The sequence below is a fragment of the Hippoglossus hippoglossus genome, chromosome 21 (assembly GCF_009819705.1).
Source record: "Hippoglossus hippoglossus isolate fHipHip1 chromosome 21, fHipHip1.pri, whole genome shotgun sequence".
Lineage (NCBI taxonomy): Eukaryota > Metazoa > Chordata > Actinopteri > Pleuronectiformes > Pleuronectidae > Hippoglossus > Hippoglossus hippoglossus.
In genome coordinates, this window is record NC_047171.1 from 14,659,470 (window position 1) to 14,946,431 (window position 286,962).

Below are 286,962 nucleotides of genomic sequence, written 5' to 3' on the forward strand. Positions count from 1 at the left end.
AATCATCATAACTTTGTGTGCACTTATAATGTGCTATTTTAAAAACATGTTAGCATTAGATACTGGTCCTACAATAGCACTTAAGAACAGCAAAACAAATCGTTTTTATTGCTCATCTGATCGTGCTGCATTTAGAGTTTCAATGCGTGTTACAGCAGCTCGTTTCTCATCTGAACTAAGAGGTTTCAAAGGTGTGTAAGAGGATGTGGTTAGAGAGTTGCAGTGCCTCAAAGTAGAAGCAAAACTCCACAGATGAATCAGCCGTGCTGGTGGACTTGCATTTGAACAGCTTTGAGTCAAAGCTGGAGATTTTTCTGAGCTGATTCCAAATTTTCTGAATCTATATGTTATTTGAGCTCGCTCATCACGATACACATGCATACTTTAACATGACATAAAAAGCACACAGTATTCTGTATGTTGGTTTCATCTGTGCTCAGGAGGCTTTGAACAACCCTGTCTTCTGGTGTAGGTGAAGCAACATCATCAGGATGTTTTAGTATTTTACAAGGGTTTTACAATCACTTCTTTCCTATGACCCTCAGTATAAATTGCCTGAAATACCAGCCTCTGGTAAGGAACTTTATATGCCAGCTACTTGATGTACGGAACAGCTTGATCTCTGTGCCAGTGACTCCTACCACAAGCTGCACACATCGAATTATACTTGTCAAGACATGTAATGCTGCAGGAGTCTAATGATATATTTTGAGACTAGTTCTGTCCGTCCTTTATCTAAACCACCTATCATGGTGGGAGCAAGAGCCAATCCCAGCTGACATTGGGCGTGAGGCAGGGCACAACCTGGACAGGTCGCCAGCACATCGCAGGGTCAACATCCAGAAACAAACAACTCCTCACGTTTAAATTCACAGGTAATTCTTGTCATACATGTATTGGACAGTAGGAGGAAGCCAAAGTACCTGGAGAAAAGGAACCCTATGTTTTTTTGTATCTTTTACCTCTATGCGCCGTGGTCCAGAGTGGGGTGAACTGAGCTCTTCAGACAGAACCACAGTAGCCTGTTGGATTCGCAGCTTGTTGAAAACCACCTGAGGAATGTGCTTAGCTACCTGTGGTCTGACAGTCAACATGTCTCAACTAAATGTACAGCATCCTGTAATGACCAAGGGGATTTCCTTTGAAAAATATATTAAGATTTGTGATAAAGCCATGAAGGCACACAAACTTGCAGCACTGGTCTAAAAAAAAGCTTCTTGTGAAACAAGGCCCCCTAAAGCTACGGCATTCTGATTCGTCTGAGAGCGGTTTAATCTTGCTTTAATCGGTGTGGATCAGCACATGGAAGTCTCTGTGCCTGGGTGCATGTGTTTGTGTGTTTGTGGGCCTGCGGAAGCCGTGAAGACAAAGCCTAGGCCAACCTTTTTAAACCGGTACTTCAGACTTCTGCTATTTGTGACATTTTCTCTCTTCCCTTTGTTGAGGGCTGCTTCCACCTCATACTGTGCACACACTGAAACAGAGAAGCCTCATTCCTGTCTGCTCGGACCTACAATAAATGCAAATGTGAACCAAGCAGAATGTGCACGTACGAGTATGTATATGTTTAAACACCAAAACATAAATCAACTATTAATGTATTATTGATTTTATTTCATTGTGTTTATTTGCTGCTTCTGCTTAGTTTTTAGATTCTAGGTTTCCAGGTTTCATTGCTGCTTACCGGGACCTCAGTACTCAGTTTCGTTCCCTCTCATGTACCTCATGTTTTGGAATGACAATAAATCTTCTTGAATCTTATACTCATATCTTGGAGTTTTTTTAACAAATCATTCTAAAATGACTTTGCCTGTAGAGTGTCTTGTGCTCCTGCAACTAGAAACAGGAAATTAAATTTGTTTGACCTTTACAAATAACCACACAGCACAGTTTTTAAAAGAATGTCCGGCTGCTTTTAATCCCTGCATAGAGAGAGTCAAGGCACCTTAGAGACACAGTAATAACCTGAAGGAGATACTGCAGCATGTCGCATCATGTTAGGCATGCAGGTTGCACAATCATTGTATTAAGGTGAGCTGGTTTCTCTTCTTTGTATAACTGTGTAATTATATCCAGCATGAACCTCACCAGCTCAGAAGAGTAAAGGACGGTATTTAAACTCTAACCTTTGGGGTCCTGACACTTGAAGAGGTTAAATGTTAAATTGTGCCCCTGCACACATAAAAGAACAATGCAAATTCCAGTTACAGCTTCATTATCACAGTGCCGTGTCCCTTCATAATTGTAGCTTTGGTAAGAACAGCAGGGAAAATATGTTGTAGGTGTTGTGTTTGCACCAAAAAACAACATGCCAAGGCAGTGCAGGTTTTATTCATGTACCAGGTAGAAACATAAGTAGAATACAGCAAACACAAAGAGTAAAACAAGACAGCACAAATGATTAATACAAAAAAGTTGTTAAAAGTGTAATGCACAACCTTGTGTGCAAGGGTGGTTAAATAAAAGAGGCTGTTTGAAAAGTACATGTATGTAGATGTGGCAGGAAGTGCAGAGGGGAAGTTCCCCATTAGACCCAGCCAAAGATTTAAGGAAATAGAAGTTACATGCAACATCTTTAGTCCTGTATGGACTGGAGTATATGTGATGTTTTTTAGTGGTGTTTGGAATGTAGTCAGTATGCACCCAGGAAGATGACTCACAAGAAAACATGTGTGGCAATGCATTGCTTAAATAAACCAAACTGAAAAGTCAGCATTAATGCGGCAGACAAAGGCCTGTCCCCCCCTCTAATGCAGGAGGACAACGCAAAGTAATTGACGTAGTTTGGTTTTATTTCAGGAGAGTGGCCAGAATTGACGACTGACAGGCTGGTACAATACTATAACGTCCCTGACCAGACAAGCCCATCAATAAATAATGGTGTGCCACACATCAAGCGTCTTGAGAGCTCTGGGTCTTCCCTCACCGCATGGTACAGTGGTGTCCACTGCTACATTATTAATAAGAGGGGGACGGGTGCCCAGCTGATGCCAGAGCTTGTGTTTAGTCTGTCACGCTCGTCACGTCGAGGGGCAAAAGTGTCTGTGTGACCTGAATCCCCCAAGGTCTGTCTCTCTGGTTGCACTGGGTTCAAACCCACGAGGCAGCAGTCTGTCATTGTGTAATGTGCAGGCAGCAGATGTTCCAGGAGAAGCACCTGGACATATAACATATTCTGTGTCTGAACTACAGGAGTTTTCTGTTGGGTCACAAATAGAAAAGAGCCATAAAATCACAACAATGAGAAGAAAAAAATGTGAAATCTGATATTTTGATGTAAACTGATATTTAAGATATGGATACTTCTGGACACCTAATGTTGAAAATTGTTTCTCTCTCTCTTATCATACAAGAGGGTATGTGTACAATCCTCTGTCTTTACTACAGTTTATATTATGGATACTCCATTTCAAATTGCACACGTCCACCCAGTTAAACAGATTTCTTAAGGTCACATTTAATATTGCAAGAGGAAGTCACAGTTTCACTGCCTGCACAACTGCAGTCTTACAAGTGTTGGTTGGTCAGGTTTAGGGTTTTTAGAATAACCACACTGCAAATTAACACAAAATATCGTAAATAATGATTGATGAATGTGTAGCTTTAGCAGATTTAAAAGAAAGTGCACCAATGATCTTTGTACACAGCCTTTTTTAAAACGTGACTTGTGGGCTGTAGACAACCTAGAAGTCAATCTTTTGAGAGCATTGATTAAAAGTATTTAAACACACCCTCTGAAATAGTGTTTATCACAAACGATAACCTTTCGATGAGCAGAGGCTCATTTTCATTGCTGTCAGTGCTCTCTGCAGTGCAGTCATTGCTCATGTCATCTCCCACTCAGGGCAGGATGTGGTCGTGTACACATCACTTTCAAAATAACCCTTCAACAGCCATGTTTATCCTTTTATAGTAAAAGTCTTGCTCAATGTATCATGGGCCACAGTGAGGGACTCATCAGAGTTGATGAACACTGGATGTGTGCCCACATTGATGCATCAGATTTTCCCCCAAAAAAGGGAAATGCTTGTTTCAGGGCGGTTAAACTACAGATTGTAAAGCCCAGTTATCAGCAGCTTTATCAAATTATGGCTTGATCGACTCAAGTTAAGTAAGAGGAGAGTGAATTGTCAGACGTGGGTAAGTGGGAAGTGTCCTGAAGGCTGCGATGTCGCAAAGAAGCACTGTGCCACTTGAGCCTTGTTTTGTAGCAACTTTAAAAACATAAGGAAACGAGGACACAACTTGTTTCCTCATTCCAAAGGCAACAGATGAAAAAAGCCAAGTGACACTCAAATGCTAAAACTAACCCAGGTTCAATGTCTATGTTAATGTCCACGAAACGGTAAAGTAAACCACTGACCAATCAGTGGCCACCTCTCTTTGTAATGTGCGGGTCATTCAGGATATGTTGCAGCTTTCTTCAGTCAACATAACCAAACAGATGTGGACCTCTTGTGACAGAAATGTGACAAAGCACACTCTAAATCACCGTGCTGGTAAATTTCCACTCACACACATCAGAGATCTCTGTTCAAAACTAGTCACAGCACATTAAACCATAAATCACGTTTGGACACACTGATGTCTGATGCATAATCATAACGGAATGAAGGTGAAACTCCAGCTCAGTTACAAGTTGAATGCAATAGTAATTTTCCAACAGTAGCAAGTGTTGAACTATGTTTCCCCCTCCTGGACAAAAAGTGTAATAAAAAAGGGTTAGGGAACAGCTGAGAGTAATCTGGACGTTGTGCTCCTTAAGGGAAAGTTTATTTGCACTAGGAACTAAGTGGACTCAAGAATTAAACTATAAAAACATGTCAGAATAAACAACACATACCTGTACTATTAAAATAAACTATTTGTAGTTTAAGTTGTGGCTTTTGTAAAAGCTCAATAGTCTAAATGTGCTGAATCACCAACAGCACAGTGCACTTTATAGCTGCCATAAATTAAGCAATCCTTGTGTTATTCACTCATGTATAATAAATTGATAATACTGTATCAGCATTGAAGGAAAACATTGAATTGCTGTAAGCACGGAAGCCACTATGCTGCACAATTTCAGTCGGGACAGCTGGTGGCGCTGTTCACTTGAAAACTATCTTATAGCACAGAGAGCGTGCACACACACACACACACACACACACACACACACACACACACACACACACACACACACACACACACACACACACACACACACACACACACACACACACACATACACATACACACAAACAGACAAAGTTGTGTCTCCATGACTTCAGGGGAAACCACATTGACTTACATTGATTTCCTGGAAACTTACTCCGACCTTAACCATAGTTAGTAATTGCCTGACCCTAATCATTACCCTAACCAAACCTAACCTTTAACTAAACCTAACCTTTAAGTAAACCTAACCTTAACCTAACCTTACAACATGTCTTCATGAATTACATGAATTAAGTCCCAGGGACGTCTTTTATTGGTCCCCAAAGGGAAGACAAGTCCCCATAAAGTTACTGTGAACAGATTTTGGTTCCCAAAAGAGTTTGCCACACACACACACATAAAGCCAGCACACAGCTTTGATGTATAGGATGCATGACCCACATTCTTGAGATGTCAGTAGTATAGTCGGGTTGCAGGCTAGAAATTGGACACACAGAGAGAAGTGTGTGTTTGTGTGGTGAAGGTCTATGTGTCTTTCCAAGAATTGAGGTTGTGAAGATGTTGTGCATCTAGCGACATGACTGCATGTGACGCTATCACTTACTTCTTTGTTCAATGCAATACCACAGGCAAGAGCAGGACATTCAACAACACTTCACTTTCTGATTAAACCTCTTATATCTTCCTCATAATTTATGAAAGGATTCAGCATAATGTCACTCACCAGACAATAACATTGCTTAAGTAAATCCACCCATCACCGACAACTGTTAAAGTTTTAAAAAGGCAGTTGACGTGATCTTGTAAAAGTTTGGCTTTTTTTGTTGAACATACTCTCCAACTATTTTGCTCCTCAAATGATCCAATCAGCTGTGCACACATGCAGCCACTGCCTGCATCCCTCCCCCACCCTCCTCTGCCTCTCAATCTTCCTCCTGCATTAGCATTTAAGAGTTTTCTGCATGTGGATCCTGCAATATGAGCAATATGAGCAGTAGCCTATGTGTATCCCTTGCTCTGTTAAAATGTGTATGAGTATGAGTTTGTCCCCCTGGAGAAAACATGTCTACACCTCACATTATAACATAGGAGATCTGTATCTTTGTGTTTTGCTTTGTCGCTGCATTGCAGCGACAAAGCAGCGATACTCGCTCAGGCTATCGTCCATATAAAGTTGTTACCATCCACGCAGACAGTAAAGACATGATGTGTAATGTGCCTCATCAGGCAATTATCATTTGCCTGTATTTACATATGTGTGACCCCTAAGTATGTGTACCTATCATTTGAAATCCAGTGCATGTGAGAGCACCCCCGCTACCATCACAAATGAAAAGAATTCTGAGGGAAACTCTGCAGGGACAGTGATCCTGGATCTACCCATTTATTCGGATGTAACTGGTTCATTCGTGACCAATACCGCATCCCGATAGACAGACATAAAAACACATAATCTCTTTGGCAGAGGTCCTTGGTAATTATTGTTGCGATAAATGGGTTCAACTGACCTAATTTTGATCTCTCGCTATGTAAAAAATGAGATATAACCAACCCTTGCTCAAACTTTTTTACGTCCTGACGTGATATCTGGTAAAATAATTGTTGCGCTAAACTACAGTGTCGAACCACAGACTTCCTCCTCATCTGAGAACTATTTCCATTGCAGTTATCGCCATTGTAAACCTCTTCTGGTGGTGTAGCACTGGATAGACATTTCAATTGTAAAAAGAAGCAGCGCTTAAATGACCCCTGTCATCCAAAACCTGGGGGATGTATTTCAACGACAAATAAAGTAAACAAAACCCTGAAGCTCCTGCAGAAAACATCACCTGTCCATTTCTGAGGGGAACAGGACCAGATGTCGGAGCTGACTTTGAAAGCATGAAAACCACTTACACGTTTTTTATGGCTGAATTTGGAATTAGCACGTGTGAGAGAGCAAAGCTTTATGTGCTACCTGGGAGTAAGACATCAAAGAGCACTGCAGCTGCTAATGACAGGCCTATGCACGTCTGAGTTCCACAATTAGCCGATAAGAGCTAATTATCCAAAAAAATACCCGGCATAGGCTGCCTGTCGAACAGATCCATGTAAAGCTCGTGTTATTTCAGGAAAGAGAGAAAATCGAATTATCCTGCATTTCACATTTGTGCGTTATGATTTTTCCTGCTGGTGATTCACAGGAAGAGTTACATGTGGTCCTGTATAAGGTTTCAGTGAAGGAGAGCAGCACCCCTAAACGAAATCCCCACCCCCCTTTCAAACACACTCCTACCTTCAAAAGTCACAACCTATCCCTCTCAGTGCAGTGTCATTTCACAGAGTGTCAACCCACCTCTGGAATTTTACATAGGGAGACGTGGAAAATTATGGGACACTCCGACTAACTGCTGCATGAAGAGAGCAAGATTTTTTTTTTCTTCCTTGGAGGAGACTCTGACTTTGTGCTCTGGAAATACATTAAATCCGGCGTGCCTTGAGTAGAGGCTCAACTGAGACCTGTTCCTGTCTAAGCATTTTAATGAGCGTAAGCCCCCAGGAGGAGTAGTCAGAACTCACAGCGACCAAAGTCAGCCCCGTGGGAAACAAAGCGCTCCGGCTGCTCACAGTCACAGACATGCAGCCATTCGCCTTGGTCAGTGCTGTTCTCCTGCTGATCTGCATCTCCTCTGGTAGCACAGCAACCCATAGGTAAGTCGAGGAAGTTGAGCCAGCGATTGTTTTAAAGTTGCATGGTATGGGCCTGCAGCAGGTGTAATATTTGCTCGGTTAAGAGTCAAAAAAAGTAATGTCAGAGAGATTCCTGTGTGCTATAAAGTTACTGTCACATTGCAACGAGCCTGAAGTGTTCTGATATCAATAACAAACCAAAAATTCTACCTATGGTATTGGCTAATGTGCAATCTGATCCACTTCCTGTCGCCAAAAAAAGAATTACTACCACATTAACTTCAAGTTCCTCCACACACTGTTATTCTAAGTGCAGCAGCTCAATGAGTAACCTGAACCTCCCTACTTTGCACTGAATTATGTGCTTTAAAGTCGTTACAGGGAAGACTGTTGTTTTGATGGTTTGTACACACTGCTGCCGCTGCCAACAGGGTACCATGGGAGCTATGGCCGTGTGTCAGCTAAATGCGGCGCAGCAACTGTTAATAACTGAAGAGCACCTGTCACACTTAGGAGTCCCTCTTCTCCGAGCTATTCTGGTTGATTTCTACCAGGTCTCAGATTCCTCCAGTCCCATTGGAGCCGAGGCTGCTTTTAGGATGCTGCCCCTGCGACACCTTAACATCTGGAACATTAGAGCCTGGAACTGAGCAGGATCGAGATGCTGGAAACTGTCAAATTAGATTTGGATGTGTTATTCCGGCATCCATTTACCTATTTACACATTAGCATTTTAATCTAATTGACAGGTTAAAAATATGCACATGCAATGTTATGTCTATAAACTATACTGTAGGTTATTTAATCCACAACTGAGAATAACTCTCACACTAGATTCTCGTCTGATTCCGGTAACAAGAGTCAGATGAAGTTAAACAGAGGAAACAGAGTCGTCCAATAGGTATCAATGTGCGACACAGGAAATGTCTGATTAGTGTGTTTTTCTCCATCTGTTGCCAACATCCTGTCAGATGGCTGTTGCTTCACAGGGAGTCCTACTTTTATTTGGGAGCATGTGAGGGGACTCTTTATTTAGGTTGTTTGTTCTTTTCACACCACACCACCATTGGAGCCGATAATCAGAAACGGATGCCTGGAAGCCTCCATTTGGCAGCTTGAAAGCAAAACGATCGTGAATCTGTGATAAACTGAACGCGGGTTTCATTGTGGTCAGGGTTTATGGCCAGATTTGCTATTTAATGTTCCACGCATTACCAGGTTGGGTTATGAATACTGCTGAGACTGTGAAATCACAGATCTTACCTTTTACTCTCTCTCTCTCTTCCTCTACAAAGGCACTACCGACAAGTCCTTACTGGAAACCAACCAGGTGTGTGCCGCTATGGTGGGAGACTGGAGTGTTGCTATGGCTGGAAGAAAAACAGTAAAGGGCATTGTGAGGGTAAGGATTAATCCGAAGACTGATTTGCAATGAGTGGATTACAGTTTTGATATAAGAACACCAACCATTATATTCACATTCCATTTTGCATACAATGCTTTCTGAATGAGCAAGAAACACATAGATGGAAAAGTCTAAATTCACTCCCACAATATATGTGCCTAAACAATTGTTGTTCTTTTCATGAGGGATATTTTCCTAACCGAGAAAATGTGGAGGAAATCCCACATCTAGATTGAAAAACCTTTCCTGCATAATAGAATGTGTGGTTTGACTCCAGTCCATCATCCTCAAAACCACTGATATTTCTGATGGTATATTCTCCGCGTTAAATGTTTTACCAGCTCAGTGTGACCACGGCTGCAAGCACGGAGAGTGTGTTGGCCCCAACAAATGCAAGTGCTTCCCCGGATACACCGGAAAGACATGTAATCAAGGTGAGTGATTGGGGTCAGTGAAGAGGGTCTGGAAAACCTGGGTCAAACTGGGTACAGGGTGATCGAATTTCCGCCTCATAACTTGCTTTCCTTGCTGCCTTGAGGTATGCTTTTAAGAAAGTCTTCAAGCTGTGTTAAGGTTGAATTCCAGGTTTGACCTTAAGAAAAGTTGGTGTTGTGGCCAAGAACATGAAGATGACTCTTACTTCCAGATTCAAATGAGTGCGGCTTGAAACCTCGTCCCTGTGAACATCGTTGCATGAACACCTACGGCAGTTACAAGTGCTACTGTCTCAATGGATACACCTTGATGCCTGACGGATCTTGTGCCAGTAAGTTTCACCTTGCTACTATTCGTACTTCCCTTGAGTTGCAGTTGCAAACAGTTTCAGAATTTGCATATTTGTAAATGTGTGTTTACTGGTTTGTGCCCATGCATGTAGATTCCAGAACTTGCTCTCTTGCTCACTGTCAGTACGGATGTGAGGAGGTTCAGGGGGAGATTCGCTGCCTCTGCCCATCTGGGGGGCTTCAACTGGGGCACGATGAGAGGACTTGTGTCGGTGAGCGACCACAAATACAGTGATTGAATGTGTTTTTGATGTTGCCCAAGAAAAACCTAAAATATTCAAATATTTAACAAGAATAAGCATGAGCAAACTGTAGAAAGTACAAAAACAGATGTAGAAATACCCTTGATCTCAATAATGTAGCGGGAAATGTTTCTACTATGTGGCTTTGGCATGCTTGGCTTGTAAATCAAATGGATGCAATTAAGTTATTTTTCTTCCCACAAAAGTTCTTGAGCTGTGACAGAGCCAGTCTGACATACTAATCACACAGGGGAAGTAATATAATAGTTTAAAGAGCATTTTTATTTCATGATGACTATGGATCTAACACACTGAAAATAGACTCACAGCAGAAATACACTTTGACTATGAAAATGCAGCAATGAGATGTTTCTCAGACACACATGAGCCACAACGGACAAATAATAGATTGTCATGATACAGACACATATCTAATCTATCCAACATGGGATACTATCTTTAATATTTCTAAAATACAAATTTGAACCTTGGCTTAATGTCTTTTAATCTGCACTCTGCGATAGACCTCCAACTAGCTGCGGGCACATACATTAAGTTGCTGACTACAAGTAGGAACATGTGAAACCATGCATTTTAGATATACATAAAATAGCAAAATGATATGACTGAATTTAAACATATTGGTATATATATTCAAAATACTGATAGGCTGACTACTATGACTGTATGGCATGTGCAAAAGCATCATTAATGGTGCAAGCTATATTTCGTCCACACCAAAATCAATAACTCAGAACTGCACATAATGAAAAGAGTACTTCCAGCTGACCTAGGCACCACATCAAGCTCATTAGTAGTGTTGGCTGGTGGGAAGCCAGTGAGGGATCATTTTCACGATGCCCCTCTTACACCAGGATAGAGACGCTCCATGCTGAAGGATGAAGAAAGAGGAGCCGATAATTCCCTGTGAATTAGAGGAAACACACAGCTGGCTACACCCCAACCAGGACGAGAGTCGGCAGGAGGTGTCAAGGATTTGGAGTAATAGGAATAAAGTTAACCATTACAAAAAACATTAAAAATGCTGATGTGGCATGTTTTGTCTAAAGGTTCTCAGCTCATATTCAGCACATGAAAAACTTGCAGTTTAGGGTAATGTGATGTACTTTCGTAGTGTATTGCCATATCAAGTTTTTCACTAAGGTGTGTCCAGGTATGTGATGCACTTAAAATCTTGCCCTGTTTTGTTTCCCTGCAGATATTGATGAATGTGTTACTGGGAAGAACCTCTGCCCATACAACAGAGAATGTGTGAACACCTTTGGCAGCTACTACTGCAAGTGCCAGGACGGCTACGATCTGAAATATGTTGACGGCAAATATGACTGTGTAGGTAAGGTAAACCAATTTATTAAGGGGAAATAGTTTTTGTGATCAGTTCTGCTCCTTTAAGGTACAAATAGGCTTCTTCTAAATTCCAGACAACGATGAGTGTGCAGCCGGCAGCCACAAGTGCAGCCACCACGCTGTCTGTCTGAACACTCAAGGATCCTTCAAGTGCAGGTGCAAGTCTGGCTTCAGGGGCAATGGCTTTGAATGCTCTGGTGAGATCTTAATTAATTTAAGAAATATCTTTAACTAGGTACTAAAACACAAAAGCCTATGTCTCAGGCTTTTCCCAGATGAGAGCAGCCAGTCAGTTAGGTCGGGAGTCATTTTTACAGCCACATGTTTCATTTGGAGGGTTAAACACCGGCAAATCACAGTCCTGCCAAGGGCAGTTTCCTGCTTTCCTGACTCTACTCCTCTTCACAGATGTTAGCAATGAAGAGCCACAGATTAAAAACACACCTGTGTAGATATATGACACTGTATGGTAGCCAGCCAACTGAAGAAGAAGGGAAAAGACAGGTTGTGTTGACCCTCTTTGAACCAGATGATAGCAAGTGAAGCCTCTTGTAGCCAACTCACATAAAAAAAGCAGAGGCCAGATTTCAGCTTGAATGAAGATGCCTTTATGTTTTGTAGTCAAGCCGTTTTATCAGAAGTCGTGGGATGGAGACAAAGGCAGTGCAGATGATTTCCTCAATGGTGAGACTGAGTGGAATCCGAGACCCTGCTTCCGCTGCTCACTCCCTGCCCTGCATCCCCATTCATCCTTCCCTCTCACTTACTTTTAAGAACACCTCCCCTGACACTTGCTTGCTCATGGCTGAACATGTTGTATGTCCACAGCGCACACAGGCTTGATGTGAGAACTAGAATCTTCAGCATGACCCTTAAAGTGAAGAACATAGAGAAAATGTGTATGCAGACCCCTTCACTCTTTGCACATTTTGGAAATGTATTAAAAAGGAAAAACAGAAATATCACATTGACAGAAGTATTCAGTCGATTTGCTATGACAGTTGAAATGCAAGGAGCCTCTCGTTTCTCTTGATGTGTCTGTACAGATTATAAGTAATCCAGATCATAAAGACAAATGCTTGAGGTTCCTGAAGACAGATCGTCTCTCATCCGTTTAACCTCTCGTGGGGCCAATTTGTGAGTCATTGACTGTCTTCTCTGGCCAAAATTTGTACATCTGGAATGTATATTGGTCTCAATTCTCAATGGTCACTCTGGCTAAACTCCAGAGATTGGAGAAATGTCCAGAAGCACAATCATCAGTGCGACAGTCCAGTAATCTGGGCTTCACGGTGGCCACAGTGTCCAGATGGAAACCTCTCCTTAGACACATGAAAGCACCTAAAAGTCTCTCAGACCATGGGAAGCAAGGTTCTCTGCTTTGATGAAACCAGTTGTTTCTCAGCATCATGTCTGGAAGAAACCAGACACTGCTCATTACCTACCCAACAGCAATCCAAGGGTTAAGCACGGTAGACAACAAAGAGGCTTGAGCGTTGAGGGAAAGCTAATCAGAGCAAAGTACAGAGGTATCCTTGATGAAAACCTTGATATGCAGGGAATAAATGCAGAGAATTCCCAAATCAAGGCAAGCAAAACATGTCACACCATACCCAAGACCGCTTGAGGCCATGGTCAGTGCCAAAGGTGTTTCAACTTGGTGTTGAGCTAAAGGTCTGAATTCTTATGTCCCTGTGATATTTCAGTTTTTCCTTTTTAATAAATTTGCAAATATGTCTGTAACTCTGTTTTCACTTTATTATGAGACATTGAGTGTATATTGATTAGGAAACTTTAAACAATTTTAACCATAAGGCACCAACATAACAAAATGAGACAAGACGAAGGGGTCTGAATACTGTCTGAATGCACTGTATGTGACAAAATGCTTGCGTTCGAACAACGAATGTCGGCCATGCATCGGCATGGAAAAGGATATTCCCATCAACTGTTTTAGCATGTTCTGTAGTTTACTGCCTGCAGTGGAAATGTAATGCATTTCACAAATAAACTGGTAAGTAACTGCACGGAAGAGATTATCAAGACCAGCAGCTGCAAAATACATGACGATAAACAACATATGCACCTGAAACCTAAAATACTGTACTTCCCACTCGTGATTGCAGTTCCACCTGTCTAATATGCTTCCTCATCCTGCCTGCAGCCATCCCAGACTCCCAAGCGAGGCCCGGGACTTTGGGAGGTAACCCGGACGAGGGAATCAAGAACATTATCCCTGAACCAGTCGCAACTTCACCCCCTAGGATCAATCAGCAGCCATTCGACTATGATGGAGAGGTCTACATTGGCGCCCAGACAGAGGGGAGACGAGAGGAAGAATTTCTTGATGAAGAGCAGGAGGAGGAAGAGGAGGAGGAGGAGGAGGTAGATGAAGACAACCAGCTCAATCCAAGAGGAGACGTTTTCAGTTAAGTGTGGCCGCCTGGCAATAATTGTTTTTCTAGTATTCCGGGTGGTCTGCGATGCATTACAGACAAAGTCAGAGTGTTTCTATAGAGATTTTGTTCTTGTGTCTACACAGCATCTGATCACAATAATCAACTTTCTAGAAGGCAGCTGAGATAAGAATAAAAGAGTAGATCAGGTCTGAGCCTTTGCTTCATGTCCATTGTCGACCAAAATTTGCTGCCAAAATCTATACTCTTCTTGGAAAGCTTACTTATAATAATGCACATTTCCAGTTTTGGTGGCATGGACATAGATCACTCTTTAGTGACCAACATAATAGATGGTTAGCTGAAGAAATCCCAGTCATGCTGATTATTTCCACTGCATTGCTTGTCAAGCTGCATGTCCCTCTGCATTGAACAAAAAAAGAGTCCCTAATCCTTCAGCCAGGACAAATCAGCTTATATGCAATCTTTCTTTACATTGAATCTTTGGCTAAATCAAAAGAAAAATGTTCTTCAATAAAAACACAGCACTATAAAAAATAATTATGACGGTTTCTAGCACATGACATTTTGGCCTGTGTCGTGTTTGCTTGTTCTGGTTACAGATTCAGACACTTTCATCAGTTAAAAGTGTAGAGTGGGCAGTCTGACTATTCAGTGGTATGCATCTCACTGAAACACCCCATAAATGTATCCACCATCACTCTTGATCTTTATGGAAACACAGAGTGTGTTTAGGAACCAGCAAGAGGAGACAGGCCCCAAGACATCCATCACCTCCAGGGAGGAATGTTACGCTGTCGGTATGCGATAGCCCAGGGATACGAGTCATCCAGGGCCTGCTTCCCATCTCCTGGGAGGAGGAGGAGGAGGAGGAGGAAGGGAGGGAGGTTACGAAGCCCCCGAGCCTTTTATTATGTTTTCCCCAAAACAGCTGTTGTGCAAACACACTTGACTGCTATTTGGAGAGTCTGTCATCAGCATTGGAGACCTCTCTACCACTAGCTCGCCCTGGGTGAGCAGGTTAAATAACCCCAGCTGTCATTCGTCTGACTGTCGAAGGCTGCTTGCCATGGGGCTGGTTCACTGAAAGAGCTTTAAAAGGCGTGGGGGGGGCTGTATCCTTAAGTCGTAGTTCCATCTCGAGACATGAGTGACAGCAGGGCAGGTCTACACCTGTTGGTTAAAAGCCCCTTTCTGGCTTTTGTTTCATTGGGGAAAATCTCTTTGCTGCATAATTATGGAAGGTTTTTTTTTAAGATCACATATTTCTTTAGGAATTCATAGACAAAAAGTGTTATGACGTGTTATCCTGGTCCAGCTGTGTCTACCTTTATTCATCAATTGTCATTTTTGACATTAATTATTCACACTGAATTTTTTTTTTCCCGTTTAATCTCTAATCACAGTATCAGAGGACTTTGAATCGGTTTTCGGCCCAGCCACAGAAGTCAAAGAAATCCAAATAGCTCCAGTTCAGGAAGGTAATGAAATATCTGTTTATGAGCCATTGTTTTATAATGACTGGTTGCATGATTCATTTGCTGTTGTGCCCCTGTCTTTTTACCTTGTAGAATTTATCATGGATTGCAACTTTGACCAGGGAGCATGTGAGTGGGTCCAAGACAAAGCTGATGACATGGACTGGAGTGTAGCCTACCATGAGACTGGTAATAACACCAAGATACTCTGTTTTCAAATATGAATTAAGATGAATTCTTCTGCACAGTCAGATGCAGTTGTTAATCGGAGCTACTGCAATTTCTCTCAGGTGCAGAGTACTACATGGCTATGACTGGGCTCCTCGGGGAGAAGGAGAATATGGCCAAGCTGAAGTTGCTTCTCAATGACCGGGTGCAGCAGGGCAGCTTCTGCCTCAACTTTGACTACCATGTGGTGGGACGCAACGTGGGCAGTCTCAAGGTGCTGCTGGATAACAATGCTTACCCAGTGTGGGAGCAGAGCCAAAGCAGAGACCAGGGCTGGCAGACAGAGCTCCTCACCGTTGCCTGGAAAGAAGAGGCCCCAGAATCTGTGAGTCGTGCACTCAATTCATTAGACATGTCAAAGGCACAACAATGTCAAACAAAAGCAGTAGTTACTAATAATAACAATATTTGTGGCTCAAAAACTTCTGAAAAGAGTTTGAATGTGCCTGCTGCTTGGTACGTATCCAGGACAATCAGCTGCTCTGCATTCCAGATCGAGGCGCATGTCAATAAGTTGTAATTATGTGCATGCCCAAATTTGTATGAAACAGGTGAAGGTTTGATTGCCTTTGCCTACTGAAGCTAAAAAGTGCTGGCGGATTTTACTGGGGTAATCTGACACATTTCAAACTCCTTAGTTGAGGCCTTGTTGTATACGGGGGCTTTAACTTTTAAAATCCAGCCTACTAGGCACATAAGAACAATAATAATAGCTATCATACAAAAGAGGTATAAAACAGCACACATTTTATATCATTAATATATGCAGTACTTATGTTACTATTCTATTGATTCCATGTGGTGCCAACTAGAGTTGTAATTGTACCTTTGGATGTCTTTCAGATTATCTTCGAAGCTCAGCGCGGCACAGGTGTCGGAGGAGAGATAGGGCTGGACAACGTTGTGCTGACCTCAGGGCCCTGTCAAGAAGACGTCAGCCCGCTCTTTTAGGAGTCTCCACCTTTTGAACCAACAATTTGAGAATCTCCTCAAAATGACACGTGTCAAAGATTCCCCGTTTCCTGTCTGCATTATGGTCTCCCGGTTGTGGAGTTTTTTTCTCAGTGTTCTTGCACGGCATTGCCTCGGGACATCCACACAAAGATACAGACACATGTTTTCAGGAGGAGATTATGTGCAATCAGTGCATGCATGTTTACTTTGTCACCATGCTACAACATCAGCACACCCTGCCATTATCTCTACTGTGGTTTTTTAAACTACACTCTTACAGTACAGATAACTCAGATCTCAGGAAAAGGTGGAAATGCTAACTTTGTCTGTTAGTTATGTTTAACAGTCTTGTGCTTAGTCCTGTGTTATGCAATAGAGCATTGCTGAAGTTAACTGAAAATAATCAGTAACATGTGATGTGAATTTCTTAAGTGAAATGTTTGCTGAAATTCGAAAACTTTTTTGAAGGCTAGTTAGTTTAAATGATAAAACGTATCAGTGCATAACTGCTGTAAATTTTGCTTTCATATTATACTATACTATTACATTAAAACTGATTGTTTTTCTAACCCTGTCTACCAATCTTTTTGATCCACTGAACCACTGATCTAGATCCTGTAATTTATGGATGTCAACAGCTGTGTTTTATTATAGAAACTTGATGGAGTAGTCCATGCACACTCAAAGTGAATAAGATAAACATATTTCATAATAATAGAGATATGTATATTTAAAGGGGGGGAGGGGGAGAGAAGGTTTATTATAACTTGTTAAAAATCATAATGTTATGAAATCAATAAAAATAAAGTAGTAGTAGACATGTGCTTTGTGTGGTCATCAAGACTAGAAAAGTGCTAATTAAATATAGACCATTTGCCATTAATCCATTTCCATTAATCACCTCACATCCCCTCATATAGATCTGGTGACCCTTTGGATGAGACATTCAGGTTCGGAACCACTGGACCAAACCACCATTGTACATAAAACAGTTAAAACCAGCTCCATCTTGAACAGTGACAACAATAAAATGCTGCTTAGGTAGGAATGCACCAGTATTAAGAAACTAATAACACAGGATTTCAGACAGAAGGATTCATTTTACAGCAGAACTACTTATATTACTGCTGATATTTGCATACCTCTGGATGATAGTGCTTGTGTACTTTTACTTAAGTGGAGTTTGGAATGCAGTTTTTGTTTTTGTATTTACTTTGTGGGAGAGGTCATTTTGCTTAAAGGTTCAGTGTGTAAAACTTGATATCTAGAGGTGGAGTTGCTTGTTACAGCTGAATATCCCTCACCTCACCCTCACCTCACCCTCCCCTTCCAAACATGACAGAGAACCTGTGGCAGCCTTCAGTTGTCATAAAAACTCAAAAGGTGTTTAGTTCGTCCAGTTTGGGCTACTGTAAAAAAAACATGGCGGCCTCCGTAGAGAGGACCCGCTCCTGATGTAAATATAAAGTATTTAAATATAAAGAGCCCTTTCTAATGTAAATATAACATTTTGCAATTTAGATGATTACACACTGGTGAAAACATCACTAGTATTAATTTATATTCAATGTCTGCCAATGGATCCCTTTCACCTAAATCTTACACACTGAACCTTTAATTAAAAGATCCAAACACTTATTTTGTGGTGTAAAGCTATTTTATTTAGATTATAGCTGTTCAGGTGCAAATCCAGTTACATGCAGAAGCCTGTTAGCTAATCCTGCATCCATTATTTATCACTGAAACGTATCTGTGGACTATTCCCTTTGTCACAGTCTGTTGTTGGAACAGTCAGCAGCTGCTGGGGTGTTGGCTGGTGACAGCCAGTGTCGCTCTCTGGTGTTGGTGCGTGAATATTACAAAGAAGGGAACTATATTAGCAGCGGAGGGACCTAGTAGCTCGCTAATATCAATATGAACCCTCAGTAGAGCTAAGTGCTGCTCGGTTTCACAGTAAATGTGAGTGTTTTAACCCGGTTGATCGGTGAACAGCGCATCACGTGTAGAAGGGACTGAAACGTTACCTCAGCATTCGTTGGCTGCTCGCGCCTCGCACGATCACATGATCCGCGGCTAGCTGCGGTTAGCTTGTTAGCACGGAGCCTGTCGGAGCTCACCAGGAAACGCTGCGAGCCGACGTGATCTCGAGCTGTCAAACATATGCGTTACTATTCCTCCAGCTGTTTCGTGTTTTATACCTCGTCGGACTCCGCAGGGAAGAAAGTGCAAGGTGAGTTATTGGCGTTACGTTTCCTGCAAGTAAGGCAGAGCTAGCCGGCGGAAGTATATTGCACAAAAGTCCAGCTGTGTTTTTGTTTTTCCATCTTCGCACTGCTTAGCTAGCACTTAGCTTGGCTCGCGCATATTTCACATCCTCCCTACGAGCATGTGTGCTGCTATGTTGCTGTTATAACTTCAATACCATGGACGTGCTGTGTGTACATTCTCACACAATGAGAGCCCACCAACGTCACAGGGAAAATGTGTTAGCAAATGATTGATGCTACTCAGCTAACTGCTGTCCTGTACGGTCTGTTAATGACAAACCTGTTTGTTGATCACTGTGTTCCAGCCGTTTGAACGTCACCTACATGGCTGTTCACTTCAACATCATACACACGAGCATGTGACCGAGGACCAGGGTCTACAGCACATGATCTGGACCAGAGGAGGAGGCCAACAATCAGTCAGGGGTGAGAGGAAGAGGCACATGCCATCCACTTAAAAACTGGTGATTGGTCACAATGTTTTTTTCATATGTAAGTGGTGTAAATATGAAATATCTCTCAATCATTGCATGTCTCCACCAGGTGAATTATTTCTTAGTGGTCGACCGGGAGTGAATAGCCATGACGACAAAGACATCCCTGTTGAAAGTCATTCTGCTGGGCGACGGTGGTGTAGGGAAAAGCTCGCTCATGAATCGCTACGTCACCAACAAGTTCGACGCGCACCTTTTCCACACCATCGGCGTGGAGTTCCTCAACAGGGACCTGGAGGTAGACGGCCACCAGGTGACCCTGCAGATCTGGGACACGGCCGGCCAGGAGCGCTTCCGTAGCCTGAGGACTCCTTTCTATCGGGGCTCTGACTGCTGCCTGCTCACTTTTAGTGTCGATGACAACCAGAGTTTCCTCAACTTAGGCAACTGGAAGAAGGAGTTCATTTACTACGCGGATGTCAAGGAGCCGGAGAAGTTCCCTTTTGTAATCTTGGGCAACAAACTGGACGTGACGGAGCGGCAGGTGTCTACTGAGGAGGCTCAGCGGTGGTGCCAGGAGAACGGCAACTACCCCTATTACGAGACCAGTGCCAAGGATGCCACCAATGTAGCCGTGGCCTTTGAGGAAGCAGTGCGCAGAGTGTTGGCAATGGATGAAAGAACAGACCACCTCATCCCCACAGACACAGTCAAGCTCCACAGAAAACCTCGCTCTGCTGCCAGTTGCTGTTCATAACGTCCAGGAGTTTTCACTAACATTAATTTGCTGTTATGCCTAACATGCATCAAGGCTGTAGGTGTACAATGCTGTAGTAATCCTATTTAAACAAATTATGCTACTGGCTTTGTGATTTATTATACTGTTAATGGTTTGATGATGCTTATAGTTGGACTTTGGTTTAAAGAGAGGGAGAGAGATGAAACACTAAATTCATCCAAGACTACAAATAAACAAGAAGCACTGAATCATTCAGCTCTGCCACAGTTCAAACAGAAGGGTTTAAAAGGATCGCAAAGAAATAAACTATTTCATGTGGGCCCAAGACTACCCGTGAGGAACTAAATAATTGCATGACTGAGCAAAGGCATTATAAAGGTTTCACTTCACTCTGTTTTTAAATATTCCATTCCATCATGAAGTTAAATTATGTGACTCACTGATAATGTTGTGCTATCTCAGTAGTGCACTTGTTATTGTATCCTTGAACTTCACTCCAGAATGTGACAGTGCCGATAAAGTAATGACCTGTTTATTTATACTTTGAAAATAATGCTTTACACAGCCCAATAACCTTATTTCTGAGAATTAAAAAGTAGCTAAGGCACTACTCAATGAAACTAACAAATTCAGGCTTGTTGTAACTATTGTACCTCAAGGTCTTGTTTGTGCACATTTTTCAAAATGAATAGATGATGGCTGTGTACTGAAAGCACTGAGGGACGAGATCCCTAACAGAAGATAAATATTCAAGCAAAGTTAACATGCATGGCATTTGGTGTATGTTGTGGAAACATTTTTATTTTGTATCCGTTTTTTACCTTAAAAAAAATCACTGAATCAAGCTACAATATTTTCTTTAGAGGTCAGATTAAATAGTGGTTATGATTGAGTAAATCTTTTTTTATATCATTATTTTTTAAAACTCATGTGGATCTTAAAATCACTCAACATTTTATCCTCACAGTTTTTAGCCCCTAGGTATATAGATACTTTTGAAAATGATGAACCATTCCTTTTCTTTGACTGTTTCTCGTCCGGATTTCATTTCCATTTAAAAAGATGTACCTCTGGTTTACCAAATGATAAATAAACCCCTTTGAGAATTGTTGGTTAAAGCATGTTTTCTCTGGACACTGCCCACCACATGCAAGAAATAAACATAAGCTTAGAAAGAATGTCAGACAGAAAAATCTTTATAGAAAATCCAGATTTATGTTACATTTGACAAACATGAAAAGACTAAGACGCAGACATCAAACAAGCATGTTAGGTATATGTACAGCGAAGAGACAATATACATCCGTATCCCCGTGCATGAGATGTGATTAACTCAGCAGATGTTTCTTTCCAAGAAACTGGACTTTCCTCTCAAAAGCCGTTGAGCGAACCGGTGCATTGATTTCATAGAAAGGATTCATTGCAAACTGGAAGAGAGACAAAAAAAGATTAATTTTTAACACTGAAAGAAAAGTTTCTTGATTTTATCATGTCATGGATGACAACTTACCTTAATGTACAAGTCATATACATCATTAAAAAAGTTTTTGATTCCATCTTCTTGACGTGCGTCATGCAGCATGATGAATCTTATATGTGGGGAAAATAGTTAAGGTGAATAAACCAATACATTATTTGATGCCATTGAGCATATTGACAACATTAAAATAATAATACACTGCAAACTAGAAGGTTAGATAAAGGTAGCAGGGGTACAACAAAAACCTTTTTCATTTTAAATCTTTTGAGTTCTCCAATAAATGTGTAATCTCTAAAATGGAAGTAAAAAACTTGTCCTAAAGACTAAGGTGACTTCTTAGAACTGATATTTTTCCAATCTAAATATATAACGAAATAAATTTAAATTGCAATGATTAAAGACAAAGAAAAAAAAAAACTATGTTAAAGAAGCTCTTTGGGGTTATTTTCTTTATGAATGACTTAACAACCAAATATCAAAACAGTTGATTAACAGCCTGTAAATTAATTAAGTGATTATCATTGCGTCATATCTACATAACCGATTAACCTCTGAAATCAGATCATCAAACATGACTATACCGGCCATTCTGACAGTTTTTCCTGTAGCCCTAAATATTAAAACAAATCACATTCTGCAACAGCATAAAGGATATGTCCTGCAGTGACGAAGGCAGAAACAAACCACTCGTTGAACTTGTCCACAGTTTTCAGGTACATATTGTTGGACAGCCACATGTTTTCATCCACCAGATCGAGGGCTGCATGTGCAATGAACTGGTTCAGGTGACGGTGATCATCCTGTGGTCAAAGAACAAAATCTTATCCAACAAGATTATACATAAACATACACTATTAATAGTATTATTATTATTATTAAGCCTTGAGGTCCCTGACAGTAAAGACAATTGGAGATTATATGTATACTATTATGTCCAAGTCTGTGGTTAGTTTAATAAATAACCACTATCGTTCTAGAAGGAAATATATAATGACTTAAAGGGGACATAGCATGCAAATTCCACTTTGTTAGTGCTTCTACAGGTTAATGTGGGTATCTGGCATGTCTACCAACCCAAAAACTCTGGGGAAAAAACACTCGCGCGTTTTGTTATAGTTCCTCTAAGTCAGAAACGTCATGCTTGAGCGACTCGATTGCGCTTCCTGGGTATTGTGTCGTAACAAGGAACTGGAAGTCTCCCTACATGGTCTTGCCCCCCCCCCCCCCCCACACTCGTTACTTCCGGGTTTACACCGGAGGCAGCGAGGCTGCGAGGCAGCGCAGCGCCGTTCCCAAGCACGCAGCCGGGCTGTTCACACGGGACGAGCATTTCTCCGCTGGTCAGCCCGCGATTCACTCACATGTGGCATTTGTCTGGATCGTTGGGACCGGGAGGCTGCAGCAGCTGCTCGGGAGCGACCGCTCGCTCTCCCGTGCGTGAGCTGGAATTTGTGTCAGCGCCACACAGCCAGCAGTATGGAGGACTTCCGCAGTGTTCAGCGCTACTGTAACCCCCGAACCCCGACATTCAACGGGTACAACAACAAGCGGAGAAAGCAGAATCGCGGGCTGACCTTATATATACAGTCTATGGGGCTGACCAGCGCGGAGAAATGCTCGTCCCGTGTGAACAGCCAGGCGGCTGCGCGCTTGAGAACGGCGCTGCGCTGCCTCGCAGCGGTCTTCCACACTGCCAGCTGTGTGGAAGACTTCCGCAGTGTTCACCTCTACTGTACGCCGGGTTACAGTAGTTACGCCGGGGTACAGTAGTTACGCCGGGGTACAGTAGTTACGCCGGGGGTACACCGGACGCGGAAGCGCCGCTGCGAGGCAGCGCAGCGCCGTTCTCCAGCACGCAGCCGCCTGGCTGTTCACACGGGACGAGCATTTCTCCGCTGGTCAGCCCCATAGACTGTATATATAAGGTCAGCCCGCGATTCTGCTTTCTCCGCTTGTTGTTGTACCCGTTGAATGTCGGGGTTCGGGGGTAAATGATGGTCTTCATAGCCCCCCCCCCACCTCTCTTTCTCTCTCTGTCTGTCTGCTTGTGTGCTTGTAGTGGATGGGCAGAGGGGGACATTTAATTATGTGATTGGGAAAATTAAAACTCCAGGACAACAAGGGGAATACAAAGTATGGGATGCATATTTGATAATTTATATCATATAAAATATGTAATTTATATCGTTTAAAATCATGGGGGGAGAGGGGGGGAGGGGGGAGCTGGCTCATTAGCATTTAAAGGAACAGGCACTCAAAACAGGTCACTCTGTGGAGGGCTGTTTTATACAGGGTAAAAAGGGTGCTGTTTTATATGATCCTTGTGGTATTTTGACCAAAGTATGTTACAGACATTGCATTAAGACCCCAAGGAACCATATCAACTTGTGGTAAAATGGGCATGCTATGTCCCCTTTAATTGATGCTGTTATTATTAACGAAGCCCCTTTACCTTGGACTCGGATTTCCCAGCTGGCAGGAACTCCATCTCAAACACGGGGTTGTCGTGATGACCAACCATGACGAAATAAAAACTTCCAGACATCGTTTCCCCTTTGTCCTAGCGAAGCCAAGCGGCCATGAAATCAACAGGAACCAAAAGAAACAACGTTAAACCATCAAATCGTTCAAAAATGTCACCGTCACTATCACCAGAAAGACTGCAAACCTCCAGCTAGCAAGCTAACCGCATCTCGACAGACGCTTGTCACCGTCCGAGACTTTTATAGAGTCTCGTAAAGCTCTAATAACTATAACGCCACTTGAAATATTACGATAAAGCGACAATGACAACAAAGACAGCGTTTTAATTTGGTCAATTTGCGTTTGTTTACCTGTCAGCTTGGTTTCCTGGAGGGTCGATAGAGAAGTCGCGGGTAGATGACGTCATAGCCAAGTTGCCAAATACACTTATCGTATAATGTGAATTATTGTAAAACTGATGTGTCAGTAAGTGTCATGAAATAATTAGATCACGACTCATACTATAAATTGTTCAATTGTAAAAAATAAATAAAAACACTACTTACAGACTAATAGATCTGTTCAGGTCAAAAACACTCTTGACCTGAAACACATGATGCAAAACACCTTTGCATCATCTAAGATATCAAAGGAATCTATGAACACTGACTGACATTGTGCAGATACAACAACCTCGTGTTGTGATGGCGGGTGATCAAACTTTGACGCTACGGTCACAGCGGTGCTCGGACCCTAATGCTTTCATTTCCTGCGTCATAACTGTGGGACAGCCCGGAACAAAAGTTTCCGTTGACGGATTTAAATGACAGGGGCACACCTCCTGGAGAGAGAGACGCTTTCTGGTCGTCAGGCGGGTTCATGGATGGGTTATAATTGTCTTGTTTGGATCCCTGTTGTTGCAGATGTGAAAAGGGGAGTTAAACTGTAGTCCAACTCCAGGTAAGAGAACTTAAAATTATCTGTAAAGTGATGTCTGTGCTCTCTAAGCCGACAATGTTAGCATCACTGTGCTGTTGTTTTCCTGCTTCAGCATTTCTCTTCTGTCCTGCAAAAACACTCTCCAGTCATGTACGCGACCAAGGAGGACTCCCTGTCCCCGGACGAGCTGAGGAAGAGGCTCTATCAAACCTTTAAAAACAAGGGAGTGCTCGATACACTCAAAGTAAGTTAGTCAGGATTCTTTTTTGTTGTTGTTGTTGTTGTTGTTGTTGTTGTTGTTGTTGTTGTTGTCGTTAAATCTGCCCGGTGTCAGTTGCATTTCTTTTTTTCTCTCGGCTCCAGACTCAGCTGCGGAATCAGCTCATCCAGGAGTTACAACACCGTCCTGTGACCGGAGGACAACCGGTCCCCAGACCAGTGCCCGGGAAATCCGAGCCTCTCATGGTCACAGCGTGTAACAGCATCGTGGCTGATCACCTGAGCTCTTCGGGGTATGAATACAGCCTATCTGTGTTCTACCCTGAGAGTAGCCTCTGCAAGGAGAAGGTGAGTGTGACGACTGCATGTGTTGAATTCACTGTAGCACTACGTGTATAGAACATTGTTGATAAAAAAAAATCCATTTTGGCAGGTTTTCACTAAAGAGAATCTTCTCCAACTTCTTAAAATTAGTCCCGAATCATCCCTGTACAGATCCCTGGTAAGTAAATACTGCGATCAACGATGTTCAATATTTAGAAATAAAAATGTTGTTAGTTATAATATATTTGTTTTCACAGTCTTCAAATAAAGACAACAATGACAAAGGTATGTGGAGTATATCATTTTTCTTTAAATAGAGCAGCTTCTACCACCACTTCCTGATGTAGATGAACATGTGTATACTTTGTCTTTGTCTTCCAGGGTTCCTGATCAACCTTCTAACGCAGCTAACACACCATTACACTCACGGCCTGTGCCATGATGCCGACACGCAGACAACAAGCATAGCGAGTTACGGAGATTCTCTTGGTACGGGGAACTGATCTCTTCAATCTTATCTTAAATATCTTAAATCAGTGCATAGTTTCTAACGTTCTCTGTCTATCTTTGATTACAGTTGACAAGATGAAAATGATTGATAAGGAATATGAGAACTTAAGCTGTAGTGGAGACAAATTGTTTCCACTCCAATCAAAACTGGCTGCATACAGAAAAGAAATCGAAGCACAGCTGCAAGCAGAAATGAGCACACAGGTACATAAATGTTTCTACCAAGTAAATGAATAAGAAATTGTCGAAGCAAGCAGGTATTGACCTGCTGGACACTCATATCTGCAATATATAAATTCTAATTAAAAGATATATATTGCTGTATTAGAATGGCTAACATATGATCGCTAATATGTGAACATCTCTGTTTTTGGATCCTAAGCTTCAACATTTTAAAGACGTTGAGATTGCCAAGGTGAAGATGGAAGAAAAGTCTAAATTTCATAAAGAATTTGATAAGCTGAAGCAAGAGCTGGACAGGACTTATGAAATGAAGACAAAGGCATTGATGGAGCGGGAGAAAAATGCCATTGATCGCTTGCAAAAACAACAAGAGGTAGGTTGCTGCTTTTTTTCCCCTGAAAGATAAATCACTCTTATTTCAATTGGTACATTGTGGGAGGCTCTCAGCATCAGTATGCATTGGTTTACTTGACAGTTGCTTAAATGCAAGTCTTGTGATGTTTCTTTTGTGTTTCTCTTTTCTTTAGATAGAAGAAAAAAATGTGTATATGCACAGACAATTGTTACTGAAAGAAATTGAAACACAACGGAACAGAGAAAATGAGCTGAGGATGAGAATGGAGGCGTTTGAAAAGTGAGAGCTTTTTAATTTAAACAATTTTTGTTAGTAAAGGGCTGCTGTGCTGAATCTTACTGTTGCTGTACAACAACAGGACTTGTCAAATTCACGAGGAGAAGGTCAAGGCCACAGAAGAGCTGATGAGGAGGAGAGAACTGGGCGTGAGGACAATGGAGGACACGCACGACCAAAGGCTGAAGAATGAACTCTCCAGGTATTTTCATGCTGAACACAAGAATGTCTCTCTTTTGCTTAAATTACACACAAGTCATTTATATTGTCTGTTCATTCTGGTAGTTTTTTATCTCTCAAGATACTAGTTTAAGTGTAGACTCATTGTGTGTAGTGCTGGAGTAAAAACCCTCCTGTGTGTATATAATATAAAAGGTCACTGAACTGTTTGAATGCCAGTGAGAGTCCGAAATGATTTTTGTCCTGCTTGACAGAGGCACACAACACAAACACAAAAATGAAACTCCACAGATGTTGTTTGATGAAATGTACACCTCTGTCTCAATCTTGCTTTTTGAATGTATGTTTCATTTGGTTCTCCCTCAGAGCTACAGTATGACTAATGTTGACAAAAAAAGAATCATCAGTGTAGTGAATCTTTTCCGTTGCCAGGTTTGTTGTCCTGCGGTCTGCTGCCATGAAAAAACAGTTTCTCAGATGTCTTGTCAGACCTCTTTTGAATTGTCAATCCTATGTCTTTGTGAAATTAGGTGTCAGTTTGAATTAAAAGAAGAATTCCTCAAGAGAACAGAGAAACTAACGGAGAACGAGAACAGAAACAAAGGTGAGTATTTATATGAATGTCGTGTTACTGAGTAGCTCATTACTGCCTGCTTATGTTTACAATCTTTTTTGTGTTTTTTCCTCTCAGCGGAAACGGCTCGTATCCAAAGGGAGTCAGCGGTACTTGATTCCCAGTTAGAGGAGCACAGTAGAGCCTGTTCAGAGCTGAGACGGCTGCAGGTGAGCGTCACTACCCCAGACACCCAGCAGAGGACGCGTTTACATGGACACCAATATTATGTTGATCCGATTAAGACCATAGTCTGAATAAGACGCTGCCATAAAAACAGCATTTTCTGATTTACCTTAACCTAAATAAAGTCATGGTCGGAATAAACAATAATCAAATTAAGGCATGTGGAGTTATCCGACCTTAGTCACATTATGTGGACATTCGTACGTCAAAATCACATTAGAATGTACATTGGAGTTTTCACATCATTTTGAGATATCGGCATACTTGTTAATACGTAGTTGGACATAATTGTATTGAGTCATAATCAACCATGCTCATAATTAGGGTCAATAGTTTATATTATTAATTCGATATTACTGTCAATACAAACAGTCAATGTTAACTTTACTGTCTTCACTGGGCACCTGGCGACATGGGCAAGAGTTTCATTCATTCAGTGTGATATTCTGTTATAAGTTTACAATAGACGGTCTAATTGATGTGTTCACATGTGATGTACCGTTGGTGTCTTTGCCTCTTGACCTGATTTTGAACCTTCGTTTTACTTTACTCTGTAGCTTCATTTGAGCTTTTCTTTCAATGGCTCTTCTGTTGTTGCCCAGGTGGAGCTCGACACAGCACAGCAGCAGATTCCTCTGCTGACTCAACAGAAGGAGCTGCTGAGAGAGAGAGTGGAGACCATGAGTGACTACACCAGCCTGAAAAGAGAGAAGGCAGAGCTGCAGGGGCAGCTGCGTCTGCTAAAGAACCAGCTGGATGAGGCCCAAGAGGAGAACCGGCTTCTCCATGCAGGTGAGGAGCGGCTGCTGTTCCCAAGTACCTCTCTGGGGTGTTACCGTGCCTCAGTGTCCCCATCAGAGAATAAGAGGCTCAGTGTTTTCTGTCGGCCTGAAATTTTAATGTCTGAGAGTTATTGCTCATCTGAGCCTAGAGATTCAGAACTTGAGAATAATTGTAGCTGCTTTTCTTTAATATTGGATAAATCCAGTTCCCACAGAGTGCTTGAGACTGGGCTCCCTGTGAGCTGTGGGAGATGAAGTGTACTGCGAAGTGACACTGCTTCAGGGTCAGCTTTTTGAATGCATCTTTCTTGCCAATGTGGGGCGTCTGAGTTGTTCTTGTAGCTTTGCAGACAACTCTCTAAACTGGACCGGAGGGGGGGCGGGGTAACAATGAGCAGAGACAGAGGGCTACTTGTACCCATTGCAGAGAACCAAACCTTTCCTCTATCTCAAGGTTGCACTGTATTTTCCTACGACAGGGTGTGGCAGTGGAGCCCTAAAAAAAGCTACTGTCCTATGTGCTGTGCTCTAACGTCCTCAGATCTGTACAAAAACATTTTAAAATGACTTGTTGAATCATAACTTCTGCACGTCACCTCCCGCTCTATCATCACACAATTTCCCAACTAAAGTAGATGCAGCATTGGGAAATAACGTTTGCTTTTTAGGTTATGTTGTGACTTTAATAACCCCTTTCTCAGATTTGAGTAAGCCGTCCAAAGAACAGCTGTCCTTGCAGTTGGAGCTTCTCAGGTTGCAGAGCGCTCGCAGACTGGATGAGGAAGAGTTCAACAGCCAGAAGCAGGAGCTGCAGGCTCGGCTCCAGAGGGAGGTCAGTCAGCCTCTCACTGAGCGTGGGAAACTTTGTGTTCAGATTTTGTCTCACCTATGAATTTTTTTTTTTCTTGAAATGTAAAGTCACTTATTTTATTACTTATTTACTTCGTTTGTGTAAATTGTGGCTTTCCTGCAGGTGGAGCACTGCACTCAGCTCAAGGCTCAGCTGATTGAGTGCGAGGAGACGTTGCAGTGGATTAAAAACCATGTAGAAGACGTCAAGATAAAGCTTCGCCAAACACAGCAAGGTACTGTGATGTGCATCTTCTCCACATCTTAGTGGGATTAGTAACTAAAGTTAAATCATACTGGTGTCTTCTGTCCAGTGTATTTTGTGTTATAATCAGTGATATACCCCTTCTGTAGTTGACTGTGATTCCGTTGTTCAGTTGAACATTAAATCTTCTTTGTGTTTCAATCAGCCCCAATAGATAGTTTAATAAAAACAAGAAGGAACGCCATATTGAAGTAGTAGCAATTGGGTTATAGGTGTAGATACATATAGAAAACTTTTAGAAATGAAAAACAAACCTTTCTCTCAGAGGTTTTCTCAGAGATCCTGCTCTTTTATGGTGTTTGGTATTCTGTACTGGTTCTCAACTCTCCTCTTGTTTGCTCTTCCGTTTCTTTCCACTTCCCCTTTTCTATTCTGCGATCAATGCGATCGTGGCAGCTCTTGAAAATGAAGTGCTGTGTAACTCCAAGCTCTCACTTGTCGATCGCTCAGTGCTGGAGCTCCACGCTGACAAGCTGGTCCCGCCTGACATCTATGTGAACAGAGCTCTGCTGAGGGCCAGGGCGGGTTATGATGATATTTGTGGAGCAGGTGGGCCCCTGCGAAGACTTAAGTCTCCCCGGAGTGACTCTCCAGACTCCGACATGGAGCTGGTGGCTGAAGCCAAGGCTCGCATCCAGGAGCTGCAGAGGGAGGAAACCTTGGAGGAAGCCTACAGGAACTACCAGCAGAGGGCAGTGCTCTCCACCATCTCTCATATGCTTCCCCTGAGACCCCTCTCCCCACAACAACCACATCCTTCACATCGTCCCAGCTCTCCTCCAAGGAGACAGGTCTCTCACCATTCTTACGCCCGCTCCCCCCACAAATCAAAGGTTTCACACAGACCGTCGTCTCCCCAAAGATTACAAACACCCTCCTCTTCAGCGTATGACACCAGAAACACCTTACCACCTGCACAGCCAAGAGTGACCTTCTTAGAAGCCCACAACCAACCCCAGTCCACAGTTTTCACTGAGCACAGTCTCCATTCATTGACGGAACCTGTGTTTCTAAGTGATGGACACCATCAGGATGAAATCTCTGCTCCAACCAGACGTCTGTCCTCCACACCACACTCCCCCTCCAGGAAAAAGCTTCAAAGAGAAACTGTAGAAGGTATGCATAAATATACGCATTCAAAGTAATAATTAAATGTATCTGTTAAGGCATAACTAATGAAATAGTCGCAGCACGTTTAACACATACTGTACATATTTTATTAAAGTTCCAGAGAATAAAAACAGTTTAAACATTATATTTCATGTCAGTCTGGATAATGATCTTCCTCCCATATTTGTATCTTCTAACATTAAGTCTTTGCCCCTGATAGAGCCAGTTGTGTCTCCGGTGCCGTTCCCAGAGCTGTCGTCTGACAGGCAGCTCGCTCTCGCCCCCCGCGAGGAGGGGGTGACCTCAGGTGACTCTTCCTCCGAGTTCAGTTCACCTCGCAGCCCTCAGCTGAAGAGCACAGCACGAGACCAGCCCAGGTACCATCTGCCATATCACTGGCAAGGACAGTGCATCATTGTCATACACTTACACAAAGAGATAATGAATAGCAGTGCCCTCATCTTGTCTCTTTTGTTTCTTCAGTCCACCACAGATGCAGCCGGTCCTCACCAGCTCGGACTCGTCCCCACAACCTGACAGAATAAGCCTTGAAGACCTGACGGGGATTTTGTCAGGTACTTAGGAATAGTATTTAATTTTTTGTCCCTGTACCTTCTCCAGTCTCCACTCTGTAAATACAGTACAGTAATGGTGGGTCATTGCTATAAAAGTGCTGTTGACAAAAACTGTAATCAAATGGGAACTTTACAATATTTCAACATGATGTACTTTATTGCATTTGTCCTGATTGTTTTCTTGTGATTAATTTAAACAAAATCCCAGTACCAAAATCAGCATATCCGGTGTGGAGGTTTTGGATTTTTGAAAGGCTGCTTTTTAATGAGTGTGTGACTGGCCTCCAAAGTGTCCTTTCAGTGGCCCCGCACAATGGTGAAGATGAAGGGCAGCTGATTATGTATTCTGTGCTGGTTCTCTGTCCCTGTTGCATTATGGTGCAGCATAAAAGATCTCTTTGTGCGTGTCTCCCTCCAGAGCCCGGCCACATTCCAGAGCTTCTCCTGGACACTGCCGTCCCTCTCACTGAGGAGGCCCCTGATGGCCCCGCTGTCCCCCGCCCACGGGACCTCCCAGAAGACCCGATGGACTCGCAGGGCCCTGCGGGTGAGTCGCTGGGCCCCAAGTCCACTGATGCATAATTATGACCCCCAAATGACAAGGACAGCCTTCTACTGTAAAAAGAAGTCAGACCTGTTCGCCCTCTACTGATTACCATCAGTCTCATGGATCGCTCTGTACAGTGCAAACCATAAGGAAGACAGGAACTTTACTTACAACTTGTGTCTTTCCATATGTTTTGCAGAAGTCCCACAAACCGCAGGTGATTCTGCGAGGGAAGAAGAAGAAGATGACGAGGCTGAGGAGCAGAGGTGGGAAAGAGAGCGAAAAGAAAGACAAGAGCGAAGGCAAAGGGAGCAAGAGGAAGCACGATGGAGGGAGCTGCATGAACTTGAAAGACTAGAGAAAGAGACGGTAATGATGATCTTTCACCAAGTTCTACTAAAACATCTCTTTCAGATCTTCACTTTTTTGTGTCTCCTGAGAAAAGTTGGTCTGATGTATGAGTCCTGACAGTGTCTTTCTCTAACAAGGTCATGCAAGAGGAGGAGCATCCAGGACAGGAAGAGGAAGAAGAAGAAAGAGGGAATAAGACGGAAGGAGATGAAGAGCAGGAGGATGATGTAGAGGAGCCTGAAGGTGAAAATCCACTGGAGAAGTACATGAAAATGGTCCTGGAGGCCAGAGAGAAGCAGCCCACACAGGTGAGTTTGTCCCAAAATCCTGAGAATACAGTACAACTTTGCTTTCATAAAGAAAAACTTTGTTTTAAACTGAGTGTTTTTTTTTTTTTTTTCAGAGCTCTGGAAGAGAAGAAGCCGGACACACAAGCCCAGAGGCCAAGAGTCTGTTTGAGGACAAAGAAGACAGGTAACTTTCTCCCACAGTTATTTATATATTGACTCTAATTAAATCTACTTTAATTGTATTATCCTTTTTACCAACCTGAATGTGCTGAAGCGGAGCTCGAAGAACAAAGAAAGTTCAACTGTCCTGGGTACTTACCGTCTGGACTGTGTATAAGCCGACATAAGCCTCTTTCAAAAGCAATTTCTTTCAGGATTTCTTATCATCTCTTCATCTTTATAGTATTATTTGTTGTGGATTTACATTGTCTTAAGGATGACTTAATTGAGAAATTACTTTCTGTCCCTCAAGACTTTTCACTGACTGGATTTTTTGGTTTTCCCAGCATCGCAGCATTTTCTCACAAGGATGAGGACGATGAGTTCTGGTGAGCTGGACTTCCCGGACTGCAAACATGAACTCATAGTCATAAACTGATGAATCATACAAGCCTTTCTACTCTTGTTTTAATTGTGATCTTTATTTTTTTGTTTAATATCCATCGGATACTTTTTTACATTGACTGAATATGTATGAATAAATCCTGATCTACATTTTAACTTGCTGTACAAGAGTTTCTGTCATTCAAAAAAAGGAGACATCAAAATAGAGGGGAATTATTATTTTTTATTTCCATAAAAAGTCATGTCATAAAGGGATTTCCAGTCAGACAGGATACTGGAATTTTTATCCTTCTGGTGATTGATAGGTAGCGTTTTTTTCTTTAGTTTTTCTTTTGGTTCATTCAACAGGAATCATGGCGGACAAAGATGAGATGTGATAGAACCCCTGCTTCATGTAGATCCATCATATCGGCCTCTGCACACCCGTGGTTATATGGTCACATTGGCATTCACACTGTGGCTGATTTGACCATTTCGATTAAGTTTTATAAATGGCCGGTGTGGCGATTGTTGTTTCCAAAATGTAAGCTTCAGTAATTTATGGGGGAAGCCCTTGACATTCACAGAAAATACAGGAACAAAACATTATAAGACTTATAGAAGTTTGACTAGAAGCTAAAAAAACATCTACAACTAATCGGCTACATAAAATAGATTCATTAATCGGTTAGAAAGAAAAAAAAGTTAACAGGCAAACACTGCCTACTAATGACATCAGTATAAATGACTGTACATCACATGTGTGTTGCTGCAGAAACAGGTTTTCTCCATGCAACAAAGAAACATTATTCCTGTAACTCAACTAGCAGACAAAAGATTACACGAGTAATTATGTCAGAATCATGACAATTGCACATCAAAAAAAGATGCAAATATAGAAAATTAAGAAAAAGTGTTGTTTTTTTTTGTCTTTAGTAAAAATAAGAAAAAACCCTGGCTCATAATTTACAGCTCATATCTTAAGATCTGTTTGGATCAACAGGTTTTTCAAAGTACCAATACACATGGGACATAATTCTGTTTCAGTTTTCAAAACCAAGTAAGGTTTAATTCTTGGTATCGTACAGATGTTAGTTATTGACAATAAGCCAATATCTGTAGCTCTTTCCATCAGCAAACCTTGATTTTTCTTTTTTCACCAAACATTTAAGATATTAAATAAAACAAATATCTTTCTATGTCATTATTGGCAGAGGTCCACGTTTAGCAAGTGATTTATTCTAATGAAATTACTCGTAAAAACAAATCAAACAACACGATGCTGTTACAATGAGGAGCTCCTGAAGTGTGTGTGTATTTGTGTGTCTGTATGTGTGTGCGCGCTTGGTTTAATTAACAGGTACCTAAATATATACTTGTGTTCGAGGCGTCTCTTTGCAGTTGAAGTGGGATTTTGAAACCATAGCTTTACAAAGGGAGAAGTGTTCCAGAGGCTCTATAGTGCACACCTGAGGTAGTGTTAATGTAGGCCATGAAAGGTCTGTGCGGGTTTTACGCAGCTCTATGACGAAAATTAGAATCTAGAACCGATAATCAACAATCAAATGATCCAGACTAATACACTTAAGTACTTAAGTATAATGGACTTTAGAGAATACATACAATCACCACTTTTCCGACAGGATGTGATACATTATGTATATTTGACCTGTGAAGTAAAACAATCTTGGACGTAAGGCCTTTCACGTGTATAATTTATCTGCATTTCTGATTAAGAAAGAGCAAAACAAATTTAAATATAAAGGTTGTACATTCCTTTGTTGAAAACTGGCCCCACCCGTTCAGAAAAGACAGAGCAAGACTGTGAAAAAACAAACTGTGTTGTATATGAATAGTGCAATGTCTCAAGCTTCACCAGCAAAAAATGGTTATAAAAGAAGGGTGAGAGAAAATGAAATGACAACAGAGAATTTGTTTTCTCTCTCTAGAAAAATAGAAAATATAAAATCAGCATGAATGAAACTTGACATAGGAGATCTAAAACACTTCTTGGTAAGTTAGTGCAGAAAGCAACACTGATGCATTAGTGTGTTAGGAGCCTGGTTAGTACTGCACAGTGTCAGGGGCAGTCGGCAGGTGGTTTTAGCGTTGTCTTGGTCCAACAGGGCCACGGTGGTTGGCCGCAGTGTCTAATGTGTGTGTGTGTGTGTGTGTGTGTGTGCGTTTATGTGGCGTGTGCGTGTAATATCCTTATGTGTAGGAATTGAGGCATTCCTTTGAGCGTGAGGTGATGTCCTGCAGCTCCCGCTCTTCCTTCATTTTGATGTCTTGGTAGGCATGCATTTGACTGGCGTCCTTAAGGTAGGCCCAGTTTGCGGAGAGAATCATGAGGAAGTGGATCTGGAAGAGAAGGGTGAGGTGGATGGCCGGTGAGCATGTCAGAGAGACGCAAAGCAAGCTACAGGAGTCAGAGCTACAGTACGTACATCGTAGACACACACAAAGTTAAGCTTCTCAGATAAAAGACCTCACACACAGGGGGTGACGTTAACAGGTATTGTAACGTTATTGTGATGATCATGACTGGTGCTACAGAAATGAAAGTTTAAAGGCGTGATTGGTGAGCAGAGGAAGTGAGTTATACATGCAACCTTAATGCAGCTGAAAAACACTGGAGGTTAGTGCAAAGCATGAGACCCTGCTTCGTATGCATGTCGAGTTGTATACGTCTGAAACACTCGCTTTTAGGTTAATAATAAATAGACCAAGTAGGGGTATTTTTTGTAAACAAAGATTGTTTATTTTATAAAGAAAGTAAAAGCTACAGTCTTCAAAAAAAGAGAAAATTAAATATATGAAATATGGAGTATAAGTAGCTATAAACAGATCAAGGAGTCCTTGAGAATGTAAGCATGCAGGCTCAGTGTTAAAGGTAAAAACAAATGGCTCTTTAATGGCACTTCGAGAGAGAATAAAAGGTAAGAAACAAAACATCAACTTCATAGCCGAGGCCGTACCAGCATCAGCGCTCATAGAAAAAAAAAATATTACACGTGTGCTCTACTCTAAAATAGGAGAATTTCTTCTTTTGTAAAATACATGGAATTAAAAGTGAGACCTCATGCAGAAGGATACCCCTGGTACTGGCCTAACCCTCCATCATGTGCTGCGCTACGTACGTGTTGTTACTCTGAAATCTACAACACACACCGTAATACTCGCCCGCATAATACAGTCGATAAACGTTTTTGTTTTTTTAGTTAAGTTTAGAATCTAACTCGTGACAAAGGTAAATAATACTTGATGTTTTTTTTTTGCGTAACACTTCATGGTACCAAACATTTTAAGGCAGAGCAAATAAATCAAAGAAATAAAAGGACGAGGCACTTGGCCACTGCAGCTAGTCCTTTCACAAATGTTTTTCATCTTCACCAAAACTACTAATCTGGCAGTCAAAAATATGGAGCCTGAGAACACCTTCGATATTTGTCATCAGATGTGGACCGAGATTTATACTGTACATACTATTCATACTATATATATATCTATAAGGGCTCTGTCCGGTCTATAGCTGTGTCTCAGTTCAGGGGCTGCATCCTTCAGAGGCTACATCTGAAGACCGGTTGCGACAAAGTGCTCAAAGTCTCCTTCAAATGCGTCCTTCTATCCCCGACAAACAGAAGCTCCAACGGGTAGATCCTTCCTAGCCGAACATAAGATAAGGCCAAACCTATCCCAGGGTTCACTGCGCCGCAGTGACGAACCACTTTTCAAAGAGGTAATGGCAACGGCAAGCGACGAGACGTTCAATGCTTGAGTATCAGGCTTCAACTCAATCGAACAGCTAACGAATGAAATCACAAGGGGCTTTAAAACGTTCTAACTGTCTGACTTTAGTGCCGTTGCTAGGCCACAGCAGTCCCGTTCGCGGAAAGTCTCTGTAGACTAGGCCGTCTCATTTTGATTCGGCCTTCGCGGCCTCCAAGGGTCAGGTGGGCCGCGTCCTCCCGAGGATGTAGCCCCTATATTGAAACACAGCTTATCTCTTGGTGAAAACTTAGAATAGTCTCGACTCTCATTTAGATTTCCTTTTTTGGAATCATGTGCAACAACCTGCACAAATATCTTACATTTAGGTTTCATAAGAGCCTCAGGAGTGAGCGAACAAATTTGCATTTCAGCTCCGACTGCACTGCACTGATGCTCATCCTGAAATACTGCATAAATCCTAAATACAGTTTTGTTTTGTTTTTTATTCGAAAATGTCCTGCAGTTGATGCCTTTGTGCAGGTCCAATCAGCTTCACACATTAGGACTGTATATAATAACACTGGTGAGGATTTCTAGCTGTGCACGTTTCTTATAAAAATCGATAAGTCAGTGCCAAGGAAAGCAGAACAAACCCAAACCTCCCTCTACGCTCTGAAGACAACTCTCATCTGGTGTCCTCAGACCAGCAATATCCCTGGATACCAAACGCTAAAGGAAACAGATCAGCTATTTACACTTCATGTGATTACTACTGGAGAGATTTTTTTTTTCCTACTCTCGTTTTTTTTCTTTTTAGTTCATTTGTTGTCAGTGGCAACTGTCTCTACTCAGTGCAGCCTCGGACGCTGCGACCGGGCTCCTAAAAACCCTTTTAAAACTTAGTGCAGCAGTCTTCTCGACTCTTAAACTTCAAAACAGCAAAGTTATAAGTGGTAGCCATCATGTAGATCAGCTGGTGGAAGAGAGACAACAGAGAAGGATGTAAGAGAACATGCCGGTGACCTCATCACCACTAGTTAGTAAAGTGACCAATCATTTTCCAGTAGTTAAAGTATAGAGAAGTAAAGGAAAACAAAATATTAAAAGTATAATCTTATCATATTATATTTGGGATTTTATAGCTCAAGCTCATGATTATGATTTTCTTTAATTACTCATTTACAAAATAGCAAGTTCAAACTGCACCATCCTAGAGTAAAATCAGGGCCATGTGCTTCTAAGCAGATGGGAAACAGCAAATGGAACGGGAGCTGAGAAAAAGCCTGAGTAACAGTCCTTAGTGCGATTACATAGACCATATGGGAATGACAAGAGGACCACTTCACACAGGATCCGTTGATACAAACCATGCAAAGATGAGCTAAAGAAAAAAATAATAAAAATAGAGATGGAGCGACTTGAGGGAAACTTACCAGAGCGATCACGGTGGCTCCTGCCCCAGCGCACGCTACGATGTACAGGTGATAGGACAGGTAGAACTGCAGGAAGACAAGCAAGAGGGATTATTTCTCCATTTCCTCACCACCCACTGCTGGTGTGTGAATGAAGAGGAGAGCAGCATTTCACCTCATTGGTGTTGCAGATGTCACCTAGCGTAGATCCGCAGGCCTTGCCTGGCGTGGCATTCCATGGGATGATTCCTGCAGCCATGAAATGAAACGTTTTCATACACACTCAAAAACAATGTACCAGGTGAATAATGATGCAAAAGTCTATTCAGTTAAAGGTTCAGTGTGTAGAATTTAGTGAAATCTAGTGCTGAAGTTGCTTCCAAACATTAAAGGGAACCTGTAGTAGCTTTCAGTTTTCATAAAAACTCAAAAAGGTGTTTAGTCTGTCCAGTTTGGACGACTGTAAAAAAACATGGCGGCCTCCATAAAGAGGACCCGCTCCCGATGTTAATATAAAGTATTTTAATTAAAGGGCTCATTCTAGGGTAAAGAAAACAACAATTCGTACAATTTGGATGAAACACACTAGTGAAAACATCACTCGGATTATTTTATATTCAATTTCTGCCAATAGATCCCGTTCACCTAAGTCTTACACACTGAACCTTTAATGCCAAGTACGAGTACAGAGAATAAGATGATTCGATTTTATTGCTAATTTTTCTAAATCTTCGTAGTGGTCCAGAAAGCAGAAGGAATACTAAGTCAACCCGACCATGTACTTTTCAGGGAATTCTCAGTTATGCCCTCAGACCGACGCCATTATGCGCCCGCACGAAAAACAAATCGTTACATTTATTCCTCTCGCCATCAGGCTACTAAATGCTGATAGTAGCCAACCTGCAAATATCTAAGCCGCCCCTCTACATGATGCTAATTATCTCCTACTTTTTACTGTTGTTCTCAGCTGGCTCCTCATGCAAGCTCACATATACATCAGGAGAGAGAGAGAGAGAGCCAGAGTGGGGTCATGGTTTCTGTTGTAGAAATTACCCTTTTGGGATTAATAAAGTATTCTGAATCTGAATCTGAAAAAAACAGATATAAAGGGGCACTCCAACATGTTTCCACATGAAGATGAGTTAGATTATTAGGAAGAGTCCTCCTGAGCCTGAGAAAGCAACAAACAACAAAGATGGAGAAAAAAAATTGATGTGGTTTCACTTTAGATAAGAGAGTTTACAGGAATATTAAATGAAAAAACACAAAACCAATTCTTCAGGCCTTTAAAAGTAACTCTGAGGTTAATCTGGTCACACTCAGAGCATATGCAGCATGTGATCAGAGAGGTCAGAGAGGATTACAAGTGTCTCTGAGCTAATAATAAATATTAAGTCTGGACTTGAAACCATACAGCTGTTTCAGATTCAGTCAACTTTCATATTCAGCTTATCCCATTCACGATCACACAAAAAACATCCAATTTGATACGTGTCAAAAAGCACAGGTCAACAAACAATTAGAGGTCGGTGAAGGAAAACAAGAAAAAGCAATAAAAGACAATAATTAGATAATAAATTGCCACATGTGTTACCCTGTAAAAAAACACAGTCATAAAAGATGTCATTTAAAACTACAGCTGTCTGAGTTTAGTAGCCTGATGGCAGAAGGAATGAAAGATTTGGAGTCTTGGTCAGTTCTCCTCGGAGGTACATGATAATGGAGGCCTGAAGGCATCACCGTGAACTCATGAGATTTTAAAAAAGGTTCAGGTTGGCTGATAATATTCTTTGCCTTCTTTTTCACCTGACTCTCCCAGAGGGAACATCCGGCTGGCCATCCCTCATATCAGTTCCAATCCTGATGGACCAGGGCATCAGTGTTTTACCAGCGCTCTCTGGCCCTCTGCGTGTTCTGGACTAGCGAATCCCAACCAAGTTTAAACCCTCACTGACCCAGCACCGCCCTGGTCCCTGGGGCAAAATATCTCTCCCAGTGAGTGGAGCCTGATCTCCTCAACAAGACATTCCTATGACTATCCTCTTACCATATTGACGAACATCCACGCAGATGGAGTCGATGTCGGTGAGGTTGGCAATGGAAGACTTCATGGCAGCGCAGGTGGACCACATGTTGTAGAAGAGGAAGACGGGCACCGCGGAGAAGCCGAACACACCGAGCCAGGCCACGCCCAGGATGTATGTGAGGAAGACAAACTGAGGACGCAGCGATGGAACAATGTTAGCGTCACCGGACAACCATGAAACTGGAATCAGGAGTAAAATGGTAACAATTACACTCTTCCCCATCCCACCTTTTTTTTCCCCCTCACACTTTTTTCCAACAAATTTGAATCACATGGCATGAAAGCATTGTTTTAAAGCAATCAGTGTATAAAAATCAGGATTACACCTGGCACGGTGGTTTTTGTGTGAACATACCATTCCACTGATGCAGCGTCCACAGATGGTGGTCTTGAACTCGCTGTGCAGCTCCTTGACTGCACTGGTTGTGTAGAAGCCCTCGGCCAGCAGAATGATCCCGTACAGGAAGAAAAAGGAAGCGATGCCATAGATGACGTACTGCATCAGCTGTACTCTGTTAAGGAACAATGTTAAACACACATGAGTTTTGCCAGTAAAGTAGTTGAAGTGGGTTCAAAACAGCAGAACAAATCAACCGCCATCATGTGTTTAGCCCTGGAGAAGCCTACTAAAAATGTCAGGTTAAGTAACTGTGTGGAACACCACCGACCGTCTGGTGTAAAAACACATGAGTAAACTGGGGCTGGCAGATTAATCATAAACAGATGGATATGATGGAGATAGCAGCCCAGCTTCCCTAAGGCCAAATGTGGAGATAACAGGTGATGCACGTCTCTGGAAAGCGTCCACCGAGAGACAGACTGCCTCTGTGGACATTAAATTAAACAGTGCACTCCAAATCTACACCAACATAAAACATATGTGCATTCCTGTCTCTTGTCATTGCTCTTTTATTGTCTGGACTAATGGATGCTCTGAAACGGGGGGAAAAGTCCATATTAGGACTCATCTCCAGGATAAGGTGAATGTGGGAGACCAAATCGGCTAAAAATAGTCCACATAAACTCACCCTGATTTAAAGTGTTATTTCACTTTAGACTGGACCTCTTTTTATTTTCCAGTTAACATTATTTGTAGAGCCAGCTGATGCTGATGCTGATACTGATAGGGAGTAAAACATTTCCAACACCAATAAATCAGCCCATATTTATATTTAAAAAACTGGGCAATGATTCCAAATGACTCGTTATCAAACCCTTACGACAAATAATTTAATTGAGGCTTGATATTTGATATTTCTACGATAAAAGTTACTATAAATAACTCAGAAAACCCAATTCCAATTCATTACAAGGATCTCGTTTTTATGTTTCTCACACACTGGATGGCATCACAGGCAGCCATGTAAGTACACGCATACAGTGTGAGGTCACTTACACATCAGTCAGCATGGCGTGATCACTGGTGACCTGGGAGAAGTGGGTTTCCAGGATGGTCACGGTGCCAGTGAGCGCCACGTGGCCACATCCGCAGAACAAGGCGACACCTGAGAAGCAGAGGATCGTGGCCACCAGCGACGCGTACGGCACGCCGCCTAGACATTTGATGCAGCACTCGAAGCAACCTGTGCAAAAAAACAAGAGGAATTGAGTCAGTGATTGGCGTCATTTGTTAGAATTAAACTTTTTTTTTTTATTTAAAAAGGCAATAAAGTCCATTCTATCCCAATATTGGCCCAAAAATCAAATGACTGTGTTTCACTAGGTGGCCAGGAAGTGATCTCAGGGAAATTGAATGTGAGATCCCAGCATGCAGTTGGGGAGAGGGAGGGTATCATGGTGCCATGTGAATAATTTTGCATGACTCATCAGGACTCGTTAAAAAGATTGCTAAACTTTAAAATGCTGCGAGGGAAACAGTGCAGACAGAGCAGACATGTTTCATTAAAATTTGTCTGCGGTCACTCGTGATGCTTCCTTCCCCCTCCGCGATGCAAAGCAGCAGTAGACACACTGCAGTTGCTGTGTTGCCGCTGAGGTTCTACACTCCTCACCGCCCTTTAATGTTTCGTTTGACAATTCATCACTACACTTAAAAGGGCACTAATGGCCGTCCAGCAGGTCAGAGCAATGGGTGCCTGCCAAGCCGTAATGGAAATCAATGGCAACCCGCACTGGGGAGAATGAAATGACCCAGATGAGCCTGTCTCATCCAATGTGTCTCTCCGGCTTGTGAAATGGAGCCACTCGCCGCAATGTACTGTCTGTGGACGCTCAAGGAAACAAACCCCAGTGTGCTCACAATCACATCCACATGTGTTTGACAGGATGTTGTATGGAGTCATGGGAAATTCAGGTCAGTAGCTGTTTATGTTTTAAAGCTCTCACAAAAGCCTGATATCAGACTGAGAATTTATCTATAATTGATATAATTGATATTTTTGATTGGATGTGAGAAGTGACAGAGCAAACTCTGCTGTTTCCCTCAGCTCTACAGAGCGTTTTAGCTTCTTTAAACCATTGTTTTGTTTTTTCTGGTGCACGTCACAGCAGCAGACAGTTGTTTTAACCTAGAAGCTCAAGTATCACGATTGACAGCTCAGACAGCCTCACGTTAGGCCAAGCATGTGTATGGGCGGGACCTGGATACCGTGGCAGTAGTTCACGATCACTACTGCGCTGACTCTGACCCTGAATGACATCAAAAGTACAAAATGGCAGCATGCGTATCCGGAATATTTTGGCTTCATTTTTGTACAGGAAGTTGAGTCCAATCATACACAAAAACATGTCCCTAAATATATGCTAATATTGCTCCAGTTTGCTGACATGTTTGCTGTATCACAAAGTTACACTGCACCCTAGTGAACAAAGCTTATCTTATTCCAGGGTTGAGAAATCCTAGGGGGAAAATAAGCTTATTTGTAATTTTCTGCAACAATACCACAATAATCATCAGTGAAATGAGACTTTGGATTTTGACAATGTTTCCACTGTAAATTACATAATCTGAGCCACAGCAAAGCCAATGTGCATTAAACAAGATGCGTTATCTTTACAAAAGCCTCAATAAAACCTGTGCATATTATTCAGTTAAATATCAACAGCATAAGAGACTGAGTTCTAGTTAGAGCAACAAGTTACTCTGAAGAATCCTTGTTGAATACAGATTTCCTGTTTCAGCTATTTCTTGTGTGTAGCCGGAAGAAGACTAACATGTTGGGCGGCAGCAGACAACACGAGCAAATCTTTGCTCAACGCGGCGTCAGGTTTGTCTCAAAGAAAACAGAGCAGAAATTCTTCCCTCCTCTTCTCGCTTCCTCTACGAGGCGACAGTTCCTGAAAGTTCATCTGTGTTTGTGCTCTTTGCCGTGACAAAGGATATTAAAGCAGATATACTGCTGCTGGGCCCGTCCACTTTTGCAGTCAGACGCTTCATCCTGACTGTTTGTGTAGTGCAGGGAGATAAAAAACATTTTTCTGTCCCATGGTGGGTGAACAAGAGTTGCTATGGCAGCGCGTTAACCACAACTCAATGAGTGCGCCCGGAGCGGAGTCGCTAACTTCCACCGCAGCCCACATTTCACTGATGAGTGTGTGTTGGGGAGGGCCAGTGGGCTGCTGGGAGTGCTCCACAGGATATTGAGCCCAGCTGCAAAGTAAATACAGTCCATTTAAAGGAAGAGCAGCTCTGGTAGTGGATGTCACCGTCAGGTTGCTCTGATCCAGACGCACACTATATCTCGGCCATAAGTCGACAAGCTCCTCAGGTTTGAAGCTGAGTCGGACTGGATCCTCAGCCTTGAAATGCTTTCCTGGCAATGGAAGTCCCTCATTCTGGAGAGGGTAAAAGTTTCCATTTGAAAAGTGTGTCAGAAAATGAGACATTACAACAGTCATGTGATTGCAATAAGTTGTGTTGTGTCATGAGTAACCTTGTATAACTGTCCAAGTGTCTGTTTGGTTTAAAACCCGCTTTGAAATGCAACACTGTTCCCGGTTGTTAAACTCTCTAAAACCTGACACCACAGTTCTGGACGCCATGATTCACTATGACAGTCAGTCTACTCGTTTTCCGGAATTTTTACTGGATCTGAAAATAAGAATAAAACGAGGATAGATGGGGAGCTTTGAAGCAGAAAGAAACAAAAATATCACTGGGTAGTTTGTACCTTGACTTAGAGACAATTTGAATACTTTAAAACATCTCATTGACTGTGTAACCACCCTCCCCTGCAGCCTGTCACGCAGAAGGTCAGGCTGACATGCCTGCATCTCCCACACTCCTGTAACTCTGTGCAGTTAGAGAGAGAAAAGGTACACTTTTTAATAAGCCATCTGCTCAGGGAGTCTACAGCTAGATACAAGTTAAAATGTCAAATTGAATTTAAGACCAAACTTGCCATGACAATACACACTAAAAGGGGAAAATATTATTGATTCCCATTATCCCAGGTTCTGACGCAGTTTGCTTCATAAGCACTTCCAGGCTTTCACCACCGCAAGTACTCATCCCTCTCAAGCCACTTAGCTACCTACCACCTAGCGAGCAGGCTGGCTAGAGAGGTATTAGTTTGACACATCAACGTAACCAGAGACGTACTAACGATGCAGCAAACACCAGGACTGATAATTCTTCTTCTTTGGATGGCTTTGTTGAGTTGAGCTTTGGCGGTGACGTGCCTAAAAAAAAAATAAGACCCATCCAATCTGAATTCAAGACAGTCAAATACTATTGACCATATTCACAAATCACAATTTGTCTCATAGGGCTTAACAAGGTGTGACATCCTCTCTCCTTAACCCTCGATAAGAGTGAGGAAATACTACCAAAGAAAACGTATTAACCAGGGGGGGGGTTCTTAAGAGAGGTTCTTCTTTTGTTAAGGGCCCAAAGAAGAGAAGTGTCGAATTCGGTGCGATTTGACACAATATATGTTCAATATTGTATCTAATAAACAGGCGACCGGAGGCTAGGACTCATCAACGTAAGTGACGTTGTGGATCACAACAACGGAAATGACAACTGATTCTCCAGTCCGAGGAACTTCATACTGCTGAAGGAAAGCCGCAACCAGCATCACTGCAGGCCGCACAAACAGCCCAGTCCAAACAGGCATGTTTAGAAGGGACACTATACTAGTGCATGTTAAATCTAATTAAAGGCATTTCAAGACGGACCCACAAGCAGCTTGATTAGTATCCATTAAACTGGAGTGGCTTGCTTTACAGGCTGTCCGTCCATCCAGGTTGAATGTGTTGGTTCTCCACCTCCCTCTCTCTTGTGTCACTTACCGGGTGTTATGCCTAATAACACAATAAATCCGAGGTTGTATTTTCACAGCTGGACTCAACATGTTGGCAGGTTAGTATAACTCTGTTCTGGCTGACTGAAACAACACTGGCACACGGACAGACTGGCTGCCGCGGTTCAACTATTAGTGACCTCAGGAATACGGCTCTGTTCACAAAAGGGCCTCTGTGCAAGCTTTAGCCTCAGTATTGGACATCAGGGGAGACAGAGACAACATCAAAGCTCAACACTAACTTCAACCAGTCCTGCAAAAAAAGCACCACGGGGACAGCAGTCAAATAAGACTTCTTCAGTAGATGGATTCAAAGCAGAGGTGGAATTATGAAGTAACCGTAGGATCAGTGGAGAGTTGCACGTGTTCTTATCAGTCAATCTGCTGGCTTTAAAGAAGGGTGTAGGCCTATATTTCAGAATGAGTTCTTCACACCATCTTGTTTTTTTGCATCCATCTAATAATTCTAGAAATCTCTCTCCGTCGGTCTGTAGCTCGTGCATCTCGAGAACCGTTCGTCTTAACGGCTTCACACTTATCATGTGTATTGTTACGAGCCCAAGAAAGTGCAGAGTCAAATGTCTATATTAATAAATCAGGCTACGAGCGCTCTGAAGTTTCTCCAAATGTCAAACTAAATCTGGTTCAAAGAGCATGATAGATTCTGCATTTAGACTGATGGGTTACATGTTACATGTTACATGTTATGTCTACATGATCGTCAACCAGTATCATTACAATCTACCAGGCAGCAAAATGCAGACTGTATTCTCTGAGTGCACCGCCTGGGATTAGTGCAGGAGTACAGGATATTGCAGTGTAAACTTCAGCTCAAATCTTCCTCCTCCACAGGCAATAACAGAAGGAGCCGGTGACTCTAAACAACAACAACAAGCCTGTAACTAAAGGGATCTTGCCGGCTGGTTCTGAGCAGAGCACTGTAAATGAAAATCACGCTTTTCCCCTCTGATGACTTTCACATGGTCCCTGACTATTAGACCCGGTTAGACCTCCAGCCGCCCCGAGACTCTCCATTCGTCGTCTCATTGCTCCTGTGCATGAATGAGAGGCGGAGAGACAGAATGAAAAACGGCTTGAAAGAGAGAAACACAGACAAATTAGTGACTGTTTATAATGACAATGTCGGGCCTTACAGCAAAGGCTAGACTTCAGGGTCACGAGGAGAGAGGAAGAAAAAGCTGCTTGTGTGAGAAAGAGTGTGTGTGTGTGTCTGTTTGTGTGACAGTGTTTGAGGGAGATAGAAAAAAAAAAGAGAGACCGAGAAAGAGTCCAAGAAACTCTGACACAAAGAGCCAGTGTCTGCAGCCCGGGACTGTCCATCACACTGGACTCTCAGGGGCCATTGAGAACGGCAGTGAACCACGGCCCTGCGCTTCCGGCCCAAAGGCTGGAGGCCCAGGACAAGCCCACCGCTGAGCTCCATCCTGTGTGCCCCTCCAGCACCGCACACAGCTTGGCCACAATGGGCCCGAGCAGCCACTTCACACTCCGGGAGGATCCTGTTATTCTAAGCATCTCAAGTCAGCCAATGTGTGAATCAGATGGCTCGGCGAGACGAACATGAGTTGCAGGTTAACGGGGATACCGACTGGCAGACAGACACAAAAAACCTTTTTCCACTGGTCAAACCAACTAACAACCGCTGACATCTGACTCCTGTCTGCATTGGGAATGGATTCAATCGGCATTCACTCCCGGGTCAAATAATCCTGTAGTAGACACAGGTTTTTATCTGCTCGGCTCCGATCTACACTGATGGAGACGTGAACGTGCTGATTTGCCCACGTTTAAAAAACTAACCCACAAACCACCAGGATACTTTGATTTGGGGTAATTTAGGCGCCCAACCAGTGGGTGCTCCTCGGCTCCAGCACCCACACAGAGTACCAAACACCCACATGTGCCGGCATACTGTCTGGGCCAAATTTACATTGATATGATGTCAAACTTCACAGTTGGTGATTGACTGGATCAACTGGGGGGGGGGGGACTAAACGTCAGCCCCCTGCTCCAAACTCTAACCACCAATCAGAGCGTCACTCCAGATGATCCATCTTGTGCAGTAAGATAAATCAGCGCCTATGAACACTAGAGTACAAATGATTCTTGCATTATTTGATATGCATGTGGCCCTCTGTAAAAGTCCTATTTGAAAACCTGTTATATTTGTGTATGTTGTGTTACTACAGCATTTTTGTTCCATTAAGTTCTACCACATACTAACAGACAGAGAGAAAAGCCCTAACCCCTGCAGCTGGCCCTGATTCATCACCAGCCTCCATCCTTCAACAGCATCCATCACGTGAACAGGGAACGTCATCACCACAAAGCTGAAATCTTCCAACAACTGCAGGGCCGTCAGTGGGAAGTAAAAAACGCATGTCTAAATCCTCCTTTTACTGCAGAGAAGAATTATAATATGATTTAATGTGCACACCAGACACAAGCCCGCTCGCATACACCCAAACAAAAAAACCCACATGCAAGGATGTATAGTAAGGGTATGCATTTCATATACAAAATAAATCCCACACGCACAAATAAACACACATGGACACGCACAATTTGAGACTCTTCCATTTTATCCATGAGCCCTAAACAACAAACTGGCTCCCAGCTCCATTAAAACTGGCATTTAGGTTTAATCTCACATCTAGCCTCATTGCAAACAGATGTGTCTGTTTACAGCTAATGCTAAAGTGTTGTTGTTTGTTGCTCCGTTGGGGGCGAACTGCCAAAACACCATTTATGAGAAACAGGCTCATTTTCCACACTCTCCACTTCGAGAGGAACAAAAACTTTTAAAACGCCATAATGGCTGTAATGGCCGCTCCCAAGGGACGGGGGAGATCTGAGCCTGCAAATTTGTCGAGAGTGGTCTCGCTGTTTACTTACCCAACATCGGAAACTTACTCTGTCTCAGCTAATTGCTGTGTGCGAATGAGGCTGAGAGAAGTGTGGGATGATGATTAATGTGCTCACAGACAATAAGAGGCAATGATGGTCATAATGGACAATATTCTATGTGCATTTGGAGGAACGTTTAAATCTCTCTACTAACAGGCCAATATCGAAATCTCTCCATCAACATTCCCGACCTGACCCGCGGTTTATAAGTGAAGGTACAGCTCCTCATAAAAGGACAGATTAAGGCGCCAAAGTGGTCTGAGGGTTTGAGGCGCCAACCACGTAATTACAACATGGCTGGCCTAAATCAGGTCGGGCCGGGGACCTTTGTGCCGTGTCCTTCGACCCCGTCTCCCTCCGACCTCATTTCCTGTCAGACTTCTACTGTCTGCTCCCGAAAATGCCAAGCAAATATAGAAAAAGAAGAAGACACATTAATTAAAAGCTGGCATTGGCAGGTACAGAAAATAATGAGAATGTTGGAGGTGTTTAGTATAGACATAGAAAACCCAGATGAAAAAGAAGAGAAATGGATCGTAAATAATAACATCTTATTTCATAAAAGATTAAAGAATAAAAAACGTATGACAGAAATCTAAGCATGACCACCCATTACAATAATAAAACTACAATGAGGTGATGGTAAAGTACGTTTTAGGTAAATAAATGGATTTGGAGAAACGTTACGCCCAAATTCATCGAGAGACAATACTAATATTTGGTGTTTCCAGCTGCTCAAATGTGAGGAAGTGCTGCTTTTATCGGTTTTACATCACTGTCAAATTTATATTTGTGTCTTATCTGTCGGTAACTCTGCCTCTGGGTGTGACGAGCGGTTCTGACGGATCAGACACGACAGGCTTTTACTACTATTGGTCTGACATTATTAGAATACATGTAACAAATAAAGAGCAAAAAGAAAAATCAATGACTCCCTGCTGATTTCTACAAGTAGGCGGGGATGAGTAAGTTAATGACACTGTCGCTTTAGTGTTTGCAGCCCTCATGACTGTCTGTTTGTGAGACTGGTAATAGCTGATCCATTTATCTTCGTCCTTGCCAGCCCCTCATTCGCCTCATTTATCATCTGTCCGCCACGAAAGAACAACTCACACGCACCCTGAGCTTTGATTGATCTGCCGCGGATCCTGCAACAGGCTCAATGTCCTTAGAAGTGACACTCGTGTGATGATGAACAGCGGCAACACACACACACACACACACACACACACACACACACACACACACACACACACACACACACACACACACACACACACACACACACACACACACACACACACACACACACACACACACACACACACACACACACACACACACACACACACACACAGCATCACCCCCTGCAGCAGTGTGTGACTTCCACTAATTAGATCATAAAACAAGCACAAAGCAAAAACACACTCCTCACATGACATCAGCAGCAGGTTTACAGAGGCAGCGATGCACGATTTGCTAATAAAATATCATTTGCAAAACGTTCAAGTTTCGTGCATGCAAACACTGACACAAGGAGGCTGCTTTGACGTTTAAAAAAAAAAAAAAGCCCCTGCTGAGAAAGAAATCTACCCAACTATTGTGCTGAGTGAAACCAAGCAGCCTGGAGTAGGTCAAAGCCCCAGTAAACACAGCGGTGAAAAGATCTGCACTGGCTCTTTGTCAGTGCTCGTTGGTACCTCTTTTGTCCTGACCCTGCTCCTGGTTTTCCTCTGATGGAGTTTCCATGGTTGGTTTTCTCCCATCCAGCAAAAATGCTTCCTTGCAGCAAATTCTCTCTTCCTCTCTGTCCCTCTGTACTCTCTCCTCTCTCAGCTCTCTCTCTCCCTCTCTGCTCTCTCTCTCTCTCTCTCTCTCTCTCTCGCTCCTCCACTTTTGCGTTTCCGTCTCGTCCACCGCTCCACTGTACATCACAGTTCCTTTCCAAGATGCAGAAGTGGTTCTCTCGAGCTTATTTGCATGGAATTCGCTACTTCCAGTTAGCACTCAAGTCACTGGTGTACTGATAGGAATAAAAAGCATTACAAAAAGTCCAACTTTGATTACTGTTCTTTAAATTAATTCTCAATGGGTCTAATATGTTTATTACCCAATGATAGGATGACATAACAATATAATGTGCATCATTAAAATCCAGTTTCACAGGTAAAACGTGTGGCTATTAGGAATCTCATGATTGGTTTGGGGGATTCATTTAGAGTCAAATTAATTTGTCCTGTTATTGACGTACAAATCACTGTACATGTCCTGAACACTGCGCTCCCTCGCTTGTGTTACAATGAATAGTAACCTGAAGAAAGCAGCCTGGTGAGAGCAGGCTTGTTATATCAGTGAAGGGAGCGTAGGGGGCCCCTACTTTAGTTGTGGGTGAAAACCACTCTTTGCTGCACAATCACCTTTTTCTAATTCATGTGTATGTGTGTGTGTGTGTGTGTGTGTGTGTGTGTGTGTGTGTGTGTGTGTGTGTGTGTGTGTGTGTGTGTGTGTGTGTGTTCCTTCATCTCCTGATTGGCACCATATGCCCTCTGCTCCTGCAGCATACATTAGCAAACTTTGACCGCTGTCCTTCCTCCATCTGGTGGCTCTGAACTCACATAAAGAAAAGAGACAGGAAAGGAAAAGCAGAGCAACATATCCTAAACAGGGAGAACGAGCGTCCTCTGGGCCGATATAAACACCAGAGGAAACACGATGCGAAAATGGAAGAGAGGCGGAAAGGGGTGGAAAAGTGAAATGAAATTTAAGAAGGGTCAAGGAGCTGATAAAGAAGGGAGAAATGGGAGAATGCAACAAACACAAAAGGGGGGATGATGCAGTGGGACACGACCTGTCAAAAATAACAGAGGCAAGGGGAAGATGGACGGTGAGAGACGACCAGAGGAACAGACAGCGAGAGGGAGATGAGGAGGAAAAATCTTGGCCTGTGTTTGTTTGGCAACAGCAGGCTGAGGAGCCCCAGGGGCATGCTAATGAGAGAGGGGCCTTTCAGCGGTGAGGGGGAGAGTTCTGCTGGAGAGGGGGCTTCTCACGGACACCAGACCTCAGAGTGGAGAGGGATCAGCAGGGGAGGGGGAGCCTCGGGGGTCAGGGAAGTGAACTTAGCGGGGATCCCACAACAACAAGTGCCACACTAATCTGAAAGCTTTTTCACCGTTCGCCCTGTAAAACGCCAGGAGAACTGACATCATCCTTGTAAAGTGGGGGGGACGGAGCCCGTATATGGATGTGATGGTTCTTTGAACGCTTTATAAAGAGACATACAGCTGTTTTTGGAGGTGGCCGCACTTGTGTTCTCTGCATTAAATTACACTAAAGAGCTCAAGTGAAGCTTAAAAAGAGGACTAAATGTATATCACACTAAAGCAGCTCAAACGTACCGATTATGCCAAAGTCAAAAACAACGTGATGATCCATCTGCAAACATTTAAGAGTGTGGACAACAAGATGTTTGAGTTTACTGCAGAGAGGATTTCAGCATCTGGGATCCCATTGCAAGAGCTAATGTGAAGCCCCACTCCCATAAAACTTAAAAGAGAAACAGAAAATGTGAGGAATTAACAGGAATTGTATTCAGACTGCATAAGAAACAGCTTAAACAATCCCCTCAAAATAGATAAACAACAAAGGGAATACTGGTTTGTAAAGTAACTATACCCCCGCAGCGAGGTCGAGAAATCTTTATCAGCCCCAAAGGACAATTTGTTGCACAGCCAGCAATCAGTGCATGACAAAACAGACGATCAAAAAAGCATAATGTTGTTAAATACAATATAAACCCCCCCCCAAAAAAAGACTGGTCCTTCTACAAAGATCTCTTCTTGTGTGAGTCAGTGATGTCCCAGCGATTTCCCAACGATGCCCTGCATTCGGTTTTTATCCCTTATGGACAATAATTCCGAAACCGAGAGACAGATAAATATGTTACGAAACATATGAAGTCTTATGTGCATGTGTTTATTGAGTAGTCTCAGCTTTCTGAGAAAGGTTTAGTGAGAAAGTGTGGTCAAAATGTCAAATCAGTGCAAACAGCTGTTGAAAGATGTGTCTCTAAAGGCAAATCATGAAGACCGTTTTATCAGTGATTGTGAAACGTTCATATTCTTCATCTTGACCTCTGCTTCAATCAGACACATGCCTGGAAAGTCCACTGAGACAAACGCTTATAAAGCTGATTGGGCAGAAAAAAGCTTTGCTCTTTGCCTTCTGGAGCAACAACAAAACTTTACAGGGAGAATGAAGCCCATTAGTTTCATACATTTGATCTCAGTTCAATCAGCAATATCAAAATCATAGCTCATAGGTTTGGGTGGTGTAAAGCAATTGGCTCTGACACAAAAGGTTATGACGGCCATGCAGCACAGTACAACTGTATGAATATCATTTGACGTCAATTGGTATTCATGCAGCTAATGAAGGACCCAGTTATTGTGAAACATGAATGAACGGGTTGGTGACAGTCAGCAAATACATGCAGGACCCGTCTGATTCTACGGATCCAATGAGTCGTCAAGTCGAGTGATACCACTACATAACAACATATGCTTAACTTTATCAATGGTAGTTATATCATTCAATGATGTGATACCCATCACTAATAAGGTGATATTAATGGCTAATAATAATATCTACGATGCTGCACGATTAGGAGTCCAACATTGGCATCCATTGAGAATTCTGTTTTAATATTGGTCCAGAATTTACTCTGCTCCAACTCTCTTCCCCAGCGAGTCAATAACTTCTGTCTGCTGTCGTCTACTTTATGTTTATTAGAGATTTTTGCTGAAAGCCGAGCTGAGAGGGTCTGTAAAACTAAAACAATAAAAAAAACACATGAAACAGATTAAAGCTGCAGAGTTTTGTGTATTTGTCCCTCTGATAAGTTCATTTCATATGTCATATCATCATTTGACAAACTGTGTTGATTAGTGGAGCTTTAATTGAAATTGAATGACAACATGTTATGTAAAGCAGTGAAGAATGAATGAAGAAAGACCCATTCAGAGCAGAAGACTGACCAGACTAGTGATTAGACATCACCATGCTGCTGTCACCAGTGCTGTGTCAGGCTGAGTGGCAGTGGGAATAATCATGTGAACGTCGGAGGTGAGGCCTGAGTGCGGCGTGCTCAGCCCCAGTGCGAGACAGCGCCACTCCCCTACTTGAGGACACAATCTGAATGATGATGAAGCTCATACAAATGGAGTGGGGAGGGGGATTCGTTGTGGGTCAGCCTTTTATGCTGTGAGAGACTGGGGGCCCTGGGAGCTCCTCAGTGTTCAGTCACCCGTGAGGACCTGCACCCTGCTCCGCTCACACTGGAGGAAGGATTTCTCAGGGAGTGCAGTCTGTGTCCTGGGCCCGAGCACCCACTTAAAAACACTGACGACAGACTGGGAAAGCTCAAGCTCAACTCCAAAGGCTGTGTGGAGCGGCCCGTATGAGCTGTGACTGATTGTGAAGGACGAAGTCTGTTAAAAAGCAAAACAATAAACCAAACCAACCGTCCAAATATCCCTGAATATTTTGCCGCTCTTGTCTAAAAAGCTTCTATTATCTTGTTTTTAAACTTGGAATCCAGGGACACTGAGATTTTTGTTGATTCCTCTTTGGCAGTTTGTTGAAGTCAACATCATTCCAATGAACTGTGGTGGAATTACTGACCTAGATTCAAAGGCAGGCCCTCTATAGGTCAATCTGTCCTGTATGTCTGCCATCATGTTTGACGTGATGAGTCCAAGTCATCGATTGGTTTACAAAAAGCACTGCACTCACCTCAAAACCCATTATTCAGATCCATACGCTTGTTCGCTGACCCATTTCCCCCCCGTAGGTCGACAGCAGAACAAAAATAACACAACTTCTCTGTGACTTTTACTGAACAATTCAACATATGATTTATTATAACACTCCATAAAGTGTATGCCTCAAATTTACCCTATAAGTTAAACTTATTTTGCCATATGATGAAACAATCTACTCTACAGGCTCTGCATTCGTATGAAAAAGAGATCTCTTAGTCTGCAATGGAAAAATAAACATGCTAACTGTCTATCATTCACTTTAGTAAGACATGTGACTGTGAGAAAGAAAACCACAATGGGCTGAATTATAATGAGCCCTGTGGTTCCTTCTGGCTGCCTCAAAAAACTATAAATTCAGAAGAATCGTGAAATTCAATACACTCAGTCTTTGAGTGTAAAAGGTTAAAAGGCATTTAATCCCTTTATGGTGAAAAAAAAAGACTTTTCAAACTTTATACTTGACCTTGAATGAGTAATTTGGATTCGGACTAAGTTCCAAACCCTGTGGTATTGAATGTCAAAATTGTGAAAAATGTCCATCACAATTTCCTTTTTGAATAACACACAACCCCCCCCCCCCTCTCCCCAAATGGTTGGTTAACTATTACATGAGAAAAAGAAGCAAGGATCTCCGCCTGGTTGCTTGACTCCAGCAACCAGTCAACTTGAAGGTCACAATCTCTCCTTCTCATCCAGAGTTATGTGAAATATTGCCCATTAGTTAGAATTGGTGGATTCATTCCTGAGTTATGGCCATCAGAATGACCTTGACCTTCGACTGCCAACATCTGAACATTTCAGCCTTGGGTCCAACTGAATTGTTTGTGCTGAATTTAAGAAAAAGAAGAAAAAAAGACCTGAAAACATTTCTGAGATATCATGTTCACGAGAAATTGGACGAATGGACAGACAACCCCGAAAAAATATTTCCTCTTGTCAACAGCCAACCTCTGTGGGGGATCATAAAGAGCAAAATACCTCTTTTTTACCCACAATGTCTGGAAATCAAATATATCCTGCGATCTCTGACTGAAAAACTATATTATAATTATAAGATAGTGTGAATGATTTCCTCACCACAGGAATTGAAGTTACTCGCCTAAATTATATTTGTTATTGTCCATTCACCCAACTGAGAGTTTATCAGTTCCGATATTAAATATTTGGATTTTATGAACCCAAGACCTCATAATTGTAACCTGCCATCATCCAACCTCAAAATCAAAGTGCTAAACCAAACTCCTTCATCCTTGTAGTGCTGCAATTTATTCTTCCTACTTTTAAGTTCTTGGTGGAAATCCAACTCCTCTATTCAATTTCAACCAGTTCTAATAGAGGCATTCTTAATGACTTGACATTTCTTCTACTGTATAATTTCCACGTTGATTTCTTTTTGTCTTTACTGTAATTATGAGTGTTTGACCAAACAATGCCCTGGGTATCTGACTCAGCACTTCACTAATTGCATGTTTGTGTTACTATCGTGTTAGGCCTGGAAAACGAAGCGACGCTCGCTCGCGGATGCCTGGCAGCCATGTTTTTTTCCTTTAAAAATGACCTCACATCCCTGACTCTCTGGCACCTCCACAGCCACTGCGGTTTTGGCCCATAAGCCTGTTGCGGGGAGAGTGGGAGACGCAGATGCTTCATATTATCCCGGCTCCCATGCTTATATGGTGCCTTGGAAACAGCCACCATGGCTTGGCCGGACAGAAAACCCCATTGCAATATCAAAACCTAAAGAGTTTCAGAATTTCAGTTTGGAGTCAATAGAGCAAAGCGAAGCCAGGAAACAGAAAGAGAAACTTGGAAACGAGTGAAAGAGGGATACAGACAGAGGGAGGGAGGGAGGGAAAGAGGAGTCGTTCATAATAGAACAGGGCGAACTTCTGCCATTTTACAGGAAAGTAGAGGTCTTTGCATAATTGTTTGTTTTTATTTCACTGTGTATTAAATATTTTAATGATGCCTCTGGTCCAAGAGAGGCTTTGCCGTCTTTGTGGTCTGCTCGCCGAGTTACATTATGGAGCCAGCGAACCGGGAGCCAGGAGGTACTGCAAACAAATACCTCCATTATATCGCCATTATCCAGTTAGAATAATGCTACATAATAACTTCTTGTCTATTGTGATAAGAACAATGAAAATACCCAGATACGCTGGAATAGATGAAAGAAATGAGGGTTATATAAAAACAATTTTCTCCCCGGGGGATGACACAGCAGCAGCAGTTTCTCTTAATGGTAAAAGGTCCATTCTAGAAGCAGGCAAGCACTTAGCAACAATGCAGCCTCTGATATTACCAAATGTGACGATAAACGTACACTCATTGTTTACGGTGTCGAGTCTTAAAGGTGCAACAGCAAAACAGATTCTGGCCACTTGGGGGCAGTTGAGGTTTTGAGCTAATATGTCAAACACACAGTAGCAAAAAGTTGACTATTCACATACATCCGTGACCGAGCAATGTTAGAGCGAGCCAATGAGATCACGTTAATCCGAAAGAGGAGGCTGAGGAAGCAGGTGTGTTCATCTGGTCTTGGATATTATTTCTCTTGCACTTCTCCTTAGTATTGCATCGATAGCTAGCATTGAATGGTTGCATGAAAGTCGCCTATATTATGTCCCGAGCACGAAACTGTGATTTTTGTTGTAACGACACAAGGACCACTGAGTTGCTTCTAATGCTACTTGAGTGATCTGACAGCAGTCAGCCTGAATCCTCATGGAAGGAAATGTATTTGTTTTATCTTGTGCTGCACAGATTGAATACAAGCATGGATATCCTGCAGGCAAATGAAGCAAAAAGCAAAATCAGGCATGCTATCTATTTTTTATAATCTGATATGTTTTAATTTGATGTCTCGCACTCTTTTGTGTCCATTTTACATGGTCAAGGACCTCCACACATCAGATGTTCTCACACTCAAGCTGCTGTGATGGCAAACAACACAGGGCTGGAGGCCGTCCTTCATTTCCCTACTTGTTGCCGTGTTGCACGGTGCATAAGCATGTGAACGAACACACACACACACACACACACACACACACACACACACACACACACACACACACACACACACACACACACACACACACACACACACACACACACACACACACACACACACACACACACACACACACACACACACACACACACAATAGAGTCATAATGAAGCACAGAGACGGGAAGACAGCAGACGAGACTCTCCAGCTAATCTCGGGGTTACTTCCCATGAACAGCCCCCACACCCTCCCCCAGCTGCTGGGATCCCTTTCTCTGCGTCGCTCCCGCCGGTCCCATTGTCCTCTTGCCTCACACTGCTAACCTATCACCCCTTGACCCGAGACTTTACCCTTTTCAAACCCTCCAGCACAATCCCATCCCTCATTAGAAGGAGCAGAAGCCTTCTCCTTTCAGCCAGGCCCAGTTGCTAGCCTCGTCGGACCAGCCAGCCAGACCCCACCGTGTCAGGATTCACCGTCAGCGCTATGACAACAGAGCAGCCAGCGAGCATATCACTTTAATGCAATTGTTCCATGAGGCGCTCCTTCCCGTGTCTCTAAGCCCTGCGTCCTGGGGCTGGATCCTGGAAGGGCTAAGAGTCGTTCGTAGCCTGAAACTGACACTTCCAGCCCCGCAGAGATGGTGTTTGTCCTCAGATTCATCACAGAATCGGATTAGACGTGGACTTAAGTGCCAATAACCAATTACCAATAAGTACAAAGTACAGGACATAACAAGAGAAAGGTGGAAGCTATTCTCTCTAGTGGTTTGTACAGTATATGTTCCACCCTGGCTGACCTCTGCGAGAGTGGGTCAATCCATTATATTAATACTTTAAGCACTGGTAGGCAGCTCACCAACAGCAGAGACTTTGCTGTCCTATTGTCCAACACACTGGACACTAGAAAGCAACTGTGCAACGTAGAACCCATCTATGGCTCAATCTGAAGTGATGTAGTCTCTATATCAGTATCACTGACATATACACTGTGACAAATGTATTCTTTGCACAATCCAACACTGAAATTATGTGGAAATACATGATGCATACTGCAAACACAAAGAGAACCCCTGCACCAATACAGAGAATAGACAAGAGGAGAACGCTGATTCTTAAAACTTTTGTTTGGTTTATAAATGCAACTGTTTCACCTTTCACCTCCAAGAATTCTGTGTTCACATGTTCAGATCCCAAGCAAAATTTCTTGGCTGTAAATGAATAAATAAAACACTGTTTACTTTGTTCCTTTTTTGAACATTTGCTCCTTACAGTGGAGAAAGAAGCAGGAGAATCACCTGCCCAGCAACAGCAAACACAAGACAATCCACACAAACTGCCATTGGGTGCTGTACACTTCAAAAGGCATGAAACAACTTGGGAGAAACTGTATGAGACACTTTATGTGAAAGCTTTCACACACTGCCACACTATCTCTCTCTAGACACACACATGCAGGATCATGTGCTGATTTGCAGACAGCTTGCTCTGTTCATTCCAGATGCTTCCACTCCGTCGCAACATCACTTACGTATACTTCCAGCTGTGGCCACTCTATTGTTACAGTATTGTTTTCCTCCTAGCGTGGAGGTCAAAAGCTAAGATGACTTAGGAGACCACTCGGTGGTGTAGCTGTATTATTACTACTGCTCTCTGATCTCTCCACTGGTCTGTGTGTGGTTACTGTGTCAAGGGTGTCAAGCTGTTTCTCAGGTCGAAACATCTGGGATTTCCTCACCACTGTAGCGGGAAAGTGACACAAAAACCTGGGAAATGGTAAACGCGTCTCACATTGAAGAATGACTCAGTCGAGCGGATACTGGGGATTCCAAGTTGAATTTATAAAATGTTTCTTCTTTCAGCATTTAGTCAAATTAAATCTATCTTAGGAAACCACCAAACAGTCTGTCTGTAAGGCAAACAGCTTCCCCCCAAAACAGTCTCTCTCAGCTATTGCGTTTCCTGCAGCTGTCGCTTTAGAATAGCTCAGCTATTTCAGATTTGCATCTGCTTTGCAGAAGTGCCTCTTCCTGCCGATCAAGCCTTTCTCTGTAGGATAATGTGCCGAGAATAAAAACTGTCACTTGGAATTTTTTTTTTTTTTTTTAAATAGAAAAATGATTCATGTCAGGAGAGAGAGAGACAGAGAGTGTGTCAAAGTGGCCTCTTAACTTTGGTTTCACTGTGTCACATGCAGCATCACATCACAACAACATGAGTAAACAGGGAGTCATGTGCATTTGCCTCATCAAAAGCAACACAAGAAGCAGTGGGGACATATCTGTTTTTGTGGCTTAGTATTTAAGCAAAAAAATATAATAATATTAATATCTCATGTGGGATATAGGAGTAAAGAAAAAGTCAAGGGTTACATGGCTACTCATTGAAATTCCTGATTAATTCATCCCTAGCGTAGCATTTGGCTGCATCCAAATGGTCTCTGGCACGGCTCTTCATATGGTGAGCATTTCTCATTGGTCTGCTGGGGTACCCCAGATGCTTTTGTCTTACGGTTGTTTAGCAGCTGCGTAAAAGCGCAGAGGACAAAGACCTATCTGTGGAGGGTTGAATACGCTCAGCGGGCACTCGGCCAACAGCTCAATCCTACAGGCTCCCACAGTTGAAAAGCAGACCAATGCATTCTGCTGTCGCTCCTCACAGATGATCTTGCAGGGGAATTTAGCCGGAGCCCCTATTGTTTCTTCTCATTTCACTTAACTACTTTCAGGACTGAAGTGCAGTCACGTTGATCTCCTACATATTAATCTATAAAGAAGTTGTTGAAACTTTAGATTAGTACATGCACTTATGCACTTTCCACCCAAATGGGTAGAATGAACACATTGTGTTGAAATTGTCAACCATCTTATCTGGAAACACCTCTCACCCTTATCTCTGATCTGAGTGTAGAAAATTGTCAATGAAGCATCTGTGACAACTCCAGCAGGTTTCTAAAGGACCGTCTGGGACTTTTAAGGACGCTTTCACACCAAATTCAGACTGTTTGGTTTAGTCCAACCCAAAAGAGCAGTAAAAAGTGCCTCGGACCACGGCCTGGACCAACGGACCACAGTTTAGACAGACCAAAAGAGGTGGTCTCATTCTGAATCAAATTGTACCACAGTTTAGATCGTTTGCAGTGTGATCATTTACACTTTTTTGGATAGTACAACTGAAGTTGGTGATGCTGGTAGTAATACTATAATGACATTACAGTGGCAACAAAATCAACCAGTTTATTGATTTTCTCCCTTCAAATCGAAAAGACTAATATCCGCCAATGTCAGACACACGCCCGTCTATAAACCAATCAATGCTAGTGTGCTTCAATTTGCAAAGTAAAACCAAAACTAAGCAGTTAAAATGTAACAAAGACATAAACCTTAATTCAGACTTTGAGATGTAAAAATCTCCAAAGTTTACTACTTCAAATTTATATTGTGAAAAATGGTGTAGAAGCCTTAATGGAGCTAAATGGGACAAGTGAGGAACATCCAATGTTTGGGAAACTGACCACAACCGGCTGAGACACTTATATGTCCGAACATTCACTATATGGACAAAAGTAATGGGACACACCTCTTCACATCATCAAATTCAGGAGTTTCATTCAGTCCCTTTGCCCCTGGTTGGATTAGGCCCCTTAGTTCGAGTGACGGGAAATCTTAATGCCTTAGTTTACCAAGATATTTTGGACAATTCTATGCTTCCAACTTTGTGGGCACAGTTTGAGGAAGCCTGCCCCAGTGCTCAAAGCAAGGTCCATAAAGGCATGTTTGGATGAGCTTGGTGTGGTAGAACTTGACTGGCCCGCCCGGAGCCCTGACCTCAACCCCATCGAACACCTTTGGGATGAACTAGAATGGGGATTAGGAGCCAGGTTTTCTGGATGAATGGGCAGAAATTCCCAAGGACACACTTGCAGAAAGCCTTCCAAGAAGAGTGGAAGCTGTTACAGCTGCAAAGAGGGGGACCAACTCCATATTAATGCCTATGGATTTAGAGTGGGATGTCATGAAAGCTCCTGTAGGGGCAATGTGCAGGTGTCCCAATACCTTTGTCCATATAGTGTAGCTTAGTTGACTTTAAGCAATGAATTGAACTTTGTTCAAATTCACAATTTTAAAAAGTTGGTAATCAGCAAACATTTAGTGGTTTAAGGCTAAAGTGCTCAAAACCGACTAGTTCATATGGCGCAGTGAGGCAAAAATATTTATGGATCTTCTGAACAGCCACACTCGAAGGCGCGGTAAAAAGCCTGCAATTATAGAGAGTGGCGAGATGCAATAACTGGAATAAAGGCTCACCGTTTTTGACAGCCTTTCCCCAAAGGCTTTGATAATGTTTTGCACTTAGTTATGACAGAAGTAGTGGTGTGAACTGATGAATGAAAAAGAGAGAGATAAGGACAAACCTGTACACACACACACACACACACACACACACACACACACACACACACACACACACACACACACACACACACACACACACACACACACACACACACACACACACACACACACACACACACACACACACACACACACACACACACACAAACACAAACACACAAACAAATTGTTGTTTTAACTTCATAAACATGCACACAACAGTTTTTGGAAGATACGGTCGTGAAGCAAACAGCGTTCATGATACATATCTGTATCTGAGTGGCCACCACGTCATCTTATTGAACTTACTTGATGTCACAGTGCAGACAACACTTGAACCAGGTTCAACCTTTTCACGAACCGACCCTGCAGGGACAAAGTCAGTCTAAACATGGTCGTACCGTGCAACTTCTGAAACTGGCTTCAGTGTTTAATACTCGTTGTCAACTCATGGCTCTAACGCTCTGCCTCACATCGTGTGTCCATCACAGGGAGGAGTCATTAGCTGGCACAGGCTTCTCTGCCATAGGCGTCACTTCATGTGGGCAAGAGAAAATAGGTCGTTCTGGGAACAACGTTATTGACCATTTAGTCAATGTCCCCATCATGTGATATGGAGAGAGTGACTCAAAGCACAGGCACTATGATGGTTTTATACTCCTCCCATCCTCTCTTTTTTTTATCTCTCAACCCAACCGATCGAGGCAGACGCCCACTAATCATGTGTTTAGGTTTCTACTTGTTACAAATGGCTTTCTGTTTTCCACTGTCGCCAAGGACTGGCGACAATCATGACCTGCCCTATATCAAAGTGCCCTGAACTGACTTTTGTTTTGATTTGTGGCTACATAAATACAATAAACTTAACTTGACATTTTCTTTGGTGCCGTCAGTGCTGCAGTGGGGCTGAAAGCCTGTTGAATGAGTGAGTGAATGTTCATCAGCTGCCGGGGCTGATCCCATTATTTTACCACAGGCCTTCTGGAACAGTCATCTGACCGTGAACAAAACACTGATACAGATTGCTGCTCCTCTACGAACATGCACAGATGCCAACATATTGTGAAACTGAAGAGAAAATTCAAATCAGGCCTTATTATGCATATATTTGGCAGTTTAACCTTGGTAAATCGTGGGTGTTTTTTTTCCTGAAGCCATGCAGATAAGATAAAGGACAGATTGTATCTCTGGCATATTTCATACAACCCCAGGGTTCAGCTGCCTTTGCATGTCTCAGAAGCTGTGGTCTTTTGCATTTAGTGAGTATTTTCAGATATTTATATGCCGTCCGGTTTCTGCCATGCAGCAGTGGGACTGTGACATCTCTCTAACAAGGGGGAAACTTGCACACACACACAGAGAGAGAGAGAGTCACCCACTTTCATCCCTTCTGTTCAGCTGTGAAAAGGCTTTTAGTAAAAGTGACGACCAAGGCACATGCTTGAACAAGCATCCACTCTCGGGAACCTCTATACCGATCATTTCATGTCACAATACTCAATGGCGCTCTTTGTCGTCGGAGGAGTTATTAAGCTCAAAAAATATATATGACTGTTCTGGCAGACCTGCAGTGCTGAAGGGGAACAAAAACATATATAGATAAAGGAAGAGGAAAGCAAAGCAGCGACGATCAGAGAGAAATGTAGAACCAGAGAGAGAAGAGGGGAAGTTCAGAGGAGTGCAGCAGGAAGGGAAGCAGAAGAGGAATGAAATCTTGACTGAGCTGAAGTGGCCTCTTTTTCTAGAGCTGCACTGTAAGAGCCTCATCTATTGTGTGATTACCAAATCTTATGCCAGATGGAAAAAAGCCCAGAAATCATGTAACTGTGACAGCAACTTTCCCATTACGGTGAATATTTACTGTAATTATTTGCAAAGCACAGACAAAAAAAGCAATCAAGGGTTTAATGATGGTGACACGGAAACGTGGGGTAAGCTGTAAAAAAAAAGCTTAGCACAAACTCCATTAGGACTGGTTCACATCCTCGACTGCGGAAATTCAAGGAAAGCATGTTTTTGGAGTTAAGGAGAAATTCCTTTGATTCAAGGAAAAACAGCCAAGTTCAATTTTTTGTTCCAGACACCTCTGCAGTGACTCATTCTCACAGTCCTGTGTTCTTCTCTGCATCTCTTGGCAAAACAAGCATGAGCATGAGCATGTGACCGTCAGATAAAAAAAAAAACAGCCGACCCCCTGTTATTGCTCATTAGTTTGACACGATGTTGATAGCAAACACCTCCGCTGGCTCAGCGTTAGCGGCCGTAGTTCTTTCCTCCCCCTCAGACTCCAGGATGAGAGGTCACGGCGCATGCTGTCCACGGCCATGTGTCGGTGACAGTAATCGCTGCTGATGCATGGGCTGCATAATCAAGACACTTTCCAGACATCCTTATATCCTCAAAAAGCTGAAGGAAGGCTACTACATTAAAGACAAGCTGACACCTCGGAGACACGTCCCAGACACACATGTAAAAATCATTATCACGGACACTGTCCAGCTCGTCTGTGCGTGTGTGTGTGTGAGACTGAGTGAACCAAACTGATCAGATTTTAGCGTGTGGTTTTCCACCATGATAACCAAGCTGTTAACACTTGACACCATTGTATGTACGCTAGCAAACGATGAGTCAGTAACAGCTGAGCGGCAGCACTACGGCGAGATGTTTAATTAAAGACACATTCAAAACCGTCAGCTGCGATTAACCCTCCTATACTTGAATATACTCAAGAACAATGAGGTCACATTTGGATCTGGTTCGCATTCAGCCTCGAGGACCGTTTTCCACAAGGCCGCCACACAGAATGCAAAACACCCTGAGCTGAAGTTGATGAGTTTCCATAAGGAAAAACAATCTTTCCTTCTTTCTTTTTTTCCCCCTGTTTTACAATCAGGATCTGGCTCCGAGAAAAAGAGATAGTGTCCGTAATTTGCTGAATTTGATTAGTTGAATCTCCTGTCATAGGATAGCCTCAGATTTCAAACACATAATTAAATTGTCTCTATAATATGAGATTGAAGAGATAGTTCATTTAGTTAAGACTTAGAGAGCTTGTAAACTGTTTTTTCAAATTTTGTCTGAAACGCTGCCAGGGACTTTAGTGGACTGAAAACTCTGCTTGTTTTGGACATGTTTGTTCTCTGTAGTTAAGAGGTCGCATGTTTGCGGCGAGGGGAAGTTATTACACATTTTTCTGCAGAAATACGTCAGGCTTTTCTTGATAAAAAAGAGAACATGATCGCAAGAGAGAACATTTTTATCTTCGGGCCAAAGATAAAATGTCCAAGTTGAACTGAAGCCACTTTTTTTCCCCCTCTGTGTTTAGTCAACAAAGAGACTCATTGCATCAAATGTGGGTAATTTTCACAGGAAAGAACCAAACAAGATATTTGTGGAAAATGACTCCTTGTGAACTGAGCTCATGTGGACGGAGGCCAGGTCATCCTCCCACATCCTTAACTCGGGCCTGTCCGCTGTTACATCGCTCACGGCCAGGACAGAGGAGAGTGTCATCACCGGACTGAGGTTCTCCGTAAAGTCAAATCAGACATCATTTACATAACCTCTGAGTGACATCTTCACTTCACAGCTCCACACACACAATCACTCTCAACACATCCTGTTTACATTGGGCGGAAGGGTTCCGTGCACACACATGATCCTGTCCTCTGTTTTCAAAGCTATTTCTCATGAAACAGAGAATCACAGCACAGCAGGGCCGCATCTGTTTCTCTTGACACAACAAAAAAGCAAGTGTCCAAATCAATCTCCTGGTGCACGCAACAACGAAACCAATGACATGTCTTCACTGGAAAGGGCCATAGAGAATCTTTGAATATAAAATGGGAGCTTTTGCAAGTCGACAATGCACAGAGGTCATTTGCCATGCAGAGCAATATCTTCTGTGAGAAAGTGTGTGTGTGTGTGTGGGGGGGGGGGTCTAGTTCACAAGGCGTCCACTCTGAAGCTTCACTGAGCTTCTCTCTCTCTTTCTACATTAAGAGCCGCTGAAGTCGCACAAAGGAGCAGCTCCAAATTAGGAGCACAAAGACGCCTCTGTGAGAACTTCAGAGCGAATTAATGAGCACTGATACACATTCTCACACTACAGTGTTCTTCCCCGGGCCTCAGCTGCACCGCCGCAAACAACGCAAGTCCCTAAATGCAGCACAGAGGGTTTAAAACTGACCTTCTCTGTCTTTTTACTGTTAAATATCAGAGTCCAGTGAAGGGTGAGGACATGCTGGGAGTGAAAGTGTTATTCCTGTGTGCTGTCCCATCTGGTTCACAGCTCATCTGAGATTTTGTTATTTTAAAAGTCCTAAAGTCAGCGAGAAGTTATAGTAAACATACGTGCATGCATTGAACGCCTCATTCCTGCAGAGCATCCCACCCTCCAGGTTGGTGGGAGCACACATGGCCAACACTTGGGACTGATTTAAAGATGGGACTGTGTCAGCTCAGCACCTCAGATAGTAATTACCAACTGTGGCATAAAACACACACACACACACACACACACACACACACACACACACACACACACACACACCATTTGACTAATGCAATATGTTGCCTCTTCTAGTGTTTTTCCCGTTATTCTTAAGTTAAGCAGCAAATCATTGCTGTGCAGTTTGGTCAGGAAATACCACAAAAACAACCTTTCACCTTTAAGACAATGATTAGAATCAACATGATCAATAATGATCAATAACGATCACAGTGAAAGGTGTGGCCATGTGGGCACCGCAGGACTGTAGTAAGGGACAGTGGAGGCACCCAGCTGATCTGGACTTTTAAACACCTCCACACAGACTCGAGCAGAGGGATCCTGTCAGACTTAATCTCTCTAATCGCTTTCCTCAGGTCCTTCAGCAGACGGCTCTAATGCCGATTCTCCACAAACCGGGTCAGAGGAACGACCTGGTTTGAAAATCAGTTCAGTTTTACGCAGCAGGTCGGCGCGCCCCGAGAAGTTTGGAGCGACAATAATAAAAAAAAAAATAGTGTGAAGCACGCTGTCACCGCCACGCAAAGAGCGACACTCGTCTTTGAAGCCGCACAAACACTCACACACACACACACTGGAACATTTGTTACTAACTCACCCATGTTTTCTGTTGTTGTAAGTTTCCCCCACAAAGTTCCCGATCGGCTGAAAGTTGGAGCTCCTGCAGCAGCTACACTGGTGATGCGTCCTGGGATGCGCACTGGCCGCCTGGCTGCTCCAACACCCGACGCTGCGTCCCCTTGGAGAGGCAGCCTTAGTGACGTCACCACGGAGGAGGAGGAGGAGGAGGGTGGGGGGTGTTACTGATGGAAGGAGGGAGCCTTCATCAGGAAGTTTTCAGGGGTCCACTCAAGCCTTCACGGTGCCCTATAAGCATGAGCTTCTATAACCTAAATTCATTCGAAGCTTATTAGATTCAAGCATTGTGGTAATCATTATAATTAAAGGTTCAGTGTGTAAGATTTAGGTGAAAGGGATCTATTGGCAGAAATCGAATAAATAAAATAATGGTGTTCTCACTAGCGTGTAGTCGTCTAAATTGTAGAAATTGTTATTTTCTTTACCCTAGAATGGGCTCTTTATTTAATCAGGAGCGGGTCCTCTCTACGGAGGCAGCCATGTTTTTAACAGTAGCCCAGACTGGACAAACTAATCACTATTTGAGTTTTTATAACAACTGAAGTCTACCACAGGTTCTCTTTCATGTTTGGAAGGGGAGGGTGAAGTGAGGGGTATTCAGCTGCAACATGCAACTTCACCACTAGATGTCACTAAATTCTACATACTGAACCTGTAAATAATACATACGGTCAACTTGTTTTAAACTGTGTATTTTCTTTTGTTGTTGTCATTGTACACACGTGCTGCGCAGGTTATGTAACATTTTACAGTGTATGGGTCTTAGTGACATGACCACACCTGTTAACCACCATTTTAAAACTGCCATCACCACAGAGGAGGAGCCCTCATCAGGATGTGTTCACCGGTTCACTCAAAAGGTGTTCGAGCAATCCTGAGCTTAAAGTCCTCCAGTAAACAAAGGAGAGATATGTCTGGATTATTTTAAACATCATCATCACATAATCTGACTTCAATCAAGATTATTCCATGAAACTCAAGACATAGATTTCTGTGAGCGACTATGTTGTCCACAACAAACAACAGAGAAAGACAGTGATGAAGATAAAGTTGTTGCTATCAGGTCAGCTGAGGTATTTTCACAGGTCAGAGAACATCCAAGTCGCAGAACATAACATTAGTCTAATGATTTTTGACGATCATAGAAGCTTATTGACAACACTTCACAGAGGCTGTTCTGATTAAGAGTTTGTTCTGAGTTTAATACTGTGGCTTGAATGTAAATGTGAGATTATGATAATTCTGCTGTCCTGTAAAGTGTTTCTCAAGAGGATCTCGGCAAAAAATATTTTTGATTGTTAATTAACTTCAATTAGATGGACTGCATTACAAAAACCTTTTTGAAAAACTGTATTACGTAATGAAAATACAAATGCAGATTACTTCTTCATACCCAGTGAAGTGTAAATACTAAAATCTTTACAGCCACCTGCATGAATCAGGACATACATTGTAATCTATGCACATGAAGACAGTTATAACTATAAACCCATTGTCTGAGGAAGCCTTTATTTCTGCCCACATACACATCATGGGTGTCTGATCTTACAGATGTCTCTCATGTTCGACTTTACCTCTGTGATAACTGACAGCCTTTCACAAAGATGAAGCCTTCACAGAAACAATGCCAGTCATCATCAGTCCAGTGTGCTGGTATCCGGTATCCAAGGAGGTCCGAGAGCACCCCCTCCCCCTAATCCAGTCAAGTCTTTTCACTGTTGGCCAAGTGGGCATTTCTCAATGGGTTGTTTCATGGTCAAACAGGGCAACTGCCCAACATGGCAAAAACAGCCTCAGAAAGACAAATATTTGACCGGACAACTTCAGAGTTTCAAAGACAGCATCGTTTTTCAAAAGTACATATTTATTTTAATTCTGAAATCCACAGTTTCTGTGTCACTTTCAGGCTGCAATTGTTTAAGTTTTCAGGTTTTCTATTCGGAATATTTTGTTACTCTTTCATTTTCACATAAACAAATCTGTGTTTCTACAAATATTTGACTGGTAATCTGTAGTTTTTGGTCACTCATCATTCGGCATCAGTGCTGTAGTGTGCTTCAGTTTATAGATGATTTCCTTATGTGTGATTTACCACATACAGTAGAGGTGCAGTGCACGAAATGTTTGGCTGAGGCATCTTCAGTTTGTTGTCAGGAATCTGCATCAACTAAAAGTTCCACAGTCGCTTTCTTTCTGCCAGCGTGGACAGGTCACCGTGTGTGCATGTGTGTTTGTGTGTGTGTGTGTGTGTGTGTGTGTGTGTGTGTGTGTGTGTGTGTGTGTGTGTGTGTGTGTGTGTGTGTGTGTGTGTGTGTGTGTGTGTGCGCGTGTGAATAGAGGATCTGCATGGGAACATTCCAGCGCTGTGCTGCCTGTTACACACAGCTGGCAGACAGCAGGCATGCAACTGTTATTAGGGCGGGCGGTGGCAAAACAAAACACATCAGACAAAGCCCTGTTTCATCTGACGTTTTACTGTACATGTGGACATGTCACTTACAAACAAATACATAGAGGACGTGACAAGATCATCTGTAAAACGTTTGATCAACAGGTGAAATACAAACGTTTAAAACACATTTTGGAAATACTTGGCGGATTTAGCTTTCTGGACAAAGCAGTTGAAGCTGTCAAAATAGTGTTTGACTGGTTTAATATGTAATTTCATTATAATATCATACATACAAATTTGTACAACTGTTTCTATGTTCATTGCCTTCATGTCATTAATTCATTGTTGTAAAGAACTTTGAGCTGCTTTCCATGTATAAAAGTACAAAATATATATAGTTTATTATTATGATTGTTTTTCTTATTATTATCAGTAATATAAAGTAAATTGATTGTACATTAATATTGATATTGACTATTCGTCTCCTAAGCTTTTATTGAAATGTGTCATAGTGTTTTGTTTTCGTGTAACTTTATTTACATTTATTAAACTTTATCTTATTCTCCTCTTTTTTTAATTGCTACTTGTTTATTTCCATTTGTGTTCTTTCTGTTAAGCGCTCTGTAACTTAACTAAGAAAATAGATCTATAAATACATTTTATTATCAATATCATACTTCTGTCTGACAGTGTTTTCTTATAAAAGAGGGAAGTAGTTACAGCTGCAGACTGAAAGTTTCAATTTGAACAGTTTTAATTGGTGTTATGTTTCTAATTACAAAATATGGTGAAACAGGGCTGATGTCAGCAGGCGGTGACATCATGGTAATCCTGCAGCGTCTAGTTACGAATAAAGAAGACCTGCTGAACAGCCTCCATGGTTACAGACCAGTGTGAAAATGGCAGACACTGTGAATGGAGTCAAATTGAGAGGCAGCTTAAAGCATATACAGAGAGAAGTTGGCATCACTTTGAATGCTGAATGACTTGATTGGACAATACCGGCCTATGAGGAGTTCCTCGACGTGTCAGCTCATAACGCTGCACAGCTGAACTTGTGTAACAAATCTTATTACCACAAAGGATTTGTTTCCCCTGAGTTACTGAGGTCTAGTATTGATTGCATTGTCAAGATAATTTGATTGATCACTTCAGTTTTTCCAAATTCCTTTCTTGAGGTAAACAGATGTTGAGAAACGGGCAACTTTTAGGTCTGAAGTTTAGCTCAAGGATAAGCTGCTAAAATACGTTGTTGAATAATATTATCAACTCTTAAAAACGTCTAAAACCTCAGAGACTACTGTCAAAGATGTGTGTACATGCTCTCTTCATTCAAACATAGCAAACAAGTCAATGGAAAAAGATTATCAATGAACACAATGTGGTTCTATGTAAAAACCAGATCCCCTTTGAATTCAGAGAAAACGTCCTGATACTTTGACCTCGTAGTGAAGTGAACAACATGTGAGGTTTAAGTGTGGAATCAACATCTGGTTTAGTATTTGAGAAGAAGTGGAAAATGATGTTTCGTTGCCATCTCAGGGAAAATACAGAGGGAACATGTTGTTTACCACGGACCACAAGTTGAAAGCATATGCCACCCAGGGACAGAATATGTTTGTGCTTGAATCTCTCATCCAAAGTTTTTACAAACACATCCTCAACTTTTCAGGGCGTCTGATCATGTCGACCCTGAGAGACTCACAAATGGCCTCTAATTTAGAATTTAACAAAATAAAAGTCATATCTTAGAGGAGTTTTATCATTTGTCAGACTCTGCTGGAGGTTCTGCAAACACAAAGTGTCAACAGTGCTTGCGGTGACCTCGCTACCTCCGAGGCCCCAGGCAGAAGGCGATCAAAAAAAAAAGCAGCTTCACACACAGCTGGGGGCTGAACAGGAAGTTGCATCCAGGCTAGTTATCTCCTCAAGCTTATATGTGCAAAATGAGAGGATGTAAAAAGAGAACTGAAATCAAGAGTGGGTCAAAACACAACTCAGCTTCGGTGGAACATCACTGTAAACTGTGTGTCTCATGTCTGGTGGTGCTAAAGAACGAAAGGAGTTGGGAGTGGCCCGATTCAGACTCAACTTAACTTTGGGGAATGGAAAAACAAAGAGCAACTGTGCACACCCTCGTGACTCAGCCTGCAGAGATAATTGGGTCATTGCAGCTCATTCGGGATGCATCATTCAATCCAGCATTGATTGTGTGCTGAAGATAATTATGTTGATTCCATCAGTTTTTCCAGATACCTTTCTAGGGGAAGAACAGATGTCAAGAAACAAGGGAAGCAAAGTTATTGCACACACTCACGGACAAAGACCCCGTGAGGTTGGTGCACACACACGACACGGGTCCCAGCTCACATGTTTGTATGATGCATCATGAAGAAAAGTGTCAGCTGTGATTCGAATGTTCATTGAACTTCCTGCAGAAACTAGACGCAGGAAGGAAGTTGAAACAGACGTGGATCAGATTTACTCTCTGACCTAAACTCCTGCTGGTCTCCTCCACCACTCCCATCACTTGTTGGCTGGCAGCTACTATAAATTAAAGTTGGTAGTTAGTCAACATTTTATTTTTGAAGTTGTTTCACTGACAACATGTTTCGTGTGAGTCTGTTTTTTATTGGTTAAGATCCTTTTAATTGATTCTTGTGACTGAACTGATGACAGTTTTCACATTAGTCTATACTGTGCTGCCACCTAGTGGGTTATTTTATGGTGGCCTCAAGGTGTCAGGTGCCAAAAACTGAACATACAGTATTTTCTGAAAAGTTTGAGTTGTCCTTTTGCCTGCAACATTGGAAAAATTATGTTTTCAAGTTTGTTTCGTCACATAAACACGTGCTTTCAGAAGGTCTCCTGCCCCATCCAGGAATATATCAAAAATCATTTTTTTGTTGTCAAATGAAGGTGATGTATTAAACCTGTTTTTGCTGCTTTGCTGGAAATAGCAAATAGTTTGTTTCACCTGTGATAAAAACATTCACCTCTGTTTTTTCCATGCCCTCAAAATCATGCGTTTTCTCACTCTTCTCTATTCAACACAAATATTCACAGTCTCACTCATTAGTTGATTTGAACCGATAGAAGTGAAGACACCTACACGTGAAAAACGCAGCCTTTGTTGTCCTTTTGTCAACAGATTACTCTGCATTTTCAATTAATAAATGGCATAAATGTGATTTTTTTTCTTCCCATCACAAATGTTGAAAGTCACCTTTCTCCCGAGGATGCCTGTTATGTTACTTGAGAGATTAAGAAAGCGGCGCGCTTGACTTTACCTGAGGGAAATTATCAGCTCCTTGGATGACAGGAGACTTATGTCATTTGAATGGTATCGCCTCCGAGCAGCTGCTCTCCTGTTGACTCTCCTGAGTCCTGGATAAAAGCATGTAGTCGTGTGTGTGTGTGTGTGTGTGTGTGTGTGTGTGTGTGTGTGTGTGTGTGTGTGTGTGTGTGTGTGTGTGTGTGTGTGTGTGCTTTACATCTCTGTCCCCTTTCAGCTCTTCAGATTTACATTTATGAAAAAGTAATAGAGATCCAGGGTACAAGGAGCTGATTGCTGGATTATGAAAAGCTCGCTAACATTTATTTCCCATTTATTTTTGGGGATATTTTACTGATATTAACGCAGGATATTGTGCTGGTATTTGTCCGATGTTTCACAATTTTTTTTTTCTGATTTACAAGAAATATTTGTGAGTCATTTAAGTGATATTTTTGGAGAGTTTGCAGATTTATTTTTGGATACTATCTTTTTTGTAGGACATTTCATTAACATTTTTCAGACATTTTATTATATTTATTTTTATGAGGTTATTGTTGAATAATAAAATCACACTTTTTGTTAGATATTTGATGTTTTTTTCAAATATTTAAATGATTTTTAATTTTAAAAAATACTAAAGAATATATCATTTAAACAAAAATTGCCAGTATTGTATTTAGATGCTTCAAACAGCTTGTTAACTACTGCAAAGGATGAAAGCTCATCCGCCTTTGAGCTGATGGCATGTTCTTGTTTATTTTAAGTTTAGTGTTATTTTAAGTTTTGCATCTTCTACTATGCCTGAAAATCTGTTTCACTTCTGAAACTGTGAGAATTGCACATTCAACCAAATCACATATAGATGTAGTCACCAAATCAATATATTGAATAGAGTGTGGATGGACAACCTTCAAACGCTCATCTCTAAACACTTGTTGTCTTTGAAACGACCGTTCCTAAAGCAATTGTGCCAAATTGAAGAGCAGCATCATTCAAGCTTTGTATTGACCTAATGCACCATAGTGTCAATTTGCAGACTGACTCTCCACCGGCCTTCATCATAATGTCCCTGCCGCGTCTTTCACAAACTCAATGTCAATATCAATCAGACATAAAAGCATCCTTTCATGTTTTAGTCACTTGCATACATTTGGTGACCTTTAAACGGAAACACTTCAATGTGGGTTTGTACTCACGTCAACAAAGAGGACTCTCAGTGAAGCCATTAGCCATTAGCAATCTAATACGTCATTCACACCCTGCAGAGTGTGAGCTCCCTGCTCTGTTGTTCACTTATTTGCCAAATGGATTTTATCTACACGCTCAGTCCATGCATGAAGTATATTTCATCTTCAGTTGTTCACGTTGCATATTTACAGGAAAGTTTCCGAACGTCATTGTCTTTCGTGTACATATGCAAATGATGTTGATGGTTGTAATCTTAATGTTGAGTAGCTGATATCATGACACTTTTCCTGGTGCTGTCACAAGATAAGATAAGATAAGATAAGAGAGGACACGATAAGATACGATACGATACGATACGATACGATACGATACGATACGATACGATACGATACGATACGATACGATACGATAAGATGTACCTTTACTGATCCTCTGTAGAGGAAATTCACAATGGACACAGCAGCACAAGGAAGTAGCAGCACAAGGGAAATAATGAGAATAGAAATAAGAATAGAGTAGAAATACTATATATGATAACAGTAACAATATTAATATATATTCAAGTCTGTTTTCTGTATGTGCAAAAGAGGGAATAAAAGAGGGAATACATTTTGGATAATTGTGCAATCTGTACAGTTCTTTGTAGTATAAAATACACAATATGTGCGGCAGTCTCTGCTCAGCAGATCTCACAAAATGAGGTGACTGAGAAGTGGCAGCGCTCGCCACATTAATGTCAGTGTGACGCAGACGAACCTATTACATTAGGAAGCACTTTGTTTTCCTTATGATCACATTAGATTGTGCACCTCAACATGATCTATATGCTCTGCTCTCACTCTACTGTGATGTTTATGTTGATATGTTTGTGTGAACTCATTCTTGCCTGCAGCTCCTCTGTATCATGGGAAATTGAGTTTTAATCGAGAGCATAATGTTAGACTGTGTCTTGCTGACCTGGTGATAGCAGGGCTTCATTACCATTTTCAATTATTTCACTGAAACTGACTTTAGCGTCTGGCAGACCGGACCAATTTGACCCAAATTTACTTTAGATGTAGCAGTTTAAGGCAGGGACTATTGAAAAGAGTGAATCCTCTCATTTCACTTCACACATTTAATTTCCTTTGGAACATAAAATAGCTTTTACAGGATGTTTGAACTTGTGTGTTATTAAGTATCTGTGTTATTAAACACTCTCCGCTCAGCCACAGAGGCCAGTGTCATGATTATCTCTGGAGGCTCGTCATTAGAAAACAGACCCTTCAGAATTCCAGTGAAAAAAAGACTTCATCAATCAGTCTCATTCACATTGATCCTCACTCAGTGCAGCAACAGAATGAGAAATGTGTGTGTGTGTGTGTGTGTGTGTGTGTGTGTGTGTGTGTGTGTGTGTGTGTGTGTGTGTGTGTGTGTGTGTGTGTGTGTGTGTGTGTGTGTGTGTGTTCCCGTTGTTCAGTCTTTAGGACCTTTTTCAATACAAACACTGACCTTGTCAGGACCAGCAGACCTCATGGGGACCAAAGTCGGGTCATGAGGCTAAACTTAATTCCTAGTTAAGGTTACAGGTAAGATGTGAATTGTGGGTAGGTTAAGGTTAGAGTTATGCATAAATTGGTTATGGTATATAAACTTAGGGATAAGATAAGAAAAAAAGCTGCACAATTACTGTGAGTGTGTGTGTGTGTGTGTGTGTGTGTGTGTGTGTGTGTGTGTGTGTGTGTGTGTGTGTGTAACGTCCAAGTATTACTCATGTTGTGGGGACCTGTTCTTAATGTCACATTGTGGGGACATAAGCAAGCAAGTCCCCATAAGGTTAATCATTAAATGTTAAGGTGAGGCCATGTTTTAAGGATAGTTAGATAGATGGTTAAAGCCACATCTATGTGTGTGTGTGTGTGTGTGTGTGTGTGTGTGTGTGTGTGTGTGTGTGTGTGTGTGTGTGTGTGTGTGTGTGTGTCCTACATATACAGAACAGTTAATGATGGTATTTCATCGCCCAGTTTTTTACTGCTTCACTTTTCATCATGCTGTGGATGAAGCTGCACGTTCTCAGACCTTTTCAGGATCCACGAGAGTCACAGAGGGGAGACGTGCTACTGTGATGCAAAGCATCTCTCACGACAGCATCAGTTGCTCTCTGATCAAGTTGTTCTCTCTCTTCTCTGTGTGTGTCCACACAACAGCTGAGTCTCATTCTATAACCCTGGGAGACATGGGACACAGTGTAAATATAGTCTCCTGGTGTAACGTTTTCTCAGATCCACTCCAGACGATTACAACACGCTGCTTGATATAATAAGTTAGTGTCAGATCTGGGGGGTTTTCGAGAAAGGAAAAAAAGTTCCATTACCTTGTGAAGAAAAAATATTGACCAACTAATCCTTCACCCTAATCCTAAAATCTAGAAACTGTATGGAAGCTAATCCTAACCCAAACCCCAAATCCAACAATATGCACTAAAAACATAAGCAAACATAGATTATTTAGGCTAAAATTTTAATTCCAAGCTTCTTAAATGTTATTTTGTTGTTTCCATTATTAGTTCTAACACACCTAGACCTTTCTGTGTCTCCTTCTTCAACTGCTTGAGGATATTGACTGACGCCCAATTAAACGTTGCCTGATTGTTTCTCTGCAGCCTGATGAGAACAGCTGCACCGGATCAATATATCCATTTGTAAAGTCAAATCAAATTGGAAATTGTTGCCCATTTGCGGCTGCTCTCAGACGCGGGGCGGCAGAGGCGCTGGCAGGCAGGCGGCGAGGCAGAGCCAGAGGGTGCTTTTGGCCCAACCAGATAAGAGTCGTTTGTTATCTGCCTCATGATGCGAAATCAAACAGATTCCTCCGCTTATGTGGATCCCTCTTCTCGAATATATATTGGCTGCATTTAATTGTTTTCGAAAGCCGAAGCCCCCCCCCCTCAGCTTTTGAGGTTCCATTCGTCATCAGAAAAATACAGCTGCTCCAATCCGCTTATCAATGTGTGTCTATGTGATGTTTCCATGGAAACTGTGTTTACTGCCCCACAGTGTTCTAAAAATGGTTCCAAACTATAGTGAGAGCAGGAGGCGAAGACGCGAGGGACAATGACTGACACTGTAAAAATTGAAATTTAAATGTAAAATTAAAACATATTCTGCATCTATAAATGTCATACCTGACACTGTAACATGTCAAATTATTTGGCTTTATCCATTTTCGTCTCAAATGGTAAATTTAAATGTCTCTCCCTTCTTCTCCTTCATAAATCTTGCTGGCTTCTCTGGAGAAGTGCACAATTTAGATATAGAAGCAAATTAGAAATTGAGTTTGACCTTGTGTCAGTCTGTGTGCTGTGAAATAGCGGAATTAAAATAATGTTGATATTTCTTTTTACCGGCACAAACTTGGACACTTAGGCATATTTCTTTTTTATGCCAGGAGAAGATGTTTTGTGAGTGTGACAGCGTCCTCCTCGTCTCCACATGCTGATTATTCCCCCTTCAAAGCTTTCACCTGAAGGTGGAGGACATGATTGAAATTTTCAGCCAATTTTCTTTTTCAAAGACGAGAAGAAAGCACACGTAAACAAACCACTTGTATCCACGGTCATCTGGTAATTATCTATTGGATTGTGTCTGATTCTCTGCACTTTTATATTTTGAATATAACGCGAACACTATGAGACATCTTCAGGAGAAGACAATTATAAGCTGTCTCACATGGAGGAGACAGTTACAGCTCCGTTCCCATGGCAATCAGCTCGGAGGAATTAACTTTGCATTCATCAAGTTCAGAGTTGGATTAAAGTAGCAGGAAACTGGGATTCAGCAAAACTATAAACTATTTCAAATAAATTGATCTTAATGGGAGGGATTTATTTTATAGAAATGTTTTAGTGCAATAAAATTATTTTCCTCAGTAGCTATTCAACATGAAGTTAAATGTACTTTGCAGCAGAACTGCGAGTAGATGAGAGAATGTAGTTTCTGGTCACTGTATGATGCCTCTCGAAGTAAGCGTGATGCACGACTGTGAATAAATGAAAGAAAAGGCTGTGATGGTTCTTATTAAATAATGTATGAGTTCAGACCAGTGACCAGTCCGACAGTGAACCCAGTCAACCTTTGACTTAATGTAAGTGGAGCTGCGAGCTGTCAGGCACGTCCACTCCGAGCGTCTCTCAGCAGCCGAGGATCTGACCGCTACACATTACGACCGCCAGCCGACGAGAAGCCAAACACTTCATCACATCTGGACAATTTAACTGTATAATATATGAGACCCTTTGATTGAGTGAATTATCTCTTGATATATTCATACTAGTGGATTATCTATTACTTAAAGTTATACAGTAACAACAACAAAAATTACATAATCTCTTAATTGTCCAATTTTAAACCAATATATAACATGTTTAGAAAATGTTGTATGTTTATTATTATATTTAATTTTTGTTATATGCGAGGGTGGTTTTCATATAAGCCATATGTGGATTTTACTATATTCCATATTTTTTACATTTCATTTATGTATTTTGTATTAGTGTAATTTGAAATTAACTGAACGAAACAAATTTTTGTTTTGTTTTTCTTCTTTAATTTTACATTAAACAGACTGTACCAGTTTGTCATGGGACGCTGATAGCTTTATCAATAGTTAATGAATGTGTTATACTTTGTAAATCAGTTGTGAATAATTAATGAGAATACTTTTTGGTTTGACATGCCTTACTAGTAACCTATCAAGAATTTGAAATGACTCCTTTTGTAACAGAATATAAAGGTTTTGGTTTTGAGAATATTGTAGCTGGAATAACTGTACAAACATACAGCCCATATAGATATAAATTCAATGTATTTTTAATGTGGTGAGAAATCTTGTTTTATTTTTTATCCTTTGTAACATTGTGTTTCAGCAGATTTCATTTGTGAATGAGCCTTTAAATTCTGAGCCAAAATGTTAATCACAATTTAACATCTATCCCCAGTAGTAACATAGAGAGTGATTCATGAAAAATATTACAGCTGAATTCTCTAGATCCAGATTTCTATCAAACACAATTAGAAATATGAGTCAACGAAACATGTCCGATATTTTTGATCAAAATCACTGAAACATGTCGTGTGAAACCAGTGAAAATTTCAAAGAATGCCGGCACCAACATTTTATGGGTTCTTCTCTAACCCAGACCACATCCTTACACTTAAGATTGTATGGTTATCTATACAGTTTAAACTTAATCTTGCTTGCAAATACACAAATGAATAGGGGTGAAAACAAAGGTAACAAAACAAAAACATTGACATTTCGAGGTCGACCTAAAGGTATTTATTGGTAGTCTCAAGAGAAAAAAAATGGACGCCCCTCTATCTAGTCCAGTTCATGACACACAACGGTGCCAGTTTTGAGGGGAAACTTTGTGGTGGCACAGCTGTGGATATTGTCAACCTGCATCCCTCTCTGACAGTTTTAAGACAAACGTGATGAAAAGGAGAAGAGACACAGCAAGTGTCCAGTCAACAAGATACTGATGCTTGATAATAGAGAGCAGTGTTTTCTACACGCAGCAGTCACATGGACAACCCTCCCTCCCCGGTACTGTACTCTGCTCACATCTATAGAACTGTATTCTTTTTAAGTGTGACAGTCAGTCATCTTTAATGTGCTCTTCAGTTTGACAGGCTGCATGCTAATCACTTTTGCGAAGCCATGTTTGTGCAAGCACATCGTGTCTAGTGTTCTAACAGAGACACTTAAACGGTATAGCTGAGCGCACACACTCCACGGTGGTAACGTAACCTGTTTCTTCTGACAGACCTGGAGAGATGCTGCTGCTGCTGCCACAGGAATTGTCCTCCACCACATTAAGTTGGAGTATCATCACATGCACATGGATATTCAACATATAAGAGCTTTTTCCTCCCAATCTAAAGAAAAACAAACAGAATAAGCACTGTCCTTCTCATGCGTAATTGGTCCCGTGACATACATCAAGCTCCCCTGGAAGGAAAAGCTGATGTAAACCAGTTAAGCAATCGAAATCGCGTTCAATCTTCAATCTATTCTTGCATCACTTTGACAGCTGCACAACTCCAGTGACAACGCTCAGCGAGACAAGCCCGCGAGCTGGAAATAGATAAATTGTGAGCCAGTGTCAACACGGAGCAGCCGGGGAGCTGCATGTGTATATGTGCTGCTGCTGCTGCTGCTTAAGATCTGGGTGACTGCACAGACACTGGGACTCGGAGGAGACGTCCCTGACATGCAGATGTGGATGAAAAACATGATGGATCTACTCGAGGAGTAATTGCTTAACAAACTGTACACGGTCATTAATGCTGGATGTGACGCACACTTTGTGTCATTTTTCGTTGGACTGATTGAACGTGGTGAGACAGAGGGGCTGCATGTGGAGCTGTGTATCAGTGTGGGGAGGGTCTAGACTGGGGGGGATCAGCGGGTTTTCAGTGCTCAGTGATGGAGAAAGGCTCTGTGGCTGTCAGGGGGCTCCCACTGATGGAGGAGGGCTGTGATTGACAGATAAGTCACAGAGAAGAGCTGCTCTCTTCACTTGGCCCGAGGGAAGAAATGACCTAAGGAGTGGAGCATTTAGGCCATCCAATCAGCCGTGTCTCATATGACTCTGTAGCTTCTATAAATCTAGAGAGGCGTAGCTTAAACATGTTTGTGTTGCAACCAGAGTGGGTGTATAATCTATACATGTGTATCTCTCTCATGTGTGTATAGGTGCCTCAATTTAGCTAATTTTTGCTACGACGGGGAGCTTATGATAATTGTGTTGCGGCACTGGAGAATTCTCAAATCCTTCGCTTCTTTTCAAGAGACCACTCATTAAATCCTGTGCATTCTTCCTCGGGAAAAGAACGTTTGCATGTTCTCATCAAAAAGAAAAAAAGCTCCTCCCGCCACAAGTTACTGTCTGCGCATCCCCCTCGCTATAGGCCGCGGATCAGCTCCATGAGTTGAATTATAGAGCGAAAAAGTCATTAAGTGGGATAAAGATACAAGGAATCGATGGGGGGGCAATGGATACTCCTGCAGCTCTCAATCGTCTCCAGTCCAGTGCACATGAGCATCAGGGTGTTAAAGCCTGCTTGTTGTTTCCAGGTGAGCTGTCCGGCCGATTCACAACTCCTCGATTCACTGAGGAGGAGGAAGATCAATTACAACAGACTACATGGAGCTTCCAGCGGGTTTACTGCCCCGACATTATTAAAAGAAAAAGGTTTGTGTGCAAATATAGACGCAGAAATGACAGGCTAACTTGCTGCGTTGGTTATTTTGGGATGTGGTATTGGACTGCACAAGAGGAAAACCTCCGGATTTTATTTTAAAGTTGTAAATCGTGCTGGAAATCCTTTTAGACAACACAATAAGCCAGATGATGTAAACCCCTTAATTCCCAGCGGAATAACAGGCAGCGGCAACCAATCTTTGTTGTGTGTGGGCAGCTTTAAAATAGCTCCTGTCTCGAGCCTCTGAATTTAATGGCCGTGCGGAAACTTGCTGGATAAATGAGACAGACGGACAGCTCCTGTCTGAAGAATCGTTCGGCTTTATCCACTCCTTTAGAGGTACACTACATCTCCCTCGCCCTCTCTCTCTCTCTCTCTCGCCTTTAATGGCACACAGATTTGACTTGTCCTCCTTTAATTATGTGACCCACCTGGCCCAAAGACTTCCCTTATGGAAACTAATGGCCAATTGAAGCTCTGGCTCGTTGTCATTACACAGACGAGCCAAGTGCGGCTGTCTCAGGGATGGGTAATAAGTGACTTGAGTGCAAAGAGGATTTTGGCTCTCGCCGGCAGGAAATGTATTCATTAAAGAGACGTCACAGAATATCAGCTTTTATCGATGTTGTTTTTCGGCTTGGATCAGACACAGTGACACCAGAGTCATCTACATAATATTTCCACAAACGTCTGTCTGTGTGTATTAAGAACGAATATCTCATGAACCGTTCATCTTATCAACTCCACACTTAGCATCTGTATTGATTCCTTCCAAGGGAAGTGCTGTTTGGTGCCATTTGGACACATGTTACGTTCAATATTAATAAAAACAAACTAAACAGACGACCAACACTCTGTCCGTTGGGGTGGGGCAGTGTGCGTTCAGTCTGTGGACCGGGTTACATCCCCGGATAAACTACAGCAGTGGTTGCCAACTAGTGGCATGCAGCCAATAATATCTGTCCTGCCAATCATTTCGGACTGACGAAGACATCCACGGGAGTCTGATCTCCATCATGGCAGCAACATTCATAGAATCACTTCCTCTTTAGCAAGTTGTTTTCAAAGTAAAAGCACAATGTTAATTTGGTTGATTTAACGGATTATGTCAAGGTTTTATTTTGAAAAGTTGTGAACTTCGGTCTGAAGATTGTGTCGATGCATTGTATACAAAAATGACAAAGTTTGGTGAATCATTAAATCTATACAATACACATGTGAAAGACAAATTCAGTTTCATTTTCTGAAAAAATATTGACAATTAAATCTTCATTGCAGATAAACCAGGTAGGATGAACACAAAGATGTCTTGCTTCACTCTGCACCATAAACAAACAAACACAGCTTTATAGATAGGACACAGGTTTACAACGGGCACTGTGTAGTAAATCTGGACGATGCACTGCTATACATGCAGGACAAAGCTATGTTTGTTTGTTGATTAAGAACAAAACAACATGTACATGTGCCTGCAGGTAAATAATTCACACTGGACATCCAGTATTCATGGTGGCGAACATGCTGTAGAATACGCCATGCACACGACCCCTGATGACACTCTAATGCTAAATCCCCAGACCCGAGCATGAAGCCATACATTCCCGAGCATGAGATAGGACGTGACACTTTTTTTAATTTGGACCTAAGCATTAAAGGGGAGGAGAGCACTGAGGTTGAGACAGGACCGAGCTCCGCTGCAAACTGGTCAGTAAACCGAGTGTCAGGCTGAGGTGTAATATGGCCCGGAGCATGTCACGGTGCTGAGGCATGTGATGCGCTGACAGTAATCTCACAACTCGACGCCTGTGGTTCACTTGATGTGAATTAAATACTTTTGTTGTGCCTCACTAAGTTTAGCTGGTTCCTCCGCAGCACATGCCTGTGTATTCGTGTGGAATGAGTCATTCATGCCTGTGGTCGTGAAGCCTTGCAGCCCACTCACATCCCCACACTGGAAGCTTCCAGGTTCTGCATCAATGGCAGGAGCTTATGTGGGCCTATACCTTGATAAAAATGGAGCAATAATAAATGAATCTGTGTTGGCCTCTACTAAAACCTCCATCCCTCCACCCTTGGGCTTCAGTTGTATATTTCCCGCTGTCTCCGTCTGTGACTCTGTCTGTGTGTCTGTCAGCTCTCTTCCGTCTCGCTCTGGGAGGCCAACCTTTCAGCATTTGCAATGATGTGCCTCGGAAATCTGTTTCCAGGGCAACCAGGGTACCAAATATTCTCCCAGAGGCTTCTCACTGGTGCGTCCTTTGTTTACACTTTTCATATCTCTGTGAGGATGGAGCCTGCTCTAAACAGACAATGATGAGGACCTAAGAAAAAAAAGGCACAGTGTGTAAAAATACATCCAGGGGTGATGTCAGAGTAAAACATGTCAATCAGCATCCCTCTGTGTTTTTGTGACTTCAGCTAAGGGCCAGGGTATGTGAACTTAAGAGTATAGATATTATAAGTCTACCCCTACATGACCAAAAAACATATAATTTCAGGTTCTTGATTGCACCACTGGAAAACACGAATTTCCCAAACCCACCTGATCCAGACGTGCGCACTGGGAGTTTCCCCATTTCTCATAAGACAAACCAATGTAAAATCTAAATTATGTTATGACATTAAAGGACAGTGTTTGAATATGATTCTGTAAAATCGACTCTCTCGTTTTTTTGGGTCTTGAAAACCAACTCACGTCCACCACTTTTAAGCCTTGCGCTTGCGCGTAACGGAGACCGGGAGCTGTCTGAAGTGCTGAAATGAGAAAAGGCGTTCCTCTCCCATTCCTGAACACGGGGATGGTGAAGTCCACCTGCCAGAGGCTTCACTTCACGAGCACCGGCAGCACGGACCAGCTGTGGATACGTCTCCACGGAGCGAGATCTCCTCCGGATCCGACCCAGAGAGCTGCCATGAGGGGATGCGTTTTGGAGTTTCACGTCCCTCTCGACGCCTGACCAGGATGTTTCGTCTTCTCACCTCCGCCGCGAGAAATGTGTTTGCGGGAGTCCGAGAGTTTCGTGAAACTAAAGTATGATCCGTGGCCGCAGTGAGGAATGTCTCCTGTATCGTTGCTGTGTGACAAGAGAACACGCAAACGCCCACGACCTGGTCAGGAAGAAAGCGGTGCCCCTATTTGGATTATGTGTCTGACCAATGTAAACACATGGAAGAAATAGAAAAGTGAGCACATGGGTAAACCACCAGGAATGAATCGCTCCTTCGTCAAGGTTTTGGTAGCTTTATTGACATACTTCATGGAGACAAACAACTTCAGGTAAGGGCATTTATTTACCAAGTTCATCGATGGAAGACTATTTTTTTATTTTCTTGATTTAGACTTTTGATTGACCCTATTAGAAGGGTTTGCTGGTTTTATTCCAGAAACAAGGATCGAGTTTGTAATTGCTTGATTATCACTTTGAATTAGATTTACTTCAGTTCCCTTTTATTCCTCAATTTCTGCCCCTAAATACCCTATCAATGAATAGATGGTGAAATTTACGCACGGGAAGGGTGTCATTTTCTATTATCCTGCGGCGTCACAATATTATTCCTGTAATCTCACCTCTATAAATTACAGCATGTTGTGTTGTCAGCGTGATAATCTTGCATGCATGTTGAAGGAGAAGCCCACGACGTCGAATCACATACAATTCATCTGCGCTTTTACGCATTTCCCACTCTCCATGTGTGCGCACACAAAGCTTTGATGACGGATTTGGAGCTCTGACATTTGTCATTTTTTTCCCGTGTGTGTGTGGTTTCAGAGTTGTGGATGCCAAGGAGCACGATTCCAGATCATCCTCCAACATGTCTCCATCAGACTTTCTGGACTCACTCATGGGTCGCACGTCCGGGTATGATGCACGAATACGACCGAATTTTAAAGGTGTGTTTATTATCATCTTTCTCCTCCCGAAAAATCCTCACACACTTCGTCACACCGAGTCTCGTCTTGTCCCCACCACAACCACCACCTTTATGTCTACATCTAGTAATGGACAGTTTTTTTTGCATCTCCATCCCTGTTAAATGTAACTGCAAACAAACCCAGACTGTGACATTTTCACTTATCTGGAGATCCCCTGCTGTTATCTCTTGTGGAGATACTGTGCTGCCAGTCCTGTGATAAGAACAATCAATCACTCCAACTGACAGTCACCAGGTTGTCCTTCCTTTAATTAGATCATGAACTAACCCTCATTATAACATTGCATGCTTGTTTTTATTTGAAATTATATGTGATAGAATACATATCTCCATTAGATGATCATTTAGAAAGAGGCAGGAGGGGTGGTCTTGCAGACAGGGATTGCCACCATGACAGGCCAAATGATGGATGGAGCCCCCCGTGGCACAGCTGCTGGCCACTGACTTCCTCTGATGTTGTCGCCGGTGCTGCGATGCTGGAGACAGACACAGCATTTGTCACTGGAACGGAGCGGAGAGAGGATAGGCTGGACCCCTGGGGGCTCAGGACCATGCACTGCAGGCTGGGTGTTCGTTGGGGGGGTTTGGGGACCCCAGTATAGCGGGACCGTCCAGGATAGATTAGTAAGCCTCAGATATTCATTGCCCAGATCTCCTCTCTCTGTCTGGGAGGAAGGGACAAGCCTGCTGAATTGGACTCGAGATGTGAGGAGCACAGGCTGTTTAACACCAGTTGGCATTTGCAGGGGTGAAGTGTGAGCAACTGTTTCTCTGAGAGAAAAAGCACACAGGGATTAAAAGACCTAAAGCCTGCTGGTTAAATTCACATTCTCTCTGTAGTTTAGGATAAAGCTCCCTGTCTCATACAAAATCTCCCTCCCCACAGCCAGAAAACAAACACTTTTGCAGGAGCCCGGATGATTTGTGTTGTGAACCTGCTAGTCACACTTTGAAGAGCGCGTTGAACTGTTTTTCTGAAGGCTGACCTAGATTTCATTGCTGAGTTTGTTGAGAGGCTTTATTTTTCCTGCTTCTGCTGTTAAATGCGGCCACCTGACAAAACAAAACCCAGGCAAATATTATTACCAAGTGTTCTGCAATATTGATGAAGAGAGGGGGGAAGGGAACTCCACTCGTCAGAAAGAGGGAGAGAGAAGAAAAAGATTTGCTGTGACTTTAAATGGCAAAACCTGCCAACCCTCGCAAACAGATCCAGCTCAGGCCACGGTGGAGTAAAAACGACACTACTCATTAGAGCATGATGGTTATTTTTACCCACAGAACTACTACATTATTGAGGGGCTGCAACTAATTATTATTTATTTTGATTAACTGTAAATTATTGTATTGGGACAATTTTGATTAAATTATTAAATTATCTATAATTTACAATAACAAATGTGAGATCTTTGTATAAAAAAAAAAAAAGTGGCCTAATGTGCAATATAACATTTATATTGCCTTTTTCTGACTGATGATCCAAAAACCAAAAATAAAACTCAGCAAATATTCACATTTGATAACTAAACTGTCTCTTAGAAAGAGCATACCTCCGCCAAGGTCCAATAGTCCCACTACGAAACAGCATTTCAAATCACTAGAGCCGTATTTGTATTTGGATCTCCACGAAATTGCACACAGTCATTTCTATCAGTCCCCTAAACATGTCTGATTTCCAAGACCCATTAATTATTCCTGATAAATCAACTAAAATGATGAGGGGGAAAAAAATCCTGCATCTGCTTTTGTATAATCTTGCTCACAAACAAACCAAACATAACCTCCCTGGCGAAGGTAGGAACTAGTGTCTCTTAATCGGCCATTAAAATAGCTACCAATTAATTTCCTGTCTAAAGACTAATCAATTAATGGGCCCATTGTTGCAGCTCCACATTACTGTGTATGTGTTTTGTTTGTGTGCACGTAGCCTCTGTTGAATTTATAAGAACAGGATACAAAAAAGATGTGTTTACAGTAGTTAACCACAAAAGATCACCACAAAAGAGATCTACGCGTCAGTATAAAGATAACAAGCTGGCTCTATGTGATATTATTTATGATCATATTCAGATTTGAAACCATCCATTTAGTCTCTAGAGCGAAATATCTTCTTTCATGTGATCTTTTGCTTCTGGTTTAACAAAGCATGCCACGTGTCCCCGCTCACTACTCGAGCTCCCATTAAATAATAAAAGTGAAAAGAGCTGCACGTTGGTATTAACACGTGTTGACATTCATGGTGCAACAACAGCTTGTAAACTAAAGGACCCCACTTCTCCAAAACCCTGCAGTTGTCCTCGATGATGTCTTCTTTATTTTTTTCCCCTTATCATGTCATTGTCATTCCATTTCACAGGTTCCCCTGTAAACGTTACACTCAATATTTTTATCAACAGCTTCGGCTCTGTCACAGAGACGACCATGGTGAGTTCCTCTGGCTTTCTGTGTGATTTCTGCCCTGTACGACGTGTCAATGTGTTATCTATCCCTCAGGTCCACCCGTTAATGTTACCTGCAACATATTTATCAACAGCTTTGGTTCTATAGCAGAAACTACTATGGTGAGTTGAGCGTTGTGCTTGGACTTGTTCTTACGCTGTGATCCGTGCTCTGGAGTTAAGACTGAACCATCCTGTGTTTTCTTTTTTTAAACCAACCTGAGCAACTTTATGTATTTATTTTTTCTGTCATCCCATTCATTCAGAGACTTTGTTTTTTGCCCTTAAGGAGTTTATTGGCGGATCCATGAGTGTACACAGACCAGATCTTTTGTTTCTCGAATGGTGGGTTGCAACACAAAATTGGGTAGCAGGGCCCCTTGAGTGGGTCGCTGGTTTGTGTGTGAAAGAAAAAAAAGTTTCAGAAAGAAGTCACTCTTTAGTGCTTTTATTTTGAAGGATTTAGGACTTGGTAGCCTATTGCAGCCGTCGTTACGGCAGCTTATCAGCAGTGAACACCAAGGCAATGAGATGTAAACATGGCAAAACGAAAATACAGTGACTACATTAAATCTAGGTTTTCTCATATTGATGACAGAGAGGGACCAAAACAAAAGATTCACAGGTTCAAGTTAAGAGGTTCTGAAAAGCCACTGAAAGCATCGTGTATATGTAAATACATTTGTGTGGTTACAAAATTTGGGTCCTGAGGCTCAACTAATTGAGAAACACTGGCTAACCAAGTATATCAGTCCTATTTTTTTAATAATTCATTCAACAACTAGAAATTCACTTTAAGTGCAGCCAGTAAGTGGGAGTGGTGGGGGGTTGGGCGTTTAAACTAACGTCATCTATAATGTGTTAAAGCATCAAACTGTTAAGGGGCTAAGAACATAAAACCTCTGCATTGAAACTCATCACGATCAAATGATTCATAATGAGTGATTATAACAGTTTAGATGGTGAATGGAGGATGTTATTTTCTGCTCACGAGGTTGCCAGGGAATTACACGGCTTTGGAGACACATGCAAATAATCTATCTGGAACCGCCAATATGCTGATGAAATGTCAAACAACATAAGGGCCTCTCATCATCGTGACATATCAATTACTCTGAGCCTCGTGTCATTCAGACCGCCACTAACTGCGCTGTCAGTTTTCCTCATCAGCGTCTTACAAATGCATCATTTAGCTCCTTTTAATGCTCATCAGATTAATTATTATTGGTATGAAAGGTTATCATGAGGTCACTGTTTTAGAGATGATCGTCAAACTGGTCAAGTAAACATACTAAGTGTAGTACTGATATACTGATGATGATTTTTTTGCTCATTATCCATTTTATTATTTGTCACGTGTTCTTAGTGATGTTGTTTTTCAAAATGCTCTGTATCATCACAACAGTTGTAAATGTGTCAATGTTACAAAGTGTTTGGAAGGTGTATTTCCTGAAGTGATAGTGAAATAGTATTACCTGAAAAATATACTTTAATCAGGAGCATTGTATTATTTTTTATATCACATTTTTTATATTTGCATATAAACCAGTATTCTACAAAGTGTACAACAAGTGTACAAAAATCAAGTAGCTTAAAGTGGAAATACTTCCAACTTGTACTCAGGTACAGGTCTTGTATAAATGTTCTGAGTTACATTTCAACCACTCGAGAAAATACATAAAAATCAATAAGTTATTGACCTTTTCAGAATTGATGTAGTTGCTTGCTTGTTCTATTAACTTATACAAATGTCATGATAATTGCATTGTGTGTATAGGAATAATCATGATGATGTAGGTTTAACAACCTCATCAAAAGGAGCATGATATATTAAAATATACTGATACTGATGAGTAATGCTCATCACCAGAATGCTTTCATGACCTTCAATGGCTGCACTGCAAAACATGCAACGCTGCTCTTCATGTCCACAGGATTACAGGGTGAACATCTTCCTGCGGCAGAAGTGGAATGACCCTCGGCTGGCGTACAGCAAATACCCAGACTCCTCTCTCGACTTGGACCCATCCATGTTGGACTCCATATGGAAGCCCGACCTCTTCTTCGCCAACGAGAAAGGAGCCAACTTCCACGACGTCACCACCGACAACAAGCTGCTGCGGATCTTCAAGGACGGGACGGTCCTCTACAGCATCAGGTGATGTGCCGGACATGTTGTCAATTTAAAATGACACAAGAATTAAAGATAGAGGAACAAAAATATTTAGAAAATTGATTATCATATGCAGGAATATTTTCTAGTTTTCTAGCTTTTGGAGATATCTTTGATAAATTGTCACGACTTTCTCTAGACTAAGTAATAAACCAATAATAAAGAACATAGTCATCTTCTGTAATCCTACTTTACACCATCTGTTTTTGTAGTAGGCTACAGTAGCAGAGGTAGAGAATCAGCGCTGGGTGAAAGATGAAAATGTAGAGAAGCCAAATCTGTGATGCATATGATCACCTCAGGACATGTTCACTTATTACTTTTCCTCTCCAACATCAAAGAGTGTAAATCTAAAGTGTACACTTTAAAATGGATTCTATTGCATCAAGATCACTCTTTGAAATGACACTGCTTGTGAAATGTAGATTTTTTTCAATCAAGGAACGCTGATTGCAAGAGGGCAAGATCATCTCAGGGGCATTGTTGAGAATCAAAAGCAGAGATTGAACCAAAAAACCACTTCCGTCAACATGTTGGTCTCTCCGCCCAGAATATTACAAATCGTCGTGGATAAACTCTTGAAACGTGCCACCAGCTCATGATGGACAACATCTCAAAGGCCTGTCGGCTCGAGCGCTGAGCAAAACTCGGTACAAGATATGAAAATATGTTTCATTTCATTTCAATACAACTCCTATCGCGCAGAGGATTCAATTTGCTCTGGAACGAAGCGATCGATTCAGAGTCCATTTGGAGAGCAGCTCGAGGCAGAAGTGGAGCGCAGGTGTGGAGGCAGAGCGGGTCAGCGGGGGGGGGATGAGCGGCGGTTAGACACTCTCCATTTATGAGAGAGATGACACGGCGGCGGAGCAGACTTTCGGACCACGATGCATCACAGAGACAATAAGTTGCAGTAATGAAAGTGTGATGGGAACCTGCTGAAGGGAATCCTGCACCATGTGTCAGAGGCCATCACACGGGAGAAAGAAGAGCAAGATCCAGAGATAATAAAAAAACAATACAGCAACTTTAATTTGATTTTTGAGGCAAATTATTATAAGTTAAAGACATAATATGTAAAAACAACTAAACCTGTGTTACATCTATATTTTTTTGTAAATTGTTGAATCAACTTTAAGAAATTACATAAATTGGTAACACACAAATAAACTAAGTTTGTTCAGGTTAAAACGAACAAGTTCACTAAATTGATATCTTTCTTTCTTTCTTTCTTTCTTTCTTTCTTTCTTTCCTATTCGCACCAGCATAAGCATTAGCTACTCCTGCTGTGGTCCACCACACACACAGTCATACACATAAAGCAGTGGTGGTGAAGACAACTCCCATGATCCCTCGCTGCTTCACGACATCATCAAACTAGGTCTTTTGTAATTGTTTAGATTAATAGAGCCCTAGTGGATGAAGTTCCATACTGTACGTTAAAATAACCCAATTTCTATTAATTAATTAAAAGAGGCAAATAACATACGTTTATTATAACGCTGTCATCAGTTCTCTGTATCTAACTCTAACTGTGTCTCACATCCCAGGTTGACTCTCATTCTGTCCTGCCCGATGGATCTGAAGAACTTCCCGATGGACGTCCAAACTTGTACGATGCAGCTGGAAAGTTGTAAGGACTGACTTTGTCGCTGCAACATGAAAATCAGCTGATGTTTCCTTATTGTTGATTCAGACGCTCATCTCTGTCTCTAGTTGGCTACACCATGAACGACCTGGTCTTTGAGTGGCTGGAGAACGGTGCAGTGCAGGTGTCAGAGGGGCTCACCCTGCCTCAGTTCATTATGAGGGAGGGGCAGGAGCTGGGCTACTGCACCAAACACTACAACACTGGTCAGAGGACACACACACACACACACACATACAAATTGTCTATGGTTCACATTTTCGTACAGCTGACCGTTCTCCACTGTCTGAATTGTTTTACAGGTAAATTCACCTGTATCGAAGTGAAATTCCACCTGGAGCGTCAGATGGGCTACTACCTGATCCAGATGTACATCCCTTCTCTCCTGATCGTCATCCTCTCCTGGGTGTCCTTCTGGATCAACATGGACGCTGCTCCTGCCCGAGTGGCACTGGGCATCACCACTGTGCTTACCATGACCACCCAAAGCTCCGGCTCCAGAGCTTCTCTTCCAAAGGTGAAATGGTTTTTAATCTCCTCACGGCGAGACTGGTAAACTCACAGCAGGTCTAATACAAGTCTACACGTCCATTACTTTGAACGCACATAAAAGCCTCTAATGGTAAAAGGTTCTGTAACTAGACTGACATAATTGCATTTATCCCAGTAAGTACTTTTAAAGTATATGTATATTGTTATATAGATCAAGTTTGGTCACTAGGATGTTCAGACATTAATTCATTACTTGCATGAACATGTTTAAATGCTAAATGTTCATTCTAAACCATTGCAAGTCCCAAAATTTTTATTACACTTATTACAGAGGGGTTGTAATATATGTTGCTATAGGAACCTAAAAGACCCAAATGTACTTTGAAAGCAAGTGTAACTAGAATGTCAATCAGTCAGTCAGTAGACCCCTGCACATAATTAAAAAATAAAGATTAAAGCATATAATAGAATAAATCTGCTTTCATCTTAAAGAATATATACATTACCAACAGCAGCAGCGGTGTGTGCTCACTTATTTTCAATCTGGTTAAATTGCCATGCACATATTTCTTGAAGGGTCCTACAGGCACCGAGAGGCCGATCTTGATGATCAGACGCTCTCCACGCTTCAGTCTGCAGATGTACACTCAGGAGGCCTCGGCCCCGACAGAGATTCTCACATAATAGACACATGTACACTGATAAATATTTGAAGAGCATCCTCCGAGCGGCTCGACTCAAGAAAGACAATAACTGCCGTAAAAAGCACCTCAAAACGCTGAGTTGTTTGCTCCACATGCTAATCAGCCGTCATGGAGATGTGAGGTCGCACTGAAGAGGAATTACCGCTTCCATCTTCATCCTCAAGTCCTCGAAAGAAACAGATTAGAATCAAGGAACCAACTCTTATTGCCGTTCTCTTTGTATTGGTAATTAAAGCAGTAATTACTTCCTGCTGTTTATGTCCATGCACTCACTGACATTACTGGCAGCTCACTTGTTAGCAAACACCCTCTCTAATTACAGGCGTGCAGAAGTCACAGTTGACGGATATAATCAGCAACATAAAGAGGAGGGAAGGAATAATCATCACTGAATAGATCTAATAGGTGTAGGATTTAAATTAAGAGAAAAACTGCAAAAAGAAATCAATAAATATTCCGAGTCAAATCAAATTCCTATTGAATTGGAGGTTGTTGTTACCTTGGACGATCTAACGAAGGAAAATCTGTTGTCTCCCGCAGGTTTCTTACGTGAAAGCCATCGATATCTGGATGGCTGTGTGTCTGCTCTTTGTATTTGCTGCACTGCTGGAATATGCCGGGGTTAATTTTGTCTCCAGGCAACAGAAGGAGTTCCTTCGGCTGAGGCGAAGACAAAGGAGGAATCAAAAGGTAGGTTTTAAAGTCAAAGTCTTTAAAGGAGAAGTCTTTGGTTTTTCAAACTATTAAATCACAATGTAGGTGTTGATCTAGTGATGGAACTGCTGTACACTATTGAATTGTCAACTATTGGATAGATTGTCCCTAAATTTGACCATTGATTAAGCGACATGTGTTCAGAATAGATTACAATAATATCGGTAAAGTGACAACAGGGGGGATCAGGTTGACTGATGTATAGTTATAACTCTGTTGATCCTCTGACAAAGACAATTGACTGTACACAAAGATGGACGACATGACACCTCCCTGAAAAGTGAAGCCAAAATGTCTCAATCGCCCCCTGGTGGCTGGCTACGGTACATGTCATAAACCCTGCCTCCTCCATGTTTTCTCAAAGATGTTTGTTCAAGTGTTTGTAAGCTTGTTTTTTTTGTTAGTTATTTCATGCTATAAAAATGGGGTCAAACATTAGCGAGACTGTCACAGCTCCACCTCGGGATCGCTACAGCTCAGAGTCCGGCTCAAATTTGCAAGATGGCAGCTTTCGTATCCAGGATATTTTGGGCTTAATTTCTGGATAGTGGGAGTAACTGGAAATGCATCTTTATAGTATACTGTCTATCAGTTTGGTATTTGATTAAAAAAAAAATGCATCACTAATTCATATCAGCCTACTAAACATTATCATGTTGTCAGAGCTGCTAACATGGCTGTAGAGATATTAGAAACTGAGTAACATGAATATAATTTGAATGAATTAAAGTTAATTAGGTAAGTAGTCATTCTAGGTGCATGATATTATCTTGCTTTTTTTTCTTATTTGCATATATCTGCTGATTAATGTCCATGTAAATTCAGTGAACCACAGCAGCTCAGGAAGCAGAGCAGGTTCTTGATCCTCACTCTTGTCCTGAACTCACCCTGAGTGAATGCGGAATGAGATGCTAACTGGAAGCAGATTGAAATGCTCAATATACGTGTAACCCATTTACCATTAAGAAGTAAAGCATACATTTTGTGCTAGTTTGTTCACTCTGTCCACATGTGCTTGGGTTTTTTTCAGGATGAGGACATGCGTGAGGGCCGCTTTAATTTCGCTGGCTACAAGATGAGCCAGTGTCTGCCAACAAAGGACGGCTCAGCTGTTAAGAACGCCGCTCCGGCCCCGAACCCCCAACCGCCCGTCCCGAAGGACATAGACACCATGAGGAAGAAGTTCGTGGACAGAGCCAAGAGGATAGACACGATCTCCAGGGCCGCGTTTCCTCTGGCCTTCCTCATCTTCAACGTCTTCTACTGGGTCACCTACAAGATCATCAGGCACGAGGACATCCACAAGAAGTAGAGACTTCACCCTCTGTGACAAATAAAGTTTATATTTCTGGTTTCTCAGATTGAGAAATGCTCGTGAGCACAGCGAGATGAGAGGGCAGACTGTGGTGTTGATGTTGGTGTTCTTTCAGGGATAATGTATAACGTTCTTGCATCATACAGTAGATGTTATGATGACGTGAGGAGCTTTTGAGACACAGATGCTGTTTTGTTGTTGTACTGCTGCATATTTCCTAAAGAATCTGGGGAAATGGTTTTAACTCAAGGCTCAGTAACATGCTGGAGAAAGTGGACCAATCGTTTTTTTGAATCAGCCTCGGCTTCTGTACAAACAAGGGAAAAAAACATTCCAAGGGTTTCATGGATTTGTAGCTCAGTCAGACCCTCAGAGTTTTTGTTTTGTGATTTGCAAAAAAGGGGTCTTTCTTATCGAGGATGTTTGAGACTGTTTTATAGGGTATCAGTGTCACGGCACTTCCTCTTGGGTTTAAACGAACTACAGCAGCAAAATGAAACATACAGGTAGGAAGCACGTGCACATCTTTCAAAAATCGTAGGCAGCAGTGCATGTCTCGGGCATGAGCGCGACAAAGCAGATGAAAATCTGGAATCGAATCCTGCATTTTTATACCGGAGGCCTTAGATATCAAAAGGATTTGGTGAGATGAACCAATGTGTTTCTCTATTTTTTCAGCGATCTGTCAGAGCCGAATGCACCGGTTTCGCTTTTCTACCCGTGGCCAGACATTCAAAGCAACTTTCTTGTTGTTTCCTTTTATCTCTAAATGTAATGATAAATCATATCCACGGACAAATGATGTCACCAAGAACTAGTGAGAGTTCATTCAGATGTTTTCAAAGTCATTGATTTTCCTTCTCATACCAACATTTAGTGTCATACAGGCTGGGTTCATGAGGTATGATGGCGAATATGTGCGCCTACAAACTGTGAACATGCACTGAATTCCTCAATATCGTCATTCGCCCACTTCCATATGAAGTCATTTATATTCCAGGTAAATACTCCAGGTATCTTTAGGTATGGTTTTAGAGTTTGAGACTATGTTTTTTGTAGATTTAGAGCCTGACGAAATATTTATTGTAATGGGGGAAAGGTTATGTTTACATATAGATCTAAATATATATATATATATATAAAGCTTTCTGTATTCTTCTTCAGCCTCTGTGGACAGTTTCCCTTCACTTGGTGTGTTTGTTGCCGGGATGTGACGTATGTTTGTGGCAGGATTCGACAGTGAAGAACAAATCTGCATTAGCACTCATGGTTCTGGAGCAGCTAATGGTCCTCGCACTCCTGATATACTGTGGTGAAGAACTCCTTTCTTTGAATGCTTTTCCTGGAGACAAAAAAAGGTTATCCACTGGCCTGTATCAATAAAGTTGACTGTGCACCATATTTACTTTACTTTCCACCTCTCCTGTCCTTTTTCTGTCTCTGCGCCCAACCAGGCCCATAAGTCAGGGTGATGACACATGCCACAGAGCAGTGAGAGGCCTGAGGTGACGCAGATATCATCTGACAGTGGGTTTCCATTAATGCATGATAATGTATTTCACACTGTTGTATAGAGACTCCTTCAGTTGGGAGTAGGGGACCAGTTGAATACAGGCCTGGCGAAAGGACGATAGTAGTAAATATATACACAGGCTAATAGAGATCATTCTTAAACCTGTTGTTGTTGCACGTGAGCGCACACAAACCCAAATATATCACAGAGACAGAGATGAATATCCTGGTATGGCATTATCCGAGCAATAACGCTGTTCATTACCGAGCCGCGTGAAGCCAGGATCCATCAACCTTTATTTGTTCTAAAGACGAATGCGTAGCCGGTGGTGGGCTTATTGAGACGGCCGCATGAATAATCCAAGAGCTTTTTTTAAACGCACAAAACACAGGGATTATAACCTAATCAATAATACTAATCCTCGCGTGGATATACCATCCATTTCTTCAACACAGCCTCACACCACGAGCCATTTATGTGGCTGCTTTAATATAATATATAATATGGTCTATATCTGCAATCAAATTGAGAATGAGGGCTTATGAGAAGAACATTATTTGCAGTTTATAATGGTGTTTAATAGGGAAACAACTTTCCCCTCATTCATTAAGGTTTGGGGGAGGCTGCTTTGAGAGGACTGGGAGAGAGAGAGGCAAGAAATCAGGGTTGCCATAGCAACTGCACAGCAATTGATAGGACCACTGTGACTGGAAAAGCGGGACATTAATGAAGTTAAGAACAGTGGTGTGTGATTTTGCCATTTTGAACACAAATACGTATTAAAACCTAATTTCCACAGCGTTATTTGAATAATGAAAGCAGCAGCCTTACGGTATATTCTGTAGGTTATATTCAGATGCTTCTCTGTTTGTTTTTAAAGAGCTCAATTTAGCCTAGTGAGAACCAAGTGCTTATGAATTCACACGCTCATCATTTTGAATTGTATTGAATTATTTGCTTTGTTAATTAATGTCTTTCTGATGTCTGAGAGAGAGGCAGATTATGTACGATTATTCTTCCTTCTGCTCCTTTTCATTCAGGATTTGAGATTCTGTGTTTGCTTTTAAATTGTTTGGTTTGGTCGATGAATGAAATAAACTTGTGAATAAAATAAAACTTCAGAGGGCATTTTGAAATGTAGCAGCATCTAAAAAACCACAACTCACGTGCAACCGAACCATCTCCATAACAACTGAGGGACTATCTGCTGAGGAAAGCTAGAGAAACGAAGCGAGAAGACTTTATTTTCAGCATTCACATGGTAAGAATCGGTAACCTTAGAAGCCAAGCGTATTATAGACTGTATACAAAGATGGACGACGCATCTCCACCTCCTCCTACTATCCAGAAATACTATTTAAAAGCCAAAAGACCCTAGGAAATTAACACTGGCGATGACCTCATTTGGAGCACTTCAACGATCAGAGGATCGAGCCACAGTATCCAGGTCGTGTCGACACATGCACTCGGACATTGTGCGTTTACGTTGTCTGTCAGGATGCTTCACACTGTTTTCATAGTATCAAATAATTAAATAGAAACCTATCGGAAACAGTGTGATAAGAACTGCATAAAACGACAGAAACCGTCTTTGAGAAATTATATTTGTAATGTACTTTGACTTTTTAGTTTGGCCCATGTCCCATCCACCAGCGTGGAGGAGGCAGGTTTAAGACTATAATGCAGCCAGTCACTAGGGGATGATTGAGCTGCTTTGGCTTTACTTTATATACGTCTTTACATAAAGTCTATAAAGATATATAATCGTGTGTGTATCGTGTGTGTACTGTTCACTGTAGCGTAGTATTACACATCAGGCCTTAACAAAATTATGTTGCTATGTGATGACCAAAAGGCAGAAACTAGATTCAATAATTTAAATTAGGGTACGATTTGATTTCCATGTAACTAGTGAGGATTTTCTCACCACAGTGTTGCATCATGGGAGCTCTCCGCATATAGAATTATGTTTACAGTTGTACAATATGAAGTCTGCACACTGTGCATTATGTTGTAGATATAATCAATGTCCTGCTGCTCTGCTCGGTTTGACTCACTGACTTCCAGGGTCCAGAGGAGAGGAAGCCCACTGACCCCAAATCAATAACAGTCAACTGCCGGCTGCGACCAGAGCAGCGCTCATAATACCTCATCAATACAAACATGGCTTAGCTGCAGCAGCCACCTTAATGGATCACCTAACTCCTTATTAGTGAAGGGCTGGGATTCAACTGTAAACAAAAGGGCCAAACAATTTAGACTACAACAACATTTTACTAAATTATTTTGAATATATAAATAAATAACTTTTTGGTGAAATGTTTATTTAATAATAATACTTACAAACAAGGCAATAAAACAATTACAACTTTTTATCATCAGTTCATCAAGTTGTTATCTCGAATATTATCCAAAGCTTTTCAATGAATATAAAATATCTATATGGTCAATAATTGAGGACTGGGACTTAAATCATTTTATCATTGCTGTAAATCTCAGGTCTGAGCATCCATTTCCACCAGGAACAGCAAAACAAAAGGATGGGAAATTAATCTAAACAAAAATGTAATATTTATGGAAGGTCATATATACAATGAAATAATAAAACATTGAGATTAATCCAATTTTGGAAGCTACCTACATGAGCAATTTCAGCTTTCTTTTATTATTATGTTTTCTCATATTTTACTTGCTATGACCTGAAAATAATTATTTTCATGGGCTTCCAAACAAAAGTGAGAGTTGACGACTGGCCTCAACAAACGTGTATAAAAATGGCAGAAATCTACACAATGTGAATTTACCTGTGACTCATTAAAAGGCTGCATGAGGTGTAGTTTTCTCCATGTCTGAGAAGTTTTCTAACATTATCAGTCTGCCACATCTTCATTCCCCATTAAGATGAGTGGACTTCAGCGGAGAAACCCTGCAGCCTACCTCCAACACTCAGAGTTAATAGAACTTCACAGGCAGTAACAGAGGACAAAACCTATATTTTACTGTGTGCAGCAGTCTGGGGTTCTCAGACAACACCAATACAGATGAGTTTTTTCCTTTTTGCGTGTGATCCACTTCGCCACTGGCCATTTACTGGTGTTATTTACTGTAGAGGATTCACAATTCTTCTTTGTCGCCCACAGTGACAGAGGTGTGTGAGTGAGGAGGTTTTTTTTATCTGTGTGAGAGGCTGTAAAGGAGGAAAAAAGGTGTTTATGTGTGAATTGAGCTTGAATGGTGGCTGGAGTCGAGTTGTCTGAACAGAACAGCAAAAGCTAACTGAGCTGCAAAGAGGAGATTTATTTTCATCCGAACAAAACAGAAAATATTTATTTATTTTACAGTGTTTCAGCAGAATATATATCATAAAAACGTGTAGGAATAACTCCAGGAAATTGAGGAATTTGAAGTAATTACGTCACATCTATGTTTAAGGGGAGTCCTGTGGCAGTGAGTTGAGTGGAAGTGGTTATGTGCACTGAAGCAAAGATATTAAAAGGTGTAAAAGAGTGGGAGTGGATCTCTCCCCAGAATGAGTGAGTAATACACACACGCACACACACACACAAACAAACAAACACACACAAACACAGTAGGAACAGTTCCTGGAACAAACAGAATGCACATTCGTTTAGCAGCCCCCTCTGGTAGACTAGAAAAAAAACTCAACCATTCAAGCAAACACTGCTGGTCAAGCTGCCACAGACGTTATGTATCCAGCAAAGGCTTTAAAGTGGGATTTGATGTTTGCGTGGATGAAAGACATTGAACAACACTGACGTCAGGAGAGAAACAGCCTCCACCGACTGTTTTCCTTTCCATCGTTTCATCGAAAAAATAGAGGCCATGAGAGGAAATACCACTTAACGCTTTTAGTAGCCTATAGCCAGTCAGGGAGAAATATATAACCCCTTTCATCTGTTGTTTTTATTCATAAGACAAATTGTTTCTCACCCACAGATGAAAGTGTCTTGTCTCCCTGTACTGAAAATCAGGGTCTGAGGGGACATGAGCAGAGGAATAAGCTGATCAGAGTTACCATTGCATCAGTATCCGATTAAAGCTGTGAAACCCAGGAGGTGATCCAATAGAAATAGGCAGGGGCTCAATTCAGCGACAGACACTCAAAAGATATGAAACCCCCCCCCGTGGGGCCGTCTGAGAGAGCAGACACACAGACACAGACACACAGACACACAGACACACACACACACACACACACACACACACACACACAGTCCAGCTCAGAGAGAAACCAGGACAGCAAGAGGGGCAGGAATTTTGTAGAGACGCATTATGTACTATTAGATATTACACTATTATTTGCTTTTTCCAACATTAAGACTAAGCTCTCCATGGGGACAGAAAATGAACAGTGGGATTGTCAACAGTGACTATGTCAGCAGAACATTAGTGGAGCAACGTCCTCTGCATTTCTAAGAGAGCGGCCAAATCCCCATCCAGCTGGACATTGAGAACGCTTCGGGTCAGCTTACGATACCGCCCCACATCCACCAGGGGGCTCAACCTCGTCCTACTCCGCTCCGCGTCCTGCTGCCATGCCTCCCTACACCTCTGCAGCCCCTCCACAGAACCGGCCTCAGGAGGGGTCTCATCATGTCCACTGCTCCTCCTCCTCCTCTTATCATCCTCCTCCTCTTTCTCGTGCAGAAGCAACGACACAGAATCTCTGAGCGACACAACCTCTTTTTCCAACGCCAAAGAAAATGTTTGAGCAGCACCCTGCCCTCTTGCACCGTGGACAGGCCGGACAGAGCAGGACGCAGGGAGGAAAGCCAGGAGAGAGTCCAGGAACTGAAGCACCTGTAACTCGCTGCAAAGGAACAGCAGAGGAAGAACGTGGATGTTATTTCATTGTAAATTTGTACAAAAGATAGTTGAAGTCTCTTTATGTCTTTAAGCATCAGCTGTTTAACATACACCGATTTTTTGATTCTCTCCTCGACAGTGAATCTCTGGTATTCAGGGGAATAACACACTGATACGCGTCCTAGTTGTCTTCAAAGCCGTGTCAACTATAAATCAAATAATATAAATGAAACAGTTCCCACTTCAGTTGGCAAAAATAAGCTTTCTTTTCTGAATTGTACAAAACTGAATTATTTAAGAGAGTCCCAGATATAACTTTCTGAACCAGTACACTGAGCAGTAATATTCAATTTTATAAGAGAGCAGCATCTAATATTTCAAATAATGCAAAAATAAAGGAAGGTCTTCATAAAAAGAGTAATTTAAAGAAATACAAATTTGATATTTAAATTATAGAACATAAAGGTCAAATTCAGACGTAATGTAAAAGGTACTACTGGGTTTTTAGCAGCTTTTTAGAAGCATCTGCAGATTCCAATACCTCAAACTAATCGGGAGACGATTCCAAAGCTCAGGGGCGACAGATTGGAAAGTATTATATCCTCAAATACTAAAACCTGTCCAAGGTTCACTTAAAAAGTCCTGGGTAGAGGACCTAAGAGCTTGGCTCATGGGGTCAGCAGAAGGTCTATGACATACTGTGGAGCCTGGCCATGAAGGGATTTATAAGTGAGCACCAACATTTTAGACTAATTCTAAAATTAACAAGCCGAGAGAGGTTGAAATAGATCTAATATGTGACCATCTGTTGGGTCGTGTTAAGAGTCTAAGTGAGCCTGATTTGTTAAGACAGGTAAAAAGAGAAGTTCAGTTGTCCAATCGTTAAAAGATAAAAGCATGTGTTACTAAACTCTATGTGATTATGTGTTTGTTATGTGTCATGAGGTGAAATAAATATGATAGAGTCAGCGTTCTTATGTAAGCATCAAAAGATGAGAGAGACTGGACCAAGACGATGACGTTAGCAGCACTGCAGAGCATTTTTTCTGTGTGGGGCCTAATGCCCATGCACATACACACACGTCAGCTAATGGAATTCATATTCGTACCGGGGGTTTTACACTATTTCATGTTGCTGCAATGCACTAACAAGTGGAGCAAAGAGTCACCAAAGTATCAGTATTTTTAGTGTCTGAACCTAAAGGATACAATGCATTAAGGTAAGTATCACTAAAATGGTTGAATGGTTTGTATTTACATAGTGCTTTTCTAGACTTCTCTAGCCTCACACAAACAATCATACAGTGCATCTATTAGCAGCACTTTTTTTTCTATGAGGGGCAATTCGGGGTTCAGCATCTTGCCCAAGGACACTTCGGCATGCAGTTGGGGAAGACTGGAATCAAACTGCCGACCTTCTGGTTGGAGGACGACCGCTCTACCCCTCAGCCACAGCTGCCCCACTACACATAAACAGAAACTTTCTTTGCTTGCAATATAACGTCATAGGCCACCTTCACCTTTGAGATAAAAAATACATTATTTTGCTTCATGAACTGATAACACGATTGTGGACGAATCTCCTATCAAAACCACCAGGACCTGCAGCTCTGAGGTCAGTAATAAAGCCATCCATCTGTCTGTTATCTGTAAATAAAAATGATTTACCTGGAGTGGACAGAGAGTTCCCCCTGAAAAGGGGTTATCTGGCACCAGCGCAGCAGCATGAGAGCAGATGGTCCCGAAGAATTGATCAGCAGATACTGAGGGCTCACTTCTATCCTCTCACAACCCACTCTTCTCTGAATCCAGCCGTCTATATCACCTAAGCTGTGTTCGGGAGAGTCTATGTGGAAGACCCAGCGATCCAGCACAGTCAACAAACTCAGCAAGTCCTCTTTAACCTCATCTGGGCAAGAAAAGAACACAATAATGAACATCTACTTGTAAATTTTAAAATCTCAACTCAAGGTGTTTGTGATTTTACCTGTTTTGAGTTTGGGGTTTTTGAGCAGTGGGGTTTGAAAATCCCCGTGGATTTCTAGAGAAACTTGACCGCAGTGCAGGACAAGCGGCGTTGGGCTGCTCAGGAAAGAAAAAGCATCTTGTCTCTGGACGTAATGGAGCATGACATGGCACTTGACACAGCCAGAGTTCAACAGAGGAATAAGCCTGGTCACAGCAGTCACAGCCATTCTGCATGTGTTGAGATCATTGGGTGTGCTGGCGTTGTGCTGCTTGCTTCTTTTGGCTGCGGGCTCCGGTGGCGTGGAGGCAGAGGAGGAGGGTGATGGGCAAGGTGTGGGGAGCCATAACACTTGGCTCTGGGTCTGGATGACTGCAGGCGTTGAGCCCTGGCCCGTCTCTGTCAGGATGGATAAGCTCACACTGGCCACTGGTCTGGAACAAAAATAACACATCACTAACGATCAGATATCACACGGACAGCCGGTAATCAGACTGCAAATCAGATACGAAACCACAGACCGAGTGTGTGTGTGTGTGTGTGTGTGTCAGTGTGTGTAAACTAATTAACAACACCAATATCCCTGAGTGCTCAAATCACACCCGCTGTACAAGTGCACCAATCAAAACAGCAATACACAGGCTCTGGAGGCAGCCATGCCAGAAGTCGTTTTCCTCCACTTGTTGTTAAAAACAGTAACAGGTGGATGGAGGAATCCGATAGTCTTGTTCCCACAAATGGAGCTTGGAGAGTCATCAAAGACTTGCTTGTTGCCATGGTGACCACCTATCGGCCGTGCATCTGGCTTGTGGAATTCATACAAAGTTCGGGGCAAAGCAAGGAGAGGAAAAGACATCCTCAGTTCATGCTATTTTTGTCTTTACAATCTGGCTTCATTGACTACATTTACATCGACACCACTATTCCGATATTAACCCGATTGAGATAATAGCCTGAATAAGACACATGCCATGGTACCAGCATTTTCTGATCACGTTAACCTGAATAAGGTGATACTGGGACGACACATGCCCTTGGTGCAAACAAGATGGAAAAATAAAAAGCAGCTTTTGCAAAAGTAGAACGAAAACACCAAAATGATTTCCGGTAGAACGGTACTTCAAACTATTTCAGGTTCGGGTTTTAACGTTGAACATGATGTCGTAGTGAACGCAGTGACTGTACACTGTAACATGTAAACGTGTACATGAAGGGAATGTTCTATTAGCAACTCATGTGAACATCATAATCGAAATAAAGTCTTATTGTGAATGAGGTCAATAGTTTGCATGTAAGTGCCCATGTAAATGTAGTCTGTGATTCCAAAATAAAAAATAAAAAAACGAAGTTCTGGAGAGACAAATATTTGACCTCACAGATTTTAATTTACTCAACATGATCTTGCGACACAATTTTAATCTGCCGATTCTAATTAGGCAGCAGTGATACGGTCTGACAGCTGGTCAGCAGAACTTCACCCTTGACTAGAACTGTACATGCCGTGCCATATTAATATCGTCTGTATCTTCGACTTGCACAGTTGGATCCACTTAAACCAGATGAACTCATTATCCCTGACAAGACATCAAGCGGATTTGAGAAGAATCCCTGCTACGCGTTTAAATAATGTCATGTCTAAGGGGTCATATTTAAGACGGCTGATTCTTCACTCCATAAAGCTCACAATCAGTTCTGTTCCCGCAGAGAAATATACACAATTCACTTCAATTAAAAAAGGAAATGTGTGTTTACAATGCGCTGTCCATCGTCAGTATCACCCCCACAACTATTCGGTCCTCTGCAACGCGATGCCACAGCTTGTCAACGTGAGGTTCAGGAGACACTGCCGGCATGTCCTGCATCTTGTCATCCGAGGCCTCATCCTTTGACTCATCATCAGAGTCCCACAGAGCGACGAGACCTTCCTGGACAGAGGGTCAAAGAGACTGTGATCAGCGATGACAAGTGTGTGACAGCACCGACAGTAGTGGTTTATGTCCGACATGTTAATTTGAACAACAGTTCATTAGGGAAAAATTGTAGTGAACTTTTAAAATGCTAATAAATAACAGTGTTGCACTGAGACAGTCTCTGGGAATAGTATATAATTAGTATGCCTGCTGTGGGTGTTTGTTAGATCAAGAAATAAAGTCTTTCAGGGTAAGGCTCCAGACTTTATCAGAAAGCAGCAACATTTTAGAGAACATCTAAATCATGAAATGTCAGAGTGAGCAACAGAGTAGAAGACAAGGAGACATTTGTGCCATTTGTTTTCTCTGCCAACATTTAGGTCTTACTTCCTCTGTGACTGTGGCAGCATTAGCAACACGGGGCTGGGCCTCATGTGATGTGCCATTTCAAATATGACAACTTATCAAAATAAGTGAGCTGGAGCCAAACCCAGCCAACTGTTGATGTGGTGCTGTTAACAATAAATGACCTCATTGCTTTCAGGACATATATGGTGTATATCCTTAAATTATAAATCGTATATGATCACACATTTTGAAGGTGTGAATTGAATTTGAATGCATTTCATTGTCAGTATTACAGGGAAAGTAAAATGCCCTGCTGTCAAGAGTTGCTGGTTTGATTCTCATTAACGATACCACCCAGGTCCCTAAAAACACAGCGAACTACAATGCAACACAACACACACTCAGTACCTGCTCAGGTTGTGAGAGAACCGCTTCTCTTCCTGACACTGCGTCAGCCAGGGCTTGAACTGCCTGATGTACAACTCTGTCCTTCACTCTCACTTCTCCTTGAAGCTCCTGAAGCACGGTCAGTCCACTCTAAAGGAAAGATCCCATTTGACTGACAGTGTATTTTGGAAACTGAACATAGTCAAGATAAGTGCCTGAACTCAAGATAAGTTCATTTGAAGAGATGATCATTTGAGACAAATATCATCATCATCAGATGATTGATCATGAGGAATAGCGTGGCTGAAGCTGTAGACAAATAATACTGAAGTTCTACTGATAATAACAAGACTTGATATATACAAGACAAAAACAAGATTTAGCTATTTTTTGCTTTTTGACATTATAAATAATACAATCTGCTCATATCACCAGGATACACTTACACACAAAAGATGATTATTAGCTCCATCAAGGAGTTTATGTCATCCCTGGTTTGTTTATCTGTTATTTAGCAGCTCTAAACAAAAACTACTGAGCAGATTGTTGAGGAATTTTGGACCATCCTCCCACATTACTGTATATGCCACTATATATTATGTATATTGTATATTACATTATATCTGTACAGGAGAATTGTGCCTGTCTAATTCCACAGATACTCCCTTCTCTCTAGATAGATAAAGGGCAAACCAACAGTACATTGTAGTGTCTACGTTGAGGGACTTTCATATCTAACTCAGATGCTCCAGACAGAGAGGCACCAACTTCAACCCTCACCAACTTGAACTCTTTTGCGTATTTCACCAGTGGCATGACGTAAGGACACAATGTGATTTAGGAATGCATATTTAGACTTAACTATCCAATAGAATGCGAACACCTACATGTAACATAGAGAGTGACAGCAATTCTAGCCATTCATGGATGTGCTGTTAGATTGGGTGATGCAAGTAGAGGAAGATATACTGGGATGCTGTGGAGGACATCTTCAGATTTGGGGGTGACAATTGCGCATGTTACTCTGTTGACGTTTGTATACTGTTTCACCTTCTGGTCTCCTTGATGCATCAAGTCTACATTAAAACTGTCTGCATAAGATATCAGCTGCTGCCTGAGTTCTCCTTTCACCAGCTTCCAGAAAAGTTCCATAACACAGATTACCACTAAACTTGGTTGAAGGATGTAGTATGGGTCAGGGAAGAAGGTTAGGAACAAATTTACTTTTGGTGTGGATCCAGACCGGGGGGGCTGATTCAGGAGGGTTTTTTCTAACTTTCTTTAACATTGCGCAGGATGGGGCATTCTTCGATATTTTTATCAATTTCTCAAAGAATAATTCATGGATCCTGTTGTAAAATATCAAGCATATTTTGGGGAGTGATATCTATGAGTGTAATAATTTGGTGCAGCTTGATTGTATTTAAGGGGGCTGTTGGGACTTGGCGGAGGTATGGGCTAGTCCCATTCTAGTTCTAATAGTGAATTAAAGACTAATGCAGTGATGGTACATAAATGTTTACCTGTAGTCTGGACTCCAAGGCTTGAAGAGTAAGAAGGTTGTTCTCTGGTGGAGGAGAAGATTGCTTTGGACCATCAGTGTCCTGTCCGTGCTGAAAACAAGTATTAATGAGTCATCCTGATCATATTCATTTCATCAAGGGAAAACCTATGAAACAGCATATTGTAAAAGGTGTGTCTTACAGAATATGAAATACCACAGAGGTCCGTGATGAGGAAATTTTCTAGCGGCTGCCCTGTTACACTCTCATCCTTAAAAACCAAGAGGATCTGGTCTGTTCCACATCCCAAGAAGTCATCCACATGGACGGAGCTGACACCTGACCAGTGGGAGGCTATCTGGAGGAGAGAGGTTAACAAAGTAGCTTGGAAAACTTGTAATCTTAGCAAACACAAATACTCAATAAAATTGTGTTTACATACCTGAAGTGTTTCCTTCCATAGAGCACAAACACGCCCCTGGTGAAAGGATATGATAAACAGGCAGCCATTCCTTCCACAGTTGACCAACTGAATGTCTTCGGGCTGCTGGAAGGGGAGCGGACACGTGTCTTTTACAACCCCACTCTGGAAATAAACGAGCTGCTGGTGAGAAGTCGCTGCAACCACAGTAGATTTCAGGGCCCCGTCCACCTTCTCGGCCGAGAGCACCAAGATGCAGCGTGTGATGCCAATGTAGGGGTGAGGTAAAATCATAGAGCCATCGAAAGCCTGTCCAGTCTGAGGGAAATAACCCAGGGTTCGGCCTGAGGGCTGATCGCACTCATTTTGCAGCCCAAGAACAAATACCTGACCTCTGAGGAGGGGGAGTTCCCCAAAAACACTGTGGGACATCTGCAGGGGAATCTGCCTCACCTCTCCTGCCTGCGGAGACGTATAGAAGACATGACCAGCGTGGCTCCACAACACTGTGGGGCCCTGGAGGATGGACACAGCCCCCTTAATTTGATAAGGAAGCTTAAACTCAAAGCATGACTCCAGTCTGTGTGAGCCACACAGTGTTAGCAGACTATACAGGAAGCCATCTCCTCTCTCAGCCCTCTGGACCACTACTACACAAGGTGTGGTTATTCTCCTCTGGAGGTCTAAGGCACATTTACAGGCTACGATGTCCACTTGGGCGGATGTTTTCCTGCTGATGACAGCTGCTCCATCCTTCAGGAACGTGTTGCTCCCCCGATCATATGACAGGCAGCGGGATATTAACTCACTTTTCCCACCACTGCTTTTACCTGAAGCTCGCTTGTGATCAAATAAGATGATCTTCCCACAGAGGGAAACTAAACGGGGATTTCTATACAGCTTTTCAACGCGTTGTGTCTCCATAACGCAACAGAATTGCACATGGTCGCTTAAAAGTCCGCTGCTTCCGCCCTGCCGGCTTGAGTTAACGTTATTCTGGAGTTGGGAAACATCGCTGTCACCGCGGAGGACAGTGGGACTACTGGTCGCAGAATGTACCTGCGAGTGAGGAAACTTCCGCCGCGTCTCCTCGTGTTGATAGTTTGTTTACATCCAGCCGCGCGCCAACTGGGATTCAACGCTTCCTGTCAGGTGCATTGTGGGTAAGAGCCGGCAAACAGAAGTGAGTTGATGACATCAAAACGCAGCTTGTAGCCTGTCAGCTCTGTATTTAATAAACTTAGCCTGTCAGCTCTGTATTTAATAAACTTAGCATGTCAGCTCTGTATTTAATAAACTTAGCCTGTCAGCTCTGTATTTAATAAACTTAGCATGTCAGCTCTGTATTTAATAAACTTAACATGTCAGCTCTGTATTTAAACTTAGCCTGTTAGCTCTGTATTTAATAAACTTAGCCTGTTAGCTCTGTATTTAAAACGACAGCGTGACGGTGATTGGATTTGAACTTATCGTGAACGTCGCCCTCCCACCGTTCGGACTTTGCTTTCCACGTCACAGAGCAGAGGCGTGGCTACAGCCGGAGCCAAAATGGCTACCGCGGGGTGTCGGTTTCACAATTCGCACTGATTCATCCTAGCTAAACTCGCTAGCTCTACCGGCGGAAGCAGCAGCAGCAGCAGAGAGCGACTGACTGTTGAATATGGCTGAACTTGAGCAGCACGAAGGAGCGCAGGTACCGTCCCACACCGACAGAACAGAGCTGCATTTATTTGACCGCTTTTACAAGTTATCATATTAAAAGCTAAATACGTGTCTGACTCTGTTTTGACAGGACCTCGAAAAGAAGATTGAGGAGACGAGGCTGAGATTCAACAACGAGTTCGTCCAAGGTTGCACAAGTTATTGGCTTTAGTTACAAATTAACTTTCACTTCGTCAAGTTGCCTGGTTGTTGTCATTAGCATACGTTCATTTCTTGTCGCTTAGCTGACTGCTGCTTAGTGTTGTGTTGACCTACATGCTCTGAGCCCAGCTAAGCTCCAACCGTTAACTAGCTAATAGTAGCCACGTTTTGTCACATAAAGTGCCCTGGGGCTGACACTTTACGGCCTGCGGCTGGTTCACAGCACTGTACAAACAACAACTCAGCCCTTTTGTGTTTGAGCATCATGTGACTCCGCCTTGTTGTGGTTGTACCTGTTGTGTTTCCAGATTCAACAGAAAAATATGACTCCAGAGACGTGGAGAGGCTTCAGGCAGACGATGCTCTGGTGGAGGGTTACCTCACCTGGAGGGTTTATGTTGTTGACGATGCCTTGAAAATGATCGATGATAGTTTCCAGTGGAGAAAAGAATTTGGTGTGAATGGTAAGAAGTTTGACACAGGACGTGCACGGTTTCACATCATCTTTCGTGTCAATACAGTATCTGTCAAGCATTATCTTCGTGCTCCTTTTCCCTTTTTGCAAAAGCAGTTTTTATTAAACATAAAAGCTCACAGTTGTCAGCGGAAATATTAAATCTCTCGGAAAAATAGTCCAAAATAAAAAAGTAGTGTTTGGTGAATTGTGAACTTGACAACTTAAATACCAACTTTCAGTACTTTCAAACACTTTAATCCTGGTGCTACAGACACAATTTACTTTAAAGTGTAATATCCAGCCAGAGTCAAAAGCAGAGATGTTGACATTGCCATATTTAGTTTGCAAGCTTGGGACACACACATCAACTGTTGTGCCGCTCCGGGATGAGCCCACACAGAGTGTCATTGTGTGTCACACACCCATATATCTCCATGCATAGGCTACCACTGAGAACAATCCCCACTCTTTCTGAGTTGTTGGTTTTAGTCTGTCTTTAATCCAGCAAATTTAATTTGTGCAACAGTTATTTGCAGGAAACTTGATTTATTCAAGTCCAAGAGTGCGCTGGTGCTTTCGTTGAACTACACATTCAACCTGGGCCCCTTTTGTTAATCAGTTGATTCTCGTATCTTTGTTAATTATTAATACAATTGCGGTGGGGGGGGGGGGGGGTGTGGAGGATTTTCTATTCAGCTGTATTTTTTGAATGCTTTAAATGAGAACAAACACCAGTTAACAGTGTGATGTGTGTGTACCTGCATGTTTCAGATCTCACTGAGAGCAGCATTCCCAGGTGGATGTTTGAGACTGGTGCTGTCTACCTCCACGGCTATGACAAAGAAGGCAACAAGCTCTGTATGTACATACTTTATCAAAGACCTATTTAAACTGTACTGATATGGACCTAGTAAATACTCATTTTCAACACTTTGATAGGTTATCTGGTCCACTAAATGTGCTTAAACACTACTACACAAATCCAAAATTACTCAGAATAAGATTAAAAAAAAGTGTATAATTCAGAAATCTTTTTTCCTGTGTTTAGTCTGGTTCAAAGTAAAGCTTCACTCCAAGGATACAAAAACAATTGTGGACAAGAAGAAGTATGTTGCCTTCTGGCTGGAGCGGTATGCAAAGAAAGAACCTGGGATGCCGCTTACTGTTGTGTTTGACATGGCAGAGTCCGGCCTCAGCAATATAGTAAGTCCATGATGATGATATTGTTCCAGAAAATTATTTTCAGAATTATATTTTTAACTGATTTGTTATTCTTTGATGAAAAATACTTTAGCTTGATCTGATATTTAACATCCAGGGTTTCAAAACAATTTTTCCTTTTTATTTCCTTGTCATAAGATATACTTTTCTCTTATTTATCTTTGCGGTGATAGAGGTGCTGTTGCGTGTCCTCATATTTCTTGCAGTTTTAGCCGTGGTCTTGTAGGGACCGATGCACTTCAATGGCGTTATACTTTAGAGATTAAAGTAACCTTTAAATCCTGTTGGTCAATTCGAGTGGATTGCCTAATCCGCAGACTCACCGTGTCACAGGCGTTAGCTTCTTGACGGAGCTCCCTGTTAGCGACTGTATTTCTTAGGCTAGGCTCTAGGCTAGAAATGGCTCAATTAAATACAAATAAATCAAAGTTGGGGGCAATGAAGAGCCATGCAAACCAAATATGAAAAGAGTAGATTAGAAGATGAGTTTGGAAATCATCTTTTATTGGGGTTTGTTGAACCACAGAACGAGTTGCAGCCCATGAGTAGCCAGTATGATCTCATTAAGGCTCAGGAGTGAGGCTCCTGCATAGCAATGAGGCTTCTAGTCAATTATGGAGCCCAGTCATGGTATAAGGGTTGTATCTTTTGACACATGGGCTGTTTGTCTGATGATTGTAATCAACATAAAAACACAACATAGAAATGTATCTGATTCATCTTTAAAACATGACAGAACCTTTTACCTTGATAAGCATTTTCTAATCTAAATGGGATTTATTATATGAATTGTATCTCTCAGCCATGATTAGATTTTCTAACATTATGTGGCCTTTAGATTTAATTATCTGTTTGATCAGAGGCACATTGTTATTAAAGTGGAAAACATGCATCTTATTATAAGCCATTTACTGTGAACTCTCCTTTGGAAGAAAAATGGTTTGTAAGTAGATTGTCTCTTTGAAATAATCAGAGTTGTAAGATATAGTTAGTGAAATCACATGGTGACATATTACAGCAAGTCATATGATGATCTGTTTTTGAAAAAGTTAATATCTAAAAAGAAATATTAAGTAAAAAAAATTAGCGCTTCTAACGAATTATCATTTTATGTGTGTCCCTTCAGATTTGGACGTGTTTAAGATTAAACAAACGTTCTCGCTGTTGAGAATCATAAAGCATCTTTCATAGATTTCTGTTTTGTTTCGATTTTTATATCACTGTTTTTCCCCCACTTTGTTTTTCAGGACATGGAGTTTGTGAAGTACATTATAAATTGCTTCAAAGTTTATTATCCAAAGTTTCTGTGTAAGTAAGTTATAAAAGCAAAATGAATATGTATCCAGATGGAAATATGTTTCATTCACTTATTAATAGTGATTTTCATTTATTTTTAAGTCATACAATTTATATGAACTTTGTTTTTGATACTATTTCAGCCAAAATGATCATTGTGGATATGCCTTGGATCATGAATGGTGAGACTGAGCCTATCTTCTCTGAATAGTCCATATGAACTTGTATATTAATATCAATAATATCATTATTGTCAATAACTTTTCTAAATACTACAAATATTCTGACATACTGAGTATTAAACGTGTCTCATTTCAGCGGCATGGAAGATTGTGAAGTCGTGGTTGGGTCCTGAGGCAATCAGCAAACTAAAGTTTGCTTCCAGATCTGATGTTCATACTTTTATAGGCCCCGAGTACCTGCCAACTCACATGGGTGGAACGGTATGTCTCTGTCTTTCTTAACTTTACAAAAAAGCCTTGTACATCGTGTTTTAATTTGTTTCTGTCACACAGTTACAAAAGATTAAGTTAGTTACACATCATCTTTTAGTGGGATCATGTTGTGATGACGACAAAGCTAATGTATAAAAAGCTATTCCTTTTAATTTAAACCGACAATGTGCACGCCTATAGTGATTCTAAATGATCTGACTACATTCCAGGACCCCTTCAAGTATAGCTACCCACCTCTTCCTGATGACGACTTCCAAACACCCATCTCTGAGAATGGACCTATTGTTAGTGAGGACGACACAGAGAGCAAAGAGGGTGAATTGGAGGTCAAAGATGCCCTTGAGTCCAGCTTCAACTCCGAGATTGCAGTCAAACCCAAAAAGGTACATTTTACATTCTTTTCATCAACTTTGTATGAACTCCTATTGTCGCCAGTCCTTCCAGAAATTAGTTAACTTTTATTAAGGGGATCTATGTTTGATCTCATTGTATATCTGGATATGACAGAGAAAGTGTTATATTTTTGAATAAAAGTAATAATTGAATGTGAATAAATATTGCTGATGTTTAAAGTGGTACGGTCAGCAGGAGCAGTGCTTCTGTTCTTGCTGCAGCTGCTCTCATGTTTAACGTAAGCTGAGAGTGATTGAGTCATGATTAAATCTGATTGTGACATCTCAGCCAGTGTCGACCACCTCTTGTCGACTTGACACACTGCTCCCAGTCAAATTAGATGCCCCACGGTCAGAGATTCCTCCTCGTTCCTCATTGCTCATTTCTTTAATTTGAGCCAGTGATTACAGCATGTAATCAGGCCGCTCTGTGGAGACAACTGTGAATTAAGTGGCAAGTAATGCCCTGAATTTGTAGACGTTAAGCTCTTGCTCATTGTCTTTGTGAAGGTGACTCCTAATGTCTTTGGCTGCAATTAAATCCTGCCAACAAATCCCATGCATCTCAGCCAGCACACTGCCCCGCTCGTCATCTCTTCGGTTCCTCGTATGATCAGCAGAGGTTGTCAAGTCTGTTTCTTAAGCTGTTCCCTGCTGGAGCTAGATTCCGGTTTCCTCCACAAATGGCATCAGTGTAGCACCGTCGCTGAGACACCCACAGGCTTCAGCTTGAATACGTCTGCAGCTCCTGTAACCTTCGTCTTAGTCTGATGACACTGAATTTCAACTACTTGCAGCAGGACTGCAGCTTATGTCACAGATTCTACTCGCTCTCCACAGGACAATCTAGCCCTCACTTCATAATCTATTTAGCTTCTTTTCTCGTGAGCAGTTTGCAAAGAAATCCTGCATGGAAATAGATGGAGGATATTAAGGGGGTCGTCTAAGGATATGCATCTTGTTCGCAACTGTTTCTTATTTTTGGTTTGTTATTTAGTATTGCAGCTTTTATTTACAGGTATTTTCTGGTTTCCCGTCACAGTCAGGGAACAGCGAATTTGGATTTAACCTGCTTTTGACGTGAGGACAATGACAAGTTTTTTTAGCCTCTTTATGCCTATAGGACACTAATTCTATCTGCTGGAGAGTTCTAGCAGTGCTGCGTTACCCTAACTTACTCCTGTGAGCCTCCTAAGCCCCAACAAACAAACAGTTCTCCTATTGTGAACCAATACCACATCGGTCATGCATAAAAGATTTATATTTACAAAGCGGAGATATGCGAATCATTGAATTGTTAGCCTCAACAATACTGTACAGGCACAACACAGAAGTTTGCTAATGCTCTTATACTGGGAAATATAAATATAAACACAGAATCTCCTCGCACTCTTTCTGGCATATGTTTCGTCAGATTGTGGTGTATACTTGCCCCGAATAACCCCAGAGAAAAGGTGCAGAGCTCTCTATTGGAGCAAATGACTAATTTCATTAATCCCTACGCTTGAGCTAAAACGATTGCTCAGAAATATTTAAGGTGAAAGAAATTACGTTTTTCTACAAACTCCCAAGTGTGAATAGTGAATTATTCAGCTATTCAAATACATTTTAATCGTTATTTGTGTGTCTTCTAATTCTTTGAGTGAAGGAAAGCTACATACTATACTACTAACTCCTTCTTTCAAGGCTTTCCTGTTATCTTATCGAATAGCCAAGGCCAAAGAGCAAGTTTATGACAAACCCATAGTTTTGTATGGCAGTTCAATATATCAGATATTAACCAAAACGAATCATGCATATCTAAACCAAACCACAATACAATAGGAGAGGTTAATATAAGAGCTTAAGAGAAATTTGTAAATCAACTGTGTCTGCTGTCTCATGAGAAGTTCATCAGGCACGAGTTATGAGTTAGACGTTTTGTCCGGTTGCCTATTGTTGTGTCACTGTATCAATATACCAGCCTGTCAACATTTCAAGCCCTGCTTCTTATCCATTTGTCTTCATGACAAGAGACTCACCACCTTCTCCACCGCCACCACCACCACCACCCATCCCGACCTGAATTCTTCTGGCTTCCAGGCAGCACTTTGCTGAAAATGTCACGGCATACAGGAAACCTAATTTTGAAATTTCTTTTTGTTTTGAAAAAAGGGTTGGAGGTGGTAAGGCACTGTAAAGTCACACCTACACATCGAGATCTGTGTCCGGAAGATTTCTGCGGACTGGAAAAGGCAGGTGTACTCGCGTGATGCAAGTTTCTGTGAGTGCACCTGCCTCACAGTCGAACCGATGTCAGCACCACCCAACTTGACATTTTCATCCCTCGACCTGTCCTGGACTCCATATTTTAAATTTTACTCCGAACTGTTTTTTGTTTTTTTTAAAAGGAAGCACAAGAATTCAGAGTTGTAATCAAGTTATGTACGCTAAATGATGGGTAGTGTACCTTTTGCACAATATCATGTAAACACTCAACCAAGTGAAACACTCCTTTTCAGTTTATTATCTTAGAGATAATAGAAAGAACCTTCTCTGCTGCCTGTTTCAATTTCATATTATTTGTATCTTTTAACCTCAGATTAGAAAAGATAATTACTGTTATATTACAGTAGACTAGGTTTGTCACCTACTGCACTAAACCAATGACTAGGTTTGTAACCTACTGCACTAAACCAACTTCTTTACTGGGAGGTAACTTTTTAACCAAAGCCCTCTGTGCCTTGTCCACTAACACAATCCTTACCAGGCCTGTGAGTCTGGAGACTGAGACCATGTATATAATCTTTGATTATGTTCTGTATAATCTATAGACACTTCTCATTGTGAGCATTTCACTAATCTTTCAGTTTTGGATGATCGAAAATCTTCAACGATTTTGTGTCTTTTGCATTTCATATCTTACACAATGTGAAGAAATCCTAGCGAAGTTCTTAATTCAATTTATGTTTTTATTGTGGTCTGTTTAATTTCAGTGGTCTGTTTTAATTTTAATTTTAGTTTGAGTATTACTACCATGAAGGTGTTTTTAATTCGTTTGTTTCTCATAATAAATTGTTTCTTTGTTAATCACTAACTTAACTTAGTATGAGAGTTTGACAAAAGTGCCAATGATTAACTTGCCAGAACAATAATTTAAATTCTCATATCTGTATGAAACTGCCTAATATTTCAAAGTTTAATTTTACATTTAAGCATGTTTTGCTTAATTTTTTTGTATTACCTAATTGTGTTAAGCTTGCTCTTTTAAAATGACAAATAAATAGAGACATTTCATCAGCAGCTGATGTCTTTATTGTGGCAGTTGCATGACAGCCAGCCATTGAATTGAGATGACATGCTTGGTTGCTTATCACAGCGAATGACACACTTCACCTCTGAGTCATGAATGTTGCCATCACACGCGGAGGCCACTCACCTTTGCCCCTGCCCTCCCTCCCTCCCTCCCTCCCTCCCATCATGTCCTCACTTTCTCATGTTTGCACAACATGTGTTGCCAGCTACACTGTGTGAAAGCATCCATTTCACCAAATTGCCTACGTCATCCATAACATCCAGCGCTGATACAGCTGTTTCCCAATTTCTGACCCCTTGTGTGGTCTTGTGGTCTGTCAGCAGATGATTTAGGTCAAAGTTAGGATGTTATGCTGAAGTGAGTGTGAGTTGTTTTATGACTTCTGTCCTAGTTGAGCTTTCATTTAAGTTTTTTTTTTTTTTGGTCAGAAGTCATGAGTTTGTGGGTTCTGCATTTTCAAATGGACACTCCCTGTGGTTCTGTGCTCACATTCGAGACGACCTGGAAGTTGGGTCAGGAGTCGTCATGTGGGTTTTTTAGAAGAAAAAAAATTGGGAAGAAAGACTCTTTTGATGACTTTAACACTGAACCTTTATTTCACATGATCCATTTATTTATCATTATAAATGACAGCCAAGGGTTTCATTAACTGATAGCTTTCTCTTCATGAAGGGCAGGGGTCAAGCTTTTCGTTTTCACGGAAAGGATCAGATAAGGGTCACATGATCACCTTATCTGAACTCTGAGTTCATTTTCTAATTAAGTGGTCTTTGTTGTTTTCAGGTGAATTTCCTGGAAGACAGTGTGAAGTCAGAGGACAGTGATAAAACAGACACGAGTGCCAGGACCAAAGGAGCCAGGAAGCCACTGACCACCTTCAAAGGCCCTTTGCTAGACGTTAGGTAGGTCAACCTGCTTCCTTCTCCACTTTGTCATCATTTATTTATGCCTGCGTTGATTTACAACTTGTCCTGGCCAACTAGTTAGAAGGGAACATTTGTCTAAGCACTCAATAATTTGAATGTTTTATAGGGGGCATATGGAAATTGTTTGTGGATGGTGTGATTTTGTATTTTGGTCTAATATGTATTGAGTTAATCTGTCCACCAATTTGCTCCACACCATCCCAACATCTACTCGATGAATTGGCACAATATTTTTTCCGGTGGGTCACAGAATGAATCTGCCTTTCGAGATCCCCGACTTTTCCTATAGTTCCAGCGTGAGGTTGACATTTGTGGTTTTGAGTGAAATGTGTCGATGGTACACCATCAAATTTAAAAAGCATTCATGTCACCTTAAGGAAGAATTGTGATCACTATGGCAATTCCACTGACTCATTATGTATTGAGATCAATGAGATCCCCATCAGCTTCACTTAACTTTGTGTTTAGAATACAGGCTGTACATAAAGATGGACGACATGTCAGCTGCCTAAAAGTGAAGCCAATGCATCTTCATTGTTCTCTGGTGGCTGGCTGCAGTGTAGGTCGTAAACCCCGCCTCCTTGTTCCTCAAAGATGGTATCTGTAATTTTAGGTAGTTCTAATCAGTGATGTATGGTCAAGTGTCATTTATCCAGTAAGGTTGGTTTTAATTAGTTGTTTGATGCTATGAAAATTGGATGAAATATCATGATTGACAGCTGAGACTGACAGAGGATTGGTCGAGCGTGTGTGTCGGCAGAACCTTCGTACCATGGCTCCACTCTGTGCTCATTACTGTGCAGACTCTCTCTAAATGAAGTCAAAAGCGAAAGATGGTGGCCTTTGATCCTGGATACTTAATTTTTGTACAATTGGAGGAAGTAGGGACGCATCAATCATTCTCATATACAGTCTGTGGTTTATTATTTGGCTTAGAGCACTGTTGTGCAGCCTCACAAAACTGTTACTCTTCGGCAGACTATATCACACACAACTTAAACAGACTTTGTCTTATTTTCCTGCATCTAACTGGGGTTGGATGTGCACATAAGTCAGATTCTTCTCACTGCAGCTAGAACTCATTTGTGTCTGCCTGTTCTCTTTGTGATGCCACAAAGCTTGTTCAGGTTCTGCACTGACACTGTTCTCCATCTGAATAAATGTACATTAAATGTACCAAATGAACTTTAAACTGAGTCTGTGTATTTAGGAGCCCTTCGCCATAAGACAAGTTTTAATTGCCTTGTACCTATTCACCACAGTGTTCCCTTCATGTATTGGCTCAAAGCCTAAAGTCCTTATTGATGTGCTTGTCCCTTTATAGCTCAATTGATCTGCTCACAGGAATTAAGGATGCTACCAATCAATTGTTCATTAAGAAGGAATGAGCCGGTTTAGTTAATTTTTAATGGGGCCACAGTAATCAGGGAGAGGGACTGGCCAATGATCAACTTCACAAGTGGTCAATTGCAAAGGAGCATAGTGATCAAAGAGGGATCTGGTTGGATCTTTGGTAAATGCTTAGTGGTACATTCACACACACACTATGATGTTCCTCCTCATTTTCATGAATACTGTCCGTTGAGTTCTGTTTTTTTTTTTCCAGAGTAACGGCTTTGATGTGAGGATTTTAACAGCTCCAGGCTGTGAATTATAGTGATAAACAGATTTAAATGAGCCTTAAATGCAATTATGTTTCTGAGCTGTGTTAGCTTTAATTCGAGGCTGGGGGCTTTAAAAGGGAGTAGGGGGCTTTGATCTTGTGTTTGCCAAAGGTTTCCAGAGCCAGAAGACTCTGAGCTCCAGCAAACGTCAGATTCTACAGCTGTTTTATTCCAGGAAGGAACACACGAGGACATGAAACAGAATAATATGTTTGTTTCGTCCATGAAATGTAGCCAAGCTACATCAATGAGAACCTTTATGTTATAATCCATCTGCCAGTTTATTCTTGGCAAAGTGAAAGTCTCCAATGTATCAAGTGTTCTGTGCTAATTAAGGCTGAATTCATTAAATCACATTTTATTTATAGCCAAATATGACTTACAAATTCATTAGAAGAAGCATCAAGTTCACAAGACAAAAACAACAACAATCGGAGAGCAAGGCAAGGTGACCAAAATGGAGAAAATATGTTTTATATTTTTTGACTTCATGATCATGCTTCCCAATTTTTGCATCAAATAGTCAGAATACCTTGAATATTGTCTGGTCATAAAGACAACATTGGCATTGGTAAACATTTCTTAATGTGGTATTTAAAGGCAAAAGTGAAATCATTAAACCGTATCTAATTTACATTAACGTGTGTCCTGTCCTGCACCTTCGCTTGATGAAAGAACCAACAAATAAACATTAACAGGGATAAGTGCACTACCATGACGAGCTAATTATCTGGCAGCTCACTAAACAGCACAAAAACCTTTCTGCTAATGTCACTTGCCAGCAACACACTGTCTACCCATAGCATGTGAACTATAGCACACGTTTCCTTATGTTTCCTCTCATTCTCCTACCAGTAACAGTTACTTCCCTCCTGTTTCACAGGCTGTGGAAGTAGTTTGAAGCCATGTAGTCAGGTGCTGTAGACAAACCTCGGAATCTGCAAACTACAGGATGTTAACTATCAAACCAGATTAACAAGTGCATCATCTATTGATTTGTTTTCGCCCCATGTGTGTCAACTAATCTGTCATTGTAAGTGTATTGATATATCAACTGAAGCCAAATGGGTATTTAGGCGGGTGCTACAATTACCTGTGTTGATTACTTGTCCTTTTTCAAAAATGTTTGCTGTGCATTCTTCTAAATGTATTCCCACAACAGGTGCTCAGAAGGACCCCACAATCCAGTTTTGTCCCCAGCACCAACAGCAGCGTAAAACCGCCATTAGATGTGTTTTGTAGATAGATTTTTTTTTTAGATCACATTTAGTACATCTAGCATCTAGAATCTCTTCTGGGGTTAATAAATAGACATTTTAAAGCACAAAATCACTGTCATTTATTCAAGATCTGCACCTCTGATTTTCACCCAGCTCCTGTTACACGCTGTGTTTTTTATATTTCCTCTCTGTGCAGCCCTGCAGAGGAGCTCAGCTTTGGTTCTGGAGAGACCGAGAAGAAATGTCTCATTATCCTGAGCAATGTGACCAAAAATCAAGTGGCCTTCAAGGTGAGTGTGAGGACACTCACATGCCTGTGTGCTAACTTGGCTGCTTGAGTTGGTGAACATGGGATGAGTTGTCAAGATGACTGCTACACACTGCTGAAATAATAGTAGTAGTACTGAGATTAGATTAATTGGTCAGTAATTTGGACATGTGATTAGTAGGTGAAAGTATTTGTTAAGAATAATTAGCAAATGTTCACTGCTGGAGGATTTGTGGGGGCTGATACCAATATGGATAACAGGGAGGAATTAAAATACAATAAAATTGGCAGTGATTCGTAGGATGTTGTTATCAAACCCTTATGACAAATATAATTGAGGCTTGATATTTTACAGTTTGTTTAATCATAAACTTAAAATAAAAACACAAATACAGCAAAATATATAGAACTTGAATTTTCGAAAATAAACATAAATGCATTGTTCATTCATTTTGTAAAATAAAAGTTTTCAATATCGGTGCATTTTGGCAAACAGTGTTATTAAACATCCGTGAAAGGTTCATCGGCCGATTTTTGTAGTAAATCAGTTGGTCTTTATTATTTATCATTATAAATAAAATATATATTGGTTCTAAGTTGCACAAAACACACATCATGAAAATGTCAACTTGAGCTGTGGCTAACACAACAAAAATATATTAATGAATCTGGTGTCTCCACAGGTACGGACCACAGCACCTGAGAAGTACAGAGTGAAGCCCAGTAGCAGCTGCTGTGAACCAGGAGCTTCCATTGAAATAGTGGTTTCCTTACATGGAGGTACTGCACTTTAGCTCTATTCACAGCAGATGTGTCCAAATGGAGAACCTTAGAATAATCAAACGGTCCAGTCTGTTTCCCTCTCAAAGTGCCAGCAGCCACTTTTCTTTAGCCTGACATACATATTTCAATAGTGATAAAATAATCATCTCCCCTGTCAGACAACAGACGGTGTTGTGTGAGTCCTGTGTGGGGACTGGAATGTCAGCTGCAGGTTATATTGTGCTACATACCTCTCAGAACAACCAGTACTGTCTTCTTAAGTGTCTAAAGAGTCTTTAGTAGCTTTTATACATTGCAGTACTGTTATGTCTAGCACTGACATTTCTAAAGAGGGTCACTCTGTCTTTGAGGCAAATCATTCACATATCTTTTTTTACTGAGTTTAAATAACAGTTTAAATTCTTCTCTCACATTTACAAAAAAAAGCCATTTCCTGTATTTTTAGGAATTTAAGAGCCACAACAATGAGCATTTTTGATCCTAATTGTTTGAGCCCTAACGTTGCCCTGAATGGTTTTTGTGCAGGATCTCAGGCTTCGCCGCAGGACCGATTTTTGGTCATGGCGGCTGAGATGGACAACGTTGGATCACAGGAACTGGCCCAGTTCTGGAAAGAAGTACCAAAAGCCAAGATCATGGAACACAGGTACACACCACACACTCTGGGTGATGGCCTCTTGTCACATAGTTCTCTTGACAGTTCTAATAGTGGACTCCTCATGGCCTCATGGCTCATTAGACTGTGTCTTTCCCTCAGATTGCGCTGCCATATTCTGGAGAGCTTCAAACCGGCAGTCAGTTTTCTGAGGGACAGTCCTGTGGATACAGGGACCAGCGGGCAACAGGAATTAGACATAATGGTGAGTTCTGTTGAAGTGACTGTGACTTATTATAATATACGTGTTAATTGACATACTTTTTAACACCTCAAAGATTTGTATAGACTCCCATCATCATCAAGAGATCAAGCATTCTGGAGGTTGAAATGCAGCAATGAAGTTGTAATTAATAGTTTTTGCATTTTCATTGCATTCTCCCAAAATAGAGAGAGCTGAGATCCTCAGTCACTACACTAACCCTGTTGTTCATGAAAAACTACTCACAGCACGTGACTCCAGATTGCTTTTCTATATATGTACAGAAATGTATGCATTTCTATGTGAACAAAATACATGTTCATATTTTTTTGTTGTACTGGTATCTAAATTTGGATAAAGCCAGACTAGCAGTTGACCCTTGCTTCCTGTTTTGATGCTAAATGCACTGTCTTGGTGTGTTAGGTGACTTACTTCCCCAGATCTTGAACTATTCCTTTTCCTGCACGTCCGTTATAGTCTACCTTGTTTCTTTGTCTTTCATTACAATGCTGTCACACTGATTAAATCGGGTGAGTGACCTTTTTTTTTTTTATCCCACCAGCTCATGCGAATGACGGCCTGCAACTCTCGGCTAGAGCAGAAGCTGAACACGTGTCTCTGGCTGCAGAAGGTTCTCACGGTGCTGGTCCTAGTCCTCGTGGCGCTGAACCTGCTCTGTCTCTACCTGCTGGGCAAGGCATCTTGATATCACCCCGGCTCCCTCCGCCTGCTTTTAGTCGACCACAGACACACAAGACAGTTCCAGCGGGGCCTCGGTCGATCGCCTGAGGGACAGTCGCCGTGCGCTCTGCCTCCCCCTCCCCGACTCCCCCCCACAGGCTGCCGTCATAGAGAGGAGGAGCGCAGACTTTAGGGACATGTGAGTCGTTATGGAGTTATTGTATGAAGAGATTGTACTTGTCGATTTACAGGCACTTGAGAGTTAACAGAGACACTTTTAACAATGGGACATCAAATCATTCGTTCATTTTTTTTAAAGAAGGATCATAAAATAAATGTGTATTTATTGCAAAAGTAACAATATTTAGAAGGAAAAAAATGAGTTATTTTTGTGATCATTATGTACAATTTTTTACATTATATGAATCTACAGAATGTAAAATAAACTCTTTTTTCAACTTACCATTCTCTTTTAAGATTATAATACTTTTCTCTTGTGCAGTCAAGTCAGGCAGAGATAAAAGAGCATCTACACACCCTTTATCTTGAGATTTAAATGTTTCGGCCACGCACTTGTCGTGTTTACACTCTGTAATAAACCCTCATTAGTGCGGCGGTGTCTAATTGAAAACATTGCCGTACGACCCAACTAAACCTCTCCATGCTCGGACCAAGAAGCCACAGGAGATCTCTGCCTCCTCTATCTCCTCCATTTGTTTTAATTACTCCCAACACTTGCAAACTAAAAATACCAAAGCAATTACTGGCGAGTGCGAGGACACGGCGCAACCCACTTGTAGCTTAGTGGAAGGCGCTGATATCTATAACAAGATCCAGCTCGGAGCAATCAGGACGCGAGCAGCCGTACAACGAATGATTACGATTTGGTTATTAGATGTGTGCACATCAGGGTTTGTCTGGCAGAAACATCCGCGGCTTGTTTTCAGTAGGTGGTGGCCGCCTGCATTCGAGGGACGATTAGAAAGATGCACACAATAATGAGCGAAATAATCCTACGTTGAACTTGATTATAAACACACTGCTGTTTTGGGTGCCGCACAATGTTTATTCCCAGAAGATTACTCTTTCTATTTTAGTCATAACACTTCGTACGGCTCCCTCTCCTCTTAGTGAAAAACCTCTCTGTTAAAAGCTGCTTGTAGAAGGAAGTGGATCGTTTTAAGCCAGCGTGTGCGCTGGATGTAAAACTTGCATTTGTGCGTTTCACTTAAACCCTTGGTAAGAAATGCATTTTGCACTATTTGGGTAGTAAGTGCCTATGTACTAAAAAAAGGATGGAGTTTAATGGAGTGCCTGCCTCTGGAGAATAACAGTAAAAGCTTTGGTATCACACATAGGTGGGTTGATTTATAAGTGCATCCGAGAGCCGCACAGTACCCGACTGAACCTGGGAGCCTGTTCGGATACACTGCACTGCACAGAGCGGAGTGGAACAGAGCACCACCATCAGTTATGGCACGATGGCTGAAGTGGAAAATTATTTGAGCGCTCATGTGACTGACATTACCAGACAGACTTGTCTCGCCTGATCGTCTATGTGCCGCTAATTACAGCCAGACCACACTCCGTATCTTTCCGGGGCAGCTTCTGAAGTCACAAGCTCCTCCACAGTATTGATTAAACATTACGCACCAGTTAAATCGAAGCGCGGCTCGATGTGCGGCTGAGCCCCGGGCACCCGTGCAATGTTTGAGGGGAACAATGATTTAGTTCAAGTGCCAAATTGGGACAGGGGGCGATCAATGGGAAAGTTAATGAGTGCTGCGTTTAACAAGAAGGGAGTGAGTGAGTGGAGCAACTGTTGCTTTTGTCCCCATAGAGAGGAGGTTTATACTCACAGTGAACTACGGTAACACGCGGCCCTTTCCATCATCTCTCTAAATGCCCTGTCGGAATCAATGCTTATGACGAAGCGGCTGTGACATGAATCAATTCCAGTAACTGTGGAGTAACATAAAACTGATCGGCCTGTAATCAATAGGTGCTTTATATTTCCATCTGCAGTGAACCTGCTCTCGCTCCCTGTGGAGTGTGTTAACCCAATTTATCCATTGACTTACTCACAGGTCAGAGGTCAATGGGTCCTTGAAGAGTGTTTGCTCATGAGGGTGACAGCTGACAGGCTGCGGGGTGTTTTGGGAACATTGCCAATGATCTCTCCACTTCCATTCAATATGTATCTTCTGTGGACATAAAGACTCAGCAGGGAACCTGATCTGACAGAAACCTGTTTGAAATCCTGATTGAGGCAGTGGATCAGCGACATCGTGAATACCACATTCGGGCAATGGAGAGAAGAGACGACTTAAAAACAAAAGAAAATGTCTTTTTATCTAAATTAATGGGAGTTAAACATTGGTAGCAGTGCCCCTGCTCCTCCTCTGAATATCATTATATCCAATAAGGCACCAAAAGAAAATCAGATGCTAATAAATTCCAGATTCTTCACTTCAACATCTACAAAGCTCTGTTTCTCAGATGGGTACATGGATTTATTTATTATGTTGATGTAGGACTGGAGCAATATGGTAAATGAAATATAACTTATCAGTTCATGCATGCATCTCTCACTTAACTTTTACTTCTTTATAAATATATATATATATGATGTTTTGTTTTATCTACTTCTATCCCCAATGAATTCCATTTTCACATTTCTTTTGTGTTTGTTTGTTCCCCGTGTCGTGCTTGTTTTTAAAAATATTTTCTTGACTCTTGGGAAGCAGCTGTTTTTGGTTTCCCAGAATAATTTTGCATAATATCTCAACACCAGCACAAAAACATAAACATTAGACTCTTTGTTTTTACAGTGAGTGAAAAATGAGACAATTGTGCAAGCGTGTCTCTCCACAGTCAGCCAGAGACATTTCAATGTAAAGTCTCTTTTTTAAACAATCTGTCGGAAAAAGTGTTTAATAGACGTACATTTCACAACTAGATAGTAAATTCAGTGGTGAACTAGTCTTATATCTACATTTATTAGTGCTAAAAACACATGTGAAAGCAATAAGAGGAACTAAAAATGGAACAAAAGAGGGAAGTAAAAGGTTTTTTTTTAGTTCAGACCCCTGGTGGATTGTGTTCGGTGAATGCTGACTCATAGTTTCTGGTTATCTGGATGAACTTCTCACTGCAAAGACTGTGACCATGTTTGAGAAACACATTTAGCTGCATGTGTGATCATACAAGGATCGGCTGATACATTTCTCATCCGGTCTGAAGGAGGCACATAAAATGTCTCATATCTTTTAACTTGAAATAAACACACTGTGGCACATTTGTATGTCTTAGTCATGAAGGTTACAGTGTGGATGAACGTGTGTAATCGATCATGTCGTAACAATCATTTTCAGTCATCAGATTCCTGTAGAATTGTACCACATGGTCTCGAAGAATCATAATTCAACTCTCCAGGAATCGTGTACATGTACTTCTTGTGTCAGACGTGTAGTGAATTTTATACAAAAGCAAGTCTCATCTATTTAATGGCCAAAGTAAAATGTATTTAAATCTCAACACAGCAGCATCAAAAACAAAAAACAACCAAACATTAAGTCTTTTATTGCCAGACATTACAAAAAAACAACATTAGCTTAATAGTGTGTTGTGTAATATTCAAAAGAATTATTTATAGCTTATTTTGCAGCCTTTGTTTGGCCTCCTGAGCTTATTCTTATTCTTATACGCATGCGTTGTTGTTTATGAATATTCAATGATCAAATCTTGCAGCAGGACTTTTAAGTCTCCATGATAAAGTCCATATTTGTCATCAGAGTTCGTCACTAAGGAGAATTACAGTCGATGACCATCTCAACTATGAGCCATGATGTAGTCATCTCACTGTAAGACTGTGCAAGTCCGCCCCCTATGGACGTAGAGGTGAACTGCTCCCATCTTGAGGTGTTGAGTTTTCCAGTGTATGAAATCTTCACAGGGTTCTTAATGGTAGAGGAGATAGTGTTTCAGTTCTGTGGGGAGGTGAAGGTCATGAATCCCACCCAGCCTTCGCTTGCCCACAGCTCTCCTGATGTTCAGCCTGCACATCTGCATTAGAGGAGACACTTCTGCGGGGAGGGGGGTGGGTTCATCATCAGGGGAGATGCAGGAGCCATGACAGAGAGATGTTTGGAATATTAGCCACAGCTCAGACTAATGTTAAGACCATGAGAATCTTCCGTCAGGCTACTTGCTCGGTTTGTTGAATACCTCCTGCTTGTCTCAGCAGCCTCTCTGCCAGGCTGTTGGGAGGCGCGAGGTCCAGCGGCCGTTTGCCCTCTGGGTTCCTGAGGGAGCGGTCGGCCCCGTGGTCGAGCAGCAGAGACACCAGCTCCGGGTCGGACAGACGAGCTGCGATGTGCAGGGGCGAGTCACCAGACACACTGTTGTTCACACCGGCTCCTGAAGGAGAGAGGAGACTGATGAGGTTTGATACCCTCACGTTACATAACTGCAGGAGAGCATCGCTGACAGTTCATTTCATGCACGGAATATCTTTACTATTCATATTAAAGACTTGGTGGTGTTTTCTAATTAAAGTGAATTCACTCAGGTCATGAATATTAAAAGAGATAAGACCAAAGAATGATTTATTTTACTTGAAACAAAGCACAACATGAATTTTAATTGCGTAAACTTCTGAGTACAATTTTCGTGTATTTTACATTTAACACCACCTTATACTTCACAAACGTGTACTCTGATATATTTATGTGCCATATTAAAGTTTTTCAAATGATTAGCTACAGTAGTTTTATGTGATGATTCTGCAGTGGTGGAGGAAGAAGTAGTAACTCTGCAATATGTATACTACAAATATTATTTACAAGTAAAATTGTTTAGAATGTCACATAAGTAATGTATTAACAGCAAAATGAAAAACCTTTAAATTGTATGTGTTCAAAATTTCTAAAATATTCGGTAAGTATGACTGTTATGTAACTGGTGAAGTAAAAATTACAATATTTCCCTCAGGTAAAGTAAATTTGTACCAAAGTACAGTACTTGTGTAAATGTACTAAGTACACATTCCAGTAGAGGATCAGTGTAAATGCAGCGGAACCAGATCTACGTTCTAACCCCACAACCACAGATTGAACCCCACTTGAGATGATTCATTATATTTCACTGAGCCTCCATCGGGAGACACAAAGGTTTTTTTCACATAAGCAGTAGTTCTCTCCATGACCTGTAAACAGACTTAGATGTATAAAATCAGTGGAATTCCCCTGTGAGTACATTTTACCAGAGTATTTTTACACTGTGTTCATTTTACTTTGACTAAAGACATTTAGTTTGTTTAATTTGTCTGTTGTACATGTGTGTTTTTTTAATTGTTTGACATCATTTACAAAACGTGATCCAAGTTACTTTTCCTCTTGAGCCTAAAAGAGCAGTGCACGTGTGTGAGAGGTCGGAGGGAGAAGCCTTCTTACCGAGCTGCAGCAGTTTCCTCACAGTACCCGGGTGCTGATTGGAACATGCAACGTGCAGAGGGGAACCCGACTGTTCAATGCACTGATCCACATCTGCACCGTGCTGAACGAGAGGCGCAATGCACTCTGGGTGACCTGGAGAGGTTTGATCAGAATCATCACAAAGAGAAATGATGTGCTGGAAGGAATCTGCTTCTTTGAACTCTGCCTGTGAGAAAAATGTGCAGTCGTTTTTCTTTGTAGGCCACAATAACACGTAGTTTTTATACTTTTTTACACTGTTTCAAAGAGCTTTTTCTGATGTTTTGGCTCCATGTGCATTTTGTTGTGACTGGCCAAGCTGCTTCAGCATTTATTATCCCGTGCGTATATTGCAGAGGAATGCGACCCCCTAACCTTTGGCTGCAGCCCGGTGGATTGGAGAGCTGGAGTGGCTGGTCCCCACGGGGGTCGCTCCGTGCTGAAGGAGCAACGATACGCAGGTCACGTGACCCCGGGCGCAGGCCTCTGTCAGAGGAGACTTTCCGTCCACCGTCAATCTGTTTACCTGAAAGGAGGAAAGTGTACTTTTAGATAATTCACCAAAGATTCCTCACAAAAATCATCAAATTGAAATCCATAACAAGTCAAGTGACACTTATAAATGTAGATAACAAATTAGGAGCAATATTACAATGTAAGGATCATTTCCTGCACCGAAGAATCGTCCGCTGGTTATATTTCTATAACACCACCTTTGCTATCCTCCCTCAGACATGCAGTGCATAATTGTGGGTGAACAAATTGGACTTTGTATCTGAACATTTTTCTTCGTTAATGTGTTATTGTGCATTCGAGGTGTCTGCACGCTTGTTAGCATGAGAGTTCGGTTAAACTCTCAGTTAAATAGTTTATATATTTGCCTCTGATCAAGACTACAGAGCAGGATTTCAGAGTTTTTCTTCCGAGGAAAGACACGAAACATATTCACCAAAAAAAGTCATAATAAGACGATGATGCTTTACTGACATCTGCCCCGTTTTCCATCAGAAGTTTGGCACAAGCCTCGTGGCCCTGTACACATGCCCCATGGAGAGGAGAGACCCGGTCCAGTGTGTTCAGATTGACACATTTACCCTGAGGACAGAACACATGTAGATTCAGAAATCCTGTAGAGGCACATGAGTTACGTCTTTTCAAATGAATTATTTCATGTTTTAGCAAAGAGTGCACATGTATTTCACAGATCAGATGATTTTCCAACAGCAAAATGTTTCCTAAAACAGAATATCATCCAACTTTACCTGAGCAATGAGTCTTTGCAGAGCGAGAACTCGTCCATTAAAGGCTGCGTCATGAATTGGAGACCAGTCTGATTCCACATCTTGGAATAAAACACATAAAAACAAAAGCTTTACTTTGTATCAAACTTTCAAATAACACAAATGTGGATTAAAATGGCAAGTTGAAAGTTTTGGAGTAAAGCAGTGAATACACTCCAGCTGCAGTGTGAACCCCTGCTGCCAGCAGCGACTCACCGCTCATCAGAGGGTTGGAGGTAAAAACAACAGTCCCAGTTTGACATGTAGTGTCTCGCGGCGTCTCTTTGTGCCCAGCAGACATGTTCATGTCGATGTGTTTCTCCAAAATCTGTTTTTACTCTTTCATTGTTTCGCCTCAGAGGCTTTTTGGAATGGAGGCTGAGCTGCGAGTCAGAGCACATCTGAAAAGTGTTGTGTCCTCATCTGTTTCCAGTGTGTCTGTGTGGCAGGACTCTGGTGCTGTGATGTCACTTCCTCTCAAACTAAATACTTGCCATTCAGGAAGCAGGGTGGTTGAAAGCAGCGGTTGGGCCTCAACCAATTAAGTTGCAGAATGAGCGGCAGCGGGGCCTGTTGAGCAGGTCTGTAATTCGAGACTGTGCATCCACACCCATCCTCTGCAGCAGGAGAAACAGGCGGCGCTGGGGGAGGACGTAGGTTGAAGTTAGTCATGTGAGTCAAATGCATCATGTATTATTGTTAAAAACTCAGTTATTACCTGTGCTGCAAAAATAAAAGATCCTACTCATTCAATGATGCAACATCTGCAACAACACAACACAACGACTGTTTTCAAAGTCTTTCGCTGGATTTATGAGAAAACTTTTGCCAACACTTTTTATGTTCCCGTATTTATGACTTATGAACAGTATATAATACCATATATATAGTATATAGACATGTGATTTCTTTACTTTTCATTTATTTGTCAAAAACTATAACCCTCCCTGTGGGCATGTGGTGACTGGTGCACAAATATGTGATGTTACAATGTAGCCAATGATGTGGAAAGGTAAGGAATACATTTGTAATAATAAGCTGATGGTACAGCCGTCAGGGGAAATTTGAAGTTGCCCAAGAACATTTTGTCATGCTGTGGAATCAAACCACAGTTGTTTCTTGTTAGGGAACGACCCGCCCTACCCCCTGAGCCACAGTCGCTGTTGATGAAACTCACTGTTTACGAATACCGTATAATAATAGACACTTTATTGTTCCGGTAAAATCTACTTGTACTTTCAGAGTGTGTTTCAAACCCTCGTTAAAAGTTAATATAGTGCTCACAAAATGCAAAATGTGGAGCGTAAACATTGAACATTTAAAAAAAAAAAAAGATGGATGTTTGACCTTCATGGTGCAGAACGATGCGTGAGCAGAGTTTGATACCAGAAGGTTAACTCACAGTCACCTGCTGCAGGAGGAAAGTGTCTCTGCGCTCACCTCAGATCTGAGTTTGACCTTTTATTCAACATCAGAACTACTTTGATGTGGAAACTTGAACAGGCGGCATTTTGTCCTGTTACGTTTTAAACCGTTGAATATCTCAAACAGACAAAGCATCTGCATATTCATGGTTTTCTGAATTATTCAATAAAAGTAAATATTCTTTGAAGAAATTGTACGTACCTTATCTGTTTTGTGGGGGAAACCATATTGGATATAATGTTATGTGATTATTGATTTACATTAGTGTTGGTGCTTTATATACCTATATACTGCAGATATGATACAATAATGTGTAGCAGTGATACATCATTTTCACTTATGGCCAAATGTTTAGTACCATCTATAACTTCTGTGTTTTGAGTGCTACGATCATGTTACATGCAAACCAGCAGGGGGCAGCAGCAGAGAGCAGACGTTTCAAACAGCCAGTGAACGCTGCAGCTCTCTTCCTCGGGGAGTTGTTAATCCACTGGAAACAGGCCACAAACTTCCCATACAATTGACTTTGTGCCTTGTCAGGGAAGGTGCGTATGGATTAGAATAGCATTGTACAAACTCGATGAATGCCACCTCTGTAGCAATGAATAATGAAAACCCTCGTGTGTGTGTGTGTGTGTGTGTGTGTGTGTGTGTGTGTGTGTGTGTGTGTGTGTGTGTGTCAGAGTGACTTAACTGTCTCTCCCATGCGTGAAACCAGGATGTCTCTCAGTTCAACTTTGTATGGAAAATGTGTCAATGTAATTTGATTTTGTTTAATTTAATTTGATATCAGTGAAATGAAATTACTTACTTAATTAAATATTTGTATTTATAATTTGACCTCCAATTTCTTTTGTTTGATTTGCTCTATTTTTTTTTATAATTTCTTTTCTATTTTGCATTTCAATGATAGCTTTTTGTTTTGTGGTTTGACCAATTCATCGCCAATTTCCCTTTGGGGACAAATGAATGAATGAATGAAATCCTTTATTCTGTTGCCATAGTAAAATACAGTCGGCCTCTACAGTGTCTACACTGATTCTTTAATGCCAAATATCCTTATTCTATATGGATGTTGATTCTGTTATGGTGTGTTAATGTGTTGCTTCTTTGTGTTGGTGTGAGTGGATGTGGTCTGATGGTTTGTGCAGTGTTTTTTGCGCACAAGCCATTTTTCTCCTGCAGGGATGAAGGGCTCCATAAAGGGTCTCAGACTTTTGAATCCCAGTGTACATGAAATAAAAATCTCCTTTTATACTTGAAGTACTTTAAGTGTATTTTTGCACAGGAAAAGTGCAGTGGAAGACACATCCATTAAGTAATTTATTGAAAGTACTGAGTCTCCTGCTGGACTTCACACAACTCAAAGCCTAAATCTCTCTATTCTCCACCACACACAGTCCTTTGTCGGCCTCTTGTATTGTGGCTCAGTTAAGCTATAACTGCAGGGATTAAATGGAAGCACATGATGATTCAGCCCCGTGATTTCTGAGGGAGCAGGGTCATGGACTCAGCCATTTCCTCTCTCCTTCTTTTCAGTTTCTCCTTCCCCCTGCTGACTCCATAGACCACTTCTCTCCTCTCTTCCTCCCCTCTCTCTCTTTCTCTCTCCCTCCGGTCCGTGATGGCATCCCCCCGGCTGGAGACCTTCTGCTGCCCGAACCGGGACGCGGCGACGGACTTCGTGGTCACCTTCCAGCCGGTGCTGTTCGGGGCTCTGAGCCTGGGCAGCGCCGCGCTCAGCCTCCTGTTCGCCGTTCTCCAGATCCTGCCAAAGCGCAAAGGCTACAGGAGACTGGGCCAGTATCCTCTGCCAAGGCCTGCGTCCTCCTCGCGGATATTGTTCATCATCAGCGTGTGTGACATACTGGGATGCACAGGTAACGCGTCGAAACCCTCTGCTGTAGCCGATGGGCCTAAAAACAAAGAGAAAAAGATGAAGTAGGTCTTATGAGCGCATGTGGCTGTGCCCAATTACGCACGCGAATATTTAGTTTTTAACCCTTTTGTTGCTCTGCATTTGCGAGTCTGACCCGGTGTGTTCATACAAGGAGGAAACTTTCAACACAACATGTCACGGAAATGTAATTTATCTGCTGCAAAAACAATTTAGAACTGTCTTAGAACATGTTCTCACTTCCTCTTTTCAAACGGAAACTTAATACATTTTCGACTAAATAAGAAAGATTTCAAGGGTGTTGCTGCTTTTTTCTCGTTTCGTAATAAAAGCATCACACTCCTCTCATGTGAGCAGTGAGGTGACTCTTATGGCCTTCGGTTGATTTCAATGCAGCATTGTCCTGTGGATGCTACAGCTATTGATCCACAAAGTGCTGCAGAATTTATCCTCAGATTCCTGCACCTCCTTCCTTTAACGCCAGTGTCACATCTCAACTCGATCATCCATCACTCAGGCAGATGAAGTCTAGTGCTGGCATGTGTTTGCTCAGCTTCATCCTCCGTTGCAAACCAACACCCGTGGCACAGATTTAACAAAAGTCAAATACACAGCGTGCAATCACATAAAGACTCTGGGAGAGCTCCTGTGTTTTCCATGGCTCATCGGCAACAAACAGTTTCATGTAGGAAATGGAAACACCCTTGTAAAACGCACCTGGAGGCAGTTCCATGATGTAAAGCTGCTATTAAGAGGACTCTCATTAATTAATGCTCATAGAAAAAGAGACCGGTGGGAATGAAGGAACTTTGAAGTCTTTAAATGTTAATTAAACCCAGAAAAATTCTCTGTTTGTGTTTGCTGCCAAAGCCAGAACGGTGTTGTGTTCCTCTTCCAGGTATCATCCTGAGGTCGTCGCTGTGGCTCGGCCTTCCCAACATCATGGACCAGATCTCAGTGGCCAACAACACTGAGGTCTGGCCCGAAGTCTTCTGCGTCGGCAGCGCGGTACGTTTAAGGACAAACCTTTGTTTCATTCACCGATCAAAACCGCTCGGTTGTTCAGTCAGTACGTGAGCTGAACACCGCTGAAGTGTGGCCGAGGTCAGGGAAAGGAACATGTGAAAAAAATAATCATTAAAGGTCCAGTGTGTACAATTTAGGTGAAAGGGATCTATTGGCAGAAATTGTATATAAAATAATCCCAGTGATGTTTTCACTAGTGTGTTTCATCTAAGTTGTAAACTGTTGCTTTCTTTACCCTGGAATTGACCCTTTATGTTTAAATACTTTATACTTACATCAGGAGCGGGTCCTCTCTATGGAGGCCGCCATGTTTTTTACAGTAGCCCAAACTGAACAAACTTTTGAGTTTTTATGACAACTGAAGACTGTCACAGGTTCTCTGTCATGTTTGGAAGGGGAGGGTGAGGTGAGGGGTGTTCAGCTGCAACGTGCAACTTCATCACTAGAAGTCACTCGTTTCTACACACTCAACCTTTAAGCACATCATGCAGGATCCTGGAGAATCACGATTTCACACATAAATGTGTTCAACCACAAGCATATGCACATCAAAGTATGAAATATACGTGACATTGAGAGGCACCCATCTGGAAAACAAGGCACATTTACTCATTTCGTACTTAATAGAATTACAACCTGCAGGATAATGCATCCGATTGATGTGTTACAGATGTGGATCCAGCTGTTTTTCAGCGCCTCTTTTTGGTGGACCTTCTGCTACGCTGTTGACGTCTTCCTGGTGGTGAAAACATCGGCAGGAATCAGGTGCTCACAGCCTCATCTTCCATCGACCAACATTCACTATCACCTGACGCAGGAAGCTTTTTACTGAGCTGACATTGAGATGAAATGTGAAAAATGTCCCTTTCCCACTTTGCTTCACTGTCTACTGTAAATATAATGCTTGAACAGCCTGGAACTGGTTATTAGTTTTGTCTTAGAGGTGGATTTAAAAGTCAGATTTCTTTAATCTCAGTGGGTGCAGTACAATTGTTTTCTGCACAGGAAACAAAAAAGGAAAAAAAAAAGAAACGTCATCCTCAAGATACAGAGCTGCAGGCTGTGTTGTGAGCTCAGTCTCATGACTTGTTTCTTTCCCCATCAGCACCATTATCCTCTACCACATGATTACATGGGGTCTGGCTGTGCTGCTGTGTGTCGAAGGAGTGGCCATGCTCTACTACCCATCCATCTCCGAGTAAGACTCTTTGTTCTTCCTGTAGATACGACAAGCAGAACCAAAGCATGCGATAAAAGCAGCGTGTCTGAAATCTTTAGCCAGTTTTTACATCCTTGAAAGTTTAGGAATTTCAGGTCAGTGACTTTTGACCCACTTAAACTTATCCATGCTAAGTATCCACTATGTCCCACCGCTCATTAACAATGTCAGTTTTTATCAAAGATATTTCCGTTTCCTTTTTCTGCAGTTGCGAGCAAGGCCTGCAGCACGCCATCCCTCACTACGTCACCACGTACGCGCCCATGCTGCTCGTCCTCACAGCCAACCCCATCTTCTTCAACAGGACCATATCTGCAGGTCGGCTCCTCACTCTCAAAATCTTTGGACAAAGTCACTCTCACTCACGCACACACTCAAACATTTTCGTTTCTCTATTTTCCTCCAATCCAGTGACATCTTTACTAAAAGGACGACAGGGAATCTACACAGAAAACGAGAGGCGGCTGGCCAACGAGATAAAGATACGCTTCTTCAAGATGATGCTGGTTTTCTTTATATGGTATGTTAACATCTGTTATCGCGAGTATGGACGTCAAGGAAGAAGCAATGACATATGTTTTGCTAATGCAGTGTAAGTGCAGTCTGATGAACTCTAACTTGAAAGCTGTTGTCAGACATGGACTTGGATTCAGACATTTTGGGAGTTCGTCTTTCATATCCGCAGCGGGAGTTTTTTGGGGGGTCAGACACGTCCAGAACATTCAGGCAAGAGGTAGGAGTCTGGCTAAAACATGCAGGAGGCAGCACATGACGTATACATTCCACTGTGGAAATATTTGTACATTTGTTCAGAGCACATCAACTGCTACATCGGCCATTATTGCCAAAGGCTCTTGAATCTCGTCATCTTTCCAAATTCAAACCTTCGTCGACGTCTTCTCCATGTATGATTAAATAAGTCACATTTTAAAGCTTTGTAGCTTGTTAAAAGCTAGTGATACACGTTGTTGTTTCTGCGATGTTTCAGCTGGGTTCCCAACATCATCAACGAGAGCCTCCTCTTCTACCTGGAGATGCAGACGGACATCAACGACAACGGTCTCAGGAACGTCCGAAACGCAGCCCTCATCACATGGTTCATCATGGTGGGTTCAAAACACATCCACATAAAGAATAAAGAATTTATATTTGATCAATATCGAACACTTGAATTGATCTGGATTGATGTTTTTTTACTCTTCCAGGGAATCCTGAACCCCATGCAGGCCTTCCTCAACACCCTGGCCTTCCACGGTTGGACAGGCTTCGACATCGACTTCAGCCTGCAGCGGAGGAGGGAGCTGGCCTGGGACTCGCTCTCCACTTCGGCTCCCAACAACGCCAGCCACAACCCGGTGGTGGGAACTACCCTGCTCTACCAGAGCCACATCCAGGAGGCCAAGAAGAGCATGACGGGCAACGGCCAGCACCACTCCGACGCCATCAGTGTCCTCTCAGAAGGTAATTGGCCTCTCGGTGGCAGTGGCAGCTCGCCTGTGTATCAGGGCTGGTGAAGCTGCCGCGCTACTCATCAGCGTCGTTTGTGGTGTGCGGTGTCTCCTGATGCTGTGGCTGGACTGGCTCTCATTAAGATGAAGTGTCTTTTGGATGACTGAGATCATCCACTGAGGAACACGTTGTTTTTTCATGAGCAGGGAAGGTTTTTATTGTTGTGATTAAATCAAATTTGAACCGTTTCAGTGGTGCAGAATTGGACGAGCAGGACAAAGTCATAACTCTCTGTGAGGTACTGTAATTCTGATGGATGCAATCATAGACTGTGCACAAAGATGGTCTTGATCGCCACCTGGTGGCTGGATGCAGTGTAGCTCATATTAGCAGATGAGAACTAATCTTAAAACTAAAACATTGAAATACACATCAATTTCAAAATAAATCTGTTGTTGTATGTAGTTCACACTGATGTCTGTCAAGTGATTATTTTCCCAGTATGTTTGGTTCTAATTAGTTATTTGACGATTGACAGTTGAGACTGACTCGCGATTGGTCGAGAGCAAGTATCGGCTCTATCCCCAAATAGCTACTGCGCAGACTTTGGCTCCAAATTATGTCTTCAGCCCAAGATGGCAGCGTTCGTGGCTTGATACCTGGGGAGTGGGAGGAGGGAGAGAAGCGTCGTCAGTCTTTTCCTTCAGTCTATGCATGCAATAGTGAAGCAAGGTGGAGTTATGAACAGTACAGTGGCATGAACTGCACGAGTGGAACATCTTAAGTGAAAAAGGTACTGATGGAACAGAAATTCTGTCCTTAGCTCAAGGTGCTGCTATTGTACTAAGTAATCACACTGAGCTTTTAGTGTCATTGTTTAAATGGATAACATTATATGCAGAGTATTAAAGAAGAGTGTTAGGGCCAGAAATAAGAAAACAAGGAGGAAGATTATTTTCCCTTTTGCATTTTGAGAATAAAGTTGAACGAAATCAGAGGAAGATTTTAGCATTTTAAGATTTAAGTTAAAATGTTGATAATACACTTGAAACACTAGTTTGTTAATTGAGTCAAAATCTTGACAATAAAAGTGAAATCCACCACTCAGTTATCTGAGCTGCCAGAGCGTCACATCCCGGGGGTGTATCGTTTGATTATCAATATCCTCCTATTTTCCATTACCTGCTTATTTAGCTTCCACGAATGCTGCCACCTCTTCAAAGCCTGCGTGGTTTCTTCTTCTCAGCAGAACATTTTCGACACAATCTCTTGATTACCACACTGTGTTCATGTGCTAAAAGAGAAAGAGCTTCCTTGTTACGAAAACCGGCTCTGAAGAATAATTTCACTAATCAGTTACAAGCAATTCGTAGAGGCAGTCATATGCTCTTCCACTCAGGTTTACTCTCCACATTCTGACCTCATTCTCCATATCTCAAATTTAAAAAGTCTTGATATCTCAAACTGCAAAATAGAAGAAAAAAAATCTCTTTTTCTTTCTTATGCCTGACCCGTCCATAGAAACCAAAGCTGTTTAATATATCGATGAGCGATGTGTTGTATTTGACTGAATAAGTTTTAGCCCTTCATAAATTTGCATGTGTGTGTGTGTGTGTGTTGAACACTCAGTCTGTCATCGGGTCGCAGCACTGAGTGATGACTTGGGCCCTGTTTCTGCGTCAGGGTTTATTCACTGTCAGAGACATCTTTAATGGTCCTATACTTTTCCTGCTGGGACAAGTCAAAACGGCTGCTGTGAAAAAAAAAAAAGGCCGGCTCAAAATGTATTTTGGGATGATTTTGTAAAACACTTTGTACAATTTTCTACTTTTTTTTTGGAGTTGTGTCTGTGCACCATGTGGCTCATGTACAAAAGGCCACTCAGTGTTTTGTGTCCCCACTCATGTGTCTCTGAAAGACAATAAAGTTTTTTTCCACTCATTTTTAAAGCCTTCGATCTGTTTTTCATCCAAAAACAAGCTTAAAAACCAGCTCTATGATTTGCATTTGCAGGTATTACGCGATTTTAAAACTCCCAAAATACATTTGTGAATACATGCACATGAGTGTGGACAGTTCGTTACGCTGTTTGTTAAGGTGTCATGTGCAGCAACGCCCAGTAATCCCCCCCCCCCCTTATATTTTGTCTTGCTAGGTTCAGAGTCTAGTACAGTTGAAATCCACATTTCCAGCGAGCTACGAGACTATGAGGATGTAGACGCTGATGGAGAATCCTTGGAGAACTGAGAGGGACTAGCTCGAGTCGACATCAAACCACCTCCCTCTGCTTTTGTGGATGCGACGCTGCTCTTCTAGTTCACATTCATGTGTTAGATCGTCTTCCTCCCTTAGCCGATATCAGGCTTCCACAGAATGAGCCCGATTCTTAATTCCAAAGCTTTTTATTTCTCTCTAAGCTTTTATAAATCTGCCGTACTTTATAGACTCATCGACTGTGCAGCCCCAAAGCCGCAGCACTGTCTCATGTAGAACAGAAATAATGTGACATTTTCTCAATAATATCACACAGGCTGAGTATTAAAAAGAATATTTCTCCTGCTTAATTATCAGATTTAGACGCACACTGGGTTTTGTGATATGCACTCTCTGCCTTTACACTCCTAAGGCACAACAGAATGTATTTAGTGTCATATTTAAACAAGTTACTGTATTTTCCAACTGTCCATCTTGTATTTTTGCACACATCCCTTTTATACTATATTAAATATACTGAATATTTCTTAAGCTGTTGTTGGTGACACTTTCTTAATGTCTCGAGTCGTTGAATGGGATTTTTTTCCCGTCTCTCATGTCAGCTACAGCCAGTGATCAGAGACTTTGTTTGCTGGTTGTCCGTCAAGGTCAGTTTGACCTATCAAAGCACATTTTTGCCTTGTGATTGCAATATCTCAGGAAGACCACCAGGGGATCCCTTCAAATTCCCTACCAATGTTCATTTGGACTCACTGAAGAACTGATTCCATTTTGGAGGTGGAAAGTCAGGTCACTGTGACCTCACAAAACGCTTCAAATGTTGATGAGTTGTTGCTTAGACCCAAAGATTATATGATAAAACTGTGGTCAGAGTGACCTGATATTATTGGGAATGCAACGCGTCAGGAACACCCGGAGGGACTGAAACTGCACTGAGGCACACAACCAGTTTCAGTCTCAAAGTTAATACTTACTGAAATCAAGACACAGGCTCCGTGGTTTCTGATATCAAAATAGAGTGATTTATTTGAGACACAGAATGACTTCAAAGTTTTGTCCTCGAAAACAGGTGAGTGCACCCCGGACCAGGGCGTCGAGAGAAACAGTAGCTGTCACAGCACTTATTCCATAACTGGGCTCCTTAGCATGCCAAGAAAAGGCCACCAACCCACAGCCCGATTCTCAGTCTGACACAGACAATAATGGCTCTCAGCAAACGAAAAACAACGAACCACCCATCAAACATCCAATTGTGACTGTAAAAAAAAAAGAAGACGAAAATACAAGAAATAAATTGGCCCTTTACTTTTAGCAAAATCTGGACATTTGCTGAACCCGCCAATACAAAAAGTGCCAACACTTCACGTTGTTTTGGCTGAAGTAGACTGAAAAGTAGAAAAGGGACAAAAACAAAAGGGAAATCAGAGTGATGGTGTGTTTGACATGGGCAGAGGGAGCTCGACTTACTGCACGTGTGTGAAGCTCAGTGGGATTGAATAAGACCAATCATAGCATCTTTTTCTTCTTCTTTTACAAACAGTGGGATTTTTCACTTGATCTCCACCTTCTGGTCCCTGTGGTAATGCTAAGAGCGATAGAAGGTCTCATAGGTAGGGTTTAGTTGTTGATTCTCTCATGTCCAGCTCTACATTAAACAATATCTCAATGCTTCAAACCACTGTTCGCTCCTGCACTGTTGACCGGATAGTTTACTGCGTGCAGGTTAATGAGAGGCACGTTTCTTCAGTGGCCGAAAGTTACCTGCCTTCACTGAAAACCCCCGAAACAAAAGCACTGGATATGATTGGTCGAGTCGAGAAAGACTGTATTAAAAGAAGCTGATGATGAGACATGCACTTCATTTAAAAAAGGTCTTGTTGCTGCGCATTAGCAGTAAAAGAAGTGTCGACTGTAGCTTTAATGCACCGCTACAGGATGTCAATAAAGAGTACTGTATATAAACATATATACACAGTATATAAGTCTGTGTATTAATCTAATTTACATATCTTTACATTCTTTAAATTTACATCCAAAAGGGGAAAACATTTTGACTTTGTAAACCACACTTTTCACATCTTAAACACAAATGTTCTAATCTCGACCGAATTGAGCAGGTCATGTTCGGAGATTATTTCTTGGCAGGTTCTTCCTGTTGTTGTTGACCTGATGTTAAACATGAGCAGAGAACTACCTTGTAGCGGCACATTCAATTTTGACTTTCAAACGTCCATCTGTGGAAAATAGACAAAGAAAATGCAAGAAGTACTCTTGAAACAAACTATTCTCCGCTGAGGAGAAGCCCAGCACCCTGTCGACAAGACAATAGCAGTGCTTCAGTATCGATGTTACTTTTATCATGTCTCCAGTTACGTCATTTGGACATGAAGTAACATTCGCACAAAGGAATTTTAAAAACCACAACTTTTCTTTCATAATTTGTTGCCTTTCGCAGCCAAACACGTGTCTCATTAACACCTCTCTTCCTGTAGAACTCATCTTTGCGTTTCCAACCCTTACAACCCGCTAACAGCTGGACCAGTGGCCCGGAGAGATCACAGCACTTCCTCATTAGAAACCTTTTAAAAATGCGGATGCCCCCAGGGATTTGGATTCAGACCAGTCTTGGGGATCTCTTTAACCCGCTGCCGTTGTCTCAAAACAGGCGTGTCGTAAAACACACTGCAACAGACAATAAAGGTGCACGGAATTCAGTTGGTGTTGGCTCCTCAGAAGCTGGTGCAGTCATGTGGTTTTCCTCCCGTGAAGGTTTTGTTTCAGTCAACCTTAACGGCTCCTCTTGAGCAATGAGAGTGTTTCTGCTGATGTCAGAAGAAGGCAATCTGCTGCACGTTCCAGGATACATCAAAGTCTCAAGTCGGCTATTTTCGGAGATCGAGAACACATACCTGGAAAGCACAGACATGTGGTGGCGTTAATGATACATGTCAGCCATCACCAAGTACTTGAACATTTTATAAGCAAGCTCCAAACTACATAAGATGAATTAAAAAGTTGAGCAACCACAAACATTTGGAATTCATAATCACACAGGCTGTGGCTTACCGAGCCGTCTGATGCACTGGCTCCAACTTTGTCCCCGGTGCTGTTCCAGCAAACCTCGAAAATACCGCCAGTGCCCCTGAAGCTGTGCACCAAGGCTCCAGTCTGAAACAAGGCGACAAACACATGTGTTACAACATTATACGTCTACTCGGTCCGTAACCGTATCGATCCCTCTGCGACGCTCACCGTGGTGTTCCAAATGTGGACACACTTATCGAAGGAGCCGCTGGCCAGGTGATTGCCGTCTGGGCTGAAGGCCACGCTGTAGACGGGCTCTTGGTGCTTGGTCAGTGTGTGAATACAAACGCCTCGCTCGACATCCCACAGTCGCACTGTCGAGTCGAAGGAGGCACTGTGGGAAAGACAAAGTGAAGAAATAAGACATGAGACCAGAGCTAAGGATTCATAATCATCTGTTTTTGTGACAAGATCATCTATTAAATATGTTTTGTTAGTGCCAGAGGTACAAGTCTGTGTTGTGTTAATAATTTGCGTTTTTTAGCACTCGAATGTCTGGTCAAAATGCTCACATGTTAACATCCAATATAAAATATCCTGGAAACGTTGATAATAACCGTTTTGTTGAGGAGAAAAACTACACAACAGGGTAACACTTTAACCAGTGGCAATTAAAAATGTGTGAATTTGAATAAAAAAGTGTCAAACTGTGTCAAACCAACACCTGTAATCAGACCCTGCTGAAAACAAATGGAGTCTGATTCCAATCAACACATGTGCTTCACAAAGCAAGTATAAATAGCCAGGGTTAATCTAAGGGGGGCAAGAAGTGAAAGTGAAGAGACATTTTATGCAGAGCGCTAAACTGAAGCCAATTAAAAGTATGTATTGCACGCATACTGAACAACGATGGCATTTATTAAAAGATCATGGAGTGCCATCCAGGCCGTGGCAATAATGGCAGTTTTATTTCCTTCGTGAATTACAGGCAGGTATGCTGGGTTGTCAGTAACGGCTGTGAATTCCAGTGGTATTTGAACTAGAACATTCAAACACGCGTGCACATCTGGGTCAGGGTGTGAGGCTGTGAGCCACTGACATTTACTAGCATTGAGATTTTGCCTGAAACACGGTTTCTTCTGAATGCCAGACTATGACAAGACTCTGCTTCCCAAACACACATTCAGACACGCATGTTGTTTTAGTCTGAGCACACAAAACCTGCACTTTGCTCTCAAAAGTGGGCGATGTGTGAGTGATTTCCCACCTGGCGAGCATGATGTTAGAGTTGGGGTTGTTTGTGCCGGGGCCTGTGGGACTCCACTTGATGGTGTAGATCTCTTTACTGTGAGCCTGGAGGTCGTGAACGCAGGAATCCTGCTTCATACTCCAGATCTGAGCGTGAAGAAAACAACAACTAAATATAACGACCGAATACAAATCACCACTCAGGCTTTATCTCTTTAGCCTCCGAGGACTGGTCTCTTACCTTGAGCGTCATGTCATCTGAGCAGGAGGCGAGCAGCATCCCTGACGGATCCCACTTAATGGCATTAACTTCATTCTGCATAGCGTAAAAAAACATAAGCATGAGGTAGTGAGCGCAGCACTGTGTGAGAGAAGGTCAGAAGATCAGCGTGGAAAAAGCTGTTTACCGTGTGGCCCTGGAAGGTTTTGAGGGGCCGGTCGCTGCCAAGTCGACAGACGTGGATGCACATGTCTGTGCTACAGGAGGCAAAGGTGCTGTTGTTCTGCCAGTCGACATCCAGAGCTGGGGCTGAAGAATATTTCAATGAAAAAGTTATACTCATTCAAAAGGATCAGAGGTTTATAAGGCCACAACTGAGCAGTCATATTTATTATTATTGCATCATATTTATACATCTCCACCAGTTGTGATTGTTGTGGATACACAGTGTAGTGGATTTACCTGAGTGAAAAGGGAACTGCTGCTTGGCTTCTCCTGTGTGTGCATCCCAAATGATTGTCGTCTGGAAAATGAAATTGTGCATTGAAAGATTTCTTAACGCAACATAATGAAGATTGATAAATTAAAAGACTGAATGTATCATAATCATTAACTTTGGTATGTGAATTTATTAACTTCATTTCTTTTTGATCACAAAATGAGCACATCTGCTGTTTATTAATTTAATATAAATATATTAACTAAACATGTAAGACAACAAGTAATAACAGGGTTCTCTCTCTCTCAAGTTTATACTGAGATAAATATTCACTAATAGAAGTGCAGTTTAAATTATATGTTTCTGATTTACACTCTGGCGAGTGATCTAAAAAAGTTAATTTCAAGCCCTAGGACTGGTACAGAAAAAACAACCATGTGGATATTATTATTGACAGACAAAAATCCATGCTTGGGGAGCTTTATAAAATACCTTATCTACGCCAGCACTGAGAATAGAGTTCCCCTTCTTGTTCCACTTGAGTGCAAATATGGGCCCTTTGTGCTGTCCCAAGGTGCTTGCCAGATTTCCTAAAGGATAAGAGCCATTTCCATTTATGTTAGAAAAGATTCTTCAGAAATTGAGGTTGCATTAATTACAATAGCAATGATGCAATCCTGTGCGAGAACGATGGAGGACATACCATCCTTCGTCCATATCCTTGCAAATCCATCGTACGAGCCAGTTGCCAGGAGAGTCCCGTCGCTCTGTCGGATGGAACGATAACAGATCTGTTACTTGAGTGTCCTCAGCATCAAAGTCTGCACATGGTACAAGTAAAAAGAGTAGACATGGATTGATGTTTGGGGACCTACATTCCAGTCTAGTGAGGTGACGTCTTTGTTGCTGGGGACATCCTGGCCACCTTCTCGGATACAGTGGCGCAGCACCAGCTGGGTAGAGTTGGAGTTATTATTCTCGTTCAGGTTCCAGATCCTGGCGGTGGAGTCTCCCGAGCTGAAGACAATACCAACGCAGCAGGGGAGGGTCAAAAGATGGTTGCAACATAAGCTGCCTCATTTATCTTTCAAAATAAAAGCCAAAGCGGGCATACAATAAAGCATGACTCATCCAGCGATCTGTTTCAGCTCAGACAGAGACTCACCCTGAAGCCAGCAGATCGCTGACAGGGTTCCAAGCGCAGATGAACACTTCGGACTCGTGGCCTCGGAGCACTGTGGCTTTACTGGCTGGTATCGCAACATCCATATCCATCTCCATGGGCTCGCTGTGGTTATCTGAGAAGGGCCGGCACAAACAGATGGTCAGATACATATGCACATATTAATGGATGCATCAGCACACACATGCAAGCACATATATGCCCACAATTGTCAGCAAGCTTAGTGGTAGTGTTAATATACTGCTGATAGAATTATCTCTAACGAATATTATTTATCGCCTAATGTTAGAGGGGTGAAGAGTTGCATTTAAACCAAAGAGTCGGATCAAAGAAAATCAATAAGGTGTTTTTGCTGGTATAAGCCAGAGCTATTTTTATTCATCTAAGTCTGAGAGACTGACCCAGTTCGAACGCACACAATTATCACAGTATAATGAGAACCCAGTCGCAGTGATGGAGGCAGAGTTTAAAACAGGGGGGAAAAAACACCACACCTTTAATTAAAACTCCTGTGAAAACCATACAGATGATAAAAGTTCATATAGTTTTCTGAATAAATGTTTGATTAGAGGATTAGAGGTCAACACTGAGTTACTCGGCATCAAGAGTCTGGATTATAACTGCCATTACCATGATAGTGTGGGTGATAAATAAACAAAATATGGTGACTACTAATAAGAATATGATTTTTTTGACAGTTATAATTTTATATTTAAATCAAAGTATGAACTGCAAACATGGAATACAGACTTGTGAACCTTTGCAAAAGAAGACTGAATTCTGTGTTTTTACCTACACAACCATACTAATTTATTTATGGAAAAGGCTTTTATAAATAAAGAATTATCTCCACCCGAACAAGTTTATCAGATAAATAAGGATATCAGATCTCAATATCAGCACATCAGAAGTAACACACCTGAGAAACGTGTATCACGTGACTGTTCATTTGCACTGGGCATGTGGAATCGAGCGTGGGTGAGTGTATCATCGATCCGAAATGTCTCTGTACCTGGTTATTCATTCAAAAATGCTCCCATAGAGTTTTAAAACTAAAACAGTTAAAAAACTGTTTCAGGCACTTAAAAACTCCAGAATAGCACGGACACCAAAACTAAAACATAGTGGAGTGAATGTAGCCATAACTACTTCATAGATAATGTTAGTACCTACTACTACTGAGACACCTATATTTATTCCACTTACTCATGATGTGAGTGCCATTCTCTTCCCCATTGAAGGTGGCTTCTCCATTCTTTGGTGCATTACACTGGATTCCAGAGGTCGAAGCTGCCATTGCACCGGACGCCTGCTGCTGGGCCAACTTGTCGCGGAATGCCTGCTGCCGTGTCTGCACCGCATCTGGCATCACAGCGTCGATGAGCGACAGCGACTCGATCGGTCGACCGTCGAAGACTGTGCCATCCTGTCAGAACAGCAGACATAAATAACACATCATGAGGCAATATTTAAATTGTGACTCGTCTAGAGTCTTTCTTCATAATAATCCTTATTTAGAAAAGTTGAGTAAGGCTTTCCAATTGCTGTTCCTTACAAACATTCATCAGTGTTTCTCTCAGGAGTGGGGAAAAAGGGGGAAAATCATAAAAACATCGTTGGGAGTCAATAAAAGCAGATCCCTCTCCTCACCTCATTGATGCTGATCTCTGCCTCTACATACTGAAGCCCTTTCTGCAGGATGGAGATGAGGGCTGCAGGGGGCACTAGTGTTCCATTGATGTTCGACTGGCTAATGTGGCTCTCAATGCCAAAGGTGAATGCTGAGTGGGAGAAACCTGAAAACAAAACACACCATTCACATTCATTAATGGGTGAGTGCCAAGCACAAGATGTGCACAAACACAGCACAAATATTCAAAGAAAAGTCTTGTCTGATCCAAACAAAGCCAACAGTAATTGAATACAAAAGCCCAATGGCGTAACAAGTATGACATTTGAGAGTATAATAAGGCATGCCAATGTCAATGTTGACCTCTGCGCTGCTAGTAGCTTGTATTCTGTCAGATGGCCTCAGATGCTGATCTAAAACCAGTAATAAAACGCTGCGACTGGAATTTGAGTCGGTGATCAGAATCTTATCAAAGAGTGCATAACAAGTTGACATCAGGGGAATGCTCTGTGCAGTCACATTACAAGCGGTTCATTTCCATCCACTATGTGATAAGAAAAACATCTCTTGACGCACGTAGGCATCATGCTGGACTATGCGTAACATGTGCTTTGCCTTTAGAAATGCATGATAATTGCATTTTCTAGTCAATGACCACATAAATGTGCTTTGACAGCAAAAACCTTGCAATGCGGAAAAATATCAGCAATTGATGTTTCAAGCCCAAGTTGATCAATTCATTTTTAGCGGTATATGACTGTTTAGTGAGACAAACCTGATTCTTGGAGGTATCTGTAGACCAAGAAGTTCACTTCGTCGCTGGTAATACTCATCTTAGCCCAATGACAGGGAGGAGGTATGTTGTAAGGCTGGGCTCACTCCTGAAAATAAAATCAAACATTTAGTTTTAATTAAGATTTCACACTGCAGTCTTGCATAAGACATTTTAAGCCACTCGAACAAATTATTTCTCTCTCATATCCCAATAAAAATGAACACAAATGTTGCACCCAGCAGAAATCAGTCCTGGCTTTTGTTCAGTGACACAGTCGTGTGCCAATATATTTTAATACACACCCACACACAGGACAGTCCTGTTTTCTAGCCTCTCTTACAACATGCTCACTCTTGTCCTGCTCATTGCTGCATGATTCCTTCCTTTGACAGTGTCAATAGCTGGGTCAGTTAACCTGTGAATCCACAAACTGAATTCAAGCATTTCCTGCTTCTCATTCTGGTCTAATGGGAGTATCTATATCCATTTGGCATCTACTGAGAACTGAATGGTGCTTCCCATTAGTGAGCCAGCCAACAATCTAGATGTAAAAGAGTCCTGATAAAGCTGTAAGGATATTAAATGCCAGTCTTGTGCCCATCTAGTAAATTACAGAGGAGACCGAGGGGCTAATTATTCCTAGCAGCCGACCTGACCCTCCATTTCAGAGTTATTTTCAACAAATATGAAATGTTTAACAGAGCTTATGAAAAACATTTCAATTGAGACCATTTCAAAACTGAAAGGGGCCAGAGAAACAAAAATGCAATTACATTTTAAATTCCATCAAGTTTTTTTGTCCTCAGGCAGATGAACACAGTGAGAATACTAAGAGGTTTTATAATTTCCCTCTCATTCAAGCATGCACTTCTCTAGAGAAGGGTAAATTGAGCTGGAATGAGATTAATTATATACCCACAAATAAGATGTAAACATACACAAATGCACAGCAAAAACAATGAGCGTGAGAGCCGTCTGTGTAAATACTAGGAAAATACAGAACAAACTGCAACCTGACAATGAGTCATGGCTTAAAAGTAGAGAGCCATTTCCTGCTCTCCCACTGGGAGATAAAGGGACAGACATTTTGCTGAAAATAAGAAGAGAAATGGAGGGGGGTGGTGTCAGGTATGAGGACCGCATGGCTGTCCAACTTTCATTCCAAACACTGTCCGGGCCCACTCAAGTTTCCTTTTGGTAGCGTAGCAACGAGAGTGATCGAGAAAAATAGACAGAGAATGGCGTTGTCCCAATTACCAGTGGGCATGCAGCCAGAGGGCTTGAACATGTTACTCAACATGAATTATTCACTTTCACCTTGGTATATTCTTTCTTTCTTTATTGTACTACAGCTGAAGTACGGAGGGTTTACTGACAAAAGAAACCGCTTCGGTTAAGTTGCACCTGGTGTAGAAGAAACCACTGCAACCAACGCAAGACAGACATTTACTAAAAATAAAAATACTGGTTTAATCTCAATTTTCCCTCTATCACTTACATCAACAAACAGATACCATCTGTACTGCACTCACGAGGCAAGGACTCATTGCGACCTTCTTCCATAAACAAAACGGGGCTAGTCTACCTTTGCCATTGTGCCCTGCTTTGACCGCTGTTACCATGTTTCTCATTAACTTACATATGGGACTAGGAAGGGCTAGCCACATCAAAGCAAGGCCGCGCTGCACCCAAGGCCACTACAGATACATACCAAACAACTGGAAACATAATTAGCAGGGAGCCTGGAGGGGCTCGGGTCCCATCGGTGCAGGGCAGAGGCAATAATCCCTCTACTGGGCCCATGATGGCACCATCACCAGTTCCCCAGGTATCAGAGTCTCCTTTGAACAAACAATGTGGCATCTAGGAAAGGAGACATGTATCCACTGAAGTGATAAGAGGGGGGAGGGGGGGCTACTTCCTTTACGACCACTACAACAAAAAACACTGTTTTCAAAGCACAGATTAACCAGAGGTTGGAGGTGCATACAGTAGACATAATGTTGACACCACACATCCTGTATTGTGGTTAGTATGATTATGGGATACTGTAGCTTTATACAATGGGAATTTGCACTAAACTCCGTTCACTCTCCTGAAATTATTTGGCTGTATGACATTTTCCTATTGTTGTGAACACGTCTGACCCAGAAAATCTCCTGCCGCATTCTTCATATATGAAAGGCAGACTACAGAGACTGTGTAGAGCCTATTGTCCCGACATTTTCTGGAGTTCATGTCTGAAAACGGCTTTTGACACATCAGTATTCAACAGCACTACAAACCACAACTCCAAAATACCCATACACTTGAATGTATGTAACTGAAACATGATTATATACTTTAATATGGATTGAGTTCAAATTACTTCCAGGGAATTACGTGCTTCATGTTCAAATTCTTTGAACCTTGATCTTTTTTTGAGGAGAGTCTGATTGACTTCCCCAAAACGTCCAATGATAAATGTGGCTGACATTGCTATGGCAATATGATTCATGTCTAACAGTATACAGCGGTATCAGAGATCCCACATTTGAGCCAGATGAGCCCCCGCCTGGAAACACTACAGAGGAAGTGTGGGGTGTGTCGAACAGTGACGGAGTATCAATCAATCTGAGGAGTAAAACTGAATATTGTATTGAATGGAACATAAGAACCAAGTCAATCCACTCCCATCAGTCTTTATTGTCACTGTGTGTGTCTTTTAGATATACATATCTCCAAAGCCAGAACAGTAAAAGGAGTCAATTCACAATCTATTTTGGGGGGGGGGGGAATAACATTGCTGACCTGTCAGCAGACTGACCTTGGCATGTTCCAAGTACACCAAATCACCCAAGATATTTGAACTTATCTCTTTAGGCTTTTCTCATATGTCACGGAAAACGCAAGCATAGGGTAGAAATACACTTGCTGTTAAGCCATGCATTCACGTAGACAGCCAGATGTGTCAGATAAGCCTAATTGTCCACATACTTGGTGTGTACTACGCATGTTACAGGAGTATTCCACCACAGGGCACAACACACACAAAAAGTAAAGTTTTGCATTTTGTAGATACAAAACATGGTGACACCGGAGGTCATGCACTGTCCCCACCCGTCATGTGTGTATCGCATCTTGCAGAAAGTGCACAACCAACGCACCAAATGGACACAGGGATACATGAAGAGACCATGATGCATGCAGGTAGTTAAAAGCAAGTATGTCAACATTTACCAAACCTACAGTTATATAAGACTTTCTGAAAGCATTTACACAACACATATTTATAAACAACTTAAGCTTGTTGTTGCTTTAAATCTTTTCATTTCTCTGGTCTCAAAGTCTGACTAACGATTGAGTATTGACTTTCTGAAAGCATCTCTTACACAATATTATCAATCTGTGCAATATCAACTCAACTTAGACATGCACTGAACTCTGCAGATACTCCAGAGGAGGTGCATATGTGAACTTCCTCCGCCTGGCCTCCGAGTATAAAGTCTGTAGAAATTCAAGAGAATTCAATGTGAGAACATAGCAGGAGTTCCCCCTCTGGATTCACCGTGAGCGAGTGGTGGGGGGGGGGGGGTTGATGACACTTCTAAAGAGCAACAGATGCAGAAAGGAAAAAATACCAAAAAAGCAAAAAAATTATCCCACGGTGAAAAAGTGGTGACACACACACACAGACGACACCGACAAAGATGTCAAGAGAGTTTGTGGTGATAAGAGCCAACACCTAGTGTGTTGTAAAGAAAATCAGGTGATGTCTACAGCAGAGTTAAAAAGTCGCTTCCTGCCTCTGCCTGCTGCACAGCTCGCCTGAATAATGCGGAGGATTTGTTGCTGTTGTGAATGTGTCTGCACAGAGAACCTCCCACTCCTTTATGCATGTGTGAAAGGCAAACTGGGTAAACTCTGTAGCCAATTCTCTGGATTTTACCCACATGTCATGTCTGAAAACGGCTATAAGCTCCAGAGCACAATCAACATACTGTACATTTATAATAGTGTTAAACAAACGGATGAATTCATCCGTTTTAAAAAGACAGGCAATAGACAGGACTAGACAAATGTAAACCCAAAATTGCAAATGATGAGAACCCCCGTGGTCATCAAGCTAGCATCAAGTTGTTTTTACGACGTTTATTGCACCCATAGAGAATATAAACTGCACAGCTTACCAAGCCACCTACGTGCGTTAGGCCAAAGGATGTGGTGGAAGCAGAAGAACAATAAAATCCTTCATAATTGAACGCCCTGTCAACACTGCACGTCAGCTGCATTTTCAGTCTTCCACCTCAACTACGACTGACAAATGTATCGGTATCAAATCTGTCAACTAAGCAAAGTACCAACTCCCTCTTTGCTTACGCAATTGACACCCAAAGCAAATACTTGTGTAACTACATGGCTTGTGTATTGTGCTGTAAGCCCTGTCACTTTTGAGTGCACTGCAGTGAATTAACTGACACAGGACAGCAGCTCTTACAGACCAGTACTATTAATTCACATTTAAACCATTTTAAAATGCATTCCCCTAAAGTATGATTACCATAACAATGTAAATATGCAAAAATGATATCTACCACTGAGCAATGTATGATTAACCATCTTCAAAAAAAAAAACACAACCAATATGAAATTAAAAATCCAACACTGATGCAGGAGAGCAATGCTGCTATGGTGCTCTACTAGCATGTGTAAGAAAAGACAGGGTATGATTATTCATTTTTTAAATATCTGAGTTGAAGCCAAGCCGCACATTTCACATGTTTGTGCACGTTCCATGGATAACATGACAACACTTTAAACCGTGCACAAATTTAGCTTTAATTAAGGAAGAGAGATAATTTACAGTAAAAATCGGTTTAGAAACACACTTGACCTTTGGGCTTGTACACTGCAGCTATATGTTTTAAATACTTCACTTGGTCTAATCTACCTTAAACTAACTCTAAACAACCCTGGCATCCTCTCTCCCTCTGCACACACACAAACAGACTATATTGTATAATAGGTTACAATCATGACCAACTTCAGCTCCATATGCAAATAAAACACGTTTTTTTAAACATAACAATTTCAGTGCAGAAGTAACAGAGAACACAATACAGAACCATCCAACTCCTACACATGCAGGTTTGAAAAGCACAATGTTCAAAACCAGCATACCAGGGAGCCCATTTTCTCCTGAACAGTCACCTCCTGACAGATGTGCAAACAAGACCTGGAAACAGCAGCCATTTTCTCTTGAACTGCTCTGCTGAGTAAAAACCCGCCTTTGAAGCTTCTGGTTGGGCTGCAGTCTTGGGGGGGGAGCGATTGGAGTGGGGGAGGGGAATCAAAGAGAGAGGGTGGTGGTAGTGGTGGTGGAATGGGAGCAGGGTGATAAATAATGATCCACAAACAGGTAATCACAACAACCATTTGAGCGTTATTCTTTGCCTCTCTCAATGAGTCACTTAGCGGCGGCCGATGTAGGTCGGCGGCGGTGGGGGATGGTAGGTCAGCACGCGTTGGGGGATGGTAGCCCTCAAGTCTCCTGGGGGAACACTTCTCCCACGCTTCCTATGGGCGGCAACATTTTCAATGTTTACCAGGGGTGGCCGACTGTGCGCCCGGAGAAACGACACAAGTGTGCGTGGTTTCATTCAAACCAGCGACTCCACCCACTGACTGACACTCCAAGTAGAGAGGAAGCGCTCATAGAGGAAGAAATAGTCTGCTGAGGTGATGAGTAAAAACTGGGTCTGCAGACAGTTGACTTTCAGCAGCACATGGCTGATCACCCCCGGAACCACGAGGGCCGACCTAATGGTTCTTCCAGCAGCTAACAATCAGCAAGGTCATCAGGGTAACACATTAGTGCAACTGCAGCAACTGATACTGACAACATGTCTTCATGCTATGGTCCGCATACAAACTACAAAGGGACAAATCTTTGAAATACGCCATGACAGATTTGCAATCATTTAAACGTGCGGTGTGTTTTTTCATCTTTCTCTCAAGAGAGAGTTGCACATTCACCACCATCACTTGCATTTTTCTCCCCAGGGACTGAATGGGGGTTGGTGACAGACAGCGAGGATCACCAGAAAGATTCATCATGATGTCTGCTAATGGGAAGCGCAAGGACCTATGATCCACCCTCATGCTGAACCCATTAGAATCAAATAAAAACGACAACTCCCACTTGTCCATTGTTGTCATCTAGTATTCTCAATAGAGACAAAAGGATATCAGCAGTCTTACATTGCGCAAAGAAGAGAGATCTCTGGGCTTTTTCCCCTATTGGTGCGGACGAAACAAAATCCCTATCATTTATATTGATGAGCATAAGTAAACAGTCGAGGAAACTGTATAGACGCTGTCAAGACTGTGGTGAAAATTTGATATTTTACGAAGCTGCACCCTCACTACAGAAGGAAAATAATAATTAACACTGCACAGTGTGATCATGGCATCTTTTAAGCCTTATAACTAAGAAATTCATTAATCCAACTGGACTTCCTGGACAAAATCTTCATCCTGTACCTGTAGCAACATGTCGAAATCAACATAGATCGTAAACAGATCTGAATCACAGATGTTGCAGTTTGGATTCAATTTAAAAAAGAGTCAACACTGGAATGGTTACTTTGGATATAGACAATATTGTTATGAAATTATGAGGATTTGATGCATATTATCATTGAGACTTTAATATGCCTTAAAAACATTATTTATAGTAACCAGGTTATTGCATGTCAACACCTGGTGGTTTAATATGTGCACGTAAGCACACAAAGGACCAGGCACTGGAGGGGATGCACATGTATTTGCCTGTGCGGGGGTTGGTCTAAAGTAAATACTTTGTGTGGAGGAGACTGTGGGAATTAAATAATACAGCAGAAGAAAACACCTTCAGTACTCTGACCTTGCATTCATCAATGCATTTATACTGCAGATAAGGTAAAAGACCGCTCTTTGTTAACCACCAAGCACACTGAACATGTTATCTTTTGCAAAAGACATGTTATCTTGTGCAAAACAAAATTCAGCAGAGACATTTGTAAAATCTAGGCCGGCGCATTCTGTTTATCTTTATGTTGTATGATTAAGAGCCACACATTCCCGAGTATTATCTAGTACATCTGAAATTGAGACTAAATGATCTGTACATTTGATCAAAAACAACAAATTGGATAATGAAGAGAACCTCTGACAGCCTTCAGCTGTGTTACTGTTGATGGGACCATTATCTCCACTACTGACAGGAACTGAAACTATTACATCATTATTGGGAACATACAGTATATGTCTAAACAAGCTTTTATGTAACACTGTTTTACTGAAAAAAGAAAAAAGAGAGGACTGTACCATTTTTATCAGTAGCGTAAATGTAGATTTCGACATTCATTCAGTAGAAACACACAGCAACCACATAAAAGGGCCTCAGCCGGGAAATTGTCTCTTTTTTTCTCCAGCGAGATGAGGACTGCACGAATAAGCTGTAAACACAGCGACAAACCAGTGTGGGCAATACAAGTGTTGCCATGGTGACCAGAAGATCTTGCTTCTCTGTCAACAGCTGCTCATGCCACCCTGAATGCCCCCCACTCTTGTGGAGCTTTCCTTCCATCTGACATCAGGGTCAAACAAACAAAGCAGACAAGTGAGCTGAAATTCTGATCTTCATTCTAAGCCATCCCTCGACTTATCCCTTACTGAGCATTAACACAGTACGACATTAACAACTACACATCAGAGATGAGCCCTTTGTAGCGTGTGTGTGTGTGTTCTCTAAACAGCGTATATCCTGCTGAGCAATCCATCACTCACACAGAAGGACATTTTGGAAATGTTTCGAATTTCTTGTTGTAAATAGGTCAGAAGTTTGAGTGCACGTACCTCTGATGTATGTAGAGAATGTTTTAATCTGCATTGGTATTTAGATCATGAAAACACACCGCTGTTAACATCAATACCAGATTTCTTAATTTACATACATTTAATTCTTCCATGGCCCATTAGTGGCCTCACTCAATGAAGACACATAATGTAGTCTTCTCAGGAGGCAATAAATACACCATTAATCTCCTGTAATAAAACTGACCTTGTAATGTTTCACACGGTACTGGAAGACTAAACACACACGTAAAAGAAATTATGCATAGACTCTGTGTAATTATACACCATTGTAGATAAACTGTAGAATGATAAACCTTTCTATACAATAACTGAATTCCATGGGCATAATAACTTTGTCCAAAAGTCATGCTCGTCTTTTTGTACATATTGACCACAGGGAGGACCCAGTGTTTGGTACATTGACAAGTTTTCAACTACAAGGAAAAGGAAATTACAAACCACGCATGGGTAAACTTCAGACTTTCATTGGCATTCTACAGATGGCAGTTTCGTTTCCGGAGCAGTGTGATCAAAGCCACAATTCATGGTTTTACTCAACAGCATATTCCTTTCACTGGCTGTCTGGACAAAGCTTTAGACAGAAAACCAATGAGTACATTCAGTACAGATCTAAGCCTGAATGATTATGAAGAAAATATTGTTCAATATTGTGATGATGGTAAATATTTAAGTCTGCATATACAGTCCCTCTGTCTTCCTCAGCCACCGTGCAAGCTAACCTCACAGTCACCACCAAAATGCCACCAATTAATCTGAGGGTAGCTGACAGCTAGCTGGAGCTTCCTCTGAGTCGCCACATGGTGTGAGTGCATTGCCCGTGCATCTCGGGCTCCATCTGATAAGTCAGATCTATCTGACACTCACATGCCAAGTGTGTGAATGCAGGGTTTACCCTCAGGCTATGTCCACACTAATTTAAAATGAAAACGATCTCCATCCAGACAAGTATTTTAGCTCCACATCAGAATTAATCTCTGTCCATACTGACAGCCATGAAACCACATATCACATGACACATTCAAGTACACTTGGCTTGCATGTGCGGGTTAAAACAGGAAGAAGATTGTGTGGTCTGCAGTTGGTTTCCTAGTTGTAGAAAATAAAAACGAAGAACAGCAACGAAACAAAAAGTAAGAGGAGGGATTTCGTTGATCAAACTGACAACGAGGTGGAGCTATTACTGAAAGAAAGGGTTAAAGCAATAAGCTTCTAATTCGTTCTCCGTGTTGCATTTATCGCTGATAGTCAAAGCTAGGCCATTTGTTGATAGGAGGACATTAAAAGGAGAATGAAAAATCAGGGAAAGATTCATCGAGACTTACAGGATCTAATCAGCAAGCAAATGTGTATCTGCATCTGTTTCCAAGTCTTTGTTTCTACCTGTCCAGACTAAAACACAAACATGGAGATGTCAAATTATATTTAAATTTAAAAAATGGCGAAGCAAAAAATGAATGCTTACAGCAGCAAAATCACGACAGTGTATAAACTAAATAATATCTCTGAAGAAAAAAGGAAAATGTCAATAAACTAAATAATATACCTGACATGAAAACACTGTGATGTAGAATAAAGAACACAGACATCAGTCACTATCAGTCATCTCCTCCCTCCTCTTCACTCTGCTGCTGAGGACTCCTCTTCTGCAGGTTATGCTACTAGAGAGAGGGTGCCTGCTGACTTAGTCTGTAACTAATAATTAACAAAGATCTCACTAATTTGAAGGTGTGTGGCAAATAAAACTAGCAGCCTACATACAGACTGCTCTAATTTGAGCTTGTAACAATTCACCATTAGCGCAATAAACACACAGTGGTTGTGTAAAAAGGAAAGGTTAAATATAACTTTTCTCTGCTGGATTTTTTTTATTATATTTGCAGTGCTACAAGTGCAGTTGTTATCAACTCAGGTAGAATGTTCACATCTTACTGGTCTCTACTGCCGCCTCTGTGCTGTCCACTGAGTGTGTGTGTGTGTTTGAGAGAAGAAGCTGCAGCCCGACCATAAAGGACAGGAAAATAGTGGTATTAAAAACCAAGTGGCGGACGTGACCAACCTACAGCAAAAAAAGATATTGTTGATTTAATGATTTTCTTCCTGATCTTTTGTGGCTGAATCAGCAGGGAGTGAAGAAAGACTTAAGGGGGGGGGGGGGGGAAAGGGACAATATCCCCTTTGGTGGAAAGGTTCTCTGGCGTGCATGTGCTTGCACAGCTTCCTGAACACTCATCCTCCAGCATTATTAGTGCCCCCGAAACATTTTTTTTGTCTTGTTACAAATTACAGTCCAACTGCGGAGAAAACACTACAATGATGGCCACACAGAGCTTAGTCTTTCTCTGCTTTACTTAGAAATGAGATTACCTGTTTGTACTAACAGACTGACCTTTGAGAAAAAGGGTTTGTCCATTGACAGAGCGTGATGCGACACAGATGTTTGCTAAAAGCAGCAAACATTCTATTTAATACAAAGAAGGTTAGTGAATCATTAGCCACAGTGTGATGGGTTCAGACACAATAGAAAAAGAAACTGATTACCTGCTAGACACTGAAACAGTTGGGTGTTTGACACAACTTTAAAAAAGGCATGTGGCTTTGTCCCACTTGTTTTAATTGAAATGCTCTCAAGGACATAGTTAACGCACAGCAGACACAAGTTCACACAATGATAAACAGAGCAACCCGAAAATCCAAAGTGAAATCCAAATAAATAACTACAGCCTTGGACTAGCCAGTACTTGTATGGGCGTCATTTCAGAGTAACCACTAGTCTGTGAGCTGGCAGATAGCCCATGAAGACAGCACGGAGAGAATGGTTCACCTCCCCCCATGGCCTATCATAAATAAATACCGCTACAGAAATATTTGGACAGCTCGAAACAGAGCTTTGCAGCACCACAGGGCTGCCATGGGCTTTCTCTGGGACTTCCTTGCCCTACTTATGAGCAGGGGATGAATTTCTGTTTTGAACACAGTCTGACACAATGTACCACGGATTAGCCGTTTTCTCTTCTGTGCATCAGTTCACCAAGTCCACAGTAGTCACATTTGAATGACTAAATAGAGGGAAACAAAGTAAGTACAAGCCACAATGTTTTAGACCAAATCACAATATCCAGTCATAATCAGAAGTATTTGGAAAGCAACACATTTTGAATCTTTAGGCTCTGAGCTTCAGCATCTTTCAACTTTAAAATAAAAGTATGGATACAAAATGACATTTCTATGTCTCACCTTTAATTTCAGTAGGCTTTGTAAAAACTGCTTAGACCTTTCAACACCCACTGTCCCGAACTGTAGCGATTCAAAGTAATTCCACAGATACACATTAAGTCAAAGAAAAATAATTATTTATATATTTTGTGGAAAATCGGTTGTAGACAATGACTGTCTGGAGGCTTTAACTCACAGACGTCACCAGACACTTTCTATCTTAACTGGTGATGTATCTACCAGAGCTTCACAGCAGCCATCTTCAGCTTAATTTGGTCTTCAACACGAGAAATACAGCTCAGTCAGACTGAGATCAGGTGACAGGTGGATATTCTACCTCCTCACCTTGAAAAGCTCTTTGGTCGCTTTGACCAGATGTTTAGGATCTTTGTTCTGTCTGCTGAAATATGAACCATCATCCAAAGAGTTTTCTATGTATTTGACTAAATCTGAGCACATCATATGCCCCTAGATAGCTCAACATTCATCCTGTTGCTTCCATTAGCAGTGAAATCATAGATGCCCGTTTTCTAGTTCCATTAGCTGTCTTATATCTGCCCGAGCTTTAACAGAATCATCACTTTGTTTGACCATAGTCTTGAGGGAGATTGATTTTTGTTTCTCAAGTCCACAGAGATGGATGTTTTTGAGAACAGCAATTGGTCCTTTCTGTTTTGGGGGTTTTCACCTTGTGGTGACTCCTCCGGGGTTATGGTTGTTAAGACTTCTGGGGTTATTCATGACATATCAAATGATTTTCTAATGCTCTTCTTTCTATCAGATCGTTTGCGTTTTAAATTTTCCTGTACACACCAGATAGATCTTTACTTTTCAACCTCATTTTCAGTTGTATGGTCACCGCTTCACTTCTCACGTTGACAGAAAGCCCTACTTTGATCTAAATGACGACTCTGTTCATGTGAGCTTTTTGTGATTTAACCATTGAAACAACACACAGCGGCCAAAGAAACTTAATTTAGTTGCCAAAAGTCCAATTATATTTGAACCATGCTATATTATGCGTTAGAGGGCCACATGTCCCACACGGTTCTTTTGATATTGATGTAAACCGACTCAAATTAAAGCTGAAACTTTAATGTAGTATCCGTCATTTAATGTCATATTAAATGTGTTGAAGCTCAGAGCCTGGAGGATTAAAAAATCATAGATTGTATATGAAGATGGATGACATGAATGCTCCCAAAAAGTGAAAGCAAAACATCTTGATCGCCCCCTGGTTGCTGGCTGCAGTATAGGCCATAAGCCATGTCGGCTTCGGGTAAGCAGATGGGACATGGGCTAAACTAAAAAGTCAAAGTACATGCCAAATTTATTTTTTGCAAAGATGGTTTCTGTCCTTTTTGGTAGTTCTTACTTACATTGTACAGTGTAAGGTAGTGGAATGAGAAGAGAACGTGAATTATAAGCAACTAGCTAAAATTAAGTGAGATTTATATTTTCTGTTGATATTCACTCTGGCCAGCGTGCTATGCACCAACCCACTAAAAGTCCGAGCAGAAAAACTGAGGTCACTCATTTTCTGAGACAACACAGCATTGAAAAACAAATAAGATGTATTTCTTTCTCAAATCCTGTCACTGAAAACAGAGGAAGGCCTGTGGGCTATCTACATTATTCATTTATGCCCTCTGAAGACTCAGTACAAAGGTAACAATGTCCAGCTACTGAAACCCCAAAACAAAGACACACACAGCTATCAATAGAGTTAGTTAAGAATAAGGTCACTGAAAATAACATATTTAAAGACCAATGCATGGAAACTTAAATGTTGTCTGAAACGTGTACTTAAGACATCATAAAACTGCTTTTGTTCTTGTGATGGGCAGCACTAAACCTATTTTTGTAACGACTGCAATTACGGTTCACTAGCAGCTCTCACCTCTGGTGACAAAACTGGTAAACATCATGACCCTTATTCAACACAATATGGTTGAATCTAATAACACTACGTTGACAGGAATATCTTTCATATATAAAAACAAGGAATCACGAATAAGTAACGTAGAAGTTATTAAGTCGTATAGAATATCTGTAGTATCTCGGTGGCAATGACATTAGTGAAGAGTTTAAGGTGTCATCCAGATTACGTCTGCAAGCTTACATTGTGAAAATAAACACAAAAGGTCGCAGCAGCAACCAAAATGTCAAATCAAGTCCAATCCCCATCTGCCAACACAAGGTTTCTTTAATGCATTTTCCTTGTTGCTGAAATGCTTCCATGCATGCAGGAGCTAAGCAACATTGGCTGGTTGCTGTGAACAATCAGTCAGTAGGCCAACAAGAAAGGGGGACATCACTTATTATTTGGGCCACTGACATACAATCAGGCCAAAAACAGCACTGAGGGAGCAGCGTGTTTGAGCTGTTGTTTCCCTCTGAATCCTTCTCGTGTCTCGCTTTAACAGCAAATAATGAACACTTTGATGCTCAAGTTGCCAGACGAGACATCCTAACTGTGTCTGTACTGTATCCCATTATTCCATTAGCTACTGAGAAAAGCCAGGGCTACTACATGGAAAATAAGAATTTACGAGTCACGCAACATGTATTAATCTCTTCATCAAAAGTGTCCTCACGAGGAATATGTTACAGTTTTCTGTAGCTACTGGTCTGTGCTGAATTTATAGACAGTTGCAGCTCAGGAAACAGCATTAACATTGTAGTTATACAGTAACACGAACTGTCCCTTGACTACTGGTGGCAGTGTAGTACAGTTGGACGTCTCTCCCCTCCCCCACTCATGTGCTTCCTAAGTCTGCAAAGGGATATAAATATGTATATCGTCCATATTTCAGCTTCAGGGAAAATGCCTCCAACTGCACAACATGCTGGTGCTTTCAGTGTTGCGGTGTGTTGTTTTTAACAAAGAGAAAAACTAGATTTGCCAAGTACCAACGAAAATGGGGGCAATCCTCGAAAAGCTGTTAAACTTCCAATTGTATTTTGTGAAGCAGTCACACAGCTCGGCTACGAAGGGGAAAAAGAAATCAGGGGCGATGAGGGAAAAAGTGCCAGGATCAAAAGGAGGGAATATTAAAAAAGGCACAAGCAGGAGACATTTCAACACACGTGTGAGGCGGCGGGTGACGAGGCTGAGCCGGCAAACCTCCACAAGCAGCGGCTCGATCACCCGCTAGCGACGGAGCCCGTGTGCTCCTCCAGCACCGGGCACAAAACATGCAGCTCCGCAAAACCCCCCGCGCGCCGGTCGACTTTTTAAACTCACCTTCTCGTGTGTCGTGAGCGTGAACTCGTGGTGTCCGCCGCCACCTCTTCCTCCTCTTCCCACGGGGGAGAGAAAAACCTCCAACTTCGAGCCGGTTTACGCGAGCGACGACTTTCCTCCTGTTTTGCTCCCCGTCATATTTCAAGTTCCGACCGCCGCCGTGGGTGAACACTCCACCGCCGACTAACGTAAAGTGTCCGGAAGGCTCCCTGGCAACCGGCTGGTAGAAGTTGTGAGTTCGCGCTGGGGGTAAGGGGTGGGGGGGTGGGGGGGTTGTTTATTTATTTTTTTCAAAAAAGTTACAAAAAGAAAAAAAAATGGAATGGGGGTGGGTGGGGGTAAAAGGGAAATGCGTTGAGTTTCTGCGGCTCGGGCTGCGGGCGACTCTGGTGGAGTTTCCCCCGTTCAGCGTGAGCGGATGGGGGGGGGGACGGCGGGAGAGAGACGTAGACTGAGAATACGAAAAAGAGAGAGAGAGAGAGAGAGAGAGAGTGAGTGAGTGAGGGGTGTGTGGAGGTGGAGGAGGAGGAGGAGGAGGGGGGGGGGTGAAGGCTAACTGACCTTAAACCTGAATATTACAAACATAAACACGGCTGATCACGCTAATGAGGAAACCCAGTGTTAGCCCTGTCTGTCACTATGTTGACTGTTATCTCAGAGATTAGAAAAAAAAAGAACACGCGAGCGTCCACACTGTTAGCATACAGTAGCTTAGCCGCCTAGCTAAACCCGGGTGGTGTTAACGCCAAGTTAGCGCAAGAAGACTGTATTGTAAGTGGTGTTTGAGCTGGAGCTGGAGCAGGAGCAAGGGGGGGGGGAGTCTCAGGCTGCAGCCCCGCATGGTGCGTGTATCTGCCGCGCGCGCTCTCCCCTCCCCCACGCCGGCTCTCCTCCAGCTCCTTTTCGCCTGGCGGGTCACACCGCGGTTGATTAATTCTCCCTTCGCCCTGCTCAGTCATTCACATTTGGAAAGTAAATAACAAGTTGACATCATTACGGCTCCGCGCTGCTGTGACACATTCCTCCGACTACCGCGCACCCCGTAGCAAGCGCGCACCGCATATTCCCGAGTTAAAGCTGCAGCTTCACACGCGCAGCGCGGGGTTGTGTTTTAGCTGCTTACACGCACGACAGTGTGGGGGGAGATAATGTTGTATGTACGCAAATGCTTGGTGTTGTTGTGAGTAGCACAGGAGCTGCCGTTAGAGGTCCAGTGTGTACGGTGTAGGTGAAAGGGATCTATTGGCAGATAATACAAAAATAATCCTCGTGATTTTATCATTACATTACATTTATTACATATCGTTTAGCTGACGTGTTTATCCAAAGCAAAATACAATAAGTGCATTCAACCATGAGGGTACAAACTCAGAACAGCAAGAATCATGTACATTAGCTTAAAAAAAAGACAAACTACAAGTGCTACATGTAAGTGCAATATATAAGTGAAACTAACTTACAGTTTACACATACAAACAGAATTATTTGCAGAGATAAAAACACAATCCCATTCTGTTTTCTTATGAGCCCATTTTTAACATATTTTTAAGGAATATATATTTCTTTTGAAGAAGAGGGGTGAGGGTTAACAGCACAACTTAGAAAATGTAGTAAATTAGGATCGAAATCTCTTCCCTACCTCACCGTTATACCAGAGGACGTAGGAAACATTGAAGATGTCTTTAAGGTCAGAGTTATGGTACAACTATTCTTCAGGCTGTTCATTTCTCTACAGGTCACAGGTATATGACTAAAGTACAGTATGGTGTTGATGATAATAAGCGGGACATGTCAGAATACACAGAATGCTTTGTGTACTGGGTGGGAAGTGTCGTCCATGATGTCTTTAAACCATCACGTTTACTACCTCACTATCCGGAAACACACTGAAGAGCACCGTGGCACAGAGCCAGCTTTTCCTGATGCATTTGCATAGTCGTTTTAATGGCCACATAAAAGCCACTGGCCCAGTCGACCACTGCGGAGAGAAAGGCCAATGGTGCTGCACGCTCACATGTGTTCAGTGACTTTATCTTCTCTGTGGGAAGACGTGATTGAGGTCGCTCTTGTACATGGTATCTACAGTATGTTGTTATTTTAGTCCGGGCATGTTGTAGAGAAAAAACATTTGTTAACTCCTGCGGAGCCACCCCGGTCTTTGAAAGTCGGCCGCCATCTCTTCTTCATTGTTTTGTTCCGAGCCAAAGGCACTTCTGACAACTACATTACTTCACAAAATAAAAGATGTAACCATGAAGAAAACAGCAGCCATGTCTTTGATCAATGTGAAGACTGACATTGTGAACGGTTCACTCGGGAGATATTTGTGTCCCACAACATCAAGGATGTTGACGTTCTTATTTCTTCATTTATTCGATCAATTAAATGATTCAGTTTTATTTTGCAAAATGCCAAATTACAACAACTAGTATCTCTAAAGGCACTTTAAGACATTATCCCAGAACAATGCCAGATGCTGTCACATTCAGGAATGTGAGCTTGGTATTACACGCTGGAAGACAGAGAATGGAATAAGTGAAATAAACACACAGTTCACAGAGGACACACAGATGTCAGCCAGTCAGTCTCTGAGCATATGCTGCAGCGAGAGTCCTGTCCAAGCTGTTCTCCGGAGCGATCCATATTTGATGAGAGCAGATAAATGGATATATGAGCTCAGCCTATCAGTCTGCCAAATAACTGTTTCACAGGCCTTGTGCCAAAGTAAATTGTCATATAGATTTCAGTAAGGAAGTGAGGCGTCTCATTTCCAGAAAATGAAAAGTTACACATTTGGCCTGATTCACACATCCGGCCCATGTAAAACCCATCTGCATTTTCACGCTCGCTGCACGATCCTCAGTCAATCCTTTGTCTGTCGCTGTGCTGCAGGGTGCTCTGATGTGGCTACATTACAGGCGTTGCAGTTTCACAGTGGTTGTAGTGATAGATGATGCACATCAGGCTCATACTGGCTGAGACGTCGAGCAATAATTTATATCAGATGTCTGCCAGACGAATTGGCCTACAATTCAACATTCCCCTATAGTTTGATGTGGTAACACAAATGTGATCTTGTGTTTGTCTCAGATTAAAGTGATGCGTAGAACTGTTCGTCGTAAAATAATTGTGTCGTGTTTGCACCTGGATTTTTTGAATTGACTAAATTACGAGGCAGTGACACAAATGAGTCATTAACAGTTGGTCATTGAACGCCTTCTCAAGGTGTCTCTGTCTGTCAAACAGGCTGAAACCATATCAAAATGAATAACAATTACACCCTCACCAACACTGAAAGACACAAGATATTGGTTTAACAAAAGACCATGAATTTAAATCTTACATGAGGAAAAGAAACATTAGCCGTTTTTAGAGATAAACTTCAGAAACAGTGTGGGTCCAGACTCTCTGGACTTTGCCTTCCAAATATGAAGAATGTAGCAGGAGACTGTTCAGGTCACACACATTTACAACCGCAGAATGTCTAAAGCAACTGGCTTGGACAATTGCATCTTTAAATACAGCCCCTCAGCGGATGTCTGAAAGCAGCTATTTTGAGTTGCTCTACAATAGAAATTACTCTGAGGCAGTTATATGTGATAGCATATGGTGTAACTGTTAATTTATCAATTCTTGTAGGATTTGTTGCTTGATTACGCAACTTTTTAGATGGACATCCAAAGCCCTTCAGAATATTTTTTTAAGTCTTTCATTGTTTCACTTAGGAGTTGAGATTTTTGCAGACAATTTTGATTTTAAGAATATCAAGATCGAGTAGAAAAAGTAAGAGCTTTAGCTCATATCTCAGATCTACCTTCACAAACATGGTGTGATAAAAAAACGTCTCAGTACTCATCTACTTGAATTTACTGTGATTCAAGAATATGACACCTGCAGTTTATACAGCTGCCCCCTGCCTCCATGCAGCTGTAACATTGCACTTTTATTTTTTCTAGAAAATAACCAATCCCTTAGGATTTTAGAAGTGCTGATCCTCAACCCAGCCCTTTCACACTCTGCGGCAAAATGCCTGAGCTTATACAGTCTGAGGAAACTAGATGGACAACATCATCTGCAATAAGCAGACACTCGTACTGAAATTCAGAATAATTGCAAATTATTATTTGTTATTCATTTCAATAACCACTTGCTGGAAATGTCTCTGTACCTCACCCAACACATGCAGCAACACTAATGTCATGTGTTTATTAACTGCATCCAGACATTTGAGCCAGCACTAATAAAAACAGTCCAGGCCTGGAATTTGCTTCACACTACGTGAGCTGTTTGTCTCTACTGTATACAAATCCTTAAAAAAACCCAAGTCATTCACAGCTAATCTCTTTGCTCTGCCTCCTGCACCTCCTGCACTTCTATTACATGGTGTATGGTAGGAGCTTTTCCTGCCATAGAGCTGGGTCTGACCTCCTAACAAAGAACAGGTTCAATCTGCCTCCCCTCCCCCAACCCGGGGAAGCTGATGAGGGTCACATGACCTTTCTAGACAGCACTGAGGAGCAGTGGTAATATGCACAGGTGGGGGAAGGGTGCTGTGAGTCACACGACTCTTGTTGTGTCGTTATTAGGCTGGGAAGCGCGGGGAAAGCTCAGCCTGCAGCAGGGGAATGTCCAATGGGGTATCTATTCCTCATTGTGCCCTGGCGTCCACTGACATATTGGATTTAGCTCCCTAAGCCCTGCTGCTTTATTTACACTGTAAAGAGAATGGGAGTATGGGGGCTGGGCCATCACAGCCAGTCTGGAAGAAAAAGGCTTCACTATGAATGTGTGTGTGTGGGTGCGTGCACGTCTGAGCACGTGGCACTAGAGAGAGAAAAGGCAAGCCTTGTGTACTCACTGTACAACACCTCCCCCACTGTCTCCCTCCCCTCCCCTACCGCAACCATCCACACCAACTGGAGATGCAGAAGGCTGTGGTACAGTTATGTCATAGCCCACAGATCTATTTTATAGACAAAGCAAAGCTAATTAATTCATTAATTTTTAGGTGCAAATTCATTAGATCTATATGAGTAAATGAAGCAGATTCAGGTGTTGACAAAGAAGAGCTGAAATGACGGAATATGAATGTGTGACCTACGACAAACCGTGTTTATAGGCCATCACACTCAATGAGTTAAGAACATTTTCTGAAAAGCATCCGTCTATTAACAAAAAAAAAACATGCTACGATGCAAACTACTCAATCTTTTGTCTGATTTTCCAGTCGCAGATTCGTTTTTGGGTGTTGCAGACAAATGACCCAGATCGGATTCAAATCGGCGTTTCATCAGCAGTCGCCTATCGCTATGTGTGAACTCTTTAAAGACGCGATTCGAGGGGCTAGCAAACATGTCGCAGTCTCCCAACTTGATATAGCAAGGTATCTAGACGAGGCAATGGAAATGTAGATGCCCTCTTAATTTACGTAATGCCTTTATCCAAAGTAAAAATGTGAGCGTATATAAATAAAATATTCATCAAATATTAGGTTATTTTTCCTCTGTAATATTGCATTGTTAATGGCAAAGTTGAGAATAATTGCCCTGATTTGCTCTTTCTATACTTGAGAATGTATACCCACCACTGTCCTCCCTCCACCATAATAGAATTCCTTTGACAGAACAGGGGGAGGGAGAGAGAAGGCGGGAAAAGCAGACAGATGTCAGAGATTCAAGGGTCGAGGACAGAGGTCAAGGGTTGGTGACCTGGGCATCCAGCAAAGTTGCCCTCCCTTTCCTCCTCCTCCAGCATAGTGGCAGTCAATGACTTTACAATTCTTTCCTTTTAAACTGATATTCAAATTTCTTAGTTCAAGTTTTTAATCCCTGAATAGCTGTAGAAGCAGTTATTTTGATCCTCAGTTACACTGTTTTTATTTACTTTACTTCAAATAAAAAGACAATTAATAAACTTTAAAGACATTTTAAGTTGTAGAAAATAGTGTCAACTTTTTGAAAATGTACTTATTTGCTTTCTTGCCAAAGAGTTAAAGTAGATAGCTCTTCACTCTAACACACAGTAAGCCTACCAGAAATGCTAAAGTAATATAAAACTGGGCAGTTTCTTGGCTGCAAACATAAACTTCCAAGAGTCTCTCCTGGTTCTCGATATAACCCCCTGATGAAATGTTGACTTTTCATTCACTTCATTCAGTGTGTACTTTGATTCTTTTTAGTTTGGTCCGTGTCACATCCACTAACACGGAGGGGGCGGGTTTATAACTTATATGTAACACAGCCACCAGGTGGCGACTGGGCCACTTTGGCTTCACATTTGGGAAGGCGGCATGTTGTAAATGCAATCTACTGATAAAACAAATGTGATAAATGCATTCATTAGGGGTAAGTCGGTTTTATTGACGTATGACAGAGCCAGACTAGCTGTTCTACACTGCTAAGCTAACTAGCTAATAGCTCCAGCTATGCATTTACAGTATTGATATGAGAATGTTATCAATCTTCTCAATATGCAATATCTCAAGCAGTATCTCAATTACATTATATATGTTATGGGGGCCTGAAATGCAAATGAGTATGAATCACAAAAACCTGAGAAATTATGAGCTACCTTCTGGGAAATATTCTTGCTGGGCATTATTATTTTTGGTTCTTATAGTGAAGCCATATGGGCCAAGCAAAGGTCACCAATATTTTGTTATTAAGTTAAGCTTACATTTCAATTTACCTATTGTTTTTCTGAATCCTTTCAAGTGAGTGTTGAGCTTAAAATAGAAACCTGGCTGGTAAGTTTTCCTGTAAATACAGGGTGGGGCTAGCTTTAAGCCTACAACCCTGAGGGCGTTTTAACATTCCTACTGTATGACTTCCAGCCAGGAGAGTGTCACAGGGGCGGCAGTCTCCCAGTGACACACATTGTTCGCTTAAAGAGGCTGGGGGATGGACATGTCTGCTGTGCAGGGGGCTCACAGCCTCCTGCTTTGTCATAGCAACATAATGCTGTGTAATGGGCCTCAACTCAGCCACACGCAGCATTATTATTGTGACACGTCACTCCACATAATCACTTTCCAGTTTTCCGACGTTTCAACAGGGCTGTCGTGGGTTGTTGTCGTTCCTCGTGGAAAGTGGTGATGATGACGGAGGAAAAAAAAGAGATGTGTGGAGATTAACATAAGGCTGAGAGTGATGGGGTTGTGTAACAGGCAGGAAAGAACAAACCCGGTTATCACACATCAGGATGAAAGTCATTCGTATGGAGACGTCAAGCATCTCATGATCTGATTTGTGAAATAAAAATGATTCAGGAAGCATTTCCCATCTGGTAGCATTTCCCTACCAAATGAGGTTATAAAACACAGGCAGATCCTGCTACTCTGTGCGTTAGTGTACGTGGATGTGTGTGTGTGTGTGTGTGTGTGTGTGTGTGTGTGTGTGTGTGTGTGTGTGTGTGTGTGTGTGTGTGTGTGTGTGTGTGTGTGAGTGTGTTTGAAACAGATGCAGAGAAAGAAAGTTTCAAAATGTGTTCTATTTTCTCATCATATCTGATAATTGTTTGCCAGAGACGAGGGAACAAAATCCCCCCTTATAAATTCTCTTTTGTCGGATATTAATGCTGGATCATCTCCTGGAAAATATTGTCAGAGACAAAGGAATATAGAGAGAGAGAGAGAGAGAGAGAGAGAGAGAGAGAGAGAGAGAGAGAGAGAGAGAGAGAGAGAGAGAGAGAGAGAGAGGGTTTCAAAACACTGAAATGTATCTGTGGACACATTGCCATCTAGTGGTACAAAGTGAGAACAATACATATCCATAAACACTGGGATCCCTCCTCATATGGATGACATGTTTTCTACCTTCATACTAACAACACATGGGTTAAGATCACTGCTGCCTCAAAACTGTTCTCCTCTCTGTGCATTTATCATATCCGATCTGAAAATAAACACAAGCCCACTTCATAAAAAGGTGCAGTTGTAATCACTCACCCTCTAACGGCCACCGAGGGACACTGAGGTGTCAGTCAACCATCACTGTCCAAACTGAGACCTAAATGTAACTTTATCTCCTGGTGGGTGGTTTATATGTGAATAACAGCTTGTGCTGGACTGTCATTTGCACAACGCCGCATTGTTTTGGGTTGTCGTGAACCAGGGGGAAAATATCTCATGCAGGCATCTATTTAGAAGTCCTCCACGCCAAGTAGGTTTTTCCAACCGCATATACAAGGCAAATATTTTCACAGGGAATGTTAGAAATTCTTGTGAACACACCAGAAGTGAATAGGCTCGCAATTATGAATAGACACAAGAGGGACTGTACGGCTGAAGGTTTTTTTTTTATCAGTGAGACAGAAACACATTATCCGCACGGTATGTTTTATTAGCCTCGTGGTTCACCTGAAAGGATATCTCTGTACACAGACATAAAGGGATAACTGGAAATAAAAAAGGAACATCAAGCAATTGACCTAATCAAAGGCGATGTATGAATTTCACGTCCAAATCCAAGTCATAAAGCGCACTGTCAAATCAATATTAGCCCTGCTCTCATTTGCAAGTGATGCACACCACATTTCTCATAAATGATTCTCCCTGTGGTGTGGTTTACATGTCAATACTCTGGAGAACCAAAAAAATCTGCTAATGGATTGGAATAATTAACTTGGCATGCAAATAAACTTGCTCCAGTTAAAATGACAAACTCATTGAACCCAATAGTGTAGGTTCATTCAAGTGAAACTGTGACCTGCCAAAACATGTTTACCGATTTGGTAAAATGAACAAAAGAGGATCAGTGAACAAGACAAATTGTTAAAACTTGGCACGTGATGAAAGGTGCGAGTACTGACTTAGGGCGGGGCTTCAGTGTTTTCTTCCTTGGTGGATGATGCGTCCGATGATAACTGTTACAGTTGATGTCATTGTGTGAGCCATGCATGCTCTTAGAAACAGACGTCATGTTTTTGTTTACAGATGGTTGCCGATTTGCCCCAAGCCGTTTGATTATGATTATGTTTCACATTAAGTCATAGCCGGTACAAGTGGTGATGATAATATCAGCTTTTGTGAAATTATAGAGTAACAGTTTCTCTTGTCATCACACGGGAGGTCTCTGAACTTGCTGTCTTCTTTTATTAGCAGGGCTTTTGTTGAAGACCATCCCCTGGATAAACAAAAACAGAAAGAGACCATACATGTGCAGCACCATTAGAAATATATAGTATGAGATTTTTCTTATAAAGACGGACCGATATAGACTTTTGGTGGCAGATGCCATTATCGATCATACAGAGTAAAATATTTCCAATACCATATATTGGTAACATACAATTAAAAAAGAGACTTGAAATTTCAAAGTAAATTTATAGCTATATTATTATAAATAACTATACATAAAAATAAAACACATACAACCAAATATAGAACTTGAATCAAGAAAAAAATATATAAATCACTTTTCTGCATTGTTCACTCTATTAAATAAAAGTTTTCATATCAGCAAACATAAAGGGAGAAACATTGTAACTTACACAGTGTACTTTCTTATGATCCGCTGTTTAAAATCATTGATTCAAATTCAAGAACTCCAGCACTTTTGTTCTTTGATATCAAAATTATTTGTGTTTGAACGCTGCCTTCATCTTCCACAACTAATCTCGTCTTTTGTTTGCACGTGTTCACAGCAAAAGACATAAATCCACTCGGATCCCTGTGGCCCCTCATCAAAGGTGAGAACAATGCGTCCACCTGCACCTTAAAGCATCAAAAGACACTCGAGTGTTTGATCGGCATTGCACATTCTTTCTCAGGAGCATGCAGGCTGTGTGAACTGATACTGGGGGGGTTATCCTTTCAGATTCCTTTTGTCAGATCATGTGACGGAAACTCAAATCTCTGCGGCGGCGAGAGCAGCCGGTTGTGAGGTGGTGGGAGGTGACTCAACTTTTAAAAGCCCGTTTTAGGGCCGAAATGTTTTTCGTTGTCTGGAACTTCTCAGCCATAGACCCAAACTCAAACACATGAAGTTATGTAGAGTGGGTGCACCTTGCAGGATGAAACCTGCATGGCATTGAATATTCTGCCATGTGAATGTTTTATTGCCTCATGAGCCCGTTTCTCCACGTGAAGGCTGGTTTGTAAACACATGTTTCCAATGGAGACTCATTGTAAACATAGGTGTGGATTAACGCCGTGACGTGACTTAGAGATAAAAAACCCAGTCAGACAATGGCCCTCCTCCGATAGCTTTACAGTCTGAGTCCACCATTGGCAAGAGCCTTTCCCAGTCAATGAAAGCATGGCGTCGGAGGGATACGGGTCCCACAGGCTGCAGGAGACATCAGGACCGCACACAGACAGTGTGTTTCCTTCACTGCACACTATAAATCCCCCCCCCCTGACAAACACCGCGGACACCCCCCCCCACACACACACACACACCACACATGGCTGTAATAAGCCAACAAATTAAGCCATTATACTGTTTTTAAGGTACACAGACATCCGTGTTTAAATATTTTAAGAGTAGCAAGGGATCTCTCACCCCGAGTTACATTGTGTGTCTGAGACCACCAGGGAAATGAGCGCACATCCATCTTATCATTAGAGAGCTGTGAGATGATTTGCATGATACATATAGTTATACTTTTGTAGAACTATACCAGGCCCATGCTCTCATTACTGTGGTCTGCTTCCTCCCGCCGAACAGAATAATGGAGTTTTTTATGAATGACATGGGAGTTTGTTTGTGATGGGAATTTTTCCACGTTGATTTCACGATCCCCATCTTTGCTATATAGAACATGTTTGGCGTTCAGGATGTATGAATATGGGCATGTTACCGTTTCACTGGTGAGGCACAGGTCAAACTATTTGGCGTGATGCGTAATTTGCCCACGGCGAGATGGCGACTTAAGCCAAATCTAATGATGGTGTGTAAGTGTGCGTGCTCACTCCCCCCCCTCTGAACGCAGTTTAAGAGCAACACCTATTAAACTCCATTATGCTGCTGCTGTAATGGGGTTCAGGGAAGTACTCCGTGCACTGACAAAGGCAGGAGTGTCTTGTAAACCCTGGAGGGAACTCACTAATTAAATGCTCACTCCTAAACCCTAACAATGAGGATTTCGAGCTTTTCCTACATGTCATATTTTCTCCACACCTGAGGCAGCGGATTGATTCCAGAAGCTGGGAGTCCATCTTGAGGAATTTAGTCAGGATGGTTTTAATAGTTTTCCATGTAGAATTGTTTTTCCAAGCTACTGTTAAACTGGGAGGCGAGTGCTGAAGGCAGAGGGCTTCCCTGGGATGCTGGCAAGCTCCACTGTGGCCATATGTGAGGGCTTCGCACAGCAAAATCTGTCTGCCCCACATTTTTGATGAGTTATGTCATCGGTGGATGGCAGAGGATCCGCTGTTTCTTGTGCATGATGTATGTAGTGTAATGCGAAAAATGTAAATAACGAAACGAAAATGACCTAGGAATAACAAGAAAATAAATAAGGATTTTCCTTTTTACACATTCTTTAAAGTAATTCTACAGGTCTATTATCTAAGAATGTCTATAAACAGTTTATATCTTTTTGAAATATGTAACATTTGTGTTAAAGGGCCATGCCAAGATTTATTCACACAAAAGTTAAGTTTACTACTTACTACTATAATGTCTACGGTCACTGTGGAAGGATCTTTACAAACACTGATCACATAACCCTGCCATTGGGGCGATGTTATGCATCTCAGATTAGCTTTGAGACTTTTATATCAGAAAGCCAAAACAGGAGGTGTAGAGTTTATAAGACATCGGAGGAGGCAGGGAGGGGAGTAATGAAAGACACTATCAAGTTGCATTTATGGAAAATGCAGGATCCAGTGTCTGCGGAGCTTCTATAGTAATAATGCTAATAACAATAATATTACTTTATTTCTATAGCATTTATCTAAACAAGGTTACAAAGTTCATTAGAAATACAACAAAACAGGGACAAAAACGAGACAAAACTAAAATAAGAACGATAACATCAAAGAAAATATTACAAACACAACAAAAACAAACTGTGATCTAGTTTAACCCATACTAAGCACTAAAGGTTAAGTTATCACGGCCTCTGCTGATTCATTTTTTATTTTTTTTCTCACAAGTGAATCTCCAAATAATAAAGATCCACACATGCAATCCTGAATTGTTGAAGAATTTCTTTAACTGCAGTGTGTTTGAATCAAATCTTTTTACTGGTTATATGTGTGGTGGAATAACTTACCTCTGAGAATAGAGTCTAAATTCAGGGTAACACTGGACCCAGTAAACAAAGAGACTGTTCATTAACACATTAACACACGGGTGGGACAAAATATCTATACGGTGATACATCGTCATCCTGACTCGTAACAAACACACTGACAAGTTTCAGTGTGTTTGTTAAAGACTAAGCTAAGATTTAGTTTGCTGTTTTGTAAATTTGTTTCAATCTCGGCTTGTGTCAAACTCTGAACCTGGCACCAAATCGCGGTGAGCAAACACACAAATTCTGCATCTATTGAGGGGCAATTCAAATTCTTCTTCAGTTAGACAGACATTGTTATGTATCGTTATATGATTCTCTCGCTAAATATCGATTATCACAGAATCGCGATTATTATCGTGATAGTGTGATCTGTGTATCGCGTCTCGAGCTTTCCCTGCTGGAATGAGTTTGCGTGCAAATGCATCAACCAATAGTCTGCTTTCTATTCATCCTTCAAGCCATTCCTCTCCCAGCACTGAAGATGTTACAGTGTGGGATTACAATGATTCCCATTCATGCAGCCTCTTCTTGCTTCATGCACCGCTCAGCTGGACTCTGCTGCAGCGCTTCTACCTGCGTCTGTCAGTCACCGCGGCGGCGTCCAATCACCAGGCGGCATGAGCCCCTCTTGACTCCTCCCCCGGCGTATAATTGAAGTTTCTTTAGTTTCTCCGCCGGAGCCCCGCGCGCAGAAGTGTCCGACCCGTGGAGGGATTAAAACACGCGAACGGCTGGACCATGTTTTGCAGGAGCCTGAACGCGTGCGTGGCCCTGTGCGTGTGGATTACTGCGCTGACGAGCCCCGGGAGCGTGTGCGCGAGGAAGCAGGACGACTCCTTCTTCACCGGCAGCGTTTACCGAGCGAGATGCGCCTCGAGGTGCCTGAGTCTGCACATCACCCGCATCTCTGCCTTCTTCAAGCACTCCCAGGTACGAGCATGTGGCCGCAGAGAGACACACACTGTAAAGCTGCTGATGTGACGGGTTCCATGCGTAAATAAAGCAAAAACGTGGTGCCAGTCGGTGCTCAGCTCCACCAACACAGAGTCGAACCTGTTCCTCCTGAGCCCATTGGGAGGGAGCAGGTCACTCAATGCTGCTGGGAGACTTTCTCAGTTGCGTTTTTACTGTCAGGGTATCATCTGCGTCTCCTAAATGAAACACCGGTTGCAGATGTTGAGCATCTGTATGGGGATGTGAGTGGCATGAGAACTTGCCACATATGTGTACATCCATAGAAATACACTAAATGTATGTATAGATACCTCATTATCTAATTACCACTGCAGTATTTCTGAGAGGTGACTTCCATTGGACACAGTTTCCATTCATTGCAGTGAGATTAGAGAACAGTTTCTATCTGCACCAATGTGATGGAGTTAACTTCTCTCACATGTCTCCGTTGCCCACTTCTTTTCAAGGTGTCTCTCATTGAATTTTACACTAGCATCCCACCCCCCCCTCACTCAGCATGTCGTTAGAAGCTGCGTTAAATGAGCTTGTTTTCTCTGGATGCTTTGCTGTGTGTGGTGTCAGAAGTTGTTTTTCACCCTCCACTGGACACACTGTTCTCTCCCAGGACTCCAGAGAAAAGGGGGACTGGTCCCTGATCCTTCTCCTCTTTTGCTTTTTGTTTTTTTTATTCTTTTTTTTTTCTACCAGCTATCTATGTGCTGACCGCCTTTTGTACTCCAGCTCATTTGCATTTGCAAAGCTCCTCTTTCTTAAGGTGCATTAATGAATCCCTAATTGTCAGGAAACACTGTGGAGCAAGGTGAATTTGTAATTAAGTCTGATGAATGTACACAGTGCATTTCGTGTTTCCTTTGTCCCCAATTAACTTTACTTTGAAAGCACTTATTGATCTAGTGCGGGTCCATCCATAGAACACGGGGACCCACTGCGGTCAATTCTTGCAATTTTATTTAGGGGTAATACACAGTGGGTGAGGGATGAATACGGTTAATTGTAATTAACATCCCAGTGGGACAGTAAACTAGGGAGTGCTGCAAGGGCACAGATGGAAACCAGTGTTTCTTAAAGCTCAACTTGGCAGGTAGTGTTTTGGATTTTTTTTTAAAGGATTCCAAAAATGTATCACTGCCCTGGTATGCAAAGTTTGGGAATTAGATTAGTCATCGACCGATTTGAGGAGTGGAGTAAGTGATGGACGTCTCGAGTCTAATGAAGGGCTAATAGTCGATATAATTGGCTGCAGAGCCTCGGGGTCTGAGGCGGTCTTGTGGGGAAAATGAGCGGGAGGTATTTGTCTAAAGAGAGGGGCATTTTTCTGGTAAGTGATAAGCAAGGTCGCTCAAGCTTGTGGGTCTAAGAATAGAAGGCAATGGTTGATAATCTGCTGGGGCTATCTTATGCACTGTGTTCTCAACAGCCCTTTCAAGTGAAAATGGGGGGTCTGGTCAGCTGCAAAAACATATGGCTCTCCTTCCCCCCACCGCCCCTGCCCTCTACCCCCTGGCCCTGCCAATAAATGCCAGCATCACACCTCATAGGCATGCAGGGGATGCACGCCGAAGCTCCCGACGCTGCTCCGCCGAGGTCACCTTCCCGCTAAATGCTGGCTCCGCCACTCGTGTTAAATGTGATGAGCTCTAATGTACTGTTGCAACAACGGCAGCGCATGCTCAGTCAGCACAGCCCTACAGGTGGATCCGCCACCTCTGCCAGATCTCGTTACAGCGAGGGGGGGGTCGATAGGCAACCGCCCGAACTCCACTCCAGTGATTGAGACGACAGACCTTTTAATTCAGCTCGGAGATCCTTCAGGGGACATTTAATACCCGACAGGGAAACCGAGACATCCAACACTTTCCTCTTTAATGGAAGTGAAATGACTGGGCTGCATGTCAAAGCTGTGAATTTTGCCTACTGTTTCTCAATATCTCACTTTATCTGCTCGATATCTAGTAATCTATATTACCACTACTCGTGTTGATCATGGTACAAGAGACGATAACACATTTTGCAGCTGGAATTCAAAGCTCTGTTTTTCATATCAGGCTCTAATTTGATCACTGTGTGAATACTGGAATGATACTTGGAGGATTTAGCACTTGCAGATGTTATGGACACCCACGTCTTTCCTTTTTTTTAAAATTTGTCTGAATCAGAGGACAAATCAGAGACTTTGTTTTAATTGTAGCAATTATGAATTAGTGTGAAATGGAAACAAATGTGGGGCCGGGGACTTGGGAAACACATGGGTAGTCCGTTGGTTGTCAGATTTACAGCTCCTCTGGATTTATTGATGTAATAGTATTTCCAAATACAGATTTATTGACATTTTACACCACTTTTGGGGAACTTGTCACCCTAGTATAATAGACAGAGGGGAACACCCAACCATAAATATTAGCCTCGGACACTCAACAATATTAAGAGCGAGCTGGGAGCGGCGTGCAATTATGTATTCTGAAAGCATCAGCCTTGTAGTGGATTATTTATGTGTGGGACCCTTGAAGCCAAAAGCAAGGTGTGTCCATGAGGTCTTGTTATTACGTTCAAGGCAATAAAAATCCTAACGTTTTAAATTCGGTCATTCATTTCTAATGTGCTGGGCCGTAAAACCTAAGCATCTTACTTGAGAGATTTGTGTTGCAGGCGAGGGGAAGGAAAAACATTGGAAAGTAGTTTTTCCGTGTCCCCCTTGTTTTCGCCTTTTGATATTAAATAACCCGTGGTGGAATCAAGCCTCAGCCAGTGCGTGTCTCATGTGTGGAGTTTTTCATTAGTGAAGACAGCGGATGAATAGGGGTCTATGTAGCTTGGCCTTACCTCTCTGTAAACGCTCGACGTGACAGTCCCGTCTGTAAATCTCAGCCCCCAGTGCCGCTACACCCTCTCGGCTACCTCATTTGACAAACAGCCCTCATTCCTAAGTGGAGACAAGTTTACGCCGGGGTTGTTTTGGATTTCTGAAAACCCCTCTTTTATGTCACCATTGGATGTGCGCTGAACTCATTAGCTCTTTTTCAGAGCCCCTGTCAAATAATTCATATAAAGTGAATAATTGATGAGCACAATGACCACAAACCCTCAAACCCACTACAGTCAAAGCCTAAATCTTGAGGCCCTTTATTTTACTGCTGCATGTGCCCTGGAGGAGAAGTTATTTTGGTGTTGCCCGAGGGTCCCTGAGCCGTCAAAGGACGCGCAGAGACACCAGTCTGTCCCTTTGAAGTCCCGTCTCCTGTTAACCTGGCCAGAAATGTACAAGGTCTCAAAGACTGGCGGCATTTTCCAGTTGTGTGGCATAGGAAAACAAATGGGTGGGATTAAGTGGAACTCCAAAACACTTCAGCAATGTAAACTGAGATCCATTTAATCCAAAGGAGAGAGAGAGACAGAGACTCCCAGGAAGCGAAAGATTTCCATTTACAAAAGGTGGAACTCTATCCTCACAGATAAAAGGGGTTTTGTCCATGTTCTCCTCAGTTGTCTAGACAATACAACACGCCCCTGGCCACCTGCTCCGACTTTTCAGCTGACAACAACCGAAATGTACCTCCTGTGATAAATCTCCTGTTTACACGACTCCACCGGTGTCACGAACAAAGCAGCGGGTTGGCAGCGCATTCATTCGCAGAGACCACTGTCTGAGGCCTCCCCTCCTCGACCCCAGCCACACAGGAGGATATCTGGAACGCATTCACTCACCGGAGTCCTTGACAGTCCTCAGCACTGCATAATGTTCATACTGCAGAGGAATGTCATAGTGAGTCAGAGGGATGAAGTCCTGACCTATAATTATTCCCCCGTTGGTCCCTGACATGGTGGGGTCAGGCTTGGACAGCTGGGGCAACATCCTGCTGAGCTTCTCTGCTACATGGATGCTGTCACACAGCAAAATTAGCTCCTCTGTGGATCGGGAGCCTGTCGCCACTGATGGATGGGCGAAGAGAGGTGTCAAAAACCAGATTGATGATTTAGGACATGAGTCTTGAGTTGTGGCAATCTGTGTAAATTATCCCAAGGTATTGACTGCCAGTGCAGTTTTTATTTACGAGGTGTCACAAATGGTTTTTTTTCCCTTGGTTGTATTGATCATTTATCATAAGTTACCGAACTCTACAAGGATTTTAATCATGCGATACAGCACGGAATGATGTAATAATTCATATTTTAATCAGTGTGCATGCAGCCAACCAGAGGGAAGGTGTTGTATTTCACACAAAAAGGACAGAAAAACCTGCTGATGCACACTAAACTCCACGGGAAAGTTGCTGCTCAGTTCCACATCACTTGTTCACAAAATCAGACAAAATACTCCTCGTCTCCATAGCAACTCATATATATTTTTCATCCTTATCTGCAGTTTTTTAGCAAAAGGGATTCTCTGAAGACATGACCATACAATCACGGATTGCTTTGAAGCCATTTGACCATTATCCTTGACACTAAAAGCACAGCACTTACTGGTACTGGATGTCAAATTAAACCCTTTAATGATAAGTTCTCTCCTAAGGTCTCATGGGAAATTTCTTCTGGATTACATTGTGGGAAAAAGGCTTTGAACTTGACATTGAACTTAAACAGACTTTTTTTTTTTTTTTTTGCCTGCAGACCCCAAAAGTTTGGCCGTATCCTAGAGCTTCACAGCTTTCATATAGAAGCAATGAAAACATCCCAAATAGTGAAACTCAGATCTAAGCCACCGACTGGAATGGATTCCTTTTAAATGTCACTCTAACTTCAAGAGCCTCTGCTGAGAATATTTGCATTTGTTGTCACAGTTGTCAGCTGTGGTGGTGAACCCACCCAACCCTGTGGCCCTCCGCTGTACCCAACGTTTTTGCTTCTTTTGGCTCATTGTTTTGGTTTGACAGCCCGCAGCCGTATTGTTTTGGTTCCCTCCCACCACTGTCATGCATCAAGTGGCTAAGACCCAGACTCCAAACGCATGCAAATGTTGCTTTGCACGTTATCTTCAGGGTATGTCAGTACGTGTGATTCTACAGCTGTTTCAGACGTGAACTCCAGAAAATATACGCAAAATTTTCATTTACGCATATCAAGGACGCAGATAGAGATTGTCCGGGTCAGACGCATTTACAACAGGAACAATTTCAGAATATTCAAGCGAGTGATGAAAGGTGCCTGGGTAGAGTACGCAGGAGGAGGGAATGACGTATAAATTCCGACCAAGTCTCTTTATAAGTTATAAGACATTTTTGTCACTGTCTTCTACAATATGATGCCTCTTTTTCATCCTCAGATATTTGTATTCTTCCAGGTTTTTGCATCTGTCGCGTGTTAGAAACGCCATCAACACGTCCACTCACTCACTGAGAATTTTCCGGACATTTTCCAGCTGTATTCTCACATGGGCCCACGCAGACTTCTTTACAACTTCTGAAAAATGTCTGGAGCAACTGATCTTCAATACACATCTGAAAGCAGCTTATTTCCTGCAAGTGGCCCAAAAAAATAATTAATATTTCACATTTCAAACCTTGACCTAAATGCCCCCATTTTCTGATATGCAGCACATTTAAACATTCTGCCTCTTTCATATCAATGAGCTGCTCATTCACTCTGCCGTACTAGCCTTGCACTTGCCATCCAATTTGTTTGCAGAGAGTGACAACATAATGATGACAATAATTCTTCGCCCTGATGGATTTCAGGAAATGACCACTTGCAACGAGCCATTTACTGGTCCTTCGCCGGACCACTCCATATTTACACATAGACGACTTTTAAAAACACGGCGCTATTAGGGCCAAATGTGTGCCTCTTTGGAGTGACCGAGGTGGCACTTCCACGGCAATTAGAGGAAATTGGCGGTATCTGCAGTCTACACAGGAGTGCTGACATCAGTTCCCACCTCAATGACCCTCAGGGATGTCTGTTGAGAGATCAAACAGGTCCTCAGAAAAGCTGAGGTCACCTCGCTCCGCTGATACTGACCGGAGGTTTGCCCCGGCCCCGGCGCTGCTGACCCCACTTCCCTGCTTAGGTTACATGCACTCAGCACGTAAAGCTGACTCTGAGGTCCATCTTTGAAATTTGTCTGCTGTTAGCGTTATTGTTAATAAAGAAGGCTGTGATTTAAAGAAAGCAGTATTTTGATGGGAGGGGAGGAGGTGAAAGCTACATGTGCGTGTGATGAATTGCAAATGTATTTTCAACAATATCTCTGATGATTGATTGTGTTTTTTTTTGTCCTTTTCTCCTACAGAATAATGGGTCCTTGGTGTGGTGCCAGAATCACAAGCAGTGCTCCAAGGTAGTGTGGTTTCACTTCTTTCATGAAAGAGACTCATGCCACATACGTGCCTCATTATTACAGGATAATACAACATAAAGCGCACGAGTCACGGCAGGACTAGTTTTGTCATGCCTGCAGCAATCACTTTGAGAGCTGTATTAACATAGACTACACTGAGAAAAACTCTTGTCTCCTCAGCTCTGTCCTAACTTCTGCTCTCGCTCTTAATCATTTTCTCCTGTTAATGCTTATAATTAAACCGAGCGAAGAAGATCTAAGGAGGATTACGTGCCTGTGAATTTATAAACGCGGAGCATGACTGTTTTTCATAGATTTGTCATTTTGAATTTCAGCTGAATGCGTTGTGGAACGCCTCCTGCGGCGCTTGTTTGAGATTCGTGCTCTGTCCCAAAGAAGGGCGATACAGAGCTGGTGTTGACAGCCCTTCTGAAAAGATGGCGCTGACATGTTCCGTCAGACTCTCCTGGAGCTGTTGACAAGGCCTCTCGGAGATGTGCAGTATGGACTGTAGACAGAGAACGCTATGGAGCTGAAATAAGAGGGGTGATGGGCCAGTAGAGCCCGGTCCCAGCAGCCATGTGAACAATGCTCTCCTTAGCTGTCAGAGGCTCTCAACTCCTCACTGACACACTGTGGAACCAGGAGTCAATGTTGTTAGCCAGTGAGGACTTAAAATAGGACAACTCACATCCACATGACGACGGGTCAGTGGCTGTTGTTTTTTCTTTATGCCATCAACATGTGCTAAAATAAAATACAGGAAGCAATAATAATATTCTAGGGGTGTAATGGTTCACAAAACATACAGTTTGGTACGTACCTCGGTTTCGAGCTCATGGTTGGGTGTGTTTTCGGCACAGAGAATCTAAGAAATAAAAAACATTAAACTGCTTCTTGTTTCAGAATTAAACACTAGCTTTGTACCTAGCAGACAATAGTTGTGATTCTTAAAGTATGTAACACTGCTGCAACAGGCTGCAACCTACTAAAGAAGTACATTTTTAAAAAGTTAATAAAAAATGAATTCAAGGCTCAGTTACATTTATCTTAAAAAAAGACCCATTTGTTTTTAGGGTGTGGATACCCGACCTGTGGCTGGGTTCGTAGAAACCTTTTTTCTTTCAGGTTCAGTGGCACGGCTTTCTACTGGATTTTTTTACACTACACTCTGGGGGGAAAACTATGGACTCTGGTCGGGTTTGGACAGAAATACCGAATGGCTGTTGGTTTCAGGTTGGGCTTGGTTAGTTTTCTCTCTGGCTTGGTCGGGGTTTCGAACAGGAAAATTGTGGCCGGAGCAGCTCTCTATTTGTCATTGCTTTGGCCCGGTCTGAATTGTTAGCGAGATGCTGCCTAAATACCATGCAGCAGCCGGGTTTGCACTGCATTCGAGTGTCAGATTGAGTTTTGCGCTCACAAAAAGTTCCGAAAATATATATATGTACTGTTACAGGCCTTATAGTAAACTTTATTTATCAAGCACTTTTCTTAACAAAGTGCTATACAAGGAAAAATTACACCAGATAGGGAGATAAAATGAGGATTACACAATGGAACATCAGCAGGCAAAAAGTAGGTTATCGCACAGGTGATGATAAGTTAGATGTAATCCCTTCTTATATTTATTTACTTTTCTCTAAAGTCCACAGATGGTGTAATTACTGGGGAATGCATGCTGAGAATTTGGGCAAATCACAGTATTCTAGTGATGGTGATTAATTTGAAATTCAGAAGAATGCAAAGTGGAAGAATCTTTTTTTTAATGCACTGCTTACTTAGCATGGCCTCACAATAGGTGTACTTATTAATCACAATCAGTGTCTAGTATCAGCTGCCTTGCAAAGTAACTTTTTTCTTTTTTTGAATTTCAAATTGTTTCCTTGGCTATTTGCATTTGCCCTGGATACAACAGAGCTATTGTGCCTTGTGCTTACATGTGCAAATGCACAATCAATGAATGAGAGCTAAACTCTTAAAGTTGTGCACCATGCAGTTGAATGCAAGCTCAGGATCGTCTGAGTGTCTCTTAAACAAAATATGAGCTATAAAAACATCTTTCCTAACATTTCCTATGAATCTGTATCTGTCAGTGTTAGTGTAAAGACTCTCAGGAAGGCAAACCTCCTTTGTTTTCACCATGATGCTGTGAAACCTCCTTTCCACTGTGATGGCCAACATCGACTCTTGGCTCTCGTCGCCCCCCCCCCCCCCTGTCATTCGGCAGAGTTTTATGTTTGAATAAGGCTTTCGCTGGCTGTGAGTCTGAGCACAGCATACTGTTTTCATAATCAACCAGCTAACGTGGCTGAAACTCAAATGTCCAAAAACCTCTTTAATGGGCTTCTTGTTCTCTCTGCTATAACAAGCATGTCAGTGCGCACTTCTTTATCCGACTTGCAGCCTGTAAATAAAGGAGGCTGGATTTGATGTCAAGAATAATGACATGCCTGTGCTGCTGTTCAACTGCTTCGCTCTTGCTGTTCTGCCATTGCAAGTATAGTTTCAAGGGCTCTCTGAATTTAATGAATTTGATCGTGTCCCAGGTTTTGGTTCAGCCACTCAGGATGCAGAGCGGCACACCATGTCGAGGCTTAATTCGAAGCCAGAAGTCAATATTTTGGTAGCAAACATCACCACACTTCACATTCACATCAGTCGCTCGAGTGCACACTCGGGGCCTGTGTGTAGTGTGTCAAAACACAGCGCTATTGTGCTCTACTCGGACAATTGTACCAAATGGGCCCATGGTGTACAGTGGTTCCCTGTGAATAGTCTCCACAGCCACTGATTAGCCTCTTCACTTCATGAACAGCACACAGTCAAACAGAGAGACAAAGGCAGCGGCTCCCGGGGAGTGCGTTAGGGCAGAAGGCCTGTCCACCCAGCGCTCCGTTAAAGGGCCACTGGGGGCTGGAGAAAATGTGTGGCGGGGGCTGCCTAATAATTTAGACAAAGATCCTGTGACCCCCGTCCATCTGTCCTGCGTTTTTTAGGGAAAGCAAAGCCCCCTGTTCCCATTTGTGATGAGAAAGTCACGCCGGTCATTTCGTATGCAGTGTCCAGAGTCGGCCCCGCTCTCTGTGTCCCCCATTGTCATGGTAATTAACCTGCCTGCCCTCGCCCCAGCGCAGAGCAGAGCGAGGTGGCATTTTGAGAGCCGGGGAGTCATTATCATCCCATAACACTGGACTCGCAGACCAACTCCATTCAGCAGGGAGACGCCGGGAGAACAGACAGCACGCATTTCTATGAACTATTGTCATTTTGTCTCTCATACTGTTAAGAGCTCCCCTCTCGAGAAGCCTGGACGTGTTCCATGAAAGTTTTAATAAAACTCCAGGGTGTTCTCTCTTTTTTTTTTTCTGCCGGTGCAAAGAAAATAGATTTGGTGCATATATGCATGGCGGAGCTTGCAGAAGCAGCCAAAGGTCTTTCCACATTCGGAGCAGTGCTGATACTTAGCAGGGTTTGCTTTCCCCAAGGGTGTGATCCAAGCTCCAAATCAAATGCTCGGGTTAAATGAAGGTAGCGAACTGCCCGCCTGCAACAAAGCAGTGCACTTCATTACTCTAAACTTCTCCCGGGGAAGGGAAAGAAGGACATGTGCATCGTGCCTGAGTAGTTGGGCCTGTGGTGAGTCATTGGAAGGTTCCCATCACTTAGAATTTCCGATGAAGAATGTGTAATATATTTTTTTTATGTAATCACAGCAAATTCCCTGGACCTTTTCACAAAAATCAGTGCACTTTTTTTCTTCCTCCACTGAGACAGATCTCTATGAATCTCAATGATCTCGCAGTGAAAAGGTGACTTTACTTAGCTGCACAAGCCTGTAATGAAACATCTTTTGGAAGTGGGATGTTGATTTTACGTTTCGTCTGAACCTGCTGAGTCTTTGCAATTCATTTATCGAGAGTGTGTGCAGCTTTTTTTTTTTTTTTGTCTTTGCAAAGCAACATTGTCTGGATGTCTTTCATAGATGTCTCACATGTCCCAGGTGGCTCTTTTGAGCGCCGTCTCCTACCAATCACACCCCGAGCTGCACATACCAGCACAAGAATAAGAAGTGTTTGCTCTTTTTTTGGGGGATTCCATGTGCCTTCGTCTTCACATGTTGGAAGCTTTGGAGGTTTTTTTCTTTTTGCCTGAATAACAATCGCAGGAATGCTACTATGTCTCATTCAAAAGTGTCTTTCAAAGCCCACTGTCAACCTCCCCCCACATCACACCGCACACCCACCAACCCCCACATTTTCACGCAGGAAAATAAAATTTCCCCCCATCACTTTATTTCAGGGTAAACTGAACCTTTTTTAAAGCAGAACTCAGAAGCAGCCGCTCGTTCTTCATTCCTAAATAACAACAAAAAAAGAACACCTACGCTATCACATCACTTTCGCTCAGAGCTTTTGAAAGTGTGTCTGTGCGGTTTTTACAAGGCCTTTGTGTGGTCATCTTATTCTTTGGCGGTAGGTGGTGTGTTTTTAAGGCCGTGATAAAGTGGGTGCTGGTCGGTAGTTTATGGCGGGGCACGGCCGGGGCTGTTAGGCGCTTGAGAGAGACTTCAAAGCGGCACCTTTTGGTCACGTTGAGGCCAGACGTCCGTCTCACCTCCCCGTGTTAGCCACATTACCAGCACCAACACCTCAAAGCACGTTGGACTAGAAATCAATCTGTCAGGCGGGTAGCGTCTGGAGTGCCTGTCAGTCGTAGAAGCCGAGCAGAGTGTAAAATTAGAGAAAACAGTCCGAGCCAGTTTGGAGATTGATTTTCTTACGAGATGAGATACGGAAGAATTCTGAGGTGGTGGAGATCACGTCGAGACGTCGCTGGAGCCTTTTAGTTTATCTAGTTGGAGGCAGTGTGAGTGTTTGTGTCAGTGTGGGTGTGTGGGTGGCGGAGGAGTGTGAGGCAGGGCTGGTCAGTCCCAGCAGGAAGGACCTGATCTGGACATGGTTGTTAAGTTTCATTGGCCAAAGGGGGGGTCGCTTCATTGGCTGCTATCTGTAGAGCTCATTATTCACATGGTGGGTGGCTGAGGATGAAAACCCCCCACAGCAAAAAAAAAAAGATGTGGCCACAGGAGAGGAGGCGAAGAGGCAGTGCAGCAGCAGTGGAGACTTTTTCCACAGTAAAAGCTTCTCTCTGAACTGATGTCACGATGAAATCCACTTATTGCCATTCACCGACTTGTGTTTTTATGGATCACACAGAGCATAGGGGGCTTTTAAACAGTGGCCATTTAAAACAATTTTTCATTTTCTCACATAATCAACCTTTCACAGATTTAACATCTTCCCACTGTCAGAGGGGATTTAATTTTCTTGAAAGATTAACGTAATCAAAGCGGATGTGAAATCCTCTTTCCGACAATCTGCCTTCATCCGAGTGTTTATTCTCAATCTGAGTTTGGATTGGCTGAGCGCCGTGGACTACATCGTACACGTTGTGTTGACTTGACCTTTTCCTTCCCGAGCTCACGTATTGATAGGTGCAGAAACAATAATTCATTCTGTAGCTTTATTGGTCGTCTGCGTTAATATATCGTTACCGAACTAATCGCGGCAACGGTCATATCGACTCAGAGCCGATTAGAATGTAAGAATCTTAAAGCTGATGTGCTTAGTAGATGTGGGCTTATCAATTTATTCCTGCGCTACTCAAAGCTGCAGATGTGTGTGTGTGTGTGTGTGTGTGTGTGTGTGTGTGTGTGTGTGTGTGTGTGTGTGTGTGTGTGTGTGTGTGTGTGTGTGTGTGTGTGTGTGTGTGTGTGTGTGTGTGTGTGTGAGCGATAATTTCAAAACGATGGAAAAACCCAGAATGTGTGTCAAAGACGCAGTGATTGACCGATCTCTTAGCCTCTTCTCGAGGCTGAGTGTTTCAGTTGAGTAATTTATACTTAAGCTTTCCAGACCTCCTTTGCTTTTGTCTTTTGGTTTATTCCCTGCAGCAGTAGCGTAAGTCAAAAAACTCTTTACTTGCCCAGGTTTGCCCTCTCTTTGTGAAGCCCTTTTGTTTGCAGCATTTTGAAATGCACATAAAAGGGAAATCAAACATCACCTCAAGCAAATCCTGTGTATTTCTCAATCTGGACGTGTTGCAATTCAAAGCAACTGACAGTAACCACCGGCGTGAGGAGCTGGGGCGGTTTAGTGGAGGCTGGAGAGGGCAAGTAGGATTAGTGAATTTCAAGTGTTTCTGAGACTCAGATAAACATGTGGAGATAGTGGTGGAATGTGACTGCAGCACGGGATTAGGACGGCTTTCCTCCCCTCCGCGCCGTGTCGTGTTTTCGTGTTGTTGGCCTACATTGAGGCAGAATCTCCAGGTCTCTTTGCATGGGAGATGAGGGGGGGATTGGGACAGCGTCAGTGGCCGACTCCCTTTATCTTGTTTACCGTCTGCTCTGCCTGCAAGTTGACTGGCATGGCCACGACACAAAATGCATTTTTCATTGTCTGCACGGAAAACGCGACTTCATTATTGTCGCTATAAATCAGCTTTATAGACAGTTAGAATAAATATAATTCCCAGCGAGGAAGCGCTCCATCATGCGATCAACTTTTCATCTCCGCTCCGATGCATCTGTCATCAGAGCATTACTCAGTGCGACGGTGTGGGAGTAAACACTGTAAATCATGGGTTGGGGCAGATCTGATTTTGGAGTTTACAGGGAGCGGAGGGTTTGGCTTTCCCATGGCACGTCACACGCAGTGAAAGGCCCCTTTATCACCAATCTGACCCCACATGATGGATACATCCTGTTGAGTCTAATAGTCATGAAATGTAAACCGAGCCCAGAGGTAGGTGATAACTGGAGATCCAGTTACAGTCATTTTGTCACTGCGGAGGACAACGGCATTCGATGGCAGAGGACCTCTAAGAGAGAGAGAGAGAGCGAGAGAGAGCGCTCTCAGGGGAACGGGGCATCAGTGTGTGTGTTCGTTTTTGCGGGCTGGGGCGGGGTGTCTGGGTGAAACTTCAGAGTCATTAAGTATTAAGTGAACTGCTATTGCATTCCACAGCAGACAAAGAACAATTCTAGCGGAGCTGTGTGGGCTTCTTTTTTAGTTTTTTTTTTTTTTTTTTGCTCATAAATAAGGCAGGCACCTCTGATTGTGGGGTAAATGTATAATTCATGCACTGCCCCTCCTGCTCCTCCTCTTTTTCTTCTCACTTTCTGCCAAGCGATTCCTTTTCAGCTCTTTGTTGTCTGCGCCCTCAACTGCATTTAAATTAATAATTAAAGTAATGCTCGGAGAATGTCTGTGACACCACCTGCTAGGTTACTCACCGTCTCCGAGCCCCGCGCTGAGAAACAAAATAGAGTCTTTAACCGTATACATTTCAGCTCACCCTGGAATAGCTGGACTGCTACGATGTTTTGCTTGGTTGTAAATATGAAGGAATTACGACACAGGCAACGTTGGGATCTTGTGTCCTCTCTCAGGGCTGTAAAACACTTGGAGATTTGGAAATATGGGAAATTCAAGAAGACTGTATCAGCTCTTGCTCTGAATTAATTAGCACATTTGGAATTATTTGTAGGACTTATATTACTGATAATACAAAGTAGCTGGCAGCCCTGTATATCAAAACCAAATTTAGATTTAAAGAAAACATCTTAATGCTTTGTTTCCATATGGTTACCGGCACCTTCAGGGAGACTGAGGAGAGCAGATATTCACCAATTTGCTCGACGCCTACACAAACATGCACAAACACACAGAAATAGACCACCTGGATCCCATGCGGGCATCATGTGCCTCAAAGTCTTCAGCTCTGGGAACAAATGAGGTGCACGGGCACTGACATGCAGTAATTGTTGTCTCCTCGCTGTGAAAACAGCAACACGGTAAGACGTGTGGGTTTGTCTGTTAGTTTGCAGAGAAAGAGAAAACCCCACGGCAACCGCTGCAGTATAAGTTTATCTGAAACAAAAAACCTATTATATAAACTTTTATTTTTGTCTCCTTGGAAGCATCATCACTTTAAGACACGCACTGAACTCGGGACATTTTCCTTAAATTTCCCAGAGGGGCTGTATGTGAGAAAGTAAACGGCCAATCAGTTGCTCTGGACCTTTTCAGGTACTTTTCCTGCCAGATCCTTAAGTAAAATGTCTGCGTGAACCCATTGAGTTTCTAACACGAGACAGACGCAAAGCTGAAAGAATGAAAATTAGGTGCTATGCACGTAGAAGATGCTGACGAAGACGTCAACTTGGAAAGACAACGAGTTTCAAGTTCTTCTTGACGATCGGTGACGATGTTTTTATACGCCACGTCCTGCCTCCTTAATGATCTACCCAGGTGCTGCTCCTCGCCTGAATGTTTCAGACATTTTCCTGATGTTGTAAACGCATCTGACCCGATCAATCTACTGCGTTCTTTCATTTGTAAGAAGCGAAACGTTCGGAAAATGGGGTCCTGACATTTCCTGCAGTTCATGTCCGAAAGCAGCTTTACTGACTTCCATCAGCTTTAGTGCAGTTACGACATTAAAATCTCTCCTTTCTGATCAGTTATAAGATAAGTGTGGTATTTAGATAAGCAGCCGTCCTCTCATTAGAAAACCTGATGGGATGTTTGTCAGCACTTGTGTGAGCTTGCTGTGTGTACGGTTGCAACTCCACTTAATCTATTTGATCTGATCCAGCTCTCTGTCTGCTCTACACCCACCTGTGCTGATACACGGCAGCACAGACATAAAACACACAATATCTAATGTGCTAAACACACCGTGAGGTCACGTTGGGTTGAGTTTAATACTGTGTGTGTTCAGTGGGGGGATATCGCTTTCCTGATTTACTCGCTATATTTTTTACAATCCTTCAGAACTTAATGGCCCATTGGCAAGACTAGCTAGCATATGATTTTACACCCACTCCGACACTTGATCAAATTTATTTCATCCTGTTTAACCTGCAATGGAGGTCTCAGTGGGAATCAACTGAAAAGCAGCTATGAGGGTTTTAGGCGTGTTACACATTTTTAGTCTAAAATAATAGACTTTGAAGGGTTATGGCTTTGGGTTGAAATCAAGCCGGCTGTGGATTGTGTGAAGCAGTTTGGAGAAGAGCATGTGCCCCGACTGAGAATGAGGGAGAAAACAGGAAACCACCGAGGCTAGTGACCCTTGTTGTGGCTTTTTACCCTGAGAACGCAGGGTGAGAAGGGGAACAAGTGACGGACAGAGGGTGCTGAGACACGTCCACTTTGTTGTGGAAGAATTAAAAAAGTTTTTCATTCATCTGTGTTTTCAGATTATTCTCAAAACTAATTAATTTTAAAAGGATAGAAATTCTCTTTTTTTTCCTTCCTCTTTCACATTTAATGGTTCGGCCTTCCACCACACTGAAGAAATAGGGGTTGTTGTGAATACATGGCCGACCAATTAAATTTGAAGCAAGGAGTCTAAAATTATCCCCTTGGGCTCTGGAAAATTACAACACATTCAATATTTTAACGTTGACATAAGAAATGAGCAATTGAAAAACTAATCAGCAGGATATGAGATAGTGAAAATAATCATCAGGTGCAGCACTATAAGAATTTGAGCTGTTTTTCGACATGAACTCCAGAAAATCTGCCGCAAATTGGGTCCAGACATATTATAGAGTTTGCCTTTCACGTATGAGGACTGCAGCAGGAGATTGCCTGAGTCAGATGAAATAGCAGGACATTTCTTGAATAATCCGCAAGGAGTGGCGTCTGGGTAGAGCATCCAGAAGATGGGACATGATGTATAAATTCTTTTGGGGAAAGTGTTTTTGTTTACAGTGTCGGCTTTTATCACCAAACCTCTCGAATCTCGTCGTCTTTCCGAGTTGACATCTTCATCTGCGTTTATATGTTTCGCGCCCATTGCGTGTTAGGAACACCCACTCACTTGCTGTGACATTTTCCTGCTGTATTCTCACGTGGGCTCACTGTGACGTTTTTCGGGCATTTAACTGGGGGGGCCGGCAGGACAAGTTCTGGAAAATATCCAGAGCAACTGACTCACATGCAGCCCCTCCAGATCCTTTCAGGAAAATGTCCGCAGTTCAGCTCATGTCTGATCATGTCGTACTTCCTCTGTGTTTTATTTTATGTCTCATAAGGCCCAAACACACCTCACGGTCACTGACATACTTTTGTGTTGTGTTAAAATCTATTATATATGACATATATATATATTAACACATAATCAATAATAATAATTCTGCTATATCAAATGCACAAAACAGTCTAGAGGAACAAATGAGTTTGATTTGAAGGTTATAAATTCCCTGTGTTGTGTAACTGAAGTGTTTATTTTGGGCAGACTGTGTATGGGAGCGGTGGCAGAACTTCAAAGAGACATGAAACTCTCCCTGTTGAATCATCAGAACAAAAGATGAGAGCCAGCACCGGGGAAAAAATCTTGTTTGATAAAACATCAGATGTGTGTGTGTGGGGTGTGATCGCTTCCGTACAGTCGGTCGTGGTGGTACTGATGTTTGCTTTAGTAACTCAGCTCCACCTTTTCTTTCACTCCGACTAAATTCGAATTTCTTGCATGAAAACAGTGAACTCAAATCCTGTCTGCAAAACATCCATTGAGACTCTGAGTCTGTGATTGTCATATTATATTAAACACACGTCTGCGCTGATTTAGTCTTACAGTCGACAAAACATGTGTCAGTGGCATCACCTGTGTTGCATTGGTTTTCTATCAGCTGTGACCACACACGGGGGTCACAGGAAGACGTTGGGGAAACCACAGAAACATGGCCGCATAACACTGCTGGCGAGCGAAAGCGCCTTGGCTGTGTTTGTGAAAGATTTATCACATGATTACAAAAGCTCATTCTTTGTCCACGCTGCAACATGAGCCCGCTGTTTTCAAATGTATCTACTTTGGAAGGAGTTTTGGAAAGCGTCCACTCTCTGAGCATGAACACGCCGGCTTAGCGCAGACAGAAAGCCAAAATAGAGGGAAAAGATGAGTTTCAAAATTGATCTGGATTAGAGAAGACAAGGTCTGACAGTGAGGGAGGGAATGAGAGGCAGGGTTGAAGAAATGGGAGCGTAGAGGAGATAAGAGGCGAGGAGAAACTTTGGATGTCGAGCGGCGACGATGGCCTGAACAAAAGTGAAATAGAGAGTGAATACTGGGAGTAAGTGCCTGTTTTAATAGAGAAGGGAGCGGAGCCCGAAACGACTCCCTCCCGGATGGGTCGATAGATCTGAGCAGAGAGCAGCTGGAATAATTGAGTCCAGTCACCGGGAGTGCGAAAAGCGCCAGGGCAGCAGAAAGTCGCCATAACTCAATGAGATTGGGGGGTGGGAGATTTACAATGTGTGTGATCAACAACACAGATCCCTTCATATCTGTCTCCCAGAGGAGGCGAAAGCTGCGGCTCCGTCTCGAGGGCCAGCAAAGGCACCTTGTAAATATCTGTTGGCACCGCTCGAGCTTAACGCCCCCCCATCAGGGCCGCCATCGATGAATTTGAGCTCCCAGATGTCATCTCTTGAGCTTGTGGGAATGAGGGAGAGAACGCACTAGGGACGGCCACGTTTCAGCAGACTGCGTAGATGCAGGGGAAAAGCACAGGTACCCACATGTTTTGTGTCTGTCAAAATTTCATTTACAAAATAAGAGTATCAGTCATAGACGTCTCACACATCTGCCCGTGACTGTAGAAATATGTCTGGGCAATATGGGGTAATGTCATCTGTTATCAGCATGAATTACGGCCCTGTCTTTTATTTTGTACACAGTGTGTATTATTGAGCCCGGGGGGGATCCTGACTGGTAGCACTTCATGCTTCATTAACTAAAAGAATAACAATCGCATGACATTTTATCTACGCACTTTTTCATAGTTTATGTTGTTGCAACCACTCACTCGGAGGCAGTTAGCCTTTTTTTACGATAGGCTGAAATAACCACGCTCCTATGATGGAGGAAGGCCGTTTTATGCACAGAAACTCCCCCCCCCCCCCCACCACCACTTCCCTCTTCCTCCCCCAGCTTCACCCCCCCCGAAGCCCCGTCCCCAGCCATGACAAACTGAAGATGGGCTGTGGCGTTGGCCGCCATTCAGCCCGCGACTCTCTCATCGGCCCCCACAGAATGCCTTTCAGGGTGCCCCAGAGTAACAACTGCTGCGTTTTATTACGGCGTGAAATGGGGAGTGAAAGAGTGCTATGGATGTTCCTACTTACCCATGCAGAATGTGTCACTATTGGGCTGGAAGATAAGAGGACAAAGGGGAAATCAGCCGCTTTTTGTTGAGACTAACAGATCCAAGGCCATAGAAACGACCCTTATGCTGCTTGTTTATATCACAGAGCAAAAGAATTTGAGTCTTTTTTAAGGTGGAATTTGCCAAGAAATATGTTAACATCACGGAGGATAATTATATGCATTATGCTATTAAAACAGATGGTAGCTGTGTTACCAGCATGGGAGATTCGCTTGAGGGAGACCCAGACATTGGCACCCAAACCCTGCCGATACACTGTCCAGCTCAATTATGTTCTCTACTCCACTTTCTCTACCTCTGTTCCAGGGTGGGTGTGTTTCCCTGCCTAGTTCTTGGAAGTCAGATAAGCTGCTTTCAGACTTGAAGTGAAGTCCGAACATTTTCTCCGTAATATTCCAAAGGGGCTGCACGTGAGAGCGCAAATGTCAGAGTCAGTTGTTCCGGACCTTTTCCTGCCAGACCCCCAGGAAAATGTGTAAGTGAGCCCATGCGAGAATACAGAATTCACAGCAAGCGATTGGGCTTGTTGATGATGTTTCTAACGCGCAACGGACACAAAAGTGAAAAAACACAAAAATACACATATCTCAGGTTAAAAATGAGGTGATGCAGACGCGACGTCAACTTGGAAAGACAAAGAGATCCAAGACCTTTTGATGAGAAGGGCCAACGTCAGTGTCAGATGTGCTGTGAAGAAAAAACAGATTTCTGCAGCAGAACTCACAATCTTCTTCTGTATTCTCTCTGAAAGGCAAATTTTCTGGCCATTTTGTGGCGTTAATGTCTAAAAAACGCTTTACTAACATAGATGTGCAAATGCTAGAGGGCTTTAAACCACCAATATTCACTGTTATGCTGCAGATGTCCCCTCACTTGTTCCCATTGATTATTTAAAAAATGTTGTACAATTTACTCGTGCAGTAAGTTGTATGGTTTGGAAGTGGTTTTGCTTTTCTTAGTTTCTCGCAATTAGCTCCTAATTGGTATAATTATAGCTTGCCAAAGGCTAATGTCAGGTTTTTAAAAAAAGGTTCATGATTCTGGATGATAAGGGTGTGTATCTGCATGTGTACATAAAATTGCAGAAAAGCTTTTAGAAAGTATGCCATCGCCCTTTCCTGGTCACGTCTCTGGCAGCATCGATGCTTCGGTTTTAAACGGAGCGCCAAACTGTGTAAATAAGAATCAGGGATTTGATTGATGAGAGCACCTTTGTAATTATATCCAGTCGTCCTATTTGCTTTGGCAAGACATCTGTCGTCGGCCCTCCTCTTCCCTGCCTAAATGTCAGGTTGTGGGTGTGGCTCGGGAGAGACGATGACAGATTGTCAGTTTTCAGCACACCTGCAGGGAACTATCACTGCCTCGACAGAAATGCTCAGAGTTTTCTTAAGAGTGCCGCTTACGAAATATCCGATCGTTTAGCAAAAGCAACTCTCCTGATAGTATTTTTTTTCAACTGCTCCTCAAGCAGTTTCGTGCCAGTTTGGAACTTCCTCCCCCAGAATCTGGGACCGGGAGGGTGAGACGACACCTAACACACACAGCCAGCGTACTGATCTGTGTTGTAATATCCCTGGTACGCAGTGTGCTGTGTTAATTCATGCCGGTTGGCACGCAAGCCCCAGCATCTCGAGGTAACGACGGTTCTATTTTCACTTGTGCAGTTGTGATTGTGTTGAACCAGAAAGAGACTCATCCTCAGGGAAAGCCAATGGAATGCATTCAGTCCGCGCACACAAGATCTTTCAATGAGTAAAATGAGCTTGATCCCCGGGCTTATGTGTGTATGTTCAGTGATTTGTAGAAGGGATTTGGGGGCTTTAACATGTGCGTCTACTGGCAGTGTCCTTTAGACACTGGTGCACGGCACAGTTACTGCCTCAAGTCCTCGTTGCTTCTGCACGGTGCTCTTGTGAGGCCGCAGTGCTGAGGTTACTGCTACTGCCCATCTGCGTCGCAAGCTTTTACTCTGGGTGGACACAACTGAGAACATAATTAATGATGTGAGGTCCCAATATTATTAATAGCAGATGATGATGAAACTGGAGAGACCCTCTATACGACGAGGCGCGACTTGGACATTGAGCTCGTATGTCATCTTAAATCTCCGAGGTGTTGCAGCGGTTTCACCTGATCAGCTCGGTAGAAACTACATTAGTCTCTATCGGAGCTCTAATCTCTCACAGCCACGTGCCCCCCCCTCCGAGGTGTCTGATTTTGTCCTCCGACACCTCACTTTTTATCACACCGTGGTGATATCTATACTGCCGCGAAGTAATTAAGCAAATACCCTTTTCCCAACCTCCTCCCCCTCCCTTCTCTGAGCCGACTGTTAAACACTCAACACCGAGTCCACACAGGGATCTCGGCTGCCGGAGACGAGGCTGGGCAGCGGCAGCGAGCTGAATAAGCCGAGTGTAATTGGCCTCTGGCAGGCGTGTGTTACGGTCGTGATTGCAGCATGTTCCTCCAGAAGCAAGGTTTATGTTTCATCATGCGGCCGTCCACTGCACTCCATAAAAAGCAAATAAACTTTTCACTGGCAATGGCATAATAATGACAGAGCTGTCTAATGAGTGAATTAAAGAGTCATAAATACAGCTCTGGCCCCCTGACTGAGATGTGAAATTTCTTACATCAGCTCTGTGTTGAACACACTCCACAGTAGGCGCCCTCATTTAACCACTCCACCTTGCATAACACGACAGATTCTTCTGATAATATTTTTTTTTTATTCTTCTGGCCAAATCCGCCGCTCCTCTGATGCCTGATCTCCATATCGGCTCTATCCTTGTCTCCACCTCTCACTGAGCAACATTTTGGACTGTACCAGACAATGAATGGAGATGAATGTGCTCTAAATGTACTTGTCTTATTGGCTACATCCATACTACTACGTTTTTCAAAATAAAACGATCAATCTCTGTCCATACTGACACTCCTGAAAACTCGAGAACGAGAAGCTTGAATAAGTTCTTGTTTCTTTGGCATGTAAGCAGTTGATGCAAAGACAGAATGATGAATCAGCAGAGTCATGACCCAATCAGGGAGCGATTATGAGCGGATTCGTCATCATTTCCAACTATTCTCTGTTTCTGTGCGTCCAGACTAAAATGCAGTCCTTCACTAAGGGCCCATTCACACATTCGCAAATGTTTCAGAGGCGAACTTCAGCTCAACTTTGGTGACCTGTAAAATTGTTTGCTATTTTGCTTTAGCATATGTGTGAATGTACCCTAAACCGGGGCCTGCAGCGTTTGCAAACTTCTCTGTTTTATCGGCTCTTAAACTCTGCGGTAGTGTGGACACCTGGCGCATCTGTAGCAGAATTTATGTGTTTTCAAATTAAAACGTAGTCGTGCGGATGTAGCCTCAGTGCTGTAGCTGGTGCAGGAGTCTAAAAGAAACAAAGCTGAATAAGTGACTTTGGCAGGTCTCTGGTTGGTGTGGTTTTGGCTGCTCCCATCGCAGCACAGAAGCAGCCTGGCAGCGGTTTGTCTGTTTGAGTGAACTTGCTCTTCTCTTTCGCACCCCGCTCTCAGTGGCCAGCAACAGGAGCGCACGAGACCCCGGCTCATTTCAGCCCCATCCCGACACATTCCCCTTTTCCTGTGGCAGAGCTATGCCTGATTCTATTGGACATGCATGGACTTTTTGTGTTACATTATGCCGGCTTTTTGTTGAATTTGATTCGTTCAGGGTGAGCTCCTGCATTTAAAGCGAGCGGAGTTCGACTCGATTGGTAAAACTTTCATTCAAAATTTTTTATCATCCCATTATGTTTGGCGAAATGACTCCGAGCTGCACTCACACTGAGGGCTTTCTTTCATCCCGGGCCTGTGCCAAGCATTCAGTAAATCTGTTCCACGTGTTTGAAAAAAAGGGAATCCCAAGAACATTAAACCAAGTGTATCATTTATTAAACGCTCTCTGTTCGGCGTGGTTAAGAGAAGGGTGTTTAGTGCCGGTGCCAGAGTGTATCAGGCCCAGACATGAGCAGGAGAAGTGGCAGGATGAGAATGAGGCATGGAGAGCGTTGGAGGATAGTAGTGTTGAGGCATGGAGCAGGAATCTCAGGGCCCACACCACGCAAAAGCAAAGCATCAATAGGTTTCTAGACACAGGGAGGCAAGTGTGTACCTGTCTGCTCATAATGGACAACCACTGTGCCCCGTGTTTGCTTTTGTAGAGGATGGTTCGTGACGGTAAGGGGGGGGGCATCTGAAACAAAACAAAAGTGTGAGTGGTTGTTGTGGACGTGGAGGGGGAAGTGGCTGAGTGAGGTGCCTGTCAGGCAGCCAGCGCTCCAGCTCCGAGAGCACCATCTCCGCTGCAGTGGCCCTTTCATGTGGCTGGCTCTTTGAAGAACTGACACCCTTCTCCTTTTCACAGTGCCTGGAGCCCTGCAAGGAATCCTGGGACCTGAAGGAAAACCAGTGCCAGGATTTATGTGAGGTATGTCACTGCCACAAATACCGTGGTTGCCTCAGACTCGAGAGTGTTTGAGCCTCTCAGACTTAGTGGAAAAATTCAATAAGGGGGAAACTTTAGGAGTGTGAAGTAACTCTTTTTGCACTGTAACGACACACACACACACACACACACTCTTTCTAGGAGGATAAATCAAAGCTGCTCAATGTGCTCACCGCTCCAGTGAGTCATGAGCTGAAATGTAAATAGGACAATCCCTGTTAGCTCACAGAGCTGCCTGTTTGCAGCCAGGCAGGTTGGTCTTAAAAAGCATCTGACATGTATTTTTCCTTCCTTCCTCCCTCCACCTCCGCCTCCTCCTCCTTCTTGTCACCGTTCCCCCCTACTCCTCAGCCTCTCTTTCCCAAGAAGCACTACGAGTGTCTCACGAGCTGCGAGTTCCTGAAGTCGGTAGAGGGCGTGAAGCAGGGCGACTGTCCCGCCCCGGAGAAGGCCAGCGGCTTCGCAGCAGCCTGCGTGGAGAGCTGCGAGGAGGATGGAGAATGTTCGGGTGTGAAAAAGTGCTGCTCGAACGGCTGCGGCCACACCTGCCAGCTGCCCAAAAACCTCTACAAAGGTAATGCTCAAGGGCGATTAGACTCAACATTTTTATTGTGTAACAGTAAAACCTTTCTGCCCCAATAAAATCTTCTTTAAAGTTATACTGTTTTGAGAATGAAGTCGTCGTTACTGTGTGGTAGGGCTGAGCGATATGACTTCAAATCAATAGCACAGTTATTTCAGACTTTTACCTCGATTACGATTGATGAACAATTATTTTATGCGTGATGATGATGATGTGATCGTCTCTGTTGCTCTTCACACATGTATTTAGTCACTTGAACCCTGATGTCCCGGCTGTGCATGTCTTGCGTGTAGTAACAAGTGAGCACAAAATGAACGTATAGCAGAAACCCAACAGTTCGTGAATGCACGCATTGGGGAAATAATTAACCGAGTTAACTGCCATGAGCAAGATTAAGTCAGTTAGAGGTTATAAATGTCAATTTCGATACATTTTCAGTTAATTGCTGAGCCCTACTGTGTGGTTACTTAGTAAACATTAAGATAGCCTATGTCATAAATGTTGGATGACAGTGACGTAAAAAGTGTCTGATTGCTAGACCCAAACAAATCATCTTTTTAATGAATCATTGCCCCGTTCTGTCTTCAGGAGGGATTAGATGAACACAGTTTGCCATCTGAATACTGGATACACCTCCCTCTCTGTTTTTCCCCGTTGAATAAATGATGTTTAATGTCTGGTGATGGTCCAACACAAACGTCACGATTTTAACGTGATTAAGTTTTGCAGTTTGCATAATATTCATAAATAGCATTGAACCAATCGATCAAATGTTAATTTAAAATCGCAGTGACGTAGATTGCCGATTGTCTTGCACAATTTTTAACAACCTGCTTAGCATAATGAATCCCTTCTTTCTGTGTTGCGCTTCACCCACACAGCGCTCTAGTGCTGTTTCTGTTTTAAATCTGATTACATCCTCTGTCTCGAATTTGCCGGATAAGCTCGAGAGTTTCACAGACACAGATGTATTCAAGAATCTTTGCTCCAGTAAAACTGTTTAATAGCCGCTGCCCAGGGCGGCCTGACGGTCTGAGGGTGCCGAGTCATTATGTGAGAGAACCGAGTGCCCCTGAACTTGGAGATGGGAGCTTGGAACTGCATTACATACACTATCAGCACACAATTGCTGGCCGCCCGGGGCCATAACAAAGTCGAGGAGATGCTGAAGTGAGAGCACTGAGTCTAAATCGAGCTTTGAAGTGCAACAGTGATAAACTGTAGCTGCTGCACGCCTCTGAAACACACTGCAGTGAGTCCTAGCATGTTTCACTGTGCACACTGTAATTATCAGACAGAGGCAAGAGTATGCGATTTGTTGGATTTGAGCGCATACACTCAGAAGAGCATGCTGGTATTTACTGTACGTTAGATTTGGAGCGATCCCGAGGGAGGTCACGGTGGATGCCACGCTCTAAAGGTGAACAGCACGTTAATCGAGGGGAAGATGAAAGCGGGCGTAACCTTGAAAATTTCAATTCACCCACTCAATGCAAACCATTCTCGGCGCCACGAGACCTTCAAATCAAGCAGCCTCTACTCGCCGATTTAGTCCAAACCTTGAGCTCATGACGGGTCGCCGTCAGCGCTGCGTTCACACTGAATCACGTCGAGTGTGTTGGTGAAAGTCCAGATGGAATTCCTGTCCCAGTCCTCGGTGTTAAAGGTCTAATTAGTTGCTCATGGTTTGAAGAGGGAAATTGTTTCTATGTGTGCACCAAGTGTGTATGTAGCCTTCGCCGTGATGAGCTGTGATGCTGGAAGCCATTAGCAAACACAAGCGGAGAGAAATGGAGCGTTTCCCCCACTGAGATGACTCTCAGATGTGTGTGAGTGTGTGTGTGTGTGTGCGTGTTCAGGTTGGGGTGCCCGGGCCCATGTGCATGTGTCCCTGATGGAGAGAAACTGCAGTGATCAGGACCCCACAGGGCTTTTATTTTGTTGCAGAGCTTCAATAGAATCAATAGAAGAGACGCTGTTACCCATCATCCACTGCTCGGTAATGTCGTCTCAAAGATGTGTTTGTGGAGGTGAGCCACAGAAAAGATGTGCATGTATCATTATTATATTAGGCTCTCGCATGTCTTTCATTTTCACATCTTTCTCTCCATTCCTTGGAAGAAAAAGTGCCACATGTGATGCAAACTTAACTTCTCACAAATGTTTTCTGCACAATTCTGCACTTTATTGTGAAAGCAATGGAAAACAATGAACCCGGGGTGGTGGTGGCTGTAGGAGGTAGTTAAAACAAAAAATATGTGAAAAAAACGTCTGTCGGGAAATTCAATTCAACAATATTCACACTGTCACAACAAGTCAGTTAATTAGTCCGTCAGCCATCCGCCGTTTACCTTAAGCGCTATTTGTAGTGTTTACCTCAACCACTGTAATTAGAACAGCGGTTATATGACAGTATGTGCGTGAGTATTGAAAATTATATTCCTGGAGTGTAATTGTTGGCGTGATTAAGAGATGAATGGACGCCACGCTCGCGATCGTGCCTCAGCAGCAGTTACATCATGGCTGGGAGTAAACGTGTGGCCATTGAAGAATGAGCCCTGTATGATTCTTGGACTGAGCCTCACCCCGAAAGCTTTCCTTGGAAAGGGCGAGCTGAGAGAAAGTGTGTTCTTTTCCCTGCCACATATTGCGGAAGAGAGGGGCTGTGCGTGTGCGTGTGTGCGTGTGATTTGTGTTGTTGCAGGGGAACTTGTGTGACTCTGTGGGAAGATGAGTTAAGACAGAGGGGGAAGAGGAATGCTGCGGTTACCTTGGTCGTCCGTTATTGCGCAGAGAAGCGTCTGTTCGCGCGCACTCACACACTTTGCTGCAGAGCTGTGAAACCGCAGTACAATGACCCCCAGCTGTTAGTATGCAGAAAGCTGTTATCAGCGGGACACAACAAAGCACTGACTCCATATGCATGTGGCTGAAGGACCCTCCTCCATCTTCCAGGATCTTGTATGTGTCAATCAATCACTTTCACACGCTGTGTACGGAGACTGAATGGAGATATAAGGAGCTGAAGTGCCCTGCATACAAAACGCAGTCCTGATGATGTTTACCCACATGCTGTGCAGTAGCCTTGATCGGCATTGGTGCAGTTTATAAACACGGAGCGGCGGGGGGCTGCTCGGCGCCGACAGTGGTCCGGCGTAATTGTCTGAAGTGTGAGGCGATTTATTGAGAATTGTGGGATGTATTCAGCCTCCTCCTGTACTTCTAAACTCACTTTTCCAATCTCCATCTCATTATCACTGTACCCGACGCTCAATCAACAACTCACTACGTCTCCACTGCAATAAATTCACATGAGAGAGTCGGGCCTGACTTGGCTGAGTGTTTGGCCCGATCCTGCACTTAATAAATCTCTAATTTATTGCACATGGCCACGCCGACCTCGACTGAAAAGGCTGAAGCTGGAGTGCAACGATGCAAATGAACGAAGCATATATGTGCATGTGTTTGCACTTGTGTATTTTGTGTGTGCAAGAAGGTAAAGAGAGAGACGTTATGTATGCAATCTCACATACCTGAATGCAAACTATGTGTATCATTACTAAGAAGCACGGCTAATAAAATACATCGCTCCGGCCATGAAATATCACAATCTGTCACAGTAGGGTGATGATGCTGTTGACCCACAGCATGTATTAAATCTATCGCGGTGAGGTCATGTCTCATTTTTCAAACCTGTATCTGCGCTACACGGATGCTGTCATTTATCTTTCCACCTTGCATTCACACTTGACAGGAAAACAACAAATTTCACGTCGTAGTTCACCTGTAATTTTTCGCACGGTGGTAACTGTCCTCTTCCTCGTCTGCACTTTTAGGAGTTCCACTGAAGCCGAGGAAGGAGCTGGTGTTTTCGGAGCAGCCGTCGGGTCAGCTGGAAATCCGCTGGTCGTCCAAGTTTAACATATCCGTGGAGCCAGTCCTCTATGTGGTGCAGCGCCGCTGGAACTATGGCATCCATCCCAGCGAGGACGATGCCACAGAGTGGGACACGGTGGCACAGGTAGGAATCTACATGTAAAACACTGTAGCATAGCAGTAAGAGTAATGTTTTTATCTTTAAATCCCATCAAAATGTGTCAGTCTTTTGATCAGAGTTGTATCACAGCAACAGGGCCACATGCTACAGCTGTGAAAGTGCTGCACCGCACTGACAGACTGTTGCACACGGTTGCACATTCCTCACAGTCGCAGTGTCTTTGAAAGTCCTGGCAAAGAGAAACACACAGATGACTGATGTGGAAGCCCACTCACGTGGGGCTGTGACCCTGCATGAACCCTGACCCCTGTGGTTTGCTCTCCTCCCCATCTGTCCCCTCAGACCACAGAGGAGCGCGTCCAACTGGCCGACATCAGAGCCAGCAGATGGTACCAGTTCAGAGTGGCTGCAGTCAATGTCCATGGGACCCGCGGCTTCACTGCGCCCAGCAAACACTTCCGCTCCTCCAGAGGTCTGTGTGTGCTATGTACATATGCACGTGTGTGTGTGTGTGTGTGTGTGTGTGTGTGTGGCCTTACTTTGTGTGTAAGATCCTGTTTGACACCCACTGCCCTCCATTTGTTATGGTTAAGACCTTGGAACAGGTGGAGCCTTTGGGAAAGCATTTTTAGACCTGATCTGACGTCTTATCTGACAATACAAACTTAAATGTGGGTGGTGAATAATACATTTGCATTTTACCCGAGCTTATTTAGCATTTTGTTGTTCAGAAATGTCAGTTTTTATTCCCCTGGCTCACTTTGAACCTCTTTAGAGACCTGAAACACATATTTTAAGCATGAACAGAGGACTTGTCAACCTTTTTGTGTGCTCCACGTCTAAGCTGTTCACCCCCACTGCTCTGTTTACCTGAGGCTAACTGATTATGGTAAAGCCAAATACACATTTATGACTTTATCACAGCTAAATTGTGAATAATTATTTCATCCCCACACATTTCCACACATTTACTCACTGTGCTAAATAGAAAAATTCTTGTCAATGCCGAGTAGAATGCAAGTAACGAGGAGCGACTGGGTGAGCAGAGCATTTCTTCCCCGTGGTGCAACCAGATCTTCAGTTATGTCTTCAAAGGAAGGGGTTTCCCCCTCTTTACACTCATATAAAATGTAATATGTCTGAATTAGTCAGGATATTGCAGGTTTCAAATGAATGCAAGTGTTGTCTTGCTTCGAGAGGGGGTGACGTGACCGAGGCAGGCTTCAGATCTTTGCCACAGATTAGTGAAATGAGCTCTGATGCCATCCCGTGTTACCACTCAGCTTGCCTTCCCTGTATTTTCAGTGTTAAATGACGCTAAATACACGTGTTGTCTCACAGATGGCATTTGTTAAAGTTATGGCCAACTGTCATGTGGTTCCCTAGGGATTACAGGTTTGTGAATATGATATTTTGTCTAGATTGCATCAGATACAGAGCTTTTTTTTTTCTTCACATCAGAGGCAGAACCATTCGTGCAACATGGACAAATGAAATGGCTGAGGTAGCAGCTTTCAATTCACAAGCACATGGAACACTGTACATTTTTTCACCAGGCTGCAAGAAACTAAGAAATTAAGATAAAGATGTTTACTACTGAAACTCTGGCAGAGATCTTAAACATGAACCTTGTTCTGCCAAATACTTAAAATCTGTGCCAAATACTGAAAGTATAGAGTTCGGTATGTGTGTACGTGCACATGTTGACCTGTCCTGTCAATCCTTCGTCATACGTTCGCTCCCCAGAGTTTTGTGGATGGCTGGCAGGCAGATCCAGATACCAGGTGGGGAGAAGGATTCTGCTATCGGGATGGAAACTGATCTCCAATCAGACCAATCAGTGCCAGACCGCTGATAGATTGATGGGAGCTGTCATGGACTTGATGAGCTCCTGGCCATTTTTGGTCATACCATTGTTATTTATATAGCCCGGCCATATCATCTGATTGCAATTTTGCACTACTATACTTAAAGGGCCCATTTGTAAAAGTCGTACGCTTATTTATCTTGCGCGGCCAACGTCAGCTGGTATGTAGAGCCCGATGTGTCCAATTTGTGTTATTGGACTGGATTAAATGTGTTTCAGGTGGAAGAGGGCACGGGGAGAGGCGAGCCAACTGGGCTGTGGCGTGACTCATTTTCTCATTACAGGCCTATTCCCTCCGGTCTGGTGTCTGGCATGTGGCCCTGCCTGTCCTCCTGCAACCAGCAGCTGGGTCGCAGCACATACGTAGTGGCTCAGAACCAGCTTTACTTACACACACACACACACACACACACACACACACACACACACACACACACACACACAGTTAGCGTACAGGAATGCTGAGCGCGGAGCCAAAGTGAGCAGCATGTGTTTGTTAACCCCTGACCTGCGCTCGCCGTCCTGTTGAACGCTGTCATGGACGTGACATGACACCTGTCATAACATCTCACGTCAGATTGTCAATGGAGGACTAATTAGTGTACACAGTGTCACACCGCTCCCCCCTCCTCAACGGCAATATAAACCCACGAGTGGTGAAAGGTATCTTTACCCTGTAATACACTCAACCTGAAATTGTACTCGCAAAGGAAACCGCCTTGGCCCAGGATTTGTCATGTACAAGAACCAGAGACCCTCCTAGCCTTCCTCCCTAAATGTCCACAGATGTACAAAAATATTTCTTTGTTGCTGCTTTATCCTCAGATCCGTCCGCCCCTCCCGGCCCCACCAGCCTGCGTATCACCAACGTGACGCTGGGCGACGAGGGCCTGGTGACGGCTCGGCTCAACTGGACCCTGCCGGAGGAGCCCGACATCCCCGTACACCACTACAAAGTGTTCTGGAGCTGGACCGTGGCCACCAAGTCCATGGTGCCGTCCAAGAAGAAGAGGAGAAAGACCACCAATGGGGTAATCTTCTCACCCTGTCTTAGCGATGTGTTCTTTTCTCGCTTTTGATTCAGTGTGGTGTCCATGGTTTTGATCACTTATACCAATGAAAGAACCCTTAAATGCACTGTCAAGCTTTAGAAGAAAATAAATTCAGCGTGTTAAGTAGTCCTTTTTTATAGTGGTAACTTATGATTTGTGTATTTGCGTTTCTTAAATATCTCGCCTTGTATTCTTCATATTTTTCATTTGGTATTTTGGCACTTTCCTTTTCCCTTACTCAGTTTTTGCTTGTGTAATTCACCAGTTTTTTTTTTTTTAAACGGTATTGGTTTATTTTTTTATATGTTTCTTATAAACATAAATCTCTGTAATTTTAGAGTCAAGTGGTGATAAGTATAAGTACACACACAATCCCCAACCTATTATCTTCTACTTGATACAGTGTATTTAAGCCAAGTGGAGACTCGGTAAAACAGGATAGAAAAGCTGAATAACATCCAAGAAAAATGTTCCTCTTCTTGATTCCTATTGTCATTATCCCTCGGAACAGTTTAGTTTGGATATTGAAACATTCTCAAGTATTTTCTCTGGCCAGAAAGAAGAGCTTTCAGGGTCTTTTGTCCAGGACGTCACACAGGCTAAGCCCCCCCCTAACACTTGGGATCACCTAGGAAGGATAAATACACAGTAATTTGGTTTGGTAATGCTCAAACAAACAGGCAAGTTAAGAGCTTACAAAGTTATTCTTCCTGACTCCTAATCTCACAGAACAACATTTTGATAGTACTGTAAATAAGGTTTTCTGTTTTTCCATTAAAAAAACAACACAATTATATTTGCACTATCTCAGATTGAAGCAGTCATAGAAACACATTTACATCAAATTGACCTTTAAAGATAAATCATTATTACTCAAATAGCTGAATAAAATTGGTGTTTAAAAGTTTTGGAAGCCACAATATATCCAGTAACATGTGACCTAATGGCACATACCTGTGGCTTGGTATCTGTGAGTAGTATTTCATTAGAGAGCGGAGCTGAAAGACATATTGTCTAGACAGTGCACACACACCTCTATAAAGTCTTCTCCTGAATTAGTTTTTGAAATGCGTTGCAGATGTAGCTCTGGGGAGATAGAGGTGGGAGACACCAGACACCTATTGATACATGTACTACTGGTTTCCACTTTGGCACCTTGGGGGTTTAAAAGCAGCCGGCTGGCAGAGGAATGTCAAAACACGCACAGTCAATAACAAGAACTCATCAAGCTCACGCTGATGGTGGAATGCTGCAAGTCAAACACAGCGAGGAAGCCCTGGGAGGCTCTGATAACATGGCTCCCTCACGAGGCCCTGAAGGCTATCTCTTCGCCACGGTGCCTTCCTCAGCACCACATGTGTTCTCAATAAGCGAGGCTTTCCCACAGGCCCGAGTTGGCCCGGGCTGAGAGCTGGAACTATGAGTTGGACAGTGACGGGGCTCAGAAGGGAGGCTCGAGTGACAGTGTGGTAACATACACACACGCCAACATCCCAGTGTTTTCTGTTGTCGCAGGCTCAGAGCTGGGTGGATCTGGAGGGACTTCAACAGAACAACAGCTACACTGTGGAGCTGCAGGCTGTCACGTACTGGGGACAGGTGCGGCTGAAGAGCTCCAAGGCTTCTCTCCACTTCAGCACCGGCCAGAATAATGAGTCAGGTAAACACTGGTGCTAATATTCTGTTCGTTCAGCTGTCAAACTTGTTTTTAACAATCTTTGTCAGGCAGTTAATTCATCCAGACTGAAATATTTCAACCAATATTGGACAGATTCGCTTTAAATATTTGTGCAGACATTTGTGGTTCCCACAAGATGAATCCTCAACATTTGGGGGGATCCCCTGACTTTGACTTGTAACACTGCCATTTGTGGCTTTTAAAGGAAAGGTCTTGACAACCATGGATTGCGATGATTTGAGGTGGAGGCATTAGTGTCCTTTATGTCAGTTTTTTAATCATTTTGATCCCCTGATTTTCCTCTAGGGTCATAATGTCAAAATTTCACTTTGTCCAGTATCTGTGAAGATTCTTAGTTATCCAGGTCATGGTATCTTCAGGAGTTGCACAAGTGAACATAGGCAACTGGACTTCTTGAAAACCTTTTACCTCTAATTCAAGAGGCTTCTTTATTTATAACTGACTTGTAGGAACTTTCCTCAAATATTGAACCCTTACTCTGACCAACTTCTGCAGGTTATTGAAACCTCCACCTAGTGAGTTGTGCGGTCCACTGTTCAAGGTGACCTACCCTGCTATTGTGTGAGTCATTAGGGTCACATGGGGTGTGGATGGATTTTGAGCTTTATGGCGAAAGCACACAGGACAGAGCGTCAGACCTGAAGTTGGTAACTGTTAGGCTTGTCAATGTACAACTCCTGAGGAAACTTTAGCCAGTACTTTGGTTTATGAACAAATATAAAGGGTGATTGATCAATGATTAAATGTAGTAAACTTTAGAAAACCCAGAACCTAGATGAGAACAGTGCTTCCAGGACAGGGGTCATCTTCCAGGCTCCCTATGCCATGTTTGAATTCAGCAGTCCACTTCCCCATGCTGTGTTGCCAGTGTCCTGGTGGACCTCTTTGGGTTGTAAGCCAAAAGGCTGGTGTTGCTCATTTTCCACAAACATTCTGACCCATAATTTTACCCAAAATAGAAGCAACATATTTGTTATTAACGTCAAACTTCCTGAGAAAAAGAGAGTCCAACAGCACTTGTGTGTAACAAGAACTGTATATCTCATCTCCATCTACCAGGGCCCACAAGCTTATCAATCACCCCACACCCCTAAACCTATGACTTTTCCATCAGTCCCAGCTGCACTTAGCATTTAGTGCTATTGCTAGCATGCTAATAAAAAGTGGTCAACACTAGCATGTTAGCATTGCCAGGGCAAGCATGCTAACACAGACATCAGCAATTTAGCTCAAAGCATGTGGCTGCATGGCCTCAGAGCTGCTAACGTGGCTGCAGACAGACAGTCCTGTTATTCCAAAACTACAGTATGCACATGTCATTTGCAGAATACGTTAAGCCAAAGCACTTTAGTTTTGATTAAGGCTCCTCTCAGGATGAGTGACAGCCAAGCGCAGTAGGTGCAATTATGAGTCAAATGCAGGGTCATGCACTTCCTGAAATCAGACAAAAACCTGGATGAGGCTGCAAATTTGTGATTGCAGACCCGTATGGGATTGGCTGAACCAACGTAGCGGATTCCAATTTTCTTTGTTTTTCTTGAGAGCAGAATTTTGCCAGATTACAGTCTTCGGGCAAACAATCACTCTGAAGGTTCCAGAAAGCAGGAATAGCCAAGGTACATTGACAACACATCTGCATTCATGCGGAGAGCTGCTGCACGCTTAGGAAGCACAGACCGAGCCAGTGCTACATTTGTGTACGTTTTAAGCGCGTGCGGCCCTGGGGGGACTTGAACCTCTCACCTTGGCAGTGTCAGTGCTGTGTGTACCCAGCAAATCACACCAGATCTGTGCATATAAAGAACGTGCTGTAACTGTGATTTCACAAAGAGCGAATTGTGTGTTTTTGTTACCATGCCGTGGAGTTTGCCACAACACAGTCACCGTGTCTTAGCTACAGCAGCCAACATTTCTCCTTTTCTCTTCCCAGTAAAATCGGTGCTCAAGTCAAAGAAGGAGGAGATATCCCCCCTTGGTTCAACCCTGGCCAAACGCCCCTCCGGCCCTCTGGAGGTGGGCACGCCCTTCTACCAAGATGGCCAGCTGCAGGTCCGTGTCTACTGGAAGAACCGAGGAGGTATGCGCGCCACTGTATCGATTTACCCCTTTGGTAGAATCTAATTAGCACCCCATTATGCCCATCAATCACTATGACTAATGTACGCCGTAACAAAGTGTTATGACTGATTCTCAGTTACTCAAAACAGCAAAGGATTCCTTTTATAAATGTGGGATCAGATGGTGTAAATGAAATCAGTGAAACAATGTGTCTCTGTGAACGCATGGTAATGTGAGTGCCGGGCGAGTTGGTGTAAAGCTGCACACGGCTTGGTAGAGCGGAGCCACCGTTTAGTCAAGAATAATAAACAGAAAGAGATGGAGCCAATGCGATGGGGTTTATTGACAGCTGCATTTAATAGATCCTCGCCCTTGCATTAGCGCCGAAGCAGCCCACGTTGTTTTACAAGACCTGATGTCATAGGGAACAGAAACGTCCGCGGGTTGCTGCACCGCAAGGGGTTAAAGCCTATAGGAATGCCTGTCCCAGCGGTGTCCATTCCCCCAACCCTTCTGTTAATACCGGAGTGGAAATATGGAAACCTTGAAAGCCATGCTCTCAGGGTAACCTGTCAAGTCCCATTCACTGGTCTATGTTATGTTACTAATATATGTCATCGCCCAAGCCAAACTCCACATCTTAGAGTCAAGAATGCAAACGCTGGCTGAAGGAGAGGCCTGGTGAGACACCAACTGCTGAATCAGAGTGAGAGAGAGCGAGGGGGGAAGATGGAGGTAGCCCAGAGCTTTTTGCGAGGCTGGCCTGGACTCCAGGAGCTGAGTGATGCTGAGGGGGATCGAGCGCGGCTGGGGGAACCACACCGTTGCAGAGCACCCAGAATCCCCGTCCAGCTTCGTCTCTTGTTTGCGACGTTGGTCTGCGGTGTGTGTGTGTCACTGCCATGCTGAGGGATGACCCCTGGCTTTGACTCCGACAACCTGCATTCCACTACTGTAAACATAGAGAAATACAGATGGCCTGGAGAGCTGGAGTCTCTGGACATCTGGTTTGTGTGACAGGGAGAAGGGACAGGTTAACCGAACCATGATTAAACTCTCACTCATTGTCTCTGTGATCCAAAACAGCCGCGGCCTGTGGACCGTCTCCCGCAGACGAAAGAGAACCTTTACAGTACACCGGCTCAGATAATATATCACTGTCTGCCCAACACGCAGACAATAGACAGCAGTCCGGCGGTGGCGGCACTTCTGAGGCCCGCTTCCAGCCATGATTTATCGAACACTGCTGAGGTCTTGTTCTCTACCTGCTTTCCATGTCCCATTTCTTGTTTTACATGCCACCTCCCCACTCCATCAGATCCAGCTAAACATATCTTGTTTATTTTTTCCCGATTTCCCGGTTCCCTGTAATTTCTCTCTTCTGCTTCCAAAGAGCTCAGGGGCTCCAAGTGCCAGATCTGTGTCTAAGCCTTCAAAGGGCCCCTTTTATCTCCCCACTACAACGCAGGCCCCCGCCGAGGGGTGAACACAGCAGAACTCAATTATTAATCGGAGAAGTATTCCACATATCCATGCAACTCAGTCGAATGAATAATAAATCTGGTAACATAAGATGAGGGTGATGGGCAGATAAACAGAGCCGATGAGCTCACGAGGAGCTACTGTACAGTAATGAGGCGAATGTTGCTGCTGGAGTCTGCAGCTGAGAGAGTGAGCTGGTCCCAGCATGACCACGGCGGCTATACTCCACTGTCGGGAAATATAAATCCTTAAAGTTGAAGCAGAAAAGTTTGAGAATTATAAAGCCTTCAGCGAGGAAAAGGAAAGGTTTAAGAAGCAGGAAAACCATGTTGATAAGTTCATACAAAGATAAAGAAGGACTCACTTTCAAGTTTTTATTTTCAGAGTTATCGTGATCATCAATAATGGAAAGTGTGACAGCAGATGTCAGGGAGTGCTGTAATCTGTGAGATACAGATATCAGTGAATCACGTCAGTCTGTCAGATTGTCTTTTGATATCAGATTCATGTTCTGTGGGCTCAGCTGTCGAATGTTACTAAAAATATTTAATCAAGTAATGTACTTATAGATTGAAGGTATGAAAACTTTCTTCATACTTTAACTCAACTGTATTTCAGAGGGAGATCAGCAGACGATTCTACTCCATGACATTTATTTGATCACTGAAGTAGTTACATCATATTCCTTTGGCATCCCGATGCACTTCATCTAAAGAGAGTGTGTTTATCAAGATAAACCCGATGGTCCCAAAGGGTCAGGCCGGGTTCAGACAAAAACTCTGAAATTATATTCGGGTCCGGGTTGTGTTCGATCACGTTGGCTCGGACACAAAAAAAAGGTTCAGGTCGAGCTTGGTTAGTTTTCTCTCTGGCTCAGTTGGGTTCGAACAGAAAATTGCTGATCATTTTCCAACGACATTTCCAATGAAATTCAATCTTGTGATTTATCTTTCCATTGAACCACACCCACTTGTTAATGGTCTCTTTGTAGGAGTTCACATGCAAAACCTGAGATGACCTTAAAGATGCATCGTTGTCCAATTAAACCGTCCAACAGTGTGCGTATAGGAAAATTAGATCCAACCTTTACCTGCTCAATACATCGCAATGTATCAGCAACTTTACAATTGATTAACCTATTGATTTTGGATCAATTGAGTATTTATGGGGAATCTCAGAAATGTTTTTCCTAGATGGAGCATCCTTCATGCACCAACTGAAATAGTTCCGACAGCAGGTTTTACATTTGATCTGTTTGAGTTCCCAAATAAGCATGCTCCATCTAAGAAAAAAATGCCAAATACCAAATAATTAATTGATCCGGTCAATTGAGCTAACAACGTTTGTTGTTCAATTGAGCTCGACCAATATGGATTTTGGGGGGTGGATATCCATATAGATATTAGGGACAAAAAAATTTCCTCCAACGGTACAACAACCAATACAATTTCTTTTGTAAAATTTAAACATAAATGCACATCTTTATTTTCTCCATTGTTTATTCTGTAAAAGATACGTTTGTGAAAGGCTCGATATTATTGGCCAACCGATAAATCAGTCAGGACTTGTAATGGATTATTGGATCAATATGAAGTATTGGATCTGAATACTGAGGTTGTGTCTCTGTTATGTGACATCTCCTTCTTTTCATCCACCCTGTTTTCAGATCCCTCAGTGAGTCGTTACCACGTCCAGTGGATGCCGGAGTACTGCAGCCACAACGAGACCCGAGGACCAGAGAAATCGGTCACGCAGGTTAGTCACCAAGAAGCGTTTCACACCTTCCGGCAGAGGATTGGATCACAGAGTGCACAGGGCTATGACTTGATCAGCAGCTCTGTGCTATGCAAAGCACGTGGCTGCGCTTTTGTCCTCTAAAGAAAACAACTCTGCAGAGAGAGAGAGAGAGCCCTGAAGCCTTGGTGCGTTGGATCTGCTCAGGGCAAATCACTGGCTTTTGTTTTGAATATTATGAGTCAGTCATGTGGTGTTTTGGCCAATAAAACGCATTTGCTGAAAAAAAAAAAATGTTTCCCGGAATGGGGGAATCATTCATGTCCAGCAGCCCTTAGTAATGCTTCTGCGTGGGTCTTTCCTGTAGGGTGCGGCGAGGGGGGGCGAGAGAGTCCGGGGTTGGGGGGTTAACAGTTTGAGCCCAGGCTGATGCAGCATGGCAGAGGCCTGGCAATCAACACATTCTTCGGGGACCGACACGCTGGTTGCTAGGAAATATACATCCATTTTCTATAGATCACTGGGAAAGACTCCAGGCTTGTGCTTTTATGTGAGCACAGCGCCTCATTCACTTTTAATCAAAGCTGTTTCATATCAGAGGGAATATACACACAGTTTTTTCTCTCAGGGGACCGCCTATTAATGTAGAACCTCTTATTACAAATGCAAGATATGTATCCACTGCTCAGTGTGACTTTTTTCCCCCTTGTTTCCCTAAAAAGCCTCGAGAAATGTGATTTTGGTCAAGATCAACAGATAATGAAAGTTCGAAGTGGGTGTAAATTGTAAAACTGCAGCACAGAATTTATTAACATGGATTTACAGGCCACTCTCCCCTTCAAATTACACATGAATCCACTTTGGTTACAGCTTCTTAATTAAGTTCATCCTTGTTATTGCATTTGGGAGCTGTAAAAAATCATTTATATTGCAGTTTGAGTAGGAGAATAGCGGCCTAACCCTTACCATGTGAGCGTTCAAAGTGGTCCTGTAATGTGGGGCATGTTCCTGAGGCCTGAGTGGGAATGTGATCTGCCGCGGCGCTGTGTATTTAATTATCTCTGAAGCTGCATGGGACCTGACCCGGGTGACATGTCAAAGTCATCAGAGGCTGAATAATGTGTTTCTTGGCGCAGGAGAACTACATCAACCTCCCGGGCCTGCTGTTCTCCTGCAAGTACAAAGTCACCGTTCACATGCTGAAGTCCAAGAGACGCTCCAAGGATGAGAGCACCACGTTCCTCACGCCGTCCTGTGCCACCATCCGCAGCAAGACTCACAAACACATCCCCTGCCCAGGGGAGGGAGGTGAGTGCTCAGGAGGGGGACACTTAAAAGCCATTAAATGGATCCATGTGGGTGTCAACACTGTATTTCATGCTAAATATAAGAATAGCACAGGTAGAGCACATACTGTACCTCCTCCATTAGTCCCCTTAACTTCAAGCACCCATTGACACACACTCATTGACATCAGTCCCAAAATGTTCCTGTTTTGTTTTGTTTTGTTTTGTTTTGTTTTGTTTTGTTTTCATCAAAATCAATTAATTACTTCCTGGGACATTGGTGAAAATGTCAAAAAAACGCCTTTAGAGGACGTCTCTCGCAATATTTAAGCAAGTGATTCCTGGATCCATCTGTTTTTCCACATCTGTGCCAAAATTGAAGGAGTTCTTTCTTGACCGCTGAAGTTTTGTGGAAATCCGCTCTGTGTTCCTGCTGACAAACCAACCAACAAACAGACAGGAGTGAAAACTTAACCTCCTCGTTTGTCACCTACAAACCCAATCGCTGTGAATCCTCTGAACATTTTCCTGCTGCAGTCTCTCATGGGCTCAGTCAGACATTCTACAGACATTTGACCAACTCCAACATTTAACTCACCCCTACAGCAACTGATATACTGACATTTGTGTTCTCACATACAGCCGCCCTTCAGCATAGTTAGCATGTTGTATTTTGATTGTTATCTCATTCCTGTCTGACAGGTTGGTAATATTAGAGACAGTTTGACATCTTAGGAAAATACACTTTATTGGCCTTTTCTCACCGTCGCCTTTCCCGAAACAGCGCCGGGGCTTCCAAAGGTTTTGGCAAAGCCTGAGAACCTGACAGCCTCCTTCTCCATTAACGAGGGAAACATCACCGGCAACTTCCTGTGGCGCGTGTCCCGAGTGGCTCCCAATCAGCGAATCACAGGCTTCCAGGTCACCTGGGCCGAGATCACCACCGAGAGCCGGCAAAACAGCCTCCCCAACAGCATCATCTCGCAGTCCCAGATCCTGCCTCCAGTAAGTCTGTTGTTATTAAAACGAGATTGGTTTCTATTTTAACTCCCTTAATAGCCATAGAGTGAAGACTGTTTAAAAATATGACACATTGAATACGGTTCAGTGCACCGCAAGGACCATACTCTGTCATATAGAGTCAGGAAAGTCTGGCTTGCAGTAGGAAAGTATGTTCTATCTGCAGCGTTTCGTTTCACAGCATCTGTCAGAGGTGAGGGTGATTTCGGGATAACACTGTTGTGGCCTCTTTGCATGAATCTTGTGATAAGCAGTGTAGACAGACACAGGAATAGATCTGAGGAAGTGTTGTGTCCTGCTGGAAGTTCTCCTCCTCTACCTTTCCATCTGCCTTCACGTCTTCCTCTTTTATCCTCCGCGAGCGCCATGAGAAAAAAAAAAAGCCGCTCTTTTGACATAATCTGCTCCATCAACAGCACGTTCTGCCTATCTGCACCTCCCAGCCCCTGGAGCTCGTCTATAAATAAAACCACCCACCGCACACTTTATCAAGCTGGCAGCGGAGAGGAGAGACAGCGAGCCTTATGAAAACAAAGTCTTTGTTTTTGTCTGTGGCTTGTGCAAAGACGAGCTCTGCAGCCGACACTCCCCTGGTCTAACAGCCCGTTCCGATCCACGTCCTGTCAAATTCAAAAGCACACCCGGTTGTATTTCAGCTGATTGCATTTCCCACCTCCCTCTCTCGGCAGGATCATAACTTGCTCGTGGTGTCCAACCTGCGGCCGTCCACCTACTACAGACTGGAGGTGCAAGTCATAACAACTGGAGGAGAGGGTCCTGCCACTGTCAAGACCTTCCAGACCCCAAACATATTACCAGTCATTCAACACCGTAAGTACCAATCCCCTATCGGCTGATGCTGTGTCAAACAATTTGATAAAATAATGTTTTTTTTAATGAATATAATTCATTAATGGCCCTGAGTTGTCAGGGCCATTATTTTTTATATCATGGTACCTGTTGGTGCTATATCAAGCCCAATAAAGGCTAATTTATGTAGCTTTTATGTACAAAAATGTATTTTCTTTCACTGTCCACATTCTTCCATGCGTCCTTTACTTTGGTACGATTTCCAGTGGTACAGCTGCATTTTGTCTGTATCTGTAAGCTTTTAGAAGACGTGCATAAATGCCTACAGAGGGTGCTGTCCGTTTAACAGCATACTATAGATTTTTCTATGTAACCTATAGGAATAGTTTGACATTCTGGTGAACATGCTTATTTTTTTTCTTGCCACTCTCACATCTGAGCCATCAATACAAGACTACAGGCAGCCGCCAGTTAGCTTAGCTTATCATAAACACAGGAATCAAGGGGAAACAGCTAACCTGTGTCCAACAATAATAAAAATCTATTGACCAGCTCCTCAAAGCTCACTAATAAACACATTGCCTGGAAAGTGCTCGGAGCCAAGAAATAGTCTGGTTCATTGCTACCCGTAAAATAGCAGAATATTAGATGCCAAAAGCTCAATGGAGCCAATGGGATGTCTGTTGGCTCACTGGTTTTGTTATTTACTGGCATACAACTTAACTGTTTTGGTCAGTGGCCACATTAGCATTGTTTCTAACTGTGAAAGGCTGTTTTCGGTTTAAAAAAAAAAAAGAAAGAATCTAGCAACTTAACAAACAGATATTTGCCATGCCGGAGACCAAATTAAGTTAGTAGGAGAGTGAATATTAATCCAACATTAATCAGGTTTCCAAAATACATTAATATAAGATAATGTTGCTTTTTGTCTGCTGGATGTATCGCCGACTGTTTCCTATTAGGTTCACCATATTAACTTTATAAGGTGATGCTTTTTCAGAGTTTACAGCTTGTTCTTGCTGAACTCAAATTGCCCAAGAAATCTGCAGTTTAAAGAATCAATGCTGAAGATGCTTCTGACCCTTTATGCAGCAAGATTTCTTATGAAAATTATGCACAACATTGGGTGTTTAGCTCAGCAAAAATAGATGATGTAAATAGTAGTTCTGACCCAGATAACAGGTCTTGATGCAGCAAGACAACCAGCACATTTATGATGAAAAAATAAAACGATTTTTATCGTTTTCTAGGACCCAGACTCCGGCAGCATCACTCTCATCACCAGAAGCCATCGGTAGAGAGACACTGAGTTTCAAGTCGAGGCAAACCCCAGTCGGGAGACGTATCATCGGCTCTCTGCTCCAGTCTGTCGGGGAAGGAATGTTTGGAACCAGACAGAAACACAGCGCACCAGACCATGAACTGACCTCCCCCAGCTTGTGATATATGGATCCATCCTCTCCAGGCTCCACAACACATCAGCTCTCCCTCTATCAAACCCCTCTCTCTTGACTGACACAAGGCACATGGTGACGGGTTGGTCTGCACGGCGAAATCATAAAGAAGATATGAAATTCCAGGTCAAAGTATCCAGATCCAGGAATCCCAAAAATGAAATGTTGCGATCCAGCATAAAGATATTAAACATTTTAATTGGATTTGATGACAGGCAAATAGAAACACAATTACTTAGGCAACCTGCTCGAAGATGCTTCAACGTGGATGGTAGGAAAAGCCCGACATGTAAAACCAATTGTTCATTCATGAAGAAAGAAAAGTAGAGAGTCATCTATTTATTTTGTGTTACCCTTTAAAGAGGCGCTTAGGCACACAGTCAGTACTGATGGATAATGTAATTAAAGTCATTGTTGTCTAACCCAGAATATTTCATGTAGTATGTTGCATGTAGTACATTTGATTTTCTTATTTGAACTGTAAATGAATTACCTGCTTCAAATTGAAAGCTCGTAATGGTTTTGCATGACGACCATTAGCGTTCTGTTGGCATGGAATAATGTCTATAGTATTACCTCTTTTCAATATGTTAGCAATATTTCATTAACAGATTAACAAAGAACTATATTGGGAGTAATATGTAATGTTTATTAATGAAATTATAACTTGTGTGGAAATGATGAATTGTACATGTTCTTGGCTGTAGAAATATTTGTCGTGGAGCAGTCAGTGAATGTCTATATTTATTTATGTGTGTATTACAAAGTTTGGTTTGGATGTGTGTGAATGTGTATGTTTCTGTGTGTTTTAGTCTCGAAACTTTTTGAACCGGCAGAAAAAAATCTTGTAAAGACATTTTGTAAAAATTGAATTGTAAATACAGTCTTATGTTACATGTTATTTTTCCATGGTAGAAACTGTACAAACTGCTAAGTAATAAAATAATCCTTAATCAGTTCCCTTCGCTGTTTGTTTAATTGACGCGGCAGCGGGCGGTAAATAGACGTGCTTCTCCTCCCAGTGCTGTTTGGCAGTTGCTGTTGCTTATTTTGGCCGCAGCCTCCACCGTGGCAGACTGTGTGCGTACAGCATATTCACTGATCGGCCCAGGAGCCAGAGCCATGCACTCTGCAAGTCCAAATAAACAGGTCATCTAGCTCAACAGCCCGAGTGAAATCCGCGTCGCTGGGGTCGGGCACCCCTCAACATAACGACCCGCTTCTCAAGAGCACTTGTGTGTTGGAGAAACATCAAATCCCCTCCTCTGCTCGGCAGCCTCTCACACACGTAAAAAGGAAAAAAGTGGAAATGTTTACAAGAAAATAAAGCTCAGAGTGACACTGCGAGACTCGGGCCTACAGTAGATGTGTGGAGTGTGTACTGTTTGCATTAAAAGGCTCAAGCTGGCTTCCTGCATATGTTGAATGAAAGCCTTTTCTAGCACACGTATAATAATCCTGGGAGCAGAGCTAGACAGTGTGTTATAGTGCAACACTTTGTCGTTTGTGTCCAGGCATCATATTCTTCTTATTTTAATGAGTTTATTTACACCAGAGAGACTGAATTTGATCTGTGGTTCTTGTCCTTTATGTTTCTTTTGCAGATTATTATCCTCTCCACCAAGGATGTTGTGTTTTCATCCCCATTTTTTTCTTTCTTCATCAGCAGGATTATGCAAAAACTAGTCCACAGATTTCCATGAAACTTGGACATTGACCAAGACACAACACATGAGCTTTTGGGGCAGATCCGAGAATTTCTTTCATTAACTTTTAACATTGCGAGTCGGGGCGTTGTATGCTTTCATCAATTACCCAGGGAATAATACATAGATCTTGATGAAAATAATCATGCATATTTATGGGACTTGTATCTACGAGCATATGAAATTTGGTGCAGCTTGATTCAATTTTAAGGAGACTATTGGGCCTGGCGGAGTTTTGTTCTCTACTTAGTGCAAGCTACCTCAGCCAAGGTTATGTTTTCATCAGTGTTTGTGTTTGTTTGTTTACAGCATTATGCAAAAACCACATAACCGTTTTCTATGACACTTGGTGGAAGCATGTATTGTGAGTCGAGGAAGAACTCGTTACATTTTGGTATGGCTGCGGCTCAGGGCGAGGATCCAGGACCACTTTGTTGGTTGGTTGGTTTATTTTTTGGGATTGCAGAAAAAACTACTCAACGGATTTCCACAAAACTGAGTAGAAGGATGGGACATGGGTGAAGGAAGAACCCATTAAAATGTTGGCACATGATCCACACAAAGTGGCAGATGCAGGAAGTTTTCACCAATATCCCCAAGAATAATTCATGGATCCTGATGTCATATTCAGGGGACTGATATCTATGGACGTGTGTTATTTGGTGCAGCTTGATTTATTAATGTTATGGGGTTATGAGGTATGCGCTTTACTTTCATTCAGGACATGAGTTCAACCTTCATGGAAACAAGAGCAGTTGTCAAAAATGGTCTTGAGCTGAATCTCAGTATCTGTTCACATGTATTCACACATCATCTGCATCAGAGATCAGTGATTATATTTAATTTTTCATTCTTTCATCGCACACTCACCAAGGACTTTACTAGAACATCTGTTTATTAATGCAATCATCCAGTCAGACAATCATGTGGCAGTACTGGAACGCAGGAGCTCAGCATTACATCAGAATGACGGGAAAAAATTCACATGATTGTTGGTGCCAGACGCACACCACAGTCTCTGGAGTTCTTACTCAGAATGCTGCGAAAAAAAACGAAACATCCAGTGAGCAGCAGAGACAAACTCACATCTCAGAAGGTACAAGACGTCCGGCCTTGACGTAAATAGGCTGCAACAACAGGAGAACCACAAAGTCGGCTCAGTGAACTTCAGTAGAAGACCTTTGGGATGTGGCAGAACAGAGAGATTGGCAGCATGAATGCGCAGATGACAAATCTGCAGAGATGATGTGATGCAATCATGTTAACACGGAGCAGAGTCATCTGGAGGAAAGTTTCCAGCATCTTGTGAAATGCAGAACGTCAGGAAGGATAGAGGCTGTTTTGAGAACGAAGGGAGGAACCCCTCAGTATCAGCATGAGATCTTATTAAAGTGCCCGGTGAGTGTAAATCTAAAAAGATTTCTGTCTAATATTCGATGCAGATCAATGTGATCCCAAAGATCATCACATACGTAATTGCACTTTTCTAGTCTTAATAACCACTCCCATTGCTTCACAGTTCAGTTTTGCCCAATCACACACACACACTTTCTCTATCACACATCACTCACACACCTCCGGCACAACCGTCACGGGCAAGTTGGAGGTTCAGTTTCTTGCCCAAGGACACTTTGGGACGTGGAATGGAGCAGTCAGGGATCAAACCAACAATCTTCTGGTTAATGGGTGACCCGCTGACCCACAGCCACCTTATTTAATGAACACAAATGTTTTGGGGTTGTGGTCGTGCAGACAACAAAAATCCACCAGAGCAAACAGTGTTTGTAGAGGGAAAGCAAATAAAAAATAGTAAGTGTTTTACGATTAATTGTTTCTAACTTTTGCACTTGGATTTCCTGCATCAATTTGATCCTTTTTTATGAGTTTCTTCTTCCGCTCCCCTCCCCTCTCTCGCTTTTTCTCATGAGTGTTCGTGCCTGTGACAAGACGTTGCTCTCCAGATGTTCAGACGTGAAGGCCGCTCTTGTCACAATTTTCCTTTCGGCGAGCGACAAATTATTCCGAGCCCTTGTTTTCACACACTCAGCCTCTCCAGTCAGCCAGCGCTCCGCCACTCACTTCTCAGGGACGTTGTTTATGTACAGTTCTATTATGTCACAGGAGATTAGTTCCTTTTGGTCGGCGCGCACTAATCCCCTTCGCTCTTTTCTAGGGAGCCACGCCAGTGTTTTCGCCAAGGCTCCCTTTTCTGTGCGAGCCAGCCCAGCCCAGCCCCTCTCCCTTTTTTCGGGCTGTCACAGTTCTCTCTCTCCCCGCACACACCGAATACCATGGCCCTCAAGTGTGAAAACCTCAAAACAAAAGGGCCTCCATCCTCCTTTGAGGCATGTTGCAAGACATCCAAGTCTCCGAGGACATAAAAGAAAGGGATGGGGAAAAAAATGCAACGACTAAATAATAGGCAAGTCGTCAGTATGAAAGCTTTTTCTGCGATGGTAAAGGCCAGCGAGGGCTTATTCACTTTGCATGACATTGCATCCCTATTGTGAAAGTCAGGCAGGGGATATTGCTTTCACATTTAAACGCATATTTCTGAAAACAACATTATTCATTTGGCTCTTTGAATAATCCCAGTCAGTTAAATATTTGCCCGTCTTCTGGTTGACATTAGCCCCCATTTTATTAGGATTGAGAACAACACAGTGAGTCCTTTCAGAGGAGCGCAACAAAGATAGGCCTTTTTCTCCCACAGATTTCCTCTGACCTCTTTGGACCCGTTCCGCAGATTAACACCGCAATGAGCCGTGCATCGCTATTTATCAAATCTAAGCCACTTTTATGGGTCATCCTGCTGATGGAACCGCTGTAACATTACTCCTCCTCGGAAGGGATGGGTGGAATTTCCTCCCTGATGAAAGGTACAATCCCCGGTTTGACTTTGAATTATGAGGCGAAAAATAAAATGGATGTACTCGACTTTCCCTTTTTCAGATGACACCGATCGTAACCTGAACGATTTGAAAAGCTCCAAATTTGACTCCCATTCGCGTTTCAGGTCAGTGAGATCATCGAGCGGAGCCAGGCTCCAGATTACTACCACATGGACTGGATGTCCATTTGCGCTGCTACTCCTTCAATATGATGAGATGGAGTACATTGTCTGCTCGACCGATGAGGAATAACCAGAGTGTCCCCCCCCCCCCCCTCCATTAAAGGCAATGTTGCTTTAATACTGTGGTATGGTGAGAAATCTGACCTTGCCCTGGGCAGTGGCATGTTTCTGGTTAGGCTCTGGTGAGTGGGACCAGGCAGGGGACACATGAAAGGATCTTTCTGTCAGGCCACAAAGATGTTCAGTCTAAGTCTAATGAAGACCAGAACACACGGACAGACCCGAGAACATGCATGCCACACGTTACACAAGCACTGCAGCTACAACCCTGTTGACAGCCGTAGTATTCCTCTCCTGCTCTTTTACAGGCTGACAAAGTGAGCGGCTTCATAAATACGTGTGTGTTAGGAGATAAAAAATCCGAAACCACCAGGACGTTGAATTTAAATCACAGACACATCCTGAGACAGACAGATAATGTGTTTGTTTTGTCTGTCTTTCGTTTTTTAGCAGCAATTACCTTCACCTCCGTGGCTCCACTGGGAAATTTATAGATGTTGCCGGAAAAATGTTTCTTTATATTTTTGATGAAATGAAAATGTGCCATCTTGGGTTGTACAATGCAGGTCGACTGCTGAGCTGCTACAGAAAAAAATTGAAACAAGATCCTGCAAGTAACTACTATACAATACTACAATAGCTCCACTATAACGTCAATGTCATAATGATAATTAATGCTGATTCTGTTGACTTCCATAATAGAAAGAAGTGTTTCTAATACATAGTGGGAGGCAAAATAACTAAAAGTGGATAATAAGCTAAATGTACTTCAAAGTATCAGAAGTAAACGTTCTAATAGTGCAGAATGACTTTTATAAAATATATTATATCATACCAGAGTATTATTGGTGCATTAGCATGTAATTTAAATGTTGAAGCTGGTTGAGGTGACACTAATTCTGCCTTTTAATCTAAAAATGCTTTATATTGTGCAGTTAGATCTCTTGTATTCACAAAATCCTGCTGTGTTTCTGATTCACAGACATAGTTCACAATCCTACTGTCCATCCGAACAATCCCAAAGTCTTGAGGCGCCTGCGCAAAGTTGACAAAGCAACAAAACAATTCCATCTATATGACTTCATGTTAATTCTGACATAATAATCTCATTAATTCAGAAAAACAGTGAATGCAATAGGCGTCTGTTGATCATAGCTGCCAGATGACTGTACAAACGTGATGGAGTGTGTGGCATAAAAAGGGAAATACTCTGGGAAATACAATATTTTAGTACAGTAAAATGTATATGTACTTTCAAACGCAGTAAAGTACATTACAAAAACACTAAATACGTCCTTATCATAGCTCCAACAAGAAATCCACTAACCCAACCCTGTGAAACATCTCCCGCACACTTTCCTTCATCCTGCATTGAAACCCTCTTTCTTTAACGGACTCGTTTCCTCCGAGTTTCGGGTCAAAGGTAAGCGAGAGGTCCAGTGTGTTTGTGTTTACAAAGAAAGCATCACCAGAGGAGTCATTATCACGATCCCTCTCTCTAAAGCAAACATCCTCCTCCACAGGCGAACAAAGTGAAGAGCTCAGGCAGGAAAGTACCATCCAGCTGGGTAATAGCGTTTTATAATCCCGTCTGATTAGTGCTAATCCCCTTAATGCTCCTTCCTGAGAATAAACACATGTTGACCCCCAGCGACCTGCTCCTAATTAATGAAGTTAAGAAGTTTGGTTTGTTATCATCACTGCGGTCGGTCCGCTGTTACAGGAGCCCGTATTCAGGATGTATTTGTTCAAATTCATAGATAATAACTCAAACTACAATAGCCGACTCTTTTAAATTGGCCGGTGTCAGCTTTCCACGACACAATACACCCCCGGGCGTGACTAGTGATGAGGGGCAACTTTGCGTCTTGTGTTCTTTCTCTCCTGTGAAGTCTGTGTGCGGGGTCGCTAACCGGGGGCCTCAGAGGCGAGGGCAGAGTTCACAGGTCAGCGTGTACCCAGGAGGACGGACGGCCGCGCGAGGCCAGGGCCCAGGCTCGGGGACAAGGGAAGGGGTCAGGGGTTGAGTTCAGACGGAATCCACGCAGAGGATGTTGAAACAGATATTGTCAGGGGAGGGCATTTGAGCTTCCCCGACTCTTCCTGCCGGCCCACCGCTAGAGAAGACTCCTCGAGACACAGAACCAGACACAGCAAACAGCATCTCCATCTCTGAGCACGGTAATTCAAAGGTGTTAAAAAGATGATACAGGCTCCATGAGGGGGAAGTCGTTACAGTAGGACATGATGACAGGCTTAATTTGATGTGTAAACACTTCGCCTCTGCTTCTTCTTCTTCTTCTTTGGGTGACAGAAGAAAGAGCAGAGAAGAATGTGTCATCCTGGTTATATAAACATATAATCAGTACAACAGCCAGGAAACAACTCCTGAGTTTTAAAACCTGCTCTGCCTACATTGTTTTCATTGTGGCACATTGAGCAACAGCCAATATGGAAAATGTGGTCGGTAAAGTCACAGATGCAGCAGGAGGCAGATTTCCAGAACATTCAGGAGAGTGGTGACACCTGGGCCGAGCACGCAGGAGGAAGAACGTGACGTATAAATTACACTGCAGAATGAAAGTGTTTTTGTTACCAGCGCATTGACAATTCAGGTTTCATTTGTTAAAATTTGACATGGCAGGAAACAACAGCATAAGAAAACTGTTTTTGCTGTGAATCCTGAAATGACTTCCTTATAATAAACAAAAAATAAACTTTTAATAAAATACAAATAGCATGTACAGCAACTAATAATAATAATAATAATAATAAAGACTTTTAAAAGAGTCATATCTTTTGGAATCAAATCAAGCGCAGAGATCAAGAACAAAGAAACTAAAATTAATGAACAAAATAAAGTTGTTGGGAGAGGAAGCAAAATGAACAAAAAGAGTTGAAAGCCATCGTGTGTTAGAAACATCACCAACACGACCACTTGCTCGCTGATGTGTATTTTGCTGACATTTTCCTGCTTTATTCTCACATCGTCTCACTCGGATATTATCTGGATTTTACAAGGGAGCTGGCGGGAAACGTTCAGGAGAATGTATTAAGCAACTGACTTTGACATTTGCGTTCTCACATACGCCCTCCCGACTTCAGTGTGTGTCTGAAACATATACAGTCTGTGGTCTGAAAGCAGCGTGTCCTTCTGCCACATGGGAGGACCGCTATGGGTCAACGTCTGTTTTACACCCCCAAAAATAAATGTACCTGTTTGTTTGCATCATGATCACACACGTTGCTCATAATACAAAGGACTGGGGGCGTTCTTTTGAACCATTTGTTGTCTTGAAGCAAATCAAACCGAGGCCCGAGCTGAAAAAGGAGCATGAAATTGATTTCTCTGCAGGAGAGAACGGCTTCTATTGGCAATCACTGGTCGGAGGCAAAAAGCTTTTACAGCCTCAACCTACATGGAGCAGCTATTGATTGCACAAATACATTAGCGCAGAGTTAATATGATTTTTTAGATGTTATTATTTTAGATGAATATGTTGATGTAAAACATTATAAACAAAGCCAACAAAATGGCTCACAAACCGCAATGTTTATTTAATGAATATGCGGTTTATCATCCTTTTTGTGTGTGTGTGTGTGTGTGTGTGTGTGTGTGTGTGTGTGTGTGTGTGTGTGTGTGTGTGTGTGTGTGTGTGTTCCAAGGCTAAGAGCTCATTTCCACCCTTGATGATCACAGGCACCATTGATTGTAATGCTGACGAGCAGGCGAGTTCTGCCCGTGGCGCACAAAAGGAATCTGGACATGTTTAAAGCTCGAACTTTCATGTGTTTTTCTAATGCCGGTACGAAGCTGATGTTGCAGTCAGCTGCTTCTCATTAAAAAACATGATGTCAAACAGAGGGCCTTGGCTGGTGAAAGTCAACTGCCCCTCGCTCCCCCGGTCTCGTCAGGTCCTCTCGGCACATGCCAGCCACGTTAGGAACCGTCAGGCCGACGTGATACTTTGGCCATGAAACGAAAAGAAAACTTTGAATAATGGTTCAGGATGTTAATGTGACAGGAATCATGCTTTGTGTAAGTATGACTCATGCATTTCTCACACTATACAGAGTTGTCCTTGAGTGCTTTTCATCACAGTGAGAAATTACATTTTTAAAGTCAGCAAAGCCAATCACATTTTCAAATAAAGCTTAGAAAAATGTGACTAAAGGCTTTATTAATGTTGAATAAATTCCTCATATGCCATTATTCAACTTATTATGGGAACTAGTGCAGTGCCCGTTCTAAAGCTGCCTGTTTGGAATGTACTGTGTTAATGCTGCAGAGCTGCTTCAGAATTCTTCCTTCTCATTAGTGAGTCCTCCTCAAACAGTTCTACTGTCACGTGTTTTCTGTTTATGTGCTGGATGCTGTGTGCAGACGTTTTTATAGACAGTCGATGGTGAAGAGTGACTTTAGAAAACTTTGAGTTCATCCTACCTGGTTAATCTGCATTGAAGATTTTATAGTCAATGTTTTTTATAAACTGAAACAGAATTTGCTCTATTTTCTAAATGATCTGGAGGGACAGATATGATGTCTGCTGTAGTCTATCCGAGGACATACTGTAGAAGAAGACCTGTTCAACTTGGTCGGCAGATTATTACTGTTTATTCGTTTTTTTTTATATTGAACGTGTTACATGTCCAAATGGCACTCAACTTGGCACTGCACTTCCCTGGGCCACTAACAAAACACATGCTAAGTGGGAAGCCAATTGGAGGCCAAGGTTTGGATGAACGATTTGCGAGACAAGCATTCCACATACAGACAGACGGCAGCTCCTGAAGAATCCCTTCGCCTGCTATATGCTCCTAAATAATATTCTTTGTCTTTAACTAACTCTTTAATTCTATTATTAATGAGATTGTTTTAGTGGAATAACCTTTTCATTAATGACTCACTAACTCTTCTAATAACCCTGCTTTACAATATCCTGGTCCTTCTCTCTCTGCTAAACCACCACATCTGCACAAGAGCTGCCCCCCTATTAAAGCCTTGTTACTGTTCTATGAAGCATGGTAAATAAAAACAATAAGAACAATAAATTATTGATCGTTAATAAAATCCTTTAGAGGCCTTTGTAAAGTACGCCTCATTAGAAAGCAGTTCCAAAAAGAGTGCAGAGTACAATAAGTCTACTACCTCCATGACTTCAGTTTAACGGCCTCAGTGATGGCCGACTGTTTCCTGTGCCCCAGCCTGTGCTCGGAGGCACAGCCTGATCTTGTTTGCCTCAGAGGGTGAGGTCGGAGGTGCACGGCTTGTGGTCAAATAACTCACCGTCACACCGGTGTATAGCTTCAGACACGTCCCGTTTTAATAAACTGAGTATTGAAGGGCTAATAAGGATATCGTCACCAGATTAACAGATATTAGGTGTAAATATCTTCGGAGACCCGCACGACACCCGGCTCGTAAATCTCTTGTCTAAATGCACCGTTGCACGTTTGCTTTTCTGACCCCGTTGCCACATAAACAGGTTCCGTTCATGTTGAGGTGCTGAGTGCAGCGAAGATTTAGGTGAGCTGAGGGATCGCTGTGATTCAGTGTCAGGACGGGCTACTGTGCCCTCGCAGCCCGTAACACGTTTATGACGCTGAAGACGAGTAAAACATATGGCGTGCGTGTTAGAAAGGTTTAACAGAGCACGGTTAAACGGGGGATGATCTCTCTTTTTCCCATGCTTTGATGGTAAGGCCCACCTGCAGGATAAATGACACGATCGCCTATTTATCCGGGACAATGTGTGCTTTCCATGACTTCTGACAGAATCCTGGAGACTATCCCGTGTGCTCGCTTCACCCCCTGACCTTTATAATGATCACCGCTCAACATATTTTGAGGTTTTTAATTATTTGAAGGTTATTTACTCGACTCCGGAGACGATCTCCTCCAACATTAGCTGTCATTTGGCTCAGGCAGAGCACCTCAAGAGAAATCAGAAAAACCCTCACCCCAACCCGATGTTCCAGTATGATCCATCTGCGCTAAAGCAAACAAACATCTTCCACTTTTTCCCAATTCAGATATAATTTACGGCTCTCCGGGCTTCTCTCTCCTTCTCACATCTGTGACTGTACGACGCTGCCAGAGCGCTCCCTGCTCATCTTCTGTCATATTTACAGTCCTTTAAAGTGAAGCGCCAAAGACAATGAAATATTGTGCACATGTGATTTGAAACAGCTTTCATAATGTGAAGCAAGCAATCTCTCAGACTTATGTCATTCCAGCTTTAAAATAGACCATTTGAAACATCACAGTAATTTGATTAAAAGGGATTGACAGCGCGATGAGTTACTGTCAGTGCGCCAGTGGGAAAAGAGTGTTTCTGATTTCTCCTGAGGAGAATCCTTCACCTCCCCAGCAGTTCTTTTAATATAAGGGCAGAGCCTTTCATCTGCTGCTCCAAGCGAGGCTCTTAATGCGTTGCAGATTCCTCCCAGCTCCGACAATATTTTACCATCATCTCCTCACTGGATTGCCTTTCAATTAATCTTACGTAAAAAAGAGAACTTATTACACTTCAAACCAAGTCAACCTGATGTTTTATAACTGGCTTACACACACACACACACACACACACACACACACATAGATAGTTCCAGCGCGACAGGGGGCAGGGCCTTTCTGTGTGGAGTTTGCATGTTGTCCCCGTGTCTGTGTTGGTTTTCTCTGGGTACTCTCCATCTTCCTCCCACAGTCCACATGCTCCTTAGGTTAATGACAACTTTAAATTGCCCGTAGGTGTGGATGTGAGTGTGAATGGTTGTTTGTCTCTGTCGGACATGTGATTGGCTGGTGACTGTGGGTTCACACAGAGGTCTTTTACACTCACTGTACATTTATTTGCTTTCTTGCTGGGAGTTACATGAAAAGATCAATATATGCTTTGTTCGTCAGTGTGAAGCTGACGTCAGGAGATGGTGAGTTTAGCATTTAGACTGGAAACGGGGAAGAAGCCATTCTGGCTCTGTCCAGAGGACAAGTGATATAGACTTAGTAACTTAGCTTAGTTTGTGAATCCAGCAAAGAAATAATCTTCCACATAACCTCCTTTAAAACCACAATATATTAATCCATACACTTTGGCCTTTGGGCTGATAACACAAGCAAAATATAACATGTTAATAAGTGAGGTTAAAGGTGTTACACTTAGATTCTATATAAACACATCTCCACTTGCTTCTACTTTCCAGAAATGAAGCTGAAATATTTTGTATACGAACGCTGCCATCTTGCACGTCCGTGTCCCATCCATCAACATGGAGTAGGCGGGATTTATGACCTTTTACTGCAGCCAGTCATCAGGTGGCGATCTGGGCTTCACTTTTGGGGAGAAGTCACATCATCCATCTTTATACAGTCTATGGTGCTACTACAGAGCCAGGACAGTTGCTCCCCCCTGTTTCCAGCCTTTATGCTAAGCTAAGCTAACTGTTTCCTGAACTTAGCCTCATATATACCTGACCTACAGGATGTGGTATATTGATCTTTTTATCTAACCCTCAGAAAATACATGTGCAGTGGGGTCAAAAAGTCAAAAGAAAACTTTTCGACACCATTGTGCTTCTCAAAAAAAGTCTTGATTTTTCCTTTAATCAGAGTCTAGAACACTTTTTAATTAAAAGTTCTCTGATCATTCATCTCCCGTCTGTAAAGTCTCTATAGTTTTCTTCACGACATGAGACTAAAATCAGCCATTTTGCTGCCGGGCACAACACTCTGATCTTTGATTAACTCAATTAGTCTGACCAAATCAAGAGCAGGAAGCCGCAATATGTAAGGATAACCCAAAAAGAAAACATCACATTAACTAACCACTGCAGTGGTCGCTGTTAAAATCCCTGTAGTAGTCCTCTGGCCCCGTTGCACGATCTGTCTTTCATATAGACGACCAGCGCCGGCTGCCAAGAATAGCACTCAGGCTGATGTGTCTGGCTCTTGTTAGTGGAGGATAGGTTTGTGTCAAGCACAGCTTTCCCTGCAGGCCGAGGCGTGCTGTAGTTGTGGTTAAACGAGATTGCGGCCCCGTTGTGTTGTGCGTTCGCTCGGTGACAGAGACGTTGCCGGGGCCGTGACACCACACGCTCATAATCAACTGATCCCCCGCCAGCGTGAGTCATCTTTTTTCTCATGGCACAGGCTGAACCGAGCGTCTTTGAACAGGTGTCCAAAACTGTTGTTTTTTTCTACATCTAATCACTTCTTTTCTCGTGTGTGTGTGTGTGTTTTTTTTTTAACAGAACTGTTTGTGTATCTGATCCCATCTTTCACTCACATTTACACACACACACACGCACGCACACAAGCTCTGTAATGTGTTCTCTTCATTTTAATACAAAAGAAACAGTGTTAGTCTCTGGCATTTATCAAGGATGAAATCTGTTCAGAGGGAGAAAGTGCCTTTGAATACGAGCCTATAACACACTTTATGAGAAAATACTGAATTGAGTTAAATTTTCATACAGGGTGCACACTGTTTTTTTTTCATAAGAAAAGGGGATAATATTTCTTTACTGCGATTACTCCTTTGTTTTTCTGATCCGCCTTCAACCAAACTAAAACTCCTCGTGAATTTCTTCCAAGTGCAGTGTCACTAAAAAGCTATCCAGTGACTTTCCTCTCTTGAAGGTCTGCCAGCCATTGAGGGGCTGTTTTTAATTGACTCATTGTCCACATGGTTGGAATATTCACAGGCCTTTGCCACGGGCAGAGTTTCCTCTCATCACAAGCTGCTGTTGGTTGGACATCTCAGATCTGAGGCCAGTAATTGAATAGATAGGGTTTTGATTGATGTTTAGAGGAAGTCCCTTTCCTATTTAAATATTCATGACTCTGTAGCCTGCAGGGGTGAGACAGGAATCCAGAGCAAACCTGTGCGCAACAATAGCAGCTCAGAGTCCGTCCTGTCTGCTTCTCATTACAGTAAATACACTCTCATCTCTCATGCATTCCTGCTCCACCTAACGGAGGTTATTTGGCCTCTGAATGCAAACCTGCATGCATGGAATGAAAGGACAAATTTCCCATCATCTCACCGTTTTGGTAAAAAAAATACCACAGCGAACGAGTGTCAAGGCATAAAAGAAGCAAGCGGATTCATATTTCTCTGGACATTTCTGGCTGCTCCACTTAATTCTGTCACAGAGCTGGGATTAAAAGTGACTGCAACACTACTTTGTTTGAAACTCATGCAACTCATGTTACAGGTGTTGCCTCTGGCACCGTGTCTCCTCTCCTAATGCTCTCTCGGTCTCTCAATCCCCGCAAATCCCACTAGAAATGTGTCAATCACAACAGGCCCGTCGCCTGCTACAACACAAAGTGCTGCGCCAAAAATACCCCAAACCGTGAAGCATGTGCAAAGAACGCGGCATTATGTATGATTTATTCTGTGGCTTGGAACCAGTCCCCGCTATGATAATACAGGAGGAATGCCTTTAAGCCTCACATCGAGGAGCACTAGCATTAGCGCGTGGCGGCATCAAAAAGCATTATTAGCCCCTTGAGAGCTACGTGTAAGAAAGTTAAAGTAACCTGCTAAAAAGGATCAAGTTGGTTCAAGATGGATCATTAGCAAACAGCTTTACTTTTCTTTCACAGGTAAGAAAGACTCTAATGAGATACTTAAATGTGTTTTTTGAGCTGTAAACTAAATTATATGACTGCTCTTTTTAAGATCACATTTATTACCAACTTTATTTTTAAAAAAGTCTACATTTAAGGGTTGAGCATGGCTCCTAACGCCCCCTAGGGTTTAAAACCGTCTTGGACCTTGAAGGGCCAGTGCTTTCAAGTCAACCATTTGGGAAAACATCTCTACTTCATGACGTTTAAATATATTTGAAAATACTAACTCCCTCTAATCAATGATGGGTGCCCCCCCAACCACCAGCGACATTCCGAGTCGGAATCTGGAAAACTGCGCTCATTTTCAAAACTATGCTGAAGCTAAACACACTGTCAACTATTCAGAGACAGCGCCATCTCTTCCTGCCGCTCTGGGTCCTCATGGCAGCTGCAGCCACAACTGTCACAGACAAACTTTGGCCTCCTGAGATTCCTGGTGGCCAAGACCACGGCTGCCGGTGCCAGGGGTTCAAATGGCTCAGGACCAGTGCGCTCCTCAGACACGGTTGCTTCCGCCCTGGCTGTCTCAGCACCGGCCGCCCGTGTCAGCGGTGTGAACGGCTCGGTGAACTCGAGACACGGGGAGCCCTCCACCTCATATGACACTTCTGTCACAAAAGTGTGTGTGCTGCTTCTGGAGTCACTGCACTTGCCTAGACAACCTCAGCTTTAGCAAGGATATTTCCAGGGAGAGGCACTTTGGCCAAAACTTTAATCACATGAATAAAAAACAACCATTGTGAGATGATGGATTATCAGATGTTGTGAGAGCTGCTAACAAATCAAGGCTCCAAGCTTTTCCAGGGAAACACCTCCTGACCGGAGTAAGATGGACGACTCATTTATGTTATAAAGCACAGGTTATTGAATCCTTGAGTATTTTAATTGCTCTAACGACCGGGGCCTCTTATCGACCGGCGGCTCACGGCGTGTGTGTGAAAATCCACCAGCGTGACCCCTGAAAAGAAGAAGTTGGAAATAAATTCACCCGCTCACAGGCCAACAAACACAGACACAATCCGGGTTGGAGCGAGAGCGGCCCACTTTGGGAAAACAAAGGGCCCGTGAGTTGTCCGCACCGGTGTTTTGTGCATGGAATATCGCCTTTCTTTCCACAAACACGTTTCCAATCGAGGATTTAATTAAGCGAGTGTGAGAGTTTGTTTGAGAAGTACCGGGAAGCAGCACAATAATAGAAAAGCTGTGCCACGGAGCCAGGGAGTCAAACAGCAGGCAGCTAAGAACACAGCTCACATTTCTGTCTGTCACTTCTTCTTTTTTTGTGTAATTTGTCTACACGTTAATTTATGCGGTTCTGTAGGTATGAAGCCAACACATTCCTTTCTAATGTTGAAGGGATAATGTTTGGCCATACGAAATAAAGATCCCGAAGTAGAATGGTGGCTTGTGTGGGCTGGTTGTAGTCATTGATAGGGAGATTATTAAGTAACACTTACATATTATGTTATATAATATGTTCTTCTCTGTGTCTCTTAGTTTTTCGTAAGACGAGCAGGCTCCATGTCAGTTGATTCCCAGCAGGGACCTTCAAGTGAGAGACAAAGTGGAGTGAAGCATAATATCCCTGGGGTCCCATTTAGTATTTGGGAAAATAAACATTTGCCAAGCCCAATCTCGTGTGACTGAATCTGTACGTGTGTGTCTGGGAAACGAGCCAGCAGTATTTGTACAATATAATTCAAATGATAGGTATTCAGTGGGTCTATGATGACGAGTGATGAGTTCATTATTCCGTCTTGTTGACTCGGGAGAGAACAAATCTCATGACAGAGACGGTGGAGTCTGACGACACCCGCGAACACACACAGCGAACTAAACACGCGGCTACTTTAAAAAGTTTCTTTTACGTTTTTCACACTGCCGTCAATGTTTTCCTTCAATTTCTTGAATGGAGGAGAGAAACCCATCCTCATACTCAAAGCAGACGTTGTTATACCCCTGGATGTTATTCCAAAATTAGGTTGAATTTGAGAGAACAATAACCACGAGGTCCATTTCATAGCTGAGATTTCAATCGTATCACCCGATCCTCGTCAGCCGTCAGCACGAGCAGTTTCCCCATTTGCTCCATTTGAATACGAATATGTGTGCTGGACTGGTCACATAGTGCTGTGTAAACAAATGTGGCATTTAACTTGTGTTTTGTAGGAAACACAGGACAATTCTATCACAAAATGAAAATAAAAGATGTTGTTGAGTTGACTCATCAAAGCTTATCTGCGCCGTCTTAATGACAAACTTGCGTCCTGGCATTAATTCAGACGTCTCTTCCAAGAAAAAGAAAAGAAAAATCTTTCTTATGACTGAGCCCACGCTTCAACCACTCATATCCCTGCTAAATGCACTGATTTATTGCATCTTCAAATTTCACAATCTGGGGACAAATTGGTCGCCTCAAAAATGCATGAACATGTCTGAGAAGCCCCATATTAGATGAAAATGCATTCCTGATGTGGCAACATGAGAGAATGCGGGCACGGTCGTGTCACTGCGGATTAAAGGAGATGCCGTGTTTTACGACCTGCAATACTGTTACTAATTTGGGGACACTTGATATGGTGCATTTCATTGGAGGGAGACACAAACACAGAAAGCCGCAGCGCTGTTTCTCTCGGCCCAGTCGCCGGGCTCAAGGTGACAAAGACACATGGCCCACGGGGTGGCTGGGATAAGCATCTCCTCTAACAAGAGGAACAAAAGTATTGTGAGGCGGAACAAGCCGTCATGCCAAAACACTCATAAAGAGGCATGAACTGGCAAGTCCTCGATCTCCACATCTTGAGAAATAATCACTCCCTTCTGGATGTGTTTATGAGGGAAGAGGGGCCTTTGCAGTGACGCCTGCACAATATAGTGAGGACGAGGCACAACGCAGCTGATCCGAGCCTTGGACTCTCACAAAGAGGGGCACGCCTGTAGTGACACCGTGCTTTGGTCAGTTCTAAACGACGCTTTCTCTGTCGGGAGTCCGTCCCGGAGATGGGGATGTGTTCGAATTCTGCAGGGCTGGGTGAAAAATGTATGTGGTTGAGTCACTGAAAAGATTACGAATTTATCTGTGACCCCGCGGAAGAAAAAAAGAAAAGAACATCACGCATTCTTATATTTTACAGCTACGGCTTTATAATCATAGGTGTTCTCCACATGTGCTTCAGATCAGATCATAAAAGTCAGACATATGTTAACTTTCGCAAGAAAAATCATTTATCCTTGTGAAAGCTTATATACGGTTTGCAGTAAAAGATGAATATTTGCCCCCTGGCACAGAGTTAATGTGAGGTCCAAGAAAGGAGAGATCTGAGCTGAGTCCAGCTCCTCTGTGACTACAGCAGCCTCCAGAGAAAAAGCTCTTTCTGATTCAAATGAATGGAGCCGAGGTCACGGCCGAGGAGTCTGGACACTGTGCAGCATGGAGTCTCCTCTCAAAGCAGCACTGAACATGTTGTTATGAGTAATCAGGGTTCAGATACAGAACATTTTGAATGCCGGGGCCAGATTGGGCACAGTATTGGGGGGGTACCTTTGTAAAATAAGATAGTTAAGTATGTCCTTGTTTCTTGACAATAATAAACTGGGTATTATAATAGTTATATGGTAATTAGGCTGCTAATTGTGGTCATATGGCATCTCTTTTTGTTTGTTTTCGCCTCAAGATGTTTTACATTTGGTTTTGGTTGTTTGGCATCTCTTTAAGCTCAGTTTCTCCTCGTTGCTCCTGCCAATCCTGTCCATCATTTCTGCTGGTGTGCGGCGTCGTTTCTGCAGGTCGTGCACCTACCAAATAGTTTGAATTGATGCTTGGCAGGTCTAGTGCAACAGGAATTAAACTGGAGGCAGACAGGTGCATCTCTTTCCTTATTAAAGCTAGGGTTGGTCACTTGTTTCTGAGACATTTCATATAATATTTATTGACATCGTCTTCACCATAGCCATCAATAAACCAAGTAATCTGAAGAAAACTTGTGTCTATGGCCCTCACAGGACTGCAATAAACACGACCAATCATTTCACTCGGACACAATTAAATGATTGGTCGGTGTACCTGTCCGTCACAAACCAACCTGGTTGCCTGTGGGCACCCTTGTCGTGCTCTCACTGCGGATGTCAGGCAATGTGCGTTCATGTGTTATGGGGGCGTAAAGCTTTGAGGAGAGGGCAGATGGGATGAGGTGGGATGTATCGGTTGAATATTTGAAGAGGTGTAACCTGCTCTTATCAGCTTTTCCAGGATTACCCAGCCTAGCTTTAATGGGGCAGGATTCCCAGACGGCTCATGCAGGGAGATAGCAGATACGGTTGGTAAAGAAGTGGCGTTCTGCAGGAATAACCTCTGCAACCGCTTTGTCAAGACAAAGATACAAGCCCAGAGCTCCTGGAGGAAACAGGGCAGTGCCAAATCTGCTCTATGTGTGTGTGTGTTTGTGTTTCTTTTTATCTTTTTTTCTTTTATCATATTTTTCTCAGTGGTGACACCTATTGTTGAGGAGATGACTGCACAGAGTCACCCCTTCAAGTGTGAGAATGAAATGTTGCGTCGACGTCACAGCTGACGATTCCGTCTAGAATAACCACAGCTTTATCCACTTTTTATCTCTTGTTCATTGTCTTACATCCGTTTAGTTGTTTTACTTTTTAAGTCAGTTAACATTATACTCATCCCAACCAGATTCCTATGAGGGGCCCAGGCCCACACCTCCGGCAACGCCCCTGCGAGAGACGGCATGACAACACCACCGCAAGATAAAAACCGCAGCCTATTGACTTTATTCTGGAATTATGAGGAAGTAAACTTTCAAAGCGTGACATATTGTAAGAAAAGGAAGAAGCTGAAAAATGCCTCAGTGGCTATGAGGTATGTCATGTGAGCAGCAGACTGTTTACAAGTTACCGCAGGATTAGGACGGGGTGGATTTGTGCCCCGGTGGAGGTTTAAATAATTCCATGTCAAATCCAGGGACATGTATATTTTGTCCACCCATTCTTAAGCGGCCCTTTCAAGCCGATGGAAGCGGCGAGAGCACATGACATGCAGGAGGATTTGTGATTCCCTTTCATGATTACTGCGGTATTGTTTCTGTCTGAGCTCTGCGAGCCTCTGAGGACGCTCGGGGGAGCCAGGCATGTGTTTGTTTGTCAGGAGCCCATTTATAACAGATCCATATTTCAAAACAAAAGGCAAACCTTCAAAGCGTTTATCATCTTAATCATCACATCGTAGCCACGGCAGCGTTTATGAATTGTGTTACGACGAGGAAACAGGCTCCACAACACGAAACAGCCAGAGAAACTTTCAGAATTTAGTGATACATGATCCAGTGGAATATGAAATGAGAATAACATCTATTTAAGGGATGGTTGCTTCATGGAATAACATGCACGCTTGGTTTGTCTAAACCCTGCACAGCTGCAGGAATTTTAAAATCATTTTTCTAAAGCCACTGTTCATGATACGATGATTACTTTATGATGATTTCTTCTTCTTCCAGTCTGATTTGCATTCGCAGGAGGACAATTCCTCTGAGGATCCGCTAAGAAGAATTGCATCAACCTTGTTCTCTGGATGGACGGAGAGAATGGCTTTATGTTCCTCTGCGAGCTTGTTAAAAAAAAAAAAAAGCAAATGGAGAATGTCAAGGAAAGGAACACGAGGATATACCATCCCCAGTGGAACAGCACAGACTTTAAGAGATTAACGTGCTCTGTTTTTTTCCCCCACTGAATGGCTTTGCTATCAATATATTTTATTGAATATGAAAAGTTCACTAACAAACTGCCAGTGACCTGAGACGCCATAACATTTTCCTGGAACGCGACTCGGAAGTAAAATAAAAAGTGTTTGTATTGCTGGTTACGAGTCTGTGCTATTGTTCGTGGTGTCAGGGACTTTGCTACCTTTGAATTAATACCAGGCCCGAGTTCAGATTATGATTTATTTCCTACAAATGACCTTCAAGAGACTGAAAGAACTAGATCTTCCAGTTTGGCCAAAGCTACGTAAGTGGAGCAGCAGCAGCACGTGGCCCAGTTACTGAGGGAGAAGGACTGAGATGAAATCCAGGTTATGACCCATTTTTGTTGACATTCACCTTTGCATGTCATATCTCAGTCTGACATTTACATGGCGTTTGATAAGACGCTTCATTTCCTCCCGTGCGGAGCGGGGGTGTAATATCAGCTTGTAATATCAAACGTCTGCGTCAGCCACAGAGCGTCCTGACAGGTCCATGTTGAAAACCTGGTGAAAAGACGCCCAGACCTCAAGCTCCAGACACTTTATTACTACTGAGTCTGATAAATGTCTTCATTTATCAATAATTTATCAATCAGACCCTTTACCACATGCCACTGATACACAGTGATCCACTCCTTTGATAAGAATACATCACAATTCATCATCGTCTCCTGTTCCCATCACATCAGGCAGCTCTTCTGGGAAGAATGTTGAAGGCGCACCTTTGAATTACTTGACTTAAATCTAAAGGTGTGAGTCACAAACAACAGGAACTCCTTTTCTCTCAGCGTCTGGATTTTGCCTCGAGGTGTGGATGTTGAACAAGCAGCAACTTTGCAGCGTCTACAGCTGAGCAGCAGATATTTGACTCTGCCAACTGTCCTCCACGTCCCTCCACGGTGAGGGTGAGGGCTTTAACCTTGAGGCCAAGGCGGCGCCGAAACATATGCAAGTAATTTGTATAGAATAAATAACGGGATGATCTTGTGACAGTCGGCGCAGCTGCTCTGGTTGCTGTGTTGCTCTGGTTTGGAACGTGTCAGCTCTCAGGAAGCAACAGTGCCAGGCTTCTGGCTGTCGTCATAGAGACCAGGAGCTGAAGCTCAAACTTACCATAACTCAAGCAGGACTTTGATGAGATTTACAGGAAAAGGGGTTGCGCCATACAAATTAGTTTTAATAAATAATGACGGGTTTTTTTTGCTGTTACACGAGAGACTTCGTTTCAACGGTTTAACAAAATTTATTGACATGCGCGCAGAGAAAGTTATAAGCCTTTTAGCGTTTTGGACCCCATGTGATGTCATCAGGATTAGAATAGGGTCGAGCAGAATGCAGGACAGGAATCCCCCCCCCCCAAGTGTTGCATCCGTCGCATGTTAGAAACGTCATCAACACGCCCATTTGCTAGCCGTGAATTTTCCAGACATTTTACAAGGAGGGAAATGTTCTGATCTTCAGCGCATGTCTGAACGCAGCAAATCTTACATAAGTTAGCATAATTCAATATTTCCTTTTGAATAACTCTGAAATACATATATTTATGCAATTATCCATAAAGACACCAAATATCCACATGCCAAAATGACAAGCAGTTATGGTTCACATCCAGACATCAGCGATATCCAGAGGTTCCTAATTATACAGAGGTTAAAATCTGTGTGTGAAAATACGGTCAAACATGGCTTCATATTCACATCACTTCAAACTCTCACACCATCACATGTGAAGGGTGGGAAACTATTTGGGAAATGTCTAACAGCGTGTGAGTAACGGATCATAAACTTTTGCATCTGTAGCAGCATTTTATTTCCTCTTTTTTTTCTGATGTTTGATGATTCATGGTATTGGAGAGCTGCAGATAGTGGAAGCAAACAGTTTTATGCCTCCCCCCCCCCCCCCCCCCTCTCCATAATTCCACCAGGATATCTAAGCCAAGCGAGAAAACCTCCTAGAAAGATAAACCTTAACACCAAATCGATCATTCTTGTCACCATGTCAGATCCCCTTCCCAGAGCAGGTACAGATTATGGATCTGTTCATTTCCTCTATATGAGCCAAAGAGCAGATGGATTGCACATTAAAAGACTTCTGACGTGCCAGTGGCCGTTTATAAAAGCAAAAAAAAAAAAAAATTGGGATAGAGGTGACATCCTCTCAGGAAGGAGAAAGATTTAAAATGGCGTGATTTCCCAAAGGCCTCGGTAACCAAAAGGCAGTTGGAGAAAAGGCTTTAAAGTGAAATATAACCATCTTGACTTTGTGTGATGTGTTCTGTGTATGGATTCACAACATCGCAGATCAGTTGAGGGTCTGCGAGCGAAAAACTCAATGCAGGACAAGTTCAAGGTTCTCATTAGATAGCGAGGAGGATCAACAAATTACTCATCGGGGAAATACATTTAATTAGGTGCAGACGAAATGGATGCCGGATGCGGCTCACTTGCTGAATATTGATACAGATGTAATTCCTGCTCGGGCCTTAGTCTGGCTCAGCTCTCGGAAAGGAAAAACACCGGCTGATGCTTTGCAGAGATTAATAACAACCTTGGTCGCACAGAACATTTACATTCGATGGATGAGAGCAGAGCGTTTTATCAGACATCTGTTCAACCTGACTAATCGCAGACAGTTGGAACCAGAGCTCGCTCGCTCGCCGAACCAAATAAAGTCGTGAACTGTTGCTAACACTGCACAGTGACTCGCGGTGGACCGTCATCCAAGAATACCACATAAAACCCAATCACTCTCATGAAGATCTGCTGTCCCCGCGGCTTCGGGCTGGGGCTTCGGGGCTTATGAAGGGGATACGAAGCCCCTTTAAGAGACTTTGTGGCCTTGAGGTTGAGGTAACAGCTAATTGTTTCTCTGGTGTCCTGAGGCTGGTCGCGGTGAGCTCATGAATCAAACATGTGACTTATGCATCAAGCCACAGCCCCTCGTTCTCCTGCATGCAGCACGCTGACGGTGATTTATGGCTCAACAGTGGCCCTGCAGAGGTGTTGGATTCAATGAAATACAAGGGAGAACATCTGGAAAGCCCATTAGCTTCGAGTCACAGGTCGGGCCGGTTTGATAGCGATGGCTGATGCAAGCCCAAAAATGGACGTGCTGCTGGTGCGCACGGAGGGATGCATCGAACAGACACGTGTGAAACTGAGGCCGTGTTAGTCGATCGATATTAATGGTCCAACTCAAAGCGCCAGGTGAGCTAACAAGAGCCTTAAATGAGCCTCTTCCACGTGTCCCTAATGTCTCCCAGATGGAGGGTGTTTGACGTCCTTGGTTGGACGCAGGAAAAACTCTTAATATGAAAAATGAAAAGGCCTTGATAGGATACAGCCTCCATTTCCAAAGCTGCGTGACACAGCCAGTGTTACACAAGTCATCCTAGTCAAGGATAATTGGTAAAGAAAGAGTATCGGCGGGGAGCGTCTGAACAAGGTACCCTACCTCCACTCATCTCAGCCCCATAATAAGAGCATGGGGAGGTGTGTTGAAATACAACCCTGTCACTATTCATCCTCGGCCCCTTGATGCAACAGTGACTAGCATGCGGTCTGCTTTTCATTTAAGGGAATTACCTTTGGGAGGCCAGCAGACGTCTCCTGAGCTGCTCTGTGTGTGTTCTTCTCATCCCTGCAGAGCTGTCTCATTAACACAGAACCCAGCGGGCTCGGCTTTAGCATAGCCCCGTCTCTGTCCTGCTGAAGCCTGCAGCCCACTGCATGGAAGCTGAAAAATAATGACTCACGCACACATTATAAAGTCCCTGCACCCAGCACCACTCGCCAGGTCGCTGCAGCTCAGACCCCCAGCCTCTCTAATGAACTGAGTGGGATGTTGAGGCCACTTTAGACTGAAAGTGGCAGAACAAGATAGTTAGAGGAATAATCACGAGTGAAAGAAGTAGCACTAACTTTGTCTCATATATGAATTTAAATAGAGATTTTGTGTGTAACTTACCTAATGAGGGTTTTGATGAGGTCTCACAGCTTTTAAGACTGAAGCCAGACCTGTTGTCTTATTTCAGTTTGGAGTGGAGCAGCCATTACTCGCTTCCTCTGTAAAACATGTTTCACAGCCACTGAAAAGCCCTAATTATTCAATCATCGGTAGGGTGGCTACTTCCTTCAGAGCACTTATGAGTTCAGGCGTCATCTCACCGGGGTGGGGCTTATATCATTTACATTTCATTAAAGCACGCTGTGAGACATCATTGATTTCTCAGTAAAACGCCGGAGTTTCCATGATGCAAGCTCGTGGGTGGGTGGGGGAGCGGCTGACGCGTCACCCATCAGGAGCTGTCAGGAGCTGTCAGAGGACAGGATCCAGACCCATGGCCAGGAGAGGCCAGGCCAGCCAGCTGTCACCTCTCTGACACTGGCTGAGACCATCCATCTGGCTGAGAGAGGCCCACCACGGGTGGAGAGAAACTCGCCAGATCCCAGGCTACATGCACATGAAGGCAGGAATGTACACACTCACACTCACACACACAAAGACATGTTTCATGTGCAGACAGATACATGAAGAAACATTTATGCACATACATTGACAAACATGCACATATGAACTTGTACAGTGCTGCGTGCCAGAGCTATTTTGGTTTAATCGTCAGCAGAATCTGCGGCGCTGTCCACGTGAATTATTCCCTCACGGACAGATCCGAGAAACAGAAGTGACGTGTGGCCATCAACCGGAACAGACACAAATAAACAGTTATACCATTTGGCTGAAACGCTCGCTTTCACATACACTGACTCTCTGTCTCACGGAGTCAGCTTCAACAGCAGCACTTTTTTTTCCCCATGCACCTACGCATCATTATGGAGAACATAAGAGTCCTCTGCTGGCAATAATGTTGGAGAGAGTGGCAAGCTTACTCTGCTCCAAATGTAGACCTAGTAGATCCATCGCTCCTTGTTAGGTTTCACTGTAACACTCATGTAAAGTAAAAGAACAACATTCGCTGCACGTTGGCCGAGTGTGGAACGCAGCCACCCTGGCATGTTTAAGTAAGAGGGGTCAGCGGAGTTGCCAGACATATGGGGAGCATTTGGAGATATTCAGACTCCACATGGACCACAACACACACAGGCGGAGTAGTTGTACATCTTGTTTTGGTAACATCGCATTTTCATTAAAAACCTTAAATAGCCACAATTGTCCCCAAAATTCAGAATCTATTTAACTAAAAGAAACACATTTTTCATTTACTATTTTCAGTCTTTTTTTCATTGACTGAATTTCATTATAAAGTTTATTGTCATGGGCATGGGCTTTAATTGAAAAGCATATAACTCTATAACTAATTGCCCCCATTATAATAATGATTTAAAATGTTATTTCTGTCTTTTGAGTCACATCTCCATTGTTCCGTAAATGTTTTATTCAAATAGTAAGGACTGGGACATAATGTTGGTAATCTCTATAAACAGATACTGCATGTGAATATGAAGTAGGCCAGAGACAAGATTTAGGGGCTGGAAGCCTTCTAGTCTCCGTCTCGACTTTGACTAATCACGTTTGAGCAGGCTTTGATTATTTTTTAAATTGACTGCAGCCAAAATGTCATCTGGACCTAAAACACGTCCAAAAAGTATCGCTGTTTGTGTTTTGAGTGGAGAAACTGTTCTCATGTGATAAAAGAAACTAGCCGGACTATAAACAGTGTGTGGAAAACAGAAGACGGAGTCTTGATCCGAATATACACCGGAAGCGCCAAAATAGTGGCTGTGCCCCTGAAGGCTAATTTGCCGATGGGCTTTGAGATTGAAACGCGGATGACCTCACCTTTTCCTGATTTTGAACTTGAACACTCAACAGCTATGTTTACAGGCGTTTAAAATCACCTCCGAATTGATGTAAGAATCGCTGTGAACAATTTTCCGTGCCGTCAGTGAATACACTAAATAGGGACATGGGACTGTTACAGAAATCCCTGCCATATCTCTTTTTTGTGCGCAGACAAAAGAGCCATTAAATACAACACGAGACTGGCAACAATTACCAAGAGCTGTAGTCGCAACTCATTATTTCCTCCCATTGTTAACGGACGTTGTTAAGTATCCGACAAGAAAAAGTAATTTCATTTAAAGTCAGGGGGAATAAAAAACTGCTAAAAAGTGCATCTCTGTGCACTCGGATGAAGTATGTTATTCTGGTGAAGTCATCGCCACTTCATATCACACTCAAGAGATGAGAGGCAACAGTGAGCCATGAGAAATGTTAGTGAAAGCGCAGGCCAGACGTAAGACGACAGACAGTGGGGGAGAGTTTGGGGGGGAGATCAATGATAATGAGATCTGATGACATAGTTGAGCGAGCTGTTCCCCTCTGGTGGTCTCACCATCGACCAACTCCGAGCCGAGGAGAGCGAATTTTGTTTGGATTGGTTTTAATCTTTCCATCAGACAATACGAGGCAGGCGGTATACGCTGCAAGTGTTTTCCATTTTGCCACAGGAGAATTCTGTCAGGTTGTGCAAGTGCACAAGCGCAGATGCGTCAGTGTGGCACGTTGACAGGCAGCTTGTTCAAATAAAGGGCTGACAAAGCTCGGAGCTTAGCGACTCCGCCGCCGAGAAAAGTATTTACAGAAACACATGCACATGACAACAGAACACAAAAACACTCGGCTGGAGCTCACAAACTGTCTGTCCATGGTGCTGAAAGGACACATTTCGGATTGTTGAGAAGGGCGACGCATACTTTCTTCACTCCAAAGCTAATTACGAATAGTTACAGAGCAGTTTAGAAATGTGATCAAATGGAAAACATAAGTTATTGTGACAGCTTCGCCTATGCAGAGTCATGAGTGTTCAACAGCTTGTGCGGAGTTTAATCTTTGACAAATAGCATCATGTGAAGCTGGTTGTTTGAGGAAAAAAACTGTGAAACCAGATGATGACTGGTGCTCAAGGTAATACAGTGTGTCAGTTAAAGTGAAAATGTGTTATCCATCTCTTACAAATGTGTTTCAGATCTAGATTGTATTTTAATATGATTTTAACCTGATTACATTTACACCTGGTATTAATGTGTCTCCACTGTTTACATTGAGATCTGATAGTGATCTGATTACTCAGATCCACGATAACAATGACAAGCTACTGAGGAAGGAAGCAAACCCTATAAATCCAAATCAGGCAATGCCAATGTTTTTTTGCCATAATTAGGTCATCATGGTGTAATTTATACAATATTACGAATTTATTTTTCAATCTATACAAACTTAAGGTATTGTTTAAGGTCAGGGAATTAGCTAACATGCTTACAATGTGCAAAAGAGCTCACAACATAGATCTTATACAAAGATGGACAATATGACGGACAAAGGTGAAGCCAAAGGGTCTCAACTGCCCCCAGGTGGCTGGCTGCAGTATAGCTCATAAACCCTGCCTCCTCCATGTTAGCAGACGGGACATGGGCCAGACTACAAAATCAATTTTTCCTCGAAGAAGGTTTCTGTTATTTTAGGTAGTGTTCAATTGCCCAGTTAGTTTGGTTATAATTAGTTATTTGATGCTATAAAATGAGGCTCAATTGACTCACGATAGGTCGAGCGTGTGCATGGGCGGGACCTCACTATCGCAGCTCTGCACCACGATGGCTTCCACGCTCCAAATGACATGATCAACGCAAGATGGCCACTTTCTTATCATGATTATTTTGGCTTCATTTCTGATATTGGGAGAAAATTAGAGACACGTTCTTGATGTTCTGCTTGTATGTTTTTTTAGAATCTTGTCATTAATTCAAAAAAATGTACAATGCATTAGTTTAGCATGTACTCAGAGTACAGCAGCTGTACACTGTATTCAGTCTAGTTCTAGTTTTGCAGGTATTTGGTCCTAACCCCAAAGTAATGGACAAATTTGGACCCAATGATGTGCATGAATGTCTGTACCAATTTAACAATCCATCCAGTGGTTGCTGAGACATTTTACTCAAAACCACAAAAGCCATGATCCTCAGAGTCAATTGCAGACATAATCTGAGAATGCCAAACATCAGAACAAAGTTTTGTCCCAATCCTTTTGAGATATTTCCCATTTCAGAATAATGGAAAAGCGGGGCCTGTTGGTTGGGAGATCACCAAAGTCAGATGGGTTCATCCTCTGGGGAACATAACTGTGGATAATGTAATTGCAATCCATCCAACCAACAGACTGACATGCCATCCCCAGAGCTACTAGTGTGGCTTAAAAACAACACACCATATTATACTAATGTCAAATCAGAGTTTTGCAATCCTGTACAAAAGAGTTTGGCTTTTTTTAACGCAATGTTGTGTTTGGCTTAGTTTCATACTTTGCTGTGTGTCCACACTCTTCAGATAAGATGCACAAATCGGGCCAAGTTCTGTGTTCCCACCACAAAGATGAAAGTATTCTCCAAAGGCAAATGCCCAGGAGAAGAAACATGTCATTACTCCAAGATTTCCCTGGCTTTTCAAAATAAAATATATCAATACCTATTGATGTTTCAGATGGAACATTTTGCCAAAACTTCGTGTGAGGAAGCGCTCAGGATTAAAGATGTGATCTTTCTTCAAGCCCAGGCCACAAAGAGATGTCGCAAGCCTCTGTGATTGTGGGATTGCTGTGCTGATCAATCAGGACATTATTGGATAGATTCAATTGTCCAATAGTTCGTACTTTCTGAAATATTTAAACGTTTTGTACGATTTTCCCCCATTGAAATGAATGGAAGGAAGTTCAAATCTTCTAAACCTTTCACTATTTTCAAATACAACTACTTCCAGCTTGAGACTCAATTTAAGCGTTGAATATATCACAAGGCTGCGATCAGTCAGATGTGCACCGAGCCTCAGACCAGCTGCCTCCTTCCGGTGGCTGGCCTGAGACTCGGCGCACGTCCATCCAATGTCTCAAGTTTATACGGAGTAAACCCTCTTCCTAAACAAAACAACACAGGATCTCTGGTAATGTCTCTGTTGTGTTCAGTTCCGTTTGTTCCCACAAGTAAATCCTCAACCCAACCAAAGTAATAAAAGATCTCTGGCAGAGTCTTGACCTTTCAATTCAGTTCTTTTTCCAAGCAAGGAAATCACTATCCAATCTAATTAATACAGGATCTCCGATAACGAAGTGAACTCAAAACCTGCAGCGCTGTCATATTTACACACACTGGGCAGTTGATGGTGGGGGCGGATGTTCACTTCTGGTAGATGGCCACAGTGTAGTGTAGACCACAGGCATTCAAAGTGGGGGGTGTTTCTCAAGAGCGACAACAAGCAGTTTCAAGAGAGGCTCAGGGAATGAAGGTAAAAAAATATGACATTAGTCATCAAGAGGAGATTACATACAACAGACTGTAGTGATATTTTAGAGACACAGTAGTTTTGGGGAGCTTTACTGTCGTTTGCACTTTCCACAGCAATATGGCTTCATTTGGTCAATTGTCAAGTGTCTATGATAGTCTATGAGCCCAAAGAGGCAAGGAAATGAAGGCGGAGTGAGGAAGCTCTTTTTTCCAAGCTTTTCCTGATGGGAGAGGTCTATATCTTTATATGACTTGACATTCATACATTCACAGCTCTCCATAAAACAGTCACTGTCATTTTCCCCTTGCTCAGTATCTACTATGTTTGAGAGAAATGTCTCCAAAGAGCATAAACAGGCAATGGACAGTTAATCCGTAGACACTGGCTGTTTGTTATGGCTATCTACCAATCAGAGATATATCCTAGGAACAGTAAGGGAGCTGTTGTTTATAGTGAGTGACATGTTAGTGTGGAAACACTGCCCAAACGTCAGAAAAGAAACTTGAGGAAAGAATTAAGAAGGAAAGTTCCCTCACAGCCATGATGGTAACATTGACCAACAGACTGGAGGGCACACATTGATATTAACAATAACAATCTCTTCCACAAAATTCTATTTTAGCTTATTTCCAGTTTGCTTTGGACTTTCTGACTTTTCCCAGAAATTCCCAAATGTTGATGTAGCAGGCAACTTTGTTGGAAATGTGTGATTTTATTTTCACCAAGCATCTCAGTGTGTTTATATCATCTGCTTTCCAAGTGCACATCTCCCATTTCTAGAAATAACGCAGGTATTCATGGAGCCCCCCCCCAAAAAAAGGTCATTAATCTATTGAGCTTGATCACAAATCATTTCACAGGCTGCAGTAGTATATCTGAGTGTGGGTGGTAAAGTGATAAGCACTGTTGCATTACCGCAAGAAGTTTCTCGGTTTGAATCCTGGTTTGGCCACAGCCGTACTGTGTCTGAATGGGTTCTCTCCAGGAGTTAGTTGAATTGGAGACTCTAAATGGACCCTGGGTGTGAATGGCTGTTTGTCAGTTTTCAGCTGGGGACTTGACCAGTATGTAAATGTGTGGTTACGTCTTAAAGCTGAAGAAATATTTTGTGCGTGTAAGAAAAGGTTGTTTTCTTTTTAGCTGTGGACATATTTTACTTCCGCCAAAGGGCTTATGTTTTAATCCGCATCTGTCTGTGTGTTTGTGAGCAGGATTACACAAAAAGTACAGCACACACAAAACCTTGTGGAGGGTAGACTCATTTATTTGTTGCAGGTCCAAGAATTGTTTTTCACTTTCTTTAACATTGTGAGGTCGCTTTTTCAACGTTCTGTTGATTTCTCAAGAGAACAATTCATGGACCTTGATGAAAATAAATCGGACATGTTTCTAGGATGTTTATAAGTGTGTGCAATTTGGAGCCTTTCAAAATAAAAAACCTGATCAAGTAAATCGGTTTCATTAAAGGGACTGTTGGGCCTTGGCGGACGCATGTACTCTGCAAGTGCTCTTCTCATGTGAACGTGTAACAAAAAAAAATATCACAAAGTCTGACAGAGAGAAAATCTATTTCTATTGTGGTAAATACGAACATATGCAGTAGTGGTTGTGTCTCACAGATCGAACAGTAGATAACATCCTCAACTTTGGTTTCTCGTTAGTGAAGTAATGACAACATTACAGCTGTATATATCATCCTTGCTATTATCTGGTCATAACTCCCTCCCCTGCAGAGCAAGGCTTTTATGATCTAAAAATCATAAAAGGAGCTGAGCTATATTTAAAGCTACTTAAATCACCCCTGACGTCTGAGATCATATTTGGTCAGGGAGGACAAACAACTCTCCTTGTCCTACCTCTACCTGTTTTATCAGTCCCCATTTGTAGCCTTTATAGGTCTAAGAGTTATAATAAGTGTTTCCACTGTGCCGGTTTCTGCCGTGGGTATAATAATCTTTCTGCCCTGGGCATATTTGAATAATACATGACGACCAAATGTTAGCAGAAAATTAAAAGCATGCAGCTTGAGTTGGACCCAAGTACACAGTCATAAACATCATCATCCAAGAGGGCAACCTTGTTAAATGTAGTAAAATAATAACTGGGACAAACAATGCTCTGCCGTTACTCCTTAATACAGTTAAAGCAGGGTCGCAGGGTCGATCAGGATTTAATAAAAGCTGTTTATGGAGATAGGAAGGGGATATTACTTCATTATAATGTCACAACCACACTTAGCAATTTATCCACATAATTATAGTGGGCACCCGGGCCGCACTGTACACAATAAAGCATGGCCCAGAAAGAGCCAGGGACTTTTTTGTGTGCTGATATTAATTGATTTGTCCTAATCTACCCAGACGTGGTCTCCCTGGGCTCTGCTTCCTCGGAGCAGTGGACCGGTGCCAGGGCTCTGTCCGAACTCTGCATAAAAATAAATGAGAAGCTATGGGGCCGGTCGCGAAAGTCAGAGGATATTGTTCAATTTCACGTCAGCCCTCCAGGAGGCAACTTAAACAGCCCAGCATGCTAATCAACCTGGTATAAAAGGCAGTTCTGGAGGTCGACCCACTCTTCTTTTTCTCTTCCTCTCCCCCTCGCTCTCCTTTTGCAGCGAGGCCAAAAAAAAAAAGGACCAAAACAGTCCGAGGGGGGGGAAAGTGGAACTTGGTCTGAGAGAACAAGACACTCCAGTGTGAAGTAAACATATGATGAAGAAAATGAAACAACCAGTCTGGCAGTAAAGGACAACAAGGGGCTTGTATGTCACATTGTCTCATTCTTTCAATATCTGGGGGGAATAAAAGCTCTTCTGCTGTAACAATCATCCCGGAGAAAGGATACTGATATTAAATACGTGACACAAAGCATTGCTGGAGGACTCTTGACCCAGGACGTGAGCTTCCCTGCTGCTATCGACTCATCAGCAGCGTCTCAGTGGAACCACATTGTGACCCTCGTGTGAGGAGGCAGAGCCCCAACGCCACAAATAATTCAATACTCCAATATTTCCTGTTGCGACAACAGAAACTCGATATTGTTCATTCTCAGCTCGTGCCCTGAACCTGCAGGTCGGGCGGTAGCAGATCACAGGCTTCTCGGTGTCTCAGAGGTTAAACTAATCGAGCGTCACTTTTTCACATGGCGCAGCCGGTGCCCTCAGAAATCTACAACAGCTTGTCATCCAGCAGAGGGTGAACCTTTGTGTACACGTTTACTCACTGAATCCACTGTACACTGAATCATGCTCTATTCCTGAGAGCGGAATAGATAGACACATTTCCTTTAAACTGTACCGAACAATATCTCGGAACTTTTCTGGATATTATCCGTGAAGCTGATCAGACTCACACATTCCTACATAAAGCTCCTCATCAACACCATCTTGAAATATCACATGCATGAATAGTTTACATTTTACATAGATGTTCTGCAGTAACTTACTGAAAAAAAACAAATTTCACTATAATATTTTTATTCCTTGTATTTTTGGAACCTGCCTTTTGAGCCCAGAACATCCTTCAACCATCTCAGCTGAAGGAACTAAATTATCACCTAAAACTGATAAACACTGCCCCCTACTGATACAAACATACTATTACAGATCCTTCATGCAGCAACTGTACTTTTTTGTCAATGATGGTTATACATTTGCAGTCTAACACATATCTATAACAAACATAGTCTTAAGATGTTAAACAAAAAATCCGTGTTTTTTTGCATTGTACCAAACTAAATGAAAACAAACTTTAAAAAGGAATCTAAAAACAAGCATGTTCACTAAAAAGGAAAGAATCCAAACTCTTATAACTCCATAAAACACTTGTTTTATTTACTGATAAATGTAGTGAAGGTTTTCAAACTAAAAGCAAAACTACAAGAGAAAAGTGAATAAAAAGTTCAAAGATTAAAAAAAAGTAACTGTACTGTCACAAATGGAAATCACAAACAATTAATAAATTATCAGTGCTGAAAAATAAAAAACCCTGAGCTCTAAAAAAATATGACATCGATAGATTAGTGAATATTAAAAAACATCCTGATTTTGACTACATATCGGATTGTTAATTATTTGTGATAACATATTCTTTAAAGCATGTAATGAGGTTAACATTTACAGAATGTATAAAGTTATGAAGCACCATAAAATCCTATATATTCTTGAGTCTTTTATGACTCTAGAGGGATTCTTGAAGCTCGTTTTTGCTCCAACATGCGTTATGAGACCTGATCTGTTAGGAGATCGATCTAAAATCCTGTGTTTGATATATCATTATGGGAAACTGATTGTAGAGGGATGAGGGATTTACCTAATATTAGCAGGACGCAATAAAACAAAATATGAAAAACATGCAGGAGTGTGAATATGTTTTAAACCTTCTGCAGTCGGTTAACGTTGCAGGACCAGAGGGAATCCTAAGAGAAGGATACTGACAAGTTTAAATGACAGAATTTCTCTCTCTTTACTCTCTGAGTTATTAATGTGTTATTCTGTCATTACCCAAACACTGTAATTTCCGTAGTGTCATTTCAGTGCAGGCTCGTCTTTCTCTGTGTAGAAAGGTGGATAACTCTGTCATACTTACGTATGGGTAATAATTAATTTGAATGACAATACATTTTGTATTGTGTTCCTTAAAAAAAAGAACAAAAGCAACGATGCATAAATCACACGTTGGCTTTCAGTCTGTGGACTTCGACCCAACAACTGTCCTTTTTTGTTTACTTAGGTAATTTGTCCCAGTGGCTCTTCCTGAATGTGAATCTCTCCATAATTTTCTTTCAGTCCAACAGGTTGATGTTTTTCTGCCCTGATGTTTGAAAGTCCTCCACCCGCTGTTCATTTTAAATGATATTCCAGTTGATTATCCTGCTGACTTCTGCTATGTTGTATTTACACTTTCACTTCATTTTTCAACAGCCTCAGTTTTCTTTTCTCCTTCTTTATCCTCACTCTCGCTCTTGTTGTCTGGCTTTTCTTCTTTTGGATCACACTCGTCCTTCATTTTCTCCTCAGTTTTACCCTCACCGTCCTCTTCCTCGGCTGCGCTGCTGTCTAACTTCCCCTCACACTCTGCGTCATGCCTGCTCTCGCCTTCTACTTGGTGGTCTGGATCTGGTATTTTAGCGTTTGGAGACTTTTCAAACGTATTGGTTTGAGTGTTGTCTGTATTTTTTGGTGTGGGGCTCTGAGAGGTGACTGAATATGGATTCTCTGTTTCTTCTCCATCTGTTTCACGGTTATCTCCAGAAACAGTTTTTTCCATTTCTGGCTGGTCGTCTTCTTTCGCGTGTGTTTCTCCCTCTGGCAACTTTGAGTGATGTTCACCTGAAGCAGTTTCTGGCATGTTCGGCTCAGGAGAGGTGGACGGCCGGTCCTCCTCAGTTTTACCCTCGTCGTCCTCTTCCTCTGCTGCGCTGCTGTCTAACTGCCCTTCACACTCTGACTCAGGCCTGCTCTCGCCTTCTACTTGGTGGTCTGGACCTGGAAGGGCAGCGTTTGGAGACTTTTCAAACAAATTGGTTTGAGTTTTGTCTGTATTTTTTGGTGTGGGGCTCTGAGAGGTGTCCTCACATAGATTCTCTGTTTCTTCTCCATCTGATTCACGTTTACCTCCAGAAACATTTTTGTCCATTTCTGGCTGGTCGTCTTCTTTCGCGTGTGTTTCTTCCTCTGACAACTTTGGGTGATGTTCACATGAAGCAGTTTCTGAAGTATTGTGCTCAGGAGCGGTGGACGGCCGGTCCTCCTCAGTAGACTCGTCTGGTTCAGTTCTTTTCTCTAAGTTTGGTGAGTGAGATTCAGTTTCCCCATGAACCTGATCTAAGTTGGCATCGTCCTCGCGTTCACCAGCTGTGACTTCAGTTTCCTTATCTGGAGACTTTAGGGGCAAAGGCAGAGAAGGAGGAGAGAGGCCATTTGCAGCAGGAGACTTTTCATCTTCAATTTCATCTTCCTCCTTCTTTGATTCTGAAACAGATTCAACAAAGGATAAAGATATTAGTACAGAAACTGCGCATTTCTGCTAAGCATTTGCAAAAGTATTGAATCAAAGCCCTTTTTGTTTGGAATCGTCATTTTTGCAGTGACCAAAGCTAAGAAACTATTTCTCCAGGGTGTCTGCAGGTTTCAACAAATAAAACTGAAGACTTTTTAAGGCCTTTTTAAGACCGTGATGATTCAAATTTAAGACTTACGTCAAGTGCGACAGATATGATGGAATATTGGAATCCTAGAATTACTAATTTCAGGTAAGCTGAAGTGGTCTCATAGAGAATAATGCTCAATACACCTCGACATGTCACAAACTACAGGCAGAGGCAGTAGGTATCAATAGTCTTTCCCACAGCCAAGCCGAGTGCACTGAGATAAATTAGCTTTACACTTCAAGCTGCTGGAGCTCATACCTGACGACCTGAGAGCAGCTGGAAGTGTTAAATCTTTAAACTCAAACTTAAAACCCATCTCTTTAGCCTGGGTTTTAATTAAGAATGGTCTACAGAAAATATTTAATAGCATCTATGGTTAAAATGTCATATTTTACCTCGCCATTGGTATTATCAGTTTTTTTATCTAATTTTATTGACTTTATTCTATTTCTCAGATTTATTGTACTTTGTATTGTTATTTTAGCTTTTAAAATATATTTTGTGCTGTTTAATTGTCGGCTGTTTTATTTGTATTGTGTTATTCTTGTCTTATCACTGCATTGCGTAGCACTTTGAACTGCACTAACCTGTATGTAAGGTTCTATAAAATAAAGTTTGAATGATTGATTGATCATAAGCAAAACCAACTGACAAGTTAAAGAACTTTTTTCAATTCCCAGCACAAGACTCTTATTTTGACGACTTACATATCCCTAACCCCCCAAAGGAAAACTGAGAGGAATCATAATTATATTAAAATATTTCAGTATCATTTCCACCCCCTGCCATCGCCATTCAGTCATCTGGCTGAGAGCGGGGAAGAGACAGGAGAAAAACAGAAGAAAATATAACACAATGCATGTTCTTTCACCATTGTTAGAAATACAATTTTCTATCAATTTGCTTTAAACCAAAACTTAACACACAAAGGCATGTCTCAACAACAGTAAAAGTTTTTTGCTTGCAGCTTAAAAGAGACACTTAAAACACCATGAAGCAGTGAGCACATTAAACAGACTTCACCTTCTCCTTTGTCCGAGTCTGCGGCCTCGTGTTCTCTGTGATTGTCGTCAGGGAGATCAGTCGCCGTGTCGCTATAATCTGGGACCAAAGGTCTGAGTGGCTGATTAGAGGGGAGCGTGGTCGCTCTGTCCAAAAAATGTGTTTTTTCATCGTCTTGATCCCTCTCTTTACCAGACGGATTAAAAGACAAAATATACATCAAAGATTAAAAACACAAAATATATTGTGTAACTCATTAATATGAAACAAATGACAGAGAGGGCAGATTCGACAATAATCTTCATTAATAAAAAAAAATTGTAAATCATGAACTTCTGCAGTTATGTGTCGCATGATGCATCACTGTGTGTTCTCGTTATATTTACAGGACTGTGCAGCTTTGAGGTATGTGCTCTCCTAGCTCTTATCTGCTTATCCCTTCATGAAATGAACAGTCAACACCACACTAACATGAATGCTACACCTTATATTTTTTAGCTCTTACAGTAACAGTCAATAAGCAAAATGTATCGCTTGTAAAGCCTGTTAATTAAACAAACTTATAAAACATATCTTAAAACCCACCTCTTCACTGGGATGTGTTCAAATGTGTGATTATGACATATATTTTATAATTTAATGTGTGATTATGTCTATTTAATATTTTTTTGTTATTTGCTGTCTGTATTTTAACCTGTGTAAAGTGTCTTTGAGACAGAATAGTTGAAGGTGCTGTATGAATAAAACGTTATTATCTTTCTTCTTATTATTATTGTGACAAAACAGTATGATTATTGATAAATCATTTAATTGTCTGAAATGTTGACACATCAAACCATGTGTTACTTGCAGCCCCACTGAATCACATGCAGTTTCGTACCTTCTGTTGGTGAACTGCTTTTCTCCAGATCATCTCTGTTGCTTTTTGCAAAACATGCTGAAAAAAAGAGGAAGAGAGAAACTTAATGTTCTTCTTTTGCATATGTTGAAGTTCCGAATCAATAATAACATTGACTTAAGTAGTACAAGACAGAAATAGCTGGAAAACCATGTGATCTCGAAATAAGAAAGAATCTTACCTCATATAAGACTATTAGATTTATTCAACTCTACGAGATAGCATTGTAAATACGTCAGTTAATAACAGTATATGTTGAGTATTTTTGATAGATTCAAAAATAAATAATATTGCTTATTAGGTGTCATTTGTTTTTAACTGTACCTTTATTCTTTAGTTTGCAGAACACTACAGCCAATAGCAGTAGTAAGAGGAAGATGAAGAAGATGGATAGACTGACAGCCAGAGCTACAGATGAACTTTCATCTGCATAAAAACACAAAAAAAAAAAAGTTATAGCAACTTCTCATTACAATACATTACTATAGACAAATGATGCATGTGTAACTTGTTTTTAAATTCAATTTTCAAGATCTGTTTCAAGTGCTGTCAGCAGGAGGAGTCAATGAAGCTCAGCTGAGTTTGAAAGATCAAAGTCTTCACGTTCAGTGGTATCGTGTTTCTTGATGAGACCCATGACGTCTGGTGGATAAATTCTAAGAACATCCGTGTAAATTCATTTCTCAAAGTTCATTTGCTTCAAATGACAAATACCATAAATCAATTTTAAAGTGGCGCTGATACTTGAGTGAAATCTTACCAGAGGAGCAAGTCTTTGCAGCGAATGTCGTCGTCTCAAAAGTCAGAGGGTTGCTCACCCTGCAAGTGTATGTTTTATCATCCGGTTCATCCTCTAGCAATATTGTTAACTGAGGGCCGGGCAGCACATTTCCACTTGACTCCCACTCATACTTCATCAAGGACTGGGGCTGTGTGGGCTCCGCGGAGCATGTCAGCGTCGCCCAGGCTCCACGTGTGTCAGAGCTGCTGCTGTTCACGTCACAGGAGACGCTGGGTTTGGTAACCTTATCTATATGGATTTATAAATTAAAATAAATGCATTAATGAACACAACTTAATTAACATTACATTCATGCATCAACACCACTACATGTGGTATAGGGAGGGTAGGAGGAGAAAAGAACTTAGAAGAAATGGAGATATCACAAGTGTTAATTATAATCATGTATAAGGTTAGAACAACATCATGGTCATAATAACAAACTATCATTACAGTATGGTTAAAAAAGAAAAAACTGCAATGCCCTGACTCTGGTAATATTTATAATGTATTTCATGGAGAGCAAAGTTCCTGATTTGATAACATGGCCATCGTCAAAATCTGAACTATAAATCTTATTTCTATTAGGTGAGATAATAAGAGGTAAAACTAGTTTGATGCCTTGTTTTACTTGTGGGTGTGGACAGAGGTGGAACAGGGACACAGATCTTATCAGCAAAGTAACACACAGCCAAGTAGAAGCACTTAGAAATGAAAGTCTTGCTTTCAAAATCCTTCGATGTAAAAATACATACATGTTTTAGAAAGTATGTAGGAAGTCTATTTAAGAATGTAGGACAGCCTAATGTACTTAGAGTATTAAAAGGTAAGTGCTGGTTCTGCAGTAAAATTCCCTCTGTGACTGGTGCATACAGACCCCGACCCTAACCCTGGTGGCTGGTTGCCATAAACCATGTCTCCTCCATGTTAGTGGATGGGACATGAACCACACCAAGAATCAAAGTAGATTGGTTTTTATTACTTATTTTATAAAAACAGAGTGAAATGTCATGGTTGACAGACAAAGAGTGACTCAGGATTAGTTACGCGTGTCACGACATGCTCCTGCGCAGACTATGGCTCACAATTATGTCAAAAGTGTATCCGGGATATTTTAGCTTCATTTTTGTAAAACAGGGGGAGGTGGAGACCTCATCTTTAAATACAGTCTACGGGTGAAACAGAAAAATGTCACGGACAGAGACTTGTGAATTTCATTTGAACAAAAAATAGGTAGCTGTACATGCAATTTAAAAACACATCCACCTGATGCCTGTTGTCTTGATAGCAAGGACTTGTCAGAAGATTGTTTATTGCGATAGTAAGACATCAACTTCTAGCTATAGAAGGCAGGTACCAATGTTTAAAGAATCCATCAATTAACTATGTATAAGTATAGAGTCACTTTGATAAGAAGGTAAGTAAAAACCTACCTATGACCTCCAATTTATAGTAGAAACGATGCATCTCTTTGTTCACGTATGTTTCCAGTACATACTTTCCGCTGTCTTCATGTCTGAGGTCTGTGATGTCGAGTTCTGCAGAGACCCAGTCAAGGGTGACTCTGCTTTGATAATGGCTGTACACCTGTTCCTCCTTCCCATTAAATTCCACCACTTTGTTGCCATCGTGTTTCCACAGGATATCGTCAGGGTGTCCGGTGATGGTTGGCTTCAGGTGGACCTTCTGCCCCAGGAGACCGTACGCCAGAGGCTCTCCAGAAACTACACACGGAGAAGGAGATGTGAAAGAGTTCAGTGTATTTTAAACATTGAAAAGGTCATGACAACACAAGAGGGCGTATGAGATACACTGATGCATTATAATTTAATACAAATGTATCTGCAGTTAATTCTATTTGAGTCAAGCGTATAATGTTCAGGTTATATAACATTATATTGTTTTCCATGTATTATTAGAAACGTTCAATGTGTACGTGAAGGTTCTGTCTCTTGACCTTGAAATATAGTTTCATACACACATAGTTTAATATAATAATCTGTACTCAAGGTCCACTTACGAGTGTTTTCGGGAGCTTTCAGCTGCACTTTGCAGTGGATGCAGCTTGTTCAGTTGTCATTGGGATTGTTCTACTGTCATAAAAGATGGTTGTACCTGAACTGGCTGCTTAAATACAAGCGTCGTGTCAAATAATGTTTCCCGTTGTATCACTTTAAGGCTTAGCTCGTTGTTGATGAATCACAGAGATGACTGATTCAAAGCTGAAATCATTTACTGATTAAACAATAATTCATATTTTTGATCTCTTGTTGTGGCTGTGCAGGTCTTCAACAGAAAAAGTAATAATTTGTTGTATTTCTGAGTTGCATCGTGGGCCGGCGAGCCACAACATAGGTTATAATGTCAAACACAACCTACAGAGAACAGCCTCTCTGCCAGTGTCAACAATGTAAGCTAACAGAGATAATGAGGGGAATTTTGATTTTGAATGTAATAAGGGAATGTAAGTAAGCTTTAAGTGTATTTGTACTATTTTCATTTTGCCTCTTTTATTCTACTCATTTTAATCTCTTTTCTTTCGTTTGAAATTTGTTTTTAAACTGTGCTTTCTGATTTTTAGTAGTTTTCTCTGTGTTGTTTTTAAATGCGCCTTGAATCTACCTCTACATATAAAACGATATAAATATTTTCCAAGCAGAGTTATAAAAATGGATTGATTTGCTTGGTATTTATCACAAGATAGTATCTTCTTTTTCAGCAAAGAAAGATAAACAGCTAAATGCTTTATGAGGTGGATCGATGGATTAAATAATAAGCAGAACACTGATTTATATTGGACTTTTGTGATCGATGGGAAAGTATGTTATTAATTAATAGTAAAATAATACTGTTATTGTTGTATTGCCAAGCCCAAGACACTTAACTCATTGTAGCTGTGGCCAGATATGAGCTCAACTCTTTCGCACAACTTTATTTAAATGATTAACTTGACCGGACAGACTTTGCCAGTAAAGTCTGCACGTCCTCCGTCTGCAGGGCGTTTCTCAACTGCACACTAAAAGTAGTAAAAACTAGGAAAACCAGCACAATCGCCAACAACTCACCGAGACAGGAGGGAACGAGCCAACAGGCCAGGAAGTAACGCAGAGCCATGTCAGAGACGCAGAAATGCCTCTGATTCAAAAGCCGTGGTTTTAAATTCACTATCACTGCTGGCGTAAGGATGGAGTTCCGTCCGTGTCGAAATAAAAAGTCCAAGAAGTCATTTTAGTTTCCGTGGAAAACGTTTGGACGAGAAGGCGAACGTGTGCGCGGTGCATGCGCAGGTAAACCGACAGGTGTGATCCACAAATACTTTCCAGGGAAAGTTTCTTCCTTCTACAGGTGTAAACTTGAGCTTCCGGTGTCTGTACCTTCACAATAACAACATGCATTTCCACATTTCAACATAACGGCTGCTGAAACTGAGTTTGGACTCCTGTAAATTGACCATAGTTTTTATAATACATATATGTATAGATGCTCAAATATATACTTACTACTTTACTTTCTATGAACGGACAACTTTATATATGTTCGTCCTTTTACACTTACTGAGCGTTTTCTCTCGGTCTCTTTAAGGACCTGCATTGAAAGGCAGTAGGTTTTTCACATATAAATCAGTTTTAAATCAACGCGTTTTCTCCAAACGATCTTTTTTTCCATTTAATTTTAGCTGCATGTGTTTTACTTTGAAAATAAAACCGGAAACGCGACTCTGTGATTTAACCTTTGACCTGGCTGGCATCGCTCCGACACAGATGTAGTGTGGTGAGTTTGTAGTGAAAACACGTGACAACCCAGTATTTGTTTCTTTCACAAATTTTAGCTGAATATTAGTTTGGCTAAATCAAAAGTCTGATTTATGTTCGACAATATGTTCATTTGGGTCCTTATATGAAGTTTGATTTATCTGCACTTGTATTTTGCAAAATGTCGCTGACGCACAAAGAAATCTGAACAAATAAAATACACAGACAGAAAGAGAAAAAAAGGAAAAGTTTCCAAGTAAATAAACAAAGTGCAGTTAGAGTTCAACTGAATAAACAAACAAATAATCTAAATAATGAATATAATATCTGATTTGCATTTATATATCTGACTCATTTCCCACAGCTTATTGTGAGTAAATTGACAATTGGCACAAAGATATCATTTATGTTTTAGAAATTTAGAGTCACGCTAGAAAACTAAAGTTTTTAAAGCATTTTTTAGATGTCTTATTTCTGATAGTTAATCACTATGATATGGTATTAACATTATATAGTAACATATTGGCTTGTGCTTATAGATTATAGGTCATTAGTGATGGTGAAAATTAAATTAAAATAAAATTATTAAACATGTATGTTATTATTAAGCATGTATATTATCTTGTGCACAGCAACAATTGATAAGTGGTTAAATGTGCTTATTTTCCCGTATACAATAAAATAGGGCAAATTATACACATCAAATACAAAATTAGAATCAACAAGTTTGATAAAAGGTGGAATTCAATGTGTAGTCGCTCATTGCGCACTGCTAATTTTCTTTCATTTCCTCCGAAAATTAAAACCTTTTCATTTGTGTGTAGTATTGCTTGATTGGGATATAGTTATTAATAACGTTGCATCCGTTTTTTCCTCAAAGGCAGAATTGAACGAAAAATGAAAATGCCTATTTTTTGGAAACAGCAGGTAAGTTTTGATTCCTTACATTTGTCAAAACATTGTGACATTTGAATGTCACAGATCACAAAAAAAGACAGCACACAAAAAAATCATCAAAAAAACTGGATCAATGCATGTAAAAACTTTTATTAATTTTACTTTTCATGCATCAATTCACTTCCACTCTCAGCCACCACGAGGCCCTGTTCGCAAAATCCTGTGTCACTCGCACCCGGCAGCAGGTGCTATTCTGTGTATGTGTGTGTAGGACTTCATGAGTGTCACACTGCCGTGGTGCGACACTCCCATAGGTAAAACACACTCCTCTGTCAGCACCTCTCGTGCAACGTCCCAGCACATCACAGTGGAGATAACTTGGTTTTTGTTGTCCCGGCCTCCGGTGATGAACAGTTTGTTGTTACAGGCAGCGATGGCACAGCTTGCCCTCTCCCCCAGACGAGTCACGAGGGTCCATGAGTCAGACAGAGGGGAGTAGCAGTACATGGCATGCATGGCACCACCTGGGAGCAGACAGCATTGAATGGTAACTATACTGAGGTTCATATTTAGTTCATATTTAGTTAAACAACTCACGGGAAGGAAATTCTTCATGTGTAAAATATCATTGAATTCCAACACAGACTTTTACTCACAGATATTTCCCTTATTTTAAGGCACCACCTTAAGCTGAGGATCCATTACTGAAGTGAAACTAATGATATTGCAATATAAAAATGCTTCATTACTGAAAGCGCTGCCTAAATAAAAGCGCTAAAATAAAAAGGCAATGAAGGGAGAGAACCTGTGGCAGCCTTCAGTTGTCATATAAACTGTGAGGTATCTCGTTTATCCAGTTTGGGCTACTGTAAAAAACATGGCAGCCTCCAGGGAGGGGACCAGCACCCGATCTAAATATATAGTATTTAAATATAATGGGCCCATTCTACGGTAAAGAAAATAACAATTTGTGAAATTTAGATGAAACACATTAGCGAAAAACATCACTAGGATTGGATCAGATCCCTTTCACCTAAAACCTTTCAAATCTGTGTCTACAGGTTTTTAAATTGGGAATATTCAATAAAATAGAACCATCATTAATGTGAGGAACACCCGGGTCACAACATGTAGCATGAAATAAAAATGTTTCAACTGAGGTATAAACGCCTCACGTCCCTTATTTACACGTCACCACAACGTACCGACTACATAGATGCTGTTCTTGAATGTGACAGCGTTTGTGCATTTGGTTTCATTGGGAATGGGCGCCCGCAGCTCCCAGCAGTCTGTCCCGGGCTCCCAGCACTGAACCTTGTCGGTTGCCAGCTTTCCGTTGGGCCCGCCACCGATCACGTAGATCCATCTGTCAAAGCTTGCAGAAGCGAAGGAGCTCACGCCAACTGCAAGAGGCGTCACCTGCAGTAAAAACAACCAAAAGGGCCTCTGGGTAAGAGATGACGTGTAGCCGTGCAGACACAGAAGCTATCACGTGAAGTATATTGTTTTAAAGCAGTAAATTAAAACACCTAACATACAAATAAAAAATAAAATAAAAGCTACAAATTTTTTTTTGAGCTGGACATTTCGCCCAGTTTTAGAAAGACTGAAATTTTGGGTGAGTGGGTCGATGGTCCTATTCGGCTGATTAATATCTTTGACCTTATCCAAGCTATAAACCCAATACTCACATCAATCACATTGTATAGTTGTTATTGCAAGTGTGTTTTTAAACTGCTGCCTTCTTAGTGATCTAGCACACATGGCCTTAACTTTAGGATTCATATAAGGTCATGTTTGTGGCTGCTTGAAAAATAAAAGACCAATATTCAATACTCTGTTTATGTCTCCACCAACTCCAGAGGGAATTATCTTTGTTAAACTAAAGCACAACTATAATGTCAAACTGATGTACCTGTGTCCAGCGATTGTGAAAGGGATCGTAGGCCTCTACGCTAGCATGTCTCTTAGCTCCATCAAATCCACCCAGCGCGTACACCTTCCCTCCGTGGACCGCCATTTTGTGTCTCCAGCGCCCAGTTGTCAGGGGCTCGATTTGGATCCACTTGTCCAGAGCGCCGTTGTATTTCCAAACATCATTTGGTGTCTCTTTCCCTCCTGCAGAAGTGTTACAGACAGTACACACTGTAGCTTGTATCCCAAAACATCAATGTAATGACTGTGTATGTGATCTGCGTTGGTTATCATTCTGATTCAAAATCTTAAATCCAATGACCGACTTTCACAGAGTAGCTGTTGCTCAACAGTTACAGTAACCACAGCTAAGGTGTCAGTTCCTGAACAATCTCACTTTCATCTGCACTGTGGAGGTCACACATCTCACAGGAAATAAGCTTGTTTTTGAAATGAAACTCTGAATGTGTGACTTTACTCACCAGATATGTAAAGCTCATTGCGGAAAGTGATGCAAGCGAACTCCACCCATTTGCGGTTCTGGGACTCGTTCTCCATCTCTGTGATTGGCAGCTTGGCGACCTCCAGCCTGCTGCGTCTAAGGGGGTCCAGGCAGGTGACGGTGGAAACGAAGCGTTCCTCTTTGGTGCAGCCTCCGATGATCAAGAATACCTCGGATAGAAAGTGCCGTTCGCGGGGTTTGGTTCGTTCAGAGACCACCTACAAACATACAAAGAGATTTGCCTTCTCAAAATTCTGAAACATGGAACATTTTAGAAGATAGTAGGCAGTTTTTGCCCCTGACATGCAAAGTGTTACTTCAATGTTAAAGCCTCTGTTTTAGATACAGTACACGCTGACTAGTATTTTGTAAAATGAATAATGTCCTACACTTGCCTCCCTGCCAGAGAGGTGATAGATGCGAGCCTCTTGCAGCCAAGGAAAGGCCTCACTGCAGCGTCGTATCAATTCATCCGACTCCACTTTTTCTACAAAAAATGCTGGATCCAGCAGCGGCAGTCGCACGTGTGACAACAACCTGGCCAGTAAGGGATAGCGTTCATCATGCTGGGCCCTCACCCAGCTCATGAGGGCCTCAAAAACACACTCCTCACACTTCACGTTCAGGTCATCCCTCTGCAGGACGGTCTCCAGCGACCCTGCCGGCAGCTCCAGGAAATCCTGTTGCTGCACAACCTGGGAGAACTGAGAGGCGATGTAGTCCTGAGCCTTGGACTTCAGGACAGACAGGACGTGATGTTCAGCCAGATTCAGGATCCCGATGCAGTTGTCCAGGTGCAGAGACTTGCTCAGAAAGCCGGCACATGCGTCCATCACACGCAGGAACTAAAAGAAACAAGGCCAGGGCAGGAATCACTGTTAGATTTTAGATCGAAATTGAGTTGAAAACTGATGTGCGCATGCAGGGTTTCTCAATTTTGAGGTAAATTAGCAGATAAAACTATAAAACCATAATATGCAACAATAAAACCTGGAAACTGAAAGATATCATGGGCCATAAAAAGATGAACAACTTTTACATGTAAACAAAAATGTTATCTTTAACCTTAAATTTATTTTAATTCTAACCTCGAACCTAAACCAGCTTCTGACCTTAAACCCTCCAAAATCCAAGAAGTAAGGATCAATCTCATTATCACTTTTATCTTAAACATCTAAAACTCAAACTGCGCGTCACAAAAATAGAAGCACAACAACACCTGCCTCACTTGTTTTCTGGCACAGCTGTGCAGTTAAATTAGGCCTGTACGGAAAACTGATCCTAGGTGTAAACATCTGGGCAACTTTCACTTCTCTCTTGTGCAACACGTCTCTGACACAGTGAAAAGTGAAAAGAGGAGCAACTGAAATGTGGCCCTGCACAGCAGCACCATCACCCCATTGCTTAAAGTGATCACCATCATACAATCTTTCTTTCTGAATGTGTCTCCCCACATGTATTTATTTCTTTTTGCTGCCAATTCAAAGACATTGTGGATTGTGCCATGCTTTTGTTGCACCATGTGTGCCCGAAGATCAAAATCACATTACGATGAGAATTGCACATCTTATGCTGATAAAACTATTTGAGATTAAACTTGGTTAAGCTAAAAGAAAAACAATTTCTTTACTGGTTTGTTTATGTTATACGGATATGATTGTATTATTCAAGCTTGCAGTTAGTTTGTTGAGTCAGTTGCATTACATAAGTCATCATAACAATTCAACGATTACAGTGCAAATTACTAGTCTTACATTATTACCTCAGGCAAGAAGGTTTCATTTTCATCAGCGTTTGTTTGTTTGTAAGTATGTTACCATGAATCTTGATGGAAAGAATGAGGAACTGATGTAAATGAGTGTGTGCAATGTAGTGAAGAGTCAATAAAAGATCCGGATCCAGTGAATTTCAATGTGGTTTCATAAGGTGACTGTTTGGGGGCCTTGGCGGATGTTTATAAAAAGTTTTTTTCTTTACTAGCAATCCAATTACAATGCTAAGAAAGTATATTTGCTGCTGATGATGTGTTTAAGGTTTACATAAGTAACTATGTGAACTAATTAACTATCTTGAATTTCATTGTAGGTAACTGTCATTTTACCTGGAACTGACTGGCAGCCTCAAGTATCCTCTGGACATTGGAGTGTGTGAGGAGGGCTCGGCTGGTGTAAGTGTACTCCAGGAGAAAGCCCATTGTCCCACTGTCCAGCCCCTGTATTTGCACGTACTCCTCATGACTCTCCTTCAGCCCACTGCAAAACATTGCCCTACACAGAAAAAAAAAAAAGGTAAACCTCAGCAATCCCATCCCAATATAAATAAGACAATGCCGGTTTGTTTTTTTACCTGAAGTACTGACTGGCAGCAGCAAGTATGGCTCTGTGGCAGGCGAAGTCCTGGCCTTGAACTCTCAGGATCACATCAGTGAGCTCACTGTTCACCCGCAGAGTCTCCATCCCTCTCTGCAGCTCCACAGGTAGACCTCCATCCTCCCAGCACAACTCCTCTGCTCCTGTCAGGCTCTCCTTCTCCTCGTCTGGCCTGGAGTCGTCTCCGAGAAGAGTCAGGGGACAGTCTGTGGTCCTCTCCAGCGAGTCACTCATCTTCCAAGCTCTTCAGACACTCATGAGAACAGCGTGCAGCTTCTTCTTCCACAGTGAGAAGACAGAGAATAAAGTTATGCAAATTTTTCAAGTTTTTCAGGACCACAGATGTCAGGTATTCCCCCACCAGACCTCACCGAACAACGTGAAATGTCAATAACACTCACCGTCTTTACGTGGCTGAAAGAGAAGTATTTTTTAGATTCTGTTTTAAATACTTACCGTGTTCAACAAGGTCTCACTTCTTATTTTAGTGTCATCGCTCCACCAGTCTGGCTCAGAAGCAGCATGGGACCAGGATGAGTGTGGGTGCAAGTGTAACAGCAGCTTTTGCTCCTCCTTCAGCATCACCACTGAGGTACATGTGCTACTACTAATAAGTCGTATACAGACCCTTTACCACAGTAACCCTCTAAAATGTATTTTACATTGCTTTGTATTATATATATATCACTATAAATAATATTATATTATGTATTTATATATTTATATTACTTGTTATATTATTATGGAATTCTCTGGCACAGTATTATCTTACTTATACTTTATATACATATATACATAAAAACTTATATTTTTCAAAATGTCATTCTGATGCAGTATTAATTTGAATGAGTCTAATCGTCCGGATGCATAAAATCCCCCTCAGTCATAATGAGAGTTGAGGCTTCAAGCTAAAAAGTGAAAATAAAAAACACAGCTGCAGCAGGAATGCACTGTTTGTCTTGCCTTCTCCACCAGGTGGCACTGTTGCCTCATCGATGTACAACACAACGTCAAACATCATCTGAACGGGTCCAAACTTACCTGTTTTGGTAAATAGGTCAAACTTGGACCCGAGCTGTTTCCTAGCAACACAATTCATCTCCAGAATCTGTATCTATAAACATTCGTTACTGTTCGATTGGATGACAGAAGGCCTGTGTTGGTAAATAAAGTAAATAAATATGAGAATAAAAACAGAAGCTGCACATATCTAATGCGTGAAAAAAAGATAGTGCCCTTTTTTCTTATTTTAATAAGGAAGTGATTTTTGTTTATTTGATTTAATATTATGGTGACAATACTGTCAACCCGTGTAATGCACCGATGTCAGCCTATACTGGTTAGCAGTTGAAACAAAACTATTTTAATTTGTCAAAACTCCACCACAAGCCAGCTGCACATGCATATGTTTTCATAACCAACAAGGAAAATAGCTTCACAAGACACTACAGTGTGTTGCAAATGTAACATTCTGACAATGTACCGGAAATATTTCAGACTTCCTCTTAGTGCACCCATGGAAACATAAACCACATTTATACCACTGTTTTGAGACACTGACAGATCTTCACATGCAGAGAGAGAGCGACTGGTGTGAACACTGTGCTTTCAGGATGAGGTGTTGCAGGGCCAGTCTGCTGCTCTGTCTGACTTTACTCCTGCACAGTGGTGAGTACTTCGCTGAATTCCTGCAGCTGGATTTAATTCATATTCATCGCCAATTTGGTGGAATATATAAAACAATTTTAATTAGGAAAATACATGCTCTTATTTTTTTAAATGATAGCCATTTTGAAAATATGAGGAAACAAAGAGAGACAGATGGTGTTTTTGAGTACAACATATTTTGCATTACTCCAGGTTGAATGTTCGACTAGTAAATAAACAGCAATATCAATAACCACTGTTACATGTTTATATTTAACTACGCTTAAAATGAATCAAAATTTCTCATGAGTTTTTGGCAGCTTATTTAAATATCTGAAAATGGCCTTTACCACTATATGGTTGTAATTCATTTTAAAGTTACTGATTCACATATGACACTCCCTTACCCTTTTTTAACAACAAATAAATTAATTGCAAAACATTTGTTATGGAATTGAAAAAGTTGCAATAGTTAGATAATATAGTTAGATAAAAATCTATACCCTCAAACAGACCTTTTCTTGCATAATGAATAAATACCTCATACTGTAAAAGGTTTATATTTCTTGTAATGTGCTGTACAACTTAAAGGCTTTGTAGTTTTGTCTCACATGTCCACGTAACTCTGAAACCAAGATTAGTTCTTGGAGAGTAGCACCCTTACAAAACAAGACTGACCCTTAAATTAGCTGTTTTCATGTGATTTCAACGTGCTTTCCTCAGGAGAGGCCAAAGTGCTCACCGAAGCACAGTCCGGGCCCCTGTATCGCGTGTTGGGCGCTCCACTCTCCATCTCCTGCACTGTGAGCGGCCTTGCAAGCGACAACACTCAAAAGGAATTCGAGTTCCGTGTCACGAAGCCCACACAACCAACGTTCGAGATCAACATCATCAGTACCTCTGATGAAAGCTTTGGGTATGCCATATATAACCAACGCGTGGCAAGCAAGGAGATTACTCTGAAACATGTGTCACCGAACTCCGTCCTCTTTGAGATCCAGAGCCTGCAGAAAGGTGATGAAGGGGACTTTGAGTGCGCTGTGATCAACACAGAATCTGCTTACGATGGAACCTACAATGCGAAGACAATAGTTAAAGGTAATTGCCATTCTACTTTTTTATTCTACGACCTGTTTTTCAACATATCTGCATCACTGTGTTGTAAGATGGCAAAAATGTGACTTCCATGTCCTTGTCTCTGTGTCTGACATTGTGCCGTAGTGATTGACAACTCCTTAAGTGTGTCATCACCTGTCTCCACACCACTGAGCTATAATGAGGGTGATGCTCTCACTCTAACGTGCCAAGCCTCCAGCAACACCATCCAGCACACCCATCTGTCTTTAGCATGGCATCTCCACAAAGACGGCGAGGACGACGCTCGGCCGATCATTTCTCTGGACAGGGATTTCACCCTGAGTCCAGGCCCGACATTTGAAGGGCGTTATCGTGCTGGACTCATAACGTTAGATAAAATGGGAGAGGCCACATATAGGCTACACATGGCAAGGCTGGAGCTGTCAGACCAAGGCAGGATCTACTGCCGGGCGCAGGAGTGGATCCAAGATCCTGACCGCTCCTGGTACACTATCACACAGAAGGATGCAGAGGAAACTACACTACATGTCAAAGCCAGAGGTAAGAATCATCTATCATTCAATTATCTATTAAAAGTACATCTTGACATATTCAGCTTTTCCATTGTGGCTCCTTCACAGGATGTGTGAGTCCGTTTGCCATATTTGTCTGAGGTTTATTTTTTGCCTCGAGTAGAGGTGGTGCCAGACACGTCGTCTCTGGTGGTGAGAATCTCCACACAGCAGACAACTCTGCAGGAGGGCCAGGAGCTGTCGCTCTCCTGCAACGTAGACGCTCACAATCTGGAGAAAAGGTTTCTTTCTGTAGCCTGGCTCCGGGGAAGTGTTGAGCTGGCGCGCATCGGACCTGCAGGCATTCTGTCTGTGGGGCCCGAGTATAGTGGCAGAGAGAAAGGAGGCGAGCTCAGGGCCACCCGGATCAGGGACACAGACTACCGTCTCAGACTGCAGCCTGTCAGAACTGAGGACCAGGGAGAATATTTCTGTCGGGCATGGCTTCAGGACAGAGGCCAGGATGGTGCCTTTACAGCCGGAGAAGCCCAGACTTCTAGCCCCCAGCTGGTCAGCATCTCCGCATCAGGTCAGTCAGCAGAAATGTTCAGAATGAATGAGCCACACACACGGGAATTAAATCATTTACATTTCTTTTCCTGTATGATATATTCTGACCATAACCTTAACGCTATTAACTACTATTAAGAAAATCGTGTTTTCTATTATCATCTTCTCAAACACATGCATCTGTCTGTTCCCTTGTCTCACGACAGAAAGTGGGCTCTCAGTTGAAATGCAACACAACGTGAGTGTTGACGAAGATGACAGGCTGAAGCTCACCTGTAAAGTGGATGGGGTTAAAGGTCAACTCTCTGTCACCTGGGAACGTCAGTCCACGTCAACAACCTTGTTTGAAAACATCATCAGTCTAAGTCAGGAGGGTGTCATGGAGATAGAGGGGGAGTTTGCGAGTCGCAGAGTAAGGGCAGCGCGCCCAGCGACCGACACCTTCACTTTAGAGCTGGATGAGGTCACGCCGTCTGATTCAGGCATCTACCAGTGCTCTGTTTCTGAATGGAAAACAAACAGCAAGACCCACAGCCAGTCAAAAACTAGCACTGTGACAGTTAGTCCCATAGGTAAGATGTGTATCTTTCTGTCAATGTCGTGCAAATTATTCAAGACAACAGGTTCCAATCATTGAGTTGTTTGATTAGACTTTTTAAAAATGTCATGTAACTTGAAACATCTGTGGGAAACTCACATACTTGTAAAATTTGCTGAATAAGTGGTAAGTCCGTAATATAAGGTGGATATTCATGGTTCCCAGAAGGTTACACCCAATATTTGTACCATTCTTCTGATCGTCACTTTGGCATCACTATCTGGCCAAAACTTCCTATTTGCATTTACTGGGCACATTCATGGTCCACAGAGGATGAACCATTTTAAATTGTCAGCACTACATGGGCTCCACTCCACTTTAAACAAAAGTCATGTCAAACAGCAAGCAATATTTCATGATAGTTGCATGATCTTGCTTCCAAGAGGAAAACCTTTTATTTGCACAAATTAATTTGCACTTAAAAGCCTGAGTAAAACTGTAAGAAAGAAAATATGCAGGATGTCTTTGTACAGCTCAATATTCTTTGTGTTGGAGGGTGCAATGACTATTACTATTTATGTCCAGGGTTTTAAACTCCTGTTAATATGTGTTTGTCGATAATGTCTAAAATATAGACTTTGAAGTACCTCACACTGCATGAATTTGCATTTTAAGAGGAAAAACCTATTTTCTCAAAAGTGTTAAGACTGCAAAAGCCATATATTTTAATGATGACAACTTGATAATTGGTAATGGGTGGAAGCAATTTATTTTAATATATCTGGATGACAACAGGCATCTTGACCATTTCTTGTTTTTAATAGGGAGGTGATTTTGAGAAATTGTGCAGAAGACAACAAATATAAGTGAGAGAAGAGGTGGACTACTTTATAAATGTTTTTTACTCTAGTCCTTTGTACTTGGAACCATCATGGATGCATGAGGATTGTGAGATCACCAATTTCTTGTTTCTCACTCGATACAGAGTCATCTGTGAAACTGATCAGTCGCAACACCCTAGTGACTGTTGGAGAAAATGTGAAGTTGATGTGCCGGGTCCAAGGGCCACGTGTGCCAACAACTCTGAGTTGGAGCCTGCAGCACGAAGACTCGACCACAGACAACATCCTTACCCTGAAGTGGAATGGTGATATCAGCTGGTCTGGAGACCAGCACGTCTACCAGTTGGAAGTAGAGAACAAAGCCATGGAGGTCACTCACTCTCTGCTTATCAACGGTGCCAGCCCCAGAGAGGCAGGAAAGTACCAGTGTCAGGCATCTGCCTTCATCCAAAATGCTCACAAGAAGCCGCGTCCATCCAACCCAGTGGCTGTGATGGTGCAGTACCCAGGTAGCGCTGAGATTCATACGGCTACTTGCCATCTTTTGGATGAAAGCTGCACTGTGTATTCTATCTGTCATTGTTTCTCACCCTATATGACTTCACTTTTGTGTCTCTCTTCTAGTGAGCAAACTCAGTCTGACCTCCTCTCCCACTTTGACAAGAAATATCAACAGTGACATAGAAATAAAGTGCTCAGTTATCTCAGAGCCCTTTGCATCCTCTCGCTATGCCGTTACCTGGCAGCACCAGCAACGGGGAGAAAATAAGACCATCGTGAGCTCGGACCGGGAAGCCCTCATAACATTTGGGACCCAGGTGGAGCCGAGCGACAGACAACGAATCAGCATGAGGCGCAGCAAGGGTCCAAGTTTTGAGTTGACTATTCGGCAAGCTCAGATCTCGGACGGTGGCTTGTACACATGCGAGGTGGTGGAGTGGCTACAAGAACCTCGTGGTAACTGGTATGAGCTCCCGCCAGAGTCCAAAATCACTGAGCTAAATCTTATTGAGCCTGGTAAGTTTGTTTATCCTTTATTAGCTCACAGTAAATTTCTCCAGATTTTTCTATAACTACATACATAATCAGCCACATTTAATTCATACCATATAAAAAGGAATAACTTAACAAAATATTGACTTCTCTCTGGTTTTCTAGCCAACGATCTTCAGTTAGAAGGGACAGAGCAGCAGTTGATTGCAGGAGAGGGAGACGAGGTGGAACTCAAGTGTAACATCCTCTCCGGTGCATTCAGTCCTTCTGTCTTTTACAAAGTTGCTTGGATCTACACTGGACACAATTCCTCGATGACAAATGTCCCCTTAGTAGAGCTCGATCACATGGGTTTGCTGCGGTACCCTGAGAGCGGGGCGCTCAGAGAGCTGCAGGGGCGGCTTCGTCTCGCCAGACCCACACAGAGCAGCTTCTACCTCAGAATTCAGACAGCCCATGAGGGGGATAGTGGGACGTTCCAGTGCCAGGTGGAGCAATACCAGCTGGATCGTGAAGGTCACTGGCAGCAAAAGGCCTCAGAGACTGCTGGTCCTATCTCGCTGACAGTAAATGTTGCTGGTATGTTGACTTTTTATAGAGAAAACTATGGGCAACTGTGTGTGTTTGGTTGTGTGTTTGCATGGGTGTTTAAAGGATGAGTTCATGAGAAATTATGTCAAGGTATTTGTACAAAATTTGTGTACAGTTGGAAGCAGGAAGTGGAGACACGTCCTCCATCTTTATATGCAGTTATTTATCGAACCTAGGCTGCTCACGGCATCTTCGTAATAAACAAACATTGATGAAAGAAATATCAATCTTTTTAACAAACACTTGGTAAAACAGCATTGTGAATTTCCCTAAATGCTACACTATTACTTTTAAGCAATTACAATGATAATACCCAATATTATAGGAGTGTATGGTCTTTAATATCAATTTGACTTGGCTTGTGCTGCACAATCACATATATTCTTTGCAAAATAACTATTCTCTAATGGTGCTGGCATTTGTTTTGCCATAGTGGTGTTGTTGATGGTTGCCCTAAATCTACTATTACAGATATAGATTTCTCTTTCGGCTTTTTGTAAACCATCTTCACTCCTCTTTGTCTCTTTCCCATTAAGTCTCCTTTGTCTGTGTGCCTCGGGAATTTAACTTAAAGTCCCACTGAAACCAATCTTCTCGTTTCACTTGAGCTGAATGAAATGTGTCTTTTTACCTGTGTGCTTTTTTTATAGAAAAAAACCTGTCCATTGTAAAGGATGAGCTGGAGCTAAATGTGAGCAGATCCAAGGACTTCACCATCCCCTGTCACATCACTGACCAGTCCAGCGGTGAATCTGAGTTCCAGGTCACATGGTTTTGGCAGAAGGAACCAGGAATTCAAAAACGGCCCATATTCGTAGCTTATCGAAACGCTACCCTACAAGACATGTTAGGCACGGGTCATCAGCTAAGATTTGGCCACCCTGTACCCAACCAGTTCAGCCTTACGGTCTCGAAGTCAGCTCCTGAAAATAGCGGCCTGTATTTCTGCGAGGTAGAGGAGTGGCTGCCCTCTCTGTCTCATGGATGGAGGAAGGTCGCGGTGGAAACGTCTGGATACTTGACTGTTAATGTCTTTACAGAAGGTGAGCACCACTTGACTCGATGTGAAATTGCGTGGACGTGTGGTCGCATGCAGGTGATACATTTCTTTGCCTTCTTTGTAGGAGAAGGCGCGTTCGAGCCACAATGCAAGTCAGGTACCTGGATAGGGATTCTTGTACCGCTTGTCATATGCTCACTGTTGGTGATATCCCTGCTGGTGCTGAAGATATGCCGGACCAACGCCTCAGGAGGAAAGAATTCAGGCGAATCTCTTTGGGCAGAGGCACACCCGCTGAATACCAAACCCAGTGCAGAGGATTGAGTCTCATCGGCCACAAGTGGAGAGGAGAGCGTCGGAGAGGAGCTGAAGTGGAAAAATGCATTCTTATTTTTTTAAAGTATAGTATATGCAATAATGTTTTCTAACTGAAAAAGTTGCACTGTACATATTATTATTCATTTGTAATTCACAGATATAATCTGTTGATGTTGTTCCATAATAAAGGTTTAAATGTTGGGAAATAATTTTGCCTTAATGAAGTTTTTTTGATTTTTATTGATTTTTATTAAACCATCAATATTAAAGCTGCACTTTGTATTTACAGCCCAAACATATTTGCATTAACAGCATCACATCTTGCTTGCAGTGGGCTGTTGAGTGAGGCAGCAGATCAACTTTGTTGTCTCACACCTCCCTTCTCATGCCGGGCGGCTCGTTACCGGGGCTTTGATGGTAAGGAGTGCAAGACTATAGCGTGTCTCAGGGAGCAGCAGATTGTGCAATGTGGTGAGACAGTGATGAATCAACCAGGAAGTGCTCTGTGGTTCTGCAAATGTTAAGCTCATGACTGCGGGCAACAGTGTGGTCGGCAGTTCTGCTGATGTGCATGTCTTTATCCGTATCTGTGCAGACAGCGGAAAGACAGTTTTTCCTGTTTTTACATACTTGTCTCACTTCTGTCATTAGATTCTAGATACACAGTTTGACTGAAAAGACAAGATATGGAGGCTTTGTGCCTATTAGGGCGTGTGTGTGTATGTGTATGTGTAAATGGTCTGTATTTGTGCAGTGCATCTATGTGCAGCACTTTCTGTATCTTTATCACATGCCAAAACAACCCTCAGGGGTTCAGTATCTTACCCGGGGACACAAGGAATGGGATCAAACCGCTGACTTTGTTAATGGACAACACGCTCTACCTCCTGATGCACAGCCCTGTGTGCATATACCTGTACTCGTTTTAGGACCTTTTCCTGTATAAACACTGACTAAGGTCAGTCCGAATGAGGCAAAACCTCATTTCTGAGGTCCTGGTTAAGGTAAGGGGTCAGATGTGAATTGTGGTTAGGTTAAGGTTAGGGATAAGCATGAACTGGTTATGGTTAAAGTTAGGGACAAGGTTTTGGTTATGGGTGTCCACAATTTATGGAAGTCAATGCAAAGTCCTAATGAGGATAGCTTCCCAAACCTGCGTGCATGTGCATTTGTATGAGTTTGTCTCACTGAATGTGTTTTTGTGCATGCAAAGGTCCATTTTTTTATTGTTTTGGCTGTCGTCAGACACATATGACATTGAAAGGTAACAATTATGAGATTAAACGTCTAATTTATGGTGTTTGTACAATTAAAATGTTGTTTTTTCCTATCGTACGGCAATAACAACGATAAATACACAGCTAGCTCCAGGGGAATGTTCCTGAGTTACCAAGTCAATAACCTCAATCCTCCCTCTTATTGAAGGCTGAAGCTAAAATCCAACAAAACAGACAAGAAGCTGAGAAAACTGCAGAACAGTCTTGAGACCACCGACCAATTATAGCTATATTAAATGTCTGCAGGTGCCATTGAGTAGAAAATCCAGAACATGTCACCGCTCCACACTGCACTCCCATATGTTTGCATGCATTTTGAATCTCTGCCACGCTGCAGCTACTGCATTTAAAAAAAAAGAAGACCTTCCTGCTCACATAATATGATACTGGAGAGTAATCAAATCAAGACTTAAGAAGAAAAAGGTCACTCTCTCTCTCTCTCTCTCTCTCTCTCTCTCTCTCTCTCTCTCTCTCTCTATCTCTCTCTCTCTCTCCCTCTCTCCCTCTCTCCGTCTCTCCCTCTCTCCGTCTCTCCCAACATCAGCCCTATCAATGTTTAACACCCCATCTGTGTAAGAAGCAGGAATAGAAGCCTTTCTTGCTTTTACTTTTGAGGAAAGAGGTCTCGACACCGGAATGCTCCCACACTCTTGTCCGACGATTGTACAACATATGGTAAACCAACTCGTGGTTTTTCTGAAAGATGTGAGAAACTAAGAGTACACAGAGGAACACTCCCCTCAGCCTCGAATGATGATGTAGCACTGTGTCTTTGGTCTTGAATTATACCAGCCCTTCACAGTCTGCTGGACCAGCTCCCTCTTACAGCCTTCCTCTTAACTTTACTGTAATTCCACTCCCTTGTGTTTCCATGGCAATGGCTGTCAGAGCAAACGAAGAAACATCGAATTTGGGAGGCAAATCAATGCTCGTGTCTTTGCAGCAAAGACGGGATGAAGTGGGGACAATCTAAAATCCACGCTACGACTCCTTTGGCCTTTGGATTAATAAAGTCTGAACTAAACACACTAATGAGACTTATCATCCATTCTTATCAAAGTGTTGCTTGTAGTGCATATTTTTATTTATAAGTCCAGTTCTCTTTCAATAACGTATTATCTGTGACACTGATCTCGTTGCAGATCTAATTGGGGATGGAAGTGATGCTCTGTTCTTCATTTGCCATTAGTAGATTTACTCTATGACTATTTCTGTAACTATACGATTACTGTAACATCTTAAACTACAGCTCATTGACTTACAGGAGGATGAATGATGTTTTATGTGCAAGAACATATGCTGCTATGTAGGTTATACCAGAATTAATGTATCAGAATGATGCATGAGTAATATCACAACAGCACATTTGTGGTTAAAGCAACAGATATTTTAAACTTATAGGTAATGGAGGTGAATGGTTAACTTATCTGAGGTTTACAAAGCTGTCAGTCACAATCATACCTAGAAAAATGTGAAAATGTAAAAAAGGCAATGATCCAAAAGTCCCAACCTTCGACCAAGTTTTGTGTATATCTGCCCAGTAGTTTTTGTGTAAGCTGCTGAAATCATCCATTTTCCTCTAGTGCCACCAAGAGGTTGACAACCATGGTACAGAATGAAACGTCCCAATTATTGTGTAGTTTGAAATTAACTAAAATAGACATTCATTCATTAAAAATATTTGCAATGACCAATTAACCTTATAATTAGCACAAAAACCAGATGCATCTTATATGTGTTTATGTCAAAATACCCCATCGGTGCTGCACAAATAAATGAGCCTAGACTCTTTGTCCTAGGAGGGGAAAATGTCTCCTGTGAGAATGGTACTGTGCATCAATCTTACTGCAAATACACAGACACACAGACACACACACACACACACACACACACACACACACACACACACACACACACACACACACACACACACACACACACACACACACACACACCCTCTCTACCTACTAAAACAGCTCTTCAAGTTCATAATGCCTTGACCGACTAATTTTCACAAACCTAACTTCTACCGAAATCTAACTGGCCTTGTCTGGAACCTACAGGTTAGACAGTTAATCCAGATCTCAACCTTTACAAAATATACAAATAAATGTCAGATATTGGGCAATAATCCAAACAACTAAAACCAAAAACTTGGACGATTCACTCTGCATCCAACCCGAGAGACTGAGCCTGAAAATCAGAACTATAATTTGATATGTAGATGATATTGGAATGGAGAGCTATTGGCTGAAGTGTGTAAGCCATTGCATTGCCTAAGGCCCCCCATCTTAACTGCCCAGTTGAAGGAAGAGACAGGGGGAGTCCACAAGATAACTTAAAGGGGACATCGTATGCCCATTTTACCACAAGTTGATATGGTTCCTTGGGGTCTTAATGAAATGTCTGTAACATACTTTGGTCAAAATACCACAAGGATCATTTAAAACAGCACCCTTTTTACCCTGTCTAAAACAGCCCTCCACAGAGTGACCTGTTTTGAGTGCCTGTTCCTTTAAATGCTAGTGAGCCAGCTCCCCCTCCCCCCTCTCCCCTCACCCCCTCCCCCCTCCTCCACGAGATGCGCTCACCGCGCTCACGGCGGCGGGGGGGGGGGGGGGGGGTGTGAGGTGGGGGGTGGGCGAAGGCCATGTAGGGACACTGCCACTGTATTGTGAGAGTACATAGGAAGCTCATTCGCAGTCACTCAAGCATGACGTTTCTGACGTAGAGGAACCATAACAAAACGCGCGAGTGGTTTTTTCCCAGCGTTTTGGGGTTGGTAGACATGCCAGATACCCAAATTAACGTGTAGAAGCACTAAAAAAGTGGAATTTTCATAATATGTCCCCTTTAATACTCCCTAATCCTGACCCTAAGCCTAAAAGTAAGTCATCACCCTCAAACACCCCTTTGAAACAGTGAGGACTGTCCAAAATAAGGTACGTAAGGTCTACGCTCAAAATGGTCCTCACGAAGCAAAAGTACAAACACACACATACACACAAAAACCCACAAAAAACACAGTAAACAGCACCAGTGATCAAAGTTAGGCACATAACACCCTCCTGAACAAGAGGATAGTACGTGCTGGCAGAGGTTGGGATGACACAAGGGCCGAGAGACACTCAAAGTACCATCTGTGCGGATTACGTAACACCTCTCCTGAAATCTGAAAGTCTTCTCTGAAGCACTTTTCGCCTCCTCTCACCTCAGCTCACTGAGTCTCTTTGTCTATAGCCTCATCTCCCTCGCGGCCCTATATCTTGGCTTTGATTGTCCCTGTTCGCACAAGGAGAGGACACAGGCCTGACAGAACCGCCTTCTGCTCCTTGCCCAAACCACAAGCTACATGCTTTTACTCTCTCTTCCTCTCTCCCCCCCTCTTTCCTCTCTGTCTCTCCACATCAGTCCTATCATCTGTCAGCACTAGAGGGGGCTATAGTTGCCTATACAAGCACATGGACATGCTAAAGTCTCCAGGTTAACACACTGATGGGTGAGTCAGAGTGCTTCACACTGTAGCTTGACATTGCAGCACCCACGCTGAGAATCTCCTTTTCTTCTTGGAGTTGTTGCAATGAAATCCTTTGGTCCTAAGATGTTGTCCAAGTGTGTGTCTGTGCATGTCTTACAGGGACTAGACTATAGAGGGAGAAAATGCCAACAATTGTGGAAGGAGAGACACAGGTGAGGGGGCTAAAGACAGCCTGACATCTCAGGGGGGGATGCAAGGGTGCGATGGTGACGCCACGCGCCGCACGTTGCCAACTAGAATAGCAGCGTTTGAGAGATGCCAAAGCAAAGCGAGCGTGAGAGTGACAGCTGCGGTCTCAAACACACACAGAGAATTTACTTCATTTATCCAGAGCCCCACTTCAACGCGCAAACCGTACACAGCTCTCTAAACTGTTTGGAGCTGTCTGCCTTCCCTGGTTGAGGCCTGATTGTTTTCCCCAGAGACGGCGCTGGCTGCTGGAAGGAGCTGGAGAGTCCAAATTAAAAAACAGCTTAAATGGTGCAATATGAAGTAATAGCCGGTTCTGCTTCCTGTCAGGGGAGCTCTCAACAAACTCAGAGCTCCTGTTTTTTTTGTTTTTTTTTCTTTCTTTCTTTCTTTCTTCCACATCTGTACTCTCACATTCTGGAGCTGCACGGATGAACACCCCAAAGCTGCTTCATCTGCGGGCCTCCTGTTATGATAATGTAGCTTACCATTACGAACAGTAAAAGACTTTCATGTCCGTGTTCCTGTCATTCCACCTGTGTGTGTGTGCAAATGCCGTAGCTGCTGCCTTTAATCATGTTTGCAGTTTGCTGCGTCTCCGCGTGACTGACGAAAAACAGACAGGATGATGATGACAAGTTTAGATTTCATTATAACAGCAGCACGGAGCATGCACTGACTCATGTGTCAAAGAGAAATCAATCTGGCATTTTTGCTGCCATTCTTCTTTTGAACGGCGGCGGTAAACATATGAATAAAAATAATGAATCTTAACCGACACCTCCTTTGTCAGTCCTTCTCTCGTATTCTCCTTTTGCACTAACAAGACCGCCAAGACATTTCCATCCCTCTGACAAACAAGAAATTGATTTTTTCGTGTTGGCATTAAATGCATTGTAGTTACCAGGGCTGATAAAATGATAACAAACACACTGTTGGTGCTTCCTTATGGGACCGTGGGGGCTCATACCAACTGCTGCTTTCCTGTGGTGTGAGCCCTAAGCAGCTACTTCTGGTATTTATCACAACTATCATCATTCATACTGGAGTCGTTCAGAAATTCTCTTTAATAAATCACCGGGCATTTAAATCAAAGAAATACCAGTGACAGCAACATGTGCCCAAGTGTGAATAACTGATGGCGTGCAGCGACTAATACAGTCGGAGTCAGCATGCATCTATTTGGTTTGCAGATGTTGGGCTGCCAAGGGCGATGTGAATCAAGCATCACCGAGGTAACAGAAGCCGCATGAAGTCAGTGAGAAGTTGCCATTGTGAACTTACCTGGGCGAGAAAAGGGAGAAAAACAGCGGTTAAGGCTGGTTCAACACTGTCTGTCTACGGCTCCACTCTATCTGATTTTGTTAGTGACAGAGCTGCCGCGGAGAAGAGGCCTCTTAGCTGAGGGATGAGAGCACAGAAGAAATATCAGCCGCTCCCTGAAACATTCATTCACTGCTATCTCAGAGCAGGACAGCAAATGTGCCTCGGCAGCAGCTATCAGGGAGCTCTATCAGCCATAGGGGCCATGCAAGCCTCTAATCAGCCAATACATCGGCCGCTGGCACTTGAGGCCTTTCCCGCACAGCCCCGGCCGGCTGCCCATCAGCGTTCCGCCTCCAAAATGTTATCCTGAAAGGTAGCGAGGGAGAAATGTCATGGTGAGTTTGACTTCAGCCACACTGCAAGCTTGTTGGTACACGGTGTGTGTAACAACGTTAGACTTTGCACTGTCTGCACCTTGTTTGCAGCTCATCTGCACAGTTTTACTTGCATCTAATTATCGTCTTTGTCACTTCTTATTTTTAGATATCACCTCATATATCTCTATCTTGATCTCAACCTTGCAGAAAGCTTTATTTTTGCTCTTTCAGGCAACTGGAGTATTTATTTTCTTCTGCATGTATGAGTATATTCATATATTTATATATATAAAACTCTGGGGTGCACATTTAATATAGATGTAATCTTTTTTTCCCTATACTTAAGCCTTCATATAGTCAACGATAGCTCAAAAGAACGTGAACTGAAAATAAATGAATTTCAGTTGCCGTGGCTGCCGCGGTGAACTACAGTATTTGTCTGCGTACCCAAACCAGACAGCTAGACATATTCAGACATATCCATCAAACAAACAGAGCGCAGCTAAAATTTGCTGTTTTCTTTACTTTACTTCTGCACATGTGGCCAGCTGTGCAGTGTCACCCGGACACCAGCGTCCCCACTGGAGTGAGATAATTGTGCACAAATTATTCTCCGGTCTCCGGCATGTGTACGTCTGACAGCTCTTCTGCACCGTCTGAGCAATTTATTCAAGCCATAATGTCACATTTGACGGCTGTTTCTCCTAATGTGACTAAGATAGCCCCTGTATGCTGTAGTGAGCCGATGTCTTCATTAGCAGTGGTTGAGGTGCACCCCCCTACACACACACACATACATACACACACTTTTTTGGTCTTCATTCACCAGTGACAACGCTCTGCTGCGCCCATCAGCTCCCATCAGCTTTTCTCTGCATGTGAGGCGCTCCCCAAACTGCTGTTGCACTAATTCATGCTGCTAATTAGCTGACAAACACCGTCGACTTCGACCAAGGAGCTTGCACATTTACAACACTCCTGTTTGTATATTACATCAACACACACACACACACACATTAACATGCACTTCCCGCTGACACACACGTGCACGGTGGCATCCGTGCCATAAAACAGAAATACTTCTACAAACAGACAAACATTTCCACTCATTGTGTCATATCTTTTACACAGTGAACACATTTTAAGTTAGAACATTATTTAAAATGTACTTTATACTGCACGTCAACTTGAAATAATCTATTCATGTTGTAATCATTTACGATCTCTCCTCTCGTTTTCTAATAAAATACACATTGCAGCATACACGGTATCGATAGTGAATGTGTACATCATAATTTCAACTTAAATAGAGGATTCCCATCCCCCTTTCATATCACACATACTAACGTGGCTACCATGGTAACCGACTCCTTGAGAACAGTATTATCTGATTATCTGAACAGTAAATCTTTCTTTAATGTTAATGAAGCACTTATGACTGACATTAATCTGTATTGTATTGAATTTATGATCCCTCTTAGTGCGTTTTCTGTGAATCTTGTATCTGTTTCGGTCACATCAGGTGAGTATACAGTGAGATATGAAGCTTAAAGACTCCTTCTCTCTTTCTCCCTCTTTCCGTAGAAGCTGGTTGATGTGACACTGAGGCAGGCAGGCCTGTCACAAATCATCAGGGTCTCACACTGTGACACCGAGGGCCTTTAAGGCAGAGAGATGGTCTGGTCTGCGTTCCACACATACATATATCATTTTTTTTAAACTTCTAGTCCAGAGCACAGCTAGACTGAAAGTCATAATGGAAGTAAAGAGAGATCCCATGATACTTTTATAACACGTTTTCTTTTATTCATCGTCTGCCACTATCTGCTTAATTACATATGGTGCAGACGTAGGCATCACAGACGCTCTTTAATTATTTGATTTCATTCATAGCATGCAACCTTGGATTAGAAAATGACCCCTGCAGGCACAAGCACAATATGCGCGACATATTCGGTGCTGCAGCATTTGAGCTACAAATGCAGTCCTGGCAGAGTGGCTGTAACACGTGCTAGCAAACACAGAAAGTGTGGAAATAAAACCTTTTTCCTTTATTTTGCTTTCAAGCTTTCAAAGGAAAAATCGACACCGATTAAAATAGGGCAGAAAATTGATGGTGCGAGTAAAGTTGGAATCACTTTGCACCTCGAGCTACGCTGCAATCAGAGATGTGAAAGCATGTGATTTTCTTTTTCTGTTCTTTTCAGCAGCCGAATGAAAACATCACTGATTAGGGTGTGGTCCGCAGAGCTGCACAGTTTCACCCATGTGAAGCAATTCTACGCTGTAATTCAGTGTCTACCCACCTTTGGAGTTTTATTCATCAGATCACACAGGAAACGTGTTCAGAACAATTTTCCTACTAAACTCATCATCTTTCACATCTTTTACATTTACATCGCGGGGCGTCTGTGGCTCAGGAGGTAGAGCGGGTTATCCTCTAAGCAGCAGATTCAATCCCAGTTTCCCCCAATTCCCGTGCCAAAGCGCCCTTGGGCAAGATACTGAGCCCAAAATGGCCCCTGACGAAAGAAGGGAATTGGACTTGATATACGTTTTCACTTCTACCTACTCCTTTTCAGGCATTTGTTGTTAACTTGTTTGCTGTGTCTCTTTCTTATTTGCTTATATATATTATTTTTATTTTAAACATTTTAACCATTTCTTGAGGATTCCCAGTTGTGTGTCTTTCCTTGTTGAGTTTACATCTTCTCCTCGTGTCTCCGTGGGCTTTGGTGGTTGTACTCCGGCTTTCTCCCACAGTCCAAAGACATACAGATTGGGTTTAGGTTGATTGAAGACTCTGAATTGTGAATGTTTGTGTCTGTATGTCGGGCCCTGCCATATTCCTGCCACCTATCAAGGAAGTTCCCCGCCTCTCGCCCAACATCAGCTGTGATTGGCTCCCTCCGCACTGCGACCCTCAAACGATAAGCTGCATATGGATGGATGTATTTACGGGTCACAACTCACTTGAGAAGCTGCTTGTTTTTTTTTTACGCTTTACTAATGCAAGTATATTCTTAGCATTTAATAATCTCTTTACAACAAATCTGCCTCTAACATGAAAGGCTACCCTCTGGCCAACCTCAAGTGTGTACCCCCGACAGCGTGTTTGTCATGCTCAGCCTCGCTCTTCTCTTCGACAGTCTACCGGGCGAGGAAGCTCCTGTGAGTTTCGATTTACGGTCACTTAAAAGCAGTTGTTGTCCTTTCAGTGAACCACATTCGGTGTAGTCTATTTAGCACTGTAGGTGAGATGAAAACATTAGGTCATTCAGATTGTACAGGTAGGAGTATTAAAACAAGCTGCCGGTGGCTGAGACCGGTTTTCCTGTAAGAGAACGTACGCGTTTTTTTTTTTATCCTCAGCATCTCTATGCCACAGCAGGTCCATTAGGCATTGTGATGCAGTGTGCAGTAATTGGCGTTCCTGTTGGTATGCAGCTTCTTTATCCCGGAGCCGAGCCTCACACTGTGCTGGAGACTGTCTGATATCAGAGCTGCAGAGAACACATGACTGAACCTGTGCACATCACTCAAGTAAACACCTCCAAGGACGAGCAAACTCCAAAACTGTACAGAGAAAATGCAGCCGTACACCCTGTGGGGTGGCTTTGGTTTGTTCTGAGCTACGGTGAATAAATGTCTCCCTTCTACCTCTGTGGATAAGATATACGTTTAATAAGAATCCCTCCCCCAGAGGTGTGCACATCCTGAGCATGTGCAATAAGATGACCCTGATACAGCTGAAGGCAAGTTCATATATTAACATTTATTTTAAATTGCCCTGTGTCATCAAAACAGGCAGCTCCATTTACACAAATGGCAAAAGGCTGGTTTGCCACTTTGATGTGGTAATAAGCTGTTTTGATTTCCGTGTGTCAAGCCTGTTTTAATGGCGAGAGGCATCCCCAACAGCTGCCTCTTCAAAATCAATTAAAACCTTTTTGCTAACAGCCCTGCCTGGTTCAGAAGGAGGAAAAACTCATTTTCTCAGCCTCTCGCTCAAACGCAGTCGGTGGAAGAATGTGGTCCAAGGAGTGCCGAGATAGGAGGTCCTGTGGGGGATTGAGAGAATAAGTCCTGGATTCAGATATAGCTCGGCTGGAACGTTATCTTCTCTGCATGTGTGCTGCTCACAGCGACGCATGCATGTATGGCAAGGACCAGCAGGGACCTTTTTCTATTCCCCCAAGTTATACAGAATGTTTTTTTAACAGAATCCCCTTATCCACTGGTTAAGAAACACACAAACACCCACCAACATCTGGCTTTTGTCTGCCATGGGAATGGATACAATCGGCATTCACTCCCGGTTCGTTCCGGCTTCGATTGGCTGGAAACGTGAATGCGCTATTTGGCGAGATAGCAAGGTGAGAGGTTGCCGCAGTATTTGATGCATTTTCCACAAAATAACACAACAGGGCAAAAGACGGAAACTTGTCAAGTGGCAATGGGAAAGGAGTCAATCACCCTTTTTTAGCAGGTTTACCCACATTTCCAAAACCTGCACCTACCCGCAAATTTTTGTACAGCGTTGGTATATTTGCAATGTTGAGAATTGAATAGAAAAGTACATGTCAGCTAGATTGTCAGAGGGATAAATGCCAATCTACAATATAATCCTCTGACAAAAATTCAAATAGAACATTGATTTTATGAATAAATACTAGAGAGGCACTCAGCGGAGTCACAGTCCCCTCGTGAAACCACATTTAAATTCACTAGATCCGCATTTTTGATTTGGATCTGCACCAAATTGCAAACTCTCATGAATACCTAAATAAATAAATGTGCCTTTTTCAATCAAGATCCATGAATTATTCTCTGAGAAATCAACAAAATTGCTGAAAAATGCTGTATCTCACAATGTTAACAACCTTGATCCAACGCTTTATCCAGCCCACATCCCATCCTTCCACTACGCTTTCTGAAAATCCTTTCAGTTGTTTTTTGTATGATCTTGCTGACACACACACACACGCAAACCAACAGCAAACTAACAGACAGGGGCGGAAACACGACCTTCTTGGTGGAGGTCACAATGTCTCATCAGCCACGCCACCTCAAGCCTGTCAACATCAATCCGATTCATTAATTCCTTGAACTTCCTGTATCATTAAAAGTCCTTGAACCCATGTCCGCTGGAATTTTTCTTTTGATGCTTCAACTTATGTCATATCATTTGATGCTGTTGCTTCCAAATAGCCCACTGATCCCAAACAATAAAACCCCTCGTGACAGTAAAAACAACATCACACACTCTAATTATTTCTTTTCACCAGCTTTTCAGTTGCAAAGGCTGTGCCTGAACATCGATGTGGGCCCACACAAATTATTTCTGGCTTCACGCTGTAAAATCAGAGTCAGAACTCACAAACTGCTGCATGTTATGATTCATAGAGTTCCCTGTTGCACAAGAGCTCACAGTTTGAAGGGCTCTGGACATTTTTTGAACTGAGGTGCGGCAAAGTTTGTTGGGGCAAGATCGGATTTTTGCGCCGTCAACACATGCTTTGCACGAGCCCGTGTATGTGCATGTGCGCCTGTCTGCAGGCCCACACATGTCAGCTACATGTTGATGCTTTGCCACTGGGAGGAAAGATACAGCAGTGAACCTCTGTTGAAGAATTTTGAAGTACATGTGAATATGACTGATGAATGCAGGTGAGATGGAAAAGGTAGAAACAGGCTCAAAAGCACTTTAGACAAGTATTATGCACGGGAATTCTCACAAGAGTGTTAACATCAGAGACAGTGTTTTTCATTGCAGGTGTATGTACGTGTGTCCTAAACTGTGCATGCACGTGTGTCTCTGTGTGTGTGTGTGTGTGTGTCCACGCGGATGGATTTGCAAGTGTGTTTGTTTAAGAGACTGAAGTGCATGACTCAGCCCGAGGTAGGCAGGCGGCTCATGTTTGTTCTGCTTGGCAGACAGCAAAGATGAGATCGGATGAACCCGATCATTTAAGGAGCCCTGGGCTTTACCTCTGCCGGGAAAAAAAAACACAGAAAAAACTCAGAAAATCTTTATCTGTAATTCTCAACCCCCGTCTGGTTTGATTAAGAATCAAAGCACAGATCACCTTGATTTTAATCATAATAAGAGGATATTCTATCGTCAGTTTAAAGCCGAGCTAAAACAAGCATAAACAGACGAGGGATATTATTTTTACGACATGACACCCACTCAACTCTCATTACAGGTGAAAGGTAAACGATAATAGCATTAACGTTGCCATGGCTCCTACAAGCTTACATGCCCTGTACGCCAAATATACTGTGAATTATTGTTAGTGCCATCAATACCTCAATGTGACCTTTAACAGGATTTAATACTGGTGTCCCGGAGACTGTGGCCCTCTCAGTTGTCCCGTCTCAGATTTCACCATCCCAGATGATGTCACAAGGATTCTCAGACACAAGCTCACAAGTTCGTGGCCTTGTCATTTTTGTGTCTCGCCTGATTTTCAAAGGTTTGGGCAATTGCAAGAGGACACTTGGACAGACGTCACGGCCAAATACAGAAACAATTACTCATTGCTGGGAACCATGAGGTGTAACTCACATCCTGCATCGTGGTGTTTAGTTCCCATCATCCCGGTTGTAAATGTGTGTTTGTAGTGTAACTCATTTGATGTCTTCTTTGCATATTTAAAAATGTTGTATGATTTTATTGAATTGTGGATCAGTCACCGAAAAGGAATTGTTCAACACATTTAGACAATTTTTGCTAGCTGATTCCATTCTCAGCTCATTTCACTAAATATTAAGCTAAATATTAATCCGAAGGTGATTAATTCATCTTAGCACAACAACTAGAAGAAGGGAGAAACAGTTGGTTTATTAAACCTCACAATTTAGCTTATTTTCATCTTACCTTTGTATAAAGATTAAGCCATTTGTCCATTTGTTATCTTCTGAATCACTTCTCGAAACAAATCCTTTGACAAATGCCTTCATGGTCTTATTGCAAGCACGTCTTATTTGTTTATTGTCATTTAGCGTTTATTGTTGGGGGGGTTTTGTTTTATTTTATGAATTCTTCCTATTTAAATTGCTTTATTTTATTGAGTGCATCTGTTTCTATCCCATTTCACACGTCTAAAGCACTTTGTTACTTTGTTTTGCAAAGTCCTATATGTGCAAATCTTTATTCTTATTATTATCATTAATATTATTATTTCATGTAGGAAACTTATTTTTGTTTAAATGTCTGTTAACCTAATCCTCCAACTTAAAAAAACATACAGTAGGTCGTTATAGGTCCCACTGATACTACCCATATGGAGCATCTCCTGAAATAGCATTCTTGGGATGGCGGGTGTGTCATCATGGTTATATTCATAAACATTTGGTGAAACTTATGGAACGGTCCTATTTTTCGTCGATTTGGGTAAAGATGGCGGTTGAGTTTAAAATAAGCACCTTCATCCTCATGGTTACAGCAATCAACACTCATTTAAGATTGTGAAGAAGAGACAGAGTCACGGAAGAGACAGCGATCGTTGGTTTCAAATGAGAAATGATGGTTGTGTCCTTTGCCAAAGTCATACAGAGACAAAACTCTCAGTGTTTTGTTGACTCGTCCATCCAT

At 42.4% G+C, this 286,962-nt stretch overlaps 15 protein-coding genes and 1 long non-coding RNA gene across 31 annotated transcripts; 8 read left to right on the top strand and 8 right to left on the bottom strand.

Moving 5' to 3' along the window:
* The first annotated feature begins 7,445 nt into the window (after nt 1-7,445).
* On the top strand, nt 7,446-17,270 carry egfl6 (EGF-like-domain, multiple 6). 3 transcript variants are annotated; one of them, XM_034574585.1, is made up of 13 exons: nt 7,446-7,851; nt 9,126-9,232; nt 9,577-9,669; nt 9,882-10,001; nt 10,113-10,232; nt 11,482-11,616; nt 11,705-11,827; nt 12,252-12,314; nt 13,795-14,058; nt 15,454-15,528; nt 15,619-15,714; nt 15,816-16,078; nt 16,597-17,270. In XM_034574585.1, exons 1-13 carry the CDS (start codon nt 7,778-7,780, stop codon nt 16,702-16,704), a joined length of 1,641 nt encoding a protein of 546 aa, XP_034430476.1. In that variant the 5' UTR covers nt 7,446-7,777; the 3' UTR covers nt 16,705-17,270. The 3 variants fall into 3 exon arrangements, with proteins under 3 accessions (XP_034430476.1, XP_034430477.1, XP_034430478.1); XM_034574586.1 differs by lacking the exon at nt 12,252-12,314 and having other exon boundaries at nt 7,447-7,851; XM_034574587.1 differs by lacking the exons at nt 11,705-11,827; nt 12,252-12,314 and having other exon boundaries at nt 7,447-7,851.
* A 1,184-nt stretch (nt 17,271-18,454) lies between these two features.
* On the top strand, nt 18,455-21,255 carry rab9a (RAB9A, member RAS oncogene family). Its single transcript, XM_034574592.1, has 3 exons — nt 18,455-18,937; nt 19,280-19,400; nt 19,518-21,255. Exon 3 carries the CDS (start codon nt 19,557-19,559, stop codon nt 20,163-20,165), a length of 609 nt encoding a protein of 202 aa, XP_034430483.1. The 5' UTR covers nt 18,455-18,937; nt 19,280-19,400; nt 19,518-19,556; the 3' UTR covers nt 20,166-21,255.
* A 72-nt stretch (nt 21,256-21,327) lies between these two features.
* trappc2 (trafficking protein particle complex 2) lies at nt 21,328-24,622 on the bottom strand. Its single transcript, XM_034574594.1, has 5 exons — nt 24,462-24,622; nt 24,080-24,187; nt 22,283-22,427; nt 21,658-21,743; nt 21,328-21,574 (listed from the first exon to the last, which is right to left on the bottom strand). The coding sequence occupies exons 2-5, from the start codon at nt 24,170-24,172 to the stop codon at nt 21,476-21,478; spliced, it is 423 nt and encodes a 140-aa protein (XP_034430485.1). The 5' UTR covers nt 24,173-24,187; nt 24,462-24,622; the 3' UTR covers nt 21,328-21,475.
* A 250-nt stretch (nt 24,623-24,872) lies between these two features.
* ofd1 (OFD1 centriole and centriolar satellite protein) lies at nt 24,873-46,793 on the top strand. Of its 5 annotated transcripts, XR_004612536.1 has the most exons (24): nt 24,874-25,050; nt 25,142-25,273; nt 25,393-25,596; nt 25,682-25,750; nt 25,830-25,857; nt 25,954-26,061; nt 26,150-26,286; nt 26,465-26,638; nt 26,793-26,899; nt 26,979-27,098; nt 27,607-27,680; nt 27,768-27,859; nt 28,478-28,667; nt 29,359-29,489; nt 29,631-29,742; nt 30,168-30,887; nt 31,102-31,258; nt 31,365-31,456; nt 31,875-32,003; nt 32,200-32,372; nt 32,492-32,662; nt 32,758-32,828; nt 33,151-33,294; nt 46,783-46,793. XR_004612536.1 is itself a non-coding variant. In XM_034574576.1 (23 exons), exons 2-23 carry the CDS (start codon nt 25,178-25,180, stop codon nt 33,194-33,196), a joined length of 3,201 nt encoding a protein of 1,066 aa, XP_034430467.1. In that variant the 5' UTR covers nt 24,873-25,050; nt 25,176-25,177; the 3' UTR covers nt 33,197-33,222. The 5 variants fall into 5 exon arrangements, 4 of the variants coding, with proteins under 4 accessions (XP_034430467.1, XP_034430468.1, XP_034430470.1 ...); XM_034574576.1 differs by lacking the exon at nt 46,783-46,793 and having other exon boundaries at nt 24,873-25,050; nt 25,176-25,273; nt 33,151-33,222; XM_034574577.1 differs by lacking the exon at nt 46,783-46,793 and having other exon boundaries at nt 33,151-35,036.
* gpm6bb (glycoprotein M6Bb) lies at nt 33,418-67,113 on the bottom strand. Of its 5 annotated transcripts, XR_004612537.1 has the most exons (8): nt 50,289-50,450; nt 41,793-41,979; nt 40,752-40,908; nt 40,358-40,526; nt 38,486-38,559; nt 38,332-38,397; nt 34,820-35,548; nt 33,418-34,770 (listed from the first exon to the last, which is right to left on the bottom strand). XR_004612537.1 is itself a non-coding variant. In XM_034574591.1 (7 exons), exons 1-7 carry the CDS (start codon nt 66,921-66,923, stop codon nt 35,399-35,401), a joined length of 807 nt encoding a protein of 268 aa, XP_034430482.1. In that variant the 5' UTR covers nt 66,924-67,113; the 3' UTR covers nt 33,418-35,398. The 5 variants fall into 5 exon arrangements, 4 of the variants coding, with proteins under 4 accessions (XP_034430482.1, XP_034430479.1, XP_034430481.1 ...); XM_034574591.1 differs by lacking the exon at nt 50,289-50,450 and adding an exon at nt 66,920-67,113 and having other exon boundaries at nt 33,418-35,548; XM_034574588.1 differs by having other exon boundaries at nt 33,418-35,548.
* Nucleotides 67,114-83,802: 16,689 nt separating this feature from the next.
* Nucleotides 83,803-95,888, top strand: glra2 (glycine receptor, alpha 2). 2 transcript variants are annotated; one of them, XM_034575292.1, is made up of 9 exons: nt 83,803-84,338; nt 84,832-84,953; nt 87,488-87,555; nt 89,367-89,590; nt 91,156-91,238; nt 91,322-91,459; nt 91,556-91,770; nt 92,990-93,139; nt 94,194-95,888. In XM_034575292.1, the coding sequence occupies exons 1-9, from the start codon at nt 84,253-84,255 to the stop codon at nt 94,473-94,475; spliced, it is 1,368 nt and encodes a 455-aa protein (XP_034431183.1). In that variant the 5' UTR covers nt 83,803-84,252; the 3' UTR covers nt 94,476-95,888. The 2 variants fall into 2 exon arrangements, with proteins under 2 accessions (XP_034431183.1, XP_034431184.1); XM_034575293.1 differs by lacking the exons at nt 83,803-84,338; nt 87,488-87,555 and having other exon boundaries at nt 84,833-84,953.
* A 3,387-nt stretch (nt 95,889-99,275) lies between these two features.
* Nucleotides 99,276-108,877, bottom strand: fancb (FA complementation group B). The gene is made up of 8 exons (XM_034575288.1): nt 107,374-108,877; nt 107,134-107,289; nt 106,953-107,042; nt 105,451-105,579; nt 104,537-104,709; nt 102,806-103,218; nt 102,487-102,727; nt 99,276-100,822 (listed from the first exon to the last, which is right to left on the bottom strand). Exons 1-8 carry the CDS (start codon nt 108,274-108,276, stop codon nt 100,399-100,401), a joined length of 2,529 nt encoding a protein of 842 aa, XP_034431179.1. The 5' UTR covers nt 108,277-108,877; the 3' UTR covers nt 99,276-100,398.
* On the top strand, nt 108,456-123,193 carry mospd2 (motile sperm domain containing 2). The gene is made up of 16 exons (XM_034575289.1): nt 108,456-108,535; nt 108,871-109,045; nt 109,145-109,202; nt 109,524-109,679; nt 110,444-110,530; nt 110,721-110,875; nt 112,141-112,201; nt 112,333-112,371; nt 112,508-112,632; nt 112,854-113,027; nt 117,115-117,233; nt 120,338-120,431; nt 121,093-121,189; nt 121,718-121,838; nt 121,950-122,052; nt 122,612-123,193. Exons 2-16 carry the CDS (start codon nt 109,013-109,015, stop codon nt 122,753-122,755), a joined length of 1,566 nt encoding a protein of 521 aa, XP_034431180.1. The 5' UTR covers nt 108,456-108,535; nt 108,871-109,012; the 3' UTR covers nt 122,756-123,193.
* Nucleotides 111,937-112,184, bottom strand: LOC117755457. Its single transcript, XR_004612593.1, has 2 exons — nt 112,048-112,184; nt 111,937-112,013 (listed from the first exon to the last, which is right to left on the bottom strand). It is a non-coding gene; the product is annotated as an uncharacterized LOC117755457 (long non-coding RNA).
* A 3,100-nt stretch (nt 123,194-126,293) lies between the features above and the next one.
* Nucleotides 126,294-130,078, bottom strand: LOC117755456 (ankyrin repeat and SOCS box protein 9-like). Its single transcript, XM_034575295.1, has 7 exons — nt 129,701-130,078; nt 129,467-129,546; nt 129,192-129,299; nt 128,580-128,730; nt 128,184-128,318; nt 126,958-127,149; nt 126,294-126,815 (listed from the first exon to the last, which is right to left on the bottom strand). The coding sequence occupies exons 1-7, from the start codon at nt 129,789-129,791 to the stop codon at nt 126,691-126,693; spliced, it is 882 nt and encodes a 293-aa protein (XP_034431186.1). The 5' UTR covers nt 129,792-130,078; the 3' UTR covers nt 126,294-126,690.
* A 2,058-nt stretch (nt 130,079-132,136) lies between these two features.
* gpr143 (G protein-coupled receptor 143) lies at nt 132,137-139,245 on the top strand. The gene is made up of 9 exons (XM_034575294.1): nt 132,137-132,789; nt 133,705-133,814; nt 134,503-134,597; nt 134,938-135,030; nt 135,260-135,369; nt 135,463-135,571; nt 136,040-136,157; nt 136,257-136,512; nt 138,656-139,245. The coding sequence occupies exons 1-9, from the start codon at nt 132,534-132,536 to the stop codon at nt 138,745-138,747; spliced, it is 1,239 nt and encodes a 412-aa protein (XP_034431185.1). The 5' UTR covers nt 132,137-132,533; the 3' UTR covers nt 138,748-139,245.
* Nucleotides 139,246-139,713: 468 nt separating this feature from the next.
* On the bottom strand, nt 139,714-162,634 carry tbl1x (transducin beta like 1 X-linked). The gene is made up of 15 exons (XM_034575291.1): nt 161,593-162,634; nt 147,234-147,339; nt 146,479-146,624; nt 146,035-146,254; nt 144,811-144,943; nt 144,521-144,662; nt 144,349-144,412; nt 144,138-144,235; nt 143,669-143,729; nt 143,394-143,515; nt 143,228-143,302; nt 143,006-143,133; nt 141,967-142,132; nt 141,781-141,882; nt 139,714-141,623 (listed from the first exon to the last, which is right to left on the bottom strand). The coding sequence occupies exons 2-15, from the start codon at nt 147,289-147,291 to the stop codon at nt 141,597-141,599; spliced, it is 1,542 nt and encodes a 513-aa protein (XP_034431182.1). The 5' UTR covers nt 147,292-147,339; nt 161,593-162,634; the 3' UTR covers nt 139,714-141,596.
* An 11,786-nt stretch (nt 162,635-174,420) lies between these two features.
* LOC117755092 (anosmin-1) lies at nt 174,421-217,802 on the top strand. Its single transcript, XM_034574606.1, has 14 exons — nt 174,421-174,765; nt 181,037-181,084; nt 197,721-197,783; nt 198,153-198,375; nt 202,221-202,405; nt 202,724-202,853; nt 205,074-205,279; nt 206,816-206,960; nt 208,930-209,076; nt 212,206-212,294; nt 213,410-213,581; nt 214,344-214,564; nt 215,269-215,410; nt 216,640-217,802. Exons 1-14 carry the CDS (start codon nt 174,574-174,576, stop codon nt 216,696-216,698), a joined length of 2,022 nt encoding a protein of 673 aa, XP_034430497.1. The 5' UTR covers nt 174,421-174,573; the 3' UTR covers nt 216,699-217,802.
* Nucleotides 217,803-250,437: 32,635 nt separating this feature from the next.
* On the bottom strand, nt 250,438-258,576 carry LOC117754764 (nucleolar and coiled-body phosphoprotein 1-like). 3 transcript variants are annotated; one of them, XM_034573949.1, is made up of 7 exons: nt 258,259-258,576; nt 256,627-256,917; nt 255,173-255,442; nt 254,737-254,838; nt 254,395-254,451; nt 253,536-253,682; nt 250,438-252,333 (listed from the first exon to the last, which is right to left on the bottom strand). In XM_034573949.1, the coding sequence occupies exons 1-7, from the start codon at nt 258,305-258,307 to the stop codon at nt 251,270-251,272; spliced, it is 1,980 nt and encodes a 659-aa protein (XP_034429840.1). In that variant the 5' UTR covers nt 258,308-258,576; the 3' UTR covers nt 250,438-251,269. The 3 variants fall into 3 exon arrangements, with proteins under 3 accessions (XP_034429840.1, XP_034429839.1, XP_034429838.1); XM_034573948.1 differs by having other exon boundaries at nt 253,536-253,694; XM_034573947.1 differs by having other exon boundaries at nt 253,536-253,700.
* Nucleotides 258,577-259,962: 1,386 nt separating this feature from the next.
* klhl6 (kelch-like family member 6) lies at nt 259,963-265,363 on the bottom strand. Of its 3 annotated transcripts, none has more exons than XM_034573950.1 (8): nt 265,084-265,363; nt 264,605-264,920; nt 264,360-264,525; nt 262,648-263,103; nt 262,239-262,476; nt 261,758-261,960; nt 261,048-261,261; nt 259,963-260,366 (listed from the first exon to the last, which is right to left on the bottom strand). In XM_034573950.1, exons 2-8 carry the CDS (start codon nt 264,859-264,861, stop codon nt 260,068-260,070), a joined length of 1,833 nt encoding a protein of 610 aa, XP_034429841.1. In that variant the 5' UTR covers nt 264,862-264,920; nt 265,084-265,363; the 3' UTR covers nt 259,963-260,067. The 3 variants fall into 3 exon arrangements, with proteins under 3 accessions (XP_034429841.1, XP_034429843.1, XP_034429844.1); XM_034573952.1 differs by having other exon boundaries at nt 264,605-264,906; nt 265,068-265,363; XM_034573953.1 differs by lacking the exon at nt 265,084-265,363 and having other exon boundaries at nt 262,654-263,103; nt 264,605-264,949.
* A 754-nt stretch (nt 265,364-266,117) lies between these two features.
* LOC117754763 (immunoglobulin superfamily member 3-like) lies at nt 266,118-272,891 on the top strand. Its single transcript, XM_034573946.1, has 10 exons — nt 266,118-266,295; nt 266,998-267,372; nt 267,496-267,912; nt 268,048-268,452; nt 268,640-269,005; nt 269,957-270,322; nt 270,438-270,830; nt 270,972-271,385; nt 272,048-272,440; nt 272,522-272,891. Exons 1-10 carry the CDS (start codon nt 266,199-266,201, stop codon nt 272,719-272,721), a joined length of 3,426 nt encoding a protein of 1,141 aa, XP_034429837.1. The 5' UTR covers nt 266,118-266,198; the 3' UTR covers nt 272,722-272,891.
* Nucleotides 272,892-286,962: the final 14,071 nt, after the last annotated feature.

Bases quoted from the DNA above. Each gene is read 5' to 3' on its own strand.
- gpm6bb (XM_034574588.1), bottom strand. From the start codon at position 50,337: ATGGAAACTCCATCAGAGGAAAACCAGGAGCAGGGTCAGGACAAAAGA. The intron at 38,560-40,357 runs GTAAGAGGATAG...TCATGGCTGCAG, and splicing joins CGTGGATGTTCGTCAATATG to GAATCATCCCATGGAATGCC. The intron at 38,398-38,485 runs GTGAAATGCTGC...GTCTTCCTGCAG, and splicing joins ACATCTGCAACACCAATGAG to TTCTACCTGTCCTATCACCT.
- LOC117754764 (XM_034573947.1), bottom strand. From the start codon at position 258,307: ATGGCTCTGCGTTACTTCCTGGCCTGTTGGCTCGTTCCCTCCTGTCTC. The intron at 255,443-256,626 runs GTAGGTTTTTAC...AAATCCATATAG, and splicing joins CTATAAATTGGAGGTCATAG to ATAAGGTTACCAAACCCAGC. The intron at 252,334-253,535 runs GTGAAGTCTGTT...AATCTGTTTCAG, and splicing joins AGACTCGGACAAAGGAGAAG to AATCAAAGAAGGAGGAAGAT.
- LOC117755456 (XM_034575295.1), bottom strand. From the start codon at position 129,791: ATGAACATGTCTGCTGGGCACAAAGAGACGCCGCGAGACACTACATGT. The intron at 128,731-129,191 runs GTCAGTAAAGCA...TCCTCCTTTCAG, and splicing joins TGATGGAAAACGGGGCAGAT to GTAAACAGATTGACGGTGGA. The intron at 126,816-126,957 runs GTATTCAACAAA...CCCTCCCCGCAG, and splicing joins GCTGCTGAGACAAGCAGGAG to AAGTGTCTCCTCTAATGCAG.
- ofd1 (XM_034574576.1), top strand. From the start codon at position 25,178: ATGTACGCGACCAAGGAGGACTCCCTGTCCCCGGACGAGCTGAGGAAG. The intron at 26,062-26,149 runs GTACGGGGAACT...CTTTGATTACAG, and splicing joins GAGTTACGGAGATTCTCTTG to TTGACAAGATGAAAATGATT. The intron at 26,639-26,792 runs GTAGGTTGCTGC...TCTTTTCTTTAG, and splicing joins GCTTGCAAAAACAACAAGAG to ATAGAAGAAAAAAATGTGTA.
- gpr143 (XM_034575294.1), top strand. From the start codon at position 132,534: ATGGCATCCCCCCGGCTGGAGACCTTCTGCTGCCCGAACCGGGACGCG. The intron at 132,790-133,704 runs GTAACGCGTCGA...TTCCTCTTCCAG, and splicing joins TGACATACTGGGATGCACAG to GTATCATCCTGAGGTCGTCG. The intron at 135,370-135,462 runs GTCGGCTCCTCA...CCTCCAATCCAG, and splicing joins CAACAGGACCATATCTGCAG to TGACATCTTTACTAAAAGGA.
- tbl1x (XM_034575291.1), bottom strand. From the start codon at position 147,291: ATGAGTATTACCAGCGACGAAGTGAACTTCTTGGTCTACAGATACCTC. The intron at 143,303-143,393 runs GTAAACAGCTTT...TACGCTATGCAG, and splicing joins AAACCTTCCAGGGCCACACG to AATGAAGTTAATGCCATTAA. The intron at 143,134-143,227 runs GTAAGAGACCAG...CTTCACGCTCAG, and splicing joins CAGATGACATGACGCTCAAG to ATCTGGAGTATGAAGCAGGA.
- trappc2 (XM_034574594.1), bottom strand. From the start codon at position 24,172: ATGTCTGGAAGTTTTTATTTCGTCATGGTTGGTCATCACGACAACCCC. The intron at 22,428-24,079 runs GTAAAGGGGCTT...CTTTGACCACAG, and splicing joins CTGGGAAATCCGAGTCCAAG to GATGATCACCGTCACCTGAA. The intron at 21,575-21,657 runs GTAAGTTGTCAT...TCTCTCTTCCAG, and splicing joins TATATGACTTGTACATTAAG to TTTGCAATGAATCCTTTCTA.
- LOC117755092 (XM_034574606.1), top strand. From the start codon at position 174,574: ATGTTTTGCAGGAGCCTGAACGCGTGCGTGGCCCTGTGCGTGTGGATT. The intron at 198,376-202,220 runs GTAATGCTCAAG...CTGCACTTTTAG, and splicing joins GCCCAAAAACCTCTACAAAG to GAGTTCCACTGAAGCCGAGG. The intron at 212,295-213,409 runs GTTAGTCACCAA...TTCTTGGCGCAG, and splicing joins CAGAGAAATCGGTCACGCAG to GAGAACTACATCAACCTCCC.
- LOC117754763 (XM_034573946.1), top strand. From the start codon at position 266,199: ATGCAGAGAGAGAGCGACTGGTGTGAACACTGTGCTTTCAGGATGAGG. The intron at 267,373-267,495 runs GTAATTGCCATT...ATTGTGCCGTAG, and splicing joins TGCGAAGACAATAGTTAAAG to TGATTGACAACTCCTTAAGT. The intron at 267,913-268,047 runs GTAAGAATCATC...TGCCTCGAGTAG, and splicing joins ACTACATGTCAAAGCCAGAG to AGGTGGTGCCAGACACGTCG.
- klhl6 (XM_034573950.1), bottom strand. From the start codon at position 264,861: ATGAGTGACTCGCTGGAGAGGACCACAGACTGTCCCCTGACTCTTCTC. The intron at 264,526-264,604 runs GTAAAAAAACAA...TTTTCTGTGTAG, and splicing joins GCTGCCAGTCAGTACTTCAG to GGCAATGTTTTGCAGTGGGC. The intron at 261,961-262,238 runs GTGAGTAAAGTC...ACACTTCTGCAG, and splicing joins CAATGAGCTTTACATATCTG to GAGGGAAAGAGACACCAAAT.
- egfl6 (XM_034574585.1), top strand. From the start codon at position 7,778: ATGCAGCCATTCGCCTTGGTCAGTGCTGTTCTCCTGCTGATCTGCATC. The intron at 11,828-12,251 runs GTGAGATCTTAA...TATGTTTTGTAG, and splicing joins CAATGGCTTTGAATGCTCTG to TCAAGCCGTTTTATCAGAAG. The intron at 15,715-15,815 runs GTAATAACACCA...AATTTCTCTCAG, and splicing joins TGTAGCCTACCATGAGACTG to GTGCAGAGTACTACATGGCT.
- mospd2 (XM_034575289.1), top strand. From the start codon at position 109,013: ATGGCTGAACTTGAGCAGCACGAAGGAGCGCAG. The intron at 112,372-112,507 runs GTGAGACTGAGC...GTCTCATTTCAG, and splicing joins TATGCCTTGGATCATGAATG to CGGCATGGAAGATTGTGAAG. The intron at 121,190-121,717 runs GTACTGCACTTT...GTTTTTGTGCAG, and splicing joins AGTGGTTTCCTTACATGGAG to GATCTCAGGCTTCGCCGCAG.
- rab9a (XM_034574592.1), top strand. From the start codon at position 19,557: ATGACGACAAAGACATCCCTGTTGAAAGTCATTCTGCTGGGCGACGGT.
- fancb (XM_034575288.1), bottom strand. From the start codon at position 108,276: ATGGAGACACAACGCGTTGAAAAGCTGTATAGAAATCCCCGTTTAGTT. The intron at 105,580-106,952 runs GTAAACATTTAT...TCTTTCCTTTAG, and splicing joins CCTTGGAGTCCAGACTACAG to AGTGGACTGACCGTGCTTCA. The intron at 104,710-105,450 runs GTACTGAGTGTG...CCCTCTGTCCAG, and splicing joins TTCTCTCACAACCTGAGCAG to GAAGGTCTCGTCGCTCTGTG.
- glra2 (XM_034575292.1), top strand. From the start codon at position 84,253: ATGGGTAAACCACCAGGAATGAATCGCTCCTTCGTCAAGGTTTTGGTA. The intron at 84,339-84,831 runs GTAAGGGCATTT...GTGTGGTTTCAG, and splicing joins ATGGAGACAAACAACTTCAG to AGTTGTGGATGCCAAGGAGC. The intron at 93,140-94,193 runs GTAGGTTTTAAA...GGTTTTTTTCAG, and splicing joins GACAAAGGAGGAATCAAAAG to GATGAGGACATGCGTGAGGG.